Source organism: Heterocephalus glaber, unplaced genomic scaffold (genome assembly GCF_053883595.1).
Source record: "Heterocephalus glaber isolate CG9 unplaced genomic scaffold, H.glaber_assembly_v1.0 deba00000738, whole genome shotgun sequence".
In the NCBI taxonomy this organism is placed as follows: domain Eukaryota; kingdom Metazoa; phylum Chordata; class Mammalia; order Rodentia; family Bathyergidae; genus Heterocephalus; species Heterocephalus glaber.
In genome coordinates this window covers 8,441,689-8,730,046 of record NW_028258161.1, presented here as the reverse complement: position 1 = coordinate 8,730,046, position 288,358 = coordinate 8,441,689, and the positions used below count along the sequence as shown (strand labels likewise).

The 288,358-nt window shown below is 42.8% G+C and overlaps 1 protein-coding gene and 1 long non-coding RNA gene across 8 annotated transcripts; one reads left to right on the top strand and one right to left on the bottom strand.

Annotated features, from left to right (window-relative positions):
• Positions 1-87,849: 87,849 nt before the first annotated feature.
• Positions 87,850-224,037, top strand: Nrp1 (neuropilin 1). 7 transcript variants are annotated; one of them, XM_004861879.3, is made up of 17 exons: positions 87,851-88,404; positions 91,805-91,979; positions 142,550-142,731; positions 148,702-148,929; positions 154,646-154,801; positions 156,885-157,051; positions 181,579-181,734; positions 184,573-184,717; positions 192,238-192,569; positions 198,508-198,652; positions 202,020-202,103; positions 206,813-206,872; positions 211,816-211,953; positions 216,363-216,634; positions 217,101-217,197; positions 219,348-219,398; positions 221,155-224,037. In XM_004861879.3, exons 1-17 carry the CDS (start codon positions 88,332-88,334, stop codon positions 221,442-221,444), a joined length of 2,751 nt encoding a protein of 916 aa, XP_004861936.1. In that variant the 5' UTR covers positions 87,851-88,331; the 3' UTR covers positions 221,445-224,037. The 7 variants fall into 7 exon arrangements, with proteins under 7 accessions (XP_087063071.1, XP_021097702.1, XP_004861936.1 ...); XM_021242042.2 differs by having other exon boundaries at positions 216,360-216,634; XM_021242041.2 differs by having other exon boundaries at positions 202,020-202,124; positions 216,360-216,634.
• LOC147829138 (uncharacterized) lies at positions 222,438-238,810 on the bottom strand. Its single transcript, XR_015449557.1, has 4 exons — positions 238,678-238,810; positions 234,733-234,934; positions 227,561-227,700; positions 222,438-226,075 (listed from the first exon to the last, which is right to left on the bottom strand). It is a non-coding gene; the product is annotated as an uncharacterized LOC147829138 (long non-coding RNA).
• Between the last annotated feature and the right edge of the window lie 49,548 nt (positions 238,811-288,358).

The following is a 288,358-nucleotide window of genomic DNA, read 5'->3' as shown; positions in this document are numbered from 1 at the left end:
TGCAAAAAGCAATTAACCGAGGCGCTATTTTGGTTTTGTTTCTTCTAGGCACAAGTCCTGAGTAACCGAAAACATTTTGAGAGAAGAAAAGGGTTGAAAATTTACTAGTTGGTCAAGATTTTAATTAGAATAAGAAACAGTAATTATTTCTCTTGTTAAACTCACTGTTATTCATGGATGAGCACAAACTATTGAAAAAAGTAATTTTAAGTACATCAACTCCAACATTGGCCACATTATAACAACTGCCATTTAACTTCTCTGGTTGGTAGTTTCCTTGACTCTGTTGAATATACAGTCCTTTCCACCAGAGACCATCCCATTAATGCAAGGAATTGTAGGATGTCTGAGACTATGAGCCCTTCCAAGGAGCGAAAGGGACAGATAAGTTTCTCTGCTACAAGAGATGTTTCTTTGTTTTGGAGGATTTAATACTTCTTCTTCCTTAGCATGATGTAAGAATGCCAAATCAAAAAACAAAAATCCAAAAGTAAAAGATATCTTTCATTCTTCCATCAACCATTATTCCTTAATCAATTGATATTCCAATGTAGGATTTCTTGATTTGGGAATTGAAGTTAAAATAGCCCTACAAAACCTTAGGTGGTGTGCGTGCGTGTGTGTGTGTGTGTGTGTGTGCGCGCGCATGTGTGTGTGTGTACATATTTGTGTGTTAAAGACCTTTCCAAGCAGACAGAAAAAGACAAGATTAAGAAAGACAGCCTTTAGAGAACTAGGGCTATAGGATACCCCATACTAAATGGTTACACAAAACCCACCAGAATGCTTGTGGAGACCAGTCACCCTCAGATGAGTGGCCAAGATGAATGTGTACTTGCAACAAAAGGGCCTGATTAAACAGGTACCTAAAGAAAAACATCCCCAGGCTATCAGATCATTTTTTGCATTGTGCTTATCTATCATTATAATTTTAAAAGTATCAAATCACCCATCCATTGGTTATTACAAGATTCCAAGTTAATCCAAATATATGCAAGGCTTAGGAGTAATCAACTGTGTTTGCTTAAGATATGTGGACACTTCTTTCAGATAAGAACGACAAGGTAATATTTTCATGGTGAGAGTAACTTGAATCACATAAGAATGTTATCCTTGAAGAGTTTATAGGTAAGTGTTCATGAATAGTTAAAGAAATGTGGCTACTTCAAGAAAACCATAAACTATCTTGCGCCAGAAAAAGAAAAAGAAGGTCAGAGAAAGAGAAAAAGGAGGAAAACTTTTGATAAGTTTTACCAGTCTGTGCGTCTTGTAACTTTTTAATTTTACACTTCTTTAGAAGAAGGCACATCTGCTGTCATGTAGTGAAGTATCATTTTTTAAACAAACAGCATAATATATCCAACCTTTTTAAAAAAATGTGTAACATAAACACTGTATTTTCACAAATGCCAAAAAATGTTCCTTTAGAGTGTTTGCCACAAAGACACCGCGAGAAGGACAAAAGAAAATTTGTTTCACATGAAAGATAATTTGTAGTACATAGTGTTGTAAAGAAAATTTCCACTATTTTGCCCACTTAAAGCAAATGTCTTTTGTTGGTTATGCTGGACAGTACTTTCATCCTGTACTGTTAAAATGATGAAGGCGTCAGAATGAATTTATATTCTTAAGAGAGGATATTTGTTTAAAAGTAATCTTTTCTTATAAAATGAATGTGAAAACATTAAAATGTAATCTAAGTGACTTTTCTTTGCAATTATCTAAAGCATTTCCTTAATATAATGCTAATTTATACCACGACAATCCTTATAAAAACATAAGGAACATGGAACCATGTGCTGATTGATGTATATATGTATAGTATTATACATATGAAGACACATGTGAAAATTCTAATATGAAAAAATATTCGAATGCTTGCCTTTCATTTACTGTGATGGGCTGTGAAGGTCAAAGAGAGATCAATCCACAGAGGCCAGTAATGTTAGGAGTAATTTAATTAAGGTTGTCTAGATCTGAAATATCATCTAATCCACTTATTGCTGGTAGGGAAATATGTGTATTTATGTTTGTCAGAAGTGATTATGTACTTTTATAACCTGCAAAGAATTATACCACAAATTCCATGAAGAAGACAGTCCTATAATAAAAATTAAACTGGCAACACTTCATGTCACATTCAAACATTTTCTAAGGAAAGGTGATATTTTTTCTCTTTATATGAAAACTACGCATCATAACGATCATGAACAGTCAGGTAAAATGTGTTTATGCCTAGTTTCTTCCTGTCCATCACATTCACTCAGGCGGCACAGATTGGTCTTCGGGTCCCCACCAGTAGGTTAACTTCAAGGACATGTTGTTACCTGCAGGGTTCTAGGACCCACAACTTGGAGAGAAGCCAATGTTATCCAACATCCGCCATCACTCTGCCCAGGACCAGATTTTCACATCGAATAATATTACAGGCTGCAAGGCTGAATGTGGAATGCAGGGCTCCAGAGAAGCTTCCTGATGTGCTTAGCCAGAAGGTAAAATGAAGCTCTCATTTGCCATTTCCCTAGGACCAAATATGAGTGGCAGCTCAGAAGGACAGGGCCATTCACCTGGGGGTCCCACACCTAAGGAGTTATGCAAATACAGTGAACAAAACACATTTGCTTTGTTACCATCTGAGATTCTAGAATTCGACTGCTAACAGGGCACTGTTAACCAGAGGGCTGTCTGCTTTTCAGAAGCTCTTCTAATTTTTTTCGCCCTCAGTCTTTCTTCGTAGACACCAAATCCACAGAGAAGCTGATAAGAGAAATTATAATTAACAATTAATAAATAAGGCTCGTTTGCGAGGAAGTCCCTTATTCCCAAAGGCTTCTAGATGCATTTAGTGACTAATTGCTTAGCAGTTCCATCACCTGTGACCTTGCATTGAGACCTCTCATTACAAAGAAAGCTTCCCAAAGTTAGTCGATTTATTCCAGGAAAATGGAGTTTATGTAAAATCTCATTCCTGGCTGTAAGAGTTTACAAAGTGCAGATGTATGTTGCCTAGAGTTCAGCTCCAGTGAGACCCAAAGGTTTTATTAAATTATCCCCATTTCATCTAGTATTTTCCTAAGTCCTGCATGCTACTAAGTGAATATAACATCAGCTTTCCTTTTTGTTTTCTTAACAGAAATGGAAGGGAGGGTGGGAGGACAAGGATTGAAATTACTGGAAAACAAATTTCTGAGTGTTTGTCCTCATGTAGAGAGGCTTCATTGTGGTAGGTAGGATAGTAGGATGCTCAGACTTCAGATCTACAATTTTTCAATGTGCTTATACCTAAAGGACCAAAACTTGGGAACATTTAGAAATTTTGGAAAAAATTAGAACTTTAAAATTACAAGCCCAAAACCAGCATTTAAATGGCAACAGAGAAAGGGAGCTGTTGAGTAATCCCCATGATTGACTTCAAATGGAGCAACCAGAGCTGAACAGAGCTTGGGGTTCATATTGAGTTCCAGATTGCCATATGGGTTCAGATGACAGTTAGAGTCAATGAGTTGGCGACTTTTCAAATAAGATACATGACAATTTGGTAGGAACACAGGGGTGGTTTTAAAAAATACACTTTAATTAAAGATCACCGCATGGTTTCCACAGTTTTTTTGTATTTAGAATTGGCAAGTCTAGGCTGAGTCCACACTAATGACCATGGACAGAAAGAAAAATACTTGTTTCTCATGTTTTTATAACACTGTTTTCCCCTGAGAGGTGAGTATCATTTATAGACTTTTCTTATGATGCTTATAATTTCATGGCTAAGAGACTTTGAGATTTGGTGTCAGACAGATCTGGTTTTGAATCCCAGGACTCTATTCACTGGGTGACATTGGCCAAACTGGTTAACATTGAGATTTCCTTAGTGTTCCAGTTATCAATTGCCATATAATAAAACACACCAAGACTTAAAAATAAGCCTGCAAACAACCATTTGTTGTGTCCCTGGATTAAGATTAGGAACTCAGGCCATAGCAGAGTTTGGCTTGTCTCACTCCATAATATCAAAGACCAATGATCGAAAGACAGAACTACAAGGTGTCAGAATACTGGGTTGTGGCACATCCAGGCAAAGACTACTTCAGACCACACTGCCACCCAGAGCATCCCGACATGCCCTGGACTTCTTCACAGTACGGTGGCCTCAAGGGGTCAACCTGTTCTGTGATGGCTCATGGCTCAGAGAGTAAATGTGCCTCAAGGCAAGACAGGGTCCCGTGACCTTGTAAGACTCCTTGAAAAGTCACACAGGATCACTTGCACTGTATTCTTCTGCTCAGAGCAGTCACAAGCTTGCCCAAGTGCTGAGAACAAGATACAGACACTAACTCAGAGTCACTACCAACCACCAGCCTCACTGTACGGGTGCAGGGAGAATGAAATGAGAACACATATAAAATGCTATCACATAACAGCAGGTATGAGAGGCGCAATGAGCTAAACATTTGCTGCTCTGTGGTCACTTACAGGCCTGAGAAGATAAATTAATGTACTTTTTGGAATCTTGTAGGGACAATAATCACTAAAGTAGTTTATTAAGGAGCGTTGTTCATGTCCCAAAGCACTTAAGAAAGGTGCTTTGGAATTGCTGACAAATTATACTTTGGACATTGATATTGATAAATGTGTCAATGCAATGATTTAATCTCATGAGGACACAACTGCATAGTTCTCTCCTGAAGCCCTGGGCTCCCTTATTGTCACTTAACAATGTCACTTACTTAGCATCTTAAGAATGCAACTTTTCCTGAACTTTTCGTTGTCTTTGTTTTGTTACATTCATACAGGAGAGATTGTGCAAACCAATGAAAGGAGAAGTTAGACAAGAGGACTGTGCTGGCCAAAATGAGTTTGCACAGCTGTGAGCAATAAAACACAGCAGCCATGGCAACCCTCTCCAGTGTCCCGATAACACATCCGAAATGAGGTTATTAGAATTATTAATTCACATTAGTGGCTATTAAAATTACTACCTGCAGATTTGCCTCCTGAAAGCCCTTTTTGTGTGTATCAGGAAGACCACGTTTCCAGAGGGATCTGGGTATTTAAATAGGTGCAATCTATTGTATGTGAGGCTTTGGAGGAAGACTAGCAGATAAAGCTTTGCAGTGAGATTTGGATCTCACCATGTAAGGCAAGGAAGGCAGATGTAAGGAAGCCTTTGTTCTCCTGGTGATGGCAGAGAACTAGCCAGGTTCTGACACTGGGATAACTGGTCACTCGGGTCCTGAGTTCCCTGGAAGATATTGCCAAAAATCCAACACAGTGTGGGCTGTGTCATGAAATTCTGAGTGGCATAGAAAATATTCTCCCTTGGTAAAGCAAAAACAAAATCAAAGGAAGTCAGCTGAAAATGTGAGCTATTTGTAAGGGAGTTATGGGGATTCTCAGAAAGCCCTCGGAGACTTGGCTCGCTCCCTTCCATCCCCCATTAACTCACTCAAAAAGCAGATGCCTGCTGTTTTAAGCAAAAGAAGAAACACCATTCCAGAGAGGCCATGGTAGGAATTAATCAGGGGAAGCAACCATATAGCTGAGAAAGAACATTTTATTTATGGAAATGAGCAGGAAAACACATACACACATGGGAAAGAAAACATACAGATACAGAAATGTAACTACGGTTGCAAGACCATAGCTGCCTCCCCTTCCTCTAGGTCAGCAGTGTTGCGGGGCGTGTGGAGAACTGGCATCCCTCAGGAGTGTCTCCTTGGGGACAACAGTGCCCCAACTCAGCTTGAGCAGGAAGGAACCCAGTGAGTCACACACAAGGTCAAAGAGGTGGGAGACACCAAGGAACCCTGGGTCCATTTTGAAAGGTGGAGGGTAGAAGAAGCTAGTCCCCATTCCTACCTTTGGGAGACAACTCCACCGAGTGCTGTATCCCCTCAAAGGCATAACACTCACAGCCCCAAAAGGTAGCCTCCCTGCACCCTACCAGTAAAGGGGTGTCTTGAATCTGTGACTGCAGCACCCCCATCAGTTGCATGGGCCCTGTCTGTCTCTGCTGTGTTTCCAGAGGAAGCCATTGTGGGAGTCAGGCTAAGGCAGTGCTCTGATAGGTGATGTATAAATCCAGCTGCCACATTCTCCAGTCTGTTTCAAACACACAATCCACAGAGGACTTGGGTATTGCTTCCAAATTCCCAGACCAACATGAGTCATAGAGTTCACAAGGCAAAAATGCTGAACTTGTTGGAACATTCCGATGGTTTGTGGGATGACTTGATAATACATTTGAAATTAAGTCTGGCTCAGAAAAACAGAATGTATGTGTTTCCTAAGAGGTCACATACAGAAAACTTCCTGAATAGGATTTTGCCATGGAGATGAACCTCAAAGAGTGGTTCATTCCCACCCAAAGAGCTACCGTGAGATTTTCTAATAATCTCCAGATCTTTATAGATTATGGATCTGTATATTTCAACTGAGTTCAATCTACTCAGCAAGTCTCTACTGAGGACTTGTCTTTATCCCAGACCTATGGCGCCTATGGTGGGGGAGGGAGGACATTCTAAATAAATGGCAACGGTTGTTAGTATTTTGAAATCATGTCTTAAAGTTCTTACTTTCTGGCAAAAATGCCACACATCTCATGGAACTACATTAAAAAAGATTTTTTAAAGGATTAACTGCTTAAATATTTGGGCATTAAGAGGGCTTACCCTTTCACTTGGCTTAATTTTCAAAGTTATCTGGCTTTCTTCAAAGTTATCTGACTTAAAAGTAAAGATTTTTTTTTCGGTTATGAAAGACATTAAAATGTTAAATAATATAAAAATATGAAAGTATAAAATGAATGCTCTTCAGGAGATCACCCACCTGCAGATGAGCAGCTCCTCATATTTTTCCATGCATGTGTCTGAGTGTGAAAAGGAAGCTAATGGAGGTACAGATTAATATCCTTTGGTGATCTTCAACTCCTACTCTCTATCTGTGGATCAGAAAATCTATTGAGATTCTAGATTTCCAAAGCTTTCACCAGGAGTCCCAAATGGATCTTTTCTTAAATAACAAAAATTCTGGATTTTGTTTCAGCAGTAGCTTACATTCCCCTTTAGATTATTAATCACTCCATTTATCAAGTCTCTGCTTGTTCTGTATCCCTGGTGCACAAATCAGTCAAAAACATCCCTTCTTTTGTGGTTCCCTCGGGTGCTGGTTCTGTGAGTATCTGCTGGTGAGGATGTGGTAGAGGTTGCCTTTGTTTCTTGGGGTAGAGGACAAGCAGCCCTCTCCTTTGGATGTCACTGCAGACATTTGCTTTGATCCCCGAGATATCTCCTTCAAGGTCTTCCAAACGCTCATCTATTTAATCTCACCCTATTCCCCTTGCTCCTCTGCTTGTGCCACTTTCTCTGTACTTTCAAAACCACCCTTGGTGTATGTCCTGTCAAAATCATATCTGCCTTCTTTTCTGCCTTCCTTCTGCTTATTTATAAAGTTTCACTCACACCAACAAATGAGAAATATGCCATTTACCCTTTGCTTTATCCACCAGCTCATCTCCGGCTTCCTCATCCTTTCCTTACTTTAATCGCCAAAGATTCATTCTTTCATTCAGTCAGGAGCAGATTCGACAAGCTGTGTGAGCCTGCTGAATGCACTGAAAGACTGACAGCTGTAGATTCACAGGAAACAGAATCTGGACAAGGCCTCCAGCTAACTCTCAACCAGCCTCGCTCCTGGCTTTTCACCTCCTGCTAAACTTGGCCTTCAGACATTTTTTATGAGCTTGTGGAGTGAATGGAGTCATCCCTGGGGGTAGTGCTCCCTTTGGCCTTCTCTCCTAGACACTTCCTCCCCCAGGTCTTGACTTTTGAAGTGTTTCTCCTCATACATCAATTAACCAACCTAAAAGTGAGCCCTGTTTGCTTCATTTTTGACACCTTCTTTCCCTTCTTGACTGTCAATAACACCTCCCTGCTTCCCAAACTCAAGGGCTTGGCCATCATCTGTTATTCTTCCATTTCCTTCTCCGGCCTCACTCATTCCCACGGGACCCTCTCTCTACTTCCTGAGCAGAAACCCAACAAATTGAGAGTTTTCTTTCTCACTTCCACTGCGTCTCTAGTTGAGGCTGAAATAATTTCCTGCTGAACCTGTGATGGACTCTATCTTCCCACCCTCCTCACGCTCCTCATACTCTTTTCATTCCGAAGGCTCTTAAACTTTACTATCAAAACACTTTCTTTTCTCTGCCCGCTCACACTCCCAGCCCCAAATGGAGTCCATTCATGCGGTTATTTTTTTCTGTTAGATATCCAGATTGAGTTTTCATTTCTCAATATAAAGGTCAGGTTTTTTACACCATTTATATGACCCTCCCTTTTATATAAAAATATTTCACAATATATGTATGACCTTCCTTTTTGTCTCATCTTTGCCACTCCTGAGTTCTACACCCACCCTTACCCTCCGGCCGGCATAGACACCGTGTTGTAACATCCTTTAACTTACAGAGCCCCTTTACTTTAATATATTTGACATAAAGCTTAAGCATTGCAATATATACATATATATATACATATATATACATATATATGTGTGTGTATATATATATATCCTATGTACCATGTCTTCCTCCGGAAGTCTGCTTACAAATCACAAGGCTGTGTTGTATTTTACTTCTACATAGCAAACAATTTCTAAACACTTGTTGTTTTGAATCCTAACATGCTGTGTCATGATCATTGCTGTTTCTTTAAGAATACTTCCTGACCTTGGACAGGAAATGGGAAGTGGAGCAGCCCTAGAATAGCCTTGAGGAAGTGCTGTTTTGGAAACTGCTGTGGGGATAACACGGAACATTTCCTAAGACCCAGGTAAAGCAAAAGCAAGAGAAACCTATCTCAGCTGCTTCTCAGGGAGTTTTCATGCACTGAAAACTGTGAAAATGTCCCTCTGCTATTTTAATGGAGAAAGCGTTTGAGATTGTAGGACTGATTTTTCTAACACTGATGAAGCTAGGTTAGTGCCTAATGTAAGCACAGCACAGGGGGCCCTGCTGCCTGCTTTCTGAATTCCTTGCCTGCACCCTGGATGACGCCTCTGTGGCATTTGCACTCACACTTCAGCTGGAACACCCTTTGGATCCCATTGCTATAAAAGCCATATTTCCTCCCATATAACTGAAACCTATTGGTTCATAGCAGTCACACGATGCTGATGATGCTGTGTTAGATTTCCACCACTGTAAAAATAACTGAGATAATCAATTTGCAAAGAGGAAAGGTTTATTTTGGCTCATGGTTTCAGAGGTTTCGGTCCATGGTCTCTTGGCTCAATTACCTTTTGGCAAGGTAGTACATCATGGCAGGAGCATGTGGTGGGGCAAAGCTGATCTCCTCGTGGCTAAGAAGTGAAAAAGAGCAGAGGAAGTGGCTGAAGTCCCATTGTTCCCTTCAAGGGCACACCTTCAGTGACTGGAAGACCTCCCACCAGGCCCCTCCTCTCAAAGTTTCCACCTCCTCATAGCTCCGAGCTGGGGACTAACCCTTTAACACATGGGTCTTAGGGAGATAGTCCAGGTCCAAATGACAGTGCTATTGACTTTCTCCCTCACCCGCTCTTAGGCATCACTCAGAGCCCTCACAAGAGAAGCAGGGAAATGGCTGATGCTTGCAACCACCACAGCAACAACCACAAGAGCTTCTGAGAGCTGCTCCCCAGTAGAGTCAGCTATTGTTCTAATGCCGCCCCAAGCTGGACTCCCTCAGACCACCCCTGGGAACCCTGTCACAGTTGCTTGCGCTGTTTCACCTCTTAGATTTTAATACATATTCACAGAATCTAAATGAGATTTTTCATTGAGGTAATTCCAATTTCTACCCAAAGATAGGCAGGGAAAGCAGCATGATGCTTTGCCAGCTGCGGCTTTAGCGCTTTGATGGAAAGATGCAAGCTCACTCTTTATCTCTTTATGGATCACAAAGGCCTGAACTAATTAGTACTTATTAGAAAGCCAATTAGAAATACATTTTATTTCTCCATGTGGTGTAAATGGAATATGCCAAGATTGATTGTGGATGGAGATATGCTCTCCAGCACTACTGCAGACATGGAGTCTGGAGAGCAGAGCACAACTAGTAGTATGGGATGCTCTTTCCTGGATGCTAATTGGACCCAAAGGTCTGAAAATGCTAGTACCTAGAGCTTTGGGCAATGAATGCCCTTTCCTAATTATGTCTAATCTCCCTGGCAATCCAGTGGGGTGCTCTTCTATAGTATTTCCTTTTCATTCCCATCTTCCTTCTTCTAAAACTTGTACATACTGGGTCTTGTTGAATTCATACTAGATACCTATGCTTATATACACATGCATCTATGTTCCGGAGCCATCCATCCTCTTCTCTGACTCTTCTTATTCAGTTTTCTAGGGGTGTATAATCAGGGTGGCTATGTCTCTTCTCCCACATAACCACTGCACCTTGCACTGACCTTCAAAAGATATGCTCCTCATCTTTCCCTAAGGGATCTTTTGCCAATTGACTTAGCTATGGAATGCAAAGGATTTGGACCCATATTTCTTAGCAAATTTTGCATTTACCCAGTTGCTATGCCAATAACTTTTTATTAAATATAAAATCTCTTATATCATCTATCCATTCATCCCTTTTTTCTCTTAGGAACAAACTTTAGTAGCAACCCCTATGGGATAATGTGGGAGGTTAGAAGAGAGGACTCTGTCCAGTGCTTTCCTGTGACTCCAACACAGTATGTAACCCACTTCTGGCCCTCCACTCACAACATGTATCTGTACGCATTCCTATCAAGTGTCACCTTTTCCTCATCAGAATAAATGTTACTTCATAACCAGTACTATGTTCTCTTTGAAATGGACACCATAAGTTTTGTGATTTCCAATGTGGACAAAAGATATTTGTTAATTATCAAAAGTACTTGCTCAGGAGCTCAACTCCATCCCACTGTTGCTGCTGAGCTAGAGCTGACTAAGTCATCTGCCAGCCCTCTTTCTTACACTGTATAGTTTGGGGTCTCCCGTGTGTCATTCTGAAAGCCACCACTGCTACTCGCTGAATTGCTTTCTGCAGCTCATAGTCCTTATTGCCATTGTCTTATTTTAGAATCTTACATTGTTCTCATCTTTCACTTGCCTTTGAGCTTAAACAAAATTGACCTCATTGTATATGGGTCACTGTTTAATGGTTATTCAAAAATTAAATATAGCCTTCGGCACTGGAAAGTCTAATAAAGACAATTACTTATTTTATTCTGTAGTATCACTGCTGTGTGCATCTGTGTGTGTTTATGTGTGTGTGTGTGTGTGTGTATGTGTGTGTGTCTGTGTGTGTGTATACCAGGGACAAAATTTCAAAGTTGTGGCTCTAAATAAAAATGGCCGAAAAGTTTCATTACCTGTAAAGTACAAGATAAACAGCTGTCCCCAGAACAGTCATATTGGCTACTCATGTGACATTGACATTGATATTTTCTTCTAGTTTTACCATGAGATGTGCTTCATCTCCTCTTTTTATAAGCATATCTTTGGTACTGATTTATTGTAAGTAGACTCCATCACATGTTTTTCTTTGTACCCGGTAACGGATAATGTGGAACTTCATTTGTCCCCAAAATCAACTCTTCCCTTCCATCCCCAGACATCATGAAGCTCTATACCTTCATTTTGGATGATAAAAGTTTTACCTCCATCCTGTGTTGATTCATGAGCCTTTGTTTAGTGAAAGAAATTGAGCTGGCACTCAATTCTGACCCAGGAATGCTTCTAAAATTCTGTTCTGAAACCCTATTCAAAGTAATGAAGATTCTAACACAATCTGGATGTGCTTGCCATAAATTAAAAGTATGCTTTACTCTTTTTGCAAAGATTCTTCAGACTTTGGGCTTTGGAATGCTCAACAATGAGGTCTCCAAATGCATAGCCTATTTTCCATCATCCTTTAATATTACATATCATTCATTCTTTATGATTCTGTTCCTAGCCATGTTCTTTGGTATTATAGTTTGCTGATGCTGTATTTTCCAGTACATACAGATATTTCTCCAGTGCCATCCTCAACTTCTGTCTGACAGGCTAAACTCCTGTCTGCTTCTTGAGTCCCAATTTAGTCATTTCTATACACACACAGTTGATCATTTTTCTTGTCCCTTAGGCTTCAAGAAAGCTCTTAAGCATAATGCTGGTCCTCTTCTCATTTTGTTCTGTTAGGTGGTTGGAGAAGTGTTTTGGGATTTGTTACCTCCTCATAGATCCTGCCTGTACCATGGAGATCCACATCTCCCATGCTGCTGAGATCACGGTTAGCTCCTAAGGTAGATTGTCTGAGATTTGTATGGCCTGCTGGGAACTAGAACTACTGGTGAACTATCATTTCCTGAGTCACCAAAGTGCATTTTTGTTATTTATCAAATGATCAAGCAGGATTTAAACTTCCCTAGTACTTTTGATATCTAGAATTTATACATACATTAATACACTTTTACAATCTGGTAGATGTGCACTTTTTCAGAATGCAACAATCCCAAGGAAGCAGTTATGCCTCAGAAAGATGCCATATAGCCCTTCCTCCTGTCTCTAGTTCTGTCTCATATGCCTGTTCCGTCTGACTGCTCGACACACACAAATACAGCTCTCTCTGCCATCTGGGTCACGAGGCACCACTTCCCTATGGGCACCACATCTGAAGCATGTGAATCTGAGAAAATTAATAACAAAATGTTCCCTAACTGCACATGGCATTGGTGGGAAGTTACGGAACCTATCTGTACACATTCTACCCTCCTTCCTTCAAAATGATTCCAGAACAGGGCTGGGGATTTAGCTCAGTGAGTCTACGGCCTGCCTCACAAGCACATGGTCCCAAGTTCAATCCCCGGTACCAAAAAAAAAAAAAATGATTCCAGAACAAAAGAGTTATTCCAGCTCTCCTTTGTTATGCACACTCCTAACTTCATTGCCACATCTATTCAGTAATCTCCAGCAAAGACATCCTTCTGTCCGTCCACTGTGTCAGCTCTAGTTCTCTTGACTGCTCAGGCGCACTGACAGCTCTTCTCCTTGGCCTGCTTAGCCCACTGCTGCCGAGGCAGCCCCCATCCTGCCCTCAGAACAACTCAGAAACTGCTCCGAAAGGTTTACTCTCTCCTCTCTCAACTGTGGAATCTGAATCACAACTAAAACACGCGTGAGTCATGGCCGGAGTTTCAAGATTGAAAGTCCCCACGACTGATGTGCCCGTGTGGGCAGTCACCACATTCTTCCGGACTCATTCTGATGATGAATCAGCCTCTAGCTGCCTTGTGATCTGCTCTCTCCTTTCTCCTTGATCCTCCACAGATCTGCTCTTCCTCCAGCCAATTAGTTTCTCCTGGGAGGAAGCTTAGTGGGATTAATCGTCAATTCCACTCACTCACTCACTCACAGCTTTGTTAAACCAAATGTTTTCCCAGCCTTGCTAGGTCCTCTTCCTCCTCCTCTTTCCTTTAAGCCGCAGATGCCTTCATGAGGTCTCTGGCATATCTTTTCCTGGCTTTTAAGGGCTTACCCTGATCCTAACAGCATCCCCCATTCTGTTGGTGTCTGTACTTTTCCAGAACATTCTTTGCCAGACCCAATTCCTTTTGGCTGTTTTGCAACCTTCTCTGATCTAACCTGCCATGTCCCTGTGGTGGCTGTAGGTGCTGCCCTCCCCATTCCTGTTCCTTGTGGAAAGCATCTATCTGGGCTGAGTCCACACATTTCTCAGATTTAGGGGGGTTTACACAGCAGTATACAAGCCCAATATCATGACTGGACTTTTAGGGAAATAGTTCTCATCCATCCAAAACTATCACTTTGAGAATGAACATATAAACTAAGATGGCAAACAGAGAGAAGAAAAATATTCAAGACAAAATTTTAATTTCTTGACAGTGCATCGGGGAAGCGAAGTAACAGTAAACCAAAAGCTAGAGAACCATCTTTCTCCAGATAGGTGAGCAAGAAAGTGCTTGAGCTCTCCTAGTTTCATGCTCACAGATGCTGGAATGTTCTGGGTGAATGCCATGGGCGGTGGAAATTCCTCCCTTTCTCTCCTGACCAATCTTTGTACCAATCTTTAAGCTAGGGTGGATAAGAATGCATCTCTAGAGCACTGGAGGATACCCTAGAGATAGAACATTGCAAGACAACAACCAGATACAATTTCTGAATTCCCATCACCGAAACAGCAGCACAATGATTTCATGGATATGTCCCAAAGCATGAAATCAAAACTTCAGGATATCCTACTTCCCCTAAAGTCAGCTTACTGTCTAGCTCTTCTATCCTCCCTGCCCCAGGGTTACCACCAGTGTCCAGTCTGCCCAAAGCTTTGGGTTTTTCTCCTTCTTTATCCTAGATGATAGCCAGCCTGCTGTAGCTTTTTTGATTCCCTTGCCATGTTGGAATGGGGTCCCACCATCTTCCTCTGGGATTATCGCACTGGTCTCATAGATGGGAACCACTGCACCCCCTGTTCCCTCACTGCTGCTGGCTCATCCCCAACTCTGTGTTCAGTACCTCCCTGTCTTGCTCGAGAAAGTGAATTGGCTCCATTTTCTCCATTTTTCCAACAGCAAGCTGCTCTTTCTGAATCCCAAGGTGAACAATTATTTCCATCAGTCTCTGCTCTTGTATCTTTCAAGGCTCTTTAGTTAGGTGTATATAGGAGCACATTGTTCTAAATCTTTTGTTCTTCTAAGTATTATGCAATGTCGTGTTTTGACCTCTATTGTTTCTGTCTTAAACTCTAATTTATCTGATTAACATTATCAAACTAAATCTCTTTGGATAAATATTTGCAAGATGTATCTTTTGACATCCATTCATCTTTAATTGCTGTGTTCAAATTGCCTCTTTAACCAACATATATCCAGATTTTTATTATGATATCTAATCAAGTGATCTCTTTTTCCAATACATGAATTTAATTCATTATATTAACTAAGATTAAACATATATTTGGACTAACTTTCATCCTTTTAGTTACTATTTTCTTTGACCTTTTCATGCCCTTGTGTTGTGATGGAATGTTGCTACATTTGTGTTTGTACAAGATGTGATCATTATATATAGTGAATATTTCAATTAATAAATTTATTACAGTAAAAGACACATTGCCATTAATTCCCCTCAAAATATTACCCTTCACTTTAAGAACACTTATCCCATCATTCTTGCCACTTCCTGAAGCTTTTCTGAAAATCTTTTAGTGATTACCTTTGCAAGGTATAATCAAAACATGGTGAATGCTGCTGCCAGTACCCCCCGCAGAAAGGCGGGCTCATAAAAACATCCTGGTTTGTAGTTTTTCACTTTAGTTACCAGATCTGGCACCGTGCAACTTCTGGTTCTTCCCCAAAGTGCAAATGACCATGAGAGTCAAACATTTCTAATCGACTCGGGACCTTAAGCCAGCCGTGGCAGCACAGCTAAAGACATTCATGCAAGAGGACTCCAGAATGGCCAGTGTGAGCTCCACTGCAATTCTTTTGGAACTGGGGTTCCTTCATTGGAATTCTTTTGTCTCTTATTTTGGAGGAGCTGATCTCTAGCTGTTACTGCCTGGTGCCTGACCCAACTTCATCCCACACATGGCTTTGACCCTGCTTACCATTTTGAATTTGTCTTTCATTTTTGGTCGATAGAAATGTTCAATAGTATTTGGCTGCTGTGATGTTCTCCTTTCATAGTCACTCTGTCACTTCAGGACGTGTGACGTGGGGGGCAGGTGGCAGGTGTGTCGCAGTCTCCTCTCCCTGCCCTAGCTTGACCCCAGACAGCCTCGCCTTGCACCCTGGCCGGACTCAGTCCTTTGACTCAGTCAGGGAGCTCAGCCATGTGCCTTGTCTGTGCCTCCCTGCCGTCGCCCCTGCTGACTCCTGAACTGGCAACCCTCTCTCTGCCTTGTGGGTCCTTGCAGTCTCAGTCCAACTCCCTCCTCCCTGCTGAAGATTTCTCCCAGCGCTCTACCCCCACTGCTCAGTCCTCCTTGGAATTCTTCAAGCCGTGCAGACATTTGGCAAACAAAAAATCCAATCTTCAGAGTTTAGTCATTTTAGGAACTATTTTGAAGGTTCATGATTAATAGTGGCTTATGATTTGGCTCAGGCATAAAATATCTAGTTAGTAAAATTAGAAGAATGTGAATAATGCTGACTTTATTATTCTTTATCACATTGTCAGTTACTGTTAAAACGACAAAAAGTTTTTCTATTTCAGCTTTGGATAAGTTCATAAGTATCATTATTACACATCCATACACAATATGGTAGAGTTTATTTTAGTTATAGAATTAATTTAATGACACAGGATTTCTGTACTCATATAGTTTTATGTTTTAAATGAGATCATTGTATTTTTGCATTATATTTCTTTGGATTTTAAAAAGAAGGGGGAATGCATTTTTAAGGAATATTTTCAAGTTTGGGAAACTTAAGACAATGCAGAAGCTTTTGCTCATCAAAGTTAAGCATAAAATCCTCTGTTCAGCACCCATAGCTTAGCTTCTGGTTTTTTTCATTTGTCTCTGCAACTTTCATTGCTTTATTTCCCCTCATTCAATATATCTTTTTATGGGTCAAGCTTCCTCATATGTCAAATGAACTTGACTCATATTGAAAATGTTTTCTCCCCTCTGAGGCCCTCTTTATTCTCCATGAGGGTCCCCAACTGAACTGACTTCATCCACACCGAAAGACCCCAGGACTCCGTGCCTCCCTTTAGTGCTTCTCACAATACAAGAAGGGGGCAAGAGCTCATTCCCTTTCCAGAGGCTGTTGACACCAACCTCTGGGCAGAATTTAACAAGCACAGGTCAAGGGCTCCACTAGCCAGAATTTAGATTACAGCAGATTCAACTTTTTTGCTTTGTTTTTTGAGAAAGGGTCTCACATGTAGTCAAGTAATGCCTGCTGGCCTTGAACACACCATGTGGCCCAGACTGGCCTCAAACTTTGGATCCTCCTGCTTCTGCCTCCCAAGCGCTGAGATTACAGTCGTGCAGCACCATGTCTGGTTCAACACTGAATAAATATTAATGGAGCATCTGCTGTATGTCTGGCACTGTTATGGGAGCCAGAGTAGAAAGCTGGACAAAGTCCCTGCCCTCACAGACGTTATAGGTACCTTTTTCCTAATTTGGAGAAATCAAGAATTCATTTTTCTATCTTTTTTTAATCAAACTGCTTTTTATTATCATGATAATAAATAATCTTGGGCCAGGCCGGGCATTTAGCTCAGTGGTTTCGCCGCCTGTCATGCAAGCTCAAGGAGCCGAGTTCGATCCCCGGTACCAAAAAAAAAAAAAAAAAAACCCCAAGATAATAAATAATCTTACTAAGTGAAGAAGGAACGTTGGACTAGCTGGCGCATCGGACCCACGGGGGACAAGTGGGCCTTCCAAGCGAGTGCCAGCCCCGGAGGAGACAGGGGTGGGCTATGAGGTGCAGGATGTGGAAATGGGCCGAGCCTATGGGGTGGCAGCCCCAGGCGCAGCTCCCGGGAAGGGCCTGGGGTCCAGAGGCCCCGCGGGGCGGCAGCCTCACGCCATGGGCTCCTGGGGCTGCTTAGGAAGGCGCCCGCGACCCGGCTGGCCAGTGGGGCATTGCGGGGAATTCGGGGCCACGCTATCAGACCCCAGTCCTGGACGCAGCCGAGGCAAAGCTCAAGGGAGAAGTGGACAGGGTCCGGACCAGGAGGCGGTTGGTTTCGGGGCTCATGCCAGGCTCGTGGGCCCCGGGCGCGGGCCAGCTTCTGTCCTCCGGAGCCCAGCTTGGCCAGCACTGCGCCCCGAGACACGGGGAAGTCCACGCGGTCACCAGGCTGCTCTCCCCGAGACGCGGAAGGAGCTGGCATCCCTTCTGGCCTCCCACTGCTGCCCAGGGACACTGTGGGGCTGGAGGGGCCTAGCCAGGGCCTCCCCCCTCCGACTGGACCTTCGGGCTCCTGGGGTCCCAGGGACGCAGAGTTAGCAGGTCTGCCTGCACACAGCCCTCGACAGAGGGACGCTGCCCTTCCTCATTGCTAAAGCGCACAGAAAACATGCGGACGCTTCTTTCTCCCTTTTTTCCTCTTTCCTTTTTTCTTTCTCTCTCTCCCCCTCACCCCCACCCTAAAGAATTCATTTTTCAGCTCAGTAAGTGAAGAACGCCTGGGGACAGCATTAGCGATTACAAACTGTCTTAATTACTTTCTCCTCCTCGCTGGCACAAATCCCTTCCCCACGCAACCTACAGGGAGAGAGGTTTATTTTGGCTTTGGTTTCTCGTCCCTGGCTGGTCCATCCAAGTCAGGCCGGTATGGTGGAAAGGCCGAGGGAAAGGAAGCTGCTCAGGTCATGGCTGGCGATCGGGAAGCCTAGCTTTTAATTTTATGTAATAGTTTATGTTTTGGGGTTTTCCAACTGGATTTCCTCGGCACAGAATGTCCTTCAGAGTCCTGAAGATAGGAACCCTGCCCAGTTCACTCACACAAACCTGTGTTTAGACAAGGTATGGCATGCGGAAGAAAATAAGTATTTCCTTTGTTTTGTTCTATTGTGCAAACAATTCATTTTTATTTTCTTCGGTCTTATCTATAGCAGATAAGGCATGATAAGAATCAGGCAACAAATACCTGTTATTTATGGCTGACTTTGTTCATATCGGTGCATAAATTAAAAGCAGGCATACAGTCTCAGGACACGGAGACCAAGGTCTGTTATGAGCTACTATCATCTGGATTGCTGCATGGAGCTTTCTGTGTATTTTAAAGTCCTTCAGGGACAGAGTTGTGTGTTCTACCTCTTTTGTATCTCACTTAGCGCCGAATGTGGTAACACACACCTACTTAGACACTCAACAAATTGTTGCATGAATGCCCCTTGTAGAGACTCCTACACAGTGAAATGAGAGCTTGAACAGTGTCCTGCTGGAAATGGAATTGGAGAACTGGGGATCAGCATGAGAGATGCTCTGGCAGTAGGTCTTGGATGCAGAGGCATCCTACTTTCTGCCAGTTGCACCAGCTCTGTGGCAAGTCCCATATCCTAGAATTATCCTAGATTATCTATCTCTATGTCTTCCCTTTCCCAGGTCCCCTAGGTCCAATAGTTTGACAGGTTGGGATAATGCCAAACAACAGTAGTGGCTAGCCTTTGTCTGACTTGTGATTCGTTTTTCTTAGTTGTTCTTGTACTTCAACCTGTGCCTCCTGAGACTTTGATGCCGGGCACATATTTTATTTATCTGAATTTTAAAAAGCTACTGTCCTTTGTGAGAATAGATATGTTAGAGGGTTTTGTTTGGTTCCCCCTGTGGAGCTGTTCTTTGTTTTATAAGTAATGTGTGTGCTGGAGAACAACTTTAATGGGATCTGGTCTGAGTGTCTTGAAGGACATAGGTGGACTGGAATTCTTTCTTTAATTTTTCTGGTTCTGGGAAGATTCCACCATTCTGACTGTGCCTATGCTTTAGCTTTTGCCTGCAGTAGTAGGCTGGATCCAAAGTTCCCCACGGATACCTGTGCCCTGATTTTTGAAACCCGTGATTGTTACCTTACGTAATAAAAAGGACTTTGCAGATGTGATCAAGTTAAAGATTTTGAGATTGGGAGGTTGTCCTACCTTGTCCTGGTAGTCTCCACACAGTCACAAGTGTCCTTATAGAGGGAGGGAGAGAGCAGTTTCTGTACAGAGGAGAAAAGATGCTGTGATGATAGAAAAGCAAAGATTGAGTGGTTCAATCTGAAGCTGGAAGGAGTCACAAGCCAAAAGAATACGGGGAGCCATTGAAAAAGGGGAAATGGGGGAACCAGATTCTTCCCCAGAGCCTTCAGCTCTGCTGACACTGAGATTTAGCCCAGTAAAAGTGGGCTTCTGACTTCCAGAAATGTAAAAAAAAAAATCTTTTAAAAAAAGGATTGTGTTGTTTTAAGTCACTGGAGCTATGGCAATTTGTTACAGCAGCAATCGGAAACTAATACACATACCACATAGTGTAAGTTTCTAGCTCACTTATAAACCGACATGGACCATCGAAGCTGTACTTAAAAGGAGCCTTGAAATGCATGTAGTCCAACATGCAAAGTGATGTGTGGATGCAATGGCAGGGGTGGATGGAGAAGGAATTACCAACTCAGCTTCTGGTCCATTTCACCTCATGTAACTCCATGTAGGGGGAAGTAACATATCACAGAAAATTTTTCCTGAAGGACCTTTGAGACAATGGAGTTGGGCAGATAGGTTTGAGTCCTGAATGCATCTGAGGGCTCTCTTCCACACCATGAGGATGAAACATACAGGCTCACGGGATTGCTGGAACTATCTGAGATCCCACTATAACACACTGACATTTGTTAGTCACTCACCAGGTGAGAGGCACAGCAATTTTGGTTGTGAAATACGTCAGTTTTTCCCTCTCACACAGTGCTCACCAGCATCAGACGGTGATGTTAGGCGGTGTTAGGAAACCAGCCTGCTCTGGGTGATTGGATGCACCCCAGGATGGCTTCTCCAGTGAATAAATTTCCCAATGACCAAATAACCTACAGCTTCCAAAAATAGAATGATTAACCTAGGAAAAACAACCCGTAGAGGAATCCTTAGAGTTCTCTAAACCAGTTTGCACTTCACAAGCTAGAACACAGTCTCTGATTGATGTTAGGGTCTTGAATTACTTAACCCTGGTTCCCCTTTAATCCATGAATCATTTACTAAAAGGGGGGAAATCATATAAATGATTATTTATTTACTGGTTTGGTTCCTTTCTTGGAGCATTCTCTAGACTAGTCTATATTTCAGAGCATGTCAGTCCTCTTCAATCATTTGCTCTTGACATAAGCTGATTTCTGAATTTGATATTTATTGCAACCTAGCTAATGTATTGCTCTGTGGGGTATTTTTCTGATAGAGTTTGAAAATATGTGCTTATTTTTCCACGAGAATTGTTACTAACTTTCTGGTGCCTATTTATTTGATTGTTTTTATTTCCAAACAATAAGTTACACAGTCAAACGAAATTCTTTTGGTAGCATCCTATTCTGGGAAGAAAAATCTGTCCAAATGGATATTTCTTTAAGTTAGTTGGAGAAAGCAACAAAATTTCCACCTTACACTGTCTAGCATAAGTCTTCAGTAATTCCCCCATATCGCTAAATTAACTAATTACTATGTGTCTTAGTTACTTTCTGGTTGCTGAGACACAATACCTGACACCCACAAATTAAGGGAGGAGAGGTCTACTTTAACTCACTATTTGTAGAACTTTCAGTCCATAGTCACCTGGCTCCGAAGCAGGCTGCATGGCAGAGGCTTGCTTGTGGCAGGACAGTGGGAGGCAGAGAGAGGGAGCAAGGGAGGAGGAAGGAGATGCACCCCACCAGGCCCCAGTGACCCATCTCCAACCGGGCTTCACCTCTCAAATCACATTTGGCTATAAACTCATCACTAGGATAATTCACAAATGAGTATCGTAACCCCATGCCAATCACCTCCCCAAATCCCCTCCTCTGAGCGCGTGAGGCTTTGGGGGGACATATAACCCCTCATATAAACCATAACACTCAGGCTTAATTCTATTATGGTGTAGTGATTGTACACATGCTGATTCAGCAGCTATGCTGGTGAATTAAGGTTTCTCTCTTGAACTCATTGGATAAAAAACACAAATAGAAAGTCTAGGATACCTTTAATTTAAAACACCCAAGAAGATGAGGAGAATCAGGAGTGAAAAGTTGCTCTTTGCTGGGTGAGGAGATTTTTTCCAGTGTAAATCAAACACAGACAACTGCCCACCAATTGTCATGGCTCTCACTTGCCAGGCCACCGAGCTGCTTAGTGAACAGTTTTCTTTAGAGATGCACAAATAACAAGCTTTAGCTGGACCTAAAACCAAACTTTCTTGCTTAAGCACAAGTCATAGCATACCTTACTAAGTAAATACTCTTCAGTACAACCAGTGGCCGGGAGGAGCAAAAACAGTGGGCAGGACCAGTTCCAATTACTTCTATTAAAAATCATTTCTTGCACATGGTCTGAGTAATCTGCTTAAATAAAATGCACTGGACACTTAATGTGACTTTTCTTTCTTTTAATGTGACTTAATGTGACATTTCATTCTCTTTCATGAAAAAATCTGTTTAGTTAAAACACAGGATAAGATTTAGACCACTGCATAGGTAAGAGTGAAAAATGGTAGAATATAGCAATATAATTAGAAAGTGAGCAAGAGACATAAACAAGATTGTAGCAAAGAGGATAGACAGATAGCAAATAACCTCATGAGAAGATATTCCACATCTTTAGCTATTAAGGAAAAGCAAATTAAAATCACATCAGATAGCACTACATATTTGTTAGAATGGCTGAAAACAATCATATAGAGAAATTTAATGTATCAAATGCTGGCAAAAATTCCAAGACACTAGAATCTTCATACATTGCTGGTAGAAATATGAAATGGTGTAGCCACTCTGGAAAAAAACATGGTGGTTTCTTACACTTGATCTTAGCCAGAAGGCCGAGAAGCGATAACATGGTGGTTTCTTATAGAACCAAACTCTTGATAATCAGAAAAGCCAACAGTGGTATTCTTAGATCTTTGCTCCAGAGAAACCAAAGCTGATGTTCACACAAAAACCTACACACAAATGTTGCTGTATCTTTATTTCTAATAGCTAAAACCTGAAGACCAGAAGTCTTTCAGTGGAAGAATGGCTAAAAGAACTGTGGTCAATGGGCATATACACTAGATTACAGCACCCAGCATCACAAAGAACATCAGCAAGACATATCACAACTTTGATGGCTCTCAAGGGAATGATATAAAATGGAAAAAGCTGATATCAAAAGGTTCCATGATGCATGTTTCCATTTATAAGATAATCCTAAAATAACCGAATTATAGAAATGAAGAACGTATTATCAAAACCTGGGGAGCCCAGAGGTGAAGCTCTTATCTACTGTGCACACAGCCCTGGGTGCCATCCCAAGCACTGATAAAAAGCACATCATTAGCTGCTAGGATCTATGAAGTGAGAGAAGGAGGCACGTGGCTGAGGCAAGGACTCCCTGTGTGGGACCATCATAAGTCTTGACTGCTGTGGCCACGCGAATCTACACATAGGGTCAAATTTCATAGAACCAGACACACACAGACACAGATAAGTGCATGCAAAACTGGTGAAATGTGAATAAGACTGGTGGAGGGGATCAATGTCATTCTCTCAGTTGTGCTATCATAGCATAGTTGTTCAGAATATCAACCTGAGGGCAGGTTGAGTGAAAGGTACACAGGGTCTCTATGTCTTATTGCTAACAACTGCCTGGGAATCGACAATTATCTCAAAGTAAAAAACTAAAAACTAATACTGGAACAATGCCTCTAAACTGTTGATTGATAAGATTGAGATTTTTGATTAATAAATGTATTCTTCTGAGAAATTGTCACACTAGGGAGATGTAGACTATCATAACGGGTTCAAACATACTCAGGGTATGAAAACAACAGTCATGAGTTCTAGACCTCAGCCTTCATTTTTCTCTTTTTTTCATAGCCTTTCACATTCTATCATCAAACCCTACTCCCTGTACACTCCTTAAAACTTATCTCCTCCCCTCTTTCTACTACTGCTGTCTTGGTACAGGCCCTTGTAGTCCTTCCTTCAATGGACTACTGGCCTATTTATTAGAGTTGAGGCTATGCTCTTTGTTCTATGTCTATGCTCTTTTTCCTGATATCACAAGCTACATACACTAGTTCTGTTTTTCTCAAGACTCATACATCACATTTCTTACCTTCAGCTTTAGCCCTAATACACCACATTACCTACTTCCAGCTTTATGTCTTGCTCTATGCCACCACTAGTATTGATGCTTCAAAGATTCTGAAGAACTTGGAGAACTAGTCACATGATAAGCATTACTGCTTCCATACCTTTGTCCACTTCTCCCTTCTCTTTTGATCCATACCACCCTTGTCTTCTAGTCCACCTCCTATTCCCCAACTTGGATACCATCTTTTCCATAAAGGGTTGAGTAGAATTTAATCAATTCATTTTCTGACTGGGGTACTGTTAAATTTGTAACATTGGGTACTACATGTTGGTTTGCAAGTCTATTTCCCTCCTTAGACAATGAGCCCCTTATAGAAAGATTCTATGTCTTTATCTCCCTCTCCTCAGGATTTCACACAGTGCTTAGCAAACAGTAGGTATTTAATAAAATTGCTGAATTGAATTGCAGAGAAATTATAGAAGTCCAGCAGTCTTATTGAATTGGCCATGGCTATCTGGTGTCAGTAATTTAAATAGCAGCTGTAATTGGTTGCACTGATGGCCCAAGTTAATGGCTTTCTTTTTTTATGTAAATGTACAGCTCCTCCTGTCAATATCTTTTTCTCCGCCCCTTAATTCTAGGCTGGCCTCGTTTAGCTTTGGCAAATAGAATAAGGCCAAAATGTCACTGGGCACGACAGCTCTGAGCCCAGGACTTCAAGAGGCCCTCTCCTGGACCTCTGTGCAACTGCCATGTGAAAGAGCCAGCCTGGTCTGCTGAAGGACAAGTCCCCACGTGAAGGCCTGCTGTCCCAAGAGCCCATGCCAGACAAGCCTCTAATGAGCCAACACACCAGGAGAAGTTAGGAGAACCATTTGATATGCACTCAGCAGGAGAAAAATTTCTAATCCAGTCACAATCAGACCTGTAGATTCATGAACAAAACTAAATGATTATTACCGCAGTTTGATTTTATAGGATTTTTTTTTGGTACCAGGGATCAATATAGGATATTATATTGGTAATAAATAATGATGAAGAAATTGGTACTACAAGTAGAATGCTGATATAACCAAAAATCTAAAATGTGTAGCATCAATTTTAAAGCAGTCAGAGTGGATGATGGAAACTCAGTAAGTACACTGCATAATGGAGAAATTGTATTCAAAGCTGGAAGACTGGTAACTGGTGTGATGGAGCACAAAAAATATTTGCAAAACTGTTACTCCTGCAGTTTATACTAAATGAAAGAAGTCAGTTGCAAAGGACACATATGGTATAACTCCATTTATATGCAATGACTGAAATAGGTCGATCTAAAGAAACAAAAATTAGATGAATGCTTGCCAAAAGCTGGAGAAAGAGAGCAATGTGGAATGACTGCTTGTGGGTACTGAAGTTTGGGGGAATCAAAAATGTTCTAAAATTAGAGCATGGTAATGGCTGGACAACCACAGAAACGTAAAATTTGAAGATGTATCTTTGTAGTATGCAGATTATTTCCAGTGTTGCTGTTATTTTTTTAAACTTTCATTTACTGCAAGATAAATATATATAGATGGACAGACAGATGATCATCAAATGTACCTAAAAATGTTTGAATTCTGTCAAGAGAATCCTATCAGAATGTTGAAAGTGTTAGGTGGTTGCTTACAGCCATGTTTGACAAAGGACATCAAGAAAGAGATGCCATGAAGAACTAGCCAGTTTATTAATAGAATGACTTATTGGAATGGAAAACATAACAATTCCTCAATTCCAGTCTTTTACTTTATCAAAGTAAAATACAGACTAAGGACGCAGTCAAGGGTATGGCTGTGTAACCTCTCGTTAAACCTCTGAAATGATTCTTAAACCATTTTGTCTGGACCAAATAACTCTAGAATATTCATATCATGATCTCACAAAAACCTAATTCCAAAGTACTAGTGTGTAAATCAAGAGAGTTATGTCTAGAAAACAATGGTGGCTGTTAACTTCCATCTAATTAAGAGGATAAAATCATTAGATTAGTAAGAAAGCCATCACATTTTTTCTTTCAGGAGGCTGCTCAGTCAAAAGTGACACTAGACTAAACTTACAAGAAATGTAATTGTTTAAAATATGCAAAGGGCTTTGAGACACCTATGTCATATAGGCAGAAGTAGGTTAAGAAAGCCAGTCATCTGCTAACATGGTCCGTTTCTTCACATATGGCCAAGAAGGGTGATGGGAGGAAAAAGGATCTCAGAGAGTAATTAAGGAAACCAAAGGGTGAAATAAAAACTTTGTAGAATAAAATGACCAGGAACCACTCAATGATGGGAGCCAAGGTCTAATGATGGAAAATTCCATGTTTCCCATTGCCATACTTGGGGGACCCTGGGAACATTAACCACAAGGATTTCAGAATTACCATGGAATAGTTACTGCTGCTGCTTCCCATTCTTTCTCTTCTCCAGTGGGCAGTTGTCCTGCTTATTGCATCATTATTATATAATGGGCCTCTAGGGATAAGTAACTTGTTTCTATATTTCAAAGCCTTTCAGATCAAAAAGAGCCACATCCAAAGAGTCATGGATGGAACAGATACTGATTTTGATGCTGCGATTAGATGAGATTTTGAGGGTCTTGGGAAAGTGCAGTGCGCAGTAGGAGATGCATGAATAATGGGGACCAGAGGACAGACTATCACAAACTGATTGCATTGATAGTTCCAATTAATGACCTTTCCTACACACACTCCTAAAGTGATTTTGTTATTCCTCCTATCAAAAAATAGAGAATGGTTTGCCACCTTTTGGATTTGTTTGAAAAGCTTCTAGTTCTGACCAGCAGAATGTGGTATAAAAGCACTGGGTTAGTTTAATACCAAGGCTGCAAGACCTTTTGCATTTCTCCTTTCTCTTAGAATGCCACTTCCACAATGAGAACAAAGTTGGCAAGGCTGCTTGAAGTATAAAAGTAAATAAATGGCTTAAATGCCACTGTCACCTGTAGCTGGTCCAGCCAGCCTGCAGCTGCCTGCAGATGTGTAAGGGACCAAACCAAAGCCAGATGAACCACACAGCTGAGCCCAGTCTGATTTTCAGTCTGAAGAATTGTGAACAAAGCAAATGCATGTTGTCTTAATCTGCCGGTTTAGGAATGGTTTCTTATGTAGCAATAGCTAACTGATAGAATAAGGAACATAAATTGACCACTTACTTCCTGTCAGATATTGTTTCAGTCACTTTATTAGCTATTTTATTTCTTACATCCCTGTGAATTGAGTATTATTATTGTGGCTGTATTACAGGGAATGACACTGAGTTCAACAGAGGAAAATAATTTGCTAAGGTCACCAAGTAGTAAGTAGTGAAGCTAGAATTCAAAAATAGGCAGTCTGGAGCTAGTGTCCACACTTTCAAGTTAGTATAACATATAACAATTGAATTGAGCAGGAGACTTGATAACAAAGATCATTATTTACCTCTGTTTTCCCAATACTTGCCATTTATGAGCTTGATAAGAAATTGACTTTTCCACTTGTATCAACATGCATGAGCATATTCTTAATTCCCAGATGTTACTAACCACAAGGAGCTAGTACCTGGAGAGTAAAGCTTGAGTCTTTTAAGTAGCTCACAATGTAACTTTGGCTATCACCACCACCATGCCCACCCCACCCCTCCCCGTACATACCTGGGTAATTCTCAGTCAACAGTGTATTCTGACCACACTGCTCATATGTCCAGAAAACAGTGGCTCAATATTTATGGCATGTTATATACTGAGTTCAGTGCTTTTTATGTACTAAACAGGGCTTGATTCTCACAGCTCTACAAAGTATTTATCCTTGTGTATAAATGTGCACAGGTTTCTTATTTTTTAGGATACAAGTACAGGTGCAATAACAGAATGAACCAAAATGTCAGTGTTTTAAACAATAAAAAAATCTAGTTCTCTTTTTTTTAATAGACTAAATATAAAATGTCTGCAGAAAGTAGGGAGCCTCACAAGGTAACAGATCTGGGCAATTTTTGTCTTTGTGTTACATAATCCTCAACTCTCCGCTTTTGCTGTGTAGTCCGTTAGCTGAATCAGTTCCAGCCATCATATCTCGATTCTAGCCACCAGGAATTGGAGAAATAAAAAAGTAGAAAAACATATTCTTTGCTTTTAAAGGCATGACTTAGAACTTGCATACACCATTTTTTTCCTCATATCCCATCAGCCAGAACTTGGTCACATGTCCACATCCACTGACAAAGGAGGCAAGGAATGATCATCTTTAGCAAAGTAGCCATGTGCCTGGTCTAAAAATTGTGTCTGTGTGAGAGTCAAAGAAGAGGGATCAGGGCACAATGAAGTCTGTGTCACCTCAAGGTCAGAGAGCCAGTGAGTGACAGATTTGCGATCTTAATCAGGCTGTTCGGACAGCTATGCCATGCTTGGTGCTATAGATTGCCCTTCCCCTTTTTGCTCCCTTAGCCAGTTATTTTTGCTTCTGGTGGAGTGTTAGTGCTGCCTTCTGTGTGTCTCCATCTCCAGTCTGCAGGGTTCCTGGGGAACACATTGCTGCTTTCTTCATCATTCTGGCTTCTAAGCCTCCAATCTCCTGCTTCTAATAGCCTTCACCTATCCCTCACAGGAGAAAATCCTACTGACATCTGTATTTCAAAGGCCAGGAAACTGGCACCTAGAGAGAAGGGGACTTCACCCCAATCATGCAACTAGAAAGTGTCCATACCGAGCCTTGAACCCAGGCCTCCCTGCTTCCCAAGCCCCTCCTGATGCTCTCCGTCCCACCCTGACCTCAGCCGGAGAAGGTCATGATTCCATCCAGCCTCATTTGCTCAGTAAGCCCCTGATTATGCCACTGAAACAGTACCTTTGGGGATGATAAATGAGGATTATTGTCTTGTCCTCATTCCCCACAACCCCCTGGGTTCTTGGGATCCATCTGAGTTAGGACAGAAGATATAAAATAGGTAGAAAGGATGAAAGGAGAATCACATTTAAAATTTATACTTTTAAGAAGACTGAAACTTCCAGGATCCAAGGAAATCTACCCAAGACAATCCATACTGGCATTCTGTTGCTTAATGTAGGTTCCCTTCCTGCCAGTCCCATCATACTCAAATCCCTTAAGAAGAGTGTAAATCCATTAAGTTGGCTTCATTGAGAAAGTAAAGAGCAGGAACTTGATCCTAAAATAAAGGAAAGAGGATTCAGAGAATGGTTAAATTCTTATTAAATGGTCCATTCTTATTAAAACAATGAAACCTGGGCTCATACCTGTAAAATGGGCCAGTACCCTTCTGGGGGATGAGTCAGCTTTTCCCCCAGAAGCATAAATGTCGCAGGTTCCCAAAAATGGCATACCTCTCTGTCTTGAGGGCCCACACCCTATTTCTTTGAGTGTGCTCTTTTAAATATCTGTCTAATCATTTTAGACCTCCTTCTGATGCATACTGAAAATTCTTCTTTTATAACAGGAGTCAGCAAACCTAGAAACTTATTCTATCGGTAGAGCAGATTAGGCTTCTTATCTCAGCTCCGGGAAACTCCTCAGGACCTGGAGAAATTTTCTCCTGCCTAGCCAGAGGTAGGAGGTAAAAGGGCCATCAGGATCATGACTGAATAAGTCCAGCCAAAGGCTTTTCATGTTTTCCTTCTTCCCTCAACCTCTTGCCCTCTGAAGTGTTGCTTATTTCTTTTTTTCTTTTTTCCCCCTTTTTCTTCTTCCCTTTCTGCAAATTCCTGCAGGCTTAAGGGTTTTTTTTCCTTTTCAGCAGTTAGAGGCTCCCAAGTCCTAGAAAAGTGAGCGCTTAGCTATAAAAGCTCTGACGACAAGGGGCACCGGCTCCTCTAACCAGAAATGGACAGCAGTGTTGAGAGGGGCGAGCTCTCTGATGTGGCTTGGCCTCATTAAGTATTCCCTGGGTCAACATCCTGCATTCTGGGGTCAGATGGGGCTAAAATTTGCTCACTGGAGAGAAAGATATAAGAAGACCCAGCAAGGAGCTCAAGCAAAGTTTCTTATGGAGCCACTGTGGGAAACCTAGTCCCGAGACACCATGGAGTGGACCAGCCTTTGGGGAGACACCCAAAGAAGAGATCTCCTTAAATCATGAGCACCTTTAGTAACAATTTAGATAAAAAGAGATCCTCTAAACTGCTCTTCTCATACCCCCACCTCTCTCACTCTCAAAACCAAAAGGCATAAACTCGGTCTGTCTGATGCTATTGCTCCCCTTAGGTGGCAGGCCTGCATCCTACGCCGAGCAGTTTCAAGTAGTTATTGGGGCGATAGCTGATGCTATCCTCAGGACCTTGTGGAGCCCGTGGACTCAAACCAAGAAGGAAACCACTGGTTTTCTTTTCCCTTCTCCCTCCCCTAAGAGCCCATTTCCCTTCTCATACTTTGGCCTCTCCCATCTAAGCCTCCTTCATCTGTCAGAAAGCTCAAATCCTTCCAACTTTTCTCACACTAGTTAGCAGGAAGAGGCAGGGAGCTGGAGGGGAGAGGGGATTGATGGGAACTGGGGAGCTCAGGAAGCTTTCTCACCTCTCAGGATAGTTCCTGTGCCTCTGCCTGAGTGGGGCAGAGACATCCATGCTCTGTGTCTCCCCTGTATATTGGGAGAAAACAATAAGTGGTGATTCAGGGGTTTGGCACTGCTGGCCAGAATCCAACCATCTCTCTTTCTCGGGCAACAAGACCACACTGAGCCAGAGAAAAGAGGAGACAAATATTTCCCTGCACTGGGTCTCACCTGGAAGATGCAGGGCAGGGTTGTCCCCCAGCCCACCATGGGCAGGGCTCTATCTCAGCCCTTCACAGCGGCCAGCACTGGGTCTACCACGACTTTCCTGCCCCACTGCAGTTCTCCTCTGGGGCCTCACCGAGTTGCTTCTGTAATGGTAGTTTGCTTGCTTTCTTTCCATATCTAAAATGGTATGTGACTCGTAGTTGCTAAATGGCATCTTCAGACTTTTTAAAAAAACTTCCGAGTTTCTTGCATGTGTTACAGGTCCCCAGATATAAAGATTTTGGGAGTAACTGTTCTTTTTAGTGAAGCCCGGCTATCATGTACCGTTTTTTTCCTGCTTTTCTGATCTACTGACAAAGGTTTGGATAGCTATGTGCCAGAGACAAAGATGCCGGTCCTAGCCATGACAGCAACCGGACTGGCCAATGTCACTTGATCTTGGGGAAAATGTCTACCTGACTGGCAGGGACACCTGTAATATCATGACCAAAAATGGGGTGGGCTGCACATGCAGTGTGAATCCTGGGAAAACTGCTTGGGAGATCTGACTCAGGGACCTGAATAGGATACTCCTCCCCTGACTTCCACCACCTTTCTACTTTTTTTTTCTTTCTCTCTTTATCTCTTTTCAAAAATACAAAAGGGAAATCAGGAAGGTGTGCACTGCGTCTCACTGGAGTAGGGGTAACTCAGTATCTATCCCTGAAATAGGACTTTTAGGTTGTATTTTATAAAGTTGGAACTGTTTTGAAATGGAGGATTTAAAAAGGAAAAGACGATGTTTCCTTTGCAACTAAGTTTGGACTCGATATAAAATAGAAAGTGGGGAGATGTGGCCTCCAAACACAACTTAAAATTTTAACACAATATCTCAGCTTGTTTTGTAAGACGAATGAAAAAAAACGGACAAAATTCCTATATGTCCAGATTTTTATGACCTAATACAAAGGTGCAAAATTATGTAGAACTTGGACAATCCGTTATGCCCTTGTGCCCATAGAACCAGTCAGAACAGGGCCAGACCCGGTAGAAGATGGGCTCCCTAGATGTGGGTTAAAGGGAAAAATGACAAGGCTTCAAACTTGCTTTTATAATCAAAAGGGAAAATGAACAAAGCTCCCATCTAGCAACCTACACCTCTTTCCTCTCTTTCCCCTTCTAACTTTCATGGTTATAAGTTCATCACGTTAGCTAACATGGGACAAAAGCATTCAGAGTAGTTTACAGTGTTAGAGAAAATACTGTTATAACTTACATGATTAAAGGCTCTAATTTATACGCCCAAGGGAGAATTCTGACTAATCTATAGTTTTAAGGCTAAGAAAAAAAGATTATATTAATTTAAATTGGCCAATACATCTAAAAGTACACTTTGATTGAATGCAATTGTTGCAAGTATTCTATATGTTTTTGTGTCCATTTGACAATGGTTCATCAAATAAGAAAACTTATCTTCCTTAACATCAGTCAGGGTGGGATTTTTGCCTGGCTAAGCAAGATCAATCCCCTCCTCGGCCCAAGGCAGTTACAAGAATGTGGACTCTTCACCCTTCTGCATCCCTTATGAACAAGGGATTGAAGTCTTGGAGGCAGAAATGATATAGGATAGAAGAAATAAAATAAGTAGAAAGAAGACTTGGTAAATCATAACTAAAACATTATACTTTTAAGAAGAGTGCAATTTCTGGGACACAGATTTCCCCAAAGTGATCCCTACCCTTGGCTCAGTTAGGTTCGTTTCCCTCCAGACTCATCACACCAAAACTTCCCCAAGAATACGGAAGTCCATAAATTGGCTTCATTGAGAAAGTAAAGAGCAGGAGCCTGATCCTAAGATAAAGGAGCAGAGGGTGGACCCCTTTTCCTGGGGTCCCTTCCACCTCAAGGGAAGCATCAACGTTCCAAGTTCCAGGAAATAATGTGCTTCTCTCTCTCCAGGCCCACACTCTATTTCTTTTCATGGTTTCAAATTTCTGCCTAATCAATCCCTTTATGCCTCTTAGTGACACATCCTGAAAATTCTTTTTCCATAACAGGAATTAGCAAATCTGCAGACTTACTGTGCAGATGGTGTAGGTGAGGCTCTCATGCCTGGTTCGGGGATCTCTTCAGCCCTATCTGGTGATGCGCTGGCCTCCTGTCTGCCTTCTGTTCCTGGTGGGTGGATGTCACTTCCTCTCTGCTGGGAGCCTCCTTCTCCTAGTCCCTAAGGATGGGTACCAGGCAAACCCGCTATGGTCTGGGCTGTCCCCCTGGGTCCTTCTACCTTAAAGACCGCATGTACCCTCCTGGAATCTCCTCTGGGGAAATGGCCTGAGGAACCTTTCTCCCACCTTTCCCTTCTTCTGAGCTCCCAGCTGTGCACCTACCTGTGGGCTCCTTCCTTGAGGAACTGTGCTCTCAGCCTAAACTTGCAGTGTCCAAAATGCAGCCTCTTTGCCCCTCCTCCAACTCTATCCCTCAAACCAAAATTAAAACGAGACTGGCTTCCCCTGTTGATGCTGGCATGCCACTGCTCTCTTCTGACCCCAGTTCTCCACTCTCTGAGCAGTTGCCGCCTCTGGCTTGCTGCTCACCTGAGTCCTCACCCCCCCCCCACGTGGCCCCTCCTTCCCCCTGCTGTTGCAACCCTGAGTTGGACAAGACACAGACCCCTCTCGGGCCTCTGTGCTGCCACTTCAGCCCGTGTCACCAAGTGCAGCTGGTAGAGTTACGTGTAATCTCTTTCTGCTCTGGATTTTTTCTTAGTTTGGTTTGGTTTTGCCCCCCTGGCTTTGCGGCTGCAGTTCAGTGGGACAGGGAAGCACACACTGGTACTTGGTGCACATGCCATCCGACCTCCCCGCATTCTCTGTCCCCTGCATGGTTTTCTGGACCCCTGGGCCTTGGCTCCCAGGGTCCCTCGCTCCTGTTCCCCTCCTTGCCGGGCCCTGGGAAGTACAGGTTCGGGCACATGCTGCTTGGTGTGCGATCTCAGGATGGGTCGTTGATCCCATCATCCCCGCCCCAGGCCGGCAGCAAGACAGCAGAGGACTGGATGGTAGCTCACCGGGGCTGTCTGCCAGTCTCTTGCCCCTCCAGGTGCCCAGCTCACCCAGGAGCAATGCCCCCGAGGTCAGTCCTCTGATGCAGCCAGGGCAGCTGGCCACAGGGAGGGACAGAGCCTGGCTCAGCCGGGACCAGCACCTTGGCTCAGGTGCTGGCAGGAGGGAGGCCGCCTGTGAGTATGAACTAGGACTTTCCCTACCAGCATCAAGGACGCTGACACGAAGTAACAGCAAAGAAACAACAATAACAGCAACAACAATAGCAGCTACAAACTTGTGCTACGCGGAGGTGGACCACAGAGAAAAAGATAGCAGCTTTCTGTTTTAAGAGCTCAGTGGTGTTTGTTTTTCTGCATTTTGAGCCAGGGCCCCACTTTCCGTTCTGCACTAGGCCCTGGGAGTTAGCCCCAAAGCACCTCTGCACTCCGGCAGCCCCCTCTGCAGTAGCTCCCCCAGGGACCTGGCAAAATCGAAACGTGGGAGTACTTTGCCCAGCAGATGGGTTGCTCCCCTCTGGCCATCAGAATATGTCCACCATCCCTGTCCCCTCTCTGCCCCTTTCCTGGGTTCTGTGCTTGCTTTGCTCCTGGGAGCTCCTTTGGAAATGCCAGGCAGTGACCTCACCTCAATCCCCCCATGTGCCAGGGCCCTGCTTCTCCTTCAGGCCCTGCTCCAACACCTCTCCCCGAAGGTGCTGCTCTCTTCTGCCCAAACTCCTACATCACTGCTTTAGTGAGTCTATCTTTAGAGGTCTCTTTTTTTAAAAATGATTTTTTAAATGATTTTTTAAAAATCATTTTAAGGGCGGGCATGGTGGGGTGTATGCCTATGATCCCAGCACTCAAGAGGCTGAGGCAGGAGGGTCACCACAAGTTCGAGGCCAGCCTGGACTCCATAGCAAGAGCCTGTTTCGAAAAACCAAAACCAAAACCAAAACTCATTTGAAGGAAATTTTAAACTCCTGGAGAGTAGTTCCTGGCTGAAGTGGCAGCATTTCAAAAAGTCACATTTCACTTTGTCTGAACAACCATGTCGGAATGTTCTTGAATCCTGAGCACAATTTTGCCTTCCCACGCCAGGAGCCCCAGGTGCTGTTTCCATGCATTCATCTTCCTAATTATATCTCCCTGCCCGCTGGAAAATGTGATTTACAAATGCGGGCTGTGGCTGCCCGGCCGTCTTGGTGACAGCCTGTTATGCCGATGACACAGGCCATGAGGAGGAGCTGCTTCTGCTTCCCCACCTTGCTGGCTTTGTCTCAAGACCTGTCCCTCACGGAAGGCTTCTGTGCCACTGGTTTATGATGATATTTGGGGTAAGTGTTGAGGTTCTTCTTTGTGATCGCAGTCAGGTAGAGAGGAACTGAGTTCCGTGTGCAAGAAAGGGAAGAGGATTTGGGATTTTCTTTACAACTGCTCTGGGCCAGAGCTTTGTCGAATTTGTGAGATGCGGCACAAGGTCACCACAGTCCCGGACCCCAAGCAAGCTCATTCAGGCAATCACAAGGACGCGAGGATCAGACTCTTTTTATACCACGAAATGGCTTCTTGGTTTGAATTTTCTGTGTCTTTTCAACCTCTGGAGGATGAGGGAGCCCAGAAACTTCCCAGCATTCCCGAGCATCAGAATCTCACCCGTCTTGGGGGGTCCGAGAGTCCAAAGGGCTTTGAAAGCGCTCCTGCATGTGGCATTCTCTTCCATGTGGCACTCTAGAGTTGCTTTTGATGATTTTATTTTGGTAAGATCTTCAGATGCTTTGTAAAATTTTTTTGAGTTGACCGTTTGCTCAATATTTCACTGATGTCTCAACAGATAGAACTTTTGTCCAAAAGGACTCTGAACTTGTAAGTAAATAACATCCTTAAAAAAAGTACATTAAAATCCACCTTAAGGCTAATTTTAAATCTAATTAAAATCACCGGAAACGCATTTACACTGTAATAAACAGATGAATGGAAAGGATTATTCTTTTTTACAAAAATACATCCAATCAAATGATCCTGAGGTCCAAATATATTCAACACTGTCAAATACAAGGTTATCTTTATAACAAAGCAAATAGCTACAGATTCCTTTAGCTTTTAGACAAAATTCCATTTTGTCTAGATATAAACTACAGAGAATTTGTCTATTAGGAAATAAAGATGCTGCAGTAGTTTTGTCTTAGTTTAATATGCGATTGCTATTTGAGATGTTTACATGGGTCCTAGATATTTCTTTTACTCCAAGAAAGGAAGCCTATCATCAGCTTCTATCTAAATCAAGAGTACTAAACAATATAATTATTTTTGCCCCTTTAACAAGTCCCTTCTCCTATCTTAGAGACCATAAAAACAAAAAACAAAAGCAAAACTGTTTCCTAAAATTATCTATTACTCTGTCATCTTCTTAAAATCTTTAATCAATCCCTTTCCTGAAATCTTCCTGTAATTAAGGTGTGCAATATCTACTTTTTATTCATTCATTCATACAACAGACATTCTCTCGACGAATTCTCATTTCTCCAGTCCAATTTTGGCTTTTCAAGCAAGCCTGGTATTTATTTCTGGGACTGATCGATGCCTCTCAGTTTAATCCTCAAATAATTATATTCAAACATCCAAAGAGCACAAATGTAGCAGCCTGACTATTTAACTCAAATTCTAAATCACTAGTTATTCATGCTAATGGTTATAATGAGTTTTTAAAGCATATATTATCATTATTTAACATGCTGGAAGAGAAGTTCAGGATTTCGGCTCCTTGCTCAATTTCAACAATCGCTGAGCCTGAAGCATCCTAGATGCTTTCGGTTGACCTTCGGGTACACAGGTCCCTGCCCTCCCTTTTCCTGTCCGAGTCTCCTTTCTCCTTTACTGTTATCTTCCATAGAGAGTAAAGAGTAGACAGGATCCAACGAGCTGAGGGTCTCCATTTTTCATTTCTTCCCTACACACTCACACAGGTTCATTTGGCAAGATAATGGACAAGACTGAAAAGCTGTAACAGCAAGAGTACTACACACACACACACACACACACACACACACGCGACAATGTTACTGCTCCCTGATCTCACACCCTTTTCAATTATCCCAGCTGTTCATGCTGCAAAGATTGAAGGGATACACTGGTTTTTGCTGCAGTAAAGCAGCTCCCTCCAACAATGGAAGACTGGCAGTTAAGAGTTAACTGTTGGCTCTGTGCCCCTCCAGCAAAAGAAAGCAAACAATAGCCCTGTTAGCTGAGTCTCCACCTCCTTCCATTCTCCAGCCTTAGCCAGGTCACTGTCAAACCCAAGTAAGTACAGCATAGAGCTGAGGAAGCCATGAACACCAAGGATTGGCTCAGACTAGGTGGAGGAGCCACAGAGGAGGACACATGGGGAACGAGAAAGGACTCCTGACCTACACTGTTCCTCCTGCCCTTCCCAGCCAGGACTCCTTCATACTAACCTGGTCCGGACAGACCTCCAATTTTCCTCAACCTTTCTGACTCATGTATCCCTTTACCCACCATCTTTCCCACCTATTGGTTCAGGAATTTCTCTCACTCCTTCCCAGAAGGAGATAGAATAGGCTTTTGGAGATGCACCCCGTGTCAGGGTCTTCTTAAACTGCTGGTATGTGGGGCAGTGACCATGCCTGCGGCCCTTGCAAGTCTCCTGTCTGTCCAGTGTATCACCGTTGACTCTGAGCAGTGGGCAGTAGTGGTGACAAGCTATTTGTACAGGGGACTTGTGAGGACTGTCTGCCTGTGCAGTCTGACCATGTAGATGTCCCCTCTGTCCAAGACCAGTGAAACTGAGGGACAAACTGAATGAATCCTCCAGCTTCACTTGCTTTTAATTCACTTCAAAAATCACTGATTTGGGGACATCACATGGCTGAGCAATCTATTACTGGCCTCCCACCAGCTTTGCTAAGGATGACACTTTGGGTCAAGCTGACAGTGGCTGTGTAGGCTACTATTCAGGGACCTGAAGGGCTTTTGGGTTGAAAGCACCTACTTTTCACTTGGGCCTGTACAGATGTCTCATGGGTGACCATTGTGGAAGCTGCAAACTGCACCCTCATGTCAGGCTAACGCTGCCATTTTTCTGAACATGCCTCCTACGAAGAGCCATGAAGATCAGTCACACACCCAGACCACTAATGACTTCAAGTCCAGTCATCTTTCCCCACAGGCATGGTAGTGAATGCCTGCAATCCTAGCACTCAAGAGGCTAAGGCAGGATCCCAGGGAGTTTGAGGCCAGTCTGAGGAAGAGCCTGAACTACGAAGTGTGATATTACCTCAAAAACAAATTCTAAAAAACTCATCTTTCCCTTAAATCACCCTGCTTCTTTATGCTATAAATATCCCTCAATCCTGTCCTCGGGAAGGTGGACTCGGGACTCCAACCTCCACATTTGACTGCCTTGCAAGTAAACTCTCTCTTTTGCTAAACTCCTTGTTCGGGTGATTGGTCTACTGCTCAGGGCACAAAATGGACCAGACTCGAAACTTGAGCTCAGAACATATAAAGTAAGCCATACAGGACAGCCTTCCTAATCATGATTCTTACATCAAAGATCGACAAGGAGCCAGGAGTAGAGGTGCACACTTGTAATTCCAGCACTCAGGAGGGGGCTGAGGCAAGACCATGAGTGCAAATCCTGAGCTATGGAGCAAGTTCAGGTGAGATACTGTCTCAAAAAAACAAAACTAAAAATTAAAGTCAATGTCACTTTGGTTGTCTTCTAAAGCATATTGCCTAAAATGAAATTTTTATTCAGAGTTAGGGAGGTGCCCTGCCTGCCTGACCAGGGATGATTCAGTCAGAAGTTTTCGTCCTTAGTGCTAGAAGGTCTCGAGAATGGTCTTTGACTCTTGGCAATGTCATTCCAAAAAGCATTCTTTCAGCACTGTAAGTTGTTTTTTGATGTTGTTGTTGTTTGTTTTTTGCTGCCCTGGGGACCCAAGGCTTCAGGCTTCTCACACCAGGCCCAGGCGAGCCCCCTGCTGCTGAGCCACATCCAGGGCCCCTTCAACATTACAATGGAGGCTAGATTTGGTATTCAGGAGTGAAGATTTCCCTGTCCTTCCTGCCAACCTCAGGCATCCCTAAAGCTGCAAAAGACAAAAAGATTCAGTAACTGCCAAGAGTAAATGAATCTGTCCCCAAAAGCTGCAGTAAAAATTATGAAGGAAATAGCAGGCCAAGATCACCCAGTGCAAGAAACAATGGTCATTTTAAATGTAAACGTCATGGTTTTTATGTTACAAAAGAAACAAACAAATTAGTAGAGGCCTTAGGCCCAGAGAAATTAGTCTGGAATTTCAAAAGAAAGTATGACAAATTAGTTTAAAGATTTAACAAAAATTGGCATTTTTATCCAAAGCACAAGTCTTGCATTTCATCAATCTTCTTAGAAGATCATAAAATACTCTATTATGAATATAGTGGAAACCTGATGAACTATTTTTTTTGGCTTGTTTGCAAGAGAGCAATAGTGTTGCCTTTTCTTGGCCATTATCAAGATTCTTACTATCATAACATTGCATGAACCTATATTATCTTTAATTTTGTTTTTGCAAACTGATAGTCCTAAGAAATCTCTTCTTTCCACTTAGTGAATTACTTTATTTTCATTCTCTCCTTTGGTATGATCTCAACTCCCAGGAAAAAGGAGTTGAGAAACTCATAGGAAATTGACAAGGACAGGTCGTAATAGTCAGCAAGGGGCACAATAAAGCCCTGGTAAATCTATAACTGTTATTGGTTTAATTTCACACACACCATCATCATTCACAATTGGCCTCAAGATATATGTAATGAATGAAGGAATTTTGATTTGTTGGGCAGTTTAGTGGGCATTCCTTTTCCTCTGGTCACCCAGCGTTGCAGGGCAGCCATGCCTAGGAGCCCAAGGTGCCCATGTAATAGACTATCTGGTATGTCTTCTGGAGGGAAGGTTTGGCCCAAAGTGGCTCCATGGGTTCATGCTTGTATAGCAAGTTAGGCTGGGGGTGTAGCTCAGTGGTAGAGCACTTGCCTAGCAGACATGAGGTCCCAGATTCCATCCACAAACACAGCAACATCCATTAGTCAATAAATCCTGTAGAGTCCCCACATTGTCCCTGGAGTCCCAAGTCCAGCCCCTCAATCTTACCTGCTGCTTAAGGGACAGGACAAGGTGGGGCCTTCTGATGCAATGAAAGGACAGCATTAATTCAAATAAAAACACAATTTAAGAGTCCTAATCCCTCACAAGATTAGACGATAGCTGCAGAGCCAGTAGGAGAAGGAAGCTTCACATCTGTGAGACAGAAGCATCCCGAGGGAGGAGGAAGATAGAAAGCATAACAAAATTAAGGTAAAAATCATCCAGAGCTGATGCTGCTCCCAAAGGAGCAGGCAGGAAAGAAGCACAGAGAGGACAGTGCCAGCCTGGAGAGGAAGAGCGAGGCACTCCACATCCTTCCAGCCCAATGGGCAGTGTTCCTCCCTTCCTGTCTCTCCTATGTCTACCTGGAGCCTCTTGCTTAAAGTTCCTTGAGTTAAAACTTTAAGGCACCTTCAGCGAAACTGAGGGACCATAGTACAAGGAAGGTCCACAAGTAAACAAGACTCTGCCCCTTCCTGCCAAGAGAGTGAGGACCCTAGAAATTGAGAACTCCTTTCTTCAAAGGTGGGGGTATCCAAGAAATCATACGATGTGCTTCTAATTTTACAAATTAGGAAGAAAGGAGATTTATTCAAAATGGCACAGTCACTGTGGCCTCCAAGTCTTCTGGCTCCTTCCATTACATGGCACTACCTCTCCAGGACTCAGATTTCTGAGGAATAATGAAGCTAATGGAATTAGGTAACTTGTAACCCAATTTCTCATTTCTCAATGAGATCAGGAAAGGAAATATGAAGTCAGGATGTGCGTGACAAGAAGATAGGGCAGCTGCGAGGAGCCCATGGGTAGGCAGGGGTTTACACTGTGCCCATTACGGTGACAGCTTCCATCAGGGTCTGCGGAGGTGTGAAGAAAGGGCTGAGCACTGCAGCAGGTGTGCAGGCCCAGTCGGCTGCCCAGGTCAACAGCAATGGGTGGGACCCATTTGTTCTGGATCAGTGCTAAGGAGTGGATTGTTTATGCCTCCTGGTCAAAGGCTCTTCATCTCCCTAGTTGCATGAGGTCCTTGGTGCATGGACAGATAAGAAGCTGGCCTATTCTGGCACTTTTTCCAGGGAGAAGCCATGTCTCACAGGTGCTGATAGAGGCTGCCCAACAGCTACCAGGCCCAGCTCCTAGGAACAAGGATATGAAAATTCTAGCAGACTTCACCTGAAGAACCAAACTATGTTTAATTATTGAGAAGAATGTATATACATACTCACTGGGGATCTAGATATAAGAAATAGAGCTAATAAGATCTATTTTTATCTTCTAAAAAAAAAAGGAAAAAAGAAAACTAGGATTAGTATACAGACCACCCTATAGAGCTCAAGGTCAGGAAACGCTTAGCCTTCAGTGAGGACTGGGCATTGCTAGGATTCTCTACTTGCTCTGTCTGCTCTCTATAGATAAATAGCTCACTCTCTCTCTCTCCCCTCCCCTTATCCCCACCACACACACCATGGCCACCTCTTGTCCAGCTCTCCACGCTGGGCAGAAGGCAGCCACCCACCCCTTTGTTCCCCAAGTCACAGAGCAGCCATGGCCAATTCCATTTCTCAGTCCTCAAGCCGGACCCCGAGTACAGTACAATGAAGAAGCAATGTGCCCCTTCCACCTGGATCCCAGAGCCCACCTCTGGCCTAAACAGCTATGTCCAGGGACAGTTGTGCTGCAGAGTCAGACAGACTGGGGGCTGAGCAGTCTCAGGAAAGAGGCGATGAGAGAGCCCTGGGGCACCTGCTCTCTATTCACTGATGGAATTTAAGGCTAGGGCCCTTGGACAGCTTCCAGGCCAAGCCAACCATTTTGTAAATAAAGAATATGAAGCACCAAGAAGTAGAATGCTTGCTTGCCCAAGCTCACAAAACCTGCAATTGCAAAGCTAGAATTAATCTGAAGTCCTCCTGTTCCATCACGCATTCATCCAACTCCGGTTGGCTACCATCTATCAACTTTCTACCTAAAAGGCTCTTGCCCAGAGACAAGGAACATGGCCGTTTTCAAGCCAGATAAGATCTTAGCCTCTTTGAAGTGTATGACATGTGGAAAAAAGAGCACACACAGAAGTGTAAAATTTTAAACCTGAGCAATGTGAAAAAAATCATACAGTATGAATGCACTTTCACTGTTCAGGGGCATTAGCCAGGTCAAAAGATCAGCCAGGCCCTGGGCACTACAAACTAAGAAGGACTGCATCCAAAATAAACTTTAACATTTTACAATTTCATCAATTAACATAGCTTATGTAGACACAGGCCCTCTTAGAATCCTGAGACGTGTACTCAAAGCACCCATGAATCTGGCAGGGCCCCCAAACTGTACAATTGTTTACCAGCTAACACCATTTCATCCTAGATCTTTATCTTGTTTAATTGGCATTAGCTGAACATTTGGAAACAGCAGAATTACTTCGTCAACCCAAAATATACTGCCTTTCTCACAGATCCTCATATAATACCATCCTAGATATTTCTTTTTCAGACATGTGCGACTCCTCAGCTAAGCTGCTGTCATCAAAAATGTAAAAGCCGATGAAAAATTAAAATGACTTTGGTTTGGCTGGGGCCCTCAGCTGGAATAATATCATCGCATGTCTTCACTTCTCTTGTATGTATGGAATTGTACTTCTGGGATTTTATTTTCTTCTCTTTTCTTCTTATTGCTAAAATCATGTCGATTTCTAAGTATCTAGCTGCCTTTCTTCCTAAGGAAGTGTTCTTAATTTTCATATTTTCTGCGATTATAATGTGGCTCTTTCTCTAAACAAGTGGCATTCCTACTCTTTTCTTCTATTCCATGAAACACAAACTGATTTGGAAAAAAAAAATCCAACATAGCATCTTTCTATTTTTGCCATTTTATATGATTATAACATGCTAGAAATGTCACTATAATTATAGCAACAAATTATTTCAACAATCTTCACAAGCCATGCTATTTATAGACCATCAGGAGAATACAGAGAAGATGAACCCACCCTAGCAGAAAATCTGCTTATGGCTGGGTGGGAGACTAGGGCCAGCTCCACCTGGTACCACATGATTCAGGGTAAAAACGAGGGGCACCATGAGTCTTCATTCAAAACTGGAGCATGAGAAAGGGAATAAAAAAACCATTTAAGTGATTATGGCTTGGCATTTACTCTGCATTCTTAGTGTGTTAGATACTGTACTATGAATAAAAAATGACAATCACTGCTTACCGCTCCTTTAAGACTTAATGCTGATCTCCCTACCAGAGAGCCTTGCAGGTTGAGGAAAGGTGATGCGTGGGTCAGGGGGTGGGGTTAGGGTATATACATGTTCCTTACCTAGGATCATTTGCAGACTGTTAAGGCGGAGAAAATACAATCAGTTATCTTGTGCCCTGCTTACTTCCGTTCAGCTCATCCTGAGCAGGGGAAAGGAGCTGGCTAGAATTGCTTCTTTGTTATTAGTTTTTCCTCTATTTATTTTTAGCCTCTTTTGTTTTATGGTTCTTATACCATTTTGTTTAACAAAGCTGTAAATTCAAGGATGAAATAAATTTCATGGTGGCTCTTTAGCTCTCCATGCATTTGTAGAATTCTTAATTTAGCAAGGAAAATTCTGCCCAGGGTGGGCATCAGAGAGGATAAAAACATCATTTAACCAAAAGGAGGCCCTCGGTAAATCACGATTTGTGCCAACCTCTCTGTGTCTTTTGCATTTGCTTAATGCAGCTCTCTCCCTGGGTCACTGCATAGAGGGCGCAGAGCTCATTCTGAGGGTGACGGGTGAGCAGCTTTCCTCTCTGCCCTAGAACCTGACCAGGCCACTCTGGGGGGCACCCAGGAAGTGTGAACAGCCGCCACAATTCATGATGATGACAATCTTACGTTTGACTCTTTTTAGCTAACAAAAGTATGTCCCCAATTTCCCTAACCTCTTTGTGGGTATATGTTTTTGTGTCATCAAATGCTCACCTGGCATATTTGAGATTCCATAGAAGAGCCCATCCTCCTCATCAGTATTTTTCTGGCATGGATTATCGCCTCCAGTCTCTAAGGGTAAACCCGCCATTGGTTGGCTGTCCCTATGTGGTGGGAGCATATATTCAGAGTGGAGTTTACACAGGGCACAAGTAGAACTTCTAGCAACAACTGCCTGGCATCCAGAACATGGTCTGAGGCCACACCTCACTGGTAAATGTTCAGGGCAGAGTATTGCCTCAAAGGCAAAGGACAAAGATTTCAGTGGTTAACTGCTGCTTGCTTCTTCTGCTCCATGGGAAGAACCAACCAGGAGAGGAAAACTAACAACAACAAACCACCTCAAAACACGTGTGCAGCAAGGACTGTGGCCGCAGCTCCATTTGGAACGAATAAACATGTGCTAATCATTAGAGTTTGAAACGGATCCCAGCGTATGTTGCACTGTAGCTACAGACACGGAAAATGAATCATTCCACAGACAATAGCCATGCATGCTTAGAGGGCTACAAAGCCACTCCTCATAGAGTGGGGCTCAGGGTGGGCTGGGGAGGGGAGCATGGTGTCCTGTGTCACATTCAAGGAAGAGGGAGATGCATTTTCTGGGGAGACAGCAAGATGCTCGCTGGCACGCAATCTACCAGCTTTGTAAGGGTTTCCAGATGGATGCTGAGAATAAGACACTAAACACAGCAACAACATGCTAGTTGGACAGCTACCTGACAGCACTGGAAGACGCCTGCAGAAAGGGTCCCTTCATTAAGCTAATAATACACCGGCTTATGCGGTTTACCAAAGCCAAGGGCTGGGGATAATTTTACAAAATGGAAAAAATTTAGCTGCCATGGTAACCTGGACAGCGACAGTTCTTCTGGATGTGACAAGATTCCAGGCTGAATTACACAAAGTCACCATAAGCCCAGAAAGCAAAGTGGATTTAATTAGTCAGTTAAGTCTGCAGCAAGGAAGGATGGCAGCATTTATCCTTTATTCTCTTTCCAAACTAACAATGCGTCACTAGCCTGAGCGTTCCTAGAAAAGGAGCATTTTTAGCTAAGCACGTGATTGCAAAATGATGCTGCACATGGGAAATCCCCAAATTTAAATTCCCTCAAAATTCCAGGTCCAAATTAGCCATGACTACTTGAGGGATGCGTGGAAAACAGCCTTCATTTTATGTCATTTCCAAACGCCGAGTCTTCAAACACTTCTCCCATAGCCACAGATGCCAAGATTAGCACCTTCTAATTTTAACAGTTGATTAAGATAACTTTAGCACAGAAACCTTCCTCGATTTATTAATCAAAATATATTTGGTAAGTACATATGGCACTTTATTACATATTAAATAAAGCGACTCTCACCAGAGCAGATTCTTGTGGACTGGGATTTTACTCTATGATGATGACATGCGTGTTATCGTAGACAGATCCTTGCAGGCCCAGCAAATTTGCCTGGTACAGTGGAAGGATTTACAGAGCTGTTACCTGCTCATCTTGCCTTGTATAAACCTCATCTCCTTCGTGTCTTGGCTGCGTTTTAGACTATTTTCAATAACACCTTTAAAAATGTTTGCAGGTTCGGGGTGTGGCATAGTGGTAGAGCACTTGTCCAGCATGTGGGGTGAGGCCCTGGGCTTCATCCCCAGCACCACACAAAAAAAGAGTAAAACTTTTTCATAACCCCCATCTTGGACCACTCATAATCTCGTTCATGGCTCCTCTTCCCCAAGTATTCTTTGTCTTCCTCTCTCATGTTATTTCAGGCACCTGAGCTCACCTTTCTCCAATATGGCATTTGATATTTACATTTCCCAGAGTCAGCTTGCGTATCTAAAATTGAGCTCTACCCTTGCCTTCCCTGAAGTAGCATTGTATCCAGGTTTCCATCGTGGTTCCACCACTTTCAAACTTGGAGCTTCAGGTGTAGTTATTTTTATGTCTCACATCCTCATCAGTCACCAGCTCTTGTGGGTTCTTTCTTTATTCAGATTTTCCCTCCATCCTATCCACATATTTTACACTTTTCACTTGTCGATATCAAATGAATTACAGCTCTGTAAATAGACCACGGTCTCCCAGGTCTGGACTTGCTTTATGCAAACATCATCAGGTAACAAGCCTTAGAGAATTGAAGATGTTCACAATAAAGAGGTAACGATTTTCAAGAGTCAGAGAAACCTCGCACGCTTTAAGGCAGGAAGAAAAGTCCAGCTTGCAGGACTGGAGCTGAGGATAAGGAAGTGTCAACCAGGCGGGATTTCTCTGTGCCCGGAAAGCCTCTATTGGTTCACTTTGACTGAGTCCAGCGTTCTGTGTTTGCCCATCACCATGCGAATGACTCCCAAGCATGGACACTCACCAGGCCCACTTCCTGCTATTATCTGGCAACATAGTGGATCTTTTGCCTCCCACTCTCAAAGGAACAAGAGACTGGACTTATGCACGTGTTTAACCCCGTGTTTACCCTCATGGGTTTTACATGTATGTAGTTTACTGGGCCACTGGCTGGGGTCATCAGTGGGTGAGGTGACAGGTGCGGAACCCCCCATCAGCCGTGGCCAGAAAGGAGGAGGGAACAGGGCAAGTGCAGCTGTTGTTTTAGGAAACTGTGGGTGGACATGGCCATTGGCGTGGGCCCTGGAGAGGCCAGGCAACACAACAATCCTTGTTTAAAGTACTGTTTCCTGGACTATTCTTTCCCCACCCACCTCCTCACAACACTACTCCTATTCATTCTATGAAACCCAAAAGGGTGTGCCATTTGTTCCACATTTCACCCATTTTGCTCAGCACCCCCAGCAGAAAAACCCCAAGCCTTGCTCTGTGCTCTTACTCTTTCCGGAGCTCAAATCCATGACTGCACAGAAATCACTAAAGTGTAATTACTTATTTGCATGATTAGGTCCTCTGTTGAACCTGGAGTCTCTTAAGGTTAGGTTTTGAACTTTATTTATTTCATTATTTCCAGCTTTGATCACAGTGTCTGGTAGTAAGTCCTCAACAAATGTCTTGGTGACTGAATTGCTTTTAATATGCTAATTGATTAATTAATATTTATGAACAATGTCTCCTAAGTCTGCCCCTTGCCTTGGAGAATTAATTGTATGTAATTGAAAGGGCAGAAGTTGCAGTTAGAAGCAATGAATTAGAAGCATCCATAAAAATATGGATGAGCCTTAAAAATATACAGTAGTCCTTAGTGAAAAAAATAAGAATTTAGTGTCTTTTTCATAAATTAAAAATATATGCACACAAAATAATAATGACTATTTTCCAAAAACACACCCAAAAAAACCCCAAATGTACATCAAACACACTAAAATTGTTTGGGATTAGAGATATACACTCTTCTAGGGATTTTTTTTTTAAGAATAAAAATAAATAAAGGAAATAAGAAAGGGGTTTTGCACAGATTAAAGAGGATAATGTGTCTTGAACTAAAGACAATGATTAACTCAACCATCTGTTTTTGACTTAAAAATAAAAAATAAAGAAAGATATGGGCTTTAAAATTATAGAGATTTAGGTTCACACCCTAGCTTTTACTTGTGAGTGAATTGACCCTGGGAAATCTATTTAAATCTTATTTTATCTTAGTTGCTCTTAGTTTATAAAAGTGAGATATTAATATCAAACTCATAGGGTTGTCTTAAAATTAATTTAGAAAATATATATAGAAAAAATAGAGAGAGAGAGTACATGTCACACAGTAATGCAAGCAATGTCCATAATTCATATAAATGGATTGAGACAGACTCCCTTCTTGCACTTGGCTATGGATTTTTTTTCCAGTTCAAATACACCTATTATTAAATCAAACTTTCAAAGATATCAGGCTCCTGCTCAAAAACTTTCTACTGTATCTTACTTCCTGTATTATATATTTCCTGATTTATTGGGAACTGGGTAGACGGTGTTGGCCGGAAATAGGTCTTAGAAATTAGTTGTCTGTAATTTCAATACAGTGTGGGAAGACATGGTTGAAATCACAAGCATGAGAACAGGAAATGATTGCCCTTATACCGCAGGGCTGGACCATGGAATTGGCTACTGGACCACTTACCCCTCTCCTACAACGTAAGGAATGGCCTCACCTGCCACCTGATGCTGTGCTAGTCGATGTTTAGTGATTCAAGACCCTGTCGACTGTTTTTTATAAATGTTTGGCTCTAGACAAACTGATTTTGCTATTATTCTATCTGTTGGAGACTTGATATTTCCTAGATCTACCAGTTTACTGAAGGGATTCCACATGTAAAATGTCTTCTTTCCTTGTGACCTATTTCAATATTATCCATTCTTGGGGACCAGATAAAACCATCTGTTGTATAAAACTTCCCCAGATCACCCCAACTTTTGAATAATTTCCCCTTGCAAGGTAATCATATTTACTTGACACTACCTATTGTCTTTTCATAAACTGAGTCATCTGCTCAATTTGCATGATACTGATATTAGAGTGCAGAATGTTTTATCTTCATGGTATCTCTGCCTGAATAGTGACTTGTGTATAGTAAACCTGAAAAAAAAGATCATTTAATGAAGAAGTTCATTCAGTAGTTTACAACAATGTCATATTCAGATAAATTAATTGATAACTAAAATATCAATTTATTCAATCAGCCAGGAGTGTGTAGGTGGAGCAAATAGCTATCATATCTGTGAGCCAATGAATGTAGGAGTCAAATTTGTTCTTTTGAGTTTTTTATTGCCCTCTCTGTCCTTTTGCTTATCTGTAGAGGTTTATGGATATATTATTTTGGGATAAGTCACAACTACATGCCCTGTTTTGCTATTTGTAAAATAAAAGTGATCGCCTAGACCTTTCTTCAACTGAAATCTCAATGTGGAAACCCAATCAACAACACAGAAAAAATGAGGCTACTGTAACTGATGTTGAGGGGGAGCTGAGACCCTATCTTTTTGCCCATCCTCTGTTTCCCAAGCTCTTTGAAGCTGATTTTGAAAACCCCAGGATGAAACAGTCCCCAAAGCTCTCAGATGTCTCTCAGTTGATGACTCCAAATGCAGGAGCTTCTTTTGTACCACCTTTCCATGAGGCTGGTTTTCAGGATGGTACACATTATGTAGAAGACTGTTTGAAAAGCTAGATGCCTCACTATCCTCCCAAGAGTCTATGAAGGTCATTTTGACCCATGTTTGCCAACAGAAAGGCATGATGGCATTATTCATATTTAGCTGGTAATAGTTGTTACTCTTTATTACTACTTTGCAGCACTGTTTTAGAGAGAATTATCCCTGTTTTACTGAAAGATGAGGACATGGAAGCTCACAGGAGCTAAATAAGTACCTCATATCAGGCAAAATCAAAGATAACAGAATAATGATTCCAGCTACAGATTTCATTTTTTTTTTTTGGTACCGGGGATCGAACTCGGGTCCTTGCTCTGTGAGGCAGGCAGCAGAACCACTGAGCTAAATCCCCGGCCCCAGATTTCGGTTTTTTAACTCCAAAGTTGATATTTTCAAAGCACTGTGCTGCCTCTATCTGACTTAAGAAAAAGGGCCGGAAACAAAAGATGACTTTTGAAAAATCTACTTCAAATAACACAACTTACAGCTCCTCTCGGATAAGCCTATTCACATGTCTGAAGAGCTTACTGTAAACCTTATTTGCTTCTCAGAGAAAGCCTGAGGCATGGGCAGTGTTGCAGGTGGTAGAATAATAACCTGCTCTGGTTTGGAGGAGTGGCAAGGTCCTAAAGGTCCATGGTCCCTAGGGTAGCACTATTAAGAGGTGGTGGCCTGGTTAGGAGTTAGGGCTTAGTGGGAGGTCTTTAGGTCACTGGAGCCATGGCCTTAAAGGGGACTGTGGGACCTGGCTGTCCTCTTGGCCTCTCTTTACTTCCTGGATCATGATGTATGGAGTTGGCTCCACCACACCTTCCCACCATGATGTTCTACAGTTGCAAGAGGGCCCCATGTTGGACTGAAACTCTAGAACTATGAGCACTATGAGCCAAAATGAATTGTTTTTTCTTCATAAGTTAGTTATTTCAGGTTATTTTCCTATAGTAATGTGAAGCTGACTACTACAGGTTCTCTCCATGAGTTTAAAAGGCAGTTAAAGTTGTCATAGGGCAGGAAATACTCGCCAGTCGAATTTACCAGGACCCAGGGATTTTGCTCCTGGAAAGGGTCGATTCTGTTCCTGGGTTACTTCTCTTCTGATCTTTATCTCCCATTCTCATGACAACTTGACATGTTTCCATGTCTGGTTTGCTAATCACTCTCTTCCCATAGATCTCAGCCTAATACTCTGACACTGCAGATAAGACCTGCACATGGTACACATCCACATACTCACTATTTTCTGGGGTCAAACTTGTGCACTTGCTTTTTATTTTCCCAGCTCAGGGCCCATCAGTCATGACAGGGAACTGCAATGATGCCACCTGCATTAGTGAGATGAAGCTACTCGCCCAAGAGCACCCAGACAGTGACAAATGCAATGTCCAAACTCCACATCCACTGTATAGCTCTTGGACTCACATTACAAACTGGCCTGTCTATATAACCATCTGATGCCATTAAGGACTTGCAGGGTATGTGAAACTCAGCATTTTCTTCTTCAGGATGCTATTTGATTCTCATATAATCAAACTCTGAACATGTTATATTTCAGGTCTGCAAAATCAATATGTACTATATGATAGAAATACAGCATGATGCTATCTTTTTAAAGAAATTTCTATACAAGGAGTGAAAGGGAGCAGATATTTGCTTTTATTCAGTTATTGGATCTCCTATTTCTTTTTATTTTCAAGTGCTTTTTCAATTATTAATCACCCAATAAAGGCCTTTTCTTTTGTCTTTCTTTCTTCTTTTTTCAAAGCCAGCTCTGGGATCTCAAGAACTTTTACTCAGAGGGAATCCCAGACATGGAGGGTCTGGGCTTTAGGGAAGGTCTTCAATGCAGGCTTCTGAGTGGTTCACTTGCCTTGTGCTATACTTTGGGTTTAAAATGTTCCCCAAGGTCTGCGTGTTAAAGACCTGGTCTCCATCAGACGGCATTGAAGAGCAGTAGTGGAAACTTTAGGAGGTGGGACCCAATACAAAGAAGTTGGTCCAATGGAGGATGTGCCCTCAAAGGTGGTGGTGGGATCCTTGTCCCCCCCACCCCACCCTGCCTGGCCCATGAGGTGAACACATTCCTGCTATCATGCACTGTGCTGCCACAAGCCTGAGAGCAATAGAGCCAAGTGACCATGAACTGAAACCTCTGAAACCATGAGCCACAATAAACCTTTCTTTCTCAGAAGTTGTTTACCTCGATTTTCTTTCATAGTGATGGAAAACTGACTAACACACTCTGGTTTCAGAAAGAGCTGGGACTAGAACTCAAAATCAGAACAGGCTCCAAAACCTTAGCTTATAATATATGCTCTATCCCAGTAAGTCTAGAAAGTCCAGTAAGTCTACAGTTTCATTAAACTTTAAACTTCAAAGAAGGCTATCTCTTAATGTATCACAAAAAAATCAATGGTGGGCCAGGGATTTAGCTCAGTGGTTCCAGCACCCGCCTCACAAGCACAAGGTCCCGAGTTTGATCCCCAGTACCAAAAAATAAAGTCAATGGTATTTGATAGATTATTAGTAAAAACCAAATAACCAAACTTTAGTTCATAACATTTGGATCCAACATCATGAAATGAGTACCATTTAGAATTTCCATTACCATAATTTAACATCAAACTAACACAAAATGTACTTATAACTCGTCAGATTAAATCTTTCCATTTTAACTTGGGAGAATCATGGATTAAAGAATGAAACAAAATTATTACAGTTCTAAATGTCTAAAAATATTCACCACAGTTTGTTTTGTTTGGGGAAAAAAACCTTGATTTTCAGTTCATTCAAATCAGAGTAGGCACTGCAAACAAAATTTTAGAATGTAGACAGAAGCTCTGTGAAGCATAAATTATAGGTGTTGTCCTAATTGGTTTGTATGAAGGACTTGCTAGATCATAAAAGTTTAATTCACTAAAATTCAGGTTTTTTGAAAAGTTAATGAGCTTGGCTTAACGAATCACATTCATTCACTTAAAAAAATTCTTACCAGGTGTCTGGAATGTGCTGAGCAGTGTGCTTGTCAACATGGAATACACATATATCAGCAGAAAGATGCTGTTAAGGCCCCTTGTTGCTTTTGCTGTCTTTGCCTGTAATGAACTATTGCTCTTCAGCGATGCCCTTCTGCCAGGTTCCACTCTGCCTTGGAACCAGCCAACTATGGACGGAAACCTCTATGAACTCTGAGCCAAATAAACCTTTTCCTCCTTTAACTTTGGGTGTCGGGTATTTTGTCTCAGCAACGAGAAAAGTCACTAAGACAGGCACACATGAATATAAAATGATGAATAGCCTATAATCACTGCCCTTAAGGAGTTTACAGTCTTGTAATCATTTTGATACCTAGGCAATGTTCAAGACAGAAGGGAAGTCTCCTGTCTTCACAAAGCACAAATAAATAGTTCTGAATACAGGGATTGGGGAAATGCAGAAACCAGATAACACCCAAGTTGCATTTTGTACAAAGGGGACGATGTTAAAAAGATTGGCAGACTGAGTTCTGAGACTGAAGCCTAACACAAAAGAAAAGTACACTTCAGGGAGCCGATTTCAATTGCTGGACCCAAACCTTATTGGTTTGGACAGATGATCTGGACCAAAAGAAACCTTTAGGAATACCCTCTGTTGATACAATGCTGGGTACTTATCCAAACTGGGGTCTGTGTGTGCCTATTAGTTAGGAATTGATATCTATCTGGTTATCATAGGAGGTGGCCACTTCCCAGAAAGAGAGGTCCAGAGATCCAAGATTAAATCTCAGGAGAACAGCAGAGCCCACATCCACCCCACCTGCACATCCCTCCACTGCTTCCCACCTCGTACCCACCCCGTCTGCCCCCCCCCCACACACAAAGCAGGAAAGCAGGGCCTTGAAAGGCCTGCATCACTATGAAAAGTATCCACCCCAGCCAGTTTAGACCTTCACAACTGAGATCCTGAACTTTTTTCCTAGGCAGAATATAGATGAAATAACAAACACATAAGGCTCAAGGTAAGTGAGAAGGTGACCCTGGTCTCTTGGACACTAACACTGTACCATCGTGCAAATTTTAAACTTCAGCACTGTATTAGCAATGGCCTTTTTATTCTTAATATAAGACCAAGGCACAAGGAAACCTTTGAAAAATCTGGGTTAAAATTTTTTTCACATTAAGTAAAATTGTCAGCATTGAAGCTATGACAAATTTCCCCTCCCTCCAAACGTTTGAATTATTTTAAAAAGAATATCAGAGAATCACAGAAATTGAAGTTGGAAAGGACTCAGGAAGTAGTATCCATAGTTGATTAATGATTCTCCTGGGACTTCACCACCACGGAAAAACCTAAGGAATTGATGATTCTGTACCAGAGTTAAGTGTTCCTCTTCCTTCAACATTGCCCCTTGTCCTTGACAATTTCTGCCTATGTAAGAAGCTCTACTGCTCACATTTCCTAAACTAATTTTGCAAATGTGATTATATGTTTTCCTCCAAGAGACAGGGCAAAGTAACTTTAACAAAAACAAAACAAATCCGAACTTGAACTAAGCAACACATAAGGAAATCTTACCATTCAAACAAGTAATATGAGAATGAAGATTTCCCATTCCCGCACTTTTTTAAACCTTTGACTATCTCTAGTGTAAATTTATTCATTTTTTAACTTCTCAAAACCCACATTTTTTTCCAACTCTTACCTTTTCCTTAATGCCGTAGTCTCCCTATTTAGAGTCAACTATGGGATTATTTTTAAGTCACATTTTAAAAAGAGAAATAAAATTTAGTGAATAAATGCAAAATAATTCCAACATATTATAAATTACCAATCTGAGGCAAAAAAGAGTTTAGCAACTTGCTTAAGTGAATATACCTATATATCTAGGTTCCAGTTTCCAGGAAGATTATAGTCAGATATACACATACTCTGAAGACAGAATAATAATGACATTATGTTTATAATGCACTTAGCACCAACACGGTATCTGATGTATGATTTTTAAAATAGGGAAAATATTGCATTAAGAAAAACACATTACAGTAGAAGACAAATTGCCATCAAACCCCTTCAAAATCTTCCCCCTTGCTTCAGACACAGTTATCTCACCATTCTTGCCACTTCCTGAAAGAGTTCAGGAAGTTCGCTTACATGGGTGTCCTTTTGTAGCCACCTCTCTGTCCTGAATTGTTTCAAAATATTTATGGCAATTTCTCTCAAATAAAAACATGATGGTGTGTCCTTTTCTGCTTTATTCACCAGATGTGGTACCTTCGGATTTCTGACTTTTCTCCAAAGTCACAATGACCACGAAAAGTAAATGCTTTGAATCAACTCAGAACATAGAAGCAGCCAGGACAGCACAACTACAGACACTCCCAAAAGAAGATTTGCAGAGCTGCTTCAGAAAGTGAGGAGAACAGTGGCATCATGTGTGTTCAAAGTGATGGGGAGTATTTTGATGTAGATTAATGCCAATGTGTCTTTTACTGTAATAATTTTTTAAAGTTAAACATTCACAATATTATATGATTGCATCTCATATAGTAAATACGTAATAAATATCATTACCGTATCTTGTACAACATTAGGAACCCAGTGTCACACAAGGGAGCCCTATTCATATAAATTCACAAGAGCCTTGCCTCCTGTCCCCTTTACCAAGCCCCTTTCCAAACTAACTCTGATGTAAGTTCCTTTTTGACCTTAGTTCTTTTGCTGCCTCTACTTCTCTGAAGGCTAAGTTTTCAGTATCCATTAACATCAAAAATATCAGCTGTGCTCAATACAGTGAAAGTGAATTACATGGATGCAAAAACTGCTTCAGCAGACTTCATAGAATTTAGCTTAATTTTTGTCAGATGAAGAGCAAGAGTGTTTTCAAGTTTCAAAAGGGAAACCAAAATATACTGAACAACTAAACTTTGTTGAAGGCTCATTGGCTAGGCTTACAGATCTTCCTTTTGTTGAGGTACAGTTCTAGAATGATGAAATCCACTGAAACACATTCGAGTCCCTAAAATTATATTTTCACTGAAGCACCTTTTTGAAGCCTATCACTAATATCTCATTCCTTTACCTTACTTCCTTGTGGGTTTATTGAATATGATCTTCCATATGCTAAAATAAAAAAAGAAATTACAGTATGCAAATAACTTCTCAGAAACTTTAAAGCATCTGGCACTAACTGATCTCACCTATAGGAGAAAAGTGGTTTTTGGACATCTACCATCTTGTAAAAATCTTTGCCTTATTTTTGAAATAACAGTACATTTTCAATCATCTCTCTTCCAAATCACTCTTCTGTGAAAAGTGAACAGATACACGATGCTTTTCAGTTCTCAACTTGGAAAATAATAGTAGAAACAAACCTTTCAAAGCAATTTTAATACCATCCCAGGAGTGATTTCATCAAGCACACAGTAGCAACAAGAAGTAGGGAGACAAATCCTTGCCCTGAGGCACTGGGAGAGAAAATTGGCCAGGGTTACTAGACCAGCTTTGCTAGAATTTCAATTTCCTATATGATCTTTTGAAAGAAGAAATTCCTTCATCTTTCCAGGTCCCAATTTCCTCATCTGTAAAATGATGGAGGTTACATCAGTTGCCTCTAAGTTTAACCTTAGGATTTTTTGAGACCATGTGGTTGACTTTCTTTCTAAAGTATCTTTCTTCCTTTCTACCTGAATCCAGCCATTGTCACCCACCATTCATGATGGAAACATTACTTACCCAGATGGTCAGACCAATAACCTAAGACATCTTCTTGCCTTTCTTTCTCTCATAACTTACATTCAGTCCAGTTCAAGTACCCTGAGCCCTGATTTCAAGGCATATCCTCAGTTTGATTTTCCCCCACCATCTGCACTGTTATTATTATATTGCAAGCCACCTCACTTTCTCTTTTCTTTTAACTCATTTTTCCGGTCCCACTTCTGAGGTTTATTCTCTACACAGCAGCCAGAGTGATCTTTTAAAAGCATCAATCAAATCCTGTCCCTTCCCAGAATGGAGCTCTGCACAGGTTCCGTTCCATCCGATCTTTGAGTGCCTTGTGAAATCCTTGCTGTAGTCTGCAGGGGCCTAACGTGGCTTATCTTACCAGTTTGGTCAAAGCTCTTGTCCTCCAGCCACACTAGCCCTGTGTTTTGACTTGGGCTCCCATACAGGCTTTCCCTCCAGCTGGAGCACTCTAGGTACACTCACAGTCCCTACCTACCACACAGGTCCTATTTCAATTCTATCTCTTCCGGGGGCTTGTCCTGACCTCCTTTCTCGACATAACTGTCCTGTTACTTTCTGCGAGCTCCTCATTCATCCTTCATTTTTCTTAGTGTCTCTTATCACCGAGGTATCAGCTCACTTCTCTCATGGTCTGCCGTGGATTTCGCCTCCTCACTCCCTCCCTCCCATGAGGACTGTGAGCACGGCCCCGTGGCTTCCTCTGGTCCACAGGATATTAGCAAACATGGCCCACACAGAAACTCAGTAGTGTATTTGCTCTTCAGTTCTTGTTCTCATGGAACCCCCAAGACCACCCGTGAACGAAAAGCCCATGTGGACAGAGGGGCCCCACCAGTCTAAGCTCTCCCTACTGAGTCCAGCCACCAACTGACCTCCTGGTTCAAAGTAGCCACAAATGTGAGCCCAGGCAGGGCCCTCAGGAGAGTCACCTGACTTGTCCACAGAGCTACAGGGAATAATAAATCAGTGTTGTGTTAAGACACTGAGTTTGAGCTGATTTTTACTATGTCAAAGTCCAACCAATACAGTTTCCATGGCATACACATTATTTTTATCACCATTTTTCCAGTGGAATGTAAACTCCATGAGGATAGGGGCTTGGATTTTGTCATTGCTGGTGTTGCATCATTTAGAGCACTTCATGGTGCTGATAAAATTCTTAATAAATATTTATCGAATGAATGATAATATGAGTAAATGAACAGCTCCATATTTCATAGACAAATACACCACATAGCCCAATCAAAATTTTCAGGAGCGTGTTATGTTTTTAAATACCTTATTAAACAGCAAGAAGAAAGGTGACATTTCAGGGGGTTTTCTGCCCCTCCTAATTAACCTTGTTAGAAGATGGAAATTTCCTTCTTACAATCCCTTGGAACTGGGATTTAAACAATCCAATTTCAGTCATGACTCCTGTACTGCACTCTGCTGCCCATCAGGGTTCCTCTGGTGGATTTATAATGTCAAAGTGTCTGCCTGTGCATACCTGCTTAGCACACAGCTCTGAAAAGTGCCTGGCTCAGAAACTCTTCACTGTGCTTTGCAAGTGACGGAGTGCGCTGTGCCAGGGAAGCGCCTGACTGAGAGGGCAGGAAAAGTACCTGCCTGTGAAGGTGAGCTGGCCCCGAGAGAGAACAGGACAGCGGGAAACATCCATCACCCCAACCACTGCTGGGCCATCCTACCTCCCAGGTAAATCCAAGTCCCTGGAAACTCGGGACCCGTGAGCTGCACACTTCACAAGACCAGTGTACAAAGAACAATGCACCTTTCTTTTAAGTAGCCGTTACTTTCTGCAGGGTAATTATAGTTATAAACCTGCCATTTCTCCCACCAAGTTGGAGAAGTGCTTTCCCTGTACACTCAGCCTCAGGCCTTGGTGAATGAAGGAAGCCGGGTCCAAGGAAGAGCTCTGTGAATTGTGCAGATGACAGAGGATGCAGAATGACAGCCAGCGCTGACATCTCGTCCCCTTCACAGTTGAACCAGGACAACCAAACAGAAAGACAAGGCAGTAGAGTATTAACTCGAGCCTTCCACCGTACCTAAAAATGAGTGGAATCTGTGTGGACAGTAGATAGAGGAAATCATGTTTCCTACGGTCACTACCCTTTGATACTGTGTGTTAGTCAAACTTTCATCACTGTAACAAAATATCTAACATAAACAGTCTAAGGGAGGGAAGGTGTATTTTGGCTCACCCTTACTGAGGTTTCAGTTCACGGTCAGTTGGCTCCAATGCTGCCTGAAGTGAACCAAAGCATTATGGCAGAAGGGTTTGGTGGAAGAGAGCTGCTCAGCTCATGGCAGCCAGGAAGCAGGGGGTGGGAGGTAGCTAGAACAGAAGGGGGTGGGGACCTGATATAGCCCCTAAGGTCATGCCCCCATGACCATCTCCCTTCACTAGGTCCCACTTCCTGTTTCTATCACCTCGCCAAAAGTGCCATCATATTATGAGCTCATCAGTGGCTTAACCTCCACTGGTGAAGTTAGTGTTCTTAATTGACCTACCTTCCACAAGCCCCACCTCTGAACACTGGAGCCTTTAGAGAAACACTTTAGATTTCACCCAAAACAGACAACCTGGTGTCACAGATGGCTGACCTGTGTTGCAGGGTTTTTGTCTGCAAGAGGAGAAAATTGTACTAACTGAGCCCTCAGTTTCCTTTAAGCTTAGAATTTTATGGGCTTAAACTGATTACAGCAAAAATAGGCCTTTTTTACCTCACTGCAAGAGGGGAACTGTGAATATTTTTACCAATAAATGAATAGTTCTATGAAGCAATCATTTTTAAAAAAGTGAAACAGCTCCTAGATATTGTATTTGTGTCCAAAACAAATATCAAGAATTGTTTGTCCAGAAAATACATCTTGAACACTCTCATGTGTTGGAATGTGTGCCATGCATTGGTGCTGACAGTGAGGACAAGACAGACCAGGCCCCTGCAGTCCCGGAAGGAGTGGCCTTGTGGTAAAGGATCTGACATTTCAAGCCAAGGAGTTTGGATTGGAGTCTATGGGGAATGGGTCTTCAAAGGCTTCCGAGTGGGGAGTGACCAGTCAGTGTGGGGCAAAGGAAGATCATGCTGGTAGGCAGTTTTCTGAATGGAGAAGAATCGGGTGGCAGGATGGCCATCACAACTTCTACGACAGTGTGAGTGAAAGATGAGAAGATCTGTTCATGTGGCACTGCAGGTTAACTGTTGTAACCAGCAGACCCAATGTGTCATGGCTCAGCTCAGAAGACTATCCTAGTAGGCAGCTGGGACTCTCGGGTGGCTGTTTTTCAGCCCAGGCTCTGTCATCTGCAGCCCCATCATTCCACATCCCCATCAGCAGGGCCATTCGGCTTGCAAAGCATTCAGAAGCAGAGAGGGACAGGCACAGCAGAAGTACTCAGGGCCCAAAGGTGGAAGGGATACATGCCTTTTCCTGTCTCTTTCCATTGCCATGGCTACATGACATCAAGGAGCCTAGGAAATCATGGACTCCTTGAGGTGCCCAGAAAAGCAAAGAGAATGGATTGTGTGAGAACTTTTGAAAGTTTCTGCTGTAAGACATGAGCAAAGGAGATGAAGACAGCAGAATGGATCAGGAAACCATGGCTGTGATATAATCTCAGAATGTGCTGACAGTTTGGGAAAGGAAAGGGAGAAGTTTGATAATGACCCAGAAGTTTCTAGCTTAGAGAACTGAAATGAGAAATACTGCACCAAAGTTACAATCTTTTCAAGGGCAACATGGCTTTATCTGTCAAAATTTTAAATGGACCATAACTTTCATACATTCTACTTTAGGAATTAATTGTAACAGAAAAATTAGCATAATGTATATGCAAACATATTCACTGAAGCATTACTTGTATTAACCAAAAAAGCAAAATTTGTAAATATCCATGAAGAGGATGAGCTATAATGAAACATAATATGGCTACCTAAGGGTGCAGCCATTAAAAACAGTAAGATTGATCTATATGTATTGATGTAAAAAGATGTCTAAATTGTACTGTCACACTGAAGAAGCAAGTTACAGAATAATATGTATATCTGTTTTGGGATAAAAATATATGTATGTATATTCATTTAAGAATAACTCCAAAAAGAATATATTACAAAACCATTAGTAACTATGTTGAGAGTTATCTATTATTTAAATTTCTTTTTTCAGAGTGTCTGTTTTCACTTGAGTCGTCAGAAAAATGCATAATTTTAGTATTTTTGATTAATTTTTTAAATGAATGGATAAAGCCGTGCACGTTTGAGCTTAGGGACAGGGCCGGAACGTGGGTTCCAAGTTCTGCATGTCTGTGTGCCTTCAGAAGGTGTGATTGTTGTTGCTCCTCCAAAGCATTTTGTAACATCAGCATTCTCCCATTTTACATAGGAGAAAACAGGGTCAGAGAAGCTGTCTTGTCCAAGATCACAAACAGCTAAAGGATCTTTAATGGGGTTTCATTTTAAATATGGTAAAGCCCTACTTTTCCTTCCCTTCTTCAGAGGCCCTTCAATTGACAGGAAAGGGTGGGAGAGGGTGGGGCCGGAGGAAAGGGCGGGGTCAGGAGAGGGGCGGGGTCTGTGAGGGGCAGGGTCTGGAGAGGGGGCGGGACCAGAGGAGGCAGAGATGGAAAGGCAATGTACAAAATAAAGTGAACTGTGTTTTTTTTCCCAAGGAGCACGTGGAGTATTAATTAAAACAACTTGTTCATTTTCACTTGCCAGATGGAATCCTTTATTTTCCCTTTCTTCATCTTGCTCCTTCTTTCTGTTTTGATTCTCTTATTTTTTTTCCCTTCTTCTCCATCCAAAAAATAGAAACAAGACTGGGGACTGATAATGAAGAAAGATGTAAAAAAGAAACATCAACAAAATATTTCCATGTTTTGCATGTATGCTCATGGCATTTTTTGTGGAAGTTTTTATTTTAGTTTCTAATCACAAGCCCTTGGGTGACAGAGGCAATGTGATTTGGATGATTTAATACTCTGCCTCCCATTGTGATACATTTATGCCTGTAAAACTCTTACTGTTAAGCTCTAGATCACAGGTACCATTTGAAAAATAACTAGCAATTGCTACTTTTAAAAAATTATATATTAATGGCAGCAATTAATTTCAGTTTTTCTTTCCTTTTGTACTAATCCAGTCATCTTTCCCAAATGTACCTAAATGAAATGAATAACAAGCATATATACTTAGTTTTAAATGTCTTGTTTTTGATGAATCATAAGAGAATTCATATTAAAGAACACACAGGATACTTTATGCGTGAGATACTTCATAAAGAGTAAAGCTAAAAGATCGTGCATGGATATTTAACATCATAGAAGCCTGTTTCCATGCAATAAGACATGAGATACACATGAAATTTGTTTATTAGCTTTATAGTCACTACAGAGAGAGAGAGAGAGAGAGAGAGAGAGAGAGGGAGAGAGAGAGGGAGGGAGAGGGAGAGAGGACACAAGAAAGAGGAAAGGGAGACACAAAGAAAGAAATGTGTGGTAGGATAAATATCACCAACGATCAGTATTGTAACTTCATCCATATTGCTTTGTGAAAATAAATTTCAGAATATACTTAAATAAAAGAGGATGTTTTTGCATTTAATGTAACAATGACTTTGTTGTAATTATTAAAATGCAGATGGTGATGCCCCATTTCTAAATAAAGTTAGCAATAATTACTGAAAAGAGTTTATTAGGTTCTTTTTTCAATAAATGAAAATAATAAGGCTCATCATGCAGGTTTAATTTGAATATAAGAATGCAGACTGCTTCAAAGTTACTGCAGTGTATTTAGAGGAGAAGCAAGTAGGTACAATACTTTAATTTGTAATTCAAATCCATGTAATATGTTTTCCAAAAATAATATTGTATGTGAGTATTTTAAATGGCAATCCTTTCTAGAAATCTTCTTCAGCTTTTTCTGCCCTCAAGAAAATCAAATAAATTAGACTAGACCAAGCATTAATTGGTTGCCAAGATGCATTTTTGTAAAAATCATTCTGGAGTCATAGATGTTCATAAAAAGACTAATTGCAGAGTGGTTTAAATTATGATTATTATGATTTAATTGTTCAAAACAATTTCCCCCTTAGGATTATTTTTTCCAAGTCATTTATTTCACTTTACCAAATGACCTTTTAAGAAATTCTATAATCAGCATACTTTGTCAAGCCAAAATGGAAAATATGCAGATATCACAGACACAGGGGACTGTAAGCTTTCTTTGCTTCTCTTTCTCCTTCTTTCTTTTATTCTTATTTCATTCTCCTCCTTCTCCTTGTCTCTTTACATATCCCTCTCTCCATTCTCTTTCTGAAAGCCATGTATCCTCTTATTAAAACAATTCAAACAAGAAAGACACATAGAATGTAAGAAACAAAAGTCCTATCTTACTTAACTCCTTCATACTAATTTAGCTTTATCTGAAAAAGACCACATTTTGAAAGTGTCTGCAGTTTTTGATGTGAAGAGGAATATGAAAGGATTGAAATATATTGCATATATTAAAATATGATTCAAAATATAATGTGTGATAGAAAAAATATGACTATATATCTTTGTGTTTCTTTTGTTCACATCTCTATTTTCCATTAAGCATAACATTTTGTTTATAAATCTTAATGTCTCAGTTAAGCATAACATTTTGTATTTAGTTTGCCTTTCCTGGGACTCTGAAAGCCTTGAAACTTATATCTTTCCATGAAGCAGAGTCCAGTAGTTTCCTTTCTGTGGCCTGACGGTCACCAATATGGGTCAATCATCAATGTATTTACAGAAAAAGAAATTCAACCCAGTGTATTTGCATTTGCTTAAGGTAAAAAGCTGTTATCAACATGAGTCCCCAGCATAGAGATGACATCTGAGGATGTACAATCTCACCTGTTGCCTCCTTTTGCTCCATACATGGAGCAGGGGTCAGTGGAGCCCAGACAAAACCAAGGACTATCTGATTTCACAATCACAGGAAGAATCAGGTGAACAATGGTGGGGAACAGGATGGGATCTGCCCACAACTGAGCCAATTCAACGTTCTTTAATAGCTGTAAGCTGGTTGTATAACAATATAATATACTCCCAATAGTAATGTCAGAGTTTTATCTATATAATAGAAACCAAGAAAAAGATAGACATATCTGGACTTTGTTTTAAATCAAGCCTTATATTAAGGCCTCTGGTCTTCGTGGTATAAGAAGAGGGTAGTGATCAATGTACCACACAAATAGAAAATACAAGCATAGTGCACAGGTTAATGTGCTGCCATAGGGTGAATGTTTATGCTTTGCCCACCCAACCTACTCATTTGTAAAAGCCCCAACCCCCAGGCTAGGCATCCCTAATTTAACAATCTGAAATCTGAAATATTCCATTCAAACTGTTAGGGGCTGCCATGATGCTATAGTAGAAAACTACATCCCTGACTTCATGCAACAAACAAGTCATGGTCAAAATACAGGTATACTAAAAATCTTATAAAATGTAAGATATACCTATCTTATATATATATGATATATTTGAAATATAAATGAATTTTGTTTTCAAACTTGGCTCCCACCCCTCAAATATCTTGTTATGTATACATAAACATTCCTAAATCAGAAAAAATCTGAAATGCAAAACATCTCCAGTCCTAAGTGTTTCATATAAGGGACCCTCAAGCAGCACTTGGAGATGAAGCCTTTGGGAATTATCCAGGTCGTGAGAGTGGAGTCTTGTGACAGGATTCATACAGAGACCCAGTGGGCGGGCTTTCTTTCTTTCTCTGTTCCCTGCCCTGTGAGGATAACACGAGCTGTGTCTGCAGAGCAGAAGACCTTCAATGAGATGACAACCTGATCTCAAAATTCCAGAGCTATGCAAAATAAACATTTGTTACTTTAGCCACCTGGTCTATAGCACGTGTTATAGCAGCCAGAACTATGATGTGTGCATTAACTCCTCTCAAAAATCTGTGGCCCTAGTGAGAATATGGAGAAAAACAGAAGATGGAAACATGAGATGAAAGGGTTTTGTTATGGGCTGAATTGTGTGGCCCTAAGCTTCATACGTTGAAGTATAACTCTGGACGTGACTGCATTTGGTGATAGAGCCCTTTGGAAGGCAATGGAGGTCAAATGAGGTCATGATGCACAGTCTTAACGTGTTAGGGCTGCTGCTCCTGTAATAAGAGAAAGAGATGGCAGAGATCTCTCTCATGCTGCCGCTCCCCCCAAAGGAAGAACTATCTGGGTCCACATGAGAAGGTGCCAGTTCATAAGCCAGGAAGTGAGGCCTCACCAGACACCAACTCTGAAACACCTTGACCTTAAACCGTGAGAAAATGAATTTCTGCTGTTTTAAGCCAGCCAGCCTGTGGTATTTTGTTAAAGTAGTCTGAGCAGGCTAATTTAGGTTTAGAAATCCAGGTACTGGAAGGTAAATGAAAAAATAGATGGGAAACATAGGAGAAGAGCAGGAAGTCATGCATCAAGGTCCCAAAGATAATGGAACCTGGAGTACAAATGACTTTCACTGAACACACCCAGCATCCAGAATCTTTAGACGGGGACTTCGGAGCTTAATGAACCTCCTGACTTTTGGTATGCACACTATTCTGAAAATGCGTCAAAGTTTTACTCTTTCCCCTTTGTCTCAAAGAACAAATGAGCCTTCCAGCTTTCAAAACTTTTCACAGAATGTAAATTAACACAACTGCTACAGATGATGGTATGGAAGTTCCTCGAAACCTAAAAATAGAGCTACCATGTGGTCCAGCAGTCCCAATTCTGGGTACACCTTCACAGGAAATGAAAATGAGCATACCAAAAGCTTGGCCCACCTTCCTATGTTTATATGGCAGAATTCACACTATCTAATACATGGAATCAGTCTAGGTGTCTGCTAGTGAATGACGGATAAAGAAAACATGGTGAATGTGTACACCACAGGTACCATGCAACCACAAAGAAGAATGAAATCCTCTCATTTGCAGCAAAAGGGATGGAACTGGAGGACATCATGTAAAGTGAAATAACGCAGACACAGAAAGACAAACACCAGATGTTTCCTCTATGGAAAAACTAAAAGCAAGTTGGCCTGAATGTTGTAGGGATTCTAGAAGCAGGGAAGGATAGGATGGAAGGGTATATAGAAGGAATTTGAGTAAAGTACCAAAGCACAGTTAGATAAAAGGCAAGTCTGGTGTCCTGCAGTACAGGGAGGTGACTGCAGTTCACAATAACCTACTATTTATTTTATGATAACCTAAATAAAAGCTCCAAGGCTCCAAATATATGATATATGCTAAGGAGATGGAAATGCAAATCTCCCTTGATTGGTCAGTGCACGTTGTTTGTGCATGTGTTGTAGCATCCCACAGCACTCCGTTAATATGTTCAATCAGTACATGGTCATCAAAAATTTTCATTAAAAAAAAATCCTTCCCAGGATCTAAAGATTTCTTTGACTTGTGCTCATCATGACTTTCTAGCCAGGCCACCTTGACTTCAATCTCCCTCCAGCACCCACACACATGGGCCTTGGTTTTGGGTTTTCAAGTCTAACATTTTCCAGTCTTTCATAATTATCTTGCAAATCATTTTCCTTAAAAATGTTTTCATGCTGTGGCATGAAATAATGCTAGGTTGAAAGGAGTTTTTTAAAAAATTTAGGTCAATGTGTTTTTAAAGATCATATTAGAAAATCCATTTAATATAATCATCCTTAATATCTATTTTAGGTATAAAAAGGTTTAGCTTTTTCCCATTTATTATGTGACACATACTGTCTGATGTACCTTAATTATGTAAAGAAAAAGGATGGTTTAGTAATAAAATTCAAAATCATACTATATGTGACTTGGGAACAGATGTATATTAAAATGGAGATTAAAATTTAATTGCATGTGACATCACACAGGATTTAACTACTTGAGTGGCCGATATTTAGAATTCTTTCATTCTGAAGTTGCAAAATCAACTGATTCATTTTTATAATTGCAAAGTTCTAATGATGATATGAAAGGAATTGTCAGGCTGTTATTTTTCAAGCACTTTCCAAACAACACATTTTTATTAGATTGGAGCCGAACCAGATATGAGTGGTACTATATTTTTCTCTTTCTGCTTTTTTAAAGCATTGGAGACAACTTGATAAGCTTTATATGAATTTGGATATCTGACTTGTGGATCTGGTCAAAATGATCTTGAGCCAAATTTCCAGAAATTTCATCATCACTTGCTTCTGAATAACGTATTTAACATTAATGGTGTCCATTGTATTCTGTGTTACACCAAAGCCCCCTTTTTCAGCCCCAGTATGTGGCTGGCAAAAGAATTCTTTAAAACTTGTGTTAAGGTTGAAACCGGTGGGGCTTGGCTGAGTCACAGTCCTGCTTATCCCGCTGTCTCTGTCAGCCTGGCCCTCGGGGGTGGGGCAGGAGGGGTAGGACTGTTGAATTCTTCTGCGTTGTTCCCACAGGAGTCCCCTTGGGACTCTAGGTGTCTACAGATCTCCAGTGAGAGCACAGTGCTCTGGGCCTGGGAACTGGAGCCAGCACTGGAATCAGCTGCAAGGATCACGGAACACAGGTTGCTGGGCCCCAGCCACAACACTGGCTTGGTGGACCTGGGGAGCACCCAGCAATTTGCAAGTCTGACAGTTCTCAGCAGCTGCCTCCGCTATTCCAGGATGTCTGCATTCTCCGTTCATCTTCCCTGCTCCGCGCCTTCAGGTCACCCTTCCTCTAATACCTCCCCTCACTCCTCCCTCCATCCGCTGCATTCTACCTGTTGAGCTCCCACATGTCCTTCAAAGACGAAATTCTCTGCCACTCCATCTGGTTGGCCTCCCACTCTCTCCAAAGCCCTTGTTCTTTCTGCAGCAAGAAAGTGAAGTCTGTGATCGCTCTGTGTGTGCAAAGGGCTCACACACATGGACTAGACCCATGAAAGATGCTTGGAGCATATAAGTGTCCACACTGCAGACCTGCCCTCAAAGAAGACCCTGTTTGTATGTCTCCTGAAGACTCCTTGATTGTGAAAACTGTATTTTATGAATCTCTGGATCCCCTAAAGAACCCAGAGCACATCTAGACATTTAATAAAGTCACTTTTAATTTTGACTCATGAGAAATATTATTTACATATTCAACCAATGCTTACTGGCTATGCCATGATAAATGAGCAGATGTAATCCCGGCTCTCATAAAAACAATGGCAATCATGATGATTTATTGAGTGTTTGTTATCTGCCTGGCACTATACTAAGGGCTTTAAATATATTAACTCATTTGAACCTCAGAACAAATCTGTATGGTAGGCACCATAATTATCTTAATTTTCCATGGAGAAAGTCTAATCATTTGCTCAACTTCACAAGGCTAAGAAGGAGAAGGAACCAGGGTTGGCGCCAAGGAAATGTGGCCCCAAAGCCTTTTCTCATGATGCCGTGGCTACAGAAACTATTCTAACAAGAGAGAGGTGAATGAATCAAATGCAGTCCTGATGTGTAATAGGAATGGGAACCACAGGGTACTCTGACGCTGGATGGGAGAAGAGGCAAATCCAGTTTTAGTGCCAGGAGAAAGTGTGGGGAAGGGGTCAGGAAAGTCTGTCCTGAGAAAATAACTTCTAAGCTGCAACTTAAAGGATGAGCAGGAGTTGAAGAACAACAGAGAGGGTGGACTGGTGTGACACTTCCAGGAAAAGCATGCCCTTAGTCGGAAAGGGGTGTGAAATGTTTAAGAAACTGAAAGAATTTTTCCATATTAAAAGGTGGAACTAAGAAGAAACTTTGGGGCCACATCATTCTGGAACTTGAGGGTCTTGTTAAGGATTCTGAGATTCACAAGAGCAACGAGAAGTCACTCACATTGCCCTCTAAAGAGGGTGATTGTTTGATTGGCAATGCACAGACTGAAAAGGAACAAGGACACATGTGGGGAGGCAGCTCAGAGTCTCCTGGTATAGTCCAGGCAGGAGTGGAAGGTGTCTGGCAATTGGATGTCAGCAGTGGAAACAGAAAGAATGGACGGTAGCACAATTTGGGTGGGTTGGTGTTTCACTGAATATGAATGCTAAGTTTGAAGCACCCAACAAAGACTGATTTCTGTCCTACAGAGCAATGTGCCATAGAATGGCTGCAGAGGTGATTTTTATATTGAAAACCCAGTGATGAGGAAGAACTAGCCCTGTCAAAGTCAAGGAGGGGGAAGTCATAGGCAGCAGTTAAGAGGGAGTTCCAGGGCCAGGGATTTAGCTCAGTGGTAAGCACAAAGTCCTGAGTTCAATTCCCTGTACCAAAAAAGCAAAACAAAACAAAACAAAAGGAGTTCCATCATTTCCTGCTGCGTAAGCACAAGGACTCGAGTTTGATCCCTGATACCAAAAAAAAAAAAGGAGTTCCAAAGTCCTGGTGTGACAATGAACTTGATAGCTATGTGGAACAGAAAGCAGGCAGCCGGCTGGGGCAGTGGTCAGGGAGAGTGTTCAGGGGCCAGAAAGGGAGACAGGAAGTCAAGACCTGGATCATCAGCGTCTTGTGGGGTAAGACAAAAGATAGCATTATCATGAGGGCAATGGAAGGCCCCAGGAATATTAGACAGGACAGAGGCATGCGTGTACAGAAGTGAATATTATTGTAGCTGTGATGCAGAGAACTGATTACAAAAAGCGAGAGTGCACCCAGGACAGGGCAGGTGCTTCTGCAGTGGTCCAGGTGAGAGTACCAGCTGCTTGAACTGGGAAGTGGAGAGAAGAGAATGGAGCCAGGGCGCACCTTAGACTCGGAGACGCTGGCACCTGCTTATGGAGAACATTGGGCAGCTAGGAGAACTAGGGCGGTAGAGTTTGTCTTGAACACCCAGTTGACAGTGGTGCTTGCTGCCTACTAAGATGGAGAGTTTAGGGAAGAGCAAGAGCATAGGTTGGTGCTTGTCAAGAGCTCCTTGCTGGATGTGTGGAGTTTGAGAGCCCTACTAGTCTTGAAGTGGAGAGAGATAATGACACTTATATCTATAGGTTTTGCATCTGCAGGTAGAGAAAAATTTGGGAAAAAAATTCAGAAAGTTGGAAAGGCAAAATTTGAGTTTTCCCATGTGATGCACTAAAATGAATCCACAAATAAAGCAATATGTAGGCATGGCTTGGTGTGGCCTTCTGTCCTTCATGGATCCTCGGCTCCTCCCCAGCAGTCGTATGAGTGTAGTTCACTTCGTCGTCTTCATGAACTATACACATTCTGACCACATATACCTTTTTTTTCTTAGCTCTATGGTCTTTATCAAGGTTTAGAGGAGGAAATCATTGTTTCACTGAATATGAACACTAAGGTTAAATATGAATTCTAAACAATATAGTACAACAACTTTTTTCAGTACTGGGGATTGAACCCAGAGCCTTCACACTGAACTACATCCCCAGCCCTGTTTAAATTATTTTATTTTGGAACAGGGTCTGGCTAAGTCACAAAGTTTCTCAGGCTGGGCTCAAACTTGCAATCCTTCTGGCTCTTGGAGCTTCTTGGAGTGTTGGGATTGGAGAAATGTACCACCATGCCTGACAACAATTTCTTTTTACCTAGAATTTCAGTTATATTTGGTGTTATAAGTAGTCTGGAGATGATTTAAGACATATGGAAAGATGTTCATAGGTCTTACTCAAATACTACACCACTTATAGAAGGGACTACAACATTCAGGGATTTGGGCACCAAACCTCCGTGGATACCAAGGAACAACTGTCTATGGATCCAGAGGTCAAGACCATGGTTGGAGTGTAAATTCAGGACTTACCTAAAACAAAGGATTGGATGAGGTCTTTCCATGCAATAAGGAAGAATAAGAACTGAGCCTGGAGACACCTCAACTTGAGGAAGATGGCCAGGCAGCAAAGAATGTGAGAAAAAATAACCAGCCAGAAAAAAAGGAGAGCACTGTGTCATCACAGGAGCCGAGGGGAAAAGCAGTTCTAGGAGAGAGGTCAATGGGGGACAACTGAAAGGTCAGGATGACACTGGGAAGTGAGCATCACCTGTGGGCACCTGCGTGTCACCCGAGAGCTTGATAAGAGCAAGGCCAGCAGTGTGGTGAAAGTGACAGCCTGAGGAAACTGGGAGGAAGAGAAAAAGTGGCGGGAGACATCCCCAAAGCCTCTGTCCCAAGCTGAGCTGAGATGGAGCCAGAGAAGTGGCAGGGACAGCAGGAGATAGAGACGTGGGAAATACATGGTGCATCTGGGTGCAGGTGCAAGCAAACAACGCAGATGGAGAAAAGAGGGAGAGAAACAGAAGCAGTGTAGAGCTGGAGTCCTTGAGGCCAGGGAAGGTGACCAAAGGAGAGAGGGTGGCCAGACAGGGATGGGGTACTAGCTGGCGCAGTGCAGTTAGGCTGGTGGACTTAGTGGAAGGAAGATGAATTAGTCATTTTCACTTTCTACTTAATGAGATATGATTTGAATAAGCTCAGCAAGACCAGTAATTTTAAAAAACAACAACAATGCACAACCAACTCAAATAAACATACAAAATCATGGGTAAGTAAAGCCGGACAATAGCATCCAGTATGGATTATAAGTATGGATTTAAGATAAATCAGCCATACCATTCTGTGACTGTTTCCCAACAGCACACAGCTGCTTTGGTGAAGGCACAGAGGAGGAGTACAGTTGGCTGGAACAGGGATGGAGTGGCCGGGCAGGGGCAGGAAAGGGAAAGAGAGGCAAGAAAATGAACAGAACGAGGCAAGTGTGTCACTGGGCTGTGGAAATTAGGAAAGATGAGGGAGAAGAAAGGGGAGCTGCAGACTGGAGAGCCATACTGGGCTATGCACATGAGGGGCCGAGGTGTGGTGTGTACGGATGGCTGCTAGGCTCAAGGGACGTGATCAGTTATTAGCCAGAGGTAATCATTACTCAGAAGTGCTAGAATTTGGCGAGAGAAACGTGGTACATATGCTCTGTATTACATAGGACCCCGGTGAGAGTCAGAGCACCACCTTATCATCAAACATATTAATATTTCTGGACCCACATCATGAGTTTTCACACTAAATGCAAGAAAAGAAATTATCCCACTTTTTAATAGGCTCACAACAAGTTGGGTCAAGTCCCTTTGCCAAATGAGTTCAGATACAGGCAGGTTTAGCCTCCAGTGAGTGGGAAAGAAAGAAAGAAAAAAGGAAGGGAGGGAAGGAAGGATGGGAAGAAAGAAAGAAGGAAAGAAAAGAAAGAAGAAAAGAAAGGAAGGAAGGAAGAGAGAGAGAGAGAAAGAAAGAAAGAAAGACAGAAAGACAGAAAGAAAGACAGAAAGAAAGAAAGAGAGAAAGATGCCAAAGCAATACGAATTGGGGAATTACAGATAGATCGTAAATACAACAGCCCTCTGTGTTCTGCATCATTTGACTTTTCTTTTAAATTTTCTCTTTTCTCCCTTAAGAGATTTCACACACTCCCTAAGGAAGACACATAATGCTCAAACAATAGGCATAATTTTAATGTGGTATTTCTCTGAAAGTCACACATGTTTACTGTGGCTCATCTGGAGGAATAAAAGCCCACTTCCCAGTTTGACACACTGCCCTTGAAAAACTTGGCCTTCTGTAAAAATATGTGAACAAATGTACACTCACTCTGTGGGGCGGGGAGGGGTGGAGGACACTCCCAGTGCCGGCTTCGGAGGAGCTCAACCCTCTGGCTTCTGTGGGCAGGGAGGGTCCAACCCACAGCTGTGCCTCAGTCATCTTTAGAGATGTTCTCCCCACCCCCTGCCCTAAGTGAGTGAATTGTAATCAAAGAACAGGGAGTTGACTATGCTGGGAAACATATATTATGCTCTATTGTGCAACTGTGTAATTACAGTACTGTACTTGCTGGACCAGAGATTGGCTGCAAACTAGAGGACTGAACAAAGCTGTGGCTAATCCTGGACTCCATCCAGCAGGCAGATGAATGGGATGAGCCTGATGGGCCTATCGCTAACTGAACCAGGCAAGGGGTATGGAAAAAAGTAAGTTGAGTCAGTTTGATTCAGAGGGCTAATGAATAGGAAAGGTTTGTTAGGACAGGCTGTTCATCATCATCATGTCATTGTCGTCGTCATCATCATCATCGTCATCATCATCATCAATGAGCTTGGTGATGCTGGCCTGCAATCCCAGGAGTCTGGGAAGCAGAGGCAGGAGGTTTGCAAGTTCAAGCTTCACCTGGGCAACTTAGGGAATTAAAGAGACCTTGTCTCAAAATGAAAATACAACAAAAAGGGGATGTAGATCAGTACAAAGGCTTTGGGCTCAATCTCCAGCATTGCAATAGATAGATCATAGATGGATAGGTGATAGACAGATGATAGATAGATAGATATAGAGAGATAGGTAGGTAGATAGATAGACAGATAGGATGATAATAACAAACCAAAAAACCAACTTTCTCTATCATTAAACTTCAACATTGTTCCCAAAGAACTGATGAAAGTACCATGCTTCTTTCTATTCTTTTTCATTTACTGAAGTGGATACATTTTTCTTTAAGAGCATTTTTGTAGCTTGAGGTTTTTGAGCCATCGGAGCCAGAGTTTGCAGTGGTGATCCACTAGGAACTTAATTTGGGAGGACTTGAGGGACAGTTTAGCTATAGAGCAGGCTCTTAGCCTATGTGAGGCTCTGAATTCAGTCCCCAATACCAAAAAAAGTATGCATTTCAAGAATTGTATTTTCCCAAAGCTTAAGAAAACTGCATTTTTAACTGTGATAAGGCTAAGTAAGCTAATTAACAGTACAAGTATATTCCTGATAAAGTCATTCCAGGTGACAGAGGCGAATGAGCAAAGGTAGAAAGGTAGAAAGATGCGGATTTTCAGAGTTGTGTCCAGCTAGAAGAGCATGTAGGTCAATGTAATGGGAAGAAAAGACAGGAAGGAAAAGCCCTGCCCAGTTTTGGGGATTTTAAATGCCAGTCTGAAGAACTGGAATTTGGTTTGCAAAAACAATGTTATTGAAGGGATTTGAATGAGAAAATATTATATTTATATAGCTTTTTTCCATAAAACTCAAACCCCTTCATGTTCTTCTGAGTCATTAAATATGTCTATGGCTTCAGGCCACCATCAAGTTCATCTGAGTTCTTGTTCTAGTTTTCACTGAATTCCAAGACCTGGAATCTATAAATTAGAGTGTGCCAGTGACTCAAACTCTCTGAAGTTCATTTTACTCATACACGAGTGGGGGTAACAATACTAATTTTCTGAAGTCCTCATGAAGATCAAATGAGGGATGTATAAACCACATTGAGCAGGTACAGAACAAGGTAGCTGCTCATCACAAATCAGTTCTCTCCCAGGCCTTCCATGCCGTCAATAATTAAAATGATAATATCAGAGAGGAAATATCCTCCCCTCTCCGTGAACCTTGCCATTATTCTTTATTCAATTTAACAAACTTTTACATGAGAACTTGTTAGGCCCAAGGATACACGGGTGGGTAAGATACAGTCTCTTCTGAAGGATTCTGCAGACTCATAAGGGAGGTAGAAACCAGAGCTGTCACCAGAACCTCGGGGAGCAGAAAGGGTAGAGACTAACCCTAGCCAGTGAGTCTGGGAAGGCTTTGCCGGAAATGCTGTCCAAGATGCAGAGTTTGAGATGAAAAGGTAAGGCACAGACCAAGGACTGAGCTGCAATTATTTGAGAGCCCCTGGATTTGATCTGATTGGTCTATCCTGACGAAGATATGGGTCTGAAGTTGAGTTGACAGATCAGGATAGCTTCAGAACTCACACAGTGCAGTGGAGCATGGACGCCCAGGATGCGCCCAGGTTCCACCAAGAAATCTTAGAGTGGGAAGGAAAGAGGGCAGAGACTGGGTTACAGGGAGCACAGTGTGGGATGCAGTATGAAAAAGGAAAGGAGTGGTAGCGGTAATACAGATGGAAGAGAACTGGGGAAAGAACGTCTGGGAAGTCACTAGAGAAAGCCAGGAAAGACCAGCTGTGCTTAAGCAGAAAGAAGGTCAAAACATATTTAGGAGAAAAAATAAAACCCACCATCTTCCTTTTATAGCCACTTAAAAAACAAGGCAAAATGCCTTTCGGAATTTTTTTTCACTGTCTTATTATGTACTGATTGCAAATAAAAAACAATTCCTGAAGAGCATATTTGTTCCCCTGATTCCTAAGAATTCAGAGGTAGTGTTTAGTCTCCCTGTGGCTCCTCTTTTTATAAGACAGTATGCCATTTAATGACACAAGGTTCATTCTCCCGAAACTTCACCAAATATGCCACTTTCCTACTCAAAGAACCCTATGTCACTCCTCATTGTTTATAGGATAAACTAGAAAATGCTTTTCATTGGCATCAATGACCCTTCTTATGCAAACTACAATCCCATATTCTCTTATAGGAATATTTCTTTTGTCTATTCGCTGTGTTCGTTGGTACATGACATAATTCTCTCTACCCTAAAAGAGAAGCAACAGAAGCTCTGCTATGTTGACTTCTATACATCCTTGAAGGCTCAGCTTAAGGCCCTTTACCACAAATGCACTCTGACTTCCTATAGTTATTATTTGATATTCATCGAGTTAGAGGACCATGGACTCCTAAACATCCTTGGAAACATGTCTGGACCTCAGTTTTCCAATGAGTGAGTTGAGATAATTTTTATAGTTATCAAACTCCAAGATCCTATGATCCTATGTGCTATACTACATGTGCAGCTGAAGGGATAGGAGTCTCTAGAACAAACCAAACCAAACCAAACCATGATCCTTTGCACATGTGAGCAAACACACACACAGGCGTGCACGCATGCACACAACATTTCAGTAAAGAATGCAATGAGCTATGTTCCAAAGAAATTAATGTGCTGACACCAGGACTTCAGCGCTGGCTGTGGATTTGGAAAGAACACACAGGGGAATGGGATGATGGTGACAGCCATGAACCAGATCCAGCATTCCATAAAACTTAAAGCTGAAGTCCAGAACCGACTTAAACTTTTGAAAAACACTGTCAATAAAACAGACCTATGGTCCCCTTCTCTGACTCCAGTGATCTCTCCAGTCTCCTGTCCTCACTTCCCGCTGAGCACACTGCCTCACTGTGAGGCCTCTGAGCACTGCAGTCACCATCTCTCAGGTTTTACAGACCTCTTTGACTCCCTGAATCATCTCCTTTTCCTTAGGAATCAGTTTCCCTTTCTGCTGCTTCTCTGTCAGCTGTGAGATGCACTCCAACACCTGGTGATGCATAGCTGGCCCTTCTTCGCACACTTGAAGAGGGAGTAAAGAAGGTTTGTGCAAGTCCGCCTCTCACACTGCACATGAGGATCTGGGAGGGACGGGGCTGTGTTGTGCTCACCATTTTGGCGGAAGCACTCTGGCAAACTTGGTGTATTTAGGACAATAATTAAGCCACAGTATTTCAATCCGTGCCATATTTGGAGTAAGAGTTGCGTTAAAAACCAACAAGGAGGACTGAATCAGTTATGAAATCCTACTCTGTGACCAACAGAGGAATGGTTCCTTTATTTAGTCACATAAAGGGTGACCTCTCACCTGGACAAAGGCAAGTGGAAGACACAGGGGAAATGGGACATGAACAGTGTAGTCCAGTATGTAAATGAGTGTCAGACAACTACCACTTAATATGATGCTCACGTGCCCTCCATCAGGCGGTACACTGAAAACTCAGCATGGGACTCTCCCAACCCTACAAGAGAGGTTTTATTTTTGTCCCATATCTCACGTATGAAATTGAAAGGCGAAAACATGCATGTAGCTTGGCCATGGCTGCACTGCTAATAATTGGTAAAGTCAAAATTTGTATCCAGGCTATTTCTACAATAGTCATTGAACCGCTACAGACCTAAGAATTAGGTTGACTTTAGAGGCCTTAGCATATGGAGCTGCAATGAATTTCTTAGCAATTTGAATTTCCCGGTGACAATGATAGCAGGCTCCACTGGTGAGGATGACAGGAATGCAGTGAGACCTTCAAGAGCTACCCCAAATTCTCTGCTGGTGGCTTGGGGTCCCTATGTGTATCTTTTCTCTCCAAATGAAATGTAAGATTCTTGAGGATATGGATGATGTCTTATCATTTTCCATGTCCTTTCCATACAGTTCCATGTACATAGTAAGCACAAGTATTTGCTGGTTGGTTTTGAAATACTTTCCCCCGGTGAGCCTTTCAGAACGGGCCGATTATCTCTCCTTGTGATGTTGAGCATGAAGGCATCTGAACAGATTGATGGCTCCTAAAGCTCCCTTCCAGGGCTCTGATTTGGTAGGGACAAAAATAGACAGGAAAAGCACTAACACCCTTATGTCCCTCTGTGGCACAGCTGGGGAGTGCTGTGCCAGGATTTCTGATTTTAAAGGTTGTGTTTAAAAAAAAAAAAAAAAAAAAAGATAAAAGGAAGCTCTGAGCAATTCTCAAAATGGCTTATTGATCATGTCACTGGGGCCTTCTAAACTCTACCCTGGATACATAGTTGGTGTTGGGAAAAGAAGCTGCCCTTTCTGGTGGCCTCGAGGATGTAACAGACATAACAGCAAGCTGTCTAAATATTTCTAGACTATGACATTCCAAGACAAGAAGAACGGAGCAATCATAAAGATTTTACCAAACAATTGTTAGTTAAGAAGAACACATCTGAAAAATAACAGGAGGATTGGGGTAATGGTTCTCAAATATCAACTAGATTGCTGGAAACACTTTGAAATAATTATGTTGCCTCCAAACAATGGCAATTTGGTATTATAAATAGCACAGTATAATAGTTTTGAAGCAAAAACTGTGGGGGTCACTTAGCAATTGACTTCTACACTTGGATGTATTATTGTTCTCTTTTTATGGCTAAGTCAAAGTACAAAAAGTATCTTTGAGTCATGAAAAGAAAAGTGTAGAATAATGATAATAACCCTCAAAGTCTACTCTTGACAATTTAAAAATAGTACATTATACATAACCATTTTCACCCAATGGCAAAAACATGATTTGACGAAAAGAGAAATCTATGCCCTTGTTTCACTAGAAAAATGATGAGACTCTATCAAGTCTTTGAAAACATCAAATGATCCTATAATATGAAGTGTGGTTGATTTTAAATTTATATTTTACCCTTATCGAATAAGACAGACTCTAATGTCCAAATAAGCCATGTACAAATTAGAAGCCACTGCAGCTTACCAGCTGCCCTTCTCCAAACCCCAAAGCTGTCCTGGCCCCACCAAAAACATTCACTTCCTATGACCTGATTCAAATCAATGTGCTCAGTTCCTAGGGCCCCTTCTGCCAGGATCTAAGCACATTGTCATGGCCTTAACCTAGCTGTCACCTGGAGCACCACTGTCTAGGAATATTCATCCTTGCAGTCTCATGAATGCATCTCAGTTGCCAAAGCATGGATTTCTCTAGCCTACTCCTATCCGTAGCCTGTTGACTTGCCTTCTGCTCTCCTGTTAGAAATAACCAGTGTTAGGGCATAAGGAGGCTCACAGTTCAGAGCTGCCAATAACGAATGTTGGGCTTTCTGTCAATTTAAAATGTCCTGGTGGGCTGTCCTGTGGTCCTTTGTGATATTGTTTCTGAAAAGAACCATGAAGAATTGTAACCACCTAATTTTGAATTAGATACCCACAGCATACCTCACTCCTAGTCTAGAGACCATGCATAATAATACTCACTCAAAACAAGCAGCAGGAACTGAAATTACAGAATTGAAAATATTCCACCAGGGGAAGAAGAGGAGGTAAAATATTGAGAATGTATAAAGAGAAAGCCTGCTGGCCAAACAAAAAATTAAGAAGTCTTTTCGGTGAAACTACTGGCTAACAATGCTGTCATGAGAATCTTATGAAATGCTTACATTTCAGGCTAACTCATGCCAGAGTCCTCCAAGGGCTTAGGAAATTATTATGAGAGTACAGTATCTGTTGTATTTAGAATGTCCTCTCAGCTTTAGGCTACAAAGCATGTCAACACTGCTCATTGGCAGTAACCAAGAAGCAAGAAAGCAAACAACAACAAAATCACTCATAATTCTTCTTCTAAAAGAAAAGCACTCTGGTGAAAAACAAAAATAAGAAGACAAGGGCTCAGCGCTAACCTGGCTGGAATTGAAAGGGACCCATTTAGGGTCCCAATTGTGTAGAACACATGAACTCAAGACCAAAGGATCTGGAAGCCATTCCACTTTGACTTAAGATTGTAAGCGTGTTTGTGCTTCATTGTGGAAGACCTTGGGGGGTCTCCTTTCTCTGCTTAAAATGTGGGGGTCATCAGTAATGGAAATTAACCTCACTGACTGTGAGGTTAACAAAGACAAGGTAGTAGATGCCAACCAAGGGCCAACAAATTACCCCGGAGCCTTTATTTTAGGGCAGCAAGATGTCACTCTGGGGGATTTTTCTATCAGCCAAAGCATACCTACCTAGACCTTTGTAGATGTGACCTTCAATTAAGGCAACGATTTCCTCATTACCCATTTTCTACAGGCTTATTTTACAGAGATACTCCCAGGGAGCTGGAAATGGGAAGGAATAAGAAAAGGTATTTTTAAACCAGAATAGTCATTATAGTCCCAGAGCAGAAAGGTGGACTGTTTGAAAGCTTTTATAAAACTTTATTTTATTTGTACTGTTTTCCAAGGGCAGCTTTCACAAAAGGTTGTGGTGGTCAAAATTACAGCAAATATATCTTTTGTTGGATAGAGGAAGAAACTCCACTCCCAATCCCCACTTGTGCATTGCACCAGCATGTGGCTGAGGTATATTTTTATGTTAGCAACAAAACCCACCTCTTGGACTTCACAATATTGAGACTGTTTGCTGTTGCCACAGCTTAATCAGTATGATTCTATCCAATATCTCTATGAAGAATCAGAAATTGCCCAGAAGCCTTCTGTATCAAAAGCATGGTACTCCCTGTGTGGACCCTGCAAGCTCATGAAAATGTTGGCAATTAAGCTCAAGACTGAGAAATACTCTGAAAAAATACCTTCAGTACCTCTGGTACTGAAGCTGGGGATAACATTAAAGAAGGTCCACTGCCAAAATGTGTCATGATTTGTCTTCCGCCAGACCTACTGCCATCCTCGCTCCATTCTTGATCCTTTTTCCAGATCTAGGAATCAAGGAGCAGAAATTCAGATTGTAGCACATCCTGTTTCCCCTAGCAAAGGTACCCAGAAAGGCAGGATCTTCCCAGGAAGATGAATAAAGAGGAACAACCATGCTTTGACTCACATTTGTTCAATAAATCATTCCCTTGAATTTTTAATTTAGTTTCTTCCCAGAGATTCTTCTTGAAGCACACACTCCTGCTCTCCACTGACTAGAAATGCACACTTGCCTCATACTTGAGAGAAACCAGGGGAAGACTTTGGACAGCGAGACTCTGTGTGTGTCCTGTGGTTTCTTTGTTTTCTTTTGTTTTGTGGTGTTGGCCATCCCTTGCCATTCCTCCCATAGTGCATTATTTTATTCTCATATTTCTTCCCGAGAGCTACAGTGCATGCAGAGAGACTTGGGATGTGGCCTTCACGTTTGCTTCAGCATGTTGCGGTCTATGTGAGGGGCACAAACTATTCAGAAAGGAAATATGCTGAAAGGCTTCCAAACAGCAGCTGTGTGGGTGCATGCCCCACACGTGGCCTCCCACGATATAGCGGAGGGTGGCAAGCCCACTCTCCTGTTGATTTTTTTAAAAAGTAGAATCACTCAGCTTTGCAACTGAGGAAGTCCTGAAAGATCACTTAATTCAACACCTGCCTTTTACAGATGAAAATGCTGCGAGCCCAAAGGAATGAAGCAAGTGGTGAATTTCATAGTGTCGTGTTGCTTCAACATCCACTTTGTCTAGAAGTTAGACTTTCTCATACCAGAAGCAGGGTTCAGGAGTCCTTGATGCAGTTGCTAGCTCTGTACCCTCTCGGTTCCCTGAGGTGGTTGTTGAAGAAGAGATCCACCTGAAGCATCCTCAACTTCTCTCCAGACAGCTGGTTACAACCCAGCTGGTGGCCCATAGATCCCCACACCGTGAATGGGGTGCTCTGCAGGCCTCCCTGGGGCTCATGCCCACCTGCTCCAGACTCACCAGTGTGAACTCCATGTCAGGAACCTGCCTGGTAATGCCCCAGGTCCCAGGGAAGACTCTGGCCATGGGTCTCTCCTGTTTCTCTAGTTCCTCATCTGCTGGTGGGCCATGTGTGTCCTTACAGCTCTCCCTTCCTTTCCAACTGCTCCTGTACACATGGCCCTCTTCTCATGGGGACCCACAAGCACTAACATGCTTATTATTCTGTGTGTTTGCTGAGCAGCCTCTTCCAGGTCTCACCTGACTGACGCACCCAAAGCTCACTTCCCTCCTGCTCAGTGCCCTCTTGGAAAGGGGTCCTCTGCGTAGGAATAAACTGAACACGGGTCAGAGTAGATCCATCAGTTACTCACGCACCAGGCTGTTCCACAGGTAAAGAAGAACCTCAGGAAAGGCGTACTCTACATAGCCACGAGCACCTCTGCAGGAGCCCCATCTCTCCAGGGAGATTCCTCAAGACCCGCTGGGAGGAAAACAGCACAGAGAATGATATTTAGAAATGCAGTGAGTCTTGGCAGAGCCAGATCTGGACTCCCAACACAGTGCTGAACAATTAGGTAGTGCTGTCTGCTGTATGCGTTCACAAGTGAGACCTCTGATACGGTGCCCATCCTCATTTAAGCATGTGTTTTAAGTTTTTCCAAAAAAGGTCATATTTTTGTAAAATAAATAAATAAGTGAACTAGCACTACAGGCATGTGTGGACCTGTTCCAAATATAGCTCAATACAGACAAGCAATTATTTTGTTCCAAGAGTCTTAATACAGCTCAAGAAAACAGACCACGTGAGATTTGCAGTGGAAGAGACTATCACAAGCCTTTCCTTTTATACTGTAGCATGGTGAACTCCCCTGGAGTCCGCCAGCCTCGCTCCCTCAAAAGGTTTACCTTTGTTAACGCAACGCTTACTGTCCTAGAAATGACTCTTAGGCTGAGTGTGTGTGGCAAGCTCTCCAGGTCTTCACTTCCCCTCAAAGGTAGTTTAGGGTTTCTGGGCCCAGTGGTGTACCCTGACACTGATATACATAGGTTCCTTATTCCAGCAGAGTCGTGAGAACATTCCAGAAAGTTCCTTATTCCAGAAGAACAACGAGAACATTCTAGAAAGTTCCTTATTTCTAAAAACCTTCCCCTCTTGGTTAGCAGTGACACCTAAAATGGGTTAAGTAGTGGATTCTTCCAATAATAAATTTCTTTCTAGGCCTTTGTTAGAGGACAAGGAGGAGGTAACAAAAATTAGGGACATATACCCAAAAGGAGATGGAATTAAAAATAAACTCTCACATGCATTATCATTTTATTGACAACTAACCCAGAATGAATTACTAGCCTTAGATTTTGAAATAAAAGCTATAGACACATGCTATTTTCTACAGTTGGACATTTAGATAATAAGAAAAAATAGACTAAAAACAAAGCAAGACCAAATCAACTCCACATATGAACATAACCCATAAAAACTAAGAGCCAGAAGTTTCATATATTCTCATTTGAAAATAATTAACAATAATAAAGGAGCAGACTACGGTGTGTACTGTCAGCTTTCCCCTTACCTCCGGTCGTACCATCCATAGACCTCTTCTTTCTCCTATTGCCTCTCTGCTTTCTGTCTCTAGTTAGTCCTGTGCCTGCCACCATATTGGGCTAATAAGGATGACCTATCTCCTGGATGGCCAGCTGGTTCAGGACTGGGGATATCATTCGTATTCCAAGAGGAGTAGATCAGAATTTCATTAAGATAATTGCGTACTCTAGGAGAGAGCACCCTGCCACCTCAGTAGTTTCTCTTTGATCATAACCCCAAGGAACACTTAAGTGTGGAGCTGCCATTACCACCTTTGACACTTCCTAGAGGGGCCCTGATTGAGAATGAAGCCAACTTAGATGAATCCCAAATGATGTCCTACTGATTGGCATCAATTGAACCTTTGGTTCCCACCGTGCATGAAGCAAAGTCTGCCCAGTTATGACCAATAAATCACTTGTTTGTTTAACTTAATCCAGGTTGTGTTTCTTGACATGCAACCAACAAACCCTGCCTACCACTCTCTCATGTGTCTTGAGATGCTTCCTCTTAAATGTAATGTGAAAGTTGCTGTCTTATGTCTACATAACAAGAGATGTTTCTCTGACATTATCAGGACTCATGTCAAATACATAGATATCAGAGTTAATCTACTCAAGATGGATAACTCTTTTGAAAGCCAGTGCAGATATTCTCAAAACAAGGTCCAAAGAATCTCAAAAATCAAGGAGAGAAGAGCTTGATTTGGTAGATAACATAAAATGTGACTTTATTCAACTATGTCTGGTCCATGCCTCAACATCACCACTAAATCTGTGAAATCACAAACGGGTTTTTAAAATCCAGAAAAAGAACTCAAGTGAAGAATGTGCCTTTGCCACCAGACTAAGCATAATAGCACCATATGAATTTAGACGCTATTTGACCTCATAAGGCACAAAACAATGGAAATTACCGTGAATTTTTAAAAGGAGAGACCAATCGTGTTGTTCGAACTCATTGTATTATAAGGTTGTAATTTCACCTACTTTGAGATACATACCCAAATTTAAATTATTCGTTTCCCATATTCATTGCATTGCAGAGTTGCTGCACTGCTGCTACATTTGAACTCAGTGTGCCTCAGTTGGCCTGGTGTGAGGGGGTGAAATAATGATTTTAAAGGATAGTAATCCCAGGTCTGCTTTGAACTCTGTAAGGCAAATTATCATTACCAAGTCCTGAGGTCCACTTGTTTTTCTTTGTTTTGTTTTGTTTGCTTTGCATTTCAAAATACAAACCAAAATATTTTGCTTTATCACCCGTCACATTACAACTTTGCCTTCTCAACTTTTGCATTTCTATTCTTTTCAGTTTCTACAACTAAGATTTTTCCTCCACAAATGAAGAAGAGAAAGGCCAGGAGTACCTTTTTACCAAATATTTTCCCTCGCTGTCTAGATTGCTGTTTATCATCCCCGCTGGACTGTTCATACCATCTGAGCAGGAGAAAAATGTGCCTGCAGAAAAAGTAACTTCTTGTGCTAATAGTCTGAAGGGTTCGTCAAGTACAAAAGTTCCAAAAATGCCTGTTCTGCTCTGCATCACTTCCTCATGTCACATAAGCTTTTGTGGGTTAGAGCAAGTCCACCGAGGCAGTATGTTGTATGGCTAAAATCAACTAACAAATATGAATTTATCACCTCTTACATAAGAGGTAAGGTACTGTAACCATCTGCTAGCTTGACATAATAAGTTGAAGGAAAAAGCTTTACTGAGAAGAATGCCCACTGCTAATCTACCCAGCTCATTTGATTCCTCTATGTCGCTGTGAAAATATGGAAAATAATGATGTTGAATCTAGACTTTACAAAACAGAAGAAATGCTTTAGTTATATTTCCTATGAATTATCCAAACCTGTTGTAATTCCCATGAATTATCCACCTCGCAGTGTGTGGACTTTTCCTATAGGCTCTATGTGAAAGCTTTAAATTTTCTTGGCCATCTCTGGGAGGATAAAGGACCAAGAGGATGGGAAGAGAAAAGAAAGTTATTATTGTCACAAAGAGCTATTTGGAGAGACACTTCGCCTGCCCAACATGAGACACATTCATTAATTTGTTGGAAATAATAATCAGAAGAATTCCTCTTCTCATAAAAGCATTTACTGAACACCTACATTGAGTAACTCAAGCTGAAATAATACTGGTAGTATTATTATATTACTACTTCATTATTATATTACTACTTCACTTTGTGCGTGTCATGAGTAGCCAGCCAGAATAACTTTGCTAGGAAAACATGTTTTTTGGAAAATGCGCTCCATGCTCATATTGTCAACATACAAAATTATCAAAACAATAGCAAAAATAACAGCAGCCTCTCTGATCAGCAGGGTCATCCACTTCAATTTTCACTGCTCTCTGGAAACCTTCCCCACCTCTCCTCTACCGCGACTCTAACCACATGAAGTACTTCACCGAGAAAATGGAAGCGTAGAGAGAAACTGCCCCCAACCAATGCACAACAATTACACCCGCGAGCTCTGCTTTTGCTCCTGCTGTCCTGCTTCATGCAGGGGGGATCTGTCCGTCTGAGCTCTAGACTGCATCTCCTCTTGTCTTCTCAGGTAATTTCTACATTGTGCCTTAATCTCAACATTTCCCCAAACTAGGCTCTGTCTATCCGCGTTTAGAATGTCCAATAGTCGCCCATCTTAAAAGCCAATGAAAAATCAACTTCCTTCCACATCTCTCCTTTCTAAAGCTATTGTTTCTTTCCTCCCCTTCCGTGGAAACTTACAGAGAGAATTACCTTTATTCCCTGACTCTGTACCTTTGTCTATCATTGGCTCCTTGGCCCATTCCAATCTGGCCTGTAATCTTGTTCTTCTGCACTCCAACAAAATCTCTCACCAGCCACCACACCACTAAGTCCAGTCCATTTCAGTGCTTTATTCAGCCAGGACTGTCGATGTTATTTGTTATTGTTTGTCACTCAAAGGCCTGTTTGCTAAAGGCTTTGCCTCTGACCTGTGGCTGTACTGGGAGGTGGTGGAACTTTCTGTATGTGAGGCTTACTGGAAGGAAGTTTGGTCATGGGTGTGTGCCATGGGACCAAGTGACTATAGACTGAAACTTCTGAAATGATGACCCAAAATAAACCTTTTCTCCTTCTGAGTTGGTTACCTCAAGTATTTTGTCAGAGTAGTGGAAAGCTAACTAATGCAATATTCAACTCTTGTCCAGAACTTCCTTTTGGAAACTTACCTTCTATTTAGCTTTTATGGCAATATACTTTGCTGGTTTTCCTCCTTCCTCTGCAGCTGCTCACCCTCCAGGCCCTGCGTCGACTCATTCTGACAATCCAGCTTTACAAGTTCTTCAATTCCTTGCCCTTGGTCTTTTTTTTTTTTTTTTGTACCAGGGATCAAACTCAGGACCTTGCACTTGTAGCAGCACCACTGAGCTAAATCCCCAGCCCTCCCTGCCCTTGGTCTTCTTTTCCAATTCCCTCAACAGTTTCACCCATCTCTTCCATCTCAATTACTATTGTCTATAGATCAGTGACTCATGAACTTAAAATCTCCAAGCCAAATAACTCTGCTACCTTCTTGACTTGTTTGATTGCCTCAGAGGGACTAGAAGCTGACCCAAGACTCAATAAAGTTCACGGTCTTCCTTCCAAACTAGCCTTCTCCTAGTGTCCTTTACCTACATAAAGGCTCTCACAGCCCACTGAGTTATGAAACCTTGACTCCTTCACTGCCATACACCTGACCTCCTGTCCTGTCCATCACACTTTTGAAATGTGTTTTGCATGCATCTTTTCAGGGTCCACTGCCAGACCTTGTGCAACACCCTGTTTAGATTCTACTTCAGCTACTTCACATCCGGGCCCTCACCTCTTCCCTTACACTTCTCCTATCCCATTCTCCATGCCACAGCCAGTAGTCATCTAAAAAAACACAAAACACAATTAAATCCTTGAAGGATAAATTAAACAATCCTTAACTGCATTTTAGGGGCCTTCATTTGATATATTAAGAATCATTTTTATTGACCTCTTTCAAAATTCCTTAAATTTTTAGTTCTCTACATAGCACTATGATTAAATTTTAACACTGTTGAAAATTTAAAGGTCATCCTATTTGAAGATAGTCTTTTAGAAATGTGACTGTGTTCCCTCTAATGATCTTGTCATTGCTTTGCTGAGTGTTTCTCTTGGTTATTATTAATTTAATACTCTTAATTTAAAAGTAACTCACTAAAGGCAGAAAAATATAGTTATTTTTTTCAAAGGAGTAATGTACAGTCTTCAAAACCTAACCCCTACCGAGAAACATTTGGAATTTACCAACATGATTCCAAATTAAGCATTTTCCCCCTTTATCTTGCTTGTTAGGAGGTGCACTGTCTTATAAAAACTTCGCATTTTAACTAAGTTTTAAAATGTTAGGTGAAAGTCTCTTCTCCAGTATTTGAACATTTTCAAGGTAAGTTTTAAAAGGCTAAACACAAAGAATCAAAAACTAAAGCTATGTGTTTACTTTCTGTTCCTCTGCCAATACAAACTAAGAAGACAGCCACCATGCAGCCCACTGACACATTCTGTATGACAGTCATTTGAAAGAAATGCCATTTTAAGAAAAGTATTTTCAAGAATACTTGAAATCCAATTTTTAATATTTTCCCAGTTTCACTCCTTCCATTCTTACATTTCAAATGTTGGTTAGCTCCTACTGAAAATATGTCGTTTTATTGCAGTGCTGAAATACATGGGTTTGATGTTTCCAAAAAAAAAAGACTATATTTGATACAGTTTTGGACTACCAACCTGAATCTCCATATTGCATTAATCTGAAGTACTCTAAGGAAGTTAGTGGCTCAAACGGCCTTTGGGGAGCAATGGATCTCATCTTATTTCTGACAAATTGACGAGGGCTTGATGAAAGGAAGGGAAGGAACATTTAGCGTCCAGGCCATTGTTAGGAGGCCTAGGCCTCCCTCCCATCTGGGCATGAAGGTCAGGCCGGCAGGGCAGACTGGGAACGCAGGCGGTGGGTGAATCTTTCCTCAGGTGGAACTTGGGTCTACCTAGCCTGGGGGTTGGGGTATCAGAAGGAGTGCCATGTTCTTGGGACCAAAATAAAATCAACCTAGGAATACTGCCACATGGCTTTTTCTGCCTATCACATGTTCTCCTATAAAGTCGGTCTGTCTCCCTCGCTGGGGAGTTGCAGAAATCTAAAACTGACCCTTTCCACCGCTGAGCGGAATCCAAGAGCAGAAGAGGTTGTTAGCAAGGACAATTTGCACTGTGCTGCAGCACCAGCCGGCAATTATCAATCAGCGAGGAGGGCTCCAGTACCCAGTACCGTGTGGGGAAACCCAGGAGGGTAAGAAAGCCACAATGAGCTAAAATCAAAGGCAGGACTTCAACATCCCTCCCCCAGAGTACACAGTGCATGCCTTATTAGTTGGTTGGGGAAAGGCGCTCTGCATGTGAGCGGCAAGACAGGCGTTTTCTGCGCCCGGGCTGCGGGCGGAGCCCTTCCTGGGGAAGGCGGAGGGAGCAGCCTCGCGCGGCTCCCGATCCGCTGGGCGCGGCCGCGCCCCCTGCCGCCCTTCCCTCCAGCCTAGCGTCAGGGCCGGCCCGGCCCTCGCTGCTCCCTCCCGCCTGCGCCTGCCGCGTAGCCCAGCCGGGGAGGAGCGCCCCGGGCAGGCGGCAAAGGCTCGCGGCGTCCCCAGATGGACAGCGGGGCGCAGCGCCCGAGGGCGCCCCTCCTCCTGACCCAACCCCGTCCTTCCGCCGCACCCTCTGAGCAGAGACCCCTGGCCAACGTCCCTAGACCTCGTGTGCCAGCCCTTGGAACCAGTGGGAGCCAGACCGTTAGCTGCGTACACACAGCGCGGTTCCCAGAAGGCTGCGTGCGACCTTTTCACCTCTCCGACGGCCCTTCCGAGGGTCCCGGGAGTTTGCCCCGGGGCTGCCTGGCTGGCGGCAGCGCTCTGAGTGTCCCTTGCATTGTCCTTGCTGTTTTGTATTTGCACACGGCAGCAGCGGTTGGGGAAAGCCCTGGGGGGACCGGGCAGGGCGCCGGAGGAGGCGCCGCCGTGCGAGTTGGGGTGGCGGGCGGGGTGCGCCCTGGCCTTTGGCCCGGAGCGGGCACTGTGGGGACCCTGCCCAGACCACCTCCCGCCCGACCCTCTTCCGCCTCCCGCGGGACGCACGGACACGGGGCCCTCGATCCCCGCTCACCCTCGGGGCTCCCCGGGCCCAGAGGAGAAAGCTCCAAACCCCGGGAATCGGTGACCCTTGCAGCGCCCGGAGGGCACCCGGGCGCCTCGGCTCGGGCGGGGGCCTCGGCTTTTCGCCGCCGAAGCCGGTGTCGGGCTCGGAGGTGCGGCTCGCCCTCCAGCCCGGCTCTTTCCTCTTGGCCCTGAGGGTCTCAGGGACGCGGGCTGCGCCCCGCCCCGAGCCTGGCGCTGGCCGGGTGAAGGCTGGCAGGGGCTGGCGCGCTCCTCGCCGCCCGGTGCGGGCCCGGGATGTGGAGCTGCAAACGGCAGCTGAGGTCCGGCCTCCGCGAGCTGCCAGGCTGTCCCCGGGGTCCGGGGCTCGCCCCCGAGGTGGCCCCGTCTCGATGCCCCCTCTGAGGCACGCACGCCCACGCGCCAGACCCCCGGAGATCCCCACGGAGAGAGACGGGCGACAGGGACCGCAAGCCCGGGGAGACTCGTCCTCCCAGGCTCGCGCCTGCAACTCCGGGCGGGCCTGAGCGGGGAGGGGCGGGGGGGCGGGGGGGGGGGAGGGGAGGGGGAGGGGGAGGGGGAGGGTGGAGGGTGCTGCGGGTGGACTCGCGCGCTCCGCTCCTCCGCTCAGTGCCTGCGCCTCTCCTGCCCGCAGACACCGGCCTCCCCTGGGCGCCAGCTCCTCGGCTCCAACCCGTCCAGGAATCAATCCGGATTTTTTTTTTCCTGGAAATTGGCTTCGGTTCGTGTCGCCCTCCTTCCTCCTCCTCCTCCTCCTCCCAGCATTTTTTTTTTTTTTTTTTTTGAGACATGGCCCGGGCCGTGGCTTCTGAAAGAGGAACAAGTGTGGGAAAAGGGAGAGGAAGCCGGAGCTAAATGACAGGATGCGGGCGACTTGAGACACAAAAAGCGACGCGTTTCTCTCGGATCGGGGCATTGCCTCGCTGCTCTCCCTTCCCCGGGCCGGACTGAGGGTCTCGCGGAGCCGGCGGAGTTGGGGCGCTGCGGATCCCCGCGCCCTGTGCCCGGCGTTTCCCGCTCGCTCTCCTCTCGCCCCGGACCGGCGCAGCCAGGATGGACGCGCGGCTGCCGCTGCTCTGCGCCGCGCTCGCCCTCGCCCTCGCCCGGGCCGGCGCCTTCCGCAACGGTGAGTGACAGCGGGGCGCGTGCGGCCGCACGGCCGGGCAGCCAGGGTTCGGCTCCCGCTGGGGCCCGGGACCTGCAGAGCTGCACGGGGAAGCGGGAACGACCACCCACCTCCCCGGCCAGGCGAGGGAAACTTTGATCCGGGCGGAGCAATGAAGACCTAAGATCGCCTGCTTAGGGCAGGAGGATGGCAAGTTCCCGGGCTTCCCCCGAAGTGGAGCTGCCCTGCGCCCCTGACAAGTGGAGCTGCTGCCTCCCCACCTCGGCGCACCAATTATCTTAATAACGCTTCCTCCCCAAGGCAATTAGATGAGACTCCCTTTCAAAAATCGGGTGGCTGTTGGAAGTTAATGAACACTTCCCCGGGAGAACTTCCTAGTCGTCCTGCAGCTCCCGGATCTGCTTCCTCCTTAGGGCGCAGGCCGGAGACTCGGCTGGTCTGGTCGGTGGCTGGAACTCCCTCCCTCCCTCCCCGCCTTTGTAAACCGTGCCTGCTCCGCCCGGAGTATGAATGAAAGTTCCACAGAGTGAATAAAGGACTCTGTGGCATACGATGCCAGGCACCAGGATATCTGAAATCCCTAACCTGGTTGCAGTTTCCACTTCAAACCACTCAGTGTTAAGGGAATGCAAGACTGGGCTGGGGTATAAACAGTACCACGTAACCTAAATAATGTGTTTAAAAATGTGATGTGGTTGTACGCATGTTTGACTAACTGTAAAGTAGGGGAAGGTGAGGGCATGAGAATATCTTTACTGTAAATCTTCAGCATTGCTATTAACTTATGATCAAATATTTACTTTTGTCTGGCTTAGATTTCAGTCAAAGTAGTTAGAAGAAAAGAACATGCACTACTTGCTGTAGTATATTGTTTTAATAAGAGACTGCAAGTGGAAGGGCTTACACCCAGGCGAATTTAAATCACTTCTTTATGATGGGGGTTAATCTCTCTAATGTGCTTTTTCATAATTTAAGCAACAGATTTCCTCCAACAGGTACCAAGCAGTGTTCTAAAAGATGTGCAAAAAATATTTGTGAATGTGAATAGAGCTCAATTTATTAATGGACTTGCGTTGGTGGCATCTTTCTATACTCTGGCAGGGAAGCAGAAATGCTCAAAAATTGTGAATGTGGAGTTCAGTTCATTAATGAACCTGAGTTGATGGCATCTTGCTGTAATCTGGCAGGGAATAAAGTAGCACTCTCGAGCTCCAGTGGTTAGAGTTTGGAAATTACAGTAATCCACCTCTCTCTCCTGCAGAACTGCTCGGAAGACCGCCACAGCGGGGGTGTTCACAGGATGGATTTGGAAGCCAGTGCAAAATGCTTTGGAGATTTTTGCTCTGAACTCCACAAACACGTATACTTATACACACACTCACACACGCACACTTCTTAATTTCCCTAGCAGAAATCTGGGGAATGCTGGGGGAATCTGGGCTCCAGTCACAAGCCTGCCTAGCTAAAGCCATGCTACTCTGCTTGAAGCGGCCGGGGCCAGCCCCTGCCTCTGTGAGTGAGCAGTCCTCTTAAAGCCCTGTCCACCTCCTGCAAGTACCAGTGTCTGCTAAATTAATTCATTAACCTTATTTAGAACTAATGGTCCAGAGTCATTAGAAATTGCTCTTTCTTAATCAACTGTTAGAGAGATTTAACAGAGCCAGGGAGTCTAGCAGTCCACATTATCTTATTACACTGTCACTTTCTCAGAAGTCACAGATTAAAGAGCTCTGGTGTGGTACCAAGTCTACCTAAATGTCTTCTGAAGTGACTCTTGTCGAGTGACTGGGGCCAGTGCTGTTTTATTTCACTCTCCTAACAGATACCAGACACTGCCGTGATGTTTGTACAGAGCTGCAGGAGACTTAATGAGACGGGGTTACTTTTCCAAGTTTTCTGCACATTTAAAATAATGCACACGCTTCAGCAGAATCATGGAACTGAGTCCAGGGTGGTCAGGCTGAGAGTCTGAATGCCAGTTGCAGTATCATTTCTTCTTGGCAAACGTAAAGCTTTTAAAAGCCAGTGCAGAGGGAACCGGTATCCGACTACCCCCAGTCTCAGAAACAGTCAGGCGACTAGCAATTGAAGAAAACAGTATAATTTACATTGTCTTCTTTTTAATTTATGGGAAATGACTTCTGTAATGCATGTTGCTTTATGCATTTTTGATGTGCACTTCATCTTTCATTTCCATTTGACCTGGTTTTCCTGTAATAAAATTCTGTAGATTTATAAATTCATGCTGAGAGCAAAGAATGCCATTCCCTTTCCACAGAGAATCTACTAGGTGCAATATTAAAATCTATATATACCATTACTGAATATTTGTGATTGATAGGCTTATATATCTCACTGCTTTCATACCTGTTTCTCTTACATAGTTTATGTACCAAATTCATGTTGCTTAAAATTAAGCACCAGGAAATGCGGCAGCATTTCAGGCTGAGGCCCTCCAGTATGAAATCGATCATAAAAAGTGACAATGGGGATCTATGCTGAACAAGAAACCAGCCCACAGACGGGTTTCTCTGGCGCTCAGCGCATAAGTTCGGCATTTCATTTGTTAAAATAAAGGCTCCAAACTGGTTAGCGCGCCTTCCCCAGAATGTGAGAATGTGTCTCACCATATGTGATACCCAAGACCTCACCACGGTGGGGGTTTTTTCACTCCAACATTTAGGTAATTAGAATTAATGCTGCATGGCTATTTATTTTTCTTTCTGCCCCACTGCTTTGATCTGCTCTCCAAGCCTGAGCAACTTAGAGACGTAAAGCAGAATTATTTCTGCTTCACCAGCTATACTTTGTTCCCCCTTGATTTGGATCTCAGGAGCAGAGATAACTCAAAATCACTCAGATTTATGGGCAGATAAAACAACAACAACTAGGGGGAAAAACTCTGGCTTTAGGCCAGTCAGAGTCTTGGGAGACAGTACTAACCGGCCAGTGACAGCCCGGGCTTATCATCAAAAAGCAACACAAGGGGGACAGCATCTCTTAGTCACCTTCCACTTAGAACTTGCTACTTAATGTGATTACACTTCTTGGGGGATAATTAAGTCTAGCAGAAGCTCCCAGGGGACCGTGTTAACATCAATTGAAGGGATTTAATGTTTTTAATGCTACAAGATCTTTTTCTTGAAAGGGGACTTTGGGGGTGGGAGAAAGTCTTCTCAAAGCTCAAGTTGCCTTTCCGGTGAAACTGACCTTCCTGAGATTAAATAGTGTTCCTTGGTGGAGTGCTGTTCTCAGTGCCACCTGGAGGACTAGCGGACCTCTTGAAGTTCCCCTTAAAAAGTTGCAGAATGTTTCCTAAGTGGTAACAATGTATGCCTGAAGCTACACCCCCTAGCAGGTTGTCAAGGAAAGATCTACTAAAATATTATTTTTATTGCAGATAAATGTGGCGGTACTATAAAAATTGAAAGTCCCGGGTACCTCACATCTCCCGGCTATCCTCATTCCTATCACCCAAGTGAAAAATGTGAATGGCTGATTCAGGCTCCGGACCCCTACCAGAGAATTATGATCAACTTCAATCCACACTTTGATTTGGAGGACAGAGACTGCAAGTAAGTGAGAAAGGGTTTGAACAGGGCGCCACAGCACCACCTAGTGGCCACGGGTGTCTACAGGGGGAAACCTGCGCCGTGCAGTATAGAATATAAAGGGATCCAGGAGATTCCAGGCAAGGCCCGATTACATGTCAGTGGCGTGGAAATTAAGTTACCTTACGTGATTTCAGAGTTCCTCAGGGTGATTATATTGAAATATGCAACCTCTCATAGTCTCTCATAGTCTTTTAACACTTTTGGCTTGGAAATCTTTTGTTAAGAAACGTATATGAACAATTCTTTTCTTCCCAGAAATGGTTTGAAGAACTAGAAATGTAAACTCTCTTTTGCATTTTTACCAAATATGATGGGTCACCAATATACACCATCCCAGGAGGGTGAGGTTGGATATTGTAAAAACAAATCTATGGCACATTTTAGGGTTTAAGAACAGTATTTATCTGATTGAGTTTAACAAGAAAAAAGCAAACTACTCTTGAATAAAGTATATAGGGTCAGTTGGATGAGCTTTTCAAACAATAGGCCAGTGATTGAAAGACTTTTGTAAAATTCTAGAGAACAATTGTCAAGGCACAATCAATATGGGATCTCAAATATAAGCCAGATTTTATCCAACTGCATTAGTCTTGCTAGCTCCTTCTATTGCTGTTACTAAACACTGATTTATGTCCGATCTCATTATTATGAGACATTTTACCATAGAGACCTTCTAAACTGTATTTCTTCACTTTACTCGAAAACACTGGTGTGTGGATGCTGCTCTCTGCGGAATGGAAATTGTACTTTTACATGGTGTGTGGCAGGCGTTTGCTCATTGCTCTTAATCTCTCCCCAACCACTTATCTGCATTTGTCCACGTGATTCCATCTGCCTCTCTGCCCATGGTCTGGTCTCCAGGGTCTTGAGCCTGAGTATTGATCCCTCACGAGATTTATATACATGTATGTATATACATACACATATGGCTTTATACATACATCTGTACTTCTATTAAAGGAAAATAATCTATTTAAATGTCAATTCTAAAGTGATTTTCAGGGTCTTATGTTTTTGCAGGTTTTAAAAGTTTGGTATAATCATTTACAATGTTATAATGCAGACTTGTTAATTTTCACACACCCATTCCTTTTAGGGAAGAACAGAACAGTATGAAAATGTCCCCACCTGTAGGAAGCACTAGGCAATCTGTTGAGTTGGTGGAGTAAAGTAGCTTTCATGGTCAAGGAAACGAGGTCATCTGATTAACTCAAGATTTTGGTGCCTAAAGAATTAACATAAATCCATAGATTGAAGATCAGTTCCCAAATAATCAGCATATATTACAATGCAATAAAATTATGCTGATTCCAATTTAATTGTTATTCTGTGATTCAGAAGTGCTTTGAGGCATTGTATTGACTTTATAATCTTATGTGGAATTTGCCCTTAGTAGAGTTTTCCAGTGATTGCCAGGAAATAGGGACTTCATTGTATTGTTTTTAAATGTGTGCTGGGGACCAAACCCAGGGCCTCATGCATACTAGGCAAGTGCTATACTGCTGAGCTACACACCAGCTCCTTAATGCGCTTTATGATGGTTTTTACAGTGTTAAAAACCTAGATAACCCCTAGAGAATTGTCTATTTTCTTTCCTTCCTTCCTTCCTTCTTCTTTTTTTCTTTCTTTCTTTCTTCTGCCCTTTCTTTTTCCCTTATCAATTTATTTATGTATGTTTGCCTTTTGACAGTGCTATGGGAGATACTGTAAAAAAAAAAAAAAACCCAAAAAACCTCTGGTTAATCATGATCAAGAATAAGGTGTTATTAGATTTTAGTAAACTCATATTTACTAATTCCTGATCAGGAAATCCTGACCAGGCAAATGTGTCATAGAACGGAGACTCAGAAAAGTCCTTAGCTATGAGCAGCAGTGAGTACACTGGTGAGTGTTTAACAACTGGCTCTTGTGAGAGGGCGTCCAGCTCCTGATTTATAACACTGGCCGCATCCATGGGGACCCATTAAGGCCGGTGTTGAACTCCCCGTGTGCCGCCCCCATGCACGGACCTGCACAGAGACGTGGGCAGTGGTTCTTGAGAGCTGGTCCCACACAGCTGGAGGGGAAATTACGGCAGGGAACCCCGAGTTGAGTTTCTGAAGAGCCTACAACAGTGCATTACGCTTCGCGTTAAATCATTATTTGTCATCTAATGGTGTGGGATACAGTATGGGGAATTGGAGAAACACCGTTTTGGTTTTTTTGCAAAAATAATAAGGTAAAGGATGATTGTAATTCTATAGGAAGATATTTTTGTGATATCAGCAAGATAGTCAAGACAGTTACAGCAAAAAAGTTTGTTTCTATAGCAATACTATGATGATAAGGACTTTTTGTTTTCTGGTTTTTGTTTGTTTGTGCTATAGAGTTAGGTGATTTCTTCATTGTCACGACTGAAGCTGTTAGCCCTTGAAGGTGCTGTCTCCCACCCACTGTTGACAGATTGATACATTTCGCCTGCTGAAGCCCATGGAGATTAGATTCATGGAAAATACCCTTTTGTTGTCTTTTGAAGCATTACTGCCTGATATTTTTATCAATGAAAATTTTTAAAAAGGCATAGGAAGGCCAGTTTAAGACATTGCCTTTGCTGTCTTTCCAGGGTGATCCGTTTGACCCCCGGTCGTGGTTGAAGGTCACAGTTGAGATGTGTCAAATGTGGCATGATACTTAACCTCCCGTGAGCAGAATCCACAGCCTTAAAAATCTATGCATGGTTAGAATTGCCTAGAAAATTGGAAAATACCAGAAACCCTAAAGAACAAGTTCATAGACTTCAAAGTTTGTATGAGATGCCTAAAAGTATAGCTTTTTGTAATTTATATTGGGCCATTTACAAAAGTAGATGCAAGATGACACCACAAAACTAGGTCCAGTGAGCCACAGTCAGAGAGCTATTGGGCTTTTAGTTATAAGTCCCGTTAAGAGCATGCTGTTAGGGCCAGGGATTTAGCTCAGTCTACCGTGCCTGCCTTGCAAGTGCAAGGTCCTAAGTTCGATCCCTGGTACCAAAAAAAAAAAAAAAGAGAACACGCTGTTCACTTTATTTGGGGTGTTTAATATTTTCCCTGTTTCAGCTATAGTATACATGTAATGGCAGTAGAAATACATGCTATACTGATGTCAAAGTTACTGCTCGTGTAAAATGACAGAACATCTGAGAGCCTTTGAAAAGTTAAAGCTTTCCACCAACTAAGTTATCACTATCATTACATCTTAAACAACTTGGTTATCTTAACAATTGGTTATTGTTAAGACACTGGGAAATATGAAACTAAACATATGTCAAACTAAATATATTGATCCAGTAATGGGAATGATTCCCATATAATACACCCTGCATTTTCTCTTCAATTGGCAGTATTTGTAGAGTCAACTCTCACCATGAGAAAGCTGAAGAAATCAATTTCTTAGCATATTTGCTTATTGAGAAACAGCCTTCAAAGCAAGTAAGCCATCTTCTTTTCTAGGGTGTATGTAGGGTGGATACATAATTACGCAGACCAGCCAAATAATTCTGGCAGGGAAAAATCTTTTAAATTTTTTACTGTTTTGTTTTATAATTATGTAAAAACCATCATTTCACAACTTTAACAAGATAGTATATAATCAGAACTTTTCATGTAGCTGGCAGTAAGAGTGACTTGGTTCATAACTAAACTATCGACTGTACTTTCTAAAATGAGTGTTACTTTCTCACAGTGGCGCTGAAAGGGGGAGTATTTTCCTAAGTTGAATAAATGTGTAAGTTGCTTCTGATAGTTTTAAAATCTATATTGATGCCACCACTCAATTGAGTTCATTATAAACATTGAGACTATAGTAATATGATGCCTTCAGTGCTTTTATTGAACACGACGTGGTGTCAATCAATGAATCGATCAATAGAACAATAGAACAACTGTAGGACTAAGCCCCGGCTAGGATTTCTGGTTAGATGTGGTTATGTTGCTGTAAGAGAGGACACTCGAGAATGTTCTGTAGAAGCTATTGTGAGAACGAGAGGAATAATAGTTTCTCTTTTTTGTCCCACCAAAGTCCTGCATGCTTGAGCAGCCTCAAAACACTGTTAAAATAGAAAAAAAAAAAAAAGGAAAAAATGATGGGCTGTTTCTCCAAAAGAAATATTTGCTGCATATTGCAAATCGTTTTCAGTGTTTAACTGCAAGTTAAATCTTACTTCGCCAAACTTTTCCTCAGTGGAAAGGCAGACATCTTGAGTCTCATAAAACTTTATATCTGTATAATAAACAAGAATGCCATTGATACAGTAGTTAGAATTTATGAAACTTTTCCGGTTTCCCAGCGATGCAAACTCTCGCATGATAATTTATAATGGTTTGTGACAAATAGTGCTGAGCGAAGAGGTGTGTGGTTACATTGAGATCAGGTGTCATCATCTGGGGAACAATAAAAATCTCACAGACATTGGGTTAAAAACAGTGAGAAAATGAATGTGAAGCCCAGAAAAAAGTCCACAAAGGTAGTATTGGGCGGCGGAGAAAACCTGGGAGTGGTTTCTTTGTGACAAGAGGCCGTGTTCAGGGCCTGACTTGACAGTGCTATTTCATAACAGCACGCATGCTTTCCTGTCTAAGATTTAGGGTTATAATCTCTTCTTTGTGGAAGCAACAATAGGAGTGTTTTTCCTAATTCAATGCACTCAAAGGCAGATTTCATTTCGCTCCTATAACTTCACATGAAGTTTAATCACAGTTAAATTATAATTAGAGATCATAGTCAAGTTTTGGAATTCTATTAGAGTAAATCACACTTTGTTTCCTTTAATTCTACTTTTGAAAATTACCTAAATTGTTACAGATTTTGAAACACTGTGGATCTCATTTATTTTCATAGACTAAAAATTCACTTGACTGAAAATCAATCTGTCCTTAGTCTCTCAAATCTGATTATTCCTGCAAATGTACTTTTACAATGATCATTTAGTCACTTTTTGGCTATTGGGAGTAAATAAGTTCCTTTTTTTTGTTGTTTTCTTGAGTAATATTATCTGATTTGATCATTTCTTTCCTTTTTTTGTTCACTGTGGGTTTTTTTCTTTCTATTCAAATTTTTATATTTTAAAATTTTTCACTAAGGTAGTATTTATCTCAATTTCTGAGTTTTATGGCTGCTTTGTGTCCCACCTGAGTGTTTTGCTCCAGTCTTGTATTTTAGAGCATCACTTAGACTTTAACAGAGTCTTTGTTTCATGGAAAAAAGTGGGTTTTCTAAACCAAGATGTTCCTATATTTTCTAGATGAAATATACAAGTACATATACTTTTAATTAAACTTCAATATATATTTAGAAAACTATACAACCTCAGTTTACAAGCTGTAAGATCTTGTGGGTGAACAAATGCACCTTAAGCAATCCAGAAGCCAGCATTCCTGGCTCCCAGCAGCCCCCTGATGTGAACTTTCAGTGACTGACCTTTGCCCTGGGAGGAATGACAGTCCTACCTGGTGTGATTCTATTTTCATAGATTTCAAAATTGGGTGAAACTATTGTCTTACAAGTCTATCTGTATTACGGTTTGAATAAAGACCATGAAACTTTTTGGAGATGTGACAGAAAAATACCTACTCTTCCCCTCCTAGTAAAAGAGCACATCCTCACTGAAGCATTGTCTAATTTTTCTCAGTGGCTACTGCAGAAGTCTCTTGTCTTTGTTTCTGATAACTGCAGTTATTAAAACAGACACGAAGTTTTCAGTCCAGAGCTTGCTTATTATGTCAGGCAGATTTAGAAAGCTTTTCCCTAGCTTTTATTTTTCTTCATCTTTTCATTCCTGGTTTTGCTATCACGCAACTTCCCAATGCTGTGTGAGCCATGTGAGAGACCTCACCATCAAGCACAACACAATTGAAAAACTATGGAGTGGGTAACAGTAAATCTTTCCACATTAACTGCTGGCCAGTGTTGTTACCACCTGCAGCATCCTTGTTACTCCCCTGTAAGATAATTGTCTACTTTCTTCCCTTTGACTTTTCCCCCATTAGCACTGATTTAATTTGAACACAACCCCATGTGTTTAACAATATTAATTTTATTATTTTGCAGTATAAGCAGTCACATTTGATCATGATGAATTTTGAGTAGGTCAAAGTATTTCTGTGCCAGGCACCTTTGTTATTTAAAAGAAGCCACCTTCAAGAAGCTAAAGCAGAAAGGTAGTTGAAATTTTATCAAATTGAATCAACATGTGCATGGTCTTTCCAACCAGCCTTCTCTTTGGGGCAAGGGACCTCAGAATTGATCAGCCCACGTGCACATTCTCAGATCCTTTTTCCAGCATGAAGCTTCAGAGTTGCATGCATGCTGACATGCTACAAACACACATGTGCATGTAGAGGGGCCAAAAAAGAAACTTAACTAATTGCAGTTGTGGTTTTCATCCAGGCTGATAATGAAGTCTAAAGAAGAAACACAATTAGTGTTTGGATCAGGTTCCAAATACCTCTTCGTTGGGTGTTTGTAATCAATCCTGGTGGTAAATCAGTGACTTGGCAGTTCGTGAGACCTCCAAGGAAGGTTTGTCCTGCTATTCTGTGGTTCATTGGCCTGTGTCTAGTGTCCAGGTCACTTACTGCTGGCTGTGTTATGGTTGAACAAGTCAGTCTTTCCAGGTAGCTTAGAAAGTAGAGTTCACCCTTTCAGGACACTGCTAAATTCTGGATCCAGGTTGGGTAGAAAACTACTCAAGCACTTCTCTTTTGGCTTCTGTTCACTCAGTTGCTTTAAAAAGTTCAAGTTCACCAAAGGGAACTTTTGCTTCCTAATATGTTTTTCTTCCTCAGCGAGCCTGGCTCTACATTGCTATATCCCATTTGGTCAACATGGGTTTTGTTTTTTCATCCTTTAATTTAGGTAATCACAGAATGTTTGGAAAGGAATGATCATGCCTCATTGTCAAACTGGTTTCTTAGTATGTGCCTGCCTTGACACCTTACCTCACTTCACCTGCCTGCCATTCCCATTTTGCAGATGACAACCTGGAGGTTTGGGGAAGCTAAATTAAATGCCTAAATGCTCGGCCTTTGCATCAAATTGCTTTCCACTTTTGTGACCTAAGTCACACTTGGGGTGTGCCTTTCCAGTGAGAGAACTCTATAAGAATGTTGCCAGCTTCATTTGCAGCTGTTTTCTTCAATGAACAACTTTGCATAAAACTTAAAACACAAACCAACTAATTCTGAGGGAGGACTTCATTGTTCCACTCTGGGTTCAGATTCAGGGAGTGCTTGTGAAAAGTGTTCGCAGCAACTTCCAATCAATTGGTGATTTTCTGCTCCATCAAAATTTCCCTTAACTGCTGGGGATTTAGCTCAGTGGTTCCAGCGCCTGCCTTGCAAGCACAAGGTCCCAAGTTTGATCCCGGTACCAAAACTAAAACTCACCTTAACTTAGGAATGGAATCCTGGTGGAGCAATATCTAAATTCTGATCCCTTCAGTTGATGGAGCTTGAAAGCACAAAGCACATGTAGACACACTTATTTGAAGCCTGACCACCAGGCAGCACATGACTTTGATTTACAGCCTTGGGTAAAAGGGCATATGAGATACCAGCTGTGTCCAGCACTGAGTCCCAGGCCCAGAAGGAAGAAGTACTGCCCATTTCCTTAATCTCAGGCAAATATCAGGAAAGTCCTGCCCTCCCGTAACTCTCCTAGACACGAAATGCTGATACTTGTATTCGCCACTGTTGGCTGTGTAAGAGTTAAGGGGGAAAGGTTTGCTCAGGCGCTGGGTTTCTGTGAGAAACAGAAGAGTGATTTTTGAGAGAAAACAGATGCTCCAAAGCATTTTGTTTTTATCTGGGTGGATACTTTGTACAAGCAGCCAGGCCAGGTTGGAGGTGATTGTTCGTTGTTATGGTGATAGACTGGCATGTCACACAGAGAGCTTCCAGCCCTGGCTTGAAAGGGGATGATACTAAGTGTCTCATTATCCAAGTTTGTAAATTTCTTTAGAACAGCCAGAGATGGCAAACGCCAGGCAATTTAGTCTCCAGTCCAAGTCCTTGTCTGACTCTCCAACCAATGGATGCTATGCTTGGGGCAACTATTATGCAAGATGCGAGCAGTCAGGGAAATGGCCTGAAAAACATTAAGATGTGCTCACACATGTTAGTCTTAGAAAAATAATTTTCTTAAAATGTAAGGCCAGAAAATCCTAAATTTAAAGAACAGAGAACATGCTCTCCATGCAAAGATGGAAAGACCACGCACGACTCCACAAGCTGGGTTGCAGCACGTGGACTGACTCGGTCTGGGGAGGGCGTGTGTCGTTTTCTGATGTTACTCCTGGCTACAGTAGAGTGCTGTTTTACCTTTCTTATCTTGGCTCATACTGGTCTGTCCGTTCTTGAATACATTGGGAAAGTGGACATTTATTTCTTAAATAGGGTTAGAGAAAAGATGGTTAAAATAAATGAAAATTTGAATTTCTAGATCGAGCCACTCTTTGGGGAAAATGGTAGCACATAAAAATGACAAATCTCAATTAATATGACAGTCTGACCCCAGCGTCCAACAGAGTGCTTTGCGCACAGCAGGAATAGTGTAATCCATCTGAGGCCCAGGATGGTGGCATGGCCCTGAAATCCCAGCACTCTGGGAAACTGAGGCAGGAGGATGGAAAGTTCCAGCCCAGCCAGGCAACTTAGCCTAAAATTGGTGACCCTGTCACAAAATAAAAACGGGCTAGAGATGTATCTCAGTGTATAGGAACTGGTTTCAATGAGTAGCACAAGAAGAAGAAGAAGAAGAAGGGGAAAGGGAAGAGGAAGACGAGGGGGAAGAGAGGCGGAAGAAGGAGAAGAAACAGAAGGAGGAAGAGGAGAAGAAAAGAGGTGAAAAGACACACATCCCCACCCGTGTACACACACAGCGTCTCCCTGAGTGCAGTCTGCACTGGAAGTAGGAAACTTGAGCAGAAACCAGGAAAATTCGGTAAAGATAGTGAAAGGGGTGGCTATGGTAACTACTCCAGCCACTACCTGGACGAAGAGGTGGTAGCCGCATTTCTGCTCCCAGGGAATCTGCCCCTGTTCCACTCCCACGCCGAGCACAGAGGAGGCCTGCAGGGGCCTGCAGTGTGACAGTGCGCCCTCTCACTGGGCCTCAACCAAGGGGCCAGGGAGCTGAGTTTACGGATTTGGGACACATTTCAGCCCGGGCTCTGTGGGAGCCACTTCCATCACTGGAACTACACTAGCAGCTTCTTCCCTTACACAAGGGCTAGCTGATGGTTTTATTTTTCATGGAAGGGTGATACTAGGCTGAGAGAAGGATGAAGTTTTTTGTTTAGCACTTGGGATTTTTAAAACATTTTTATTTTTTAATTTTTTCCCCAGAAAAAATGTCTGCATTTTCCTTACCTGTCCCAGTGACAATTTCTTTGTCGGTGACTGAGAACATTCCCGAATAACGAGGTACACTGGTTGAAGGCTAAAGTGTAGTTCAGGGACAGAGAGCCTGCCTAGCATGTGTGAGGGCCTGAATTCCATCCCCACCACTTCCAAAAGACAGAAACATGTTGATCCCGTCATCCAAGACACATCTGCATTTTCCTCTCCAGCTGCCCTAGTGTCCTGCGTGGCGTGTGTGTTGGTTCGTTATCGTGAGCTGAGGACTTCTGATTATCAGGGGAGCGTGATTCCAGCTCCCTGTGCAAAGGGACCTGGTGAGAATCAGGGACAGGGTTGTCACTGCACCTCTGCCATGCATTCCCATCTGTGAGCCAGGAGCCAGGTCCTACGGGCTGGGCTGCAGTTCCATGAATGGCAGAATGAAGGCAGCTCACACTGCCACTTTGACAGTGTCACCCAGCACAGCTTGGGAGATGCCACACGGACCGAGCTGCTTACCTCAAGGTCTGCTTGAGCAATGCTACCTAGACACAGCTTGTATTTATCTTCTCCCTTCTCCTGAAGCAGCACGACTTTCCTTCCTCCACCGATCTCAGGAACATGGGGTTGATGGGATGTTGTAGGTGGAAGTGTCTTATGAATACGAGACAAAAATGTTAAACAAAGCCTAGGTATTACTACAACAGGAAGTGCATCCGCAGGTTTTGTTCCTTAAAATAAGGTCAGACTGTAAACAATAACATCTACATCCTCAGGAGGAGACACTTAGAAATATTTCAAAAACACTGCACACAGCCACCGTAGAGATAGGATCTAATAATATTCAGGATGGTTACAGCCAGCAAGGGTTTCTGGATGTTCTTTTAAGAAGTTGACTGGGTTATAATTTTCTAAAAATCTAGATGAGTGGAGTTGCTGGAAAACCTCATGCAAGATGTTATCTCAGTGTAACAAACCTGATGATAATACCATAAATTATTATTTCCCCGTGTGTAGCCAAGGCTTGTAAATAGCCCATTCTTAAATAGCCAAGGTGAAGTCAGTAGCACACAGGGAGGCCATTCCCTACTAATCACTGTGATGACATCTCGCACTATGGTTATTTCCAAGCAAGAGGAAATGCGTGGATTTTGTAGCATAAATTAACAGGGGAACAGCAATTGAGCAAATAAATTGCTTTAACTGATGATCCATCCCGTTCTACCCTCTCTCCCTTTTATTGTAGCTCCAGGTCCTCTGACCTAGCCATTTCTTCCCCATGTCAGGTTGTGACAGATTTCCCAGTAGTGACAGAGTCGTCAGTGACGACAGCAAAGAGCATGTTTGCAGGAAGGACCTCGGAGTGGTGACAGAGTTTACTCTTTAGTCCTTTCTCCCAATCTCACCCTCATCGATGGCCTTTTGTGACATAAATGATATCTGCAACTATTCAGAAGGACCCTAGGTGCTGTTTCCATTTGACACGATTACAGTGTGGCTGAGGACCCAGGTGAAATGACTTGCTTTCTTTTTGGTGGAACCATTGTCAGCCACCACGGGTTCAATGGGATTTTCCTGTAGGATTTTCCCCGTTCATGAGCAAAAGAAACCCTCCTTGGCCCTTGTTGTTCTTCAAACAACACCCACCTCCTATGGCTGCCAAAGGCATTGACACCAGTAACTGCAGTCCAGAGCTCCACTGTCTCCACTCTTCACCATGGTTTCTGTCTCCTCTGGTTGAGTGCAGCAGCTGGCTCAAATGCTGCCCTCCATGTGCTCTCTGGTGCCCATTGCTAGGCCCTAACTTCATTTCTTCCCCCTTTGACAATGTCACACCCAACTGATTACTTCCTGTTACCATCTCATTTTCCTCCTAATTTCTCAACTGCTTCTTTTTCCTCCAACACTACCATAGAGGCTTTGGCCTAGCTTTTGCCTTTGCCTTGAATCTCTCCTCCTTGAATAACCTTTTTGATCTTAGCCATTTGGCTCAGATAGTGCTCAAATGTCTGGCCAGCCCTGGATCTGATCTAATTTTTGGACTCAGATTTCCAAATATTTTCTGGATAATGTTGACTACCTGGATGATTGACCATTTCCCATGAAAAGTCAAACTTTACACTTTCCTATGCACATATTTCCTCTTCTTTTTCTCTTATTGATTCCTTCACTTCCTACCTATTCAAATTTGAGACTCTGGTTCATCTCCTGATTCCTATTAGTTGCCCAAAGCTTGTCAGTTTAAAGGTCCGTAAATTACACCTGTCCTGGGCTGAGGATTTAGCTCAGTGGTGCTGCCACCTGCCTCACAAGCACAAGGTCCTGAGTTTCATCCCCAGTACCAAAAGGAAAAAGTTACATCTGTCCAATCTCTTTCATGGCTTTTCTATCATATTTATGTCGCTACCATCGAAATTCGAATTCTTCTAACTTATCCCTCCCCTCTGCTGTTGTAGTACTTAACTTTCTAAAGGTGGCTTTCTTCCTTCTGCCCTCTGCTTAAAAACATCTAGGGTCTCTGTTTTCTCATGGCTCTTGCCTATTGTTTCTCAACCTTCCCCAGTGTAGCTCCCACCTGTCTCATTTCCTGTGGGTTCCCTGCATATTCGAGCCAAAACAGTCACCTTGGCAGTCGGAAAACTCACCCCTCCTTCCCCCAGGTCCAGGTTGATGTCCAGGGTGTTTCCTTCAAGGGTTTATAAAAGATAAATTCTAGTCACATAGCTGTCTCCCTGTCAGAATGTTGCACAATGTCTTAGTCTCATCTGACACGATGCTTTCTTCATAAAGCTACTTTTAATGACCACCTGCCTGTTAAGTGCGCTGTCTGCCACCTTCTGAAACCAAGTTGATATAATGTTCATGTCTCTTGTGACATCCTGTGTTCTGTCATAATCAGTAGTGTCCTTCCGATAGCCACCCAGATATATCGCATATTATTTGCAAAGAAGGAAGTGTATTCTTTTCTCTTCCCACGGAGCCTAGTGCTTTCTGTAGGATTTGCTGAACTGATCCAACTTGTTGACAACCACTAAGTCTTCTCCGGTTTGTTCATCCAGCACATGAATATCGAGTCAGAGCTCTTTGGACTGAGGTTTCACTTAGTGAAACTGTAAAAATGCACACTTATACTTCTCATTTACATGGAAAACTCTTCACTTTCCTGAGTAGTAGAGTCAGATTTACATTTTCTCCTAAAAAGCTCTATTTTTAAAAGCCTGAATTCCTTCATATGAGTAACTTCAGCTAACTCGCCAAAACTATGCAGCAGTAATGCTCGGCGGAGAGCTTTTCCTTTTGTCTTGCAGTTATCTCTCTAATCTGTTTTGGAGTGGGAGGCATAGAGTATATTAACATTGTAGGTGCATGTGCTCATCGCTGCGGGCTTTCTGACACCCCCACAACTCTTGGGACTCCGTGTCACAATTCTGTAAACTTTGTCTATTGTATATTCATATCTGGGCTCACATCCAAACCACCTTTACATAAATTTAACACAAATAATTGAGAGCCTTCTTCCGTTCCAGCTGGAAACCCCAGGACATGTGCGTGTGAACTCCGCACCAGGCCTGCCAGGGTGGGTGCACACAGCGAACTTCTCTGTAAGAGAACGTGGCCTGAGAATGATGTAAATATGCTAGTTCGTTCTATTCGAAAAATACCAAGCCCGGGATCCTGGGTCAAGATACTCCCCTGGAGAAAGAAGTAACTGAAATGGCCCGGGTGGGCTGTGGTGGGCCTTTTCCAAAGTAGACAATGACAATTCATTTACCCCTGCCGCTCCTGTGTCTGCCACCATCACAGTGTTTTACAACCAGTTCTTGAAGCCTGTGGCACAATGGTTTGTGTCAGCCCAGCAGGAAAGGCAAAGCATTGGCAGATGTATGACTAGGCCCACAAGAGCCAGTGACTCCAGCCACGGCAGCAAGCTTTTCTCTTCCGCACCAGTTCCTCCTTGTCTCTGTCTCACTTCTTTACCTGAGATATTTTCTATCTCCTTCAAGCAACCTGTGCAGCCACAGAGTAGAATGACTGAGCTGTTAAACGTCTGTGTCTCCGTGGAAATGAGAGATTAGCACCGATGTGGGTCCCGGCCAGACCCTCCACGAGCTCGACTTTGTGCCAGTCCCGTGCTGACCCTCCCTGTCTGTGGGCTCTTGAGAAAGTCAGTGGTGTGGTCTTCGTGAGTGATGCTTGTGCATCCTCACATGACTCTGACTTCTAGGACTCACTCGGCCTCGCTGTCAGGTTCCCCGTCCCTGAAATGAGAACATGCGCTCTGCCCTTGGGGCTCGGACACAGGATGGCTCTGCTTCTCCAGGGTACTACGGGTCTTTCCTGGCGATTTAGGCTGGCCCCATCCCTGGATCTTCTCTGCCTTTTCACACTCCCCTCACCCTGTGCTCACACGTACACACACACACACACACACACACACGTACACACACAGGTCTGCTTTTTCTTTCTTTTCTCTGGATCTAAGCTGCTGCTTCATTCCCACCTTTGCAAACCACGCTGCTCCTCTTTCCTATTTTTTCTCTTTTTGAAGTGCTCTTGTTCTTTAACTGATAGATGAAGCATAAAAATTGTACGTGTTAATGGGGTACAGTGTAATATTTTGATACATGTGTACACTCTGTAATGTTCAAATCATGGTAAACTTATCTGTCTCCTTATTTATCTTTTCAATTCCAGTAAAGCCATCCAGAATCCTTTGTTTTGCCCTTTTGAAATATACATTGCATTATTTATCTCAGAACGTCTTTTCCTAAATGCAGCTTAGTTCCCTTTGGCCAACCTTTGTCCATCCTGCCTTCCCTTTGCTATTCTTCTCTCACCTGCATACGTATTTTATGACAGGTTTCTAGGCCTAAATTGTATTAGACTAGATATTTTAGACTCTAATTTGCCACAGTTTATTCCAAGGAGTTGTCTACTTTCTCCTCAGGAACTAAATCTTAACCATGAACGGGTTCGTTGTGGACCTAGCCAATTATTTAGAACGGAGAATGTGGTCTTCAGAAACACTCCCTTGCTGTTCTGCCGAGTGCGATATAACATTTGCAGTCGGTGGAAATGAGGGGTCGGGTCTTGAAACGAGAGGAGCCGCATGCCAAATCTGAGGTGTAATTTAATACAATATGCAGTCGATAACCTGAGTATTAACCTAAACTTGGTTTGATCAGGAACACAAAAGTAGCTTTCACCTTATCTTTTTGTTCAACAAAAACATTAAAATTAGATTGTAAAGAATAGAAATTACATTGGAAAAAATACAAAGGAATGACAACAGGGATTTTGTTAATGAATCCCACCTCAGTGTTTATGTCTCCAAGGCAGCGAACGCTATGTAATAAGCCATGTATCTATTTGTAAAACAGCCTCAAATTAAGGAGTGTATTCAGACGCTGTTGTAAAAATGATTTTCTGAAATTGTGGTCTATCAACAGGAGATAAGATGACACTTTGTTGTCGCCTGCTGAGGCCCATTATGAATATTCTATTTCAGAGGCAAATCACACTGTAAATACAATGTTCAGATTCATTTATTCCCACAATAGTATTTTTGCAAAGGTGCAATTTCATAATTTGACTTAGCATTGATGGCACATGATCATTTCAAAACTCTCTATAACCACCGGTTAATTCACACATCCTTGGGAAATTGTTTATTTGTGCCAGACCCATCCTAAAATGAAATAACCAAAATGTGTAAAGATAAAGTGACTCACCAAACGCTAAGCAAGGACAGGGATGTGTTTACAATTTGTTATCCTATGTACACCCTTAGCACATCTGGCTAGGCACTTCTGAACAATTTAAACATAGATCGTGTTACCAATCAAAATTGAAGATTCCAGTTAATGATTTTTATTACGAAAGGAAATGGTTGAAAAAGCAAAAATGCAAGTCCTTCAAGATGCAAATGTAAACAGGACTTGAAATGAACAAACATAATGATTATACTTTTCTCCTCTACATGGGCCTCCTGAGCCATATTGTCATTAAAGCAAATGATCAATGGTAGGCTGACATCTAAAGTTATTTAGCTAATTCCCAGCATTAATTGGGAAATGTCTCATATTTCTAAACACTAAGACAAAAGAATTTGAACTGTCAGCCCACATTATTTTTGTTATTACATCCTTCCTTAGCCTAACCTTGAGGTTTAAAATCTTCATGTTTCTTATCAATGTTGCTTTAGGGCTTTGTTTATATACCAAATATTATACAAGCCCTGAGATTGATGGCGAGCATAGTTCACAGTTAAACATTCATCATAACATATACTTAGAAAAAATACACATGGTCATAAATTCAGAACTCACAGACTTGGAAGTTGGAAGAGATTCAGGCATTTTCCCAAGTGTTGTTTCTCGAGACACCGAAGCTCTTCCTCTGAAAACTAACTGCTACCTCCCATTTCATCCACTCATCCATTCGTTCATTCACTCAGTGAGTGTTTATTTTATTGACCACCTAAAATGTGCCCATCACTGTTTTAATGACAGATCTGTAAGCAAACACATCATTCCCTGCCTTGCTGATATTTCCATGCTAGAAGGGAGTGATGAGAGAGCGCGAGAGAATCTGCTTCCTCTCTCCATGCCCCTCCATGCCCTTCCAGCTTCCTGATCCTCATTACCTCCCCCTGGGGTGCCAAGGCGGGCTCCCTTGGGATCTGGATCTTGCTCTAAACAAGATGTATATGAAAAACATCTGGCTGAGGCAAAGGTTGGCTGAGCTGCCAGTTTGCTCCTGGCTGCTGGCACTCTGTGCTCAACCCTCTGCTGGGGCCAAGCAGAGCCAAGCCATGCGTTCCCCAAGTTCATTCCATCACTGGACCTTGAATGCTGGACCAGCACGTGCTGGTTCTGCACACTGGACTCTCGCTCTGTATCGTAGCTTCAGTTCTGGTCCTCTCTGTCTTTGCCTGGGCCTTTCCCTCCCCAGCCCACTGTGAGCCCCAAGTTCCTGGTGACAGGGTCAAAGCTTAGTGGGGACCCAACAGCCCACCGTCACATTTTGGCATTGGCTTATTGTCTTGGCAGTCATTTTGCTGGCTCTTTGAGGGGCACAAATTCTACAGAAAGAATAAGAAAGAAACTGTAGGAAATCTTCTAAGCCCCCAAACTAACACTTATTCAATAAATATTAATAACTAACTGAATGAGCAGAAGACTTTATTTTCCTATTCCATCTCCGTCTCCCCAAAATGACCCCAGAATCAGAAAGACTCATCCTCAGGAGACACGGAAGAACTTGACCAATGACAGCACTTGAGAGGAGCCAGAGCCTGGGTGTTGGAGATTATATGACCTCTCCGTTTTCAGGTCTGAAGTAACAAGTACTAGACAGTAATTCATAAATAGTAAATAAAGCAAGACAGCAGGTTACATTTCACATATTTTGAGATGTTTCTGAGCATTTTAGGTAAAGATTTCCAAAAGACACTTGGGCAGTGAGGACACACAGCACAGCTGCCCATACAGATTTAGGGCTGAAGTTGTGGAAACTGATAGCATTTCTTAGAATGGGGAGCAGAGAAAAAAGAGAAATGAGACTGAGAAAACACCAAGTTCCTGGGATGGGTGTTCACAGGAGAATGGAAAAGGTACCAGAGTTGCCTGTGGCAAGCATTTCAAAAAGACATGGGTCACAGTCTCAGATTCTAGAAAGAAATACAAGAAATTGTGGAAGGAGAAATTCAGGAACTGGACCCATGGGCCAGTTGAAAAAGCAGTTTTGCTCAAGTCTTGTGCAAGGCATCCAGGCACAAGACAGCGAATGCATGTGAAGAAACACAGACCATGAGTATAAACCACTTCTCCCTCTTTTGGATTTGAAAGAACTGTACACAGAGCATTCTTTTGGTTTCAAAGCAAGGTGATCGAGTTCAGTGCTGATAAGACAGTTTCAACCATTTAGTCTTAAGGGAAGGAGGAAAACTAGGACTGTCTTGTAAAATATGCTACGTAACTATGTCAAGGATGACAAATATGATTGACATCACACGACAGCTCTCATTGATTAGTAGTGGTCATCGGTAGTACGTCAGAGAAAACTGCTTGGAAGGCAGTGGCCTAATAGATTGCAATGCCTGCTGTGGAGAAACTGGAAAGCCATGTGCCCCAGGTCCACCATCTCTAATCCACATGCAGAAGTGGCCTCTTTGGAAATGTGCTAAGCACAGAATGGCAGAGAAGAGCTAGATTTGGAGTGAATATTTTTGTCTATTAAAGAAAGTCATGTATTTTTCTTGAGCATGGTGTTATCAGAAATAAATTTTAAAATTGCCTTGTTATCTAAGCCTAATGACAACGTTTAGATTAATAAAATCTGAAGTACATGGGGTGATTGAGAAATAAGGTGAATGTTTAAGTAAAAGTATTGTACTTTATCCTCTGCACAGTATTTCCCTCCTCTTTGAACACTGTTCCACCATCCTTGTCACTTTCTGAAGCAGCTCTGAAAGTCCTCTTTCTCAAATGTCTTTATGAGTGTGATCAAAATATATGGTGCATGCTGTTGAATGTCATCCAGTGGAAAGGAGGCCAGTAAAGACATTATGGTGTGTCCTTGTTCACCTTATTCACTGGGTCTAGCACTGTGTGACTTCTGGCTCTTCCCCAAAGTCAAAATGACCATGGAAAGTAAACATTTTGAATTGATTCTGGATATCAAGGCAGCCGAGGTAGTGGAACTAAAGACACTCTTGAAAGAGGACTTCCACAACTGTTTGGGAATGTGATCAGAATGATGAGAGAAGTGTACTCAAAGTAAGAGGGTAATATTTTTGTTTGTTTGTTTGTTTGTTTGTTGGCACCAGGGAATGAACTCAGGTCCTTGTGCCTGCAAGACAGGTGGCAGAACCACTGAGCTAAATGCCTGGCCAAGAAGGTAATATTTTGAGAAAGGTTAATGGAAATGTGTCTTTTATCATAATAAAGTTTTAAATTTAAACACACAGTATATTTTTGACCATACCTCATGTGTATCCTGCAGAATAATTTTCAAAGCAAAAGTGTAAGATTAAAAAAAAAAATTGTCATTTTCAAAGTTCTAAACAAAAATTCTCTCTGTACTTTGGCAAATTTCTTATTTTGTTCCCGATAAGCATCTTGTGGAAGACATGCACACACTGAGGCTGCCTATGTATGATGGTAGCATGTGGCATATTTTTCCTCTACGTAAATATTTGAAAACTATAAGAAAATAAATCACCCATAGTCCTACCACTCAAAGATAACAACTATTTCTATTTTAGTGTATGGTATCTTTTTTCAGCCTTTTTTTCTTTGTATTTGAAAAATAAGCATATATTTTAAAAATTGAGATTATCCCATAGGAACAGCTTTTTATCCTACCCTTATCTCTTAAAATTATATCTTAAGCATTATATTAGGCTTTCAAATATTTTTTAGTAAATCACATTTTCTTTTTAAAGTAATAATTTTTGTTCACCCTTCTTAGGATATTTAGAATATTTTTAGTTATTCAGAAGTAGAAATAATTACAAATAATGAACATCTATATACAACAATCTTTGTATGTTCTGGTACATCTGTAGAAGAGATTTCTAGAAGTATGATTTCTGGACCATATTAAGACTCTGGCTGCACACTACCAATTTTGCTTTGGTGGGTAACTCACGGGGGCAGGAGAGGTTGATGGGGTATATATGAAAACTACTGCATTTTCAAAGAAATTAACAGGATTTTCTATAACAAAAAGGTTATTTAAAGCAGGAATTAGCACACTTTCTGAAATGAGCCAGACTATAGGCTTTGCTGGCAAGATAGTCTCTGTGTCAGCTGCTCAACTCTTAAACTATGGTGTGAGAATAGACATAAGTCATATGGAAATAAGTGAACATGACTGTGTTGCAATAAAAGTTGATTTACAGGGCCGGGGATTTAGCTCAGTGGTTCCGCTGCCTACCTCGAAAGCACAAGGACCTGAGTTCGATCCCCTGTACCAAACAAACAAACAAACAAACAAAAGTTTATTTACAAACAACAAGCAGACAATCAGGTTTGGTCTGACCTCTGATTTAAATGAAACTTCCGCCGTTTTGGGAAAACATTTGAATTTGTGAGTGTCCAGAATTGGGGGACCACATTTGCAATGTTCCTTCTACAAAGATTTGAGCTTGTCAGTCCTGTTATAGTGCAGGGAAGGGATTAAATCTGATTTTTTTTTTCAAAATGATTTGGAAACTAAGCAAGGAAGCTATGAATCAGCCTGTTGTTTCAACATATGTAGAATATGGAGAAGTCTAGAAAGCTAGGCTTTTTTCTGCCCCTGGCAGGCAGCAGTAGCTCTGCCCCGAGTCTTTTCTCCATGTGTTTTCTTCAGATATCTGCTCCATTTTCCACAAACGTAGCCACATTCATGTTTAGAAGTGAATCTCATCCAATATTGATTCAGTCAAAGGCTCAACTACTCTTAATTCGAGCATTTCTACACAATTCTAGGAAAACAAACTTGGAGCTGGAAGGAAAACAAAATCTTCCAAGAAGGAACTTTGTTCCCATGTGAGCTTTCCCATAGGAGCTACTTTTCCCAGATGTTAAGCCTACAATTGCTTTTCCTTAGGCGGCCCTGAATAGAGCAGCTAAAACTCAACATTGACTACCTTTGATGTACATAGAAAGCACAAAGGAAATAAAATGGGCATAATTTCCCAAGTCATGCCACTATGTTGTCAGTAATTGGCAATTATCTGTCAAGGAAACATGTAAACGGACCACAGGCATAAAGTATGTTTTACTATATTATGTGAGTGGTTTAGTGGTCACCTACCCCACCCCTTGTTCCCTTATTGCATGCATGGGTGCTTTGAATTCAGAATCTATGTCAAAATAGAAGCTTAAGGAAATTTCCTTTCCTTGACTGCTGGATCTTACACAGATGTATGCACACACATATCCACCCACCCACACATGCACACACACACACACACACACACACACACACACACACATACCTCTGAGCCCAGAATGCAAAAGCAGCTGCTTTAGTAAACACAGCGTTTGAGTCCAGCAGTGATTTTTACGCTCACTGTTCCTGTCTCTTTTATTTATGTTTGAGAAACAACGTGAACTGCAGGCAGATAGTTTTCTGCCAATAATAGAAATGTGTTGGAAGGTTAGCCTGAGCAAGTAAAAAAGAGTTGGGAAAAATGGAGTTAACCTTTGCAAATTAACACAAACAACAATTTTCCTACACACACACAGGCACACACACGCAGCTGGAGTTAAATTTTTGGTTAGAAACAGGTTTTTACTGCAAGACCTCAAATTTGTCTTGCCATCATCATAAGCTTTTAGGCATCCTATGATTTTTAAAAATGTGTAGAGTTTATAAACACCTACACATTGTTTTGGAGCTAGCAGAGAGAGGACCCCAGATTTGCACTCTGACCTTTTTGGTGGAGGAAGAAACTGGAGTTTGGACAGCGAGTGACTTGCCCACGGATGGGCCTGTAGTGAGAACTGAGCTTTGCAGATTTCCAGGGTGGTCATCTGCCTCCTTCCTGATCTCGCTGTCTCTCCAGCCACCCCGCTTTCCTGCCGTTGTTTGTTCCATCATGGGATATTCACAGTCTGGTGCTTTGGGATGCATGCACCTTTCCTGCAGCCAGGCCTCCAGGGGGCTCTAACTTACTCTGTGTCATTCTTAGGGGTGGAACAGGGACCAATGGGTAGAAACGCCAGTCCTCGTATGGCGTGATAAACCAAGTGACTTTCACATAATATTATTTCCCTGGGATATCTCAGTTCAAAATTTGCTATTCTAACTTGAAAGAATTTTTTTTTAAGGATGCTAGCAGATTATATATGTTTGTACAAACGCAGCTCTGCACACTTTCATAGTTGCTACCCAGCTAAATATATGGCAGCAAATCTTCAGAAGTGAGCTCCTGTCAGATCACCCTCCTCATGGGTCCACACTGCTCTCCCTGTGTGCTGAGGTCTGGCCCACTGTGATGTCTCACAGCGCTCTCCGTAGCTTGCCAGAACTCACCTCCATGGTGCACATTGTTCCATCGAAAATGATTCTTCAGTTACCGAGAAATGCGTTTGGCTGTCTACATTACTTTGAATCAATCTGGGGGATAGATGCTTTTGCTCTGGGGGTTTCTTTGCTTAGATTCAAGGTACATGGTTTTCTGCTGTGGTGATGGACATGTCGCCTCTGCGAGGAGAGCCATCTGAGAAGAGAGCCTTGCATGGCTGTGAAGACTCAAACCTAGATGGAACTGCATCCATAACTAAATGGAAATAAGTAAACTGTTGAGTGGCAACCACATGGCCATTGGTTAAGGTGGGGGTCATTTTCATTTAACTCTCCAAGGAACATGATGCAAGACACAGGTTATCTAAAAGCTAAGTTTGAAATGTATAATGTCACTGGGATGGCTACGAGGGGACGGCCACCATGCCCTTGGGTCTCAGTATCCTGAGCGCTGGAGAGCAGGGAGACAGCGAGGTAACAGTGGGAAATGAATGAGGGATGGAGGGTCTTACAGAGGAAGGCAGAGAGGGTTGACCCAGAAGCGGTGAGCGGCAGGCTATTTCCCAGGTCCCTGTCTGTGGGGAGTGTTCTCTTCCCCATTGCCTTCTCGGCTTTGTCCATTTGTTGCCCTGATGATATGGTGCCTCTAGGGATAGGGGCTCCGTTCGAGTGAAAGAAAGTAAATCAGTGAAGAAGAGGCAGTGGAGACCAAACTGGAAAGAATTTTAATGGGAACATGCCTTGGGTCCGCTCCTAATCACGCTAATGGATTTCAGTTATTTTCAACTATTTGGCCTTTGTTTGTGTGTCAATCAGATTATATTTAGTTATTTCCGAAGAACAGCCAAGTGCTTCACAGGAAATCCTTGCTTTCTCATGTGATTCCATTGAATCCCTGTTTATATCATGAAGGAAAAACAGATTCTCGGGATTTAAAAAAAAAAAAATCTTTATTTTTTTCTTTCTTATCATTTTGCCAGTATTATCTAATGTTACTCCAGAAAGCATTTTGTGTGTTGTATGTCACTGGCACAGTGGTAGTGGGTAGAGAAAGATGAATACTGCCCTCCCTGTTTATTGTCCTCGAAGGGGCTACAGTTAGTGGGGGGTAACAGGACTTACAAACAAATATTTTCCAACGTAAGATGGTAGCTACTATAACTGAAATGTAAATAAAGTGTTTTCTAAGCTGGAGCCCAGTTTGGCGCATGGACCAAGCACAGGTTAACATTTACTTTCTTCTCATTGATCAACTGCGGACTTACAGAGACACTGAAACTGAATACCCACACACATTGCAAATGTGGGCCTCACCCTTTCCTTTCCCATCATAACAAAGTAGAGTCCTGATCACTGTGAACTGGAAAAGAACTCAGGTAGGGTTTAACCTCCAAACTTACTGGGTCTCTTTGTACCTATAGGGTGTGAAAAGGAGAGACAAAGACCTGGGAATTTTAAAATTTATCATCTCTTTTAGAAGAGGAAATTATCCAAATAATGACATAGCAAATGGAAGAAGACGGTCTTTGAGTGTCCGCCGAGTGGTATTCACAATACTGAGTGTGATAAGCATTAAGGGCTGGAAATGTAGCTCAGTGGTAGCACTTGCCTGATATGCACAAAGCCCTGGGTTCAATCCCCAGGCCTATAGGAGAAAAAAAAAAAAAAGAATTAAATGCATCTCTTTTCTTGTCAGGTAATTAGAAAAGAGGGATGGATTTCCTAGATAAGACCTTCACAGGGAGTCTTGCTAAAATCTGTTTGTAACACCTTGGTCTCTTTTACCAGTTTGGAAAGGTGATAAAGGATCAGCTTTGAGGTCTCCCTTGATTAAAGGTTTGAAGACAGGTGTGACCAACTCGAAAGGAATGCTAAATATGTGACTGTAGGGGGACAGATTTCGCCTGCATTTGATGGTTTTAATGAATCACATGGGGAGGATTAGCTGTCTTAGACAAAGATGTACCCAGATTTGAAAATAAGAGCTGTAATTATAATGTAGCCAACTTGACCCTGAGAAGCAACGTAACCAGTACTTTCATGTGGAATGAAGTCTCCAACTAATAAATCATTTAGCGTGCTCCTTTTTCTCAAAAATAGGCCACTTACTATCCACAAGGATAAACCAGTCTTTTTGATGAGGGCTGTTATTCTGATTTTTAAACCTTGAGGCTCCCAAGTTTGCCAGAGCACCTCTCTTATCCCCCCTCTTGGAGTCGGAAGCGAAGTCTCATCTGCTTGTCTGGGCCATGGGTTGGAGGCTATCTGTGTTTCTGCAGATCCTACCACCAAGCTACCACTACTCCTTCAGCATGTGTGTGGCCCATGGACTCCTGGCACCGTGGATTCCCAGTGACATGACCTTCAAGAGAGCTTCTGACCTAGAAGGTGCCCATGGCTGGCAACTGGGGGAAGAGTCCTGAGCCAGCAGCCAGCTTTTCATCCAGGAGGGGCCCACAACTTCAGAGGAAATCTTTCCTGTTTACACACTTCTGGGCTTTGAAAAGCCCTGGTAGGCTGCAGGCAAGGGTCTTAGCTTTATGCACAGAGGCTAAACAGGATGAGCCCAGGATGGAAACTGCATATCATAGGAGCCCAGAAGGACAGGAAGTAACCACGGTAGAAGGAACTCTTGGTTAAAAGTAGAATTGGAAGGTTCGTGTTGGGTGGGGAGCGGATAATGACATTAAAACATGCCTACTTTTTGTGCATGCTTGCTATAATAAATTCATTAGTCCACTTTTCTTCTTCTAGTTATGTTTCCTGTGTCATGTTATTCTCCACTTTGGGGAAATCTGGAGTACTTTTTTTCATAGAGAGATTTTGTGCTGTCTATTTGAAGGAAAAAGCAATCAGATCTTTATTCAGTTCATCCTTTCTTCCTATCTTTCCTTTTCCCTTCCCTCTCTCTTTCTAATTCTTTGTCTGCAGGAAATAAAAGCTGGGGAAAATCTTGTTATCCTCTGTAGAATTAACTATCCTAGAACTAATAATTAGGAGATTGAAAATAAGAAAAAGGTGTAAAGATTAAAGTGTCTATTTGCTATACCTTTCCTACACTTATTCCCCAAGAATGACATAGATATTTGTGAGCCTTGTGAAAAAAGGATCAAAATTTAGGCCTTACTATGAAAGCAAAAATTGTTCTTACTTCAAAACTATTTTTGTTTTTGGAGGCAGTGACTGTTGTTCAAATTTCACTTGTGAAATGAGGATTTCTACAAAACACTCTTATTTTATGTCATTGGGAATTGAACCCAGGGCATCCTGCATGCCCAGCACTACCACTGAACTATACCCTAGACCTATTCCTTTCATTTCTCAATCCCCCTGTTGACACCGTCCACTCTGCACGTGAACAGCTGAGTCACGCCCCCACTGCTGGCACTCCATCCACGCTCCTGGGTGAGCCCTGATTATCTCTTTCCAGAGAGAAGTCAGTAGTAGCATGTTTTATAATTGCAGTCCCATGCCAACTAGAGAATAAATTGTCATTACCAGATGGTTCAGTGTTGCAGAAAATGTTTTAGTACAGAATTCCACATCAGCCCCCTTGACTTCCACCCAGCAGGTGATATTTATGGAGTGTTTACAAGTTGCTCACATACGGCATTCTAAAGAGGTTTGTAACTTTTATATTCTGTCATCCAGTTTATTTATTTTATGAAAATCCCACTCCAAAGGTCAGCCTCATTCTACTTATCTCTCAAACTTTAGGCTTAGGCTAAAGGAAAAATCCTGAATGTGATCTTAGGACAGAGAAGCTGAATAAAAAGGCGTTCAAACCCTCCCAATTTAGTGGCTCATGCACACCCTGAAATCTCTGCAGGCGTAACCCGGATGAGAATGGCATGGAGTCTCTTTTTCATTTCAGTGATAGAGACTTTGTGTTCTTTTTTGTGGAAACAACCTTTTGCTTTGGACTTTGCTCACCTCATGTGGAGTAAAGAATAAGCAGCAACCCCAGGGAAAGGGATGTAGTCAACAAGAAAGCCAGACTGTGGCATGAACTCTGAAGATGGCTATAGCAGTGACTGTTGGATATATTAGTCAGCTTTCTGTTACTGTAACCAATACCGTAGGTAATCAACTTATAAAGATGGAAGGTTTACATGGGTTCGTGGTTGCATTTCTGTCCATGCATGGTTGGTTGGCCTGTTGCTTTGGGGCTTGTGTGCCGTAGCAAGGAGTGCCTGGTGGATCAAAGCTGCTCACCCCATGGCTGGGTAACAAGAGAGAGAGAAAGGAAAAGACTGCAATTCCACAGTGACAATAGCGTCATTTTAAGGTGGGACAGTGCAGATGCAAATTATAGCAATGCCTTGTCTTATAAGAGAAGTAAAGAGCACTTAAGAATTCAGAATGTGGGTGGGAAAAGCAGGGTGATCCAGTAATTCCCATAAGATAGTCTAGCTTCAAGACAGCTGGGATCTATCCTGGACTGCAGTGCTGAGATGGTGTGCTTCGGCAGCGATCAGAGGCAATGCTGGTCCGCGGAACACAGGAGACCTCCTACTTCAGTGGCCAGGTGTCTGAACCCATGCCCGGTGTGCTGTGTGCTGTCGGTGGGGCTGATAGAATCCTGACTGGGAGAGCTGGAGGTTCTGAGGGAGTGAAGGGGTGGTGGAGGTTCGGCTCATCCTCTAGCAAGAGTACGGCATGGTTTTCAGAGCAACTTCTAAGTCAGACAGACCAGGCCCGGGGTCAGCCACTCACTCTGAGACCTTGGGCATCGTGACCTCATAAGGCCTCCCTGCCTTCCATTACAAAGTGGAGCTTAAAAATAACACAGAGTTTGTGGTGTCATTGAAGTATAAAATGTGATTACGCAGCAGAAGTGCCTAATAAAGTTCCTGGCACAATGAATTGCTTGACGAGTTCAGGTAGTAGCAGTAGTAGTTGGGATTGGTGGTAGGGAGTGTTTTGATTTGTGGGGAGAATATGGAATTTACATTCTGGCAACATTCCAGCTGGACCTAGAATAACTTAACAGCTATAGTCGTTGTGGTGTTGACAGTGTGTGTGGTGCTCTGTGTATAAATATAATCTTTAATCTTCACAAGCTCACTGTGAGATATGATCACCTTTATTTTGCAAGAGAGGAAAGAAAGAATCAAAAGATTAAAAGTTCTGCCTAAGAATATAGAACTTGACATGGCAGAAGCAGAATTTTCCACTGCCAACACCACCCCACGGTCAGGGCAATGCCCAGCCAGCAAAGTGGGGATTAAGAGTCCAGCCTACATAACAGGCTCTATTGTGGTTCTTTCCAGGGAAGAAAAAGTGAAAAGCACTTGGAGGCCTTGGGAATTCAGGCACTATATACAGTTAGGACATTAAATGGGCCCTTCAATGTCAAGGCTGGAAATTCACGAGGCATTTCTCAGGGTACAGAGTAGCTGTGACGAATGGGCCGAGGCTGCGTGGAGGCGGGGAGCCAAATGTGTGCATGGCCTGTCCTTCAATCCAGCTGGAGCAATGAGCCCTGGAGAGCAGAGGCCGCCCGGGTCCTCCTGAGCTCTGATTGGCCCTCAGGGAGCCCCTGGTCACCCAGCATCGAAGTAAGTTTACTGTGACTTTCACATGTTGCTCCTGGGACAGGCACTGAAAAATATCATGCCCTCTGCTCGTTTCCCTTTCACCAACTGGAGAAGTATTCCCAGAGGATCCTGAACCCTTGGAAACCTGCTTGGCTCTAGGCTAGTGTATGATCCTGCTGCCTGCCAATGTGAGCAGGGTAACTGAATTCTGGCTGTGAGCTGAAGTTGAGGAATGTATTATCAACAGAAAACATGGCACTCATTTTCAGAGGATAACATAATTCCAAGAATTTTTTTTTTTAAAGAAAACCAGCATCCAAGAGTCTGATTTCCTAGGGCCTCAGGACATAGCTCATCTAACTGCGGGATCCCAGCGAATCAACAAGGAAGGGAAGTACTGAAAATCCTGCTCTTTGAGCTCCCCCTCCCCATGCTTTGAAGGAAATGTAGGTTCTTTGGAACAGGTGTTCTTTGATCCTTACCATGTAAGGTAGGAAGTAAAATTTGCAGAGGCCCCAGAAATGTTCCAGGATCCGTTTGTTCTATCTGTATCTAAAGGAGCAGGAATTCATAGCAAACGGCTGCAAAGGAAACATTTACCCCTTCGAAGGGTGCTGCTTCTTATAATCGGGCACATGGCCTGTGGCCTTCCTAAAGCTGCCGTTGGTTATATGGCACCAGTAAGAGGGATCTGTGTTTAGTGTTTGGTTTGTATTACAGCTTATGTTGGCTTCCAGTTTGTGATTCACAATCAATTTGTAGAGAATTTGAAGTGCTGAATGAAATGTGTTCTTCTTTATTTAAACTGGATTGTTGAGACTGAAAGGCTAAGCCTGTCTGGGCTTGGTGGCCCAGGGCCTTCCAAGGGACTCTCTGACTCCTACCTGAACCGGCCAGGTGCAGAGCCCGCTGCACACAGCTGTCAGTCACCTGTTTCCTCACTCTCCCTTCAACTGTGAGACCAGAAGGGACTCTCTTGCCTCCACTGGGGCAGCTATTGCTCCCGATCAACCCTCCCAATTACTCCATCCAGAACTCCTGTCCTTTTCTTCATCAAAGAACAAATCGATTCTGAGCAGTCCACATGGCTTGGGGCTGGGTTGGGTGTAAGGAGCAGGCTTTAGATGAAAAGAGCCCCTTTTCATAAATCCACTTAAAGTAACTCAAAAGGAGATCGTGGAGTTCCAGAACAATCGAACTTGTTAGTGAGGTCAGTGGACCAGGAGGAAGCCGACTTCAAACAGACCTTCCTGTCTGACTGTTGGCTCCTGCCTTCGCTGAAAGGCCCAAGGATCCAGGGAAAGAGAAGAAAGCGCCTCTCAAATTTAAGGAATAAATGACCTCTTTTAGAGAGAAACATTCTGAAGGACATTTAGTGTTGAAAGTCATTTTTATTATAGTCTTACTTATTTTATACACATAAAAAGTCACTTGTACCTTATTTATGCTTAGTATACCCATGTAACAAATAAAAGCAGATTTGCACACTAATCCCAACATAGCTACCAATCCCCAACCCCCAGATCACAGTATTAATTTGGTGTCATGAGTGGCATTTAGTAGAAACCAAATTCCTGTTGAGTAACTTGACTTAGCATTAACTTAATTCCTTTGAGTTTTAACAGAACAAACAACCCATTTAGCTGTTATCATTCTCTTTGCTTCCTCTAATTGTTTAATTCATTTTAGCTACTGATGGAGCAACCAATTTTTGGTGGATCCCCGGCATAGAACATGGGGAGAAGGAACTTGCAAGGAAAGTTCTTTGCTGCCTAGTGGTGTCTCAAGTTGCTACTAATGAACCCCCAAGTGTCATTTTCCCCAGTACTTGAACTTGGCTCCAATGATGGGGCCAGTGCTTTGAGTTCTGTTTTCTGTTGCTTCTGTGTTTCAGGGGGTGACTCCTCCCTCCCATACTTGTTCCTGTTTGAACCACTGGGAAACCATTCTTCACAGGACCCGTGCCTTCCTGTGGCCTTTGCTTGACACTCACTGAGTCGTAAACACAAACACAGGTGTAGCTACAAAAAGACATGGCAGTATTCCTCAGACCATGCTCACCTAGGGGATCAGCAATGCAGTTACACTGCTATTGGCAGAAGATAATGCAAATGAAAACTTAAGCCTGCTTACTTATTTTATAGCTGCTGGACACTGGATGCCCAGCTTAAGATCCACTGCCCAAAGTTCACATCCTGTAGATGGGATCAATGTGCCTCAGAAGCTCTGGACCGTGATAAAACCGGGGCTCGACACTGCTGTTAGTGCATCCTGGTGTGTAGCTGATAGGAAGCCCTCAGAGACCCTGTGGGCAGTCTCCTCAGGTGGCAGAATGGGAAACAAAAGCCAGAGAGTAGGTGTCTCGTCACTCGCCAGTGCAGTGGCAGTCAGTTTAGAACCCTGTGCTCCACTTCCTGGCCAAGGTCGCTCCATCACAGCTATCTGCTTCAGCTGGGCAGCAAACCTGGAGGCTTAGAATGTTGGTGGCGATGGCTCTGAGGAAACGGCACTCGCTCAGTGCTGCTGTTACTGCTCGGGTATGAAATGGAGATCAGTTCTCTGGCTTTATCTATGCGAAAGGAGCCCTTCAGAATTCACAGGAATGGCATTAGTCTCTTTGTTCCTCATTAATGTTCAGATCCTCTAATGACCCCTTTGTGTCTCTCAGCATGCGGATTAGACACAGGTTTGCCTGAAGTATTATGCTGTAAAGACACCCACTCTGTGAGGGGGAATGACATGCATTAGCAGGAAGCCAAGTCCTATTCTCACATTCTAAGAGCTTTCCCAGCTCCATACCCACCCAGGCTTTGGAGATACTAGGACCTTTCACTGCATGGAAACGCACACACGTAAAGATCTTATGCTGAAGGAAACTGATTTTTAATCCATTTAAATTAATTTGCTCATGCATGGTACTGTTCAGTGATAATGTGAAAAAAAGAATATGTTTAATAGATATTACTGGCTTCTTTGGATTGTTCCAGAGTAAATTCCCGATAAAGAGCATGATTCATGCTATGATTTTGAGCATCAAAAAAATGCACACTGAGTATGGATGAATGAAATCCACACATTCACAAAAATTACAAGGCCATAGTAGAGTGATAGTGCCACATCTTTTATTTATTTGAATTTGTTGTTTAACTTAAACAATACAGTGAATCATGAAGTTTCTACATATTAATAGAGAGCCATGTCATGTTTTGAGATATACATACAAGTATACATATAAATGTTTAGACCAGGTTAAACATCTTTCTCTTCAAACATTCACCATTTCTTTATGATAAAAACTTTCTCCCAGCTTTTTGAAAAGTTATTATTATCTATAGTCAGCACACCAGAGCCTCTTGCCATATCTAAGCATAACAAACCTACCCCTCGATCAGCCTTCTCTATCCTGCTTCCCACCCCTCTCATAACTGTCCTTCTACTCTTAACCTGCATGAGACCAACATCTTGGGCTGGGTATAGAACCTAGGGCCTCTGAATGCTAGGTAAGCCCTCTACCCCTAAGCTACACCGCCAGCCCTGGAATCAACTCTGTTTCTGCACATGGCCAAGAGCGTGGAGTTCTGTTTTTGTGTGCTGGACGGCTGCTTCTCTACTATGAAGTACGCTGCACGTGAAGGGATTGTTGGGAGTTATGAATGCTTTTGTTGGATGCCAAGCCCTATTCCTTTGGGCACAATGAACCCGCTTTTGTTTTGCTCCCTCTGCTGCATGGTGAGGGACAGTGTTCTGATAGAAGCTTGGGATTCAGAGCAGGAATCCAGAGTCTAGCAATGACTTGGCTGTAGTGTATTAGTCATGTAAACTTTCACATAACTCACTAGGGAATCTGTTCCCTTATCAGTAAGACTTAGGGGTTCAAAAAATGCCTTCCAAATTCCTCTGTATGGGTCTGGTTTATGAGTGTTTTCTTGTTCCAGCATATTGGGATAAATCATTGTGTTTATGAAAAGCCAGTCACCATCCCCACTGTAAAGATGTAACAGTGCGTACAGGTTGTCTGACCCTAAGGAAGAGCTCTGTTTCTGTCCCCCACCCCACTCCCCGCCCTGCAAGATGTTAACATTAAAGTTTACTGGGCCAAAAATATTCTGAGGCAGGAAGAGCCTGGAAAAAGTCCCTGCTGGATTATTGTGTGGAAGCTAGTATGTTATAAATATTTTTTACCTCATCTAAAAGAAATCAAGAATGGAAGTATTATATTCTGGGGCAAAAAAAGATTCTGTTATTTTAGTATATGTAGATTTGTACATTTAAATAAATTAAAGGCAACAGGAAACAATCTCAAACTGAAACAAGATAGACTGGAGCTGTCTTCCAAGTCTTCTTGAATGTGGGGTTTATGCAATGCAGGAGTGAGTTACCAGGGAGGCTGTGGAATTTCTTTCTTTGACAGGTTTTACAAACAGGACGGACACAGGTCTGCTCATCTGCCTGAACTAGATTAGGTCTTACAGATGAACTCTCAGGGACCTTTCAAGTCCTGTAATACCATAATTCCCACCCAAATTCAGTGTCCAAGTCAACACAGTGGTTCATACCTAGAAAATATACCTTCCTCTACCTGGATTTGGAAGTAAACATGAGCCCATTCCATCAGAATCCTTGAAAGTGTATATTTTTCTGAGTGAAGATTTTTAAAATAGCTTTCTTCTAAATATCCCAGAAAGATAAGCAGACCCACAAGGAAGAATCTGACATTGTAGAATTCTATTCTTTAAGAAAAGCTAAGAGAGAAGTAAATGAGCAATGAGATTTTTCATCCTTAACTGATACTAGTGAGATAACATGTTTGGGAAGTCTGTATGACCTACTAGAGGGTTTTAGCTCAGCGGCACCGCACCTGCCTCGCAAGTGCAAGGTCCTGAGTTTGATCCCCAGTAGTTAAAAAAAAAAATACTAGATCAGAAGACTGGGGTCTTTTAACGTGAAAACTAACTCGGGCAATTCAACTCTCTGGGCCTCAGTTTCCAGGTGTACAAGTAAGGCTATTTAACCAGGCAATTTTTAGTATCCTTTGGGGTCAGTGGTTCTTCTAATTTTTCCCTCATTTAACTGATTATCTTCTTTATAATCTGGGTTTTAAATGTTTATTATAAGTGAATTTGCAGTCTTGTTGAGTTTATTTATATTTTTTATTTGTGAGATTTAATGGGTTTGCCTCCACTTTTTGTGCTTTTACTAATTTCTTGCTGCAGTCTAAGTTTCCAGAGCACATTTCTGTTTAGTATCACACTGTGGTTGCTGTTCTCCATAGTTGTCTGGAAGAGTCTTGTCTCCAAATTACAGTGGCTTTCTATTTTTCTTGCCCCGAAGCAACAAATGATGGGAGAAATATGTGTTTGTTTCTGTTCTTCAGCGTCAGAGTTGCCCCAAGCAAAAAATTCTTAACCCTCTAGCATAATCCAAATGCAGTGAGTCACAAAATAAATGTGAAACATCAGGGCACAGAGCATGGGGATTGTGCAAGTTAAATTAATCATTAGCACCAAATTATGATATTAATTAAGCCTGGGCTCCTACTTTGTGCTGACAAAAATGTCAAATCAGCCTACCAAGGTGCCTGAGACTTACTGCCCAGATAATGGCTGAAAATTTGAATTTGGTAGTTTTATGGATTGGTTTGTATCTAAAATGCAGGCAGCTCTTAAAAGCCCCGAATGAAGGTTGCTTTCTTTGAACACCTACGGTGTGACTATTTATAAAAGTACCCAGTCATTTTTTTCCCCTCCTAAAAGTGCTATTGGCAGAATAAGGGTAGGTATTTAATCCATAACCCGCTATGCATGCCCCCTACAGTGGCAAAGAACACACAGAGCCAGAAGAAAGAGATCAAGAAAGCATTAAAAATGTCAGGCCACAAGACCGTGTTTAAATTATTAGGTGAGACGCTGTCTTGCATTTAACAATGGCCCGGCACACCTCAAGGCCAACTTCCTCTCTTCTTGGATGTTTTGATGGGTTATTGCAATCTGTTCTGAAATTGAATTTCAGTTTATTTCAATAGCATTTTCCAGTAAATAGGACTGACTCAGGTATCTCGTTTGTGAATCTTGATGTAATAATCAGAGGTAATTGAAGCATGAATAAGCCAAAGAGACTTATGACATGTTTTTAAACAAGTGTGGACTGATATGAAGCTAATTGAACGAAAACTGGAAATCAGACTCCTCTGAGAAGTGGGGTACAGAATACAGGGTCTGTCACAGTTGCACTGAATTTGGCTTTAAAAATGGTGGTTTGAGTTTCCTTACCTTTCCTCAGGAGTTTAGATGCAAAGTACTGACAGGTAGGGTTGTGACCCCACTATTCGAGCTAATCATCTGACGACTGGAATTAATCATTTGTCAGACCTGTAGTTTAGATTAAGCAGGATCAGTCTCCCTCAGACTCTTATGCACTGGTGGCCAGGATGGATAAAATTCTTAAAAATGAGGCATACAAAATGAACTTCAAATGGCAAAATTTTGTGCAAACTAGCATAACTTTAGAATCTTTTTATTTTGTAAACTAAACTTCCTTAGACAGATAAGATTGTAATCTTTTGCATTTATAAGACATGCTTTGTGCTCAGGCACACACAAATATATGTACATATAGGCATATATATATATATCTACATATATATATATGTAGATATATATATATATATCCTCTGGTGGCAAAGCAACCCCTGGATTTATATCCCACTTAATGAAAGGCAGATGGTAAAGGAGAAATAAAAGCACAAAACCTGCAAATTACATCTTTAAGCTATACAAGAGACAAAGATTAGTAGAGCAGGGAGCACTATTCTCTTTAAGCTTTGGATTTCACAGGGAAGTGAACAGCATTTGTGGATAAAAATCTGAAATTCAAATGATGGAGCAAGAAGTCAGCCTAAAGTGTTGGCCTCCATAGATGCTGACCTTAAGTCCAGGTGGTGATGGATTTTTATTTTCATGCACTAAAGAGGGTGAATTGTATGTAGTGCACTCAGAAGATGAGTGATAAAAAAAGAGCAGAGGGAACCATTTGATGCTTGTGGCCTAATTGGAGGAAGTAGAGGAAAGTGAAAATGCAAGGAGAGAACATTAAGGAGAAAATAATAAAGAGCTTCATTAGGCAAAACTTACCATTTGTATGTGTTTCTAACACATTAGTGTCAGTTGGATTTAGACTCCATGAAGATCAGATTTCTCTAAAAGATAATGAATTGCAGTTCTTCGATACAATTATGCATAACTGTCTCCCTGTCTACAGTACTATCAGGGATTGGCTGAAAAGCTGAAATCTAAACATTGTGTTTTCTAAGCGGAAATCTTGAAGAAATGGACCTCATTAGAGCTATTGTTCCACCTATGAAAACCAAAACAGATAGGGTTGACATAAGCACCTAGGGATTTATAGACGTAATACTTATTATCCCTAATAGGCATTTGCTACCTAAATCCCAGAACGTCTAGCTGAGACCGTGCCCCTAAGTGTTTGGCTTGCTTTTGTGATGAGATGTTGTTATCATGATGGCTGTTTTAATAAGGTTTCGTGTAATTGGAGCAAAAGTGGCACACACTATGTGCCTTTAGTTTCCCCAGAAGTGATTCGTGTGATTCGTAGAAGGTATAAAGGGTTCTTTTCGAGAACTACTTCCTAAACAATTCCCAAGACTCTGTTTAAATATCTTCAAAATCTAAACATAAAAGTTTGGCTACCTGGATTATACAGCGTTTGTTCTAGATTTTCTTATAAATTCTTTTTCTCAATAAGCATAAACTCATTCCAGGGAAATGATATTGTTTCTAATTCTTTGAAAGGCTTAAGGCAAATGCAGAGACATATATATCTACCTACAAGCCTGAATTTTATCAGGGAAATAACTAGGCATGACAATACCTAAAAACTAATTCCGGGGCAACATTTGACAAACTTTGTGCCGCTTAAGGACAGGCTGCATTCTGAGAAAATTTTTTTAGGTGATCTGATCTCTGTGTGAACATCGTGCCCTAGACTTGCACAAACCAAGATGACTGTGATGCCCATGGGTGACATCACCTTATGAGACCACCATGTTCATGCAGCTTGTTGTTGAGCCTATGTTGTTATGCAGTGCATGCCTGCACCTATTTGATTCACACTGTCTAACTAAGGCTTTCCCACGTTCATGTGGAGGAATATTTAGAAAGGACTGAATATAAGAAAAGCTTCCCAAGAGCAAATGAACACTGAGTTGAGTTTTGAAAGAATGAATTTCAATAAGCAGAAGTAAGACAAAGGAAAGGGATATTAGGAAAATTTTGTGCCGTTAACCCCACGAGAGGCATGGCAGAGCAGTTGTCTCTCTCTTTTGGAAGAACTGATACTAACCAAGCACGGTACCTGGGCAAGGACTCGGGGCAGAGACTCACACGACGCCCCAACCGTGCCTCTTTTTGCGCTCTATGAGTGCAGTCCTTAGGCTGGGGCTGTAGCTCAGTGGTAGCGGGGTTGCCTTCGATCTCCAGTACCAAAATGAAATGAAATGTTCAGTTGAATCCTTCAGCTGATACAGTCACTGGACATACACTGATCCCTGAGTCACTCATCATTCTTTCTAATGCTGTTTTTACTCTGCCAATTCACCCACGGTGATCTATATTTTTTTTTTTTGGAGACCATCATTATCAAAGTTTATGTTAACCAGACTTAAATTCTTTATGTCTGGGTGCCTGTGTCTGTGTGGGCTACTGAACCCAAGGCCTTGCATATGCTAGGCAAGCACTGACACTGAGAGCTACAACCCCCAGTCCTTTTGAAATTTTATTTTGAAACAAGGTCTCCTGAGTTGTTCAGTATGGGCTCAAACTTGTGATCCTCCTACATCAGCCCCCGCAGTAGCTAGGATTCCAGGCACTCGCCATCACACTTGTCTTCAAGTCCATTCTTTAAATTGTGGGCCAGCGTAAGAAGGAAATGCACTGTGTTGTTCAGAGCCTGGGAAAGCTTGAGCATACACCCTACGCTGAGATTGTTCCAAAGTTGGGAATGAGCGAAGCTGGCTCAGAATACCGTGGCAAACGTGTTGCTAGAGAAATGTCAAGTTATCTTCAACTGGCACAACTTCTGTGTCTTTTAGCTTCTCCACACCGTCCATACTGTTGACCCTCTTCTGAATCCCTGGTTCAGTCCAGGGAGGAGGAAACAGCACTGTGGACACCATCATTTGTGTCGTTCATTCTGCTCCTGGCACTTGTGTGTCTGGGTGGAGAATTTGGGAGTTAATGGAGCCCAAGCACGAGTTAATGCAGTAAAGAATTGCCTGTGAAACCAGAGGTTTAACTAAATGGACTGGCCGTTCCAGTAGTAATGTGGATACAGCTGCTGTAAAGACAGACCCACAAGTAACAGGATACTGACCGCCCTCCCACTCTTCAACCTACAAAATAAGGACACCAGCATAAAGCTCGCTCAGCTTCTCAGAAAAGAGTGCTACATAAATATAAGCCATTGCCACTCTTTCCACTGAAAATTATATATATTACATATATAATCACATGTTAAGAATACTTTCCTCCTTAATAACGGGGGTAAAAAGCAAAGCTTTTGCTAATAGCCTTCTTCCATTTGTCCAGAAAATTTCCATCGAAGAGATCAATATTATTACTGTTCCAGCATTTGCACAGTCTGTGTTTAACACGTCTGTCACCCATTAAGGAGAGAGAATTTTTGAAGACATTGGATTTTAAAGAAGAAGAATTAGAAAAACATCAAGTTGAGGTTATTATTTTTAATGACTGCCAAATCAGTAGTATTTGAACTGTTAACCTGTGTTTCTAAATATATATTCATCAGTGAATAATTGGAGGGAATTCTTCAGTAAGTAACTGATATGGAGGCCATATGTCTTCTAAATTTACAAAAGCCTATTTTAAGGTTAAAAAAATTATGATGATTATGTGTGTGTTTAATTAATGAAAATGGGTATTCTGCCTATGTCTGCGAAGGAGGATTATTACAATATGAATCATTAAGGAAAGTATTTTGAATCAGTGACATTTCTACAGTTCAGCAATAATATCACTATATTACACACAGAAAGAAATGTTAAGGGGACTACAGGACTTGGCATGAAATTGTGTAGTAGCATGAGGAAGGAAATGAAAGAAAATTCAATGTACAAATTAAACAGTTACAAAAATAGGAATGTTCTCTGTCCAGAGTTTGGAATTCTTGGTTGGTATGCGTAGTTTGTAGATGAAAAATCAGCAGAATAAGTTAAATTCTTGCTTTGGCATCTGAAAATCAACTCTCAAAATAAAGTTGGGAAATGGTTGTGTTTGGTTGTCAACCAGGCATTTCTTTGTCCCTTGTCCTTTGTTCTCACCTAGACCAACCTGGACCAAGCCACTCTTTCTGCCCTGTACCTCTCTCCAAAGAGTGATGAGAGGGTTTATTACCATGCAGGCCTCTACCTCTAGATTGCCTGGTCCCCAGGCAGCAAGAATGGCAGAGGCTGGAGGTATTAGAAGGGAGAGGAAAAGAAGACATATAAGCAGTTAGACAGAACAGCAGAATGAAGTTCTAACCATCCATCTGCCCTTCATGGCAGATTCCCAACACAGTTTACAGAGCCTTGGAAATATAGATGAACTTTTTTTTCAGTACTGGGGATTAAAGACCTTTGCACTGAGCTGCATTTCCATCCCTATTTCATTTTTTTATTTTGACATGGGATCTCAGTTAGTGGCTAAGTTGCCCAGGCTGGGCTTAAATTTGTACTCTTTCTGCTTCTGGCACCCATAGCATGGGGATTATGGGTGCACTATGCTAAGCTTCCTGTAGGATTTTGAGAAAGGCTGAACCATCCCTTGGTAATCATCCCAAATTAGAAGTGGATCTTGATGACCTTAAAGACCCTTTTTGTTGTCTCCTAAGAGTGAATTGTAAAGGTTGGTCTTTGATCAGAATACATGGAAAGTTCTGATTCTTATATTAGCTCCTTGTGATCTTCAGTTTTTTCGTGTAAAAAATAGACTATTGGCCTACCTCTGTTCCTTAGTTGTATACATGCCGATTGGTTTAATTCTAAGTAACTAGTAAAGCCAAGGCATTCATAATCCCTGTTCTCACAATGACAAATTAGAGAAAACCATGCAAAGGCCACCTTTACAAAGCCCATTTTACCAAGTAGAGGCAGTTGTAAGTATCGGCATGGTGCTTGTTTAGCCAGAAACAGTTGCTAAAACAGTTTTTCAAAGCACTGAGTCAAATTAAATTCCTAACATTTAAGACAGTGTAGGAGAAGGGATTTGGATGCCAAATTTATCTCCGTCTTCTCAAATTTATGTCATCATTTGCAAAACTGACTCCCTCTCTGAATTTTTCTTTCTTTTTTTTTTTTTCGGTACCAGGGATCGAACTCGGGTCCTTCTGCTTGTGAGGCAGGCGACAGAACCACTGAGCTAAATCCCTGGCTCTGAATTTTTCTTTATTGATTCTCATCTGTGCTAGGGCAAAATAAATGGATTTTCTTTTTTTTTTTTCCTTTGTTTTTTATTAGTATATAGTTGTGATGCATAATAATCACACTCATGTTGGGGAATTGGTATACATACATATCAAATCTCAATCATTTTGAATCCCTTTTACCCTCCCTACCCTCCAGGCTACCCTGCATCTTTAGACCCCCTTCCCATCTCCACAAAGCCTACCTCTCTGTTTCCTATTATCCACCTTTTATTTTACTCTTTAAATTATTTATATTTTGAGTTTCTCATATAAGAGAAACTTGGTGATATTTAACTTCCTTTGTCTGATTTATTTCACTTAGCATTATGGTATCAAGGTACATCCACGTTCCTACAAATGACTCATTGCAAGTGATTTTGATGGACATTAATTCCACAGATATTATGTAATAAAAAGGCCTTGTGATTAGTGAGTTTGGCTTAAACCAAGCTGAATCAAGGTTTCATAACTGTGGGACTTTTTAGAACTTTTATGCTGATATAAATTGTGGATATTCATGGAAGGAACATTATATGTAATGTTCCCTGATTATTTGAGGGAAAAAAGACATTTTTTCCTTGAAGCATTTTGTAATACTAGTAAGCCAGCTTACTGTTATCTGTCCCTGTGACTTTATCTACACTACCAATTCTCATAATAAACTTCTATTCATCTTCAAAGTGCAATCCACATCAGCCCTCCACATTAAAAAAGTTCAGAGAAATTAGACTGCTTAAATACAGTAAAAAGTCGTATCACTTATATATCTGCTTGTAGGAAAAAACCCAAATCCCCTTTTGTTGTGGAATAATTCACGTGAAGAAGGTGAGACACAGCATTCTCGCTCCTTTCCCCACCTGCCTTGTTTTTACAGCTGAGCCTTCGGGAGGATGGGGAACTTTTTATACCTTTTTCTAGCGTATGTTGTGCTTGGGAGAAAAGTGCATTTGGACATGTTCACTTAATGCTACATTTTATTTCAGCTAATTTGATCGTATTTCCTTCTCCTTTCTGTAAAGCTTACCACAATGTTATTTGGAAACTGAAGAGCCCAGGGATGGCAAGATCGAGTTCCCATGGCTGAGTTGAATCCGCACTCCAATCATGGCTGCCCTTTCAACAGGCGGACTGTTTATGTGGTCATATGGTTAAACTTAGCTACAATGCTGCCCTGCCCTTCAGGCTACCAATAATGTTTATAGCCACTGCTTGCCTTTCTTCTAAACACACAATTACTCCTTAGGGTCCCTATAAATCATGAGGCCACCTAAGCCATTAAAATCTTTTCTTCCTTTGTGATCTTGTTTTTTTTTTTGGTACTGGGGATTGAACTTGGGACCTTGCGCTTGCAAGGCAGGCGCCGGAACCACTGAGCTAAATCCCCACCCGTGATCTTGTTCTTAATACAGAAATGGTTAAAGCCTTGCTGTGTACCAATTAATTATTCAATCTCGAAGGCAAATCAGTGAAAAGAAAACAATCATGGAAATTAGTATTTAGACAGTAGTCAATGACCCTCTGCATTTTGTTTTTAAGCAGTTTGCATATTGTCTTATTGAAAAGAGCCCTAGTTGACATTTGAAGTATTACCTGTCCACAGAGATTTTTCTCATTATATAAATTATTTACTGCATTATGAGTTGATTTAGGATATATATGATTTGAGGCATATATGGAATATTTGCCAGGGCAGTAGCTAGACTTCTAGTGGCCCAGAAGTCTACTGCTGATATGCCTGCCACCTTCTGACATAGAATTTCAAGTAACAAAAAAATGGAAAAGAACAAATGCTGTAAGCATGAATGCATGAGACTTGAAGGTGATTTACAGCAAACGGTATGCTGCTTTCAATAAACATTAGGGATTAAAAAAAGAAAACTCTCTGCGACATGATCTATTTTTCTCATATGCATTTCATTTCAGTATAAGTACATTAAGCCCATATCTAAAAGATCCCTGTTTCTTGATTGTGGTTAGCTTAGTGGCTTGTACTTTCCGTAAACCTGAAGGCTCTACTGAGCAGCAAATTTTGGTTTGAGCCTGTACCCAGTGCCCATCCTAAGATTCAGCTTAATCTTGATTTTTGTTTTGTTTTGTTTTTTAACTATTGATGTCAGTGAAAGGTAGAAGCAACAAGTCTGTCAGTGGAAACATTTTTCTTCTGCAGTTTCTGCTTTGTACTTTTTCTGGAAAGCTGGCTGTCCATTTCAGGGGAAGGAACTTCCCCACTACGGAAGGAATAATCCCACCTACTCAGTGCTGAAAAGGTTCCATGTTAATTACTGGAGGGGGGAATAGCTTTAAAGAACAGATATTTGCCAACTTTCATTCCTTCAGCAGAGTAGCAAACTACCTAGATCTCCACTGAATAATTACTAATTAATCAAGAGGATTTTTTTAAGCTCTTAAAATTAGCACATTAGGCCCCACAGTCTGAAAGAGAATTATGGCTTTATTTCCTCTTTCCAAAGAACTAAAAAGAAAATTCGAGGATTACGATTTTTGTGACACTGTAAGCCAGAGTCACTGCAAACCAGCCTCTGCAGAACTGGAAGTTGCACCCTGGGTTTCCACCATACCAATTAAGGGGCTCTTTGAGCAAAGCCAGCCCTGCACTCTAATAGCTCTTTCATAGTCCAACTGCAGATCATTAAATCAGTCGGGTACATCAATGGAAACACTTATCGGATTTAGTGGTTTTTTAAAAAAAAAAACCAAAAACACAGCATACTATGGTATACATAAATTGCTTTTTTAACTCTGCTACTGACTATGGCTTTAATTGATTGATTTCTGGCAGTAGTACTAGGACAAGACTTACTGTCATTCCAAATAATATTTTTCACAGTATGATATTGTGGTCATATTCTAAGAGGCAGTCATCTAGAACTGATACACTCCCTCAGAAAGTAACCATAGCTGGATTTCCTGGACTACCTGAATGGCCAGCCTGTTTTGAACAGGGAGGTGTACATTTTAGAAGACAAAGCTCTGCTCCATTGAGTTTTCTATTTCTCTCTTTCCTTTCCATATTTCAGCCTCGCTTGGAAAGGAAACAAGTCTCTACAAAGGTCATTATGTATATTATTTAATGTTCCTTTTGATTCTGCAAGTTAATTGTCATTAGGTCTGTGTTGTGGTCAGTGTTTTGGCAAGGGAGTACATTAAATACAGGACCCAATTTATAGGATTATTTTATGATAATTACCCAAAAAGTCAAATGCAAAGGAGCACAAGAGATTAACCAAACACCAGAGGGCCAAAGGATCCAGCTGAGGGCCTGGATCCCAGCAATGTGCCACACAAGTCCAGCTAAAGGCTTAGAGGCCAAGGCAGGGTTCTGCTTGAGTCCAGCCAGTGGCCACGGCAATGTCTCATGCTTGTCCTCGCGACAGCGAGGCCCCGAGCTTCTCCTCCAACGAGAACACCCTAGTTTGCAACAGGAAAACCATCCGCAGCAAGCTTCTCCTAGAAAATCAACAGGCCAAGATCTTCCCCTCCAGTTCTCTTTTCATGGCTATTGGCAACAATCCTCAGGTGGATCCTCCACACCTACACCACGCTGATTCAGTTCAGCTGGCCGTTCCAAGTTGACCGTTAGTTAATTCACTACAGTCTGTTTTACAGGTGAGCAGTTTAGACTCCTGGGGGTTAAATGACCTGCCCAAGGCTCTTCAATATTCAAATCACAGTCGTCTGGTGTTAGCTAATTTATATGCCCATTGTCCCCTTTGACACTGTGTGGGATGTCAGAGATGGGGACTGTGTTCATCACCCTTCTATTGATTCAGTAAATAGCTGAGATAAATCAACTTAGAAAGAGAAAAGTTTAAGGTTGGCTCACAGTGTGGTGATCTGTGTCCATGAGTGGCTGGGCCCACTTAGGGGCAGCACATCCTGGCAAGAGCTCTTGGGGAGGCAGAGCTGCTCACCTTGCAACAGGGGCAGCAAAAGAGAGGAAGAGCAAAAGGCTAGGGTCCCCCCTTTCTGTTCCCGGCACACCCCAGTGACTGGAACTCTCGCACTAGGCCCCACCTCTTAAAGGCTCCACCACCTCCCAGTATTGCGGAGATGGAGACCAAGCCTTAAAGACGTGGGCCTCTGGGGGACATTCTAGGTCCAACTCATAGTGGTGACAGTTCTTGTTAAAGGGGACTCCTTTTTGATCAAAGTTTCAGGAGCAGCAGGGACTAGAACTCGATTCTTACTGCTCAAGCCATCTCTCCATTGGGTCATGTTGAAGGAGACCCAGTTAACTTAAAAATAAAATTATTTAATAAAAGACTTAGCAGAGAGATTACTCTTCATAGAAAAAAAAAAACTCTTCAAGATTTAAAGTAAATAAGAAGAAAGTGAAAGTGTCCGAAATGCTCTACTGTTTTTTTTTTTTTTTGGTACCGGGGATCAAACTCAGGTCCTTGACCTTGCAAGGCAAGCGACAGAAACACTGAGCTAAGTCCCCGGCCCTCTACTGTGCTTTCTTGATGGCTGCACCTTCTGTATAAAGCCAACTTGAGAGAACCTATGAAAGTTTGTTGTTTTTTTTTTCCTGGAGAACAGTGGAAAGTTGGCAAGAGGTAAAAACTTTCTGTGAAATGAGGAGGTGAAGAAGTTGTAAATGATGTTAACATCTTCCAGATGGTACAGTTTTCCTTGGGAACTGAAGTCTATTGTAATTAAAGGCATGTGAATTTTCAAAATCCTGAACTTTGGGAGTCTGACACTGGAAGAATCCATCACTTCTAGGGCACAGTTGTTTTAAGGAAGATGTTCCTTAGCTTCCACTTAAAATGCATATTTGGGTTTTGTAATGAGTTAAATCAGAAATATTTTCCCATGTGAAGATTTTTTTCTAAATCTTTCTTGCCAATAAATCTTAATTATGAAGTGAAATACCTCAGAAACAAGAAATTTATACTCCAAACATTTCCTATTAAAATTATATATTTTGACCATTATTTTACGCACATGTCTGGGGTTCTGTTATATATTTGGTTTCGAATTAAATTATTATCCCCATCCAGTCTCTAGACGTGTGCCTAGGAAAATCTTGGAATTTCTGTTTTTGCTTCAGTCAGGAGAATCTAGCTCAACGCAGAGCCTCGCTTTCCTTTTCACTGTGAGTGATGCCTGTGGACTCGGGGCACCCCAACCCAGCAGCCTGTATGACAAAACAACATTGAAATGGCCCTGTCATCACTTCCCTGTCCCAGCCCTGTCCTTGGTTTAGCCTGAGGCCCTGTCCCCTTCACTCTCCACCAGCTGATAGATCCCTGCCTGAGTACCAACTGCAGCTTCCGGTCTCCATGTGTCCTATCTGAGCTCGGCCTCTGTGGTGGGCAGAATTCTAAGACTGCAGCCCCTGGTCCCCATCCCCTGGTGCACACACGGCTTCTCCCAGTTATTCATTTCACGCTAACCTGGGTGCTGCTGCAAAGGAACTGTGCAGATTGAACCAAGGAACCAACTCAGCTGACCTCAGGAAAGGAAGATTATTCTAGGTGGGCCTTTACCCTGAAAAGGGATGAAGCTTTTTCTAAAATCTTGAATCAACCATGAGAAGAATTCAAGGTGATGAAGAATCTGCGGCTGGCTTGGAAGATGGAGAGGGACACAGGTGGTGCCTGGGGTCTGAGAGCTGCCCACACTGGCAGCAGATAAGGAAGAGAAGACGGCAGGCCTGCAACCCTAAGGAACTGAGTTCTGCCCTAGCAGGGTGAGCTTTGGCGAGCTGCAGAGGTCCAGTGAGAAATCAGCCCAGTCCACACCTGGACTTCAACTTTGTGGCACCCTAGGTAGAGAGCCAGCCACACCCAGCAACGCCAGACTGAGGCCCACAGGACTGAGCTCATCCTCAGGGGGTGCTTTATACCACTAAGTCGGTGATAATTTGCCCCACTGCTGTAGTCAGCCCTATGCTTATTGACTCAGTTTCTTTCCTTCTGGACCAGCCATGACTCATTGTAGCCCTCACAGTCCCTCCCACAATCAATGGCTTTTCCAATTTTACTCCTGTGAAACGTTTTTCTTTCATATTTTGTCTTCATTTCTGTAATACCTTATTTCCTGGGACTATAAACTCATGTACCTAATGTATCTAACCTATTAATCATCAGTTTTGTATAGCTTCAATGAAATTACAGTCATGGTTATGACCCTGAGACATTATAAAAGCTTAATTTTTTAAATGTATGACATTAGCTTTGGGAGCCTGGCTGTGGTTTCACTATCAGAGAATGGGTCATCTGAGTCTGATTCTTATGGAAACCTTTCTCCCACTTCATAAGAGGGCATATAATTCGAAAACCCTGCTGGGTAGACTGTGACACTGGGATGTTTCGGAGGACAGTTACCTGGAAGATGACGTAAAGAGTAACACCGGGTGTGCCTCTGAGAAAGACAGAGACATAACAGAAGTTTCTGCAAACACTTTCTACGTTTTGAGGGGTGACAGGTTGGCCCTGTTTACAGCCAGTCCAGGTGTTTGTGGATGAGAAGTGCATCCTGCAGCCGCTGTTGGGTGAGAAGTCTTCAAATCTCTCTAGAGGTATTGTCTCCATAGCTCATGCTTTGGGTCCAACCCCTCCAGAGGGTCATCCTGAAGTTTGGAAATTATGCAAACGTTGGAGCAATGAAGACAGCAAAAACCTTGCTTGGTCTCAGTCAACTCAGATGCAATGTGAATTTGGGTGATAAGATTGCTCAGAATTCAATGGTGGGGAAATGGAAATATTATGTAAATAACCAATCCCCTACCCAAATGAGCCCTGAATCAGACTAGTGTTGCATCATCCTGATTATAATACATAAGGTGTATATAGAAAAAAAGATAGATAGATAGAAGATAGATGGATGGAAGATAGATAGATGAATGAATGAAATACATGGGAAAATTTTTGATTTTTCTAATGAGTCCATGTTTGCAGTACGTAATATTTACATTCCCTATGTGCACTTGGTACCTTCCCATAACAATCTTCATTCCTTTTTTCATCTTCTTTCCTTTCCCTCCCTCTCCCTGTCTCTGTCTCTTGATCTGCTTCCTCTTTGAAAAAAATCTATCTCCCTACTTCCTATTATCTTTTATTTTGGTCTTTATTTATAATTTGGATTTCTCATATAAAAGAAACCCTGAGATATTTAAGCTTGTGGGTCTGATTTATCTCACTTAACATTATGATCTCAAAATGCATCCATTTTCCTACAAATTTTTTACTTTAAAGAAAGATTCTTTTGAAGATGTGAAACAAACTTGTAAGGGGAATATGAAATAATAAAGCAAGATTCTGTCAATAGCCCAGGAGTTTAAATTTTGGAAATTACTCTGCAATGTTGAATATTATTCCAGAATTTCAGAAAGCATTAGACAAAATCTGATTCATTTTAACTTTCTGGTACAAAAAAAAAAAATCCACACAGTCTTATTGATCTGGTGATTAAGAAAAAAAAAAGACAAGGTCCAAATAAAGCTTCACGAAGATACCATTTTCTAACCAAGAAAGATAAATCTGTCAGTGAGCAAGCAGATATTGACTTGGTACTTTATATGCAGATAGTTAGTGCTCTTCAAAATAACTTTTATCTGATACGAGAATACAGATTCATTGTAAACTGTTTTAAGAATACAGATATGAATAAGAAACATAATCTCACAACTATATCACCACTTGTAACAGCTTTACATATTTCCTTCCAGTTTTTTGTCTGCATATGAATAAGAATTGAGACTAAACTGTCTATAAGAATGTATAGTCTTATTTTTCAATTACATCACAAACATTTTTTCCGTTATTAAAAAAACCCTTTTGTTGAACATGCTTTTAATGGCTACATAATAATCCATGGTGTGAATGTATATGAACAGTTGATGTGATTCCACATTATTCTCATAGGACATATTTCTAATAATCTATTAGAAATAGACAGTTAATAAGGGGCTATGATCATGGTAAAGGTTTTTATATATCTTGATCAGAGCACTGAAAGACCCACAGATTGGCTTCTCCTAGCATCCTCATTGTGTATTTTTATCTCCAAATCCTTTTTCTAACGCCCTGAGGGGAAATCTGGCTTCTTCTGGGGAAGAGGGAAAGTAAGTCTTAGCACCAATGCAATCATTTGTCGGTTGTTGGGTTGGGACAGCTCTTAGATGCCTGGTGCAAAGTAAACCAAAGAGCCACAGAAACACATTTTTGCAGGTGAAAATTATGTTCACCCCCATCATTTCTCACTCCGGTACATGATGTCAGGTATCCGATTTCTCCATTATGAACGTGCCTGTGCCCGAGGAGTAGATCTCTTGGAAGGAGATTAAAAAGACACCACCTCAAACCCTTCCTAATAATGTGAGAATGTCCAGAAGGCTGGAGTGGAGACACCTGGTATAGTAGCTCATCGTATTAGACAACACCCTGTCGAGGAGCAGCTTTCAAGGATTAGTATTCTTTCTATTAACGGGCTCCACGAAAGAGAATCTGGGACTCATTTGCACTTTTGAGAGAAAACCTGACTTAAGTAAAGTGTGGTATCTGCGTATTCAGCACTCCACACTTCTAAAGGGTCTGAAATAGCTCTTTGGTGACTAAATACATTTCTCCTTTTCCATCACTTTTTCCCTCCTTGGCCATTTTCCTGAAACCATAATTCAAACTTTCCAAAGGGAGAAAATAATCCCTGGGTAATCCTTTTCAGAATTTTTAGGAGGAAACCTTTATTCTTTTATCATTCTTCTGAGAAACCTAACCTTTATTGCCATTAGGATTTACAGTGTTCTACCACCCACATATACCTAGGGGAAGGCGAGGTGGAGAGGTAATGAAAGGAAAAGCCTAGAGAGAGCTTTTCAAAGAGCTTGGATTCTAAGGGCAGGGCCACTTGTGGAGAAAGCCACTCGGGGTATGGTACCCTGACGCCAAAATCTGGGCAAAATACCTTTTCATTGCAAAAAGGTTAGGTAGAGGTCTTTGCGTTAGTTCCCAGGAAATGTCCTCCTACCTGCTTAGCACTGCTGCTGCACAATGGGGAAACCTAAGGCAAAAGACTTTAGAAATAGAGGGGTGTCTAGAAGGCTAAGGAATGTTTTCAGAGTGCACATCATGTCTGCATCCCCATGTTGGGAAGTGGGAAATGGATTATGAGCAGGGGCAGCAAGGGACGCGGGCTCAGGACCCAGCATAGGAGGATGGCGGTCTTTGGACCCCGACAGACTCCTTTGTCACCTGGAGCGTTCTGTTAGCAAAGCTGAGAACCACACAGGAGGACAAATCCACTTTCCCAGCTCTTCCCTGGTTTTCATGAATTTGATTCCTCAGGTGCAATTCCCAATTCTCTTCCAGCAGCTGGAGCATGGAAGCTCCCAGCGAGAGGCCGACAAGTGCCTTGCCTTTCACCTTGGCGAGCCTCGGTCCTCACCGCTGGTGAGCCCCACGCGCCCTGCCCCTCAATGCATTGCGGTGTTTGCCACACGGGCAGCAGCAACAGAGCAATGCGCAGCCGGCTGGGGGATCGAAATTTGCAAACTCAGAATCCTGGGCCTCAGGCCAATGCGGGCTGGGTGCGTTGCTGAGGTGACACATTGAGACTCTAGGGAGGGATGCTGGCACACCAGCTGCATTCCTGGCACGGTGTTTGCCAGTGAGAAACCTGCAGAGTGGAACTGGTATCAACTGCAGAGGGAGACACAAGCTGCTTCCTTAACTTCCCTGGCAATGCTCCCCTCCGCAACTTGTGCATAATACACCCCCCTGCATATTTACAAGAACTACTAGTCCTGGTACTCTTCGGGGCCCGGTTGGATGGCACTTTGAAGAGAAGTGCTAGCATAACAGCAGCCGTCCAGTTTACAAATGTAGCTATAGTGTCCCCGAATAATTAAATTTCATAAAATTGGTATTTAACTCCACAATGACTTATCTCTGCTTGGGAAGGTATTCTAAACCCCACCCCATTTAAAAAATATCTTCTGCTGATGCCAGGAAGAGAACCTAGTATTTGCTGTCGGAGGATATGTGAAGTAAAATTCTAGCTGTTTTCAGAGTTGCAATTTGCTGGCATGATATTAGCTGAGCTCTCTAATATCTGGGAGGAAGGGCCTCCCAGAAATGGCCTCAGCTCTTCAAGATGTCTGATCCACCTCTCCTATCTGTGCCTGCAAAGCAACATGCACCGGGATTGGGCCACTTAGTATTCAGACCATGTCAAGATTCGAGTAAAAAGCCTATATTCCAAAGCTGGATGCACAGTTGCCAGACCAAACACATTCAACAGATCCCAGTCAGATTATAAGAAAGCATGGGGCAAAACATGCAGCCCTGTCTTGTCAATGAAGCAGGAGCGATAAAAGGAATTACTCCATAAATGCCAACTTGGGAGGCTTTAATGAATACAGAGATGGTGTTCTTTCCAGCTGCTCACAGTTGACTGTAAAAGCTGGTGAGGATTTTGAGCATTAATGCTTTCTTCCTCCTCCTCCTCCTCCTCCTCCTCCTCTTCTTCCATCTCCTCCTTTCTTCTCCTCCCCCTCTTCCTCCATCTCCTCCTTTGTCTTCTTTTAAATGCAAAGTATCTCCCAAAGTACTGAGAAAGGAATAATTCCTCTGTGTGCTTCCACAGTTTTACAGAGGGACAGCAAGGTTAGCAGGCCAAGTGATTACTACTGGAAATATCAGATGCAACAGGGGAAATGCAGTTTAGACAATAATTCACATATGTGAATGCTTAGCTCCATCAATGTCAGCTTTATTTTCTTCCTGATATGCACAAAGCTGGCACACAATTTTAACTGATGAGGTAATGTCATTTTTAATTTAGAGAGCCTTAAGATGTCCACTCTAACTCGTGATATCATCTTTGCAGTTCTCTCCTGAGACTTTATGTAAACATAACTGATATTCCTGGGCAGTTGAAAAGGGATTGTTAAAGATGACATTGGTCAGCATGCAGATTTCTCCCCACTTTGATTTCTTTTCAATTGCCAGAGAGAGTTTATGTGACTGTCATATTTGAGCCATGCCTCAAATTAATATGCCCCGGGACTTTTGAACCAAGTTAAACACAAAAGAAGTAAAGATTTGAAATGAATGGATTGCAATGTTTTCATGTCAGTTCGAGGAGAAAAATGAAGACAAATCAAATTCGCTGGCTCCAAGGTGACTTGGTAAATAGAAAGAAAGCAAAGAGAAAGACTTAAAGAAATACATAATACCCTATAAACAAAAATCTTTTCATTGGGTTTACTAGTTTTGGGGGATGAGTTTCTATCTTTTAAAGATAAATAAGCTCCCAAGCATACCTGCTATCTCAGTATACACTTTAGAATATTTTATTGTCACTTTGTCATACATCTCTGTAGTGCATCATTATTAAGCCTGAAATCTTTTAATCATAAAAATTTGGTGACTTCAAGTATTCATATTTCTTTGTCCAACAATATTCCTTTAAAGATTCAGACTGGTAGGTATAAACAAACCTACTTTCCAATTTTTAAATAAACTTTTTTTTCCTGTGGATAAATTATGTTTTATGACCCAGGCATGGTTTGGGGAAGATAACTGTGTTTTTCACCATTGAAAGTGGCTACTGAGAGAGGTTTTTTTTTTTTTTCTAGGAAGTCTGGAGTTTGTGGAATTGAGTTAAATAGCGAAGAATCTGTTTATTATTCTGTGGCCATATGTTTAAAGGGTTGTTCACAGAAATCAAAGTGTTCTTCATGGAGAGCTCCAGCTAAGGAGACATTTTGAATTCATAAAAGAACTTCACAGTTTGAAAAGAATGCAGAGCATTATGTATTGACACCCTACCACCACAGACAAAGGGGCACAATTTAATAATAGAGAATTGTGCTCACGAGATTTTTCTTTTTCTTGCTAATTGGTTACTTTAACTGACATTGTCTGTGAGTATAATGGACACCATTATTCTTAACAGTTCTGTGTTGTCAGATGATGTATACAGACATGATGCAGTCCATTTTAATTATTTCATTTTGCTAGATGTTGCTCCCTCTGTGTAATTCAGTGGCAAATGCAGACCACACTTCTTTTGGCAGACTGTGCTGGATAATGCTAGTTTTTAAATTAGTGAAACGAAAAGGGTATTTCTCGTCAACCTGATGTCTCCTCTCCTGTTTGTGTGCTAGGTATGACTACGTGGAAGTCATCGATGGAGAAAATGAAAATGGACGTTTATGGGGAAAGTTTTGTGGGAAAATTGCCCCTTCCCCTGTAGTGTCTTCGGGACCATTTCTTTTCATCAAATTTGTATCTGACTATGAAACACATGGTGCAGGATTTTCCATTCGTTATGAAATTTTCAAGAGAGGTGAGTGAGACGCATACAGAAGAAGTGTGACTAAATGATTCCTGACAGTTGTTCGATTTCCCAAGAGAGGGCATCATGCCTTCACTCTTTATAAAGAGCTGTATATTCCCTTTGCAAAAATGCTGAAAAATACTTATAACACATTTAGTACAAAAGTACATACACAGCATCAGTATGAGCAGATAGTTATAAATGTCCTATATTCTTACATTGAAAGCTAGATAAATCCTACTGTACATGTATGTCTATGTACACACATGTCTACATCTACTTGCTTCTTGCATGTGGTCATACAAAGACAAAGATGGTCAGAAAAGAGGCATTTCCTGTACAGTAAAACTTTAGTTGGCAGGCATAATTTGTTCAGGAAACATGCTTGTAATCTAAAGCACTAGTATATCAAAATGAATTTCCCCATAAGAAAAAATGGAAACTCAGGTGATTTATTCCATAACCTAAAATAGTCGTATAAAAATGATTGCAACATTGTAATATAATACAAAATAATAAAGAAGATGCAAAATATAAAGAGAAAGACAAATTAAACTGCACTTACCTTGGAAAACTTTCATGGCTGACGTGAAGGAGACAGAGAGAGGAGGATTATTGTGCAGGACGACTTTCACCATCACTAACTGAATCGTTGCTGTCTATTGGAATCTTTTTCTTTTTGTGCAACATTAACAAGGAACCTGTCCAATGACACTTGCTTTTGCCTCCTTTTGAGAATTTAGAGAAAACATGGCATTGCATTGTTGTTAAACAGATTTATCACTTGCACTGCTACACAGCCTTAATCAGCTGGTGTTTTCCACAGAATTTTGCAGTTTCCCATATTTTACACATCTCCCCGATCTCATTTGAAGTAAGGGATTCCTCCACCATTTCCTCCTCCTCTCCTGCAGATGAGATCTCCTCCGTAACCTCTTGCTGTTGGGAGAGGATCAGCCACATTCCTGAAGCAAGGCAGGATACATTGGCTCATGTGACATTCAGCAGCACATACTACTTCTTCATTTATTAAGATTTATTAGAAATGTTTGCTCATCTTGTGGAACACTCACAATCTTGTGGAACAGTTACTCACAATCCAAAGTTTTGCTGTATTTCCCAAAGACCTGCATGGATGAAAGAGAGAGGAGAGAGAGACTTGTCAGGAGGTCACCAAGTACCAGGTGTGATCAAAATATTCAATGATTATTTGAAAAAAAGTTTATGTATTGCATTAAAAGATACTTTGTCATTAATTTCCCTCAAAGTACTCCATCTTGCTTCTAGCACATTTATCTCATTATTCTTAGAACTTTCTGAAGCCATCCTGGAAGTCCTCTTTCGTGAATGTCTTTAAAGAGTTGCACTACAATGGCGGTTTACATGTCCCTAATCAATTCAAAGTGTATGCCTTTCATGGTGATTTTGACTTTGGGGAAGAGCCAGAAGTCACACAGTGACAGGTCCAGTGAATAAGGTAGATGAGGACTCATTGTCACGTTTTTACAACCCTACCTTTTCTTTGTATGGCACATGGCAGTGACTTTTGCCGTATTTCAAGCATACCTTGTAAAGACACTCAAGAAAGAGGACTTCCCAAACTGCTTTAAAAAGTGGCAAGAATGATAGGATAAATGTGTTCAAACCAAGGGGGAGTGTTTTAAGGTGGATTAATGGTCATATGTCTTTTACTGTAATAACATTTTTAAAAATTTAAATGTTCACCATATATTTTGAGCATACCTCATATTCTTCATCTTCCTCCCAAATAAACTCAGCTTCCTACAATCCTGTTAGTCTCAGATGTGCCATAATTTCCTTGTCCTGCTATCCAGCACCAGCCTTAGGATTTAGATTTTGTTCTTTCTCTCCTTAACTCCCTACCTCAACATGGGTTGTAGTTCTATTTAATTTCCATCCAGAGGTCTCAATGAGTCACAGCTTCCTTTCCATGGCCTCTGCCATTAACCAAATGGCAGACTGTGGTTCTCTTCCTGCCACCTAATTCTGCCCATGGCTTCTCCAACAGACTCCAGCCATGTCCTCCAAATGCCTGCAGTGGTGTCCATCACCTGTTGGGTAAACAGTCCCTGATGGAGGCTGGATATCAGGGCCTGCCCTTGACTTTGTCCACACTGCTCTCACAGATCCCCCTGACTGGCCTCTGGCCTCAGCATGGTGCACTGGGTAAAGCCCAGCAAACCTGAGTGTCAGTTTACATTCTGCCACTGGCTACTGGTAGGAATGCATAGAGCCTCAGTTTCCTTCTCTGAAGAACTGAAGAACAGTACTTGACATGAGCTTCTTGGGTAAATCAGATGAGATGGAAAACATGTACCCAGTGCCTGATACTGACAAGGTGTGAATGTACAAGAGCGTTACAGTGATTATGAACAGAGTTGGTGCTTTCAAAATTCAGAGCCCTTGATCTCTTCCAGGGTGTCCTTGACATCCTTGGAAACTTGACGCTAAGTGTATTCCCCTCCAGATGTTCCCCTTAATTAATCTGCTTTTTACACTATGCATATACCCAAGTTATCCCAGATGTGTGTGTGTACTGTATAAAGTGAATGGAATGTGTGTATATGCAGTATGCTTGTACACGTTCAAATATTCCACATGTAATTTACCGGTAAGAATATTTTGGTAAGAATTTAGTGGTAAGAATATTTTCTTATTTTTTTCATATATGTTTTATTTCCCAATTGGATTAGTAGTACTTAAAAATGGCAAAAAAAAAAAAAAAAGTATCTTTTCTTGTCACTGTACACACTACTTGAAAATTGTTAATAAAAAACCATTTAAGCATATATATGTAAGGTCATGGATCCTTTTCCTCCAAAGTCATTTAATGATATCATAGAAGTGAGTCTGTATTCTTTTGAAAATATAACACTTCTTTTAGAATACAGAAATTTCAAGTTTCCTCAAAACACATGAACTATACTAATCATAGTTTAATTCACCAGGAAATTAAACTTGTATCCCTTGACCGTGAGGTTTTAAGCAGTGGATTGTTGTTCTCAGAGACACTGGGCCAGTTCTGAGTCCCTGGGACTGCGAGTGCAGGAGGAACATCTTGCCTGACAGACAGCAAGTCCAGTCTCAACCTCTTCTATTCTTCCTGGAGTCACCCTGGACCTCGGACCTCCCTAATTCCCTTCCTAGGAACCCCACTTTCCTTCAGTCCGGTCTCCCTGATGCTGACACTGAGTCATCCACCTAACAATTGCTCCCTCCCAGCTAATGCAATTTCTGTAGGAGACCCAGTCTCCCACCTGTCACTGTCCTTGTCCCTCCCATGCCCTGGGTCATCCAGGCCCTGATGCTGGATGCTGGCAGAGGCTGTGGCAGTTTCTATGGGTCTCCAAGTGGCCAAGTGGTACCATTTATTGAGACCAGGCTTAGCCACTTGATGTGCTCTGTGTGACTAAGAGTCTGTCAGTTTCATAATAATCCCAAAGGGTTCCCTTAGCTGCCATTACCACCTGTCCCTATTGTCATTAACAGCTAAGTGTGGCATTCTTGTAGCGGCACAAGGAACTCTCCATCTTGTATAGCACGTCAAAAGCCCAGAGTTCGCTGGCTTCCGAAGCTCCCCCGTCTCCGGAGCCCATTTGCCCTTTGGCTCCCAGGGCTGCTGCTTGTACCCCTGCTCACCCCTGGGGGCTCAGCACAGACCCCTGACCCTAGTCCTGCTGCTGTCCTCGCTGGAGGAAGTACTCGGTCAAGTGTGAGTGCAGGAGTGACAAAGGAAAACATTAAAACTTTAAGACAGACTTTGGTGGCTGATGGAGAAAATAGGAAATTGCAGAATCTTTGGATTAGAAGAGTTGTTTTGTTTTGTTTTGCTTTTTTCTTCAAATCTATAGCCCAACTACCTTGTGTTACGCACAGATTTGAGAACTAGGAAGGCTCAGAGACCACCTGAGGCTCCACAGCATGCTGGTGGCAGAGGCAGGGCTAGAACACAGCCCTTCTCTGTTCCCTCTCCCTGGGGGCCGTGCACACACACGCACGCACACTTTGTCAAGACATTTGAGAAAACCTGGGGTCGTCTCCGAGAGCATGAGACATGGCCAGGCCCAGCAAACCCAGGAAAAATGTCTTTCGTTTTTATTTTTATCTCTCAGTTGAATCTTAATCTCACCTGAACAAGTTTACCTTTGTGAAAAAGGCAGGCGCGATTAGTACTCGCGTTAGGGCCTGCTGTTTGCTTTGTCTTCCACAACCTAGCCAAGCTGCTTCTCTCCCAGAAAGGAAGTGGAAGGTATCCAGGGCCCCGTGTTCCTATATTTTGGAAATAAAATTCTAAAGCATTCCCAAAATATATGTGCATGTCATATATATAAATACAAATAAACAGAAATGTGTGAATTAATTACTGCAACTGGCAAAGTCACTGGGCTCTCCGAAGCCCCGAGGTAATTTAGAAATGGACTTGAAAACGTCACCTGGAACAGACCAAAAGCAACATGTTAATAACTTTTTAACCAGAATCAAGTAGATAAGCTTTGGAGGCCACTGTGTGGTGCAGAAACCACAGCCAAGTGTAGCCTCTCTGGGCCAGGCTACTGTGTCCACCTAACAAGCACTGATGTTTGAATCTCCTGTGCCATGCGCACCTAACGCGTGTGCAGGGAGGAAACTCTCGGTTTGTTTTCTCAGTAGCTTTCCCAATGCCCTGAGATGGAGATTCAGCCTCCTGACCTGGGCTTCCAAACACAGAGACCTGCTAGTTCAATTTAGTCTGTATGAATGCCCAGTAAGTCACCTGTGATTGTCGACACCCTGGAAGGAGGTTCAGTTCAGAACAATGTCACAGCCACCGCCTTACTCAGAGTTGAATCCTTGTGTGATGTCGCAGGAGCCCATCGCACCTGCCTGAGAGTGAGAACGAGACAGTGATCAGGGAAGGGAGCAGTTGAGGCAAAGCTCCCTAGGTCTGATCCTGAGGTCGGGAGGTCCCTCACCTCTGATTCGCAGAGAGCTCAAGTGGAGCTGTTTGAAAATCAGGGCAGCGCCGGGGGTGAGGGGCAGCGCTGATGCCCCCAGGCTTTCTGTTGTGTCCACACCCCACCTGGCCAACGCTCCATACAGTGAGCTGAAATTGTGCTCATTTGTACACCCATGAGGTCAACCATCAATGTGTGCGGAAGTGTTCCCGGCCACTCCAATGACAAATCGCTACAATGTGTGAAGCCGTAATGATATCGAACAGTCATCAAAATTGCACCTTGTACGTACATCCATGTGCGTGTGTGCACAAGCACTAACAAGCAACTGTAGAATGGTGTGCTACACTGCAGCTGATACTTTGGGAGAGGTTAGGGTGCCGACCTCAGTATCAGACGACTCCCACCATCATGGCCTGATCACACTTCACCGTGCCCTCACGGAGAGCCACGTGTCCCGGCACACCTGTGTCAACACGGTCCCAAATGACTCACCGCCCTGGTTACAGTGCGAATTACCTTTCACATTTAGTTTGTCAAAGAGGCATAGGTCACATCTGGCACAGTTACTGAGTCACTGGTGTAGGAATCTGAAACCCAAACTCCCTCCACTGAATTCTCTCCCTCGCCTTTGTAAATGTTCTATTTCGCCAATAAAGGGCTGTCAGCCTCAAGATTTAAAGATTTAAGTTTGAAGGGACTATAATTATTTCTCTAGGGCTCTGAGATTCTGCAGCTTATTCATTGTTCCCACATGATTTCGTATTTGTCATTTTTTTCCTCCTGCAACAGCAGAAGTCTTTAAATTGCTGCACACAAATGGAAAACTCAGGTGAACATAATAAATCTGAATTTGACTTGCCTTACCTATCACTAACATGAAAAGGCTGAGTAATGCCTGATTAGGACAGTGATTACAATGGTGAACTTTCATTAGAAAAATATTCTGTCTTTGCCTTGGTTATTTCTCAGTGAAGTTATTTCAGTGGAATTTTCATTCTCTCCTTTTTTCTCTTATTCATAGGTCCTGAATGCTCCCAGAACTACACAGCATCTACTGGCGTGATAAAGTCCCCCGGATTCCCTGAAAAATATCCCAACAGCCTTGAATGTACTTATATTATCTTTGCACCAAAGATGTCTGAGATTATCCTGGAATTTGAAAGCTTTGACCTGGAGCTTGACTCAAATAATCCAACGGGGATGGCTTGTCGCTATGACCGGCTAGAATTCTGGGATGGATTCCCTGGGGGTAAGAACTAAGAACAGCAGGAAGCAGCTACTAGAAGGAGGGTCCTGGAGGAAGGGGAAGAGGGTGTGTTTACAAGTGTCATGATACCTGCACGATTTCTTTTTTCAAAATAGCTGAAAAGGGAAAGGAAAAACAAAGCAAAATGGCAACTTGATGTAAAAAAAGAATGAAATATTTGAGGTCAGGAAGAGCTTTGTAATTATCTACCGCAATTCCTTCATTTTCTAGATAAGGAAGCTGGCCATGAAAAGTTATACAAGGTCTTTAGTTATTTCGAGATAGCTTTTGGAAGGACACATACTTTTCATAACCAAATTATTTTTTTCATTCATTGACCTCCCTCCCAGTCATTAATTCATAGACTGTCAGAAGTTAGGACCTTAAGAAATCATTTTAAGTCAAACTACTCATTTTACAAATGTTCAGGCTAAGGACTGCAGAAGTTAAGTACCTTTTAATTATTTTTTGAAATTTAGGAAAAGAACATTATTATTTGGGCATTTTTAATTTAGACAGATTCCCTGTTTGCTCTCTGTGGAATTTTAGTCTTTGACAGTTGGACTCACTTCCATACTAAATATATTTCATATTTATTGTTCTTGTTTAAATTAATTAAAACAACTAAAAAATATTTATTAAACACCCGTCATGTACCAGGCACTTTTCTAGCCACAGGGTAAGAAAAACATTCCAAGATGGTGGCTCTTGTGGAGTTAATGCGGGGTAGAGGGGATCAGACTATAAACAGTGCACAGGACAAATAAATTAATTATGTGCATGGGGTGCTCGAAGGTGACTAGTCCTATGAACAAATCAAAAAGAAAGAAAAAGAGGAGGTAGAGGGAGGGAGAGTGGACAGAGAGGGAAGCAGGGAGAGAGGAAGGTAGACTGTAGCAGGGGAAGACATGAGAGTTCAGGAGGTGGAGGAAGGGCTTGAAATTTTGTAGGGTGATCAAGCTGGACAGATGAAGACAGTGACATTTGAGCAGAGATTTGACGGAAGGGAGGAAATAGCCATATGGACATCAAAATGAAAGTTTTCCATCCAATCCTGGTGAATTAGAAGGTGAATGGCAAAAATACATACCCAGATTCTGAATAGAAGGAGATACTCTCAAATAACTCGTTGCAGCAGCATTTCTTGTCTTGTGTTTAGTCTGGTTTCACATCAAGATTTCTCTGGAGAACACACACTTCACAGATCAGAAATGACAATTCACAAGCTTTTGGCGGCCCTGCAGTCAGAGATGCGGAGCCATATCCTAAGCAGAATCACATATTATTCTCAAGTTTGAGAAAAGAATAGTTGCTAAGCTGGACACAAAGAACAGGGTGTGAAGAAGACTGTTGTAGTCTTTGAAATGTCCTTAAAACCAGTCACTTTACCAAAAAGCATTAGGAGAAAACGGTTGCAGAAGAACCTTACGTTGTCATTGGAGTTAATGGGTGAATTAACACTAGCTTATTATCTTCTTTGCTCTTTTACCATATAAACAGGGTTATGATGAACTTATCAAAACTCCTTCATTAAGTAATGAGATTTTCCCAAACACAATGTTGATTGATTTCCAAATATTCAATCCGATAATTAAGAAAACAATATTATTATAATGTTGTAATGGTAGTTGGATCATTTAATAATGGGTTTATTTGTTTGTGATCCACATTTTCAGCCTTCCTTTCTAGAACTTTCATTTAAATTGACATCTGAAGAGGAGGTCCAATCAACAAACTTATTTAGAATACTTTCAGATAGAGGCACATTGTTATTAGTGTCAAGGGTTTTTCAACATAGTAATTTTCTGGCTCTAGAAAATCACTGAGTTGAAGCAAAGAACAATTAACAATAAGAGTTTTCAGCCTTGCAATGTATCCATGTTTTGAACTGTGATATGTTTGACTTACTCCCAGAGAAAACTGGGTTTGGACTCTGAAGACGTGTTTGTGTATTTGTTAATATGTACCTGGCTTACCCAGCCTACACCAGCTCTCTCTTTTTCTAGGCAAAGTGAGTGTCTGAGTCCTCCCAAGTTTTCTGTCAGTGGCACTAGAAACATTTTTGTCATAATAATTCAACACATCCAGTTCCTCTGCCAACAAAATTGCTTTTAGTCTTTGATATCTTTCCCAAAAACAACAAGCAGAAGGCGCGGAAGGCTTTTAACCATCAAGTGATTTTATGTTGCATTTTATCATAAACATTGAATTAAATGACTAAGTAATTGAAAGCCATCCACTGATTCATATTAACTTTGAAGAAAAGCAGTTTACTCCAAAACTCAAAACTCAAGGCACCCACGTTGTGAATCACACATCTCTACCTGTCACTCTCTCAGAAGTTCTGTGGGTTTGCAAACAGCGACCTCAATGGAAGTGGAAGTTTGCACATTGTTCGGGATGAGAGTACACTGGCTGGAGACCTGGTAGACGCTTGTGCTGAAGGGTGGAGCCAGTTGTAAATGCTTGGCTCCCATCCTTGGGCACAAACACACCCAGGCCTCTGTCCCGGCAGGGAGAAGAGACTGGATCTACAGTTGTTACCTACATCCTCAGCATTGTCCATCACCTCAGGAACGAGTCATAAAATCTGAAATGGGTGGAGCTTTTAAAATGTACTTTTATGTTGGAATTAACCTTCTAAAACCGTAAAGACAGATATAAATGTGCCATTTTGGGTGGGGGGTAAGTTGCAAAGTTTATTTTATTACTCTAGATTTTTTTCACCGAAAGGTTTATTGATCTAAGAAAAGTGTCAGTGACCTATCTTGTACCATTCAAATGGCTGCCTTTTTGATCTCCTCAAAATACTTCATTTTATAAGTCAATCTTTAGAATGGATCATTGCTTTTTTTACATAAAAATATAATAGAAAACCAAATTTTCTTAATTCTGAGGTGTAATTATATTTATTGGAGAGATTAATGGGAAAATACACAAGAACTACATTGTTGTCATTTCCTGCTGCAAGTGTATCTTTTTAAATAGCAGAAAATGCTATGTTACTTTACACCTGAGTAGATCCAATCATTACAGTCCTATTCTACCCCAAAAGATAGCCTGGCATATCCTGCTTGCTTAGATTCCTCAGTAATTCAGTTTTTGAATTATAGTTCTGGTTTTTGTGACAGTTTTCATTCATCTCTTTGGCCTTTGGGCTGTAATAACAGAAAGAGGAAATCCAATAGCTGTATTCATGTAGATACACAAATGAGCGCACACAGGAGACAGAGGAGAGTGCTTCATCCACTCTGGTTCAGATCAATATTGCATTAGCTTGGTAGGCTGAGGTCTCGCTGCTGTTCAGGAAAATTCAATACCTCTTTGTATTATGTCTCAGAAACCTTTCACTCTCATATCTTAAGGGCTCCTAAAGAGAGTTGCATGCCGCTGACTGGGGGCATGTTCTAAAGGACAGAAGGCAGATTTACCCAGTATGTCTCAAACATTATAAACCAGTGAGTCATGGAGACTTCTAAATTATGAGTCTGCATCAGACAAGCTCTCTTCTGTTTCCCCTTTCAAAGAGACTCCCCGGTCCACCCTCCCCAAGGGAGCTGGGTGGCAGTGGAGGAGAGGACAGCCCCAGTGATGGCAGCTTCCCTGGCCAGTGTGTATTCTTGCGAAGGTCAGTAGCTGCAGTGATCAGAGAGCAACCCCCAGGCTTAGGGCTGTAAAAGTTTGCTCGCAAACTAAAGGAGGGATTCTGAAACCACACAAATGGAATTTAAACGAGGGGGCATGTGGAGGAGTATGAATGGACTAAGGTTCCCCGTTTATAATCGCAGACAAGAAATGAGTTTGTTTGGTTTTTTTTTGAGGAAAGGAAAGACCTGAGTTTTGGGCTCTAGCAAGATATTTTCATGCATATGTTATGTGCAACATGGAGTTCTGTGGGAAAGAAAATAATGTTGAATTAGTGGTAAGGCCATATCCAGAATGAAGAGAATCTGGGAAAGAACTAGAAGAATTTGAGGCCAAGATTAAGCTGAAGAGAAGCAAAAAGCAGGAAAACGTTTCGTCTCCGGTGCTTTTTTTCTGCTGGCGGGGAGGTCTAACTAACAACATTGTCTCGCGCTATTACAAAGGGTGTGTTGGTGACAGTGTGACTCCTAGATATCCCACACCAGTCTCCCTCACTGTGACAGCTTCCTTGTTTTCTTCCTGATAAAACAGTCCACACACACAGCCTTTGGTTTCCAGAGAATGAGCGAAAGTCTTTGAATTCACTCAGATGTGTCACTTTGAACCCATAGACTTCATCAGGTATTTGAAGTAACCTATTTTGCCGAAGATCTATGCACTCTAAATAGTAAGGTACTTAGAGTATCTGCCTAGTAAGAACTCGGCCTGTGTGTGGGCTTCCGGTGTGGAGTCACACTGGACACATCTTCCAGTCCTCAGCAGCAGCCTTGTGCATTCAAGTGCCTGCCATATGCAGGACCTGGAGCACCCCGTGCTCCTTGAAGGGCTGTTCCCCCAGGAAAGGGTGCACCCACCGTTTGCCTTCAATGAATGAAGCAATAACTCCTAGTTGAAATGGATGAAACCATGGATTTCAGGTAAAGGAAAACAGTCCACGCCAGACCGTCCTTCTAAGTCTAAGCCATCTGGCATGTTTTTACTATATGTGCAATGAAAAAAAATAAAATAAAAAGAAAGAGACCTCTCTCCCTCCTTCCCTCTACTTCCCCCTCCCCCTCCCTCCTCTTGCCCTCCCCCCCTACTGATCTGGACAGGGTTATATGGAAAGATTCTCCAAGTGCAGGGGGCTTCTGCATTGTTCATAAGGCAATTTACAATGGCTCATTGCCAACGTTTATCCAAAGCACTTCAACAAACGTTTGGCCAGTTTAAGCCAAATAACGATTTGATATCAACACAAACTAGTCAGTGTCCTAGATCATTCACTGCCTCAGGTATACTTTTTTCCTGTTGTGCACAACCAAGTGTCTGCCTTGGGCCATTTCTTGGCGACAAGCAGAATGTGGTGTATTGGAAGAGAAAACCCGAAGATGAAAATCCAGAAAATGCCTTTGCCATTCCCTTTGATTTTAATGTACCATTCTGTGAAAGTCATTGGCATCTACAGGCCGTACATTTTTACTTGTTACAGCTATGGTGTTCGTTAGGCGTCAGACACTGTACTGAGTAGGACCTGAGACCTTTCCCTTTGTTTCAAGGGGTGATGTCCTTCTCATTTTGAATTCAGGGCTGAAAGATAGAATAGGGAAGGAAGTCGGGGATCTGGCGTCCTGGAGCAGACCACTTTACGGCTGCAGTTCCAGGACAGGGCTCACGCCCATCCCTCCAGGGCCAGGAGAAGTGAGCAGGGGCAGTTTCGGGAGAGCTGGTCCACCTGGCGGGCTGCAGGCTTTTTGCACAGAGCCGCACGAGCTGTTTGGACTCAAAGGGGCCGCTTGGCGGGCTCAGCCTCATTCTTCGCGACTGAAGCCAGCCTTTTGATTCTGTTCGGAGAACAGCCCTGCCCGCTGAGGAATGTGGCGGTGCCTGTTACCGCCCTTCTGAGCACACTTTACAGTCCTCTCCACAAGCCCCCTCCCCTATGTTCACTGCGAACCAATTAACTAGGGAAGCCTTACATTGGGTTAGAATAGACTTTTGGGTTCTGCTGGGACCCATGTTTGTAAATGGTTATTTTTGCATCTGCTCTGGAAGAAACGACATTTTGACCTTCCATGTGTTTCTGCCTTTCCAGTCGGCCCTCACATCGGTCGTTTCTGTGGACAAAAAACACCAGGTCAGATCCGTTCTTCATCGGGCATTCTCTCCATGGTTTTCTATACCGACAGCGCGATAGCCAAAGAAGGCTTCTCAGCCAACTACAGCATCTTGCAGAGCAGTTTCTCAGAAGGTCAGTGTGATTCATCTTGCAAAGCCCTGTGGTAAATACTCCCTGTCACTCCGATTTGCACACCTGCGCCCACAGGCAACACTAAAGAATTGTTTTGTGAACTGCGGTGCTGAGTGTTTTTCTCTTTCAAATTTTTTTTAAATGAATGGCAATAGGAAAGCCTATTTGGTGTGCTTTCTTCATAAAATCGTGACTGAGACTCTGAAATCATTGGAGGAAGTGGAAAATAGCAATTCAGTGCCTCAAAACAATGAAATGGGACCAGACCCCTCGCTGACACCCTCAAATGCATAATAGCCAGAGAATCATAAAAGGGAACCGATGGTCAAAGCAGTCACATAGAAAGGACAGTGAGTGTTGCTTTGGTTGTAGAGGACTCCAGGGAAAGCCATTATGTTTCCCTTTCTTACCTGACTAAAAGTGGATATTCATGAAAAGAAGCACGTTTCAATTTTTGTTAATACCTTTCCATCAAAGACAGAGAGCAATGGATTTTTATATCCTATTAAAAGACTCAACCCAACTCAACCCTTTCTCAAAGTTTAGTGGCTTCCAGCTCTTTTAAGAGCTGGGGGAAGAAACCTGAACGGACAAAGATGCACATGGTGTGGGTGCTTCATCAGTTTGAGCGGCCAGGTTGTATGGTGGCTTAGCAGGAGGACACAGGGTGTTTGGAGACCCATCCTAGAGATTCTCACACCTCTTCTACGAAAGCTCACTAGGAAATCAGATGGCTAATGACAAAATCTTATTGGCCTTACTTTATTTGACTAATTAATGTTTGTGCCTAGAAATAATGTTTATATTACAAATAACAAGCCCGAGCTTTAAGTATGAAACCACTGAAAGAAAACCTTTTATGTCATAAAATTTCATCTGTTAGGATAGAAAATGTAGAAAATATGAAATTTTGATTAGCTAAGTGTGTTCACTTTCTGTTACTATAGTAAATACCCTAGACAATCAACTTATAAAGGTAGAGGGTTTATTTTGGCTCACAGTTTTGGACGCTCCAGACTTGACTGGTTGTATGGTTACTTTGGGCCAGTGGTGAGGCAGCAGGTCATGGTGGGAGCTCATGGTGGAGCCAGGCTGCTCACCATATGACCAGGAAGTGCAAGAGAAGAAAATGAGGGAAGCAGTGTCCCACAGTCTCCTTCTAGGGATGTGTTCCTGGTAACCTAAAGGCCTCCCACTAGGCCCCACCCCTTAAAGATTCTACTGTCTCCCACTAGTGCCACTTTAAGGACCAAGCCTTTAATACGTGAATCTTTGGGGGGCACTTAAGATCCAAGCTGTAGCATTGGGATTTTTCTGGATAGTTAAGAGTCTTCCATTTCATTCCTAATGCTTTTTTTTTTTCACTTGGTTTACCTTTTTGTAAAATTCATTATTCATGTCTCAATTATCATCATGCTAACTCTGCTAGATCTAATGGAATATTGTGCAGGTTTTGGTGACTCATGGTCATCATTGTGAGCATTATTATCTTATGCTACAAAACTGTGGTGCTCTTTGGGCCACATGATACTGCAACATAGCCCCTAATACATACTTCTGTGTCTTAATAAACTAGACTAAGGATGTTAATAATTGAGACCAGTCCAGGGGCAAAGGGCATGAGAAGAGAGGGTATTAGGGATAGGTGTTTTGGGTACCAATATGAGGAATCTGAAAAGGAGTAAAGATCTACGAACTGTGAAGAGATACAGAATGTCAGTGTTATTAAAGATTAGAGAAAAATATTCAATATTAAAGTTTTATTTAAATACAATTTTTATGTATAATCATATCACACACCTACACACTCATTCATTCAACTTTTGAGAGAAATCAGAATCTCCATCATTTCCTAATGAATTTGGAATAGTATTTTTACCAACCTAGGCCTACTTTGGAAAATTATTAGTCACTGTGATGACAGTCATAACCTTATTTTTAAATAATGCCAGGAAAATGCAAGTGTGAGGGCTTCTTTCATGAGACTTTGAGTGAATGAACTCTTTAGTTTTCCAGTGTTGAAAGAAAAGCGTGTCCTGGGTCCATGATGTTTTAATGAGCCAGGCCCTGTGGTTCCTTACAGATTTCAAGTGTATGGAACCCCTGGGCATGGAGTCGGGAGAGATTCACTCCAGCCAGATCAAAGCCTCTTCCCAGTACAGCACCAACTGGTCTGCAGAGCGCTCCCGCCTGAACTACCCCGAGAACGGGTGGACTCCGGGCGAAGATTCCTTCCGAGAGTGGATACAGGTACGTGGCCTGAGCCCTGGCATGGCTAGAAGTGAAGGAGATTTGGGTCTTCCAGGAAGGCTAATGTATAGAATCAACTCTGAAAACTGCCCTCAGGTAAGAAGAGCACCAGGTGTCATCATCGTTAAAGAACAATCACTTACTGGGAGTAGGGGAAGGCCAGCTCAGATGGCCCCTCCTGAGCATCCACACACCCTCCCAGGCCCTTAATGCTGCTCTTCAAAGAATTTGAGGACAGATTTGAGCAACTGAAGGATCCAGTTTTTCCCAACAACTACATATTTTTACACCTATGCTTCCCACTTTGACATACTCCACTTTCCTTGGTGAAATACATGAATTCTATGTGTAGACATGCATGAGTCATTGTTTCCAAGTATAGGCTTTTTGGTGTGTTCAGGTTAGAAGAAGGGAAGGAGGGGAAGAGTGTGTTTTGCACATAGGTCTATGCACCCTAGGAAGGGGTGCAGTCGACAGAGGGTTCTGGCCTCTGTCACCTGTCCATTTCCTTATGTCTGTGTGTGGGGTGTACATACCTGTGTCCTCATTCGGGGTGTTGCTTCTGTTTTCCTTACTTGGCTCCGACACCCCTGTCCTCTCATAACTGTATCCCGTGTTACCTCTCCTTATCTTCCCCCAGCCTCTACACTGTCACCCACGACTTCCTAGCAGTCTAACGCACCCCTACTTGCCCTAGCACCATTCCCAAAGCCCATTCCTGCCCACCTTTGATGTCCGGATGCTCGCACCCAAGGCTTGATGCACACGTTCCTGAGTTTTTCATCTATTGTCAAATGAAGTATCTATGTCTGAATCTTTGGGTGAAACTGCAGATAAGTTATCCAAATGGTTATCCACTGAGGAACCCAGGTTTCCTTTGCAGGAGAATGGGCACAACCTGTCTTACATCTCTTGCCAGCAATATAAAAGTGACTCATTCCTGGGGAGAGTTTCTAAGCGAGAAAAAAACCAAGATGATTTATCCTCTCCTTTCCACATCTATTGCTGTCTCAGTCGTTGGAGCACAAATACCCGATTTTGTTTTACTTTGGAAAGATCAATATTAGTTTAACATACACTTAAAGTCAAACAGCCTATTACAGGAGACTGAACTCACGCTCACCTCTAAATGATAACAGTGAGAAACATGGAGAGGGTGAGTAAAGATGGGACTTCTACCCTGGGATTACTGGATCTAGCTCTAGATTAAGCCAGAAGTGAAATGAATTTGCCTGTGTCAAAATAGCTCTTGGTAACTTGTTTTTCCATATCCCTAGACCAAGAAGCAGTTCGGTATGATTGACAGATGTGCCTCTAGAGGCAAGCTTACATTTTGCAGTGCTAAGCATGTTTGCATGGTAATTCAGTCCTATTCTTGGTAATGCAGCGAGCACTCAATAATGTAGGGCCCGTGGTCTTGCAAGAGTTCTGAAATTGCAACTATAGCAGTTCTTCTATGGAAGGCAATTCTGTGTCCACAGGAACATGGAGACTAAATGGGCTCTCACAAAGCATTTGTCAACAGGAGAGGATTTTACATCATTCTTCGGGCTTAGATGCAATTTGAGATTGCTAAAGGAAAAGCATCTCCCATCATCCAACCCTTTTTGTCAGGGGGATAAAGGGGTTAGCATGGTCAGGAGGAGCGAGGTAATCCAACCGCCCACCCCCCAAGAAGGGGGTTACTTCTTGCTCTTGCTGCTCCATCATGGGGCCAACCCGAGACCTGGTCTCACACCAGGACCCACGCTGAGGGACGGGCATCCTCAGAAATGAAGCCGCCACCAGGGCAGAAGGAGGAAGGGGGTGGATACAGCACTTGCTCTGCAGGATCCCGCACAGAGAGCTCTCACCCACATTTCAGTGCCGCAGCAGAACCACCCAGCCACTTGACACCGGGACAGCCAGGAGATGTTACTGTCCCGAGTGCCAGCTCTCCTTGCTGAGCACCATGAGTGCTGATTGCACCGTTCATGGGCCACACTCCACTTGTGGGGCGCACAGTAGATAGCTCAACCTGTACTGCATATGTGGCATATTTTTTATTGAACCCTCACCACAACCCTGTGAAGGAGGTACAATTATCTCCATTCTAAAAATGAAGATACTAAGTTGCAGGGAAATTTCTAACTGCTTAATCAAGGTCTCCGTGACCAGACTTTGAATTAAGTTCTGTTGGAATCCAAGACCTGCTTTGTTACTTTCCAGTGCACAGTGTCATTATCACACTTATAAATTCAAATCTAGCTTATAAACATCAGGCCCCGCCCTCTACACCGTTCTGGAGCTGAGGAGGTTCACACTGGGATGGGGTGGGGGCCGGCTGTTCCTAAATCTAGGATGCAGGGGTCTTGCTCCTCAATGCTCAAAGCTTGGTTTCTGTTCACCTTGAGGTAAAATTACCTTTTTCTCCCCCTTGGAGCTCAGGGGCTCATTTACATGCTTGCTGTGTCTGTGTACATGGTGGGAACTGTTATCATCCACCGATCACCTAATTATGAATAATTTCATGTGTTTCCAACTTTTCTGAAGCTCCTTGGAAGTGGTTGGCTGGTTGTTTTCATTGGATAGATGTTTTATAAATTAACCAACAAGTACAGCCTAATTTAGGTGGAGGGCAAGAGGCACAAACCTCTAATCACAGGAATGTCAGCACACACACACTTCTATTTTTATGCACCTAAGTATGCAGATGACATTTGTTTTCTTCTCCAGCTTTTTCCCATTTCGCATCAAATCTACCCCACAAAACATGTTGCTGTAACAACACAAGGACAAATACTTACATGTGCTAAATTAATAAGGCAACTTTGGAAGTTGACTTTCCTTCAAGACAGGAACAGCCTCTGGTTCCCATTGTTTTCCCTAGGAAATTACTGAGTGACATAAAAAAACAATGCATCATTAGTCGTGGATGCAAACGTCCACACTGGCCCTTCCTGTGAGATCTGCTGTCTGCCAGGAAGCTTAAAAACAAGGCAAGGAGCCCTTTGGTTAGAAGAAACAAAAAGGGAAGTCCCAATCTGAAGGTTTGCATACAGTCACATCCTCCTCAGAAGGCCACTTAATGTCCCAAGCAGCCAAAAACTCTCAATTGTCAGTGAACAGTTAATCACGCTGAAATTTGCTCATGTTTCCCAGAGTATTCCATTCTGTAGTCTATGTTCTCGGGCTGCTTATCTTATTATAATGTAATCTATTCTTCTTTTGTTTCTAGTTAAATAATCAGAGCAAAGACTCAGTGTATCTGTAGTGCCATAAAAATTCTTATAAGCACATCGTTAGAGCTCATGCATTAAACTCATTGGAACTGAGTTTTCTTTCCTATAAATTAAGATAATGTAGCCTTAACTCTATTCAAGTTTTTTAGCAGGCTATGATGCTACAAATCTCAGTGAAATTCAGACTCCATTTTTCTTTTCTTCTATTACAAAGGACTTAAATACTGTATCTGTTCAGGAGACATGTCCTCATACATCCTAAATGTAGCCACTCACACACAAAGAAGAATTTAATTCGTTAATTATCCCAATGTTTTATTAATGATAGTGTTCACCACACTGTAAACAGATTTATCCTTCCAGCTTTAATTAAAGCTCTTGGGAGCACTTTCCTCAAAACAACTGTGACTTTTCCCTGATTAAAATGCCAGGAGACAGAAAAAAATAAGATAAGAGACACAATGCCTGGGTGGGATATGAACTTTGTTGGTCTGGAGAAAACAAAGTGGCACCACTAATCGGTTGCCACATTGTCCTGTGGCTTTAGAAACTCCACTCTCCTCCAAATTTGAGGGCATTGCTTTTTGGGGAAAAAAGTTTGGTACTAGGTTATTTATGCTTCCACTTATTCCAGAGGGGTAGAAAGCCGTTGGCTTCTCAACCACATCCTGTTTGGTTTGGTCAATCAGCCCTATTATGGATTATTCACACAGAAGAAGGAAACCCGCCCGGAAAACAGCCTGTAGTTGTAAGAAAGCACCAGCAAACCTCTGAAGCAAACTTCCTTCTCTCTCCATTGCATTTTCTAGTATGCATGTTCATTCTGAGGTCTAAGGAAAAGGAAAGTTCTAGAAGTGAGAAACTAGAGCTAACCGTCTGAGGAAACTGGCTGTGATGTTTTCCTTTTACCTGATATGTATTTCTCAGATATTAAAATCTTCCAATTTTCTCCCTGAAGGAACTTTGAAAGCAAACCCCAGTAACAGAAACCCTGAGTGCAGTAGAGAGAGAGGTGGAACTGAACCAGACACACCCGTCACACACCTAACACACACATTTTGTTCACCTTTCTGAAGAGATTCAACATGTGAAGCTGTTCAAACCCAAGTAGACTTTGGGATACCATGTGGACTTCAAAATTAATTGTGAGGCACGCTCTAACAATACAATTTAATGCTTGCAATACTTTCTTCTGTAAAGGCCCTTTTTAAACACAGGGCTAATATAAGTAGACCAGAGATTCTTACCCTAGGAGACAGTGGAGATGCAGAGAGGTTAAAATGGTTCACCAAAGTTGCAGCTTGGAGACAGCCTTAACTTGTGGGAAATCTCAGTCTTACACCACTGATGTGGCCTTCCTCCTTCACACTTGCAGAGCAAGGCCGAGGCCCTGGATGAGAAGTCCAGACTGAAACCAGCTGGTCAGTCCCTTTTTGTGGTTGGATCTGACACAGAGCTGGGGTCGAGCTCTTTGCCATTCTGTTTGGGTTTTTCACAGTCTGGCCTTGTGATTTGAGGCATGCTGAAGAGATGCTCCCCTGCTTTGTTGGAGAAAGATGATGAAAGCTAGCAAGAGCTTAGGGTCTCACGGATCACAGAGGAGACTCTCTTTCCAATTAGGTTCTGGACCCTCTACTCCTTTGGTCAAGGAGGTCCCATATGTTTCCCAAACACCCCCACCCACAGCTGTGGGTTGCTGCTACCAGCAACAGCCAAGGTGGCTCTGCCCTGACAGAAGATGGGAATTGTCATTAGCATTTGTTGAGATTGGAGAACAAAGATAATTTAAAAGCATGGACCTGATTTCAAGGGGCAAGAAGGGGCTGGCTCAACCTCCTTTAGTGCCAAATGGAATTAAATGCTCAACACGTATAACAATATTGTTATACATTTTTATCCTATTTTAGGTGGGAGAGTGCTTGCTTTTTGGATTAGAATTATTTTACTTGACACCTTTTTTTTAATCTTTGAAATACCTGCTAAAATGGAAGTAGAAACTAATTTATCTCAAAGCTATAGAATGTCATTTATCTTAACAAGTTTCAGATAGTATTTTCTTTCCTTCTATACTTTCTAGATAAATCTTTTGTTCTCTAATATTAATGTGTTTAGTGTGGAGCAGATATCATCTGTGAAATAAGTTTTGATTTTTTTCACAAAATTGCCCATTTCTAGCAGGTTTAGACTCTGAAATGCTGTATTTAAAATCAGTTCCATCTGCTAAATGTACTAATCCAGAACATATATCGAGCCAGGTTATACTGATTGTAAACACCCTGTGTTTGTAAACCAGACACTTTAGAGGGTGCATTAACTCATTCAGATCATTAGTAAATTACCGAAATTACAATAAAATGATACTTTATAAATTTGTAACTAGAGAACTGACAAAAATAGCTCACTGAGTTAACGCGAATGTGGAGTGATGTAAAATATAGTGTTGGCAAATTTAGGGAAAATACAGCTGTTCAATTGAATGTGTATTCCCAGGTGTGTGCGTGTGTGTATATGTGTGTGTGTGTATGTGTTTATTGCAACTAATATTAACATGCTAACATGCTGTTTTAGCAAAAACACTCATTTGGAAGGAACATGATTTACTTTACAAAATGCCCCAAAGTGAGTCTTTGGTTGTCTACTCTGATTCAGTGTAGACTTCATAGGTTCTGTGTTTCATTCGTAAAGCAAGTGCTTTATATCCTTCCCCTTGGCATGTCACAGATCTGTCACCTGTGACTGGGTCCCCACTCGAGAAATTTTTACACTACAGCCATTGGGAAGAAATATATGGGGAAGGATTAAATTTGGAGCTTTTAAAGCTTTTTTTAAAAGAGCATTTGATTTGGGAGAAACAGAAGCATCTGTGACAGGTAATTACTCAGATACTCTTCACCACTTTTTCGGCATATCAAAACTACCCAGATGACTTTAACCATTTTAGTCAAGCTGGCTATTTAATTTTGTTTTCAAAAATTAAAAGATTTTACTAATTAGTATTTCATTTTAACATACCGTAGAGAAAACATATAACATTTGAAGACAGAATTGAAAGAACCACAACTGTTTAGATAGAATTACACTTAAAAGTAAATTATCTGTATAGCATGAACATTCCATTTTGCTTAGTCTTAGTTTCTTTTTATGCTGTACCAGTGTCTATGATATTTAGAACCAGCATTCATATTATATCCTGGAAGCTACTTTTTTTTCTTCCCAGAATATCTCAGCTTTCTAAAAAGGAAAGTAAGCATCATTTTGTCTAAGTTTCTTAGTTTACATAGAATCCAAGGTTAAGTGATTTGGAATGCCACATAGCAAATTAATGACAAAACCTGAACTAGATTCTTTGACATCCTTGTTCTAACTCTGTGGTTAACAGAGTCGTTTGGGTGCCTTTTCAGGCACTTGAAGATGTGTAAGCAGATTTAAATCCCAGCCTCTCCTAACTTAGCTGCTGATTGGTAGACGACATCTATTAAATTGGAGCATCACTACAGAACCTATAGTGAACCACTGGACTATGTTTAGAGTGTTTCCTTGCCCTGGGTAATGCTCATCTTTAGGGGTAGATTGTCCCTAGTCACAGGGTCCATCCTCTTCGCTGCAGGGTGTTTACCAGCATTCCCGGCCTCTTCCCAATAGAAGCCAGTTGTATGTATTCCAACTCACATTAGTTAGGGCTACCAAAAATGTCTCCAGATTTTACAGTTAGGTTTATACTGTCCACTGCTCAGGGCAAAATCACTCCCAGTTGAAAATCAGTGATGTAGAAGATACTTAAGTCCTTTAGTCATTTTTAAATAATCAAACTGGTCAGTCTTTTGAATGAAAAAGCAACTTACTTGTGTTTTGCTGCTTTTCAGCCACTTGTAGCTATTATTTGAACAAAACCATAGGCTTTTGTTATCCAAAAGTACAGATGCATTTGTTTGCCTTATGCAGGAAAATCGCATCACAAACCTCCCTGCTTATTTATCTTACGCTTCACTATTTTTAGCTTTTAAAAGTGAATTCTTTTTAGCTAAATAAATACAGATGTTATTTCAGACAACTGCACAAGCAGACTCAAAATGTGCAGGGATAAGGATGGAATAAAGGGAAGGAAACAAGGATAAAATTGCACCCGTCATTTACAAGACTTAGGCAAATTAAGACTGAAATTAGCTCCCCCACATGTGAATCTTGTGTGTCAGTGCTTGGCTTACCTATTTGAGTTTTCATGCGGTACGTGAATCAAAGCATTATTGTTGTACCTGTTTAACTTCCAATGTAATGAAGAGTAAGGAGCTGTGGCTCAAAAGCTTGTCTATCCCTTATTAATGTATCTTTTCATGGGAAAAATAATATTAAATTTCCATTTCTGTAACCTAAACAACAACACATTAAGAGCTATCAATTACCAGCTGGTTTCATATCTGTGGACCAATAAGAAGGCAAGGTGGACGGTTTCACATCTGTTTTGGGTGAAAGGCTGTTCCTGTCTGTGGTATTTAAAATTTAAAGAACTTCTGTTATTATACATTTGGGAATCCTCAGGGAAAAAAATGTTAATGAAATCCATAACATGCTCAGATTTTATGATAGCAGTTTGAAGAAATTCCTTTGGTGGGGTTTGTTGATTTCTGTTCCCTATGGTAATAATTGTACCTTTTACAGAGTGCATTAAATGTTCACATTTAGGAGCAATGGCCACGTTTACACAGCATGTAATATAACACACCACTCCTGAGCTTTAAATAACTTTCATATTGTAGTTGGAAAACTCCAGAGCAAGAAACATGTATTCTTCTGAAGTGGCAGGATCCACTGTTTGCAACTTTCTCCAGGTGTACACCCCAGAAAGGTGTGAGAGAGAGAGAGAGAGAGGCATATGAGGGAGGTGTACACCTCAGAAATTCCAGAGCTCAGGTGTCAGTGGGGATTCTGTGTCTGTGTATAGTTCTCATTTAATGCACCACTGGAAAGCTTAGCAACAAAATGACAATTTCGATCCATATCAACCTACCAGTTTAGGATGCAGACCTGAAATGAGATACACACACACACGCGCACACACAAACGCTCACACACGCGAGGGCAAACAGACTATTTCCTTTTTCCACTCTCCTCTCCCCTCCCTTGGCCATCTAATCTCATTCAATTGTAGGTTCAAATAAAGAGAGGAAAGTAGATTAAATTTAAAAATGCTCTATGAATCCCAATAGTAATAAAATGCATTATGCTTTTACATTTCTAAGTATTGAACTGAGTAAGCATTTGAGACTAATTGCACATATTATGACTCAGAATAATCACATATGCACTTGTGCAAGTGATTTGGGCATTTTTTTCCTCAGTTCTCTTTGCCTTCAGGGGTTAAAAATGCATTGATGATATTCTCCTTATTGCCTTCCTTCAGGAGAATGAGGTCCTAATTTTACTTGCTTTATTTTTTCCTATAGTTCTAAAGCTTTAAGCTTCTAAACTACATTTTATGAATTTATCAAAAAAAAATAAGGAAGTTCTTTTATTCTTTTAGCAAGCCTGAGAGGGCTATCGATGAAATTCTTCAGTGGGTAGGCGATTGGATGCGCCAGCTTCTCGGGTCCTTTCAAGCATTTAAGATTCCATGATTCTATTAAAAATAAATGTACTCTTGCCCTGAGCTCACCTAAGATGAATATATAAATATATGGAGCATGGCTGGAATTCATTTTAAATGTTATTGATAATCATGCAAGGCAACACATAGCAATTTTTTTCCTTTAAAAAGTTTTTCCTTGGATTAAATAATAGTTTGGGTTGGCTTCACCAGGAAGCTTGTTGGAGGATTTCACATCAAAATTTCACCAGTGGGAACTGTTTTCTGTGGTTCCTTTTTGCTGGCTTGCATGGAGGTGCAGCCCACAAGGGGAGCAAAGACGAGACCCAGACGGCTCTCCTCTCATGTCTCTTCAGTCTTCGAAGGAATTGTCTGCAAAGCAGGGGCTTGTGCACGGTGCCAGACGGTTCATGCCTTAAAGTCCTGCCAATCCCTGGTCTTTTTCCTTCCTTAAAAAGACAAATATCACCTTCAGTTCTGAGCATTTTATAAGCCAGAAGATGACCCGGAAAAATGAAGAAAGAAAAGCACTACCAGGGACACAGCTGTCTGAAGAAAGTCATGACAGTTGCCACATGCTTCTGGCGTGGCATGTTTACTCAGGGCTAACGCTGATGCGAGTAGATCCCACCTTGGAAGTCAGAGGAACACCAAGCCCGGGGCAGCTGCACAGGGTGGTGGCTACAGGAGCGAGAAGTTTGACAGAGCCTTAAGTGTGAAGATCTGGAAGTGAAATATCCAATTTCTAGTGGGAAATAGTCCCGATAATGAAAATAAGTTAGAAAAAAACCATATAAAATGTGAAATATTGATGAAAAAAAAGTTATATTTCTGGAGGCACATGGAACTTATGGTGAGAAAAGAAAATAGCTTTTTTAAAGTTCCTAATTTTAACATGAGGATATAGCATACCAAACTTGACTGGTTATTTAAACGGATTTTTTAAATCCAGATTAGTCATGCTACTCTCAATCAGCAACATTTTATAGCACATGCATAATATAATTCCTTCTGCCTTAACAGATGTTTCCAAATATGTATGCATTTATAAGAATGCTATTATTTAGAAAGTTCCAATGCCCAAATGAAAGAACTCATTTACTTAACAATTATTTACCGTCTAAAAATCACCAATACTTTTGTTCTTTTGATATATTTGTGATAAAATCAGTTATTAGCAAATAGAGAAATCCTGTTTATGGAGACAAACATGGGAAGCATCGCACATGACCTCCATCTAGAGATCCCTGGGTCATCTAGGATGTAAGACAACAAGGAAAAGGAGGCAGGAAGAGGTATTTTGGGCTTCCATCTGCATAATAGGAACTTGGCTCTAATTATCAACTTCTGTCGGATAAGAATCCAGTGCTCTTAGTGGGGGAACATCGCTGCTTTCCAGATGAGTTTATATGAACATCTGTTGATCTACTTACCTTTCTTTAAAATATCTTCAATTTGAATATTTATGTTTCTCATATAAGATTCACCTCCATTAAAATCTTTCTATCCAAAGTAATTCAAGCAGATTAAGAATCAGTCTGTTGCCTTCCTTTTGAAATCCTGGCGGCTTTGTTAAAACCACCCAGAGCAGTATGCTTTAATCCATAACTAGCGCGGTTGTGTGGAAAGGGTGATCTTCTCGAGATTTCCCAATGTGTGCCTTAGCTGTTTGTCCTCCCAAGAAGTCTCCTGTCCAGCCCCACCTGACCATAGTTACATAGCATAGCCTGGCCACGTCCCAAGAGGCAGTTTGTCTTTTGCCACGGCCAAGCGTGTGATTGAAATAGATACATCCAGCCGTGTGTTAAGAATGGTTCCGTGGTGGATTCCAAGTTGCCATTCCTGTTATGTTAGGATGCCAGGCAGCGCTAGGAGAGGAATAGCATCATGTATCTGTGCTGGTGCCTCTGGGCATTGCAAGTTGTCATGCAGATGCATTTTTCCCGTTATGTGACCTAGCTGATATGCAGAAAATTAGTGAAATGATTTCTTTTTCAGAACGTGAAAACAATTTGCAGTTCTGTCCACTGATCACAGTTGGAAGGCAGAGGACAACATGGCCTTCAGAGCACACAGTGATGCTGTACTTTGTCCCCAACTTCTGGTTGGAGCTATCAAGTCACAGCTCATTGCAGAAGGCCTCTTCCCTCCTTGTTTTCATTTTGCACCTCCAACCATGAGACTCCACCTGAATTGCTTCTTTCTCCTGCCCCGGGCTGGCATTTGCTCCATTCAAATCTGTAGACACTCAGTTGTGAATTCTAATTACAAATGGTTCTCTTACAGAGTAATTCTTTGAAAATGCATTTTTCCAAGGCTTTCCTCATCCCATTTAGAAATGACTTTTAGACAAAGAATCACTATATAGTTCCTGGATGCATGGTAAGCATCCAACAGGGAACACGCAGTTGACCAAATATAAATCATGAAGTTCATTTCATCTGTTCCCGGGAATGATTGGCATCCCTTCAGAGACTAACTGTTTACACACAATTTCTGACAACCAGCTGTACCTAGGCGGCCTGTACTTTCTCTTCTTTCTTGTCTCTGGGGTAGCATTCTTTATAACGTTAGGCGGGTGTCTGACTTTAATCTATGTAATCCCATTAGCTCCTTGCAGGATTTTTAATCCCATGTAGAGGATTTTTTGTGGACACCTGCATTGCAGATTTGCCATCAGCACGTGAAACTCTCATTACCCAGAGAGGTCCACCTTGGTCACTGAGAAATACATGGAAACCCCATGTAATGGGATGCTGTCAACATTTATAGGCCAACTGACTGATTTAGACCATCGCCCCCATCTGTAAGTCTTTAGTTTCCAGAAATTCACCCTGGTGTTTATTTTTTAAACCAAGTTTTCAGGAGAAAGGAGAAAAATTAAAGGCATGACTTACTGCAAAACTAATAATCAACAAGTCATTTGTGCTGGAATAGGCAGATGCTGAGTACAAAAGCGTGTTCATTTAGGAATCACTGCAGTAGTGCAGACAAAACTTTTAGGTAGAGTGGAACAACAGCTTTTGGAACAGAAAGATACTTTACCTGCTTTTCAATATCTTCTTGATCTCTGAGGTTTGAAAATCTCTTTAAACTGCCTAGAGACTGGAAAGACTACGGTCAGATGACCATAGTAGTGCTTTGGCAAGGTGCTGTACTGCTTCCCCTCATGGTGGAGCCCTGCCTGGCACTTCCGCCTGGAGGCTTATGTGTGTGGCTGCTTCTCAGGGTCAAGAGATAAAGAAATACAAAGATCTCAAAAGGCCCCAGATCTTCATGCATTTCCTAGCCACAAAAACCTATAATTCCAACAGGCCAAAAAAATAATGTGTGAATTAGATGAAACCGTTGGTGACCTATCCATGATGACTCGTTAGTGCATTGCCTATAGTGATGCGGTGAAATTTTGACATTAACTTTTGCAAAAAGACAAGAAAGGTATAGAAGAAGTCTAAGATCCCAGATACATAAACATCCTCTGCACGTCGTGCTTGCTGCCAACTTGGCTCTAAAATAAGAAGGTGAAGAAGTTAGAGTGAAGTCTTTGAGACTATTAATTGATGTAGTAAGAAAATTATTTAAATCCGGCTACCCTTTGGGGTAACTTCCGGGAAAAGAGACACTAAGTTAATGAGAAGTCACTGGAGAAATAAAGTGAATGCTTCACAAGGGGTGGGCCTGGACAAGGAAATTCAGTGAGACTCTAGTTTTAAGAAGTGAACTTTTCAAAAGGACTGGGAATTTTATGACTAGTTACAATATTTGCAGTAAGAAATACCAGGGTAAGAAGAATAACATTCCTCATGTAAGAGCTCAAGTTAGTTGCATGAACACTTCAATGATTGACTTTAATGACAGGCAGTTGGCTTTTGTTTGGAAGAAAAGAGTTGCAGACCTTGCCAGCAATACTGGAACTGAACACAGCATTGAATTTAAGTTAACAAACTTTTATGGCGCATCTGCTAAGGATTAGGGATATGTGGACATAGGTGAATTTAAAGTGCAGAAGACTGTCCTTCCTTCAAAAAAATGACAATCTGGGTACTACAGGCAAAACTACACACACACACACACACACACACACACACACCATTGACCCAAACCACTAAGGGAAAGATATATTAAGTCTCATTTAATAATTAATTTGTGTATATAAGCATCATTGTGGTCTTTATAATAAGTGTAAGGAGCAACTAAATGGACCAAGCATTGGCTTTCTATTGGAGAGAAAGGAAAAGTAAAGCTTGAATTAGGTTTAATTAACCAGCTTAACATTCTCCAGGTCACCTTTTATGGCAAAGCAACAGAGCCACTCCTGAGGCCTCTCCTGTTTTGGCCACCACATGCTGGCTGCCCCACTGACATTCCCCACATAGTCCCAGAATGCACTGAGCAGCTTTAATGCACTCTGCTCACCTTGCATGGAGATTTATTGTCTGCTTCACTTTTCCCTCACTGACCAGAGAACAAGAATCTTGTAACCTTCTCTCTCTTTCACCTACGCTCTTAGCACTTATTTGTGTTATAAATGAATTATTGCCAGTCACTCCATTTCCTCCTCAATAGGATGCATATTAGAAACACAGGTACCCATCACAATAAGCTCGTGTTCTCAACTTACTGACTTCTCCTTAAATATTTGAGGTGCCGATAGTGTGATTTGATGGCAGAGAAATCCCCCAGGAAAACCTCAGACAGTTTTTGTGCTGTTTCATTGAAATGTTTCTTTTTCAACATTGACATAAATGTAGGTCATCGCTGCGAATGTACCACCGAGTCGAAAAGTCTCTGTGGCTCTTGCGGCTGGAGTTAGTCTAGTTCCTAGGAATGCCTGGATCCCTAGAGGCAGCGCAAACATACATTCTACCAGAATTACCTCAGCAGTGCTGGGCAGGATCCTGAGCCGAAAGTTTAATTACAGTGAAGATTTCAGTGTCACTCTGTCACTAGCCAAATAGTTCAAGGCCAAGCCCTTGGACCACATGAAGACCCACACAGAGGAGGACCTGTGTGTGTGTGTGTGTGTGTGTGTGTGTGGACAGTGGAGGTCAGGGGAGGAAAGGACACTTACCCTTGCTCTCTAAAAGAATTTGCCAATAGATATGAGGTAGAAAGAAAATGTTCATTGTATCAAATGCTTTCTAATGTAGGCAATTGGGCAAGTTTTTCTCCCATTCTGTCTGCCTTTAGCTCATCAGCCCTGGCTGCTTGCTCAGCCAAAGCCTTACTCCATCTTAGGAAGTTCAGTTTCAATAGTTGGAATCAGCTTTTTTCAAAGCCCTTTCTGTCGCTTTCTACAAGTAATGTCCCTTCTTCTTCCTCTCCTAATACCTCAGTGGTGCCCGTGGTGGCACTTTGTATTTTCAGTCTGATGTCATTATTACCATATAGTCCCATGTGGTCTCAGAGCCTGGCACACATAGATGTGTGTTGAATTGAATGAATTGGGCATTTTTATCTGAATCCTTGGCATCCTTCAGTTTAATTCTGCATATCTGGCTTCAGAACCATGACTGGACTTTAGGACACAGCTGTGTGTGTGCTCCAGGCCAGTGTGTGCATTGCTAGGGCTTAAGTAGGCGTCAGACTCAGCCTCCTCACCCATGAAGCCTGCCTGTGCACTGGGGTGATTATGGAGGGAGATGATGTGTGGAGGAAATCAGCACTTAATTTCTGGACTCTGTGCCACATGCCTGTAATCAAGCTACTCAGGAGTCAAGAAAACCAAAAACAAAAGGGAAAAAAATAAATTTAGTGCTTAATAGAATGCCTGGTACAGAGTGGCTGCCCCAAAGATATTTTTAAGAATACTGATTGATATTTTAGCCACATCAAAGAGTCCTCCTACAATGATGTGCAGACAGAATAAGTTGTGCTGCCAACCTGCATCCCTGTCAGCCTTTATCCATTCTTCTGCTGCTGTGGACTCTTTGGCAGGGTTGATACCAGGACAGAGACATACACACCCAAAAGCGCTATCTTATGGGATGCCAGGGCTGCCTCGGCAGGTCAATTACACCAGCCACACTCGACCTAGGCAGTTTCTACCGTCTAGTCTTTTACTAGAATGGCCCTTTCCTGGTTTCCATGGGTGTTGCAGAGTCAGGGCAGGAGAGCCCCAAGCACGCATGACCTCTGTGAAACAAGGGCTCACTAACTCTTCACCAAGTAAATCCAGCTGGCAAGAACACATACCGTGACTTTCCGTGACGCCTTTGACTGGGAGATCTGCATCCCTTTCGTACACAGTTGAGGCTGGTTAGAATTGTTCTAAAATTGAAGCATACTTGTTTTTCTCTGTTCAGAAATTCTAGTTAGGCAATTGGTTAAAATTTTTTAACTTGACATAAAAATGTAAAAATTGTACATTTTAATGGATGTACCATGTGATGTTGCAATATATGTACGTATTGTGATGTTTATATCAGGATAAACATATCTATCTCCTCAAATATTTATCATTTCTGTATGGTGGAAACATTAAAAATCCTTTTTTAGCTTTTTGAAATATGCAGTACGTTATCTATAATCACCCTACATTGCAATATCACACGAGCACCCCTTACTTCTATCACATCATACAGTTAGGCAATTTTTATTATAAAGCTTTTAAGTTAAATTGTGAGCCAAGTTCATGGGGATTATATTTGGCCTTTTCTGAGTACTTGTCCTCTTTCCAGATCAAAGGATTAGACTCAGGTTTTAAATTAAATGTAACTCACAAATAAGCATTCAGAAAATGTTCACTGAGAGCATTAAGTCTCTGAATATTTCACTGTCCAACCAGAGTTCCTGAGTGTCTTAGTTGGAAGAGGGGGCTATTGAAATGTCATCCTCTGACTGCATTATAAAAGGTTTCTGTGGTACCCATCCACTAGTTCACATGAGACTGAAGCAAGTCTTTCTTCTGAGGTAGAAAAGATTTCACTGGTTGGTGTGAAATTATTTTAAACAACCTTTTCTAAACCATTAAGACTTAATCAGCCTTCCTCTTTAACTTGCCATGGAAGTTTCCAGTTGCCTTTGGCACTGAGCGCTTGTGTCCCAGAGTCTATAGCAGCCCCAGTGCTGTTTCATTTTCTCTCTCGGTTACGAGGATGTATTATGTTCTGGTATCCAGATTTTACAGGTGTAGTAAGCAAGAGAGGACTTGAAAATGGAATGTTAGTCTGGTCTTTCTGAATGCTCTTATATGTAGGGAGAACATATGCTTTTCAATATTTGTCTTAAATGTGTTTCATAAAATAAGCCTAGTGTTTTCTGATGGGGCACCGTGGTTCTATGCATTGCTGTCAACCCAAGGTCCTTCAGAGCCTGACACTGTATCCATCACTATGAGGAACGCTGGCCGGGGGCGGGAGCTCCACCCAAGCGAGCATTCTCCTCCTCCACACTCGGGCTCTGTGGCTTCCTCCCTGGAAAGGTTTGGGTAGCGAGATTCTGGAGACCTCTCCAGCGGAAGTGCTCGCCCAGTAACCTGCTGCGTCACGGAGTCCATCTCGTTCCTTGCCAGTTTTAACAAGGACAGCAGATTTCGGTATTCAAACAGAGCCAGATGGAACTGCAGTTCAAAGAACATTTCAGAATTAAGTATTTCTTTCTTAATTAGTTGTTTCTGATTTATGCAAAATAAATTGACATGAGAATGGAAGAATGTGCCGTGAATCCAGATACTGCCCAGAGCCCACACAAGCATTATCTTCTTTGATCGGCCCAAAAGGACAGAGCTCAGCTTGTTGAAAACTTCGTTTCTCTTGCCCCTTTCCTTCTTTGCTTAAGTGCAGTGGCAATGAGAGAAGACAGGCTTTCCCTGCCTTCTGTCTGCAACAATCTTAGCTAATGTTATTCCAACTGGCTGGTGAAGGCTCCTGTCCCTGGTAGGAAAGTACATCTATTCATTCACTTGGAGTTGTTTTACTATCAGCAAAGGGTTTGTAGCAACTGTAGTTTGTTTCCATCTGAAAAATGCTTTCCTTTCATGTAATTATGGAATAAAGGATTAATTTAGGCAGTTAAGATTAGAAAAAGAGAATTGATGTGATTCTTCCTGTATGTTCTGCAACTTTTCTTGTACTTGAATATTTTTATTCTTTACCAGAATCTTAAAATGCTTATTCATTATCTTCTACTAAAAGCAATCCATAGCCACAGTCTTGCTTTTCAACAGTATAATCATTTGCAAAATTGTACTTCCCAGTAGCCAACATAAATTTTAAACTGATAAACAAAGAAGTCATAAATGGTCACATAACCCTATAATTGTACAAAATATGCAATTTCCAAAAAGAAAAGCTATTGGACTTTATTATTATTGACTAAGAAATCATAAGTCACCTTTCTAATGCTCAAGGATTTAAAATATGAATTGTGGACACCATGAATGTACTGGTTCCTTTGTGGGCCACAGGGTATAAATCAGTGCTCAATCACTAATAAGTTATGGTAACTCTGAACAGCATACACATATCACTTTTTTCTTTGGTTTATTTGCCTATAAAACCTTTCTGGTATGATTGATCAAAGAATTGAAAGGGATAATGCATACAGATTTTACTCTTAAAAAATACATAGAAGTTGCCTTGTGAACGTTCTATTAATAAAAGTAATTTTAGCTATCAGGATTTTTGTATGTAATACAATAATAGTGACAAAACATGTGAAGTGAGAGAGAATTACACTGCTATCCACTGTATATAGACAATTGGTAACAGAAGTTTCAGAGTCTGCATTTCAAGAACACAACAGCCAGGCCGTGAATTAAGCCCACACAACCTAGAGTAGCAGCGATGTTCACATGCTCAGACTGTCAGAAAATATATGCTTTATCTAAGGAAGTGAGACAATTGCTAAAAAATATTTTCTTTAGCTTGTAGTGTCAAGTGATGAATTAAACAGCTCTTTTAAGTCATCAGAGATGCTGTACAGAATATTCAGCATAGTCTCTCCCAACCTGCCCAAAATTATTTTCCTGTTTTTCATCAGACTTTGGCTCTTTGTCCTTTATTTTTTTCAGCCTGCTTACTGACCTGCCTTGGGAGCATGAAAAGCAGGTAAACATTCCCTTGCCAGCAGTGCCAGCTCAATGGACAGTATTTTATTGAGCAAGACAGATTTTCATTTTAGAAATGAGGCTTTCCACATTATGGCATCACCAAGAGCTAGTTATGTGTTATTATAGGAAGCAACGCTACTCATTTCATGGCTCAGAGGCTGTGCGCTGGTGTTTAGCCAGCAGTTTGCAAAGATTTGTTGCATGATTTACTCAATGCTGAAAGCGTGCTCCTTTGTCCTCAAGTGATTCCCAGGAAAATGTGTGCCTCTCCTTGCTTCTCTTTATCTGTGGAATGTGTTTCCTGTCATTATTAAGACAACGCCATGGCCATCAAGCATGGGTGGATTGTTTCTGGAAACGTCTGACCACAAAGAGCAAGTCAGGGCATGGTCAGAACCCTGAGCCATGAAAGGCCCTCAACTCCCAGGACCTGCCACTCCGCTGCCCCCACCCTTGGGAGGAAAAAAGCATTACTGCTTTCTTCTACTTGGGTCCTTTCTGATCCAAAGTGAAAAGCTTGAGAATTCCTTTTCTGAGTCTGCCAACAATGCCCTCTCTTTGCACACAGGACACAGTGGAAGGAAAACGGGGTGGACAGTCTACCTCCGTTCAGAATTTTATATTGATATGGGAAACAGAAGGTCATAAGGGGTCATTTCTGCTGATTCTGCTCTGTACACTAACTCAGAAAGACAGAAGGAGGCCACTTGAATTCAAAAGGAGATTGATCAACTTTGTAAGACTGTCTACAAACCTCCAGATAAGGTCCAGACACTTGTGTGCATCACATGCACAGAGGGAAACAGTCAACTCTGTGAGTGAACGCATTTGATTTTGGGTTCTGTGCGTGCTTCCTCCCTCTCCACCCTCATCACTACCTTTCATGGTAACCTGAAGTCCACTGGACTCAGATGTGAATCATATCCATCTTCTAATTTAAACTAAGGCAGGTGGGAAAGAATGTTATTTCTCTGAAATCAGAAAATGGTGAGTGGAGCAGTGCTGATTTGGCTTAGGAAAAACAGGTATCTTACTTGTGCTTATTGCGTGTCTGGATTTTATGGAAAGAAATGAATTGTTGTTTAGGACAATGAACCCTCCAAAATGCTGAGGGGTGGCATTAGGGAATGCTGCCTTGGGGTTGTGGCTTTGCCTTTCCAGCTGCTTGTGGCAGCTTGGGCTGCCAGTTGTGTCTATTAGAATGTAAGGTTAGTGAGACCTCATTGTAATTCACAAAGCTAAACCACCCCAGGGATGGCCAGTGATTGGTTATAAATGGTCTACGTAACAACTGATCATTTTGACTTCAACCAGAATGGAGCATGCACTTTTTAGATGTCAGTATTTTTTCTTTTTAACCAAGAATCTCTACAGTGGTAAGGGAAACACATAGGTTGCTGATCACGTGTTATTTCAGTCATTAATTTTCTCCTACTTGGCTCGGCTCCTCCTTCTCTCTGGAACATTCTTGCCCTTTGTGCCCATGTACAAGCACCTACTATCTACTATATATCCTTCAGTAGGCAACCTGGGCCTAAAAACCAGCCGTGAAATTTCTCCAGTTTCCCCTAATTCATTGATAACTTATTTCCTTCACCTCATTCTGTAATTACGTTCGTGTTTTCCACACTTTTGCTGCTCTTTGTATGCTAACTACTTAACACAGAACTTAGCAGATAAGCAATAGAAAGTATCCACTAAGTGAATGTCGGTCAATTGAGTAAATTCAATACCCAAATGTTCTCAAGTGCACACTGACAAAATAGATTTTCCTTTGCTAACCATACCATGGAATACCATTGGGAAACCATTAAAAATGATGTTACAGAAAAATGTATGATTAGTATAGAAGTACATCCATAAAGAAAAAGGCAGGTTATCAAACATAGAGACAATATGACTTAATTTTTATAATAGCAAAACATACAAGTATTCATATCGGTTTTGCCTAGAAAAAACTCTGAATGTTATATTATCAAGGATCATTTCCCAATGGTGGTTTTATGGGGATTTTATTTTCTTCTATAATCTTTACTACATTTTATAAATTTTGAGTAGGCATCTACTTGCTCTACAGAAAAAGGGATGTTTTTCAAAGGAAAACATAAAAGTGTAAGAGGAGGTAGAGCAAGAATGTAGCACAATGATTTGAGTGCTGGAGGCAGGAGCTGTGCACAGAACACACTGGGGTCATGAAACTGACTTAGTCTCCTGGGCTAAGAAGATGAAAAAGTTATTTCTAGTCAAAAAGAAGAAAAGTTATTTTTAAGGCAAAAGAACATTACCTGCCAAGACAGGCTGCCAGAGAAGGCTTCTGTCAGGTGCTACAAATATTTTAATGGCTGAAGAATACAGCTGAAGGGAAAGAAGTGCAGCAGGAGAGATCAAAAAAGGTGGATTGAGATCACTGTCTTGATTAGCTTGGAAAGATACGCCAGGACGCATAGGCTTGTAAAAGCTAAAGGGGAATGAAAAAAGCTGTTCTAGCACGTATTCTGGTTTGTAAATGGGCCAGCAAATTAAACAGACAAAAGATAGACTAACAAGAAAGAAGTATACAAATTCTATTCACATTTTTAATTTAATGTCACGGGGGCTTCATAGAAAAGAAATAAAAACCTGAAGAAGCAGTTAGACTTGGGCATCATATCCCATTTTAACAAAGGGCAATAAATACTGGAGAAATGACTTGATAAACAAAGGGTGTTTGGGCTTGTAAGGCTGGTAAGTTGTGGACAAGTATATGAGGTGAAGTAGTGGGAAATATATGTCATTTCAGTAAAGTTTGTTCATCTTGGTGCTGCCCCTCTGAGTGATATAGGAGTCACTCTCCTCCCCCGTACAGGAGCAGAAGTTGAAGCTACCTGCACAAAGGGAAGTATATGCCTGCTCTAAGCAGGAAAAAGCAGGACACAGAACTTTTCTTGCATCACTTGATTCTCGGTTGCTTCAGCTCAAAATAATCGTTACATTAAAGTGGCAAATTTGGAAATGATCTCCTCTAGAAATCTTCAGATACAAACACCACGACATAATCCTCTGGCTCTCCTGACAGACACCAGTGTATAAATGATGATGGTAAGGCAGGGCAGTCTCTGTCAAGTTTGCCTCCCAGACTTTCTCCAGCAGGGAAGGGGTAAGTGTAGGTCTTTTGTCAAGAGAATTCCCCGAAGGCACTTGGAGAGAAAGGATTCTCGGAAGGAACTGCCCCGCTGTTGCCATGAGAATCCACAGTGCTAGGGAAGCTGCGTCTTGGTAGAGTTCTGGGTACCATCCAGTTTTAATTGCATTGGTGTAGGTCCCAGCCCTCATCATTTTTTGAGATTGTCATCCATCTTTACTAAACCCAGTGGCAGTAATGCTAGGAAGAAAAATGAAATGAAATTTCAAGTATCCCAGTGTGGCAAATAAGAGAATCTGCAGAGTTTTAAAGCACAGCAGGAAAATTTTGCAATTATAAGGGGAGGTTGCTAATGCATTTCATTGCTGTGGAGAGAAGAGAATATCTTTTTTATGAGTGATTCATGCATTTGCTTTTGTGGGCCTTTGTATGTGGGATCTTGGACAGCTTTCAGTCTTGTGTGCTAGTTAATTCCTATCTATTGCTGCTTCCTCGAATGTTAGAGGTTTCTTGACCCTAAGGATGCTTCTAGTTGACACTTGTTTACTTCTTTCCTACCTGGTAACTAAATTTCACTCAAAAACAAAACTATAAAAGTAGGAGAAGAACAGCCAGGGAATTAAGTTTTAGAGCTATTTCTAACCAGCTCAAGCTGAATTATGCACTTTGGGGGATTTAATCATTTCCAAACTGAAGAGCCATCTGTAAATTTGACAGGAAGAGTTTATTTAAATAGCTCTGCTTCATGCTCCCTTGGACTTCAAGACTTTAAGGACCCTTCAGCTTGAAAGTGGATGTGGTATTGGCATGACTCAGTGGACAGCCAGTAAAGCACTAAGTGTTCTGAGAGCATTTGAAAATAGTTGAACTGTTCACCAAACCATGTCTAGAATTAACTTCCAGATTGCACCATTATGAAATCAAAAATTTTTGCAGCAACTTAAAATCACCTATTTGTCTGAAATCTAGTAAGATTTAGGTGGCCAGGTAACATTCAGAACATCTAGTTAAATGCAAATTTTAAGTAAGCAATTAAATAAATAAATCAGTTATTAGTATAAGTATGCCTTCAAATATTACACGGAATATAATTAAACTTAAATTATTTAAATGCAAATTTAACTATTTTTTTTTTGCTAACTGATAATCATTGATTGCCTCCTCCTTTTCAAATTTGTACATGAAAGGCATGGCAAGTTTAAAACATTCATTCAAAGTGCCATAGTTCGCTTTTGGGAAAACATACACATTTCAGTTAACAAGTATATGCACTTGATAAAAATGTGCTGAGTAAATATTACATGTAAATTAAAATTTAAAACATCCAATATCCTTTTCCTAAAATATTAATTTCTACTAAAGTCATGCTCCTTTTCTCTCTTAAATCTGGGGGAAGCATACAGAGCATAGAATTTACATCCTTTAAATCAGGGAAATAAAATAAAGATTGTTTGGCATTGAATGGTACTCCCATCCTTCCCAGAGGAGATCTACTATTGTGCTATTGTTTTGTAAAAATCTTTTCTTAGTACATGTTTGCAGTACATAATGATTACGTTCCTCATGGGGAGTTGCTACATGTACATAACACATCTCAATTCTTTTTTCATCCCTTTTCCCTCCATCCTCCCCCTCCCTCCATATCTTGATCTCTTTCCCGTTTGAGAAAGATCTGTCTCCCTGCTTCCTGTTATCTGTCTTTCATTTTGCTCTGTATTTATATTTTGAGTTTCTCATATAAGAGAAACCATGTGATATTTAAGCTTGTATATGATTTATTTCATTTAAATTAGATTATGGAAATCTACTTTTGTTAAATTGTGTAACTTTCAAACTGGCTTCAATGTGTGCTTTTTCCTGGTTGTAGGCCTTGATTCAGTTTTAAAGCAAATTGGCAATTCCTTGATTTAACTGCTCCGAGGGCCTGCAGGAAAAGAGAAATTCGTGAAAGACAATCACCACTCTTCATGAACCAGGCTGTGCACAACACAGAAACTTTAGGTGTTTGTGGCCTGTAGGCACTGGAGGGTTAATTGAAATACTGTTTCCTGAAAATTGGGTTGTCATGTAGCAGCTGGAAAGCAAGATTCAGGTGTGGGTGAGGATTTTGTTCTGTTTTGCTTTGCTTTGCTTTTGTTGCTATTTTCAAGGAAAATGGCCTTCTGTTACCTCTTAATGGTAAATATTCTATTGTTGAAGTATCTTGTGAATGCTAATCACTTGTATCTTACAATTACTTTTGGTGTCCTTTAAATAATATCTACTATATTTATACGTTTCACTTCTTCAAGCACATTTCATTTCTTTCTACAAAACACTGGCCATACAATAGATAGAGGAAAAGAACCAATTATAGGAACAATCAAATGAATGTTTTAAAAAACACTGAAAATATTTCTAATATATAGAAACTAGTAATGGGTTATATTTTAAATTTTTGCTTAAGTTATTAATTATGAAAATAATAAAACTTTTAAAATATTTGACTTTACTGGAACTACTTATAAGGCATATGAATAAAGAAATCACACAAAGAGTTGAAATGTTGTATTAGTCAGCTTTCCATTACTGTAACAAACACTTGAGATAGCCAACCTATAAAGAGAAAAGGTGTACCTTGGCTCATGGTCTTAGAGGTTCCAGTTCATGGTCAACTGGCGGTTGCTTTGGGGCCTGTCAAGCAGTAGCACATTGTGGTGGGAGCAGGTGGCAGAGCACAACTTGTTACTGTCATGATATCCAAGTAGCCCAGCCTTCAGGGGTGTGAGATAAGCAGGTAAGGGTGGAAGCCAGGAAGTCCCCAGGTCGTGCTGGGGACCTTTTCTGCTGGACAGCTACTGGGATGAGCTCACAAGCCCTGGCAGCTGGTGCATGGAGACATGATTCCATCTCAGTGGGGCCTGGAAATCCTGCTGAAGGGAAAAGACTCAGGGAAGACTCTGGGAAAGAAAGACTTTAAAGATTCTCTCTCCTCTTTAAAGATCCTCACTCCATTCCAGATTCTGTATCTATGGCTCATTTCCCAAACCACAGCACTGCTGGTGCTTTAAGGCACTTTTAGTTCAGCCTTCATTCACCAGAAGGAGGGAGGATGCTGAAGAGGTTCAGAAATGGCATCATGTTAGATGCGAATCTGAGCCCAGACCTCTCTAGTGTCCAATGAGTGCGTTTGCCTTGTTTGTCTTGATTTTCTATTCATAGAATGACGTATGTTAGTGTACAACTTGAAAAATATGTTTAATGTCTTAGGAAAATAATGGCATGATACTGAACCCAGTTTTCAACTTTAAACCAGGGATCATACAATATCGGTTGCAGCAAAGAGAAGGTCTCTTCTTTCTTCCGGCAATAGGAACCAGCCGTGGCAATTGCCCTCTTTGCCTTTCTGTAGGAATGAATGGGGATGGGCTATTGACACCACGTGAAATCAGGCCCCGGTGATCATGGGTGGATGAACATGACCATGTGGAGGCCATTAAAATAAAATCAAAACACTCTGTGCTGTAGAACTGCAGGAGCAGCCTACTGACCACACTTGTCATTGCATTGCAGGTGGACCTGGGCCTCCTGCGCTTTGTCACCGCTATTGGAACCCAGGGTGCTATTTCTAAGGAAACAAAGAAGAAATATTACGTTAAGACTTACAGAGTAGACATCAGCTCCAATGAGGATGACTGGATCACCATAAAAGAAGGAAATAAAGCTGTTGTAAGTTTGGCTGTCGCGCTCAAACACTTCACCCTTTTAAATGGATGATCAGTTTTTACTTGTGTGTTTGGAAGCTTTCTGTCTGGCCTGGTTTATTTTTAAATTGATTTAAAATGAAGAGTGCAATTAGGGGTTTAAATCTGACCAAGGGGTCTCGGGTTCCCAGATGCAGAAGCCAAGGAGAAATTACAGTAGATGTCCAAGAAAGGTCAATGTCAGCCAGTGAAGTGATGGCCTGAGTGAGAATCGCTTTAAACCTCCCAAGGGGATATGGGCGACGCATAGGACAGACTCTGTCCTTTTAGAAACTTAGGAACTTTTAGGGGGTTTTTTCCACCTATATTTTTTCATTCTCTTTCATAAATTCTTTTTTTTTCCCCTCTCTGCGATGGGCTAGTTTTAGAAAACACCTTCTCGTCTACCTTCAGTGGCTCATAGCCTGATTTGCAAGTGCATTTGGCTGTTTCTTGTAGGAGCACCGAGAACTAAAGGTGTCTCACTGCTCCTTCAGATCACACAAATAACAGCGACGTCCTTACTCCTTTCAACCAGGGAAGCAACTCAGACCATGAGGTGTCCCCAGGTGCTTTGCCCTCGATCCTTTTCTCTGTCTGCCTGTTTATTTGAAGCTATGCTTGCTCTGATTTGTTAATCAAAAGATTTTTGAGAGTTCATCTTCACTGTTTCCCTAAAATTAAAAGTTTGCCCTGGAGACAGAGTCAAGCACAGAAAACTGACAAGGAAAGTAGCAGAGATTCAGGTAATGGCATTAGGATCTTGGAAAGAAGCTAATGAACATCTCCTTGTCTGACTTTTGAGCATTCCTGGCCTTGATTTTCTCTTTCTGGGTCTGGAACTGAGAAAAGCCCCCAGAATATTAAGTGAGAGAAGAACTATTGGTTCCCATTGATTGACAGCAGGATGCCCATAGGGTGTCACTTAGGCCCAGTAGGGTAGAAGCAGATATAGGTGGACCAATGCCCTGTTGGAGGAGGGTTCTGTGGACAGGCAAGTTCAAGGCCTATCCAGCCCTGGAGGGTGTGGAATCCGTTTTACCATCTGGGAAGGAAGAAACCTCGCAGTCCACGTTAATGGAAATTAGGGAAGTCCGTTGTAACTCCGCGGGTGGAACTGTCTCGAGCATCTGAAGATTCTGGAGGAGTCTGTACAGACACACAAAAGGGCTTCCAGGGAGGGAGGCAGAAAGAACAGGGATAGTTTTGCAGAGATATGAACCTGACATCCATCTGAGGACTTTGACCTGAGAACGTCCCACTGGAGCCCAGCATCACTGCCCGCCTCCCTTTCTCTGTACTCCGAGGCCTCTCAGCCAGTCCTCTCTGTCCTTCCTGCTTCCTCTGCAGCATTGGCCGGACCGCAGAGAGCAGCCTCCACCTGCCCTCTCTGTGCTGCACAGAACGTGTGCACTTGCACACTTGTCAGTACACGATGGGGAGCTCCCTCGGTGCAAGCAAAATGTGCACCCTCGAGGTGTGCAGAGCACTCCTGCCTGACCTGTGGATGACGGGGACCCATTGGGTGTTAGGACAGTAACATCGGGGCCGCTGCCCCTCCTGGCCGCTGGCCCTCCTTTGCTATACAAAATGCTCCCCCATGGGTCATTTCCAGAGATGCTGGAGCAAGCGAGACAGAAAGCTCACAGGGAGGATGAATTCTGCTAGGAATCATCCCAAGACGGATCAGACTAACAATCTGCTCCTTTGACCTCCTCTGGTTGCTTGGCCACTTACACCAAATGAAGCAAAAGCTCCAGCCAGACTCACAGCCCTTTCTGCTGGGGGAAGAGCGACCTTCAGGAGAGCGCAGTCCTTCTCACATGCCCACCGGGTGATGGGGAGTTTGCACACCCTCGGCCCCATGAGGCACAGGTTCGGCCACCTGAGGGTCATGCAGAGGAGCACAACACAGGGGTGAGCGGCTGCTTCCACGCAGGCTGTCCCCAACCCAGGCCTGACACAGAACCCCGTAGAGGCTGTCCCTTCCCCCCGGCGTGTCCAGTGCCAGGTGTTCATAGGATGGCAAAGTCTCCTTCATCAGAGACCTTGGAGACAGCCCGCTGCAGCCCCTGTCCGGGCAGAGTGGCCCCAATGGACCCTGTGGGAAACTGGTTTGTAGTTGGCCATTGTTACCTTTGCAATCATAAGCTTTGCCTTCCATAGAGTAAAATGACTCATTTTAAAACCAGAAGCCCTGGGAAAGCTGACTTTCAGTTAAAAGTCATTCATCATTCAGTTTTGACTTTGGTCACTAAAATATAATTTACCAAGAACCCAAAAGGATTAAAGTCATTAGTTCAGGTCCAGGATAAGATCTTTCATCAAGGAACAGACTCAAAAAGGAGAATGCTGCTTAACTTAGAACTGCAGCCAGGAACAAAACTGAGAATTTTAAAAAGCCAGGCCTTATGCTGAACTCCAAAAGCATTTCTTCAGGAGCCCCGGGGATAGTGGAATGCTGAGAGTGCCCATGAAATGCCTGCAGGGCTCCGTAGGTCCTCTGATAAAGTTAATGATTTTCCACTTTTTGCAATAATAGCACGTGTCCTTTAATAAATGTCATTCTTGTAACAGTGCTTCTAGGGGCTGTAGCCTCTCAAAAAAACTGAATAGATGATTAGGACAACATTCTATTTTGGACACTATGCTTTCTGATTGCCATCATTTGGAAAAATAACATGACAAGCTGTTAACGCTGCTTCAGACTTGATGGACACACTGAAGTTGTGAATAATTTTTGTAAGCATTTGTGAAAACATTTTTTATTTGATTTAAATACAAAAACATCAGTTAATAAAAGGTCTGCTCTTTTCCCATGTAGATCTTCCAAGGAAACACCAACCCCACAGATGTGGCTTTTGGAGTTTTTCCCAAACCACTGATAACTCGATTTATCCGAATCAGACCTGTCTCTTGGGAAACTGGTGTATCCATGAGATTTGAAGTCTACGGCTGCAAGATAACGGGTAAGCGCCAGCCAGTGATCACTGAGATCAATACAAAGCTTTAATACAAGGAGAATAACTTGATATTAGTATGGTCACTTTTATTTGCCAGTGAAGAGCCTATACTTTGGGTTTGGACAAATCTGAATTCAAATCCTACCTTGCTACTCACTAGTCTGTTTCTTTGGACGATATGTTTCGATTTCCAACCCTTGGATATTTCACCTGGAAAATAGTTATACTACTGCATACCACACAGGCTTCTTGTGTGGATGATGGATGGAACAATGAATACAAAGAATTTAGCACATGCATCTGCCATGTGGTAGGCATTGATTTGTGGTGCTTCTTCCACTAGGCTGGAAGCTCTGTGAAGGTGAGTTACGTGCTTTGCATCATTCCTTAGTAGATTTATAATAAATAGCTGCCCCACTGGCTTTCTCTTATCGATATGGAAATGTAGAAGGGGCCTCATCAGCTCCAGTTATGAGTGTTACTTAGAATTTCTCCTTTTAGTCACTAACCACCCAGATGACTTTCCCTGAGGGGTCATCTATTTATTTGTTGAATGAATATACTCTACTAACACTTCAAATCAACTTGTGAATATTTTTCTAATATTTCAGGTTTGTTTTTTAAACATCCAGAGGACTTTAAAAGTCCCCATTAAGTGTGGAGTAAGTACATGGATTATTCCCTTTGAGAGATGAACAAGGTGATGTACTCAGAGACAAAGTGACTGAAAAAGTAGGCCAGGTCAAAGCTGGAAGGCAGAGAACATCCTGGCTCTATTTCTGTGGCTCTCAGTGCTGCTCTGACTTGTTCATTGATTGCACTGTACTTTGTCTTGTTTTGTTTTGTGTGTTTTGTTTTTTGTTTTGTTTTTGCAGTGCTAGGTCTGGAACCTAGGGCCTCTTGCATGCTAGCTAAGCACTCTACCATTGAGCTACATCTTCAGCCCAGTTATTTTGTATTGTGCTGTAAACAGCAGTCATGTTCAAATTCCTTTCCACTTAAGTAAATATATTGCAAGCTTCCATTAGAAAAGCAACAACAATCAAAAATCCAGTACAAATGTGATCTTCATAATAAGCTTAAAAGTTGAAAGAATCAGTAGACTGATTCACTAAGTAGAAGTGAAGAACTTCTAAACTTCTGTGAACTGTCGTTTAATATAATGTTGGGTACATATTAAGGCTATTTAATTTTTACCTTTGTGCTCTTCATATGATTATTTTTAGAGAAGGAAAATATTGACTTTTTGAGGAAAAAATATTACCTAGGGAATTTTCCATGAACTTACAAGCAGTTTGGAGACAACCTAACAAACAGCAAAAACTGCACTTGTTCACAGTAGAGTTCATTTGAGAAAACAAAACCTATCTGATTGCATACAAAAACATTTATTTATTTCTATTCCAGAGGCAGATTGTTTATTGTCTTAGAATCTATGACTTAGAAAGTTCAAGGCCTTGAAATTAGGAACTGGGTGGAAAGGGGTTTGGAAGAAGAAAAAAGTATTGAAAGTCAGATATAACCTTGGCTTTATTTTTGATCAGTGGTTAAGTAACAGAAAGTTCCAGGTCATTTCAGAGCATTCCACATTTCAGAGGCTACCCATAGATTTGTAGGAACAAGGTCACTTGAGGTTTGGGTGGAAATTTCTGGCCCATTTCTACAGCTTTATCACATATCACTATATTTTAAAAAATGAAGTAAACTTCATAAAGACTCCAAGCACGTTGGTCTGAACTCTGAACTCTGAATTTCTAGCCTCTTGAAGATTTATGTCATATTCTTTTAGTTAAACAAAATATTTATTTGAACCCAAATTGTCCTTTCTAATTTTGACAAAGATTTCCCAAGAGGTAATTCTAGGAATGTGAGGAAAGAAGCCAAATAATTTATTGGATAAAGAAAAACAGTTAAATGACCTAGTTATTGAAACATAGATGCTTAGGATATTTTGATATTTCACATATAGTCTATTTTAGTGTTATATTAAGAAGCCAAGTTTTTTTCCAATAAGATTCTGCATTTAGACTCATACTTCTACTCTTTTAATCATACCCATCATATGCTTTTTATTTAATCTTACCAGTCATACACAGGGGTTTCCCTGAGACATTTCCGTACAGTGTGTACCGTGCTGAGAGCTGATCCATCTCCCTTATTATCCTCTCTCCCTGTACCTTCTCATACCATCCTGCTAGCCCCGTTCTTCCCTGAAAGTCTGCCCTCTCTTTCCAGGTCTTTTTGTTTAAAATTTCCTTGTATGAGAGAAAGCATGCAATCTCTCTGTGTTTACTTATTATCAGTTAACACAATAAACTCTGATTCTATCCATTTTCCTGAAAGCGCCATTATTTCATTCTTCTTTGTGGCTGAATAAAACTCCACTGTGTATATTCGCAGTATGGTTTAATCCATCCATCCGTGCTAGACTGCTCCAGTGTCTTAGTTATGGTGAATAGCGCCACAATGAACATGAGTATGCAGGTATCTCTTTCATGTGCTGACTTCATTTCCTTCAGAAATATACCCAGATGTGGTGTGGCTGGATCCTATGGTAGATCTATTTTTGTTTTTTTTTAGGAATCTTCATACTGTTCTCTACTGGCTCTACTAATTTACATCACCACCAGCAGTGTATAAGGCTTCCTTTTTTCCCATATCCTCATCAGCATTTGATATTTCTGTTTGTTATTTCTGATAGTAGTAGTCACTTAGTATAATTTTTTTTTTTTGGTACCGGGGATTGAACTCAGGACCTTGCTTGCCAGGCAGACCTTGCTGTGCCACTGAGCTAAATCCCTGGCCCATTTAATATAATTTTAAGTATATTTTTCTCTAATAACCTAACTGTAATCTCCATGTAAGTGAGAAGCCACATGCTGCAGTGACAATCTCAGACAGAAGGTATGTGGGGATGCCCAGGACCGTGGGAAGATATATTTCCTCTCTGGTCTCCATTCCCTCATCTCTAAAATCAACCGTAATGCAGCTGTGATGGTGATTAAAAGAAAAAATATTTGTAACATACCTGGTTTAGAGTACACGCTCACTGAAGTGTACCCAGAAAAATAGAGTGGGACATGACACTCAATAAATGGAATCCAGGATAAGGCCCAGCAAGCAGCACTTCAATAGGACAATATCAGTTTTTTCTTCTTGGTTAACCAAATTTTCTCCTTTATTGAGGCCCCAGTTCCCTCAGTCTACAGGTTAATGAAAGAACAGGGTGGCCGTACCCATGCCGGGAAAAAAGGTGTATGAGAGCAGGGGCCTTGTGCACCTTTTCTCTGGTGTCCGAATGCCAGGAGCATAACAAATATGCAGTGGTTGCTTCTGACTACACACATGAATTGCAACTCTGTCCATCCCTTGTGACAAATCAGTGACCTCAAATTTCCAGCCTCCCCTGTCGAGTAGGCAAGTCCTAACAATCAAGATTTTTTTAAAAAATTATACCAAATTAAAAATTACCATGTGAACACATCACCTGGTTTCCAACACATCCAGAGCCCTAAATTTTAACCAAATTTTTGCTTTCAGAAATTTTTTTTTAGAAATACAGCAATCTTAGGGAAATCCAGGCTATAGAATTCTATGTCACCATGGAGAGGGATAAAGGAAATGAGATTGGAGCAGACAGCTCTGCTTTATAGGTGTTGGATGAAGGAATGTTTTCATTATTTTGCAAAGTGGAATTCCTCTTTTTCGCAAAGGAGGAAGTTGATGAAAATACTGTTGGGAGGTTCTGGCTTTATAGATGAAAACACACCTAGAACTTGCTCTCTAGTGCGGGTTAACCAGAAGTCTGTTAGCTGGTCTCCAGAGGAAGTTCATGTGCCCCTAAGTCCATCAAAGTCCATAATGGTCACCCCAGACACCCCGAGCCAAGGAATCCCCCAAGTCATCATGAGAAGGTCAAATTATGCTCACTCAGGAGCCTTCGTGACATGGTTATTACTCCCTAATTCTTTGAAAACTGGTTAACTGGATACTTGACTTACCAAATATATCTCAGGTTTTCTGCTAAAGCTGAGTAGAGCTCTTATAATAAAATAATATCACTGAAAGAGCCACCTCAATCCCGCATTACAGAATTCATTTCTCCCTTCCATCCAGGATTGACTTTAAGCTCTCCCTATAGGGTTGCTGAGTAAAATACACAAGTCCAGTTGAATTTAATGCAAACAATAATTGTTTAGCGAAGTATGGCCCTCATGTCGCATAAGATATACCAAAAAATTCTGGTCATTTTTCTGAATTCTAATTTAGTTGGGCATCTTGTTTCTTGTTTTGTTGTTTATTTGTTTGTTTGCTATATCTGACAATGCTATTTCCAAAAGGTTTATGCAGCCAAGCATATCTGAACTAGCCTACCATGGAAGAAGAGTTAGAAATTAATATACCAGTTAAAACTTGAATTAATTGTTAATATAGTTTTTTCCCCCAATCATTGTTAAAAGAGGCAAATCAAGGTGCCTTCTGGTTGTGGGATTTTCTGAGGGGAAGGGACTGAGTGGAGTGAGGCAGTCATACGGAAGGAATGACCATGTCATGATATGACTGTGCACCGTGGATTTGTTGGCTGGATGGCAGCTGGGTATCACTAGGTTGGTGGAGATATAAACTGTGCCCAAGCCAGCTCTGCACAGAACAGGTATTAGTCTGCTGAAGGTTCTACTTTCCTTACAATATCCAAGTTAATTCTGTTTTGCTCCAAATGGTAACATCTGGTCTCCATTACCAGCTGAACATTGCCTTTATGAAAGCTGGTTTTGAATCAGGTGTGACCACAGTGGCCAAAAAAATGTGACTTCTATTTTTAACACTATATTTTCACAGTCTCTCAGTAAAATAGTTTTTGTAAATCTTTTTTTAATCCCCATTGAGTGTGTTCTTGGCTTTCAGATCCCAGCCTGGAGCAAACAGTGCAGCTGAATGACAGGAAAGGCACTTGAGAAAATGACAGCCGCCTTTTATTGTATTAATAAGTTGATTCATTCAGCAAATATTTGTTGAGAACGATGATGCATAAAACAGGGAACAAAGACTCAGAGAAAATAAAAAAAATATGACTTGGTTCCCACTCTCAGAGGAATTAAAAATATGAGGAAGGGAGGAGCAACCATCTACAGATCTGAATATGATCAGCAATACGGGAGAAAGGCAGATCAACTTCTGTGAAGAGTTAGAGAGAAAGCAAAGTTGGAGAGAGAGGAACAGTGAATGAATGAAGTGGTGTTTGAAAATGAGTCAGTGGTCTTATGCCAATCAGATATCGGAAGGACAAAAATGATGCGGAATTCTTAGGGGAAAGAAAGGAGGGGAAGCTTCCTTCCTGGATTGGCACAAGCAATGGGGGCGAGGGGGGAGAGGCCCTGTAAGGTGCTGTGGAAACCTCCCATGCCTAATTCTTCGATAAACATGCCTGAGTTGAGGTAGAAGTGGCTTGGTCTGACAGGCACACCTCAGGCAGAAAGTGCCTGAGTAATTCTGAAAGGTCAGCTGACACCATGAGTGTAGCTTAATTGCATTAGAAGGATGTCTCTAGAATGATTGTATTTTTAGGCTGAACTTGTACTGGATTATGAAGAATTGTTTAGGAGAAAATAGGGTATCATTCTTGGGCATGTCGTTTATCAAGATGTACACTTTTAAAGGAAAGTAACTGAAGTGTTAGACTTTTTGCTCTTAAGCCACCAATTAGTTGATGATTGATATTCTGCGTGTGCTCAGGAGCTATTTAGGTTGCTGTACCACATATGAAAAGTTCGATGATGGTTTTCATTGCCTTTAAGAATCTTATAAGGGCTGGGGATTTAGCTCAGTGGTGCCGCCACCTGCCCCACAAGGGCAAGGACCCGAGTTCGATCTCCGGTACCAAAATAAATAAATAAATAAAGTTACACATTTTAATGTCAATTATATTGTATACCTAAAATGTACCAATAAAATTAATTTTTAAAAAAGAATCATAAAATCTAGCTGTGGACATGAGACCAACAGTCTAAAAATATGTACACAATAGTTGGATGCTGAGCTTAGCTATTGACTGTATCTACTGTAATAGCTCTGGGAAAGGACTAGAGCAGTGTGAAAAGTTTTCCTGATGAGCCTTGAGCTTGGTCATAAAGTTTGGAGCGAAAGGAGAAAGAGAGTGGCAGGAACACTTGGAGCCAAAGTAATGTGCGTATTATACCGTATCCGTGGTTGCATGAGAAGAGAGTCTGTTAGCTGGAATACATTGTCAGTAATTCCATCGATTAGATAAGTGAGGTGACACCACAGTGAATATCTTGAAACCCTGATAGTTTTCATATTCCCCCCAAAATCAGATGTTTTTAAAACCTGTGTCACTTTCTTATTGTTGTAAAATATACATGACATGAAGGTTAGCGCTTCAGCCAGTGGGGATAGACAATGCAGTTCCATGCAGTACGGTCACACTGCAGTGCAGCTGTCATCATTCTCCAGCTCCAGGGCCTTTCACCTCCCTAAACTGAGACTCTGCTCCCAGCCAACCCTGGCTCCCTATTCTCCTCTCCCCAGTCCCTGCCCCGAGGTGGCCATTCATTCTACTTTCTGTTTTGCTATCTACCCTAGAAAACTCATAGCAGTGGTGCCATCCAATATTGGTCCTTCTGGTGTCCAGCTTTTTTCTTCAGCAGTGGAGATTTTTGAGCAATGGGAATAACATGGTAAAATCAACCTTTCCTGCAAAGTTATATGGCTTTTAGTGTCGTGTAGATGCAGGACTGGGGTACAGGAGCCTGACCAAGAGATCCTTTTGCACCCTGGCTGTGACATGATTTAATAACAAAACAGAAATAGAGGATGGAAAGTAGGAAATGACAAGGTGGCGAGGCAGGAACTGATAGATGATTCAACTGATAGTTGAAATGCAGGATTCAGTAAAGGGCTTCAGTGTCGAGGGGAAAGCCTGGTGCTGTCTGCACCTGGTACATCTGAGATGGCAGTGGCAAGTCCATGTGGGAAGTACCGGTGCCAGGGGGGAGGGACAGAAGAGGGGAGATGGGCACTGTCCGTCCACACTGAGCCCCAGTGCCTCTCCCTGGGCAGCGCCCCGTCTGCCCCTTCTTCATCTTCTCCTCCTCATCACTTTTTCACTTTCATTTTAGCATCTCTCTAGCTGTTTGGCTTGGTCCTTTACATGTCTCCAACCCATCATAAGCTATGAACTTCTTTGGCCACCACCTATCCTTGATCTGGGAATAACTTCTGAATGCCAAAGAGACCGGACCCTCAACAGTCAGACACTAAACGTAGCCAGAGTCAGAAGAGGGAGAAATGTGTGCGTACTGGGATGTGCGTGTACAGTGTGAAATTCTGAAATAGTAGGAGAAAGATTGAAGGCAAGAACAATGATTGAATGTAAAACGATCCAGAGATTGAACACATCCTAAGAGTGGGTACAGGACACTGTCTTTATTCAATAGACTGTATTTTCTCTCTGAGCCTGGAGTCTCCCAGAAACTAAGTTCACCTCGTCTGTTTCATCCCACCGCTAGACTACCCGTGCTCCGGAATGCTGGGCATCGTGTCTGGCCTTATCTCCGACTCCCAGATCACAGCGTCCAACCAAGGGGACAGGAGCTGGATGCCGGAGAACGTCCGCCTGATGAGCAGCCGCTCGGGCTGGGCCCTGCCCCCCGCCCCGCACCCGTACACCAGCGAGTGGCTGCAGGTGGACCTGGGCGAGGAGACCATGGTGAGGGGCGTCATCATCCAGGGCGGGAAGCACCGGGAGAACAAGGTGTACATGAGGAAGTTCAAGGTCGGGTACAGCAACAATGGCTCCGACTGGAAGATGATCATGGACGACAGCAGGCGCAAGGCCAAGGTGAGGCCAGGGACAGGCGTGGGAGGCATCTGGTGCCCTGGGTTCCAATCCAGGACCAGTGCTTCTCTAGGAAGAGCTGCTTCTTACTTTGATGTAAGCCCCCCGCTTCTGGGGAAGACGGGGGGCTGATACTGAGCGTGGTGTCAGATAAGCAGGGCAAAGTGCCGTGTCGCTGTCCCCCTCCCCTGGCTGCGGGAGGACAGACGGCTGGAGCTGGGACGCAGATGGGCCACACAGGGCTCAGGAGGTGATGCATCAAACCTGCAGGGCCTTTCTTCAAGCTCCATGCTGCAGGTTGGGGTCCCTTTTCCGCCTCTCTCTTCCACCCCTGGTTTAAATATTTTCTCTCCCTTCCTTCCTTCTTTTTTGAGGTTCTAGGGATTGAACTCCGGGCCTTGGGCATGCAAGGCAAACACCCTACCATTGAGCTACAACCCCAACTAGTTTGGGTATTTTTTTTCATTTTTAATTGTGATAAAATATATATAATATAAACTTGACCATCTTAACCTTTTCAAGTTTCCATTTCAGTCGTGTCAAGTGTATTCATAATGTTGTGGAGTCTCCAGAACTTTCTCACCTTGCAAAAGTGAAACTCCATTCCCTCTATTACTCACTGTTCCCCTTCTCCCCAGTCCCTGGCAACTGCCATTCCACTTTCTTTATGAAACCAGACTGTTCTAGAAACCTCATATAAATGAACATACAGTATGTGTCATTTCTGAGTGGCTTATTTCACTCAACAGTATCCTCAAGGTTCATCCGTGTTGTAGCATGTGTTAGTATTTTATTCCTTTTTTAAGGTTAAATAATATTCCATCATATGTATATGCCATATTTGGTTTATGCATTCATCCATTGATTCACACTTGAATGCTTCCATCTTTTAGTTATTGTGACTATTACTGAAGAATATTCCTTATGCATCTGGAACCTTTTAAGATACTTTTGGCTCTTGATAATGCAGCAAGAAGAGAAGGGAATCTCAATATAAAAATATTTCAACATGCACAAAAACATGTGGAATAATTTTGACCGAACATATGTGCTTTGCTAATTAAGTCTTATTTAGGCTGATGGTTATGTTTATTTATACTTCCTGAGCACAAAGCACCAACTTGGAAAGGACCCCCAGAAGTCTGCTGAGTGGCCCGGAAGCTGGTTTAGAATTAAAAGATGGATCGGCCCACAGACATTTTAAGCATTCTAAGTTCCATCTGCCATGTGGGAATTGGGTTTGGCTGATGTTACTTCTCACACCAACACCAGTGGACTCGTGGCCTCAGCCTGTCCATCCATGCCTTGCCCAGGACCTGGTCCTGTAAAAGAAGAAAGTTTTAACTCCTTGGAGAAAAGATTAACCTCCCCGCTCCATGGAGTGTGGGGATGTGGCTCAGTCACCCGGGCCAAAGGCTTTGCAGGCAGGAAATATAATATGACTGACACAGCCAGCTCCCACTCTTTCGGACTCGGGGGCTCTGAGGAGACCACCCCAGCTCCCACGGGCCACAGGTCAGCCCCATAGCTGCCGGACACCAGCAGAACCCATTCTGTCACAATGGGAAAACTTCTCCCTTGTTTCCCTCTGGTAACTTGTGGTTTCTGGAATATCTTCAGAGTTACATATACCTACGTGACATGTTCAAAACATACAGAAAAAAGTCATTACAGTAAAAGGCACACTGCCATGAATCCTCCTCAAGATACTCTCTCTCGTTTCAAACACACTTATCCCATCCTTCTTGACACTTTCTGAAGCAGTTCTGGAAGTCCTCTTTCCTGAGTGTCTTTCGTTGTGCTGTCCTGGGTGCCTCAAGGTCTTGAGTCAGTTCAAAACAGTCACCTTTCATGGTCATTTGGACGCTGGGGAAGAGCCAGAAGTTGCACAGTGCCAGATCGGGTGGATAAGGTAGATGAGGACACTGTAAAGTTTTTATTTGACAGAAATTGCTGTAAACAGTTGACCAATGGGATGATCAAAAATGCAGTGAATGTTTACATTTTAAAAATTATTGCAGTGACACATTGCCATTAATTTCCCTCAAAATACTCCCCCCTTGCATTGACCACACTTATCTCATATTTCTTGGTAACATGTCTGTTATTGTAATAAGTTTTTTTTAACTTAAGCATTCACCATATGTTTCTATCAACACTTGCATATGCAGCTACATTCTTTCTTGTGTTCATTTCCCTTTCTCCTTTTATGTCCATCCCTCTCATCTTGGTGAAAGAAAACATAAAATAGTCACCAGAAACTGTAATTTCCTATGAGCTGGTCTCTTCTGAGGATCAGGAGACTCGTGACTTCATCAGAAAGCTTGAATATGTTGCACATCAGCAACTTCTGGGCTGCTGTCAATGGCAAGGTATGCTGTTGTGACACGTTCTTGAACACTCAGTTCTGAGAGAGAAAGAAAACAAATCACCATATGCTTTCGATAGGACTCATCGAATGCTTCCTGTCTTTGTTATCTAATCCATGCGGCTGCCATCCAGTATAATGCTGTCACTCTCGGGTAGTAAATCGAGTACAGAATCCCATGAGAAGCCAACGCACGTGTTTTAACTTTAACAAAATACTCAAGATTGCTTGACTTTTATTGTTGGATTTCATTCCTAAAATATCCATTGCTATCATGTTCCTGTAGTATTTAAAACCATGAAAACTTCCAAATTGTTTATCTAGATTCTGATTCGAGATTATCTATTATTCCTAACATGCCCTTCCACTGAAATAAAATCTCCAAATGAAAAGGGAAATTGGTAAAACTTTCAAATTCAGAGCAGCATATATTTTACATGAAGATACTTAAAACTTGTTGTATTTAATTGTACAAATGAAGGTTACCTGCTCAGAATGCCAAGTACCTTTAATGTAAAAGGGAAATGAGTAGCCAGTTTGGGAAAACAAAACAGAGCTTGGATGGTTTTTAAATCCTCTCTCTCCTTCCTTCACTCCACGCACAGACATGGCTTGGTGGACAAGGTGTATCAGAGTCTTTGAATTAACTCCACATTTCAGGAACAGATAGCATTCAACCACGGCCCTTCCTTCTGTCTAAGACATGATTAGTCACAGAACACAAAGACAATTCCTGAGCAAGTTCCTGTTCTCAAACTTACCCAAGGCCCACTTGGGTTTTGATCGCTAATACTCTTCTCAGCTCACCACTGACAGCTTTTATAATGAAGTTCCATTGTGCTGATTCTTTCTTCAAGTTAAAATTAAGAGAGGAGCCTGGGCTTCCATAGATATCAGTGCTTTTCTCCTCTTATCTCTGGAACTATGTGAACTAGAGAGGACTCGCGTGGTAAGTGATGTTATTTTCATTATAATTAGCACTGTACTGACAACAACTTAATTGGGCCTAACAGTAATATATGTCAGATTCTCAATAGCAGCAGCGATTGCAACTCTATTAAGAGTGCAGGACCCTGATTGTGAATTTACTCTTTTAAAAAACAGAAGAAAACTAATTGCAAGAGGCAGTTCTGTTTTCATATTACAAGTGGCTTTTCTGAGTGGAAAAAAGCCAATTAATTTACTTCTAGAACTCAGAAAACCCCTTGATTTGTCACGGACTACGCAATCTGTTAATCTTCATTTACACATGTCTCCTACTCTGCTGGGACATTTCCACCACTGAACAATCACATCTTTGGCAACTTTGTGATTTGACCCAGCCATTGGGCATGATCCCTCCGATAACCAGCGTGATCACAGCTGGCGGGCAGCTCCATCTGGTCAACCAGTCCTAGCAGCCAATTTGCACCAAGTTAAAGACAAATTAATGACACTAAATGTGTTTCCTTAGGCATAAACACTTCATGGACCTCAGAGCTCTCATCTATTAAAACAAAGAGACTAGAACCTGGGCACAGTGACATGTGCTAGTAGTCCCGGCTACATGGTGACCGAGGAGGGAGGAGCATTTGAGCCTAAGAGTTCAAGACCAGCCTTGGCAACATATCAGGAAGCCCTCTCAAAATAATTTCTTTTCAGTGCTGGGGATCAAACCCAAGGTCACGCATATGCTAGGCAAGCACTCTACACTGAGCTACATTGAGCTACACTGGTCTACACCCCCAGCCCTAGTAGGCAAGATGCCTAAGAGCAGAGGAATCTTACTGATGTGGTCAGGAGTGCCAGCTAAGACTGGCTAGGCTGGAATCCTGGCTCTGCTCCTTACTGTATGAACTACAGCCTTGGACAAAGTCCTCAACTGCTATGTGCCTCAGTTTCCTCCTCTGTAAAAGTTAGGTGATACAGAATTGGCCTCGTAAAGCTGCTTTGAGGATTACATGAGTTAATTTCATTTAAGCACTGAAAACAGTGCCTTACACTGTGCCTAAACATATACCATATTTGGTATGTAAACAGGCATTCCCGACTATGAGGCCATTTTATTTTTTTAAGCCCTCTTCCCCCTTTCTTTCTCAATCAAATTAAGACTGATGTTGAGGAAGAGACTATGTGGAGACTTACTCACTTCTTGAAAAAGAAAACAGACTTACTCATTGCTCTGTTTTCCTGTTATTCCACTGAGTGATTTTGATCTTTCTGCCACTGTAACACAGGAAATAAAATAATCTGGTGGTGGTGCTGGCAGTGGGTGGCCTGGCACCTGCAAAGTGTCACAATGGCTTCAAAAGAGTGCCAAGGTGTACATCAGTCATACCGGTATTCAGAACATCACTTAGTAGTCAGGACCCTTATTGCTTTCCTTAGATGAGAAGGTCTTTTATCTCTAAATGACCCGTTAGTGACACTTCTTAAACTAACAGTAATTTCAAAGGGTTGGGGTAGCCCTAGTTTTGAATGAACAGCACTTGTACTAAATAAAATGTACTGTTCCTGGGCCGAGAGTGTAGCTCGGTGGTAGCGTGTTTGCTTATTATGGGCAAAGCCCTGTGTTACCTCCCTAGCATTGAATAAAATGGTAATTACTCTCTCCCATGTCTAAAATTTAATTTCTTTTCAAAGGACCAAGTTTGAGCAAAGCTAGGACCCTCTCATTTCAGAGGGCCTAACTGGAGTATTTACTGAAAATGTGGTAACTATTATAAGCTCTGAGAAATGGCAAGTTTGCTTCCTGAGTTATCTTCTTCCACCTCGAGGAAGTGATAAAAGCATCACCTCTCCAAGGCATATCAGCATATCATTGAAAAACATCTCATTAAATCCTCAGCCTCTGGTGTAGGTTCAGCGTGTACAGCAAGGTTGCTGAGACATGACATCTGTCACTTCTTACCGAAAGTTGGTTGCTTCCTTTCTCATTTATGAAAGAAATGCCAGCCATTTAGGAAATGGTGGAACAAGGCTGGTTTTTCTGCCCTATTAAGAGTCCTGAAGGAGTTCAGGAAATGCCACTCCAAATATGCCCACTGGGACTTCACGTCCGAGCACTTAGGGGACAGGAGGTGATGGGAAGGGCTTTCTCCGAGCCTCCCTGATCTGCCTAAGGGGGATCTTCCCAAAGGAACTCATTTGTCAGGCACAGTATCCCAGGGTCTCCTCCACCAGGGAAGACTAAGGTCATTTCACAGCCTGAGGGTGGACACCCCCGGGCCAGAAGGACCCATCACCAGCTGTCACCAGTTCTTAGGACCCATTTGACTTCGCAGAAATCACCTGCCCTCCCGTGGGCTACCATACCACTTCGCCTCCCCACTCCCTGATGAAGAGGATGTCTGAGCTTTTGACCTTACTGTGCAGTGACGGAGTTCTTCCATATCCTCCCTCTGTGCAGGTAGTAAGCCGGTTCACCTTTTCTCCTGCTAATCTGTCTACTGTCAGTTTTCTTCGCAGCCTCCATTACTGGACCTAGAGAAGCTGGAGGAGAAGTTGTTCATGCCCCTCCAGAGGGAAGAAACAGCCATCGAAAAGGGAGGTCATAATTTTTTCTTAATAATTGGTGTTCTTTGCACTTCACAGTCTTTTGAGGGCAACAACAATTATGATACACCTGAGCTACGGACTTTTCCACCTATTTCCACGCGATTCATCCGGATCTACCCCGAGAGGGCCACTCACGGCGGCCTGGGACTACGGATGGAGCTGCTGGGCTGTGATGTGGAAGGTAATTCCAATTCCCGGAGCCCTCCTGCTTTCCTCCTCCTGTATTTCCATTTTCAAGCATTTCTGTCTCCGAGGATAGAAGCTCTTGCCTACTGCCGTCTGTCCTCTAGGGTCAGGCTCAGGGTCCTAGCGAGCCCAAAACAGCACCTTCGGAATCCTGTTTTTGCCTTAGCTGTTTGCACCACTCTTTTTAAATTCTGTGGGATTGTCTCTCTTGACTTTTAAAAAAATAATTTATTGCCGGGGATTTAGCTCAGTGGTTCCACCGCCCGCCTCGCAAGCGGAAGGGCCCGAGTTTGATCCCCGGTACCAAAACAAACAAACAAACAAATAATAATAATAATTTATTGAGGTGAAAGTCACACAACACAAAATCCACCATTTTAAAATGCACACCTCCAGGGCATTCAGTGTATTCTACAGTTAAGTTGTACAACCACTTCTTTTTCAATTCCCCAAACAGTGCCATGACTCCAAGGTAAAACCTCTTCCCCAGCTTCTCTCCCACTTCCCCTCCCCTGGCCCCTGGAAACCACCAGTTTCTTTGGCTTTTTAAATATTGTTTAGAGTTCTGTGTCAGATCCAAGTTTCTGCCTTCCGTGTCAACTTCATAACACACGAGCAGGAAGCTGCATGTGATGCACACAGTAAGACATGGAGACATATTTGGGTGAATTTCTTAGATTGCTGTAAAGAAACAAAGCTTTTCATGAGATAATGTGCATGAAAGCATAGTGAGGTCTCTTTAATGATGTTATTGCCTACACTCAGATTATCAGATGAAGGTCATATCAAGGACAAATTCACACGCATGCTGACCTTGGGCCTGCGCTCTCTTGTAACATATAATGAATGAGATGAATGTTTGGATTTGGTCATCTTACCATTTACTGTTTCTGTGCATTAGAATTCCCATCTGCCTTAGATTTGGGCATAAATGAGTAACCGTACACCAGCTTTTCTACCCCCGTAGAGGTCTTTCTCCAGATGAGCTCGCAGAATGGCTATTGTTGGTACTAAGATGTTAATCAGTTGAGCACATGCTCACAGTTGTTTCAAAGAATGCTTTTTAATATCACCTTCTAGGGTTTTTAAATTACCTGTATTTTGAGCTACCCAAACATAATTACATTTCTGAGCACATTAAATGTCATAAAACTTTTCACATGCAATACAGGATCTTAAGCTATCAATCAGCATAGTGCTGAATAATTCACAGCTACTTCTCGGTGTGTTTAATTCCCACCAGGCCATTTTCTCCCATTTTTTTGTTGGGTGGCTCTTTCAAATCTCGAGCCATGTTCTAGACCTCTGAATGCAGTTGCCAGCAACACAAACCAAGAGCAACCGTGTGCCAGGGTGTTGGTAAAGATGCCAAAACAAAGAAGAGTGGGGCAGAGCCAACTGCAGGCACGGTCTTTTCATCCGGAGCACTGAGAAATGTGGCCTGGGAAAGGCCCCTGCTGCCTGAGGCAGGTGTCCTGGTCCCCTTCTGGGAGGCAACATTGATTTAGGAGGTGCAGTGAGTGGACGGTTGAAAACACTGAGGCCCGTGGCAGGTTGCCAGTGTCAACTCGAGAGTGAGTGGAGGCCGGAACTGTTGGTGAAGGGATCTGCCTGCAGATGTTTGCAAGTGCTCACAAAAGTGAGGAAGTTGGCCCCAGCCAGGAGAAAAATCAACCTCTGAGAAAGTAATGTCAAAGCTTTTTAGTACAATTAGTGAAAAGGAAAATTTTTCTTCTCCATCAAACTGGTTAACAGGCCTTATTGAATATCCACTTTGTGCCTTGTTCTACCAGAGACATCTGAAGGGACACAGAGAAAAGATGGGGTCCCAGCAGGCCTTCGGTGAGAGTTTGTGCTATTTGGGGCTAGCTTTTATATTTAAGAAACAGAGATGTGATGAGTATATGTATCAGCATCCCATGATGAATGCATGCATTATGTATCACACACGTATACAAATAAAAAAGTTTAAAGGAAAACCTTCAAAAAGAAACAGAATCACAGACTATATATTTTCAAAGAGGAAAGTTGGAGCATAGAAATCATTCTCTTACTCCTTTTTGCAGTTTACTCTAAGCACTGCCCTGGACCACTTCTAATGTGGAACTTCTTTATCGACATCATTAGGAATCCAGAAAAATCAGCAAAGATAGAGAGTTTAAAACACTTAAAGACAAAGACAGCTTAGGAAAGACAACTGTGTGGATTGCCAGAGAGAGTTCTATTGATCCAAAGGCAGCAATGCATAGATCCCAGAATCTGTGTATGTTACAAAGTCTGGATTGCATGCCCAAACACTCTGTAGGTTGTCTGTCTGTACATGAAGATTACTAGTTATTATTTATTGGCATATCAGTTCAGGTAGCTGAAGAAGTTGACACTCAACTACGTTTCTACATTTTTTATAACTTTGCTCAGTCCTTAAGCATAGTAGTAAACAGTGTCAAGTTCTGTCTGAGAACATTCCTACTGGCCAAAAGCTGTAAGAGAAGAGCTCCCCCCTCACCCCCAGCTCCCCGAATCATGTATGCTTCTCAACATCAAGGGACCTGCGCTTTATCTCAGAAAAAATGAAATGCAATGCGGAGAACTGTAAAATATTAAACAGATTGCAAAAATGAGTACCAGGCTGAAAAAAATAGACTGAACTAAAGGTAAAAGACTTCAAAAGCAGTCTTTGATTACTGTTGGCTACCTTTCAACCTCACATGCATAGATAGGAGGGTACCTGCCAACAGGGGAATGCAATCCCAGGAATGTCCAGGAAATAGGACCTGGGAATTCAGTCAGCCTTCTCACACACCTTCTCTCACAGGAGGGCTCCCACGTCAAGAAGCTACTTATAGAGAAATGCAATAACACTTCTTTAAAAAACAGCAACAACAATATGGGTCTAAGTGTGAATGTTGATGCTTCCTTTTGGGGAATAAATGATAATATAAATTTAGCAAACTCAGTCAATCCCGAGAATACAGAAGAATGCGTGATGAGTGAATCTTCCAACACCTTGAAAATGAAATGAAAAACAGTTCAAGCAAAATCTGTATCACCAAAATTCTCGACTCCAGGGTCGTGAATAAATAGCCAGTGAGAATTTGAGAGCTTTTCAGAAAAAGAAGGCTTGCTAGATAACAATGTATAAAATGCTAAGGCAGCCAAATCTACTCAGCAGATATGGATCAAATACCAAAGCAAGATAGTCTCTGATGCATTCTGCAAAATTCAAGTATGTGTAGCCTCCTGAAGTAGAGGCAAAGCATGCCCCTGGCCTTCTTCCCACAGATTAGAGTTTTCTGCAAAAGCGTTAGCAGGTTCAACACATTTCGGAGGTGTGAGGTAGTAATCCTTGAATCTCGTTTCAGCGCCAACAGCTGGACCGACCACTCCCAACGGGAACCCAGTGGACGAATGTGACGACGACCAGACCAACTGCCACAGCGGAACAGGTGATGACTTCCAGCTCACAGGTGCAGAAGCCATCTACATCCCATTGCTGTGCCATTTCAGTCCATGTCGTGGTTGAGCCCTCACTGAGGGCAGCAGGGTGGTGGCAAAGCTGTCCAGGGATAGCAGCAGCTTTGCCACCACGCATGCGTCTTCATTTCCTCACGCCATCCGTGTGAACAAACTGCTCTCCATAGCCACAGCCATTTGAAACAAGTTTGACCCCCTTCGGACCCCAAGGCTGGGGTTGTCTTAATTAAATGAGGATTTCTCCAAGGCTGCATGTGCTCAGCTGATCCCCATCTCAGAAACCCTCCCCCCTAACATGTGCACTGCGCATTCATAACCACACACTGCATTTTCTTTTCCTAATGAGGATAAAATTTTTTGAGAGAAGCCTTTATCCAACTAATTGACTGAATTAGGCTTACATTTGAAATGCGACTTCAGAGTTGGGAATCTCGTAAATCATTTTACATTACAATTTACAAAGGATGACCGAGTTGCTTCACATCAGCACCAAGTAACCAATATACAGAGGTGGTTTGTGCTAAATGTTGCCTAATTAATCTGATGTTACTCCCAAGTCTTCTCAAACCCTATGAGCTAGAAAGTGACCTTCTCTTTCTCTTGGAATGAAAGAAATATTGGGGAGGCAGATTAGGTAAGTGGGGGATTGGAATGGGATTGCACCATTTGGAAATCGGCCAAGGTACCAGGATTTTCACCCTATTGTTGCAAAATGTATGGCAGGACCTTCAGCGCTACCTAGGTCAAAATGAAGTTTCATAAGCATCTGACTCTCATTTTAGAGAAAACCTGAGCCCTTGAATGCAGGTCTTTTTTTTTTACCCAGAAGGGGCTCAGAGAGCCCACATAATTAATTTCCACGGGCAAAACTGAAGGTGTTACCTTGTAACTTCATAATAGAGCCACGTTATTGGCAAAGTGTTGGCGCAAAATCTAAAAGGAAATCTAAAAGTTTCATTTCCAGTGACTTCACATGCTCTCCTCTGAAGGAGAAAGAGAGCTCTGCATTCTGAGATGGAGTCCAGGGTAAGAAAAATCCAGCCCAGAAATTCTGTCCTATGAACTAGGTTTACACCGGAACCCTACCTGCCAAAGCTACCTTCCTCCAAATTTCTGGGATAATCCGTTACATCCACATAACCAATGAATGGTACTTCGCTGTGGACGACCTATAAGGAGCCACAAGACACAAAAATCACTGTAATTAATGAAGAGGCGTTTTCTGTGTGAGATGTCAGGTTCAAGTTGGAAGCCCTGCAGCTGATGTGAAAAACATTACCAGGGCCCCGGCCAATTCCTCCAGAACCTGCTGGCCATTGCCTGTAAACACTCTACCATGAACCTCAGGATTTTGTGGCCGCTGTCACAGACTTGTGGGGAAATTCCCCATGAAAAAGAGAGCTAAATCGCTGGAATACAGCGCACCCCTTTCAATTGCCCTCTCTAAAGGGATTCTTTCTTCATGAACCCTAAGCTATAGTGGTCAGTCAATACTGATTGGAAACAAAGCATCAGGGTTACTCCTCGAATCAGAACAAACAACCTTCTCAGTTTCCGCACTAGTTCATGACTCAATCAATTGAAAGGGAATGAAACAGAGCAAGTCTGTTAGCCCGGAGCAAATATGTGCATTTCAAGTCACAAGCCGCAGAAAGTGGGTCATTTATAGTGCGAACACCGACATTCCTTTAAAAGTACAAGGTTTTGTTTCCCCTACGCTGTTTAAAGCTATTTCTTGAGTAGAGAGAAAAACTTCATTCTAATCTTTTTCTATGTATTACCATGGGGGGAAAAATGTTATTTTTTCAGGCTAGCGCGTTTGTCCCAACAATTCTCCAAAACATGCACCTCTGAGGGTGTCAATGATGCCCACCCCATGGGCCCATCAGGAGAGGTGATTTTAAAAGACATTCGCATGCTTTGTATTCATTTATTATACTAAGGTCAATTTTTCCTTCTAAATTTAAAACATATATATTTTGTTTTTCTGTGTGGCGGTCTTTTTTGGAAAAGGCCCTGGTGTGAAGAGCCAAGGCCTACCTCACCTAACCCAAGTGTAGTTTTACATCTGAAACACACGCCTCCTGTACCTGGGCACTTCTCTGCACCTTTTTTGTTAGTTGTCACAGGGTTTACCATCAGAACTAAACTTGGGATGTTCAGTGTAATAAAACCAAGCCGTGAGCATTCTCACTCAACCCTGATGGAAGGGAATTCACAAATGGAGATCAGTGTTCTCTCAGTGTTTAGCTCCTTAACATGGATGGTGTCTATTAATTTCTTTTCTTGGGGTGACCTATTTGTATACAGAGGAGGAGAAATACTCTAGCAAAGTGCTCATGACTAACAAACAACATTGAATTCTGAGTGACCTGTACCCAATGCATGAAAATGAGGAGTTTGCTTTCTCCTGCTTTCTTGCCAAGCTGAAAATTCACCACTGAAGTTACTCATTTGCAAATGCCTTTGAAGTCATTAGATAATGCTGTCGACTTCAAAGGCACCACGAGGCCAAATTTCACATTGGAGCCATGTGTACCCAACAGTGGAATTTGGCTCCCAACCTATAACAAAACTGATACTGCATATCTGTTATAAAAGGTGAATTTTCACCTTGAATCTTTCTCCTTTAAGACTACAGGGAACCGAACGCTAATGTATTCTGGCTATCCTCCAATTCTGCCATTATAGATTCACCTTTTTAACCCATAATATATATAATTCCTTCTTCGATGCCTGCCTTTTTGAGGCCATGCACACATGCGACCACTCACCAGCATATTCACTGGGAGAGCCAGGGTAACAAGACTTGGTGCTGCAGGTGGTTAGCTCAGAAATCCTAAGACCATTCCAAGAGCACGATTTTATAGCTCTTTGATTCATGATTGATTTATATAACTGATTTCTGATCTGTAGGAGCTGTAGGATAGGCCTGGCCTGAATAAAGAACATCACAAATCTTTACTGAATGGTACTGGTAGAAGCTACATGACTGCTACACCTCTTAACTATCTCTGAGACTTCCCATCCTAAGCCTTGGGCCCACCTCATGCCTCCCCTTGACTTGGCCCACTCCCTTATCTCTGGGGATGAAGGAAGATCGCCTGCAGCCTAGTCTGCATGGCACATACACTGAAGAACAAATGGCTTCCTTAACACCCAAGTAATAAAGAGCAAACCGCTGTTTACCAAATTTGGTGGATTATAAACCTCATTCGAGAAGCTTCAAAAAATATTGATCTCAAAGCCTTCTGATTCCGAGTTAGATCTAGGAAGGGTAGGTGAAGAGGAACCTGCAATTTCAGCAAGCACTCACGGTGATTTGGGGCAAGTCTGACAATGCTGCTTTAGAACAGAAACATCGAGCGAGTGGTCAGGAAAGAAAAGGGTTGGAGGGAGGGCAGACATGATCAAAGCACACCCTATACATGTGTGGAAGTGCCACAGTGAAACCCATTCTTTTGTGCAGTTAATATGCACTACTAATTGTAATAAAACAGTATAATGACAATGAGTGGAAAATGGAAGCGTTAAGATATGGGGAAGAGAAGATAAACTAAGTCTCAATAAGGTGACATCCTGGCCCCTGACCAGGAATTCCAAAGAAGTCCCAAACTGAAAGCTCACAATATTCAGGGAATATTTGCGCAGCCTTTGAGTTCCTTGTGAGTGAGAGGAAACATTTAGCCTTTTCTTTTTGCGCTGCCTCCCTCCACTTCTCCAAACCACATACTGGGTAGACTTCTTGTCCTTGGGAAAAATAAACAGCTATAGCAGGAGAAAGGGGAAAAAAAGGAGAAACCACTGCCATCCACTTTAAGCTTTCAGTTTTCAAATAGATTGTGAGGATGGGCCCTGCAACTTCTCCTGAAGGCTCACATCTAAAACCGAGGAAACTGTGAAGCTTAGAACTGCAGGTCAAGTTTAATACCCAAGTCCCCAAGGACAAACAGAGGCCGCCCCTGCCTTCCCCTGCTATTGTGGTGCACCGTGCTGGGTTTGGGAATCCGTGAGGGTTGCTGGAACCGAGTCTCCAGCTCGGTGTGCCTTCCAGATGCTTCATAAAGAAATGCATTAGGATTTATTGCATACTTGAAAATTGCTAAGAGAGTAGATTTTATGTGTTCTCACCACCAAAAAAAGCTAAGTATGTGAGGTAATGCTTATGTTAATTAGCATGATTTAACCACTGCACACTGTGTGTAAGTATATTATACATATAAACTGTAGTACATTATATGTATAGACAATGTTTATTTCTTGATTTTTAAATTTTTTTTTGAAAAAGACGAGTGTGTAAGGCCAGGGATTTAGCTCAGTGGTTCTGGCGCCTGCCTTGCAAGCGCAAGGTCCAGAGTTCGATCCCCGGTACCAAAAAAAAAAGACAAGCGTGTTACATAAAAAGCAATGTTATTTAAATCTGAAGGAGAGTTATTTGATTTATGATGGGCAAAATTTCAGTAAACCAATACTGGAGATGGAATTAAAGGAAGGCTTTTCTATGGGAAATGTTTGCCTCTTATGGAAGCAATAGAAAGACATGTAATAAAAATATGTATGCATACCACAGATAGATGTGAGCATGTGTGGATAATAACCAATATAGCATAGAACAGCACAGCACATGATAGAAAATTGTCTTCCATTTTTTTATTTTTCTGTTACTGCTTTTGTTTTTCAGGGGGTACCACTGTGCTGACCACAGAAAAGCCAACGGTAATAGACAGCACAATACAATCAGGTACCAATAAAATTAAAATGTAGTAGATCCGTAAACCACTCTCAACCCCCCCCCCCAGTAGTACATTGCCGTGTTTGGGGGTTTCCGTTTCCCTGAAAGTCCTGGAAGGAGAGATGCCATGCAGCGGCATCTGGTCTCCAAGCATGAGCCATAAATATTCTTTCCTCTCGTCCACATGTACATGCAGCAGGCAGCAAAGACTCCTTCCCCATCAGTAATTGCCAAATGGTGACAATCCCAGCTTTCCACCGAAGGAGCTGAGTAACATACTTTGTTTAAACGAAGCACATCTAGGACACGGGCTGTGTTTGCAAACTTATAGGGGAAGGAAATCTCACAAGCGGCAGCCTGACTATTTATTTTCATCACAATTCTGCAAAACCGAGACACGCAAAGTTTGTCAGTTCTGCCTGCCACGGAGTTGGCAGTTTTACAATAGCGTCTGCCATGGACATGCCACAAAATGGGGTTCAGGAAGCCAGGGTTTGTGACTGGGGAGAGCGGCACCCTGGGGAACAGTCCCCCTGTCCTTTTATTAATAGAGAAGCATATGGACCTTGAAGGCCCTCCCGGTGCTGTTTATCAGAGGCCAGGGCGGTTCAGCAGCGGCCTTCCTTGCGGTCTCCTTTGTTTTTTGTTAGTATTCTGTGACATTCTTCCTCACAGGCATGCATGAAGGGAAACAGTCAGTGTAAGCAATCAGAGCTTTTAAAGACTTTAAAGTCAGTCATTAGAGCGAGGTGAACAGGTCAGCGTCCCGGCTTCTTCCACTTCCTCTATTGAGGCTCATTCAGCATTGGTCTCCTCAGTCACTTGTTAATGGTGTGTGTCAGTATTTCCTCAGCAGTGTGACACTACCTGGCTAGGCACACAGTCGAAAGGACTGCTCTAATTAGCATGCTTCCTTAAAGGAGGCTGTCACCGTTGGCCTGACTCAACTACCAAACAAACTTCTCTTTCCATTGAACTTAACTTGTTCCCTGAGGTTAACAGAATTCCCACTGCCACACATCCCAGATGGCAGAAGGTGAATCAGAACAATAATCGCCTAAATCGCCAACACTGTGATCCTACACAGTTCTATTCAAGCCCCAAGGTGGGCCCCTGATGGCTGAAGCTACCTCAGGAGAGAAACCGTGGCTGCTGCCTGCCTCCTGCCTCTCCTGAGGCAGGTCAGGCCTCTGGCCCAGTTCTGTGGAGAAAGGCTAGCAGCTTCCAGTTGGCTGTCTGGGACCCTCTAAGGTTGGCAAGGCAGGTGAGGTGAACGACCGAAGTTCTATGATGTCACACGTGTTTTAACTGTTGTTTTAGTTCCTTCTCTTGCCAGAGAGGTAATTAAAGCCACCATGAAGTCACCAGTTCATTTGTTTCATCTCCTTGCTTATTAAAAGAGCTAGGGATTATTTAAAATCAATGAAAGTGAGTATCAGCTGTGGAGAAAATGGAGCATTCCATCAGATTCCTAAACTTGTTTGTTTGGTAGTTGAGTTTAGGCATCCATGTCAGTCATGAGATGAATTCAGGGAGGAGCTCCAGGGCCAGCTGTCCTCTCACAGGGTCCACCGTGGTCAGAGGGCAAGTGTGCAAAGCACAGACCTGTGAGACAGATCGCTACCTCACTCTGAGCAGAACCAGGAATTTGGGTTCCCGCCTTTCCCTTGCCTGAGCTCCACCTCTGGTCTCCAAGTCTCCACTGGTGGGTAATGGACTGTGCGACCTTCTCTGGAGGACTTCAGCTCATTGTCACCTTTTGGCCAAGCCAATGTTCAGGCTTCACAAGGACCTGAGGCTGCTTTGAGGCCCTGGTCCATCTCTGGCTGCCTGAGTCCGAAGTGTCCCCCTATGGTGCAGTTCATCTAACTGATGCTTTGGTCCATGCTGCTCCATGAGCATCTCTGGGCATCTTCACAAGTCAGACCCCTAAATGCTCAACATAATTCAGTTTTGCTGCAACCATTATAGACTCAAGAAAAGTCTTGAGATTTCATTCTGAGGATTTTTATCAGCATAACAAACTCACTGGGTATATAATATTCACATACTGTACTAAGATGAACAAAAGCCAGAAATTGATGAGAACCTTGGATTCTTAATCCAGATCTCTCTGGGGGTCCTCTTTCCCTCCCAGGGTCTTCCAACATCCCTGTCGTCACTCCTGGTGTTTGTAACCCATAATTGTGTGGGCCTTAGCAACCCCACATGTTTGAACAGAAACACTACTCTGTGAGTCAGCAGTAAATATACACAATAGAACTTTGACTATCAGATTTAAAAATTCAGTCCATGCACATACATGGCACGAATGATTCAACTGTGGTCAAGATGGCCTCAAGAAGTACAGCTGGTGCTCGCTCACAGGGGCTATAAATTCGTTAAAAGTTCAGAATATTGTTTCCTGCTATTTTTAAGAGTCAAGAAGGGATTTGCCTAGATTATTCCCATTGAATTTAATGAGAATTGTGCAGCTACAGGGCCTGAGTAATATTTTAAAAACTTAAAGGTCAATAGTCCTGATTACTTCCTTTGTCCATTTGCCTTTTTCTCTTCCTTTCTCTCCCCTTTTCTCATCCTTTTCTTCCCTTCTCCCTTCCTCCCTTTCTGGTTTTCCCTTTTTCCTTCCTATAAATGTTTATGGGTAGTTTGTGTTTAGTTGCCTTTATCCAAGCTTGAATTGTCAATGTTGAGCTTCCTCACAAAATGCATTGGCTTAATAACATTTCTTTCCAATAAACAACATGGCTGTAAGTTATATGCATGAGACACAAAGATAAAAGAGGAGTAAAATACAAAACATTAGAGCAGTTTTCCTGCTAAATTCTTAGGATTGGAAATTGCAAGATACAGTTGGACTGCTGTTCCCTGTAGTCAGGAGAATGTCTAGGCAAAGCCATTCCATTTATTGATTATTTCAAAAATATCCAAGTATATATACTTTATGATAGCATCAAAATATAAATGGTGAAAACAGTGGATGATGTGGTTTTTTACACTGCAGAATAAATTTAAAAGCAGATGGAACCAGAAACGCATGTGCTGTAATGGCTTTCTTGCTCTGCTGTGTGTGCATCTTGTAGAGTACATTTCAGGAGAAAAATCAAAACCATGCACACATTAACATTTTCCAATATTAACATTTTTTAACATAAGATTGTGCAACAGGACATTCCAGGACTGTGGACGTTGACATCCAGGATTGCTCAACCGTTCAGTCACTGTTTACTTGACTGTGTTTCATCTGCGTAGTTCAATCTTGTGCACCAAAGTGTGGCAAATTCTGGAGAGTTTCTCAAGCCTTACGAAGACCTCTTTCATGTTTATGATAGACTAGACATGAAATATGCCTCTTTGATGACACTATGGCTGTGAAGTACAGTTTTTTGCACTAACTGAATTTGTGCACATTAAATACATCTCATGGCCTGCTTCACTGTCCCCAACTGGCTCTGATCCCCTTTGGGAGGTCACTTTATTATTGGGAGAATCCATTCGGCTTAGTTGCGAAGGTACATACAGTGAGTTCTTTCCAAAACTTGCCATTGGTGCTTGAGCTTGAAGCCAAAACTTTGAGGTGAATCCTCTTTATCCATGCAATAAATCTTTCCGTGAAAATTCCCTCCTGCCATTGTTAAAGTGGGAGAAGGTAGTAGAGACCAGGCAGAGGAAAAAACAAGATACTTTGTGCTAAACACTTGGGCAAGTGAGAGAAAAGTTCAAAATGAGATCTGGTCTCAGCCGGACCCTAAGGCAACACATGATACCAGACTTTCCTTACTGTACACAGTGGTCTGGTCGTTCCAGGGCCTTCAGTGCAGTTGCCAGACAACCTCGGGTCGTTCTCTCTGTCTCAATGCTGCCATCTTGTGGATCGTCTACCCAGCATGCGAAGCGAAGGCCTCCTTCATTAGAGAAAACTGCTGCTTTTGTGTGCTTCCCATTCGAGGGGAGGAGTGGGTCGTGAGAATTTACCTTTAAAATTATCTTTATTGTTTGATTACTTTTACCAAAACAACTTTTTGTATATCAAGAATTTCATTTTCTCCCATACTTAAAAAGTCAAGCTCTTTTTTAAAAATGAGGTTAAATAAAATAAGGCTATGAGGTTTAACAAACGCACAGCAGATAACACCATGCAGGACCTACAGGTTCAGTCATTCCTGCGTATCCATTCATGCTTTCTTTCCAGCTTCCAATGGAAGCATTTTGAAGATTAAAAAAATGTAAATGGGTGGCTATTTAAATGTGCTCTGGCTTTACATGACCTTGCATTGAGGTTTTAAGTGGATAGAATAATTTATATGCAAATTTAGAAATTCACTAAAAAAGCAGAAATGTATTCTTCAATTAATTGACCTGATGGAAAAGCTCAGAAGGAAAAAAATATCAAATCTTAAGAAAATGCTTCAGAGACTTCTGACACCGAGGACCTGAAACATCGGCTGCTCTAGCATAATAGAGCCTGCGGGGTAAGGCGCTCTGGCACATCCCAGCTCCAGACTTTTGAGGGCCACAGGTCAACCTCTAATAAGTTTCTTTTCATTGATGGATATCAGTTTCTGTGATTCACCCTCAAGAACAGAGAATCTTTCATATTAAATATGGTGGAAGTCGGGAAAATGCTGCAGATGCAATATACATCCCTTGGAAAGTAGGCTTCCTGGAAATATTATGTAAACCCAACTTGACAGGCAGTCCATAATCTTTTTAGAGCTGGATAAAATAAAACATAATAATACTAAATGTGATTTTGCAAATATTTTGACATCCCTGTACATCAGTTGGTTCCTTGGTAATCCTGGATTTTGTGGCTTTCCCAGAATTTTTGAAACAGACATGAAGTTATAAAACTCATGCTGTCCATGAGTGTATTAAAGGCCTCTTTGACCCTGAGTGATTAAATTTGTCTTGCTCTGCTTGTCTCTATTTTCCCTTCCTGCTCACTGAAGAGTTTCCAACATATGGTTTCAACTGTGAGTTTGGCTGGGGCTCTCACAAGACATTCTGTCACTGGGAACATGACAGCCACGTGCAGCTCAAGTGGAGTGTGCTCACCAGCAAGACAGGACCCATCCAGGACCATACAGGTACGGGTGCCGTGGCATCAGGGCTGCAAGGCCTCTGTGCATTGGAGACCACATCCCTGGGAGGGTTCCTGGTGCTGCATCTAGGGGCGTAAGAAACTGTGATGAGTGTTCATTCCATTCGTGCCTGCGATTTGGACTGAACAAGGCCTCTTTCCCTGGTGGAGATTATTTGGGCAGATATTGGGAATGCAGCTGGCCTCACTGAGCAACACCAACCTGAGAAAGGTGGGTGAATTCATGCTTGTTTTATCCTTTATCTGGACTCTTAATTAAGAAGTCTTCAATACATGCAATAGTATAAACAAGATAAGATAATGCACATTATATGTACATAACTCTGCTTCAATAATGATTAGATCATAGGAATCTTAGTTTATCGCTGTCATCTCTGACTCTCGATCAGTTACCTCTGTCATCCCTGCCTCTGGATTAATATGTACCTGGGTGCATATTACGCCACATCATTTATTTTACAACAAAGAAACGAGTAAACCCGATGCTGGCTCTCTCTAGCCCTGATGTGGAGGTAGGAGCAAAAGAGGGTGAGCTTCTTATTCTTGTATGGAGAGATTTGTTACATCTAACCCGTTTCTGAGCAGGCAGAAACCTCCACACACCCCAACTCACAGCCCAGCCCACCTGCTGCTTTATTTCCTGCTTTATTAATTGGTGGCAGTAGGCAGGATCTGGGGACAGAGGGAGCTGGCAGTTGCTCCGTAAGCTCTTTATTCCACCTGGAAATTTCATCACCGTATATAAAATGAGCAATGTCCCGCCAAAAAAATCACACACACACACTTATGCAAACACTGCCAACCCTACATTGCTACTCTCCTCAGTGATACCGACCACTGCTCCCTCCAGGAGCAACTTCCCAAAGGGTCCCCAGAGGAGCAGATGTCATGCTGAGAAATCGCAGTTCATTCTCCCCACACTGCTGCCCCAGAGCCCGGGCCTATGGGCTAAGGGCCGCCAGAGTGTACTTCAGGCCTTTCCCTCTTTGTTGTTCCCTTTTTCTCAGTGAACAGGACCATTAAATAGGTTGAATAGGCCTCCTTCCACCACGGCTACCTCCCTGCCTAATGAGAATGACAAGGAAATTGGATAAAATTGGACTCCTTCAATTCTGAGACACTTTGCATTGAATTTTAAGACAAGCAGTTTTAGAAAACTTAAAATACTTTGACTGTAAGTGGCACTGTACATATAAATGGCATCAAATTAACTAAATGCAATTAGCTGAAATGAAGGCAGTAATGGTGGAAAAATGGATGCAAAGTGAAGGAAAGTAGGACCTGACATTCAAAGGAGGTTAAAAGCTATGTTAGCCAGAGACAAAAGCTAAAAGGCTTGCAGAAGTAAGGTGCTAATTGAGAAAATGAAGACAGAGTTCTTGACCCAGAACTGTGATAAAACCCTTGAAAGGGAAAATATCAGCATTTTATGTGTTGGGGTGTCCAAAAAGGAGGGCTTGTCTTAGATGAGCAGCTGAGATGTGTGATTCCTTCAGAAGGATTTGGCTCCTTTGTTCTCCAGCCACCCAGATTTACTTGGCCGCCGTGCCCGTCTGCCCGACTAGAAAGAGCTTCTGAGGCACATGAAACACAGTCATCAGAGAGGGGCAGCGTCCTTGCATCTGTGAGGCAGGGACTTGTTAAGGGGAGCCGGTGTGGATGAAAGGAACCATTGCCTGGCTCACACATGCAGCCCACACTGGGGAGTATGTGGCACTTTTTGATAATATTGTTTGGAGCTTTGCAAATCAGATGCTAAGGCTTTTTAATCACTACCATATAGGTAAAATACTCATTTCTGAATTTAAAGAAAGCCCACTTGGCTTTCTGTATCTGACCTCTAAGAATGCAACCATATTCCCTCTTACAGAACATTCCCCAAATCCAGCTTCTTTCCCTCATGGCTCTTTATATGAGTAGCTCTTTGACATGGCCCATGCTGGGCACCGGAAATTTGGGTACAGTCAACTCTCTGTATCCATGGGTATCACATGCATGGATTTAACTAACCTCAGATCAAAAGTATCCACAAAGAAAAACTGCATCCCTACTGAACATGACAGATTTTTCTTGTCATTACTCCCTAAACAATACAGTACAACAACTATTTACATAGCATTTGCATTGCATTAGGTATTGGGAGTAATGTAGAGATAATGTAAAGTATAAGGAAGAAGTGTGTAAGTTATATGTGAATTCAGAAGTGAGTCCTTCTGTATCCACAGGAGTTTGGCTCCAGATGTTCAAGTCCCTTATATAAAATGGCATAATATTTGCATTAAACCTCCCCACATCCTATTGTATACTTTATATCATGTCCAGAATACTTATAATATGTAACATATTTTATTATAAACACTGTGTGAAAACTTGGTGTGTCACATTATTTATGGAACAATGGCACATGTTCAGTATAGACACAGTACATATATGTATCTGGTGTGAGTTTAGTTGCATCCATGGATTTGAAACCCATGGATTTGGAGGGCCAATTGTACTACACCATTGTGTCTAAGAGGACTGAGCTGGATTTTCAGTCCCTGGGGTCCTATAACCAATGCCCTACAGATCCCCAGGAACAGCTGCTAAAGCAGGGTGCCCCCGACCCTGAGGGCCTCACAGGCTGGTTGTGGATGTGAACCCCTTACATGCAGCTGAGCTGGGGCATCCCATGGCAGAGATGAGCAGCGATGGTAAAAGGAAATACAGGAGGAGTCAGAGAAGGAAGTCTTGTTCTAAGGGCCAGCTGATGTAGCTTTGTTTTAATGGGTTACAAGTGGGGTAGTTTGAAAATATGTTTATATGTAATATCTAGGTTTGTGGCATTAGTGCTGTGAAAAAGTATGGATAGACTGGAGGCAGTGGAGAGCCAATGAGGAGTTTTAAGTGAAGGAATCACAGGAGCAGATTGCTAGAAGACCACAATGCCAGAGAGACATCACTGTGAGAGGATTCTTCAGAAGCCTTCCTCTCTCACCCATCCTTTGTCTCCTCTTGACTCCCTGTTCTCTGGCCAGCCTAGAGGAACTTCAGTAAATAGGTTCAGTAGATGTTTCCTTTCTGCAGCATGGCCAACTTCAGCCTCTTCCCATAAGACTCAGGTAGCAGGGGTGAGGGGTGTATTTTTCAGTGGTTGTGTCACACAAACAAGTGACTGCAGCTTGGTAAATTAATAGGGCAGAAGAAATCCTAGGAGTGACAGAATCAGCTGGGACAAAGGGGACTCTCCACAAGGGGAGAGAAGGAGAAAGATGCCCCGTGTAGCCTCCATCCTGCCAGAGCTATGACTTGTTTCTGCCCTTCTTTCATGGTTCTCCCCATTGGTTTTAATAAGAGTGTTCTGGGGGGAGCTGGTGGGCAGTTGGGTAAGGGAGAAAGCTGTCCACTAGCCCATCCACTTCTGCACCGACACTGCTGACAGTCAGACACGAGGCTGTGTTCCACATATGCACAGTGAGAAAGTGCCTCATGGATACACAACCCTCTAGGGCAGCACACAAACCAGCCCACTGCCCATTGAGGCCCGGGCATCACATTCACACTTAGGTCGGGTGAGGCATCAGAGCTGGTGATTTCTATTTGCAGAACAAACAGTGAAACATAAGTTGTGTTTGGACCAGGTGGAGGCAAGAGGAAATGTTCCCAGGGGGATAATTAAATGTGAAGTCAAGAGTCAGCCCTCGTGGCTCAGCCAGTGTCCGAGATACCAAACTGGCGCATACTAATGAGCCTCAAAGTCCAGCCTTGCTTCTCCTTGAGCCAGAAGCCCTTCAAAGAGAAGCAGGGCTCACACTTGAAAATCAAGCTCTTGAGTGTGTTTGAGGAATTCATAGACTGTTAACATACACTAAAGGAAGAATGGATGGATTTGAAAAGAAGGCCAATGGATTATTTGGGGAAAACGTTAAGTGTATAATTATCAAGCAGTCTAGTGACCAAAGCTTTATCAGTCATCCAGGAGTCCAGCGATTCAGAAGATGCATAAGAAAGCATCTAATTAGTCCACTTCACACCTGTGTTCACGAGGGTGCTCCAAAAGCTGCCTTAGAATCACATCAGAATAGCTTTTCCCAGCAGGTTAACACCTTCGACTCGGTGTAGGTACGGTCTGGGCCTCCGGTCAGCCTTTGAAGATGCCAAGCTAACTTGAGTCACACCTTGTGTGCGTGTGACAGGTGCACTGCATAAGGGTTTTCCAGACTGGGGCTGCTTCACAGCCTTCCCCCAGGGCCGCAGGTGCCCACCATGTTCCCCTGCACACTGCTGTTTCCACCACCTCTTTGGGTGCTGGGCACGCAGCTCAGGGGAGAAATTCTGGTTGGTGGAACTTGAAAGAGATGAAGGGGTCGTCCTATTCCTGGCCACTCTCCCTAACACGGTTTTTTGCCACAGCAGGAGATGGCAACTTCATCTACTCCCAAGCTGATGAAAATCAGAAGGGCAAAGTGGCCCGCCTGGTGAGCCCTGTGGTCTATTCCCAGAACTCCGCCCACTGCATGACCTTCTGGTACCACATGTCTGGGTCTCACGTCGGCACACTGAGGGTCAAACTGCGTTACCAGAAGCCGGAGGAATATGATCAGCTGGTCTGGATGGCCATCGGGCACCAAGGCGACCACTGGAAGGAAGGGCGTGTCTTGCTCCACAAGTCTCTGAAGCTTTACCAGGTATGAGCTTCCCTGGGCTGGGGACAGCCATGCTGCAGGTCTCCAGATGACATGCAGAAATTCTTCCAACAGCTACTTCACATGTCTCCCAAACCTGAGCTACTAGCTGCAGGGCTCATCGGCTCCATAGCATATTTCTCGGTCTCCTAGATTACAGGATAACCCGATTTGCTGAGAAAGAAGGGGAAATGCATTGTGGTAATCTATTTCTCAGCCGCTGTGAGATATCATTCCTTTTATTTGCCACCTTCCCCCTGTTTTAACGTCTGCATTATACACGGGGAATGTGAGGAGATGTTTTATCCCGTCACCAGGCAGCTGATATGGATTGATGAGCGAAGTGCGTGGTTATCCACAATCTCACGAGTTTCATTTGTGTGCCAGGGCTTCAGGTGAACAAGCATTTGTAAACAGGGCTATTTTGGGATGAGCATTTAAATACTGTGAAATGCTTTCATTTTGTCAGGTGATTTTTGAGGGCGAAATCGGAAAAGGAAACCTTGGCGGAATTGCAGTGGATGACATTAGTATTAATAACCACATTTCACAAGAAGACTGTGCAAGTGAGTATATGTTGGATGTAGAAACCAGTGGAGCTCATGCCCAGGGCAAGGTTCTTTCCATGTGGTGGTCTTTATCTTGCTCATGTGACACCTAAAATTTCCACGTGGGTTTCAATATATGAAATTCACATTCTGGTATACTAGGGCATAAAAATCAATTCCACTGATCTTAACCTACGGCATCACCTGATCTAGTCCATGTAGAATGTCTGCCTGACACCTACAACACTTTATAAATAAATGTGGAATCCAAAGATCATAGCAAAGCAGAAAGATTTATTTTGCAAGTTATATCTGGCATACCAAAATATTTTGATGAGAAGAGGAGAGCTCAGACAGCTGGATAGTTCCAAATATCTGAGTGTGTAAACAGAACAGCAGGCTTCTGAAAATTTCGATCACAGTGAATTTAATTAAGATTACATTGTTAATGAATCATAGAAAACAACATTCTGTGCTTTATTGCAAATAAGTAGACATTTCTCACTCTAAAGATAGCTGAAATGACTGAAAAGAATAAATGAAATGCAGAGACTTTGTCTAGGATTTCAGAGTTGGTCTTTATGGGTCTAGTACTATACAGATAAAAATCTGACATAGAAAACCAATTCATATTCCCTAGTTCTTGATATATAATTACAAATAGCATCACTAATGACAATGTAATAGCACAGAAATGAGTCTTCAGCTCCATTTGCTACACTTAAACTTTTGCTGTACATCATTATATAATAGGATGTTAATTATAACAAGATGGATTAAGCCTATTGGGCAAATTTAGGAAAAAGGAAGCCTGTTGGCTGTAATGAATTCTTGGTCATTTCAGCAATTTAAAGAGCTTCTACTATACAATATATTGAATATATGTAATCCCCAAAGTGGCAATAATTTGATAAAGTCAATTGAAGAAATTTGAAAAAAAAAACGTGAATAAAGGTCTGCTTTTCATTCTATGCAAAGAAATCTCTTTAATTCCAGCTGCTTAGCAAATGCTTGCCAAAAAATATGATATAGCTTAATATTTCAATTCCAACTACTTTACAAATTATCCACATCCGAGTCTATCCTTCAGTGAAAATGTGTATCTCGTGTAGTTACACAGTGTATGGAATCCCAGAGTGATGTTACTGATGTTCGGGGGGTTCCATCCGAGAGTGATGTTACTGATGTGTACGGGATGTGAGAGCAAACTGCACAAACTAAAACAAAGAAGTGAAATTCAGTTCAGTTCAACAGACATTATTAGCTGCATGCAGAGCAGCACGCCCAGTGCACACAGATGAAGAGAACTCCACAAGCCTTGCCCCTTTCCTGTGATTGGTCTACCTAGCTGCAGGTGCTGCCAGGCATTGTAGTCCGAAAGTCACAAGTGGAGCTCCAGTGAATCATACTTATATGGGGCTGCACCTATACAGAGATGTTAAAGATAATAAATTATTCATCAAATACACATCCTTGAGCATCTAGCCATGGATGCACTAAGAGTCTCCACTATTATTCATTCATTTACACAGCAAGTATTCATCAAAACATCTATCATGTGCTTGATGCTATTCTAAATGCCGCAGACCACCAGCAACAAAGTGCTCAGAACTCCCTCTGTATCAGTCTCACAAGGGACCCTGGGATTGAACTTGTTCCATAGAATTTTATCTTATTTCATTAATTTGTTTATTGCCATTGGTGATACACAGGATACTGTCTCTTGTGTCAAAGAACTGACGTGCTATTTGGAAAGCCCAATTAACTCCCACCAAAGGCAGGAAGCAGTTCTCTGCTCACTGCAGCCTGTTAGCCATGGGTCCAACTCCACCTCTGCCCCCATTTTCTTCAGATTATTCCCACATTCCACCATGTTCTCTTCTGAAACGACATGCTCTGCTGACAGCCATACCACCTGCATTTCCATGTGACGCCCGCAGGGAAGTGTCCTCTGCCCATGTCACCAACTCCATAATCAATGCCCATGGGCTCTCTGTCGCTCAAGGGAGTCGTTGTCTGCATTCAGAGAGCACTAAAACCTCCAGCGGATCCCCCACAGAGGCGCATCTTGCACACGTGTGCAGGTGTGCAAAGGCCTGTGTAGTTTGTGTGTCGTGCATTTCGTTGACCATTCAAATATCTCCTTTCGATTTTGTTTGGCTTGTCAGAACCGGATGACCTGGATAAAAAGAACACGGAAATTAAAATCGATGAAACAGGTAAAATTGCTGACCGATTTTCATATTTCCTGTGGTTTTCGTTCTGTTTGTGAAGAAATTCACATAACCTGACATGTCACAGTAACTCAATAAAATAAACATCTGTGCCGGACCCTGGTGGGGGTCGGTGCTGAGGATTGAATTTTGTCACTGAGCTGCCCATAAAGTGCAGGAGACTCTGACAGGATGGCTGGGGTACACGGTTGGGCCTTCCCCTGCCTGAGTGTTAATCCTGAAATCAAGTGAAACGTTCTTACTTTATAATTATGCAGACTAGTGAAGAGTATTTTCCTACAATAACTCGAAACCAACTCAAATGTTTGTGTCTGGTTGATACCCATGTGGGATCTTTGAGGGACTAGAGTCCAGTGTTTCTGATAACCCATTATGTTTGATCCCTCTATTCCCATCATCCTCTACTGGAACCCCAGTCTGCTGATGACAGTGAAAACAACGTTGATAGGGATTTGTTGAGGAGCTAGTATGTTCTGCGCATTTTGCATTTATTGTCTCACTTATATCTCATACAGCTGTTTACCCCCATACAGATCATGAGGCTGAAGTTTAAGGGATGCAGCTAATTAGGGAGTGGCCTTGGACTTGAGTCTCATTTACTCTGAAATGTGTTTCATCTGACCCTGATTTAGGCCTGGTATTATTTATTCTTAGGCTTGGTATTATTTATTCCCATAAACCTCTGTTCCTCGTGGCCAGCACTGTGAGTTCTTAGACACCTGCCCCAAATCATCATTGTGCATTGCCGTCTGTTGCCATTGGAAACATAATCCTACTGTGTAGCCAGCCTGAACTTGGTAGATAGATAAATACGGCATTGTGCTGTTGCAAATATTAGCACATTCCCCAATCCACACACCTCCCAGTGAATGTTATTAAAAGTTGTTTCAAAACACTATATCAGCAAGGGAGAGACTAATAATATGCCCCCGGGGCCCGTTTCCCCTGTTTCGAGACTCACAGAGGATATTTTTAGTGCCTGTTCATTGGAATATTCGTTGATCAGAACACTGTAAGGTAAACACCATGCGTGCTGCACATGAACATTTGAGCCCTGAGTCTGGTCCCAGGTAATTAGGCTCAGCGTTCCCGTGTAAATTTCTCAGGCCCCACTCTAAAGAAAACCTGTCCGGGTGTGTCAGCTGCAGAGCAGTGTGATGGTCTCCAGTGGGTTTTCCCTTCGGCATGGCCCGGACGCGGCTCCTCGGTTTGAACTGCAGGCTTCAACCTGTGAGCAGGAAGCGCTCCCTTGCTCTCTCCCTAGGTGAAGCTGCAGTAGACTGGAGGAAAGCCCACGTGACTTACCAGTTCTCCACGCAGGAGGGCAAGCACTGGCGTGGGTCCCCCACTCAGGACAGTGAGTGTGTGTGCAGGAGCACAGAAGTCTGCCTTGGTCCGGCACTGCGCGGGTCATGGTTAGCCCTTCTCCCCGCTGAACACTGCATTTGCCAAGTGGCCACATGTTTGACCTAGGGCCGCAAACACAGACGACAGTGTAGCACAGAGTTAATTGCATGGAGTCTGAATTCAATCAGAACGGGGGTCTCGGTTCCCATATGCTGAGCCGTGGGCCCCAGTCCTGGCTGCCTCACCTCCCACAACTCCACTCCCCACCACGGGTCCAGCTGACGGGCACAGCGGGAGCTGTGACTGGCTGGCCTTTGCCTGTTCCTCCACCTCTGTCCGCCCTCAGCCGGTGTAGCCACCTGCAGTGCTCACGGAGCCACTTTTCTCTCCGCAGGGAGCACCCCCGGATACGAGGGCGGGGGAGAAGGCGACAAGAACATCTCCCGGAAACCAGGCAATGTGCTGAAAACCCTGGACCCCATCCTCATCACCATCATAGCCATGAGTGCACTGGGGGTCCTGCTGGGGGCCGTGTGCGGGGTCGTGCTCTACTGTGCCTGCTGGCACAACGGGATGTCCGAGAGAAACTTGTCTGCCCTGGAGAACTACAACTTTGAACTCGTGGATGGAGTGAAGTTGAAAAAAGACAAACTGAATACACAGAGTTCCTATTCGGAAGCATGAAGTCGGGCGGAAGCTGGAAGTGGAGGACGTGACTCGAGCGTGCTGGGGAAGGTCATCCGCTTTCACGGTCAGGCTGGAAAGTGCGGGGATGACGCTGAGCCAGGCTTTTCTCAGGAGCTTCGATGCACACGGCCGACAGACAGCGACAGTGAGCTGTGTCCACAATCGCAATCATGTACAGTCAGCTTCTTCTGTTGGTTTCATTTGAATAATCAGATGCTGGTGTTGAGACCAAGCAGGATGGACTTCACGACTCATTTTGACTCTCCCTGCCTCTCCCCTTCCCCCTCTTCCTTTGATGGCTTCTTTTGAAAACTGCAGAATCCAAGATGCTGGCACCACGTGTATTCCGAGGGGCCCTTCCGACGGACGTACGGCTGGTTGCCCAGTGCCCAGAATACATCAGCCTAAGCGCACTTCAGTGGACTCCCAAAGTCAGTCCTGTGTATAATTCCCCGTGTGTGCAGAGAGGAAGGACTCGGGTGTTTTATTTTCAAAGCACTGTAGCTTCCATACCGATAAAGCGTGCCAGCTCTGTTTATGAAGCAATACCGTCACATTTTTCTTGATGTTCTCCAGTGTTGTACTAAATCCCGTGCTCGTGAACGCCGTACGGGAAACTGTGCCGTCACCAAACTCTGCTGGCAACCAACTGGGCGTACTGCTGACAACCACAACAGAAGTCCTTGGCACTGGCTCGTCTGTGTCCTCTCAAGTGCCTTTTTGTTTGTACTGGTTCATTGTGTTACGTTCTCGACCCACTCTGTTTCCTGCTGAGGAAAGCCCTCCTCTTTCACCAAGCCCTGGTGGCCCACTGACTAAGAAGAAAGTATATTTTAGTGCGACATGTCAGTGCCCGGGAAGGCGAGGGCTCTGAAGACTTGGCACAGTGGCTTAATTGTTCTACTTTTTCTGTGGTTCAATTTCATGTCTCTTGACCCTTTTGTATAAAGCTGCAATATTCTCTCGTATTGTTCTTTCATATGGAATGTATTTTCAAATGTAAACTCTTTGCCCTCTCTCTCTCCTTCTCTCTCTCTCTCTCTCTCTCTCTCTCTCTCTCTCTCTCTCTCTCTCTCTCTCTCTGTCTGTCTTCTTTTCTCTCTTAGAATTTAAGCATTTGCCATTGTCCAGAAAAGAAACTCGCAGCTTTAACCTGCTGGTAATGGCGAGCAATTTGACTAGACTTTATGTTTAAGAATAAATAAATAAATAAGGGAAATTCCTAACTTTACCCTCCAAAGTCTAACTTTGGTTTTCTTGTTAACTGGTTAAAGTGACAGTATCTTTTTTCCGAAAGCCATTTTTCTGTCTATTCTAATCAGAATAAGGTTCAGTAGAAATGTTTGGGTCTAATGGAAATAGTGATCAGCTGAAGGAAGAAATAATACTAATTAGCTTTCAAGTGAGACCCAAAGGAAGGACTGAATAATATCTTCTAAATATCTAAAAAAAAATGAAATTTTTATATATGAATGTGCAAAAATAACCCATGAGAACCTTTTTGTTTTGATATTAAGTCGGACCTGGGAAGTGAAAGGGACAATAGTTAATTTAAGAAAAAGATTTTAAATCCTGATGGTTGTTGGTGAATTATTTTAAGATAATGGTGGAAGGGCATGTGAAGTCAAAACAAGCATTTTTAAACATCCATTCAGCGGCAAGCTCCCCAAAATAGACTTGAACAAACGCTTCTAGAAACTTCGAGTCTCATGAGGAAAAAGCCTGTCTCAGCCTGATAAAGCCTACACCTCTGACAGCACAGAATAGTAAATATCTTAGAGGCAGCGTGTGAGTTTACCCAGAGAAGCACTATTATTTTGGTGTAGCTCCTCATGCCAGGCTGTAATAAGAGTTTTTACCCCTTTCTCCTTTCCTACATTGCTGTAGGTCTCCCTCAAATATATCTGTTGGGAGCCATATTTGCATCATGGATGGAATAGTCCATTCATCTTGATTTAATTGGATTGAGAATGCCTTTCAGTTCCAGGAAAATATTGATTACCAAGAAAGAAGAATAGGTTTTTGTCCCCAGGGGCATTCATTCAGTTCTTATAATCATGCCAGGAGAAAAGCAATGAGCAAGACTTGACTTCATTTTTGTCCTAGCCAAGGAAAAATGATACTGCAACTTTAAATTTTAAAGTATCTTGCACTGATAAATATATTTAAAAATTATATGTTTATAAAGTTATTAATTTGTAAAGGCAGTGTTATAAAATATTCAGTTTATATTGTTTTAGATTGTTTCGTAATTTTTAAAGGTGTAAAATAACATATTTTTTCTTTATTGAAATCTATAAAACTTTCTGTAGTAAAATGTTTTCATTTTACTGGTATGTTATTGCTTCATGTTTTGTACCATCATAAAATTTTGTGCAAATTTTTTTTACAGAAATTTTTATTTTCTATGACAATATGACACTTGTAAATTGTTGTTTCAGAATGAACAGCGAAGCCTTAACTTTAAATGACATTTGTATTCTCAGACTCTGAGTAGCATAAAAACCACATAGAACTGAACTGTAACTTAAATTCCAAACTATGACTACTACATTCCAAAGAAACAGTTGATTAAACATTTTCATAAATATTTCAAACCTGATGGCTTTTATTATAGTAGCTTTGTTCTTGTTAAAGAAGTTGCTGTTATCTCACCATCCAGTAACTTTTAAGATTTTCTAAAATTCTTTTTTTAAAATATCCTCCTAAGGTATGAAGATTAAGAAGATATTTCCTGAACAGAATACAGAACCAAATCAGATAATGTTAACAGAGAGAATACAAAATTTGGCTTGATAAGTGGAGATTTTTCAATTCCAAATTGTGTGTCCATGTTCTGTAGTCCACTTGGTAAAGTTTGTTTCATGATATTCACAAGTAACTGTTGGTAAGTTTTGTTCTTGTAGAAAATAAATAAATCTCTTTGTACACGCACTCATGCTAAATTTAGGTAAAAGGAAAAGTCGAGCATGCCATTACAACTGGCTATTTACTAATTCTTAGGAAAATTGAACTTAGGACCAAAATAATAGAAAAATAATAAAAAACAAAAAATAGAGACAACAGAGACATTGATCCAAAGTCTTTCCACTGAGCTACATCCTCAGCCCTTATTTTTATTTTGAGACAGGGTCTTGCCAAGTTGCCCAGGCTGGCCTCAAATTCACAATCCTCCTGCCTCAACTTCCCAAATAGGTGGGATTACAGGCATTCACCACCACACTTGGCTACCAACAATCTTCATCTACCCTCTTACTGCAGTAAAACGGTCCCCAAAGCCACAGCCCATTAGGCGTGAGTGGCTCTGGACCACTCTTTCAAGGGAATCAGCATTTCCTATACATGCTTCTTTTCTCTGAATGCTTTTGGCCTCTCCCAAGAATAGAAGATTTTCCCTATTTAGATTTTGTGGTATCTCTGCTAACTCTGCTAACATTCATGGATACTTCTAGGAAACATGACAACTTACAAGGGGCCTATCAGCATTAATTCAGACATACTTTCTGAAAAATGCTAAAGACCATGGACTCATATTATCACCTTTTCACTCCTTTCTTATCCATACTTGGCTGCTAAACTAAGCTTTGCTTTAGGCTTTAAAAATGAAGTCTTTGTATAATACTTCCCAATTCAGGAATTAAATGAGCAAAAGGATTAGAACCTTCAACCTAAAACATGAAAATTATGTATGCCCTTGTGTTCTGTCTTCCACTTGGGCTGAATTGCACCATCTCTTTACTTCCCAGTGGTAATTATAATGGTTTTGTGTCACATTAAAAAGCAGTTCCAAGAAGTGGATAAGTAGACTTCAACAGAATTGCAGCTTGGAGATTGAGAGACATGAATGAAGGGATCCTCAAACCGAGTGAAGCTCCACATCAGGAAGAATGTGACATCCATGTGCTTTTCCACCCAAATGTTCCAAAGAAACACTGCAAGATGATAAAGATGAAACATGGTGTACGTGTAACTTGTTAGCAAGACCCAATTTCAAAAAACAAAAAAACAAAAAACTTCTACATGAACCTATCCATTGAACTTGTTTTTATTTGGAACATTGACTAGTTTCATGGCAGCTCTGTAAATTTGTGTATTTCACTTTATAAAGGAGGACGCCAGAGTTCAGAGAAGTTGCGTTATGAGTCTCAGATGTAGTTGGTCTCATGTCCCCTCCGATACTCCTGCCACATTAGAGCCCGGCAACATCTCGAAAGATGACATCATAGGACCTTGCCACTCAAAGTGCATCCCACCAGGCAGCGGCTCCTGCAAGCCTGTTAAAGGTGCAGAATCTCAGGCAGGATCCTAGACCTGCTGAGACATTTTCTTCCTCTTGTTCCATTTTTATTTTTGAGGGACACTCAGAAATTGTACATATTTGTGGGCGACAATACGACATTTAGGTACAGTTATCCATCGTATAGTATCAAGCTAGGACGTACAGGATCCCTGTGTGACCTGTGGTCGTGTTCAGGTGTTAGAAGCCCCCGTGTAGTCTGCTGCTACCATGGGCAGGTGTGTGAGCATCTGCATTCTTCCCAGGTGGTTTCTGAACATCCACTCAGAGATGAAGAAGTCCCTGCAGTGTTCACAAATCACTTTCCAGGAGAGTCTGAGCAAAATGCAGCCTGGGAAACAGAAAGAAAAATTAGTAAATGTAAAGTCTCACCCACCTAACCCGGAAGCAGTTTGTGGCCATTTCCCATGATGTCTTATGGGAAACCAGGAGGTGGGCTCTTCTGAGAGGAAGGAGATACTGCTGCAGTGCTTTACTGGATTAAAAATGTTTAGGTGCTACAGAAATACAGCAAACACTCTGTTATTCATTGCAATTTGGTCAGAAAGGAAGGGGAATACTGATCAGTATAGAGTCAAATCCTGTTCCAAAGAAGTTGCATCATGTATTACACATAGCTCACTTTTTCATATAGACATTAAAATCTTGAATGGTAAAACCAGCCCGAGCCCTATTTAATCTTTCCTTGATGATTTCTAATCTTGTTCTTTAGGATCTGTCTTGCAAAGAAAGGAGAAAGTGTCTGATAATAGAGCTTTGAGGTTAAATAGTGATTTCCAGGAGAGGGTTTTTCTACCTAGGAGAGTGTCTCATCTCCACATCTTAATACAGTGGTATCTATTACAATGTAGGAATTTAAGAAATGGATAATAGAGCTGGAGATTTAGCTCAGTGGTTCCAGTGCCTGCCTCAGAAGTGCAAGGTCCCAAGTTCAATCCCCCATACCAAAAAAAAAAAAGAAAGAAAGAAATGGATAATAGAGCCAATAGCTTAACTTTGTCACTGCTCTGGTAATGGAGTTGGAATATCAACTTCCACTTGCCCCAGCAGAATGCTGGATTGCCAATGGACACTCTCCTGTGACGGTCCTGAATCCTACCCTTGCACACTTTAAACAGATTCCTGTCTCTCGTGGTGCTCTGTTCAGTGCTTCAAACATCCCCACCCATCATTTTGACATGAGCCAATTCTGCACCCTCTCTTCAGGGGCCCAGCACCATCTCTCAGAGACGTGATATTGGCAGGACTGATGGTCTTGATGTAATCCTGTCAGAAGGAAATCACTCCGCGACCTCTCAGAGCTATCACCGCTCTAATTCTGCCAACTTCTGAAAATTTTCAATGTTGATTAAATTCCATCTTGACTTCTTAGATGTGACGTATTTAAAGGAGACTCGATCATTATCCTTAAATCTTTTGCAATTCTTCGGCTGTGATTCACATCCTCCAACTAAAAAGAGCTTATTTTTAGAATCTTAAAATATAACTTTTCTCAGGTCAACTTTTAATTATACATATTAATTCACATAAATTTCTATTACAGATTGAGCATCACTAATCAAAAAATCCAAAGCACTCTGAAATTCAATGAATTGAATTGAATGCCAACATGAAGCGCTATGAGTTGAAAATTCCACACCTGACTTCCTGTAATGGGCCCCAGTTAGAACATAGCTGCACTAAAAATATTGTACTGTATTACCTTCAGGCTATATGTACAAGGTGTATATGAGACATGAATGAATTTTGTGTTTAGACTTTGGTGCACTCTCTAAAACATCTGTATTAATCAGCTTTCCATCACTTTAACAAATACCTGAGATGAGTCAAGTTAAAAGGAAGAAAGGTCTGGATGTTTCATCCATGGTCACCTGGTCCTGTTGCACTGGGCCCCTGGTGGCACAGTGCATCATGGGAGGGGGATGTGGCAGAGGAGTCCCATTGACCTCGTGGCAGCTGGGAAGCAAAAAGAGAGTAAGGGGCTGACATCCTAATATCACCTTCAAGGACACGCCCCCATTGACCTAACTCCCTTCCACTAAGCCCCACCTCCAAAGGCTCCACCACCTCCTAACAGCACCACTGGCTGGGAACCCGGTCTTTAACAAGCCTCAGGGGACATTCATTCTGAACTAAAATAATATCTCATTATGTGTATGCAAATATTCCCAAATCTGAAAAACTCTGAAATCTAAAGCACTCTAGTCCTGAGCATTTTGGATAATGGATACTCAACTTGTAGCTGTAAGAGGAAATACTTCTTCTGTTAACCAAATAACACAAAGCAGGACTTCTATTGAATTTCACCTCTATATTAGGAGGTATGGATGGCTGGAGAGGTCCACGGAGCAGCACTGCTGTTGTCTCTTCCCAGCTCCCTGAACACACAGAGCTCCACCTTAGATACATGTTTCAACCAATCAGCAGGCACCTTGCTGAATCTGCACTGCACAGGTTCCTTGGCTCCTTAACATGCAGTTTTCTGAGACAGTGTGCCAGATTTTACTAGATGCCTTAATTAATTCTTAAAACTACTTTATGATTTGGAGAGACAGGAGCTAATAAATGTTAACCAATATCACACAACTAGTTAGCAAGGGCACTTCAACGATTAGAACTCAGGTCTGTTGAACACAAAGCTAACAATCCTAACAGCTCCTCTGCGCTGTCTCCTGTGTGGGAAAGAATAGTCTTCTGCCACATGTCAGTTGTAGGAGAGCTTTGGGATGCATTGCACTGTGGCCTTGTTGTATTTAATTAGGCCTGGTATTATTCAGGTTAGACTAGACTATACTAGAGTAAGAAAGAAATTCCTGCATATTAGTGGATTCACTCATAACTGTGTGCTTTTCTTCACACAAGTTCTACTGTGGGCCTAGTACTGTGGAATAGCTCTATTCCACACTGACATTCAGAGATCCAGTCTGGTTACCTCATACTGTTCTACCAACCCCAGTTTGTGGCTTCCAGCCTCTGTGCAAAGAACTAGAGACTTGCTCACTTTCTTTCAGATACTGTAGCCCGGAGTGGCAATTCCAAGGGCTCTGAGAACACTGTAGGAGCATGTGTATTCTGGGAGCAGGGGGCATCTCTGCCACAGCTGGCAAAAGGGCAAAGCCATCCTACTGCCGTGAAAGGGAGAGAAGGTCACTCACCATGCCTGACATGGAGAAAGTGGAGTCCCTCTTGGGCTAGAAACTCACCATAATAAGTGGCATATGATGGCCAAAGCAAGTTGGGACAGGAAGTAAGGAACCTGGGAGGCCTGTGGGGTTATTTCAGGTTCACAGAAAAGGGATCTTGGGAGAGACAAGCTGCAAAGTGGGACAGGCACTGCATCTTGGGAGAAAACTTTTGTGCTTCTTGTATATGCTTGTGTCTCTCCACTTGAACTTACCCTACTACCTAGTCATTTAGTGCTTAGTGACCTTTAGTAATTTTTAAAGTTCTCGTGCTTGTCTGTTATCCGAATGGGACATAGGAAAAGATGGATGCCCATACACTGGCCAAAAACAAGAAAATAAATCAGACACTATCCAGGGCCCTATCTCTCGCCACAGCATCTCTATCTCCACTCCCTATTTTCACTTCTTTCCGTAGAATTTCTCCCAGCACACTATACATGGTGCTTATTTATTTTATTAAATATCACTGCTCATAGAGTGAAAAGGCCATGAAGGCGCTGGCTTTCATGTTTAGTTCACTGCAGTACCCACAGTGCATAGTATATATAGGACCCAGGACATGGCACCGATATTAAATAAATACTGAGTGAATAAAGGAGCCGTAGTGAACAGCTAGGATAAGAGACCCTTAATGGAAATGGGAAATCAGAAGGCAGAGTTGGGGCAGATTTTAAAATTCATTTTCTGGAGCAGGAACTTGGAGAGTTAAAAGTGTCAGGGTTTTTTTCTTAAAAGAGATTTCTTTCACACCCTACTTGCTCTGGAATTTCTCTCCAGCAGGATGACACCTCCCCTAATGCTTATCTCTTCCACAGAGACAATGGGTCCCTCTGCCTTTATTTCTGTATTTTCTTATCACTACCCACTAGGAACACCCGGACCATGCAGGATTTATTAGGTGTGAAGCCACCATGGCCTCCTAAGCAGCCCATCTCCCAGCAGGGAGGAAGGACAAACTTCCTGGACACCTTGCAGAAAAATGGACTACAAGGTTAGCACCATGGGATGCCAGCATTAAGGGTGGATTTGGGGAACACAGCTGGGCCACCCCAGGGTCAGCTGGGAAAGCAGACTCCTTCCTGCATGGTACTATCTGAGGATTACTGAAAAGTCTCCTAACACTTAGCTTTGACCCTGCTTCTGTTTCATGAGGACAGATTTAGGGCCGGGGATTTAGCTCGGTGCTAAATCCTGCCTAGCAAGCACAAGGTCCTGAGTTCGATCCCCACTACCAAAAAAAAAAAAGGCAGATTTAGCTTAAGCCAGTATTTCCACTTTTCTCAGGACTTTATTTTTATAGACAAAAATGATATTTTAAAAACAATAAAATAGCTCAGTGGTACAGAACTTGCCTAGCATGCAAGAGGGCCTGGATTCAACCCCCAGCGTGAAAAAACTGTGTGTGTGTATGTGTGTGTGTGATAGAGTTTAAAAAGTACAGTAATAGAACAGAAAAGCTGAGTAAACCCTGACAGAAAATGAGTAGAATAGTCTGTGAGATTTTGAAGTTAAAATACTGAATTAAAACAACACGCAAGGGAGAAAATTAAGCAAAAAGATAGAAAATGCAAAAAAGAGGTTGTATGACTTTCTCATAAATAAGGACCAAAATGTATAATAGATTTTGTGAAATAGGAAGAAAACATTCAAATGAGAAGGGCAACTGGGGAGGGGGGAAAGAAGGGAAAAGAAAACAAAGAGATAGAAGGAAAAACTTGAAATAAAGCTTTTGTAAATAAGGAGGGGAAGAGGGTCCGGGATTTAGCTTAGTGGTTCTGGTGCCTGCCTCACAAATGCAAGGGTCCCGAGTTCAATCCCCGTGTACCAAAAAAACCCAAAAAAGAATAAGGAGGGGAAGAGGGGTTTAAGGGAGGAGAGGGTAAAGGAAAGAATAATCAAGATATATCATGTACGGGTACAAATTCCCTATGATGAAGATTATCATTATGTATATCCAAAATGTACCAATAAATTAATTTTTTTTAAAAAGAGAAGAAGCTCTAAGTTCCAAGAAGACTCAAAAAAAGGAGAGTTATAAATGTTAAAGAGCAAATAGACAATAATTTTTTTAAACCTACATCCCAAACTTTCCCTATCTAGTAACTATAAAAACGTGATTAGAACAGCAAAACCCAGCAAAAACAATCACCCAATGCAACAAAAAAGTAATGGCTTCAATCCAGTTCAATAAACATCAAAAGCCTGTAATCAGAGAGGCAGAAACATCTAGAGGAGGCAGGGAGGAGTGACACTGACACTAAATCTGCCCCTCAGAGGGACGCACTGGTGCGTGAGAACCAGAGTCCTCCCGGACAGCGCCACACCTGGAGGCACCGGAACTAACAGGATGCCCTCTTCCTGTTCCCACCCGGGAGGCTGGGAAACTTCCGGGGAAGCTGGTTGGGTGGGGGTGGGGAAGCACCAGGACAATGTGAGATGGGGGAGCCCAGTTTGGACCCCACTGAGAGCTCACACGTTCTCCCGCCTTGGACATGACTATACCCCCTACTAGGGGGAAGGAAGTCTGGTGAGCAAAGCCACCTGACTCTCCAGATTTTTTCTTTAATCACTGAGTCCCCAAACTTCACCTGCACACAGGACTGCACACAATAAAGGCTGCATTTCCCAACCCCACGAACAGCACAAATGTGGTCCCTATGTTCCAGCCGGTTAAGCAGGAGAAAGGATGCTTGAAGCTCAGGTTCATGTCTTATAAGAAGTCAGGCCCTTTCTTTCTGTCCTCCTTTTCCCCATGCATATGTTTAGGGTAGGTGTGCCTGTGGGAACTAAGCACCTCTGAAACACATAGAAAGCTTGACACACAGCCAGACAGAAAAATCAAGACCCTGGACCCCACTGAGCTGCCACTGTGCCTGAGCTGACAAGCTGGACTGCTCACGTGCAAACAATTACATGGGAGAAATATAAACAGAAGTCAGCAAACTCACTGCTGTCGCATCCAGTGTAGCCAAACCAGTATCACACGTGGCGCCTGATTAGATATCTAATTTAATGCATTCAATAAAATCTTGGAAAACAGAATTGAACCCAGATATCCTAACAAAGCCTGCACACCAACCAAGAGAGTTTTGCTTCCTTCCTTTTTCATTTTATCACACTATAAGTCAGTATAGTAGGAAGAGAATGGAGGAAAACACATTTTATATCAGAGCAAAAAAATAGATGCAGGCAGGATGGTCCAAGCATAAATAAAATTTTAAAAAGAAGCATTTTTGGCATAAGGCAAAAAAATAACAGCAAACACAAAAACACTTAAAAAAAACACAATCAAGAAGAAAACATAAATCAAGAAACAAATAGACTTTACTCAATTACTTAAAGCTATGTATAGAACACAAATAATAAAAACTTATAATTAGACAACAAAATAACAGGATATGACAAAAATAGGGCTTGTAAATTTGAGAAAGAGAATGCCATTAATAGTTTTAAGAAACAATTTAAAAGCAAGTAAAACAGTGGTGAAAATAGAGTTGCTGACATAAGAGGAACAGTTTGAGATAATTATGATAACTGTAAGTGAAAAAGGAAAAGGTATTAAAGCAGGTTTATGAACACTAATGTAAATGAAAGAAAGAAGCAAGTCAACATAAAGAGGCTTTGTGTCTCTAAGTTAAAGAATCCCCCTAGGAAAGGAGATGTATTGATAGATGTAATACAAGAAAATTTCCTTGAAATAAATACACTGAATCTGTTAATTGAAAGAATACTGAATTTCAGGAGAGCACTGAGCTATATTTCACACAAGAACTCAACCAATATGGTTTTAAATTAGAGCACCTGTTTTCTTTTTAATGACTCTAACTCCTTAAAATTTTGAACACAAAATGAAAACTTTTTCTTTTGAGTATGAAGTGATTATTTTTTGTTGTTGTTGTTACCAGAGATCGAACTCAGGACCTTGCGCCTGTGAGGCAGGCAGCAGAACCACTGAGCTAAATCCCTGGCCCATGAAGTGATCTCCTAGTAGCCAATACTGTTAATAGTAAAGAATCATTTTGAAGGTTCAATATCTCCTTCATTTTACTTTAATTTTTTCTATAATTTTGGGGTGAAATGAAACTTGATCATTTCCATTAAAATAGCTATAATATAATTCCATTTATATAAAAATAATATCCATCTATCTACCATTAATCAATCTATATTACACCTTTAATACTTTAATAAGAGAAATATTGATGGGGTTTTTTAAACTTGTATTTTCCTGTACTTTTAAAACTTTACTGTAATACAGGAAAAAAAACCTGCTAGACTGATAGAATAAAACAGATGTGCTGAGCCAATTGATTGAAGAGTTTTGCGTGCTTGCTTCACTACGTATTTTTCCTTTCCCTTCATTTTAAGCAGGCAGCAAGCTTTGTAATTCTTTGCCTGTAGCATTTTTGCTAGTTGACAGAAGCTAATGCCAACTTCATAAAAACATAAATCCATTGAAAAATCAATATTAAATAGCTCACGGCGAATGAAGAAGGCAAAAAAATTAGGGAGCAGAGAATTACAGGGTTGAAAAGTCCTCAGATGGGAAATGGAAGGCAGTCAGGACTTCAGAAAGGTAAGATCCACCGGCAGTGGTCTCCAGGTCTACCTAAAAGTTCTCATGCCCCAAGGATGGAAAAAGTAGAAAACTAGAGAAAAATCAATGAAAGCGTATTACTTGCTAAATACGTTGGCTTTATTTAAAATAACTAAGGCATTTTTATAAGTTTAAATGCCACGTGTCAGTTCTCCTCTTGAGGCATTTCCATTGCCAAGAGGATAATACATTGGCAGACCCTGGTTCTGCTCCTTGCTCTGCTTCTATTCCCTACCATGAAAGGAAGGTGTGGCTCTTAGAGAGCAATGCTGGGCCGATAAGACATTCGGAAGGGGAGGAGCATGTTGCAATAAAGAGCCTGGGTACCTGCGGAAAGCAACAGGAAGAGAAGAAGACTCCACAAAGCGGACAGAGGCATGATGACCAAAACCAAATTACTGACACTTCTGAAACAGGTCCCACTAGAAAGACAGCTGTTTGTCGATACACAGTGGGATCACAGTCAAAATACAGGGAAAGTCAGAGCTCAATGAGAAATGAATGGGGGAAGGAATGATTGGAAAGTGGAACAATCCGTAAGGTATAAGGTACCTAGGTACATGGACTCTGGGTGGTTGTATTTGGCCAAACAAAGCTATTGACCTGTATCCATCACAAGAAAATTTGTAACTGATTATAAAAATGCCTGGAGGCTAAAGGCGTCAATAGCTTCTCTGTTTTAGAAACAGCTTTGCTCCGGATAGGAGATTCTTGTATCTGGCTGTTTGTCTCTACTGAGGGCACAGGAGCAGCACACCTGCTCCTCTCAGTTGACACCTGAGGGCTGCCGGGTGGTGGCCCTGCAGGCAATCTCCACGTCAAGAGAGGGCACTCACCAGTCCCTCTCATCCCGGTGCCTTCCCTCATTATCAAATCCCTGGCAGACTTCTGAGCTTTCAAGTTCATCTGAAAATGGCCTTGTGGTCCTTCCAACTGCCAATAGTACCCCACAAATTCACTCTAGTTTATAACCCCAGCTTTGAGCTTCTTGAACTTACACACCTTTTACTTGTGGGAAGACACAATAGCTGAGCAGCCCAGTACAGCACCGTGCCAGCATATAATATGCCTGCCTGCCTTAAGGGAGCCACGCCTGAGTCCTGGAGGGCAGGAAGATGGAATGAATGCTTAGAAAATACAGAAATACAGTTCCACCACTCAACAGCAAGAGGGACAGAGAATTCTCGCTATGGAACCCCAAGGTACCTGCACTTCCTAACTCGGGACAGCCGGCCAGTTGTCCTGTGTCACAGTCACACCGGGCCCTCAATCTGAGCTCCGGGGACCCGGTCCTGTAGCTTGTATATCGCACACTGCCATTCAGCCCTCCAGCCCGTTCTTGGTAGTAAGCTGGGCGGAAACTGCAAGTGGAAAAGGCTCCAAATCCAGTGGTCTGTTATCTAAAAGACTACAAATTCAAATGATTACATTGCACTTCTGAAATAAACAAATGACTGTTAGGTGAAGTAGAGCCATGTGAAACGTTAGTTATTTTACAGTGACCCTTGAGCCAGTTCAGTCCATTTGCTCATTGAGTTAGCCACAGGCCTCCTGAAGAATCCACTTTGCGTAAATCTTATTTCTAAATACACTTATATGTCAACAATGAAGATAATTTTAGTAAACTTTGCATTAAATCTTAGTAACTCATGTTAACTTGAAAACCAACACAGACTATTTTAAGTCAATATGTTCAATGAAAAGGAGGGCAGGAAGAAGAAATGAATTGGAATACTTCAATGTAGGCTTGGAATCTGCATTTGTTCTGATCAGTAATACTTAAGATGCTGTTTGGTACAGTGAAGAGTACAAGGCTGGGGCCTTAGGAGACCTGAACCTTTATCTAATTTCTCCTTTCCCTCCCTGCCTGCCTTCCTTCCTTTCTCCCATATATATTCATTAAGTACCAATCTGCACAAGGTTCTATGTCATATAAAAAGATACACGAGATCTGAATTATACTCTCAAAGGACTTGTAGATTTTTCTGGGAAGTATAAGTGACAAGAGGAAGATGATACAACGTGGGCTTTGAAACTTAATGGCTCTCTATGTAAATATTAATATAATTGTTCATCCTATATGTGATATTTTTCGAGCTACTTAACATTGCTGGGCCTCAGCTAACTCATATAGCTGAAGATAATACTCTATGAATTAAAGACAGGCTGTGAAGACTAAATAGACAATATGCATAAAATTATACAATGGATCCTCTTCCTTAAAAATTCTGGACTTAAAGTCAGAACAGTTGAACACAAATCTGAATCTACTACACAGACAATCTGGGAGCAGTGGTGTAACTTTCCAAAGTCCCCAAATCTTCCTCATTGTAAGAACAAAAATAAATTAACTCATCTTGAACATGTTCTCTATTCCTAAAAATTACTTCTATTTTTTGCAATAGAGATACACTTGATATTTTAGAAGAATAACTTAGGTTGATTAGGAAGATTAATTTGTAGTTTGATAGGAAAAATGTAGGGTGAGGAGAGAAAGATGAGTATATCTGATAGAGAAAAGTCTAGCAGATCAAATAGTGATCATGGGTTATGATTTGGATCAAAGATTTCCCCCAAAAGGCTCATGGGTTCAGAGATGAGGCTTTTGGGAGGTGAGTGGATCATGAGGGGTGCTAAGCTCATCAGTGGATTACTCCACTGATAAATTCACAGCAGAATATGTTGTGAGGCAGTGGAGCCTGGTTGGAGGAAGTAGGTCACCTGACCAGAAGGGTATGTTCTTGTTCCAGGTCCCTTCCTCCGTCTCTGGCTCTTCTTGGGCTCTGCTTCCAGGCTCCCATGAGGTGAGCTGCTTTCCTCCACCATGTCCTCCCACCATGATACTCCTACCCTAGAGGCAGCCAATCATGGGCTGAAACCAGTGAAATTGTGAGCCAAAATAATCCTCTCCTCCTTTACATTATATATGTTTCATCACAGCTGTGTTTCATCACAGCTGTGAAAAGCCGACCAATGTACCATGGGAAAGGAAAGATTGGATATGGGGCATGACAGAGTCAGAATGTGAAGGAATAAATATGAGGTAAGGTGGAGTGAAATATTAAAAAATTGGGAGGCGACAGAGACAAGAAGAGTTCAAGACAATTCTTATTTTTTAGTTTGGTTGACTAGAAATATGGCAGCACTGGCCATTCTAAAAAGGACATCAAAAGTGGGAGCTCATTTGGAAGAAGGAGATCAGTTTTAGACATTTTGACCTTGAGATAACAATGAAACAATCTTTCACTTCCACATTAACCCAGGCCTTGGTGGATCCATGGATCGACTGCCAAGTGAAGGCCCGGTTAGCTCTGACTGTGGACACTGTTCTTTGGACTGCAAGTGCCATGCGGTACAAAGTTGCCAATAAGACTAATGAGTGGTGAGTGGCCCTGCAGACAGGACCCTGGAGGAGAAGACAGTGGCTTGGACATTACAGGCCCACCGAGCTCTCAGCTCAGTGACCCCAGATACCCCAAATGGAACAGAACCAGCCAGGTCAGGCACCCCATTGAAGCGAGGTACACTGAAATATGCCGCTCTTGCATTGTACCACAGGCTGGGTTTGGATCGTTTGTGATACGGCCATAGATCACTGGACTCTGTCATCTATAATAAGCTCTGCATGATCCAAGGTCTTAGAGATGTAATAAGATAGCTATATCAATATAGTAATGGGGCTTTCCTATCTCTAGCATCACCTCACGCAGTTTCTCCTCCAAATTCACTGAGGTCCATCTACTGTGATCTTCCTTTATAAAGTAGGTATATATAATTTTATTTTTGATTGGCACATAATTGTCCATAGTTATGGAGTCTATGATATTCTGATGCATGTGTACATTATCTAATAATAAATTTAGTTAGCTTAATATTATTACCTTAAAAATTTATCATTTTTACAGTGAGTTCATTCAAAATTGTTTTACAAAATATACAGGATATTTTTTTGCTTTAATCACCCTACTGTGTCCTAGAACACCAGAGCTTATTCCTCCGATCTGACTGTAACTCTGTGCTTTTGTTTTGTTTTGTGTTGTGTTGAAGACTGAACCCAGGGCCTGCTGCTTCCATTCTCCCCCTGAGCTGGGCCCGCAGCCCCTGACTGTAACTCCATCTCATCCCTCCCTCCTCCCTGCGCTTCCCGGACTCTAGAGACCACAATTTTCCTCTCAACTTCTACGAGCTCAGTTTTTTTAGATTCCACATAGGCTTAAGATCATGCAATATTTATCTTTCTGTGCTTGGCTTATTTCATTTAGTCAAACTATTTCAGGCCTCTAAAAAACCATATATGCTGTTTCTTTTCCTTGGATGCTTTCCTAGGTAAACATCCTGTTTACCTAGTCACCTCTTAATTCTTTAAATACATGCCATCCTAGAGGCCTTCCCTGACCCCCACCCCACCCTAAGTTCAGTGCCCTGATATCCTCTTGGAAAGGCCCTGTTCCTGTCCTACATGGCAATTACTAAGTTTTCCTTAACATTTCTCGAGTAGCTATTTGCGTCTGCTTCCTTCCCCCAGTGAGCCAGGGGAGCAGGGACCCCATCCTCCTTGTTGTTCACTGCACCCTCAGCACTTGGCATCACATTCGGCGCACAGTAGGGCCTCAAAAGTCCTGTGGGAACAAATCACCCAAAGCTAGTCAGGCCTGGCAGGCAGTGAGCACATGGGAAAGCACTGGGGAGGGGCTGGGGAGGAGAAGTAGGCTGAGGAGGTGTGGCCCAGAGCTTCCGGGGTGGGCTGCCAGGGGTGTTAGTGCCACCAGCAGGTAGACCAGCAGACCAGGGCGTCTGAGAACAGATGGATGGGGACAGGGCAAGGTGACCAAGAGGCAGGTGTCTCCATGCCCAGTAAGAGCACCCAGCCTCAGGGCTGCACTGAAGAGTGAGGACACACTGCCAGAAAGAAACTAGGAGCTGTGTTGGCCCAAACACCACAAATAAGGGGTCTTCTTCCTTCGATATCAGATTAACTATACCTCCAAGGAGCCCCAGCCCACACATGGAATTCCCAGCATTTTCCACTCTCAAATCTCCCCTGAGCTTTGCTGAGATGTTTCCGTCTGCCCTGCCGCTTCAGCTGTGTTCCCATCTCTCTGAAGCCTCATGTCCGAGGCTTGATCTCTCCTTGGCGCACTCCACACCCACCTGAACACACAGCATCTCCTCCATGGTGAACATGACATCTTCTCCCCCAAGTAATTGTCCACACCAGTTATTGTCTAGAGAGCTTTTACATAAAGTTTGGGAGTCGAGGGCGTGTGTGTTGGAAAATGGGGAAGGAATCTGGCAGAGAAGTTATTAAAAGCCACATCCTTATCAAATGACCTAAAATAGAATCGTATGTGATACATCCCTTAAAAGTCCATGAGCAGCTGCTCTAACACCAGGAACATCTCAATGGGCTCCTCTTCGCAGGAAGCCCCGCTCCCCTAACCCTCCTCTGCAGAGAAGGCGCTTGAACATGCTCTCCTCTTCCTGGCGTCTTCCGCACTTTCCTCCTTCCCCGCTCCAGTCTCTGATGATAGCTGGTATTTGCTTTGTATCGATAATATAATTGATACTTAAGAACCAACCTTGGTGCCTGGTGCTAATTTAAGCACTTCTTAGATGTGTGTCACTTGATTGCGACACTAAGCCTGAGAATTAGGAATTGGCATCGTCACTACTTGCAAAGTGTGAAGCTGAGGCACAAGGAAGGTAAGGGATGTGGCCGAAACGGCCAGGAAGCATGCAGTGGAGGAAGGATTCAGAGATGTGCAGTCTGACTCTGGGGTGGTGGTGTGTGCCATACTGAACCCTCTTACACCCTCTGTTTCTCACCTTCCAGCTCCCAAACTGACCTGAAACTCATTCCCGTGTGTTTTAACCCCTTGCCCTAAATCCTGTCTCAAAGACTATTTGTCCCTATTTCTGTGAAGCTGCAGGAGGAGTTGATAGTGAGATAATGGGACACAAAAGGGAAGAGAAGATGGCAGTGGGGACCAGGGAGGAAAATTCACTTCCTGGAATCTTAGGAGCTCATATGTCATTCACTTTTCGAGAAACAGTGACAGAATATGATGCATTCCCAATGGGATTGAAGCTTTTTCATTTCCTGTTGAGGAACAATGATTTTTATGTATTCGGTGCCCATGTGTCTGTGTGCTGTTCTAAGATGTCAAGATAAAAGTACATTGGAGGCATCGCTGCTATTAGAGGAGACTCCGGAGTGTACAGTCACCGTGCAGTCACCTTGCACGGAGAGGGCACGCTCCAGGTGATGCCGTGGGGAATCTTCACCTTCTATTCATAGAAGAAAAAAAAACAGCTGGTAGCCATCTCTTTCCAAACAAGAAAGTAGTGTGGACAATACGATGCAGGGGAAACCCAAAGACCAAAGTTGGTTCACTGACTGAAGAAGACAAATAGGAAAGAAATGCCTTCTATCAAGAGTCTCTGAAGGAATTTGGTGATTTAAGATATTTCTACTGAAAAGTTTTCTGAAACTAATAGTTTTAGAAAGTGCAATAGATAATTGCAGCCCTCTTGAAGACTCACATTAAGGCTGCTTTGATGTGCTAACTTATGCTTCCACTCAAAATTCCCCAAATTTATCTATCCTTGGAAAATGGCTTTTGCATTTAATACTCTGATAATGTTCACATTCTCAGAGAAGTCAGGTAGTAATAGACTAATAGTGAAGGAGAGACAGGAACATCAGGGCATGTTCTAGTTGGAAATACCCAAGATGTGAAAAAAAAATGGTTCTTCAGACCCTTAGACCTAGTTGAGTAAATAAAGGACCCAGAAACTGTGGAAATCAGTAGGGAGATACCTCAAAGAAGTAGGACTAGAGGTCCCATTTGACCCCACTATTCCACTGCTGGGGATCTTCCCCAAAGAATTAAAAGAATCATACCACAGTGATATATGTGCACCCATGTTTATAGCAGCACAGTTTGTAATAGCTAAAGCTTGGAAACCGCCCAAATGCCCATCAACTGGAGACTAGATAAAGAAGATGTGGGTTTTAAATATAATGGAGTACTACTCAGGCATAAAAAATGAGAAATTAGAGACATCTATTGCTAAATGGATGCACATTGAGGCGATATTCTTAAGTGAAATAAACAGGACACACATGTATAAATACCAAACAGTTTCTCTCGTGTGAGAAACTGAGAGTGTAAATAAGGACTAAAAGGTATAATAGGTAATGTGAAATAGGAAGAAAAGGGGCAAAGGGGAAGGGGAAGAGGGAGGGCTAGGGGAAAGGATAGAAGGGAATGGAATTAATATGAGAAAATGAAAAAATGAAAACAAAGTCTTTGTAAATAGGGAGGGGTGGAGGGGTTCAAGGGAGGGCAGGGGAAGGAGGAAAATAAGAATCAAGATGGACTATGAAAGGTGCAAATTCCCAATGATGAATGTCATTATATTGTACACTGAAAATGTACCAATAAAAGGATGTACAGTTAGAAAAAAAAAATAAAGGACCAGAAAAAACATCCTTAGAGCAGTATTGATATGAGAGATCCAGATGTACAGGAGCCCCAAGCAAGATCATTTTGCATGTGTGTGCAGCACGGGTGAAAGCCAAGACCCTCTGCTTGCTAGCTCTACCACTGAGCTGCACCCCCAGCTCTTAGGCAAGCTTTGACCATCACCCCTCCTTTTTTCCACAATCTCTATGCCAGTGAGCCTGAGGTTATCACTCCCCTTCATCTCCTTGCTCAGCCACTGTGATGCCTTTGTGGCCTGCTCCTGATCCCAGGCTCAGCGATGTGCAGCCCTCCCCTCCCCGACCCGGGCAGTGCTCATAACTGAACCCTTGCTGCTTCTCTGGTCACCTTCCTGTTCTCTAAAGTGCATTCCCCGTACTTTCACCCTCTGGCTGAATATTGAGAGCATGCCTCTCCCTTCACACGTGCTTTGTTGTTTCATCAGGGCTACATCCAGGGTGATTGTTTTTGTCTTTCCAGCATGTTTAATCTAGACTGAGATGGTGTGCCCAGTGCCTGCCCTTTCTGTCCAGTCACGACCCAGGACCCTTGTGAAGTCAGCTCTCTGTCTGCTGTACGCCCTGTCTCCGCCAGCAGGGGTCAGAAGGGCACTCTGCTGAGGGGCCAGGGCAGGGGCAAGGACAAAGGGGCCTGGAGGCTCTGTCTGGGTTCGGTGTCTTTCCCTGCACAGTGTGTTCTAAATGGAGGCTAAGAGAGAAATGCCACCAGGGCTGGCCTGGCAGCTCCTTCATTTGCGACAGAACATTGGCTTTGGAGCTGTTATGCAGCATCAGCTTCCAACAGGAGCAGCCGTCCCGACAAGGACAATGCAATAGCAAGGATTTCTGCCCAAAACCGCGCCCGCGGGTGCAACCTGTAGGTAATGGGTAGAGACCATTGGAGGTGCTTGGCCAGGTATCCGGACTCCTCGGGCAGCACACAGGGCTGGTGAGATGAGGTGAGGGAGCAACAAGTGATCAATGGACAGGAAGCATCTTGGAAAATGCACCGTTCTGTGCTGCTAACAGAAGATGCATTAAGCCCAGAAATGTAAACATCACCCTGGAGTAGGTGAGCTTCCTGCTTGAATAAGAATGGCATGGAGGGGGCCTTCCACTCCTGTTTCCCAAACTGAGAGCTGGAGCTGCAGTCACCCCTACCCCAGCAGAAATGCCGCCCTAGCTTTGGGTAGGTCTGCATTTTAGGAAGCGGGTGGTAACTAAATTGTTCACATCACTGGTGTCCTGTCAAAAGAAAAGAATTAAATAGTAGAGGAGATTTTTAATGTTCCCAGCACGGAAATGCTAAGTGTCTGAAGCAATAAATACATCAGTAATGATCTGATCATTACACATTGTACACATGTATTGCAACATCACGCTGCACTCCGTAAATAAGTACATTTACCACGTGTCAATTAAAATAGAAAATAAATAAAAATTTTAAAAAGAGTAAACAGATGTGCCCGGTGCTACTTCTAGTCCTGGCCCTGGTCACTGGCTTCAGGAGTCACAGAAAGGAGGCGAACAAGAAGTAAACCTTCCAGAAGAAAACTGCGTGTTTCCAAGAGTCAAGCACCTTGAGCTAAAGGCTGTAGGTGACCCAGGCATCCTGTGTAAATGTGCAGTATAAGGTTCCCCCAGTGGAAGCAGGAGCTGGCTTTCCTTCCTGACTTTTCCAGCTATTCCTGCACGGTTCTTCCCACCCTCTATCTGAGCGAATCTGGGGCTTCCATGGCAGTGGTGACACTTGCATCACAGAAACAAGAATCTGAATGGCTAAGCTCTGGCAGTCTGCCTGTTTCGTGCTTGAGCCATTAATCTGCTTTTGACCGGCTGATACTCTGCGAACACTGTTCTGTCACAGGGCTGTGCTTTGTGCAAATGCCTGAGATGCTTTCTCTCAGCCTGCTTCCTCCTCCTCACCTGATTTCCATGGAATTTTCTACCCATCTTTGGTGGTACAATTCAAGTTTGCCGTTCAGTATTGGCATCTTGTGTGCCCACAGGTGAGAAAGTACCTCCGTCTATGTCCCAAGGGCCCTGCACTGACTCTGTTTACATTGGGATCACATTAACGTTGTCCACTTACTTTCTGTATCTGTCAGCCTATAGCGAATAAATAACACGCTTTCCAGGTTTCACCACCAGGGAAATAATGCAATAATCTCATTATTATAAAGGTATTGAGAGAGTTGATATGCCAAAAGAGGGGAATGGGGCATACTGGATTTTAGTTATGGTAGGAAGCTGCTGAAAGTCACAGGACTGGAGGAACAAAGGTAAAATTCAGGCTATTGCAAGAGTCCAGTAGACAAGTCTCCCTGGGCCACCAACTGAAGCAGAGAGGGAAGGAGATAAACACTTAGCATACACCAAATGCAATGCTCCAGGCTCCAGCCAGAGCTTCCAGTGCCTTAAGCCAGGTGCACAGGAACCCGGGAAATGCAGCTTTGGGGGAAAAGGTCTAAGATTAAGTCTAAAAGCAAAGAAGCAAGTGATCAGCTCGGTACCAGGCTCCTTCAGGAGACTCTGACTTTCATTTTGATAACTCCAGCACAAGAAGTAAACTACAGACATTTGTTGAGCCAAACACTCAAAGTGAGTCTTATTCTTTGTCACGGGAGATTATGCCTTTATAGAAATATAAGATCAATCTTCTTCGGCTACCTTAAACCTTTTTCTACCTCTTTGTCCACCAAACCAAAGATCCCGTTCCCGGGGCACGCGAGCACGCACACACACGCGCGCGCGCACACACACACACACACACACACACACTTTGTCTTCGGTTTTCAGTTTCCACATTCCCCAAGTTCCAAACAGATGAGAAGAAGCCTTTGGTTATCTATTTTGAAATTCGCATTGAGTTCAGTTTCTGTTCCCTCAGGCACTGCTCTGGGGGCCAGTCGAGCTAAGAAAGGAGCTTCTTTGCTATCAGACAATTTTTAAGTCTTTTTATTATCAACTCGCCAGTTCAGCACATAATGAGGTCTCGTAGTAGCAGACAGGGAATTCATTTCTCAGCCAAGAGGTTGAACTGCGGCTTCCAGATCGTGGACCATTATCTGTAATTACTTCATGGGTATTCCACGAAGATAATTTTCTTTGTAAGATAGAAGAGTCAGGTCTTTCTGAAGACTTTGTAGATTAACTTCAGGCCTAAGCAAGATGAGCTGCTGTAGATATCTAAGAGAGGGTGTTTTCCCTTCTCTAGGATGAAACCAGAGCACGCTGCCCTAGAAATAAAGCCACTTCCCATGAAATAAGTGGGCATTCAGTGGTCTCTGCAACGTGGGCTGTGTGTGAAAGATCTCTCAGTCAGTGAAATTTTCTATCCGAGTTATGACACTCCACAGAACCTGCTTATAAATTATCCAGGTGCCTGATTCCCTACACAATTCAGGAGGAAAATAAAAATCATAAGTGACTCAGCGGAAAGTGAAAATTCTGAAAACTCCACGAGAAAAAACTTTTTTGTTTGAGGAAGGTGGAAGGGGTGGCAGCAGCCACGTGTTGGAGCCAAAGCCGCCACCCTCCCAAGCTGCCCGCGGGGGCCTGTCCCCAACCCCACGCTCAGCGAAGTCTTGGAAGCCTGAAGTTGGCCAGAATGAGAGAATTTAGGCCACGGAAACCGGCCTGGCAAACACTACAAGTCAGGGCTTTCGATTACTAATTCTCCCCAGAAATCTAGCTGTAAAACATTTACCAGTGTGCGCGTTTGGTATCTGTGACCCCCAATATTAGATTTATTAACTAATGTGGGGCAATGGAACCCACAGGGATCTCGTGACGAGACCTGGCACCTTGTTATGGGATCTGAGAGTGTGCAGAACGGTTTTTAAGAGAGACTAGGGAAAGGAAAACAGTTCAGCATTGAACACCACTGCCACGAAGTTTAGAAACTGGGTTTAAGGCAGTCATTACTCAGGAGGCATGCGGTGGAGTTGGCCTGAGGGAACCACTGGGAAGGAAGCTGCCATTAGGTGAGAAAGCAGCAATCACTCAACAGGACAGAGCTGGCCCCTAGTTCTGAAGCCCTGCTGGAGATGCACTGCTGATGTGGCCGTGGCCATGCACCATCAGAAACCTTATTTTTTTGTCCTTTTTTAAGATTCTGTGAGGAACATCAGGTCTAAGGAGTGGACTCAGGGCCCAGTTTCCATGGAAACTGCAAAGTGAAGCCAACTGTGCGATGCCATATCACCCGGTTTAGAAACGAAGGTTCCTCCCTGTGTCAGAATGGTCCAGGAGGCCTGGTCCTCAGGGCACGAGAGGGACATCTATTCCCACCGAAGCAATTAGAGCAGCAAACTTCCTTGCAGCACTGGATCTTAAGAAAACATAAGATTTCTCAGCCCAATTTCACCGATGTCAATGAACAAACGCAATCTTTCCAGGTGGACGTCTCGCCTGCTCCCCACGATTTGTTCCAGCCCTCTGGTCTCAATTGTGGGGAACACAATTGCATCTTTATTCAAAGGAAGTGCAGGCACACACAGTTAAAGATTTTAAAACTTCCAGTTGTCACGCACCTGTTGTCTCCAGAATCAGGCACAGCGCCTACCACAAAGCAAGAGCCTAATGAGTGCTTGGAGAATGAAAGTCTAAGGAGGGAAGGCTACTGGGGAGTGAGATGGGACATTAGGCCTTCTCAGCCGTCTCTGTTTGGAGAACTCACTCTATGCACTGTTCATCACTGTAGTGATCAAGTTCCTTTTTCTATAGAAAGTTTCTTTCCAAAATGGTACAGCTAGGAAGGAAAGTGTGGTATCTGCAGCTGTGAGCGCTAGGTGTGGCTCTTGCTTCAAGTAAACATAAAGCATGACCGGTTGCTACCTTCAAATCCATCAAGCAACATGCCACAAGCTACCAAAACCTGCAGCGGGGCCTTATTGTGATACCCAGCCACCTGCTCCAGAATCACCCGAGATGTTTGCTTTAAAAATGCAAATTCTTCTCTCCACCCGTGATGGACTAAATTGGAAACTTCAGTGTGAAGACTGGTGCCCAGGCTGCTACTCCAGCCCTGCAACCCAGATGGGCATCTTTCACAAGCTCCCCACAGGATGCTTGTATGCTCTGAAGTTTGGGAACAGCTGGTCCACATGGTGAGATATATTTTTTCCTAGATGGTTCCCTTAACCCATTTGAATGTGTTGGTGTTCAACATTCATTCTCTCGTCCGTTCAAAGAACATTTGCCAAGTGCCATGTACAGAGGTGACCGGAGTCCAAAAGAAACTCAAGAGGTCATGGCCTTCCAGTAAAACCATTTGTCAAGTCTGTTTTTCCTGACCTGAGATTTTGTTTGATTGTATTTAGACTAAAAATGGAAATATGGCACATGCTTCCTGATTCACGGGAATTCCCAGTGTTTACAAGCTAAGCTGTGTACAGTAGCTGCTTCTCAGAGGGTGCAATTGTTTGGGATTGGGAAGAGAAATCTGCTTCATAGCACTGACCCCATTTTTGTTGTCACCAAAGCCCCCGCCACTCTTTATATTCCTATGAGGCAGTGGCTCGCAAAGAGGGTACTGGCAAAAGGAAACTGAGTCACTTGATTATATTCCTCCTCTGCTACTGCAAGACTTCCCCAAGTCCTGTGCTGAGGAAAATCTCCCAGACCCTCAGCAGAGAGCTCAGCACTGACTATGGCACCCAGGGTGCTACTTCACCTCCTCTCCTGCCCGCTGCCATATGAGACCTGGACCATGGGAGGGGGGGGCTTGTTTCAGCCACTAAACTCCTGAGTCTTCTCACAGCTGACCGAGTCAAAGCAGCCATTTACTTTGGCTAAAAGGACAACAGATTTATTCAAAGCTAGCTGCAAGGAAACGGAGGGGCCCGTTTGTCTCAAAAGACCATTTCACTGTGTGCAGGTGTGTTAGGGTCTTTTATAGCCAAGAACAATGTGGTGGGTAGGGTCTCACGCACAAAGAATAGTGAGACCGGTGTGTCAGGCCACAGGATGTCTCCACGGGGCAAGCTTTGACCTGAAAGGGAAAAGACAAGCACAGCTATCATCTTTGAGCTCCTCTCTGTTTCTTAGACTATTTCCTGCCAAATTTAAATGCAGAAAAAAAAAATGTTTGCTGATATGCAGGAACTCAAATTTTCCACTTCCCTAAGCCACTGGGGAATGTAGTCTTACCAAATGAGAGAGGAAGCTAAAGAACAGAAATCAGAGAATCTAGGATGCAGGGACTCACAAACGGGTAACGACAAAAGGAAGTTGAGCCACTTCCCTGAATTTCTTCTCTGCTACTCCAAGGTTTCCTGAAGCACTGTACTAAAGAATGTATGAATTGAAAATGCTGTTTAAAAAGTGTCTGATAGCACAGATACTTTCTTTTTCTGGCTGGCCTACAGACCAGAGCCTTAGGGAATCAGTAATCCTACATGAATTCGATGCAGACTGTAGCAAGATTACTAGCATATTCTTATTGATCAAACAAGGTTAGAATTCTAGATTGGAGAACATTTTCCTCTGGCATATTGAAGGCATCAACCCATTGTCCACTGGTATAGGTCTTGCTGTTGAGAAATCCAATGCTATTCTCATTCCCAACCCTTTGTATGTAACCAGGTTTGGGGGATTTTTTAGCATCGTTTCATTATCACGAGTCCCATGATGCTATACTTCTGGGTGGGCCTTTTTTTCCATCTTTGTTACTTCATTTTGACCAGAATGAAGACCCTTTCAATCTAGACACTTGTGTAGCCAGGTTACTGCTCCCTCTGGATCCGGTAGTTCAGAAGATAGTGAAGAATGAGACCTGTGAACAGTAGTGGGAAATGAACCAGGTGTGGTTTATTAGAAAGAACAAAGAAAAGCTCTCACTAGCAGGAGGGGCTCCAAGGGAGGACAAGGTGGAGGAACCTGGAGGGGCCTCTATGTAGCCTTTGGTGGGTGCGTAAAAGGGGCAGTTTGGCAGCAGCAGATGTCATCTGGTGCGGTTTTCAGACTTGACAGATGCGTGAAAATGAAGGTATGCAGGTGCTGTTGCTAGGCTTCCTGTCATCAGGAGAGCAGATTTTTATTAGTCCTTTTTCACTTCTGCTCCAGTTAGGCCTTTGTCCCTAGCATTCCAATTTCCCAAGGCTTATGCCAGTTTACTCAGGCCCTGGCCCTCACCTGTCCCTCTAGCTCCTGGTCTCACTTCTGTCCTTTAGCTCTGTAAAGTTTTCTTGTATTAATATTTTGATAATGCTATACATTCCATTTTCTCTTTTTTCTGTTTCTGGGACTCCTGTTGGTCAGATCTTGGACTTTCTCATCAATCTATGATCTTCTGATTCTTCATTTCCTATTATCCTTTTGTCCTTTTATCCTTCACTAACCTTTCTAATAAAATTCTGAGTGAGGAAGCACTCTAGTTTTAACCTCCATGATTACCTTCTTGATTTCTGATTATTTCCTTTTCTTCTTGTAAAAATTATAGCAAAATATGGATAGCATGAAATGGGCCATTTTGACTATTTTTAAGTGGACAATTCAAGGACATGAAGTACATCCACAATGTTGTACAAGCACCATCATTAGCCATTTCCAACCTTTTCATTATTTTCATATGGGAAGGCTGCACCTATTGAACAATAACTCCACATTTCTCCCTCTCCCTAGACCTGAAAACCACAGTTCTACTCTCTGTCTCTATGAATTTGACTACTCTGATTTGATTCCTCATATCAGTGGCATCATGCAGTTTTTCCTTTTGAGTCTGGCTCATCTCACCTAACATAATGTTTTCAAGGTTCATCTATATTGTAACATGGATCATAATTTCATTCCTTTTTCAAGTCTGAAAAAGATTTCATTGTATTACATATCACATTTCATTTTACCTATTCATCCATCTATGGACATTTGGGATGATTCTACCTTTTTGGCTGCTGTGAATTGTTCTGCTATTAACATTGGAATATAAATACAGTTCGATTCCCTGTTTTTAATTGTTTAGGATATATACCCAGAAGCTGAATTTCTAGATCATATGTTTACTTTGCTTAATTTTTTGAGCAACTATCGTAAAGTTCTCCCCAGTAACTGCGGTATTCTACATTCCCACGAGTAAAGTACAAGGGTTACAAGTTCTCTATCTTCTCACCAACATTTTTTTCATTTTCTGCTTTACTTGTATAATTTTTGTTTTGTTTTGTTTTTTATAATAGTCGTTTCAGGTTCAATCCCCCCCCCAAAAAAAATAATAAGCTTGTTGCTCTTGATGGGAAAAAGGCAGGAAGAGGAATTTGCTAGGAGACCTAGACTTTCTTAAGGCCGACTTTCTAGGGACTGCACTATCTTAGAAGCTCAGCTAAGGGGAGATATTTTGGAGCTGTGTCTCTGAGTTCTGAGCCTCTCTGGGTCCCAACAGCAAACTGGCTCACCTCTGCACAGTGTCTTTTCTCGGGAGCTGGGGTTTACCTCCTTCCATGTTCCTAGGTCATTTTCTTGTCCCTGGGCTGCTCTTTTACCAGGAATGTTTTATAATTCTACCCTCTGTTGTCTCCTACCACATATGAAGGTTTCTTTTTTATTCTTTTGCTGGCACATTGGACAGGGAAACCGACATATGCCCACTTACCCTGTCTTCCACATGCCCCTACTACCTCTGCCTTAGCATTCCAGCAAGTCTCTCTCATTGCAATTAATGCAGTTGAGCATTTTCCAAACAATGTTTTAAGGAACAATGGTTGCAAAGGTTGTTACTAGAGACATAGAGAAAGAATACCATACCCACATAAGAAAGAGAAGCGATAGGTCACAGATCTCCACGAGTTATGCCAAACTGGGTTGCACTGATAAAGAAATCCCTTGTTGAGGCTGGGGATTTAGCTCAGTGGTTTCGCTGCCTGCTGCGCAAGCTCAAGGGCCGGAGTTCAATCCCCAGTACCAAAAAAAAACCCAGAAATGTCTTTCAAGCTAGCTTAAAATCCACATAAGAAAACCATTCTCAATGTATTATGACACGTCTTCTTTGTGATCACACACACACATACAGACACACACATACATAGACACACACTCACCTACTAGGTGCTTACAAGGTGTGATCAAAACATATAGTAAATGTTTAAATTTTAAAATTTTTACTACAGTACAAAACATATTGCCATTAATCCCACTCAAAATATTCTCTTCCTCTCTTTGGACACACTTATCTCATCTGTCTTATCACTTTCTGAATCAGTTTCGAAAGTCCTCTTTCCTGCATGTCTTTATGAGGTGTGATCAAAAATACGGTGAATGATATTACTGAATGCTGCCCAACAGAAAGGTAGCGTCATAAAAACATTACACTGTGTTCTCATCCACCTTATTCAGCAAATATGGCACCCTGTGACTTCTGGATCTTCCCCAAAGTCAAAATGGCCATGAAAAATAAACATTTTGAATCACTTCAGGACATTAAAGCAGCCTCGACAGCATAGCTAAATATACTCAAGAAAAAGGACTTCCAGAACTGCTTCAGAAAATGGCAAGAATGATGGGATGAGTGTGCTCAGAGAGAGGGGGAGAATTTTAAGAGGGATTAATGGCAATGTATGTTTTATGGTAATAATTTGTTTTAATTTAAATATTCATTATTTTGATCATCCCTTATATATTATACTCAGCTTACATATTTATCTTATTCTTTAGAGTGGACTTTAAATTACTATACTCATAACAAGTGCCTCTGTCTCTTCAGAGGAATTCGAAGCATGTTTTGAAAAGTGACATAGCAGCTTATGTCCACAGCCACCCTAGGTAAGTACTTTCAAAGGGACAGTACACAGATGAATAGAAAACCTGCCTCTGAATGTTTCCTCGGTCTTTTGATGGCTACATCTTCCATACTTAAAGGCAGCACATCCCATAAGGTGGCTCCCAACTTCTTGAAAAACAAGGATTAATCTCCCTAAATGACCAATGAAGTCTTCTCCCTTGACAGACATCAAACCAGCCAGGGTTTGGGCTTCTGCATTCTTTATTCTTTCTGTTAAGCTCTTCCTATGAAGTTGTCCCACATTTGATGTGTTCTTTGTTCAAATACCACTCAGTCTCTGCCAATTTAGAAAAACATGCTTTAGTTCTACTGCTACAGCTGAAAGGAAGGATAAAAGAAGGGCTGGGATTTTTTTTTCAGGGGTGGGTGGGGAGAAGCCTTTCCGAAAGCACCCAGCGATTTTCTCCATTCCTGATTTTGACATTTCTTTCAGGGTTTGTCTCTTTTCTGAGAAAAGATGCTTCTTGTGTGCCAAAATGCCACTTGTTACAAATGCAGTCAACGTCCCTGAACCACTCACAGGGTAACTCCGTGATCTGCTGAAGTGTCTCGCTGACAGCACGCAGCTCAGCTGCCAGGACCCTAAGTGAATGCCGATTACAATTACATGCAAATTAGCTGCAGCGGTACATACATAATTCCTTCAGCTGCCTCCATTTTCCAAGGCACAAATGCCATTCCAGGCTGTTATAATGAATTGCCCTGAGATAGGAAGATCCCTGCCATTTCATCCTCCATCACTGCTTTACACATCTGACATAGGGAGCATGTAGTTAACCAGTTAGGCAGTTTAATTAGGTTAATTGGTGCAGCCAGCATTGTGGTTCCAGAGTCACCAACCTCTCACCCATCCACCTTCTCTTTCTGCACAACAGTGCGTGCACTCTGAACTGCAGGTAGAACTCGGCACAAATCCTCTGCATCTAGTTTCTGTCTAGTTTCAACAGTTCTCCAGTGCTCAACATAGTGCCTAACACATAGTAGATGGTCATCAAATTTAACTAGATGCATTAAATGTAAGTGAAACCTTATTTTTATTACGGCAGTGGTTTCCTTCCATGAAATCGGAGAGGTTCCATGGTGAGGGAGCCAGAGGATGTGTAGAAAGGATCTCTGATGAGGACAGAACCTGGGTCCAAGAGTCCACCTTGCTAGGCTTCTACAGCTGCCACGCTGAGCTCATGGCCTGCATGGATGTGTTAAGGATAGAGAGTATCAGAATGCCATCCGGGAACCACATGGTCACACTTTTCTGTCAAGTAGATACTGAAGTGCTCACAGCATGAGGCTGCTTTCTTTGCCAATACCCAGCAAAATGTCTTTGCAGATGTCTCCATTTGACCAGTAAGCATTACAATGGGTCCTTTCATGAAACAAAAATCTCCTTGTTGAATGAGGCCAAGGTTGTGGGCCACAACCAAACAGGCTTTCCTACCATGGTTGTCACTTTGAAGTGGCTGCCCAGATTGGACTAAATTTTCTAGCTTTTGCAACTAGGTGGTCTTATGGGATCAGTTCTCACCAATGGCACAGCAGCAGATTGTATTAGTTCAGGGCACCCAATGGGGGCTAGGTTGTCCCTCTTTTACTCTGGGTGGGCTTGTGGAGCTTCTCAGGCCATGTCATAAAAGAGGATCCAGCTTCCATCCAGTCTGCTTGGGACATTTGCCCTGGGGACCCAGCTACCATGCTGTGAAGTGGCCTGGCAGCCATGTGGAATGGTCACAGGTAGGAGCTCCAGCTGCAGCCACAGTTTATACCAGCAGACCCCAGCCTCTGGTATGGGGAGCTCAGCCCACCAACCACTACAGTTTTCATCCAGCCTCCAGCTAGCCAGGGAGACACAAGAGGACACAAGCCACTGTCTCCTCTGAGCCCTGCCCCAGTGGCAAACGCGGGAGCTAAACAAAGGCTGCTAGGTTTCAAGCCACTACACTTGGGGTGACTTTCAAGCATCAATAAGGAACCAGAACACTCCTGTGAGTCCCAGGCATTCAAGAACTGGGGGTGCGTTCTCCACACACTCCCCTTCCTCAGCAGCCAGGTGGAGGAGGAGCACGGGAGAAAAGGAAACACAGATTCTCTGCCACACAGCGGCAAGTCTTCTATCAATCGAGGACACCCATATCAAACTGTTCACGAGCTGTAAATACATTTCTAATGCACCAGGCCACAAACAATTAACAGTTTGGATTTTACAGCACCTAGAATTACCCAAACTCGTTCAGTTAATTATTTTCTAACGTCCCAAGTCTTCTACTTTTACTAGCATCTTCCTCCTATTTAACTTTCCAGTGATGACAAGGTGTCACCTCTCGGGGCTCGGTTCTGCTATCTTCACGCCAACAGACACACATGGGACATGTGCCGAAGGACCAGGCTTGCGCAGTGAGTCTCCTGGGTGATGCTCCGGCAGAGGGCAAAAGGAATGTCGGAACTCAACTTGGTGGTCCCTCCTCCTTCACACCTGGATGACAAGGACAGCATCACCCTGCATCACCCTCCAGTGAGAGAGAAGAGGAAACCAGCATTGGTCAGCAGACTGGCTCTCCACATCTCGCTCCAGGTTGTATGGTGAAGCTGGATCCCCGCATCAGAAGGGGCAGTGTCCACTCCATAATCCATTTGGAGGAAGCAGACAGATTTCTGGATCCCATGAGCTCTGGTGCCAGATAGAGAGCTAAGAGAATTAGAGCATCGGGGCAGCATCTGCCCTCAGCCCCTCTTCCCCCTGGTCCCTTGCCCACAGTAGTGCTCATTTCTTGAGCTCTTCATTCACAAGGATTTCCCCACTTTTCTCATTCTGAAGGGTCGTATGCCACCAAATCCTTCCGATAACAACGCTACACCCCATGGGACCATCCCTGACACTCGTGAGCACGCAAGCAGAGCATTCTTGCTCCCTTCAGCACGAAGGGAGGTAGAGGAGGAGCCACGATGCGCCTCAGGATTCTGACAGATCCCAAGGGCCTTGCCCTCTGCCTCGTAGTAAAATTCACATCCTAACCTGAAATCCATCTGGAATAACTGGAGAAATCCTTCCGCGGGGCTCAGGTCATGCTCCTGATGCCCTGGATGGGAAAACTTGGTGTGAACTACAGTGTTCCAGGAGGTGGCTTTTTGAATGTTCAGCATAAAGTATGTTCAACACAAACACCAGTGCCTATGACCCAGTACCTGACCCATGCATCCCCCAGCACCAAGGGACCTACCCCGCATCCACCTACAGCTTCGTTGCTGATGATACCCCTCATCTCTACTACTCAAAGCTGCTGAAAGCCTCCCCTTAATGAGAGGGGGTCTTAAAGGCTGAATAACAGCTTCCCAGGGAACAATTGGAAACGCTTTACCACTAAAGGGAAAACTGCAATTAAAATACTCTTGGTTATGTTTACTTTTTCAGTTTCAATAAGAACTCATCTCAGTGGATCCAAATCCCCTGACCTCACAATTTCCTGCCATCCCCACTGCAATCCCGAAGGAGGGCCTGTGGGTTCTCTGCTCCCTGCGGCCAGCCAGGGAATGGGATCGTACCATTTCCCCCTAGTGACCCGGGGGAGAACTTTTTGGTTTTCGCGCTTCATCAGAGACCCCAGAGTAGAATTCAGTTTTTCGCAGTTCGTTCCGAAGTTGAACGAGCCCCTTTCCTGTGGGGAACTCAAGAATGTCAGAGACTCTCCTCTTTATACGGTTCTGGGCTGGGTCTCAGCCCTTATCTCTTCCTGAGCTGCTGGGCTCCTGCTGTTTTGATTTCTCCGGAATGGGCTGAGCCTCCACATCCCTGGCCTGCTGCCTTCAATGGGTCCCTTTGGGCCTCGAGCTTAACGTCTTCAATGGCGATCTTGTGGGATAACGTTTCAAATTTGTTTTCCAAAGCCTGCCCCTGGGAGCAGGCTTGCCTGGGTTCTGTCGCCCTCCCTCTTCTCCCCTGCTCCCTCCCTCGCTGCTGACCCCGGAGGCCTGATAAAGGCCTTTGGTGATTGTGCTCAGCTGGGCAGACAAGAGCTGCCAGGAGCTGATTTCTCCTTTTCACATGTTGCTAACAGGTTTGGGATTTTAAAGCCTGTCTCATGCATGCGCCCTCTTGTCACTCATCCCTGAAGAATCAGCCCCAAAGAATCAGCCCCTGTTCATAAGAGTCTCTGTCTTTTCAGTAAGGGAGCCAGGCTGATCTGGGTGCCGTAGGTGCTGCTGAGCTCATGCCAGCCCCAGGACCAGGGGAAACCATGACCCCACTTCCAGTGCCCCTGCTGCTCCAAAACTAGGTGGGGATGGGAGGGGACAGTCTTCCTAGGAGGCCCACACTCTGGGGCTGCTCCTCTCCTACAGAGCCAGGCCCTGGAATGACTTCCTGGATTGCAGGGCAAACAGCTTCTGCCTGAAGCAGCAGCATGAGTCAAGATTCTGGACAAACCCAGATTCTCGAGGTGAGGAGGAATGTGAGTCAGTGATGAGTCACCCTAAGCTAAGCTCAGCAGTGCCCAGGCCCCACGAGATCATACGAGGCCCCCAAGTTCCAGTCAGGTTTCAGATCTGGCCTCTGAACAAAGAACACTTTCTACAGAGAAGCTGCTAGGGTCGTCAAGTGACCCGCACATTCCAACAGTCTATCTATGAGACGTACACACTCACACCCAGCATGCAAAACCTGCTCAGAACCACCTTGGAGTCTTTCCTGCACCTGAGTCAGGAGACGCTTCTAAAGCAGGAGCCCGAGCCAGGGATGAAAACTCCCAGAGAAACAGTCCCTGTTGCCAAGGACTTCCACTCTAATCGGAGAGGCGAGCTCCCGAATCTGGGATTCTCCCCACAGAGACCCGGCTCAGACCCCAGGCAGCATCCATGGGCTGAGGGTGCCCATCTGCTCAGCCCCCACACATCTTTCTAATACTCAGGCTTGGGGAAAGCTGGGGGTGCTCAGAGGAAGCAGCTGCCCCTGCAGGGGGAAGAGCACGGAGAACCAGGGGACTTCAGTAACAGATCCATTCGTCCATTCAGTGTAGAGTTATTGAGCCTCTTGAGTTTGCTGGGTCCTGGGACTATGGCAGTGAACAACACTGGTTTAAAAAATATCCCTGATGTGGTGGAGATGAGGCGTCTGATCTCGAAGTGCATCAGGACTGGTGAAGAAGTGACGGGGGAAATGGGATCTAAGGACGTGGAACGGCAGTGAGGCATGGAGAGGCTTACGAGGCAGGGGAAGGAGGGTTGGGCTGAACAGGGATGGAGGGAGGGCGGCAGACTGGGAAGCACAGTGGTCTTGGGACTGGGCCTGCTGCTCAGACTCGGAGAAACCATATTGGGAGAAGGGGAAGAAGAACGAGAGAGGAAGGGAGGCTGACAGGTGGGCAGCAGAATGCACTTTGGGTGATGCTAAGACCCAGGTCTGGTGCATGGGACGCTGCCCTGAGGTGGAAGCCAAGTTTCTGGGAGCTGGGCTCTGGCTGAGGGCACCAAGGGGAGCTTTCAGAGTTGGGGAGCCCAAGACCTGCCCATCCACTGAACAGGAAGTGAGTGACAGGCAGCCCTGTTTCTGCATCTGAGAAAGGACAGTTTATATCAGCTGTGAAATAAAACCAACTCTCACCACTTCAAGCATTGGAACTTGGTTTCTTTCTTGTTTCTTTTTTTTTTTTTTTTTTTGGTACTGGGGATCGAACTCAAGACCTTATGCTTGGGAAGCAGGCGGGAGAACCACTGAGCTAAATCCTCAGCCCTCTTTCTTGCTGAATGGAAATAAGCAGGGTAGGAGCTGGGTGTGGTGGCACAAACCTTCGATTGCAGTACTCGGGAGGCAAGACGATTGTCGTGAGTTCAAGGCCAGCCTGGACTGCCTGGTGAGACCCTGTCTCAAAAGAAAGGAAATAAGGAGGGTGGGCATGTGTGTATCTGGATCCCTCTGGAAGCCAAACTGTTGATGAATTTCCTTAAGGATGTATATTCTTTGCTGTGACTAATATAAAACAGAAAGAAAGAAATTTCCAGAAAGCACCAATTTATTCCATGCTTTACTTCTCAAGCTAACTGAATAAAGTGATTTTCTGTTAATACAAAAATTTCAGTCTTGGTCTGGAAATATCCACCTGAAACTCCCTAAATATGCATATTTGCTATTATAATTTGTCCTGAAAATAATATGCTGATAAATTCTCTGTCCTTATCTTATATATTTATTATATCCCAGTTATTAATTACAACTTTGTATAATAGAAAGTAGTTATGGAACATTTTTGTTGATGTTTTGTTATGCTGTGCAAAACGATTTGCAAAATTGTTTTGCAAATTTGATTGGGGTTTCTAAAATGTCTTGAATTCCTTCTGACAGTTATGCTGTTTGTGTAGATGAATATCTCTATCCAATAGGTGGGGAGCCTGATGCTAAAACCACTGACCCAAAATGGTTATCTGTGTAACCTTTGTCTTCCCAGAAACTCCTGCAAAGAACAGAAAAATAAAGAACCAAAGTGGACACCCCAATATTCGGTGCCAGATTCTGCAGAGTCCTGGCCAGGCCACAGGGACCAAGCAAAGGGGGCTTTAGGTCTGAGTGTGGCAGCTCACAATAGAGTCAGAAGCTGTGTGTTTTCCTTTTAGGTTGGCCACTTAATAAGTGGCCAGGCTGCGGCTTCTTCAGTTTCACATTGAGAGCAGGATACCCTTTCTCTCTCTCTCTCTCTCTCCTCAACCATCTCATCCTATTTAAGATCAAGACCCAAATCAGAGCAGCTAGCTCAAGGGGAGGCTGAGGGACAGCCTGACTTCTCATAGCTCTGACACAGGCTTCCTTGGGGACACAGGCATGCCCTGCCCCCTCTAGGGCCCTGCAGAGATTTTTTTTTTTAATCTGGTTTGTTCACTGCCCATCACTCGGAAGTGAGGCTGGGTGATTGGATTCATTCCTAAGACCCCCACCTTCTCCCACCCTCCCTCCTTCCTCTGCGAGGGGTCCAGTTGCTCCTCCTGTTTTTCCTTCTGGTTCTGTGGGCGCTTCCAGGATTGCCCAGCCCTGAGCAAACATCCGGATGATGGGTGGGGTATAACCAACAGTGTACCCTAGGGCCCCTCCCCGGAGAGTCTCCCTAGCTGAGCAGGGGGGTCACCTGTGGGAGGAGCCTGGTTTACAAGCTCGTCTCTGACTGGACCGGACTTCCTTGAGAATGGGGCTTCACCTGCAGGAGCTCTTGCCCCCAGCTCTGGCACCTGTTCCGCAGGAGCATATTTCTAAACGTCTGGTGAGCAGCAAGTACCAATGACAGCCGCGTGCACATGTTTCCCACCACTGATGGATCTCCCCAGATCTGGCTTTAAGCAATGTGAGATCTTGCAGTCCACCATTTTGCCCATTTTCCTCCATAACACCAAGGGATTATACCCAGGCTCTGAAGGAATTGGCCCACGGGGAGGCTGACGGAGGCCCTGACTCCTCTTCACAGATCTCTGACACTTCAGCTTACTTGGGACAGGGGCACTCCCTGCCTCTATGCCCTTGCGGGAGTGGAGCCACATTTGGCATTGTTCTGGCTTCTCATGCCCAGAAGCCCAGGAGCCTGGCATCAATCTCAGAACCCCTGCTACAGCTTCTCAAACTGTGGGGGTACCGACATTCAGACTGATGCCAAGAGACTTGGAGGCAAATGTGAACATACACCTGGCGCCCAACCAGTCCTGCCACCAAGGCTTTGTCCCTGCGATTTTCAGGAGCAAGACAAAACTCTTTGTAGGAATGAACACTAGGTTTGGAGACTTCAGGCTGGACACTGAGGCCCATCTCCTTTTCCTGCTAGCTCTGTTACCTATGGCAACTCGTATACCTTTATTCAATTGTAGTTTCCCGTCTGCAAAAGACTGGTTGAGGAATTGTCATCTTTCAGGGTTTTGTTGGAATTACATAGAAACATAAAGTTCTCTGCATACACTGACCGAAGATAAATAAATATGAATCAGAACATAGGTGATCACTAATCTATAGGCTGATAATTCGTCTACATAGCATCCCTCCCCTGCCATCCTGCTCCACCTGCATCATCCAACTAAAAGAAAAAATAAGAAACAACGTTCGCTCTTACTTTAAAATACGAATGTGTTATTTATGGAAGGCAGAAGAGGTTACATGCGTTTGGGTTGAAATGGCTTTCTGCGTGAGCTGCACATTGCTCAGTTAGCCTGTCAGTCCTCAGCTTCCAGTGAGAGGCTGCAGCCGGGGCACACACCTGTCTCTTGTCATGTTGCAGTGGAGGCCGCTCTTCATTTTACAGTTGCAGGCTTTCTCCTCGGAACTCTCCCACTTTGCCACTACATGACCCCCTCTTGTGTCCTGGAGTTTGCCACGGATTACTCATCAGCACGGGTCTGTGCACATAATTGTACCGTTCTTCCCACCCAGCCCATCCACCTAAATCCCTTTGATTAGTTTCAGCCTCCCTTCATAGCAGTGGCGGTGTCAGCCAAGAGCGGCGAGACTTGAGTGTAGACTAAATCAATTAGCAGCAAGACCCCCAGTCCCCCTGCCTTTCAGCTCTGCCCTTGCATCCATGGGTGAGTTTGCAGCATGAATACCTACCTTCCTTCGGGGCTGGGCCAGGACTTTCAAAGGCCTGTCTGGCTGCTGCCGCTGCTGGCCGGCCTGGGCTGGGCCCACTTATCTGGATTGAAGCTACTTTTGATGTAAGACACTCTTCTGGGGGTTTCAGCAGCTTATCCCTCCCTTGAAAGGTGCGCTTTAATTTCACCTTCACCCACTAGAGCCAAGTCCCATGTTTTCTTTCATACTTTTTCCATTATGTAATAGTCTTTAAACTGAAACACACACTTTGTAGGAGTCCCCGGGTTTGGTTCATTGCCAAGAAGTAGCACCAGTGATAGCTGGGCCACGAGACGTGTGTGAGCTGGCAGGTGGGCTGCAAAGGAAGGTGTTGCTTTGCCACCTCCAGCACCTTTGAGACAGCTGAGCTTCAAAGTAGGGGCTTTGAGCAGAATCTAGAGATGACTCGTTATCTCCTGTTTGTCAATGCTCATGCACTGGAAAATGTTACTGGGCGCTGAACTGGCACAACTTTGCCTCGAAATGACTGGGCAGCCTGCGTGACAGCTCCTGCCAACTTTGAGGCCCCTCTACCCCTGTTAGGAAGGAGGTGGCCACGCTGAGCACAGCCTAGGGTGGATGACAGATTTCCCCTGGGCATGAGTTTCTGCCTCTCAGGCCAAGTGCACCCCTGAGAATCCCACCGTTAGATTTTATTCCTTTCCTTCTGGGTCACTAGATTCCCGCTCTGAAATCTCAGGCGATTTATTTCCAATGACCTGCACGCTATCTTTCTTCTCCTTTTGCATTTTATTCTCAAGGGGGCAAGATGGTAGTGGCGTGGTATGTTTTTATTTAGTCAGCTGAAGGACCCTGTGTCTGCCCCTGTGCACATGAATTAGTGCCATGTACAGAAATATTCGAGGTGCAGGAGGAGCGTGCCAAGAACTCAAGGTCGATTTCCACCGTAGGTCACTGTCCTGCCCGAAGGAAGCTAGTGATTGAACAGATCCAGGACAAGGTGCTGTGAAGGTAACACAAGCAAAGGAAGGTTGGCTGGGGCAGAGAAAATGTATTCACTCACCAGCTGCAGTGAGCTGCTCCCGGAATGGAGGACCCCCCCCCCCCGCCCCGACACACACACTGCTCTGCTAAAGGTAAGCTGAGCACACCTGGGATCCAGGGAGCGACATCCAACCCAGCCCAGCTGGTGACGCCGGAGAGGACCCATGCCCTGAACCCCAAAGCTGGCCCGGGGAAAGTGTGAGGTTCTCGTTCAAAGAGAGCAACTAATACAAGAAAAGAGGAAGGAGGGCTGAGGGTAGTTTGGCAGAGCTGCACAGGTGGGGAAGAGTGAGCCAGGGTTCTAGAAGGCTGGGCAGCCCTCGGTCAGGAAAGGTTCTGAGCAAGGGAGCTCCTAAGGGCAGTTTCTAAAACTCACTTTGGGGGAGGAAGCAAAGAAGACAAGAGCAGATGAAGAGAAGTCAGTAGGAAAGAAATGAGGATGACTGAAAATCTAGGCAGTGTTAGCAACAGTGAAAGGAGGCGGGGCAGAGAAACGGTGAGATTTCGGTCTCACGTGGTGGTGGGTGAGGGCGGGGCTACCTGGTTACCAAGGCTTCCGGCTTGGGCATCTGGGGAATCATCGGAGCCACTCACTGCGGCTGGGTCCACAAGAGCTTATCAGATCCGCAGAAGGGGATGGGCAGGAGGATGAAGCTCTGGTGTGTTCCATTCGATGCCTGTGGCTCCTCAGTTGGCCGCCATGCAGTATGCATGCTTGTGGCCTCGCTGTACATGTTCAGGTCGTGAACATCCCGTGAAACCTCCCCAGCACCCCCAGTGGGGACACAGCAAGAGGAACTGCAGATAAGCACCGAGTGGGACCGGGAAGACCGGTGTACTTTGGCTAAAGTACCCTTTGAACCCACATCAAGACAAAGGACAACGACTTGTACCCACTGTGGACATGCTACAGAGTCCGTGAGATTAAAAAGACAACGGTTTTCTTTTAATCCAAATATATATAATCCAATTTTTTAAAGTCCCAAGGACCAAAAGCTATGGTCTCAGTAAAAATTCTGAAACAGCCAACTGGTAGTAAGCAATTGTGCTATGATAGTAAAAGCATCAAGATTTCAGAGCATTTAGAAGACCCTACTATGCAAAAGGCGGCTAGGGGATCCAAAGATGTATGTGGTGCCCACATCCTCAAAGAATTTGGAATTTCAAAGGGCATTCATGAATACAAATGGCTATAATTACGGATCTATATTTCATAGGTATGGTTAGGGAACCACCAGCCAAGCTCCGAGGGGAGAGAGACTGACTCTAAGTGGGTTGGAGGGAAGTCATAGGGACTTCACCCTGGCTTACGCTGCTCCATCCGTGGGGCATATTAGACTTACACGGAGGACGAGGGGGTCCCATTCTGAATGCCGCACGGGCTGTCCTGCTGCCGTGAGACAAACAGACCACAGTCAAGTATCGAGTGCACCTTGTAGGTCAAACTGTATGAAACAGTCATTTTCACAGACAAGGAATGGTTGGATATTGATGATTTTACAGAGGCAGTCCCAAGAATTTCCACCACATACTATGTATGGGTCCCGCAGCCTTTGAAGAGGCTCAGTCTGTGACCAGCATCTTATGTTCCCTCCCAGTGGTGTGACGCCCTTTAAGGTGGAACAAATTCACACAATTTGAAGCCTTAGGGGAAGTTTGGAAAATCTATCCTTGTTACCTGCCTCATTCCCCCGCGTTTTCCCACTTGGAGACAATGAAAGAAAATCAGTAGGTCGAGGCCACATTTCTGATGGCAAATGCTCCTGACAGACCTTGTGTCCTGAATTCTCACTAAAACTAAGGCTCTTCACGCTGTGCACCTTCCTGGGGCTCCACATGAACTCCTTGTATCTTTCGCGGAGGAGCTCACCAGCCTCCCAGCCCTACTTTGCTGAAATTTGCCCAGTATTGACAAACCCTGAACCCGACCTGCAGTCCCCAAAAGAATCCACAGAGGCCTGAGTCCATCTTCCAGAAGCTGGCTGGACCCTGACACTGTCGGCTGACGAGGATGTAACAGCTCCCCGAAGCTGAGTCAGGAACCCAGAGCATATTTTTAAAAATGTATTAGAAAACCATTTCAGCATCCGTGTGGGGATGAGGAGGAAACCGTTGATAAATAATTTAAATTGTTACATTTTTGGCCCTGCCTGAGGACTGTGGACTCGACCACAGCCTGATGATGGGATTACTGTGGGCTGTGCATTAAAAATCACCCCAGAAATGGCTATTTTTAAAAACCCAGAAAATGCTATGGAAACTTAGAGGTCTCACAAGCATTTTTAGATGTGAATTCATTGCCCCCACATCCCCTTTGGTGGCTCCCATTTGGCTTGGTTTGCACCCCTCCATGGGAGAGTCGGCCATGCCCTGCCCTGGCAGGGTCGCCTCCCAGAGGAGGGTCATAGTCTGCAACATCGAGAGAAGACCCTGCTCCCAGCCTGGCGTGGAGCGAACATCTGCTTTCCTTCCGTGCCCTCATTACCAGGTGTTCTCAGGGGAGAAAAACAGGCAGCAGCCCCCTCAGTCAGCCGCAGTCTGCAAGTACTGAAAGGAAAGTTCCAGAAGCAAACCCGTGTGAAATTGCATGCATGTTCTGAGTCGCATCCTGAGACCCCCGCACAGGTTGGCTCTGCCCCTTGTCCGTCTTTGCCATGCCGCTGTGGTCCCTGTCCAGCTGTCGCTTCATAGCTGTCTCAGGGATCGGATCGCAGGTCCTGATATCACAGTTCTTGTGTTCAAGAGGACCTTGTTTTACTTAGTAACGCCCCATGAGTGCAATGCTGACAGTTTCGCTACAGCAAAGAGAGCTGTAAAATGCTTCATTTGAGAGAGAAGGTGAAAGTAGTTTTGAGAGAAAGAGAGAACATATTTACATAACTGTTATTACTATAATATAGTGTTATAATTATTCTATTTATTATTCATTCTGGTTGTTAATCTCTTACTCTGCCTAACTTACACATTAAACTTCATCATAGTATCATTGTATGTATAGGAATAAAAAACACTGCCTAGGGCTTGGTACAAGCTGTGGTTTCAAGACATCAGGATCTGGGGTCGTATCCCCTGCTGCTAAGGGGGTCTGTTGTGCTCATAAAGCTGACCCCACATTGTAGCCCTGGGGATGTGGAGTCCTGGGGTCCCAGGAGCCCGTCAGAGGCCACCTTGGTGGCCTGGTGAGGACATCTGGAGCCTGCAGGCCCACTCATCATTCTAATGACAGCAGGCCCATCTCATTCTTCCTATGCTGCACTCCAGCCTCCTGCTTGTACACAGGAAAATGAGCTCCAGGAAGTTGAAAGTCTCTTCTGAGATCATGACAAGGAGCTCAGAAAGCTGTATCTCTGGGTTCCAAGAACCAGGGAGAAAAAATAAACCAGCAAGCAAGAGAACAGAAAAAAAGAAAGGAGGGGGAAAAAAGAAAATGGAAGAAAAGGGGCAGAGGGAGAAAATAGAATATGCCCAGTGCAGGATCCATGGACGCTCAGAAGGTAAGCACCCACATGTTGGAGGCACAGGGCACACGTGAGCCCCTTCCAGAAAAGCCGGTCCCTGCTGACTTAGAAATCCGCCCTCTGCTCCTGCCCCAGACAGCGCCTGCTCCGTGGCTCATCCTCCCCTCACAGCACCCTGTGGGCAGGGGCCACCAGGTCCTAGCACAGAGCTGATGGGGGCAAGTAGAAGACAGGGGAACTGAGCACAGACCATGTGGCTGGGGGATGTGTGGATGTTCTTTCTTTGTTGCTGTAATCCTAACCCAGAACCCTTCACTTGTTTAAAAGTAAAAAAGAAAGCAACTGAGAGTGAAGTAATGTTTGCTTCTCCAACATCCTGAACCCTGAAGCTCCATTCCCCCAGCCCCCGGGATTGAATATGGGGTTGGAGGGGTTTAAGGGGTTGTCTTGTTTGTTTTCAGTTGAGTGGTGGATGGGAAGGATGTGCTGCAGTCACTGGTCCTGAAGGAAAGAGCAACACCGCCTTACAGCTTTGTGCCAGGCAGGGCCGCAGTCTGGAGGCGCAGGCGTAGCGGAGACAGTGAAGTCCCGGCCCAGCAGATGGTCGGGCACAGACACTGCCTCCCATTCTGAAGTGAGGATAAAAAGCAAAGAGGAAGTCCTCCTGCCCCAGGCCCTCAGCCACTGGCAGAGCAGGCGGCTGTGGGGCTGTGGTAGGAAGGACCCTGAAAAAAACCATTCTGTCTTGTTCTGCTTTGCTAATTGTTTCTCCTCCTGACTCTGGAGCTAGGAGATGGCATCTGAGGGTCAAGAGCCACAGGGTTGATGACTTTGCTTTCTGGAGCTGCAGAGAGTAGCCAAGTAGGCCAGCTCCCCCGTGGGTAGCATGAGCTTTTCAAAGACTTGAGTGTAGTTTAGAGCCTTGACACCAAGTAACCAAAACTGAAAGGCCCTATGTCCCTGGCAGGCAGGAAATGTGAGCTTATCTTCTACTCCTCGTGAGGCCTGGGGCAGGATGGACACACAGGATGTGCCCAGGAAGGGCTGAGCAGAATGGTACTGTTTCCTGTCTTGGGCGCAGGGAAACCCCCATGGTCACCCACGCCCTTCCTTCCCATTCCAGAAGGACCAGCTGACCCTCCTCCTGCCCTGACTAGAAATTCCGAACCACTTCCTGAGGAGGGCTCAGATCTCAGACAGCAGTAGGGCCCCGGCTCCATAAGAAGCGTTCCTACATTGCCCTTCCACCGAAATGAGCAGGAAACTAGCAGGGACATCATTTTTTGGAAGTAGGTCAAGCAGAGGGAATGGCTTGGAAAATCACCCTCCATTTGCTTTCAGAGTCTATTAAACATGAAAGGAAATTCCCAAAATAAGAGGTGAGAATGTGTCCCTGTCAGTTTCTACAAATAGCCTAGCACTCTGGAACAGTAAAGTTGCGCTGGGCCCGGGGTTAAGGCAGGGGAAGAACAAGGCCACCCAGTGCTGCACCTGGGGGGGAAAAAATCCAGGGCTGACAGTCAGACAGCTCTGACCGTCACTGAAGCCACACTCATAAGGACACATGCTCTGTTTGAGTGCATCGTGTACCTCGTGCTGGTAACCTCACTGGCATTACCGGAAGCTTCCTGGCCTTGAAAACAAGGCCCCAGCATGCAGACTTTCCAGGAAGGTATAAAGGAGATGCATTTGCAGATGAGCCAACCTCGGGGCCTGTGCTGATCATGACTGAACCCTCTCTCTGGCTCAGGAGGCCCTGCATTTCTGTGCTCCTCAACCTCCAGGGTTCTTTCTGCTTTGTTGGCAAGCTCTGATCACTGGGCAGTGTTCCTATTAATCTTGAGTGGGATGGAGTCTCCGCCACTTCCATTTGAAAAAGAAATGGCTTTGCTGTTTCCATTTGATTCGACAGTATAAAATATTTATGATTCCTCTGGCACCTCCAAGCCCCCTTGCTCCCATCGATTCTCTCAGTCGCACTAAGTGCTCCCTTCGAGGGAAGCACTTCCCGTCCATCAGGGACAGGGCAGGATGACGGCATCATGGAGCTCAGCTGCGCCATGTCCACTGGGTCACTGGCAATGCCCCTCTGCCCACCGGGGCTCTCGTGGGTTCCTATCCTGCACAAGGCTCTGGGGTCCTGCTTTTCCATCTTATCCTCTTCCATTGCAAACACACCAGACATTTCCAGTCTCCTGAGTTTGGGTGATCCAGAGTGAGGTGGCCTGGGAGGTCCACTGTGAACCCCAGAAACACAGTCGTTTCTACACAGTGTGAAGGATCCAGGCAGAGCAGTTAGAGCTTCCGGGGGAAGAAGTTAGAGCTTCCTGCTGCCCTGGGGCTAGAGGTTTCCTCTCATGTCTCTCTGGCTCACTGTTGCTGGCGTGTATTCAGTACTCCTACCCTCAATGTCAGTAACTCCTCCAGTCTCACAGTCACTGAAGGGGCAGAAAACAGCACTGGGAATAGGAAGATGCTGATCTCAGCTGACCGCAGGAAAGATACAGAGCTCTGTCAGCCTCTAAACCCTTCTAGCCTCAGCTCCTGGGCTACGCAATGGGGGTCATAACAGTCACCACCCTCCTGATCGATCTATCTATGACTATGAGTGAGAGCTTAAAACAGTAAAACAGGGAAACAGTGCCTGGCTCTTAGTAAGAGCTTGGTAAACTTAAGCTATCTCTGCTGGTCCATGATCATTAGGTTTTTTTGACAAGGCATATCAGTCCAGCCCATCAAGGCTGAGGAGATGCCTCTAGCAAATGGCAGGGAAATGCAGCTGGCTGAAAGCCAGGGAACAAAGCACCTTGATCCAAGTGCAGCTGCAGCCCCAGCCTGGAACCCTACTCCTGTCCTGCTTGCCATTAGCCCAAAGCCAACCAGGAGAAGCACATGAGGGATGTGGAGCAGCGGGCTACTGAGGCTGAGCCGACCCACGCAGCACTGGAATCATCCTCTCCACCGGGAGGTTCCCTAAATCCTGCATGTGGAGACCTCAGTTTAGCAGCCTGTTTGCACCTTCTCAGGGCCCTGGGTGCTCTACCTAAGGAGGAGATCTTTCTCGCCCCCTAGACTCCACTATCCAGCTTAACTGTCAGGGGTCCCAGGGCCCTGCACTTTGTCAACAGGATAAACACATAGCCTTTTAAAATAAGAGTTTGTGAGTTAGACAGACTTAGGTTCAAGTCCTGGCTAAGGTCCTTCTTTGCTGTGTACCTGGGCCAGGATATTTAACCTCCGGGAGCCTCCGTTTCCTTATCTACCCAGGGAGGATAATAATGAGCCTGACTTGTACAGCTATTGCTCATCAAATAGGGATTTTATAAGCTATTTCAAGGAAAGAGAGTAGGTGAGTGGGTGGCGCATGCAGATTGCCTGCTAAGTGTCGGTGGGTATGACTGTTACTCATGAGTTAATACACTGAACCAGAGAGCACATGAGCTTTCCTGAGTCTTCCAGGGACAGAGCCACAGGTCTATCAGAAGGGCAGTGGGTGGCTTTGTTCCAGCCACAAGGCGGGGTGCACTTGGACAGGCAGCTCTCTGGGCACCCCTCCAGGGCCGGCAGGGGAGTGCCACCTCGGCTGGCCCTGACCAAGAAAAGCAAAGGAAAGAAAAGCCAGCCACTAGACTGGAAGGCAGACAGAGCCCATGGCGCCCTTGGCTTTGCTGCCAGAGGCCGGCTGGTAAGATGGAGAGCAAAGAAAAGATCCCCAGTCAGATGTGATCCACCTGGCACTGGCACCTAATTCAGTCATGAAGCCCTGCTGTTGTGTTTGGTGGTAGCAGCAGGAGGTTGGTTTGAGGTCGCTTAATTGTATTGTCTGCCCTGCCAGAAAAAATTTTTTTTCAAAAGCTGGAAAACATGAAATAAATGATTACAAGTCACTATGGCCAACCTGGTGCATTTCCCTTAAAAACTCAAAAACCAACAGGCTGCTGCTCTAATGGTCTGCTGAATAGAAATGGTGCCGCCCAAGAACTCCTGAGTGGAGCCTGGGAGAGGCATTACCTACCCACACGTCACGCCTGCATGAAACTTCTAGGCCCCTGCAGAAAGGCAGAGCAAACAGTTGCTTCACAAGGCTGCTGCCGTGAAAGACATTACACTCGGCCCGGCCGGTGCTTTCTCCATCTGTTTCTATTTAGAACGGGACTCGCGCTGCCAAAGATTAAGAATCTCAGTGCCCACAATCCAGAAAGCATAAGCCAAAGGGTAGAAATAAAAACAAATTGAAAAACCATTTGTTGCTAGCTGATTTCTTTGGACTCAAAAAGACTAGGAATTTTTTCTTAGAGTGCTCAGTCTCACAAAGGAAGGTCTTTGTGCAGAAAATCTGAATGAGCTTCCCAGGGACCCTCCCCAAGAATGTCACCGTGATGCTGGCCTACCTTCTCCACCACTACCACAAACTCCTCAAGGCAGCCAGGAACGTGCTGGATTCTTAAGTTTCTGATACAGAGCTGCACCTGCGCGTAGCAAATGTTGGTAGGTTGAATGAATGAATGGGTTACAGTCAATTTTTTGTGATGGCTTCCAAACATGCTTGCAAACTTTTTGAACTGCATTGAGAGATAAGGCCTACATCCCTGCCCTTGAACCTGGATGGATTTCGGATTGTTTTTACCACCTTTAGTTTAGCAGGAGTGGTACTAGATGATTCCAAAGCTAAGTTAAGCTAAGCTAAAAACCCATCTGGCCAACACTTGTTATTTTTTTTAAATAATAGATTATATTGTGCATCTTTTCGTATACTTGTTGACCATTTGCATAAATGTGGAGAAAATAGAACACTTGTACACTAGTGCTGGGAAGGTGATACAGTATAGCCAATGGAAACTATTAGGGGAGCTCTCAAAACTTAAAAATAATGCTACCATATGATCCACACAACAGGGTTGAAATTGTGTGTAGGTTTTTTCTTCTTTTCATAGGTAGGCACTTTTCTAGCAGGTCAAGTGTTTGAGTTCAGGCTGTCCACCTCTAAGGACTGTCAAAACCTCATTGTGCCAGGGATGTAGCTCAGCAGTAAAGCACCTGCCTGGCAAGTGTCAGGCCCTGAGTTCGATTCCCAGTACCAGAAAATAAATAAATAAACAAACAAACAAACCTCATTGCACGTCTCCTCCGTTATAGCAGCTTCCAGGCGGCTAGACAGCTTACACTGTGGCTCAGGGCTCCAAGAGTGAATATGAAAGCCTCATGGCCTGGAAAAACAAGACGTCTTTGCATTCACTACTTTTCTAACAGCTTTATTAAAGTGTAATTGACATACAAAGAAGCATTCAATATATACAATTGGATGAGTCTGAACACATGCAGACATCTATGATGGCTTTACCACAATAGAAGCATAACCATATCCAGTGCTTCCCTGAGTTTCCTTGTACACCCCCACTGCCTCATTTGTAGTAATAATACACACACACACACACACACACACACACACAGACCTGTTGTATAAGTCTCCCCCAGCTTTTTGAGTCTCCCCAACTAGGCCCCAGGCATTGTGGAGCAGAGATTAGCCATTCCTGCTAGGCCCTGTCTGGATCCTGGGCTACAGAGTCCATAAGCCGAAGACAACAGTGCTTGTTTTACACAACAACGTTTTGGGGTGGTTTGGATAGGGTAACAGACAAAAGTAACATTCTTCATGACTCCAGGCAGGAGAGTGGATGTTCTCTAGCCCCTTCCATTAACAACAAGCCCCAAACTCAGGAAGTTGATCTTAAAACAACTTAAATTCCCTCTAAAATTGAAGCCCATAACTTTTATTTACATCTGGAGGCAAGGCTAACAGCTGGTTCCCACTATCACTGTACCAGAGGCCTTCACATACTTGAGGGTATTGAGTAAGAAAGTAGTCTTTCAGCTTTTGCTTTCTTTGGGTCAAAGACTAAAATCTTTGCAGATTATTTTGTCTCTCTTCCTTTTATTTTGTATTTGTCACCCTCTAAAAACAGATGCCAACAGCTTCTGGAGAGGCAGAAGATACGGTCATGAAATGAGAGCCTTAGATCAAAACATCAATCCTTTTGGCATTTAAGGTGCTTTATGGTATGTAAAACATTTTTACCTGTATTGTATCTGGTTCCCTGTAACTACTCAATGACATGAATGAGATAGAAGTTTATTCATATTTATGAAAGTTAAGCTCATTTCAGTCAGGACCAATCTTATTAATGACTGGGCTGAAACTAACAAACAAACCTCCTTGAATTGCGAGTATATGGACAAGCAGAGAATGAAAGTTGAAAAGAAAAAGATCAGCTGATGTTTTTGAATAGCAAATTATTTTCTCTTCAATGTTCCTTGATTACAATTTTGCTTTTTCAATAAACAAAATCAGAATACTTTTTGAAAAGGAAATACTAAGTCTTTATAAAGTGTTTGGGCAGTGTTGAAATATTTTGAAGTATGTAATTTCAAACATAAATAACTCAAATTGTAGGCACAACAGAAAAATACACAGTGAATTTTCTTCTCACAGTAGTCATTGACTTTAATTTTTCTGGTTCTGGAAAAATGCTAGAAAATTCATTGTGGTCAGAATCAGAAATAAAACTATGTTGAATAGCATTGCATTGACCTAAAATAATGCACATGATTCTGTACTTCTGTGCCAATTATACACATGTGCTAGTACGTGAATAATATAAGAAATAGACCCTAAAGATGCTCCAGGATTTTGTGGGTACCATGTAATACCTTCATTGACAAGTCACTTGATGAAATTTCCAGTTTGTTAGTCTTCTGACAGTAATAGTGTGTTAGCCAGATTTCGTTGCTGTGACAAAATTCTTGAGATAAACAAACCTAAAGCAGAGAAGACTTATTTTGATGCATGATTTCAGGCAATTCAGTCTGTGGTTGGCTGGTTCCATTGTTTTGAGGCCTTTGGCCAAGTAGAACATCATGAAGGAAGGGCATTGCAGAGGAAAGCAGCTTACCTCATGGCAAATGGGAAGCAGAGAGAGAGGGGCCGGGCCGGGGAGAAAATATCCCCTTCAAAGACATCTCCCCCAACACACACAGGTGACCTACATCCTCCAATCAGGTCCCACCTCCTAGAGTTTCTGCCACCCCTCAATACAGCCATCAGCTGGGCGCCAAGCTTTTAACACATGAGCTTTTGGGGAACACTTAAGATCTAAACCATAATAGACAGCAAGTAAGGCTCTATAGAGTAGGCATGGATTCGTGCTTATTCGTCACATCAGACCTACTGGAAAATATAGCAAAGGTGAACAGCTAGACACTGTAGTTCTGTATCCTGAAGAGAAGCAAGAGAGGCAAAGAGTCAGTGGCCCAGAGGACAGGAGTGACGGGCAAGGAGTTTCAAGTGAATAAGACTGGCAGTTCCTCCTGCTTCCTAAAGTTAAGCTCCATTCTCAGGACCACACTGTGAATAGCCAAGATGGACTGAAGGCAACATGGGAAAGGACACAAAGACTCCTATCGGTCTCCACAGTGTTCCACAAAGCATGGGTCACGGAAACCCACATCCCAGGCTCCAGTGGGAGGTAGAGGTCCATAATCTACATGTTTTACCAATAACCCAGGTGATTCTGAGACACACTAAAATGTGTGTCATTCATGTCATTTGCTCAACCACTCAAACAGTTACAAAGAGAAGCCCAGGCCTCAGAGAGGTTCTTCTGAACAGTGCCTGGAAGAGCCAAACTGGAGCCCTTCTGGCACTAGAAGGAAAAATCTGCTCTCCACATCACCATGGCAAATCCTGACTCCTCTGAGCCTCAACGTCCTTGTATGTAAAGTGGCAGGTTGGACTACGTGGCTGGCTGACATTCGATGGAAACTTGACATGAAAGTTGGCATCCAAGGCAGCTGGGCACCGAGGTGCCAATTTGGACCACCGCAACTTGCATAAACTGTGAACCAAATGGTTTTACAGTGGTCTCTGCCTCTCAGATTGATTTAAGATATATCAGAGGACAATAAGCATATGGCACTTTATATTGAGATCAGGCTATATGTTCTGATCGGCAAAAGCAACCGCACATACCGGTTCAGGGTAAGGTGATTGCCACCAGCCACCCAGCTGCAGCGGAAAGGGTGTGGGCACAAACCCTTCAGACTTGGGTGTGTCACCTGAGACCAGGCCAGCACCATCAAAACACTGTGCTTTTCTCCACCCTTTCCGACTGCCCCAAGACTGGCACAGGGCTGACTAAGAGTGAAAGTAACGATTGCGTATCTGGAGGCCAACAGTCGTTTCTAGGGCAAGGGGTGAGGTGCCAGACACAGAAATGGCACCAGAGAGCTGAATTTCTCACAGCCCTGCTGCCCACTGTGCCATGCATCTGAGTGTGTGCCTCACACTCTGCCAGACCACCCTGTGACTATGATGAGGACACACTGATGATCACAGTCTGACTGCAAATCCTTGACATCTTAATCTGTCATTCCGAAATACATGAAGACACCTATTTGGGGTTACAAAGCCTTCTTTTGCCTAACGGTGTTTCAGAAATAAATTTGCAACAAAGGATACCGCATTGTTATGGGGCTATTGTCAGTTGGTCCCATTTATCAATTCATCAATGCCACTTTGCAAGAAATAGCCCCCGCTTTATACATAACACTTCATGGGTAACAGGAAGAGTTCGAGTCTTCCTCGATCACCAGCACACTACATAATAGAGCATATCACCAGGCCTCAAAAACGCCAGCATCTGCCTTGTAGGTAGATGATACTGGAACCAATATGTTCTTAGCTCCCCTCAAAACAAAAAAACAAAAACATTCAATTCCTTCCGAATGTGGGACACAAAATGAGATTCTGTGGGAATCAGAGGTGAATAGCAGTGGAGGCTAAGACAGGGATCTGACGGCTCCCAAGCACTTGGCAACCTACTCTCAGTGGTCTGATAGTCGAGAGGGACCCAGAAGGATGAAACACGGACTCACTCACCAAAGTGCTGGAGCCAGTTTCACTATCCTAGGGCTGTTTTCCACTCCTCCTTTCCTCCTGGCTTGGGTTTCAGAATGGACCTAATTAGCTGGTGTGGTTATCACTTATCAACTTTCACTAGGATAAACAGCGGTCAGGGGATTGTGTGGACAGGAGCCCTATCTGTGAAGCCCCAGTTAACCCCCAGCCAGACACCATCCCAAATAAATCAAGAGCAAATGAAGACTGATGGTTTTCATTCAAGGTTAGCGAAGCACCATTCAGAAAGTTCCTGCACCTAGGATGTGGAACTTGAAGGTTTCTTTCTAACTCTGTCTAGATCGGGACTGCCTGACCTAAAGCCATCCAGTTAACCCCGCTGGATCTCAAGTCATCTAAAAAATGGATCTGGCGTACTACAGAAAAAATACTAGGAAAAAACAATGACTAAAAATGATTATGAAGCCCTGTGCAAATATCAACGTGGTAATGAAGCAATGATGAGCTTTGACCAGGGCCCTTATGTTTCGTGGAATAGCTGCCGGAATCGCTCCTGTTCATTATTAAACTGATGTCTGCCGTGGAAGAAGCGAAGTTCTTGGAGACTGCGCAGTGGGCTTGTGCAGGTATGCAACACTGCCCTCTATCGGCACCCAGCCTGCTAACATGGCCCTAAAGCCGAACAATTCATTCTCTTCACCCACAGCTAAGGCCCTGAGCAAAGACCTATGACCAAACTGCTCCACATACGGCTTTTGGTTCAAGGAGTGTGGTCCACATCCATTAGAAAGCTGCTGAGTGCAAATCTTATTCCTTGGGATTTTAAACAGCCACATTTCCCGGTATGTGACATCAATGGGACATTTAGCAAATGGAATGCCAGGTGGAGCTCCTGCCTCTATTTTCTGTAAGACTCTTGGAGGCCGGCACCCTCTGATGTCTGCATTTGATGGGCTTGTTCACTGCAGGGCTGGCCACGGCTCAGCAGCGTCGGGGCATTCTGCAGGCATCGGAGGTCGGGGGCAGCTGGGACACACAGGGCGGCAAGCATTACACAAAAGCCTCCCATTGGCCAGATTTTGTGGTAATGCACTTTAACCCTCAGCGGCTCACTCCTCTGAGTTGTCTGACTTTCTTACAAGCCATATGCAAGAATGCGAGTAATAATTGACTAGCACTTTCACAAGCGTGGTTTTCTCTGGGCCATCGGAGCCTCCAGAGAACAATAGAGCAGACTTCAGTGCCAGCATTTTAGAGATCTGGAAATGGAGTCATTGGTTGAGGAGCTTGTTCCCGGTGACGTAGTATCATCACGTGAGCCCTCTGGTGTTCTCCATCCTGCTCTCCACCACTTTCTATATGACTAAGTGTACATGCATAAATCCTCTCGGTTACTTGGTGTCAATAATTCACACTCATGTGATTCGCAGGATTCAAGATTATAGTTCCTTGAAATTTCTTTCTTACTCATTGTATTTATGAAAGCTCAGAGTAGACTTCAGGGGTGATATTTTGAGAGCCTTTTTTTTTTTTTTGGTACGAGAGATCAAACTCGGGACCTTGTGCTTTCAAGGCAGGCGCCAGAACCACTAAGCTAAATCCCCACCCCTTGAAAGCCTTTGTTATACTCAAAGTTGTCCTCCAGCTATGGTGACAATGGCTGACAGTAATCTAGCCAATGAAATCATGATTCTCTGAAAACGAATATTTGGATGTTTTTCTTTACATCAAGTTGCCAGTGTCTTTGATGTTCATGCGGCCAGATGTCATATTGCTGTATTAATTGTTGCGATACAGTATGGATGTTGCTCTTCTCATATTGTCATGTGCAAAGCTTATTTAAAATTCTAGAGCTATGATTCCTCATTGAGGATTTTTAACACAGATTTTTAAATAACCAGAAAGTGTTAGGCCTCAAACTTCTGGGCAAGGGGGCATGGCCCTGTCCTCCTGAGCCTGCATGCTCTTACTTGTATAGGTGTTCTCCTCGGTTCCTACCTCACTTCAAATCAGGGCAGTTCATGGGAAAGGAAACTGCATTTCCCCTATTTCCCTCCTCCCTGCATGGTTGACTTTCATTATAAGCCCACAGATACGCTCCACTGGCCAACACCTGAGTTGTTTACCACCTCAGCTGGCAGAGGCAATGATTAGCTCTTTTGGACAGCTTCAGAAAGACTAGCCTCATAACTCTGCGGGGCAAAGATCTGTGAATCTGGCACATCTTACCTTTTTAAAAAAATTAATTTTATTGGTACATCATAGGTATACAATACGATGACATTCATCATTGGAAATTTGCACCTTTACATAATCTGTCTTGATTCTTATTTTTCCCCCTTCCTCTGCCCTCCCTTCAACCCCTCCATCCCTCCCTATCTTTTGCTTTTTGTGGTTTTTTTGGTACCAGGGATCGAACTCGGATCCTTGCACTTGCGAGGCAGGCGGAGGAACCATTGAGCTAAATCCCCAGCCCCCAGCCCTCCCTATTTACAAAGACTTTGTTTCCATTTTTTTGTTTTCTCATATTAATTCCATTCTCTTCTTTCCTTTCCCCTACCCCTCCCACTTTGCCCCTTTGCCCCTTTTCTTCCTATTCCCCTTCCCCTTATTTCTTCCTATTCCCTATATTTCTTCCTATTCCTCCCCTTCCCCTTTGCCCCTTTTCTTCCTATTTCACATTATCTATTGTACATTTTGATCCTTATTTACATTTTCAGTTTCTCACACCAGAGAAACTACTTGGTATTTACACATGTGTGTCCTATTTATTTCACTTGAGTATCACCTCAATGTGCATCCATTTAGCTATAAATGTCTGTAATTTCTCATTTTTTATGGCTAAGTAGTACTCCATTTCATTTTTTTAAACCCCACCTTTTCTTTATCCAGTCTCCAGTTGATGGGCACTTGGGCTGCTTCCAAGCTCTAGCTATTACAAACTGTGGCATATCTTACCTTTGCTGGGTATGCAAGTTGCCTCCTTTCTCACTGAACCAAATACCAGACTCAGTCAGCTGATACATAAGAATCTGCAAAATCTGTCACATTTTCAAGTGATTTCCCACACACCAAACAAACCAATCTACTCTTTTTTCAAAACAAAGCCCTTATCTCATTTGGCTCCTTCATCAAAAACCCATAAAGAGAATTTTTTTTCAAGTAAAACTAACTATGAGCATCCCAAAACAAAACCGTTCCCATTTATATTTATTAAGTATCCTTTGCCTCCCCTACATTAAGCTGTTTGAGAAGAGTTTCAACAAGCCTGGACTCCAACTGGGGCTTTAGAAAGCAGCAACCTTTCTGGAACATTCAAATCCATTCTCTTTATAATATTTCCACGAACACAGAGCCCTGTCCTTAAAAATTTGTCCATTCCGTATCTGCTCTAAATGAGGAATCAGAAGGAAAGGGCCTGTTATCAGCTATGAAAAGGGAAGTCTTAGAGAAGGAGCCTTAACAGTTCCCAAACTGAGCCTTCTCCGTGCTTAGAGATCACCGGTTACGGTGCTGAGCATGATATTTCGGTCTGCACAAACACAGAATACTCAAATTAAGTGAATCACTAGCAAATAGGTCCTTAAGCTCTCCAAAAACCAACCGCAGAACCCTAATGAAACAAGGTGATGACAGGCGAGTTATAACATTCAGCCAGCCAATCTCTGAACACAGGATTTAGCTGACTAGTTTTGGACACGAGAAGAATTATGTTTCTCAATTTATAACTTGTTAAAGAGGGAGAGAAATCATCGATACAGATGACTGGTTCTATATCAAAGAAGGCTGTGGAAGGTGATATTACAGAGCTTCTATTGAGCGAACGGGCAAGCAGTGCTAAACTCACTCTTTCCCGTAAGTAATCATTGGAAAAGAATGAATTTTCAAAAAGTGAAACAATGCAGGGTTCTCAGTGAGTCACGACTCTGTTCACTTGTTTTCTGCCACAGCTTACCCAGGCCGGTAGAAGGGGTTTCATTCCTTAAGCAAAGTAGTAGTTACTTTCTCACATAGCTCAAGTTCTCTGTGATCATTTGCCCACGTGTGGCATGAAATGCTTTTGCTGGGGGAGAGAGTCAAATTGGAAGCTTATTCTAAGGTTTTATGCTAGTAGATAAAACCTTCGCCCCCCAAAAATCTCATAAAAAGCCACTTTTGGCTTACCAGAAGAAACACGTGGTACTTTAGGTGCAGTCTATGAACAGTGTTTTTTGGTTCTCGTTTTTTTTTTTTTTTTTTTGGTACTGGGGATCGAACTTGGGACCTTGTGCTTGTGAGGCAGGCGCCAGAACCACTGAGCTAAATCCCCTGCCCCTATGAACAGTGGATGCAGCTACATGATAAAGCACTTGTCTAGTGTGTGCGAAGGCCTGGGCTGGATCCTTAGCACTATAAAAAATTAAAGAAAAATAGAAGCCCCCAAATAAGCACTAAAAATGTCATGGGTGGAAAGGAGAAAGTCATTTTAGCCTGGGTGCACTTTGAATTTGGTTTCTGAAACACCATAGATGAAGTAGAGTTTACGGTTGCTATCAGTTGCTTCCTCGGAAAAGCTCTGGTCAAGGTCACCATTTTGCTCGTAAGCAAGTGTGCCTGAGTTCAGATAACCTCGCAGACAACTAATGTGCCTTATCTGCAGAAAGAGAAAGCTGGATTCAGGTGTCTCCTCCAAGATTCATTCAGTCCTTTTTGCTATGATGTTATCTTCTTGGAGGAATAGCATAACCACATAGCAGTGGAGATCAAAAGACATCGAGACAGCTTCATGAGTCTCTGGTCCACAGAGGGCTCTCGGATTAGACATCTCAGAAGAGAAATAGGGGACCGTGTGGAGGTGCGAATTAATCATCCCACCTCTGAGTCATTCGTAACCTTAGAGAACACTCTCAAACTGCTTTCACTTTAATCCATTTGGAAGTGGCAATAGCCCAGCCAGCAAACTCCCTGCCCTGCAGAACCTCATTTATAAAAATTAATTAGACAACGCTTTCAGTTTTTGTTCCATGAAGATGATGTACTAAAAATGTTAACTAATATTTATTTTTTAAAGCAACACATACCTAAAAAACTATTGTGCTGTCACTTGAAGAGCCGAAACTGACATTATACCTAAAAGATCTCTTAAGCAAGGCTGTAATTTATACTTCACATGTGAAAAGTAAATGCCCAACAGTTGTTCTGGACATGCAGAACAAAATTTCATAGAAATATAAAATCCTGGGCTAGGACGCCTTTCAAAATTGGGTAAAAGGCTCAGCACGTCTCCAGAACAGCAATGCACCCAGTGGACGGCCACTGAGCCCGGGCTAATGATCAATGAAAAGACCATGAAAGCCCCCCTGAGCTTTACAGGACTACCAACTATGAGGTTCCCTTCCTTCCATTTGATCCAGTTCCTCAATCCAAATGGCAGATCCATTTATTTTAATATTTTAAAATTAGAATTTTAATATTTCAGGATAATAATTCTCTCTCATTTTAACATTGCCAGAACAAGATATGATTCTGATGATTTTTTAATTTAAAACTTAATTGTAGCATAACTATTCCTCACTTTGAGAAATTCAACCATAATGTAGACCAGAAAATAGATGATTCAGGCCTCTTATTTTTAAAACATTCTGTAGGGGAATTTTTCATTAATTTCCCAGAGGTACACAAAACTGAGAACTTATTTCCCAGTACTACTTTTAGAAGCATGTCCAAACTTCTGCTGTGAACTTGAGTTAATTGAGCTACTTCTGGACCTGAGGTATAAATCTGAAAACTGCAGCATCGGGGAGCCCAGGACGATCGCCCCATGCAGACCCACTCTCCTCAGAAGTGAAGAGGCAGAAGGAGAAGTAGCAAGGGCCTGGAGAGGAGCCAGGAAAATACACGGTAGACCTCGCCCTCCAAAACGGAAATTAAAGAAAGGGAATTTCCAGTTTGTGCTCTGCGGAGGGGAAGAATAAGGTGGTGTGAAGTTAGTGAAGGCGCTGGCCACGCAGGCCATGCCCTCCCTGGATGTGTCCAGAGGAGAGTCCCCGCCCACAGCGAGGGCTGCTGGGCACTGGAATGAGGCAGTCTCCTTCCTAGCAGGTTTAGAAATCAGATAGATTCTTATCTCCTGGAACGAGAGCTGTGGGGAGAGAAGGAAAAAACCTCCAGAGACCCCTTTCAAATGTAAGAGTCTCCACGCAGCTGTGGTGGGAGGAAGGAGTGACTATAAAAGTGAAGAGGGCTCTCAACTGACTCCCTGACACATTTCCTTTTTCTGTCAAAACGAGAGTTTTCTTTCTTCTTTTCTGAGAGGATGTCTATCCTGAAGAAATGATTACTTCCTGTTTGCTTTTGATAAAAAAAAAAAATAGTGCCCATCACTTCTGGGCTGCTTCTTCTTTTGTTTTTGCAGAGTCCCTAGCAGGGTAGGCAAAAGGTTTCGGCCAGGGCTAACCATGAGCCCTCCTAGAAGGTTTTCATTAAAGCGAGCATGAGAAGGCAGAGCTACTTGGGACCACAGTGTGCAGAAACCCCTGGGCTCTCTAGGAGGCTGAGGCAGGGGGATCATAGTGTGAGTCCAGCTGGGGCAACTTTGCAACTTAGCCAGATCCTGTCTCAAAATGAAAAAATTTTTTTAAAGTGTTTGGAGTGTTGGGGTGTAGCTCAGTGCAAAGGCCTTGGGTTCAATCCTCAGTACGAAAAAAGAAAAAGGAAAGGTTGGGATGTTGGCATCTGTGGTTATTACAGAGGAAACAGGCATTTGAGTACTTGGCAGCTACCTGAGAGCCTTAGTGTGGATCACAGCATTCTGAGTGAGTCCTTGGGAAGACTGCACTTGTGTTCAGCCAGGTGCTTCTAAGAAAATCGAACAGGCTTCTTATCACTCCCAGGTAAAAACTGGGTACAGCAGTGTTGCTTCTAAGCACCTGGTGTTCACACATACTGCTGTGGAGTGCGCAGGATTCTTGTATTTGACAAGAACATTTTGGGAGGAGGGCCGAGAAAGAAGTATGAATCCCTTGCAGACCTCTCTTCCCTCAAAGGTCCATCCTAACCCAGATGTTACCTGCCGGCTCATGAGGTTCCCAGTCTGTCACCCCAGAGGTGCTGACTAAACACGGAGACCTCACCTGCAGAAAGCCAGGCGGCCGTGACAGTAAAGTTGGGACCAGAGTCCACTCTGGCGCTTTCAAAAGACAGAGTTAACAGTGACCTTGAGATCCTGTCCACAGCCCTTTCTGATGAAGGCTGAAGCAAGGGCCCTGTTGTTTGGGGTACAATATGTCATTTTCTCCCAGCAGCAGGAAAATGATGCTGTGGCAGGGAGGACATCATTCGGACTGTCTGGAAACGAGTTTCCCGAGGGACCTCAGGCTGAGGCTATATGCATAAAATGTTCACAGGGAGAAGAGAAAATATTCTTTTCTGTCTTACTTTCTTCCGTCCTTCCTTCTTTCTTTCCTCTTCTTCCTGGTTCTCTCTCTCTCTCTCTCTCTCTCTCTCTCTCTCTCTCTCTCTCTCTCTCTCTCTCTCTCTCTCTCTCTCCCTTCCCTTTCTTCCTTTGTTTCTTTTCTTTCTCTCTTGCTCATCTGAAGTAATCTTTTGTTCATGCATCCTTCGAAGAGCGTCACCTACACACAGAAATAGAGAAGGATATTGAACACTTAGCTCAATAGTGCAGCCTCCGTCTACATAGTAAGTGGACAAAATCATGACAATTGCTATAGAACTGTTTCACTCCCAAATAGGAGTTGGCCCATCTGTAGGTTTCAACACTGTACATACTGAACACCGGGGTGTGGCTCAGTGGTAACACATGTTCTTAGCATGCCCAAGGCCCTGGATTTGATCTCCACCACCAAAAAAGAAAGGTAAGAAATTGTACATATGCACATGTCTGCAAACTTAACACAACTGGCTGCATTGTCACTGAGAAGGGATTGGTGATATTTTTAAGGGAACTACTTATGCTGCCCTTGTAGGTCTCCCTCCCTAACTCTTAAAGTTTTATTTTAGACACAAAACAAACCATTTCAAGATTCCATCCCTGAAGTCATTTACCTTTCCAGTGTGTTTTGTGGTTGGCTGTTGTTATTGTTTTGTGGTGCTGGGAATTGAACCGAGGGCTTCCTGCATGCTACACGAGTGACCTACCGTGGAGCTGAACCCCCAGTGGTGGTTTTGAAGTAATTCTATTCTTCAGTCAGGAAGACAGCACCAAGTTATCTGTGACTGGAACACTCTAGGAACACACTGGGCTTTAGAAGTAGAAGTAAAACCGATAAAACAAGCTCTTTTGGACAAATTCTAGCACGCTTGTATTTAAACTTCAACCTGCCCTGTCTGAGATGTGTGACTTCAAGGTCATTGTTTGCCTTCCCCGAGCCTCAGTTTCCTCGTCTATAAAATTTCTTTTTATTTTTTTTTTGGTACCGGGGATTGAACTTGGGTCCTTGCGCTTGCGCAGCAGGTGGCAGAACCGCTGAGCTAAATCCCTGGCCCATCCTCATCTATGAAATGAAGGATGAAGTCTCTTCTTTGCAAGGCTATTGTGAGATGAACTGAGACGCTATATATGAAGCACGTGGTACCAGCTATTGACAGCCTTTTGGTCTGCTGGTAAGGACGAGTCCCAACTCCAAACTTGTATGCAGAGCCCTGGTGGCAAATTGTTCAAGAAAAGATCTTGACATTAACAAAATAGGCTGGACAAAAACCTAAGACACTAGCCCTCTTGTTTGCCATCTGCCTTCGTGACCCCTTCCTCTTCCTCCTGGGTGTCCTGCAGGGTTCCCAGATGCAGAACTTGGTTTGACTTCTGAAACTTGCAACCATCATTAAAACAACTCACTTGTTCTGTTCTTCCCTTCCAAAAAAATTAAGAATGGCAAGGACCAGATGGCTCTCCTAGAAGGTTCCCACATTAGCGCTTTCTCCCTGCTCTAAAAAAAGTGACCTCTGACCTGATCCAACTAGCAGACCGCTGTGAACCTCCGGGCCCGGGGTCACTTGGGCTCAGTTACATTTATAGCCATCGCCCCATCTGAACCTTCCTGGGAATTGTAAAAACCTCCCAGATCCAAAATAATGAGCTGTTAGGACCCTGCTTCCCGCTTCCAGAGGTCTGTGGAATGTGGGCCGTACCCATAGGCCACAAGGCGCTTGGCTTCCAACCCCACTGATGTATCATCCACCACTTGATGATCTGAGAAAGTCTTAAATCCCCTATTTGTAAAAATACTTCCTTGTGATTAAACTGCTCACTAAATCCGAGTCTTCCTTCAGGAAAAGCTCCGCTAAGAATGCACCGTAAGTCTCCAAAGTAATCAAGGTATTTATTGAATGCATGCTTCCTACCTAACCAGGTTCGCAGAGCATGAGCTCTATTAATCCTCCTCACGTTCTATGAAAAAGTAGGTTTTATGCAAATAAAGGAAACTGAGAACTGGAAGGTCACACAGTTGCTGATTGGTAAAAGGGGGACAAACTCCAGCTGTCAGATATGGGGGTGGTGCATGCTGCTGCCCTACTCCGCAGTTACTAACGGCTCGCAGGGGACTCTGTTAGTGACTCAGAGAAACTAAAGCAGAAGATGAAGAATACAGTTTTGGTTGTTCTTCCCCCCTGAGGGATGAGGATAAGGCTATTTCACTTCTGAAATGCACTTACATTTAATTTGAACACATGGCAAAAGTGAAGAAAATTCTAGATTTCCCAGACAAGTTTTTTTTCCCCTTTGAACTAAATTACTGCAGTGTCTGTTTCCAGAAGCCAGTAGGTCTTCCCCGAAGCTGACTGGCTCCCGGAAGAGTCGGAAAACATAGGGGTCCAGGAGTAAGCCAAAGAGATTGATCCCCTCTGCTGAGACAGCTGTGTGGCTGTCACATGGATTTTGTCTCCTCGAATGGCAGCAGCCTTCGACTTTGAGAAAGGTGGTCTGGGAACTGTATGGAAAATGCTAAGACTGTGAAGCATGAAATGCAGTTTTAAGATCAGCTCATCAGCTCCTAACCTGGTGGCCTGCATGCCATGCTTGTGAGCCACACACACCTGGCAAGCTGGGGCTGGGCCAGTACCTGCACCTGGGGACATCTGCCACGCAAATGGACCTGCGAGAACATTTCTGAAATGCTGCATGTCGCCTCTGGAAGGAGGCATTCCTGGATCCCAATAAATGAGGAATGCATATTTTCAATAGATCACTCATCTGCGAAATTGAATTTTGAGATTAAAACAGAACTAGCCATCAGCTTGCTTTTAGTTAGTTAAAAATCCTCCCCCAAATGTCCCGGTACATCCAATGACAACTGCACCATGACCACGCTTAAGATCTCCCTCTGCGTGGACTGGCGATGTTCTTTTACTCCTTCTCTGTTTGGGGGAAATTTTTGAACTTCTGGGGATGGAATCGAGGGGCTCTGGCATGCCGGAGGAGTGCTCTACCACTGAGCTACATCCCCAACTGATCCCCTCTAGTTTTAAAGGTAATGTACCTTTATTGTAAAAAAATATAAAATGATAAATGTGCCAGCCATAATTTCATATTCTGTGTTTAATACACATTGGTGAATATAATTCCAGTATTTTTATATATATGCCTGTGTGTATCTTGTACCATAGAGTACCAATTATTTAATAACAATCTGCTTTTGTCAAATAACAATATACTGTGACTAGTTTCCCATGTTATTAAATATATTTCTACTTCATTATTTGAAAGACTGACTTATATTCTATCAAAGCAACACACCATGATTTTATTCTACAAACCCATCATTAGTGGATACATTAGTTATCTGCTGCTGTATAATAAATTTCCCAAGACTTAGTACCTTAAAATAGCAAGCAATTATTTTCTCACAGTTTCTGTGGGTCAGAAATCCAGGCACAGCTTAGCGGGGCCCCTGGCTGAGAGGCCTCCCAAGGCTGCTATCCCGGTGTTGAGGCTAAGGCTCGAACAGTGGCATCTGTCCCAAGCTCACTCGTGTGGCTGACGCAGCCTTGAACCCCTTGGCCTTTGGCTTCTGGCTGGAGACACTGATTCCTTCTCATGGGGTCCTCTCCATAAGTTTGTTCCCAACACGTAGGTGGCTCCCCCCAGAGTGAGATTTCCATACCCTGCACTTGGAATCAGAAGCCGCGACTCTTATCGTACTCTATTTGGTAGAGGTCAGTGACGGAGAGACCAGGGCCTGCAGAGCCATCAGACGCCCGTGCAGGCCCAGTCCGAACCCTAACAGCAGGGGAAGTCTCTTAGTATCTTACAGGAAATGACCAGCTGAAGTCTTCAAAATTCAATGTTTCAGGCATCGAACAAAAGAAAACCTCAATTTGATTTCTCAACTCAGTTCAGAATGGGAGCCAGAATAAAAACCATCTGTGGACTAACAGTTTCGTGGACATTTCACTGGCGTGCTGGTGGATTTGAAGAAGCCAGTTCCACCCTGTTCACTTTCCTGCCCCATCACAGTGGGGAGAGCTCGAGTCTGCTGCAGCCTGGCATTCACTCACTCCACTGCCCAACACAGCCCACCCTTCTCATCACACTTTCTCTGGCCCACAACCACCCCTCCCTTCCTATCTGTCTGAGTCTTATCCTCCCTTGGTCTAAATTCAGCCCAGTTTAACCCAGACCTCCTTGCTTCCTCTCTGTGACATCCCTCACCATTGTTCCTGGATTCACTCAAGTCTGTGCTGCTGTTGGAAGACCCCAGCATTGGGAAGGCTGAAAGTAAGGTGAAAGCCAAAATGCAATAACCTAAAAAGAGCCAGGAATGTCCACAGGGACAACTGTCCCTCACGGAACAATGGTAGCTTGTCCGGCGCTACTGTGAAGAGGCATTGGACTAATGAAAGGCCTGAGAAGAGGCACTCGCATAAAAAACAACAATGATAAATGTGAACCGAATAAGCCAGCAGAAGAATAAAAGCAGTGAAAGTTGAGTGAGACAAAAGATTTAGGAAAGCAAACACCCAAGAATGAAATAATCAGGGCTAAGATCAAAACCCAGATTCCACTGAAACACTGATGAGTAAGAGAGAAACACCTAGTCAGAGTGGAGGGGAGCAGCTGGTGACAGAGGAGCACACATCGGATCATTGCTCCTTTGATCAGCCACGCCTTCCTTATCTTCTCATCAGATGGAGGTTTAGTTCTTCTTCTCAGCACACTTCCTTTCTAAATCACTAAAGTGAGACAACTCTGCTGGATCCCAAACACTGGGTATGGTAAAAACTCATGGACTGTGAGTCCAGGCAGAGACCTGAGGTGCACAACCGGCCCTCAGCACAGCACCCCACTGAGCTACACCACCACTGTGGAGACACAACCGAGTGCACACATGGGGGAAATGATAAGGCACCTTGCTGGCTCTCTAACACTCAATGAAACAGAACAACTGAAGTTCTGTTTCACTGCAGCTATTATATACAAGAATGGGAGCTCACGCTGGGCGTGGTGGCACATTCCTGTAATCCTAGCACTCTCAGAGGCTGAGAAAAGAGAGTCACAAGTTCAAGTCCAGCGTGGCAACCTTGTGACCTAAGGAGACCATCTCAGAATTTTAAAAAGGGGGAAAGGGGGCCTAAGGATATAGCTCAGCGCAAAGGCTGCCTGGCCATATGAGACCATCAGGGTGACCCAAAGACTAAGGTGCTCCTGGAGACGGCCCCACAGCAGCATGGTCTTCTTCCTGAAGATCCCTCAGAGCCCCTACAGGGATAGGACAGAGTTCTCCATCCTGCATGGATTTCAGGGCTGCTTATTAGTTTTATGGCCGTTGGTTGGGTGCTGTGGGAAAAGCAGAGAAGAATGGAGCATAATCCCAGTCCTCTCAGTGCTTACAGTCCGGCTGGTGAAACAAGCACATTGACCTCGAAAGTGAAGTGGCGTGTGCTGCCGAGTGTGAGCAGGCACCAAACCAGGGGTGGTCGGCCAGTGGTGGGCTGTGTCTGAGCCTGCACCCCGTCAGCCAGCTCAGCCCAGTGCACAGCAGCGTGACAGGGTGCGAGCAGGCTGGGGTAGAAGTGACCTGAGGCACCTACGTGTGTGGAATCAGCTACCTCAGAAGGGGTGCGGTCGGCCTATTCCTTTCCACCTCCCACATGCCTGCCCTGCACTCTGGAGGGCAAGACCCTCCCACGCTTTCTGTCGCCCCCCTGGTTTGAAGGAAAAAGTGCGTTTAAGTTCTTGCGCATTTTTTTTTTCTCAGCACATTTCAGTTCAACTTCTTGGCTTGTGCTGTCTTGAGCTCATTAAAGATGATTTAAAATATTTTACCTTCCCTCTTTATTCATTTCATTCTTTAAAGCACCCCTTCCCCACTTGGGTTTTATTATCACCTCTGCATTCTAATCATGTTCCCAGCTGCAAATATCATCACATAACCTTGTTTCGGCAATAGGTTTCTTTTTCTTTTATCCTCTAATTGGAATTTACCTTCAAAATCTTGCAAGGCTCCCTTGTGCCGACTCTCAGGTTTATTACCAGCCTTCTCCGTGATTCACACCCTCTCATGTTAAATATTTCTCCCTTCAGGAAGCCAAACACTAGCTTTTTATTTCGGTGTCTCTATTCAGCTACTTGGTTCTTAGAGCCATTTTAAAAACTAGCTTTCACCAAAAACTGTACAACCTAAGTTGTCACAAAAACCAGCTATAATTTCTATACAATGAAATAAGATAGAGTTCACATTGATTCACCCACGTACTAGATATCCACGAAGGAGGGCTTTAAGGAACAGGAGCAGTGTCTACTGTATTTTAAAAAAGAAATTTGACACCTGGTTGTAATGGTGCCCTATGTTTCTTTTCTAAGTAAGAAATTAAAAATAGAAATTTTGTTTTTTCCACAATTCTTTAAGTGAGCAGTGTCCAGATGGCAAGAAACAATTGACTATTGAACTCCCTACAGGAAGAAAGTACAAGCATGTGAGCCCACGACTCAAAGAAAGCATAGATGTCTGTCCCAGAAACAACAGGGAACTTGTCCCTGCCAAGAACCCAGGCTAAGTGCCTTCCAGGAGTGGTGATGACCAGGACTGGCTGCTGCGGAAACAAAGCAGGAGTTGATCCTCCTCCATCATTCTGTTGGGCATTTTCCTACATAGAGTTAGCATGCATCACTGATCTTCTGAAATCTGTAGTCAGCTGGTTAGATTCTCTTTTTTGAAATTAGAATTCTAGAAGTTGATCAATGAGTACAATGCTTCAGACAGGAGGAGTATATTCTGATGTTTCGTGGCACAGCTGGGTATATTTAATTTTTTTAATTATATTCATATATATATATACATATAAATAGCTAAAAGGACTTTGAATTTTTTCACCACAATGATTAAAGTTTAAGTGGTGGATATGCTAATTGCTGAGTTGATCACTGCCCAATATATACATGAATCAAACCATCACATTGTACCTCATAAATATGTGCAAATATTATGTCAATTAAAAACTAAAATTTTTTTTAAATCATAGAGAAGAACTGTACTCTTCTGTGTGTTTGGCTGATAAGTACAAATGACTGGATTCTTCAACATCACCATCATTAGCTGGTGTTTCATTTTGCCACTGGGTGATATTTTGACAGAGTGTGCTAAAGGTTCAAAGGAGAGCAATTACTGCACTGAAGTCTGCAATTCTGTGACATAAAACTCCAAGAATGAGTCAGTTGTCCCAGCACTCAGCCAGGCATCTTCTCTGTTCTTACAGGTGGACACATGGTACCACCGGGAAAGGCTAAAGAAGATCCAGTCCAGGGAGCACAGGCAGGGCATAAAAGGCTCGGCAATGTGTGATGCCCTAGGCAAGCAGTTACCAATAAGATTCAAAACAAAGAAAGGGGTGTCAGAGAATGAAAACCTCTGGATGAAAATCCCCATGCGATATTGTCCAAAACACAAAAAAGCAAGCCACAGAGTAGGGGAAAATATTTCCAAAACATAACAATGAAAGTATCTGAATATGTAGAAATGGTCAAAGAATATCTCTTTTAAATGCTCAACATCACTATTCATCAGGAAATGCAAATCCAAGCCACAATGAGATACATCTCACCACAGTTAGAAGAGCTATTTATCCAAAAGACAAAAAATAACAAATGCTGACTGATGAGTGAAGTAAGGGAATTTTCCTACACTGTTGGTGAGAATGTTATATTCATACAACAATTATGGGAAACAATTTGGAGGTTTCTTTAAACACTAAAAATAGAAAAGAAAAATATTAAGCATTTCACTACTAGGTATATATCCAAAAGAAAACTCAGTGTGTCAAGCAGATATCTGCACTCCCACATTCGCTGCAGCACTATTTATAATAACCAAGATATGGAACCAACCTAGGTGCCCATTAACAGACAAAAAGATACAGAAAATGTGGTATATCCACATCATGGAATGTTATTCCATCATAAAAATAATGGACTCTTATTTGAGGCAATGTGAATGGAAAGAGAAGGCATGACAAAGGAATAATTCAGACAGTGAAAGAAAACAAATACCAAATGTTCTTAGTCACTTATGGAAGCTAAAAAAGCTGCTCCCACAGAAGTAGAGAGTAGACTAGAGATGATTAGAAGGCAGGAAGGGAAGGAGTAACTACAGTCTACAGCAATTAATTATACACTTCAAAGTAA

Excerpts from the sequence above, each read along its gene's own strand:
- Nrp1 (XM_021242041.2), top strand. The coding sequence starts at position 88,332 with ATGGACGCGCGGCTGCCGCTGCTCTGCGCCGCGCTCGCCCTCGCCCTC. Across the intron at positions 157,052-181,578 it reads CCTTCCGAGAGTGGATACAG|GTGGACCTGGGCCTCCTGCG; the intron begins GTACGTGGCCTG and ends ATTGCATTGCAG. Across the intron at positions 192,570-198,507 it reads ACAGCAGGCGCAAGGCCAAG|TCTTTTGAGGGCAACAACAA; the intron begins GTGAGGCCAGGG and ends TGCACTTCACAG.